A 284,871-nucleotide genomic window follows, 5' to 3' on the forward strand; every position below is an offset into this window, starting at 1 on the left:
AGACATGGGACTGTAATTTACGGAAGATAAGGCTGAAAGAAATTAAAGTCTCCAAATAAATGAATTGTTTGCAAGGACAAAAGCAATAATCTCTTCTCTGGTCCATGGTGGCCAGAACAGGCATTAGATGATTTTGCTGAAAGCAACAGTAGTTGGGATTGTCAACTCGCAGCAACCCTGCTCAAACCATGTAGATCACGTCTGTCGTGGGTGCAGCTGATCCTTGCTTGGAGACATGGCTATGTGGGGTGAACTCATGCGGTCTCACTCAGTCTTATGCTTCTGGGATCAAATGGTAGTGGGGAAAAACCCTTTACCTGTGGTGATGCAACGTTTTGGCCAGTGCTTTCTTCTGCCTTTTTCCAACCCCACACTTCCAGTTCCTGAACTTGGACTCTTCTTTGCTCTGCCTGCGTGCTGACATAAATTATGCAGCAAGTCCTTTCAGGCAGGGGCTGTGTTTACCTGCCTGTTTATCTGGCATCAGTGGGGCTCCAGTTTTGACTGGATCTTCAAGCATAAACAATAACCATTGTCAGAGTAGATTATTCAGAGCAGAGCAATCTGAAGCCACTTGGTTATGAAAGGCTCCCCAGAGCATGAGTGGTTGCTGTGACCCAGAAATGTTGGCATGCAAATCGATTACATGGCAGGATTTATGTGGCAAACTCGCAGTTCTTCCTTGTGCAGACAGCACACGGCGTCATGGAGATGGCGCATACTGTGTGCGATGTATGTGCAGCCTTCCTAAAGGGGAGCACAAACTCCAGTCATGGGGAAGAGGGCTGAGGAGCCAGTTTGTCAGGAAAAGGGCCAATGAAACTGGAAAGAGAGTCTTTGGAGTTTCTGAAGTGAGATTAAATGAACAATAATTGCTGGGGAGGGGGTGATATAGGGGCCAAAGATGCAGGGTATGGAGCTGAGTGACTCCCTCTGTACATGTTCTCCGAAGGGGTGGCAGCTCTGTTGCTTGGGTGCTGGTTAGATGAAGCACTGAAGAATACACAGCTGTTTGAAATGGGCCAAAAGCCCTTTTCCATTTCTCTGCCCACACTCTGCTGTGTGCCTCTGATGAACATTCCTGCCAAATCTGCTTTCTGGGTTGGCGGGGAGAAACCGGGCATAATTATTATCATCATCTGCCTTGTTTCAGAACTGCTGCTGTTACTGCTGCAGCCTGGCAGCAGCCGAAAGTACAGCATCTCTTGAACAGGGATTCAGGCCCTGGAAACCATGGTTATGTTCTCCATCAAAGTGGTGGGAACTGTTGAGAAGGTCCCCAGATGTTTTACCTAGTGTGTCTCAGAACTGTTAAGGAACACCCAGCTGGGCAGACACACTGTGGGGTACTAAGCAAAAAATTGCTTAAAATAAAATTTTAGATTTCCCTAAGAATAGTTTCAAAAAGCAAAATTTGTGCTTTTTTTCTAAAAAAAAAAAAAACCAAAACAAAAAAAAAAAAACAAAAAAACAAAAAAACCCAAAAAAACTAACAACAAACCAACCACACAAAACCAAAAAGCCAACCAAAATGCCCAAAATGGCTAATGGTCTTAATGGGGACTGTGTTAAATCTTAATTTGAAATGATAAATCTACCCCAAAGACTAAATTCAGGAGAAAAGCTCTGAAGATGATCAAAGCCACTCTTTCAGTGTGTTTTAACGAGCACAGCAAGGGAATTTCCGAGCAAGTCATTATTAGTATGTGAAAGTGGAACGTGTTAAACATCTACAAAGTATGCTCAGCTCAGGGCAATGAAACTCTCTTCTTGATTTCTGCTCTGGCCAAGTTTCGAAACTATAGAGCCAGCGAAATAAAAGCCAGCAAGGGGATGATGTGTGTGTCCAGCATCTGTGTCTCCAGCTGTGGCAAATACCCAATTCTTGAGATTACAGTGAAGAAACCACTAACAGAGCTGTGAACTTGTGTGATAGTTGTATATGGAGTGAGACACAGTTTCTTTCCTAATCCATATGGTGATCAGTTTAAGCCATGAAGTGTGAAATGTGATTACCCTTGTCCAGCATTTGAATTAAGGGGCTGTAAGGGGAGGCTCAGGGCTCCAGCTTGCATGAGGGAAGGGAAAACAGGCACAGAGACCAAGAGCTGCTTCTGCATGTCTCTGAGGCAGAGCAGAAATAGAATCCTCTTCCATTTACTTGCTGAGATTTAAATATGATAAAATAGAAGCGTTAAAATTCTCTCAGGAGGGGTTTAATACAGACCTTCAGTGTGGACAACAGCTGCTATGGAGGACAAATGAGTGACAAGTTAGCGTTTCCCCACAAATTGGAAATCAATTCTTGGGAAAAACAAGACACTTGGAAATGAACGTTTAACTAGTGCCAGGCTTTGTGCAGATCATAACCACTTACACTATAGATAGGGTCACAATCTTATCTTAGCTTTACCTGAACATCTGTTAGTTGGCACAAAAGTCAGAGTGCAGCTGCCTGTGAATGAACCTGCATTTACAGATCACTATTTATTTTTTTTCCCCTGGTAACCTCATCTATTTTGAGTGTGCCTGCTGGTTATATTGTGAGAGAGGTTGACGGGAACCTCTTTGTTTCACTCTTCAACAGTTGTCAAGATACTGTGTCTGCTTTGGCACAGTTGTGACGCTGATGTATCTGAGTAGGCGCAGTGATGTGGAAAGACTACGGCTTCTTCTGTCTGCTGTAGAACAGAATGGGGATGCCTCGTGGTATTGCTTGGAGAAAAGGGTGTCAATTTTGCCCCCAAAAGTATTCTTACACCATGTCTAAATGAAACCTATACAGGTATGCCTCCAGAAGTATGGAAAATAGTATTGACAGTGGGCTTCAGTTTGCAACTCTCTGACTTGGAGTCCCTTCCCCTACCCTGCCTCAGAAGATTTCTAGTGGCAATTAATGGAAAACCTGGTATGCTTTGCTGTTGTTCTAACACTGGTACTTTTCGCACCATGAGGCTGGCAAATTCACTTTGGGGTTGGATAACCTTTTGCGTCTGCTGCCATTTGAGCTGTCAGCTTCATAGAGAATCCATGGTATTCACCAAATTATGTATATGTTAGGCTAGAAACAGCTGAAAACTAGTGGTGGTTGTTATTGAAATACCAAGTGAAATTTTCTGTTGCTTCTTCACTTGCTTTGTTTTTCTAGACTGTTTCCATAGTTATCTCACCAATTATGGCAGCTTTCTAGAGTCAGAAGAGTCACTGCCCTGCTCTGGAAGCAGCTGTGTGAAATGTTTTGGTTTTAACAGTGCAGTTTCATCTTAGCGCACTGGCATCCTGTGATTGCCTTTAGAGAGACCAATCCCATAAATACCAGAGGCATTCACAGCTCTGTTTGCTCTAACTGACTGCTTGCAAGCACTTGACTCTCCTTGCAGTTGCTGGGGCTTGACCATGTTATAATATTCATGAGACATTGATGGTCTGTATCAAAGGGGAAAAAAAAAAACCACCCAAAACATTTTACTAGCCAAGCCTGCAAGTTAGACTTAAAGAAATCTACACAGTACAAAAAAAAAAAAAAACAACCTCTCAGTTTTAGTTTGGTGGACTGCTAATATGTGGTTGGTTTATCTGAGGACAGAATGGTGCTTTCCACTTGCTTATAAAATGCTACGTAACAAATATATTAGAATATTAAAGACTAATAGCCCTTATTCTTATTCTTTCTCAGACTTTCCACTGGCCTTGCAAAACAAACTTATTTTTAGCTTCTCAATATTCATGCCACACAAGCTATTGTGTGGACTACTGGCAAGCTGTGTACAAAGAGATTCCGTTCTCATTGCATATCACCCTTTTCTATCACATTATTGACATATTAAGATCTTTTCAAGCATAAGTCTGTGCGCTGAGATGTTTTAGGGCTTTTTTTCCCCAGTCTGCTGTGTCCTTGAGGAAATTCTGGAGGGATGCTGGAGAGCTGTCATCCACCTGGGTGAGTCTCATGGCTGAGCGCAGGGATCTTCACTCCTGAGCTGAAGCAGACTCTGAACCTCCAGCCTGCCTCCTTGACCCAATTCGGCAGCTTTGCTCAAAAAGAAAAAGCAGTAGAGGAAACGGGGTGGCTTCAGGCTGGAAGCCAGGAGAGGTGGAGAGATCCCTGTGTTTGTCCCGCTGTGGATTTGGCAGGGATTCTGGTGTGCCTTTATCAAGCCTCCCTATTCAGCAGCAACAGCTTTTTTTTCATTCATGCCCTGTCCTAGGCTTGAACTGCCCGCATGTAACTACAAGGCTATGGATCCCATGCCAGTTAGGCATTCCTTAAAGGGTTGATTATTTATTATAAAATAAGCAAGTTCAGATAGGAATGACATAGCTTGAGCTATGAATCACAACTGACTCACGTTAAAGGTTACGAGTCCAATTCTACTTTCATCTGTATGAAGTGCTGTTCTGCTATTGGTGCCGATACATGCAAAAACAGGCGTTAGTACAAGAAAGCTTTTAATATGAAGTATTCATCTTATCTTGTTTCGGACTAGGTATTTCAAGTGTGTCATCACTTGTAGTTAACAGTTGTCAAAACAGTTTGAATATGGCAGAGGGGTTGTTTCTCATCACCAAACTTTGCGGCCTGCCTGACTTCAGATAATAAATCCCTTTGTAGCATAAAATGTCTTCCTATGGAGAAACCGGTTATTAACTTTTGCCTTCGTCAAAGTTTTAATAATACGCTGCATACAGGAGATATCTGTGGTTGGGGTGGGAGAGAGACGAGAAGAAATGTGGCAATTTATATTTACATATTAGGCAATATGTCTGGATGATGGGGGATGCGATAGAATTAATTATGCAGAGCTGCAGTGACAGCTAAAAAAATGGAGCATGTGAACATGGATGTATCTTTTGACTGCTGCTAGTGCTGGCACCACAAATAATAGCGACTATGAAGTTGGCCCTGCTTGGCTAGTTCGTTATTTCTAATTAACCCTAATTTCCTTCAGACGCGTATGACATTAGTCATTTTTATATGGTGTATATATAGTTTGCTTAGTGTTTTTTTGAATTATTTGCTGTTCTTATTCTGGACTTGGTTTAGTAATCCTTGTGATGCTATTTCTGTTCCCCAACTAAATGACTGAAACACAGTGGAGAGAGCATTAGGGGAAGAAAGGAAATGCACTGGGGTATTCTAAATTTCATAATCCTGTTAATATTGATCAATGTTTTAGGAGCTACAAATACTTGGCAATCTCCAAACATTTGCAAGCAATTAATATTCTGGTCTGGTAAATTAGCACAAAGCAAGCTATGGGTTTAATTTTTTTAAAGTTGTGTTTTATTTTTAGCTTTCTTTTCTGCTCCCATGCTACTGTATTTGAGGAAATTGCCGCAAGCCACAGGGGTTTGCAATTGTCGCAGGGTATCATTTTCCACAGGAAGTTAAAAGCCTTTGGGTTCATGAGGCAGGGAGTTCTCTTACTGTATTGCTGTACAGCACTTTGCTCTCGTGGCCTCTGCCGTAAGCAAGGCCATGCTCACAATTGCTTCGCTGGCTTCTTTTCTTTTGTGTTGCTATTACATGAACTCAATTTAGTGCAAGAAATGCATTTTCTTTTTTTTTTTTTTGGCATTGGCTCTTATGGTCCTCATGCCTACTGACTGGTGCATAAAGCACGTCAAGCTCCTGACCAGTGCCTCCAGGCAGCTCTCACACCTACCATGAGCAAGTGCTGCCTTTCCACATAAATCCTTTATCTTCCTGCCTGAACTCCCTCTGCCCTCCACGATCTCCTAGTCGTTCATTGCTGATGCTAGATCTTCACTTAAAAGCGTGGCTCCCAAAATTAGCTTACGCCAGTATTGCCAGTGGTAACATCAGCAGCTCTGGGCTCTGCACTTCGGGTTTGAGCAGAAAGAGATGGTCCTCAGTTCAGGCAGTGCTTCGGTAACACGTGTAGTATCTGGCATGCAACTTGTCTGGGAAACGCTATTTAAGACCATTCATGTCCTGCAGCGTTGGTCATCTGTGGCTGGTCATAGAGAGTTGAGGAGATACCATGGACCTAATCCTAGAGCCTCCGCTGTTAGCTCTCGCTCTTGGTGCCAGAGCTCAAAACAGTCTCTGCTTTTCTTGAATCCTTGAAAAAAGTGAAGAAACAAGTGACATCTGTCTTGCACATCCCTTCTTGGCACGCAAGTAAGGGATCTAATGACTACCAAAGGAGACTTTAAGAGTGGAACAGGCAATAGAGAGGCACAGGCTCAAAACTTTAACTGTGTAGCTTCTTGGGATGTTTTCCGTTTGTGTGGCTTCTAAAATGTAGGGTTAATTATTTGAAATACAACCTAAGCAGGATATATAATTATATAAGTCCCTTAGCCTTTGGAAATCAAAATTGTTTTGCTGTTATGTCCCACTAATCTGGGGAGGAAAACACAGTCATTCAGATCTGAGGAAGAAAATACAGCTTTATAATATCAGGCAATAAAATTAAACTTTACCCTCGCTGAGACCTCCTTGGATATTTGGACAACTTTGCATGATGTTTTGGAAATGTCTGATGTACACGAGCATAATATATCTCCTGCTGGTCTCAGCTATAGGCAAATGGCTCTGTCTCTGAATCATCCATGCAAATGGTTTGTTATACTTGAGGGGCAAATTGTATGATTAGGCAATTAATAGTAAAAACTTTGCTCTTCCCCACTGGAGTGCAACAACATTCAGCTGAATGTATTGCTCATTTGTTCCTTGAAGTCCTTTTTTGCTTCTTAAACAGTCAGCGCTGGTTGAGTAATCTCTTTTTTTTTTTTTTTTTTTTTATGTGAGAAAAACAGCTCTGATTGCAGAGTCACTGCTTTCTGTAGTCCCACAATGAATACATCTCAGACTCCTTTCTCCTTTTGGGCCTACATGTGGAGGAGTCATCAATACAAGATGCTTCGCAATTACCTCTGCTTGTTCAGAGAAGGCAATTAAGCGTGTGATTCTTCATCTTGTAAAGCGATGCTTTGTCTTAATGGATCATTTTGCAAACAAATTCTGATGATCCACTGAGCACATGGGTTGAAGTGCCGCAGTCTCGTGCTGAATACTGCTGCAGCCACAGGTGGTAAATAATGCAAAGGGAGACACGTAAGTGGTAGCAGTCTTTCCATGAGGATATATGACATGGTTGAGGGAGAAAATTATTAGCACGGGGGGGGGAAAAAGTAATCTTCCATCCCTCACAGAGTCACTGGTATCCAGAAGTAATTACATCACAGTCTCAATCTTTCCAATGTCGTCAGCTTTGATAATTATGTATGTGACTGTCTCTAATAAGCAGTAGAACTTACCTAAACTGGAGTGTGTCCTTTTGGCAAGCTATTACTTCTGCTTGGAAAGGATTACGTGTGCTTGTGGACTCACTTGGCATAGGTATGTGATTATTTGACTTTGTTAGATAGTATTTGAAGATGGTTTTCCAAGACATTTTGGTTTGTGAGCTCAAACAGCCCTGTGACAGGCACAGGGAGTAAACAGACTAGAGGAGGATGTTTAATATGTCATTGTTCTTCATTAATAACACAAAATCTAAAGAAAAGAGTGAGGATGGACTCTGGTATGGCTGAATTCAGTCTGGTGCTAGAAGCTATGGTCTGTTCACACTGGCTAGCTTGGGTTTCTCTGGTACTTATCAAAAGTCGAGATCCCTGGTGTGTGCAAGCAGGGCCTCTGCCCGGTGCCTCCCAGGCTGCAGGGATGGCTGCTTCTGATCAGTTAAAAAAAATACATACATCAGTCATGACTAAAGAGTCGTTAAGAGCAGCAGTCTTTTCAATTTTATTAAGGACTTCTACACCTGCATAAAGCCTGCAGCCGATTTAAGGCTTGAATCAATAGGAACATTCTTTAGGTTATTTCTGCTGACAGATGATTTTTGCATAAGAACAGTTCTTAAGCTTATACAAGATCTGTTTTCAGTTTTAAATCTCACCCTTTATTTTAGCTAGCTTTAAACACTGACTCTTCTAGCATATTTATCTTCGTCATCCAAATCAGCTCACTCTATGTCCTTACCTTCTCTGCACCTCCAGAAGATATTCCTGATTTTTTTTTTTTTCAATGTGTCTGACCGTATTACTTGGACTCCTGGTTGATGTCAGTGAACATGGGTAGCCCTGGTACACTGGGGGCATGGAAAGGGAGGTGGGTGAGTGCCCCTCGCCCCCCTGGCTTCCAGGGCAGGGGTGGCCTAGGGCCCAGAGAAGACACAACAGGCATGTGCACACCCATGTCCATGCCTGGCTTCTCTGCAGCCATGCAGCTCCTGTGGCTTTTTGAAGGATGTGGGCATGTTAAGAGAAGTCTGCAAGGATGGGAAGACAGAACAGACATGGGGGTGATGGGAGAGGCTGAGACACCCGGTAAATCCCTGCATGTATTGGATGCTGTGAAGGTCAAGGACTACACTCCTGTCAGTGAATGTCAGCTGGCCAGAAAATCCAGGACTCGGGATGGATGTCTGCAGGGATTTTGTACTGTCCTTAGGGCAATCAGTCCACATAAATAGTTGGACAAGGCAGGGAAAGCCTTTCCTCAGGCAGGCAGCTTGGAGCAGGAGCATTGCTTCAGTGGAGGACAGGGCTGTTCCCTTCATCTTAGCTGTGATGGGCAGGCAACAGCTGTTGCAACAGCTGGCTGGGGTGAGTACTCTCATGGCAGCCAGCAGTCCCACAGGGCTCACGCGTAGGGTTCAGGCCATTGCTGTCCCAGGCAATCTGTGCCATGAACAATCCACAGAGGAGGCCACCTCATGCTGTTGCTTCCTCCAGGGAATTAAAAGTCCCCTGGGAGCAGAGATGCCCCTGCCCTGTGGCATGGAGCAGTTGGGCAAGTATCTGTCAGCTCACGAAGGAAGCAAAAAAGGATTCTCGTAACATGGCTCCCTCTGACGCTTCTCCAAAGGTTTATTGGTGTCACCATTTGCTGATACATCTGTGATGTGAAAGATTAAGAGGGTGCATGAGAAGACTGGTCTTGTGATGTAACCTCCTGCCAGTAGGTCCTTAAGTTAGATGCAGCAACTACCCCTGGCAATGAAAAAAGTTATTTAACATTTACTTTGACTATTGTGACCTAAACCTACATGTGGATCATGGGTGACCTACGATGACATCACTGCTGAAAGCACAGGCTGAAATTGCATGATTTTCCAAAGTGACTACTGGTGTTGCCTTCCTAGTTTTAAGACACCTTGCGGGATCTGGGTTTTCAGACGGGAAGTCCTCAATGCTGTCTGAAAACCAGAGCCTTCTGAGCTCCTCTGCCTGCTGCATATGCAGAATTAGAGCGATCCAAACCCACAGTTACTTCAGAAAATATAGACTGGAATATTTCAAAATGAATTATTCAGCATTTAATTTCTGGGAATAATTCTGTTGACATCACTGCTGACATAGAAATTGTCAGTCTTTCATTACCGTCGCTGTGGGTACCATAGCAATGGGAGCATTATGATACTTCCGACTCATCATGCAACGAAAATCTCAGCATTTTTTAAAAGACTTGTTTGGCTGAATTCAGAGAAAATTCTAGCCTTTGTTTTTGCTTGGTTTGGGTATCAAAATCAGAAATTTCGTTAAATGGTGACTTTTTGCAATCTTTTTCTGCAAATCTAATAGTTTTTGATTTGTGATATGCAAGAAACAGAGAGAAGTGTAGCAAGACTTTAAAATATTAGCTTTTCCAGATGTGACACTTGAGCACAAGATGGTTTTGGCTTTTGGCTTTCTACCAAGATGTCAAAGTCATTCAGGATGAGTTAAAATAAATTTTGTTAATTGCTGAAGACCAAATGAAAAAAAAAAAAAAAAAAAACAACAAAAAACCAACCCAAAACCAAACCCCAACATTATTGTGCAGAGACATAAAATTATTCTGACTCTTTTCCGTTACGCTGATAAGGCCTAAGTTCCCTACTCAGACTGATACAGGTCCATAATAATTCTTCTGAAATCAATACTTAACCTGTATTTATGCCGCTGTTCAAGCGAGATGAATATTGCTTAAGGACGTTCTGCAGCTCTGATAAAAGACTGTAGTTCTCTTAGATAAATCACCTCAGATTAAGCTTTTAAAAGGGTTACGTTAGTCTTAAAATGTATGTTTATTGGTTCATCATTTCAAATTGAACGAAAGTACAGACTGGTCTGTTTGTGGAAAATAAAGCCATGTTTTAATTGATCCTGGTTACATCCTGCTAAAATATTTTCTGACACTTAACAGTAAGTGGAAACATATTTTTAAAAAAACAAAAAGCTGCTCATATACTGATAACTAAATTTGTTTTAACAGCCTAGTTGCAAGCATGGAGCATTAGAAGTAGTAACCAATGAAAAGGAAGACTTTAAATAAAAATTGTAACAGCAAGGTCTTATTTTGGATTAATCTCTAAAAGGACAACCTGCTAGTTAAACCAAATGGAAAAACCTGCTTTTCGTTTACACACACACCCCCTCACCCCCCTCAAAAAAACCCTCAAACAAACAAACCAAAAACCAAACTCAAACAAACCCAAGCAACAAAAAAACTAACCCAAAAATCTGGTAAAATAGTGGATGATTCTCCCATTACAGTCCTTACAATGATTCCTAGAAAATGAGTCATTTGCTTCAAGTAAGTCCCCGATTGCACATATTATCACTTTACCAAATTTCCCAGACCCATGAGCTCATGTGCTGAGATAAAATATAACCTTTAAAATACACCTAAACCACATGGGATGTCAGCTCTTGCAAACTGAAGGTATCCTGTTGATGTGAACATTTGTCTTGGTCCAGTCCAGTCCTTCGTGGCAGAATTCCTGCTTGGTCATTTGCCCCTTTCTGAGCAGCCACACAGCTGTTTGGGGGGTGTGCATCAATGCCATTTGTCCAAATGGTTCTTGCTTAAAGGTAATAAAAATCAGAGAGGTTTCCTACTGGAAATACTAAGATGGAACTGCATCCTTCTGAAATGTGACTCTAATGGACTCCAAATGAGCTAGGCAGCATTAAAATGTTGTTAATTTGCGTTCTAGAAAGTGAATCTAAGAAATATCCATGGTTTGCTTTTCCTTCTAATAGCATGCATTCAGAGTCCATCAAGAAGAGCACACAAAACAAACTTGTTAGTCCTTGTGCTCTTTTGTATTTGGCCTAAAGTGGCTCATCAAATTTGATCTGAATTTGTGCTTTTAGTTCCCACAAACCTTGTCGCTATATTAGACTAATACCCATTTCTATTGCTAACACTGGGTAAGAAAATGTTTTTCTTTGTGTATCAAACGTCATGAATCAGGAGTGCAGAGAATGCTCCAGGGTTAAATTATTAAAGTATAATACAAATGACAGAAAAAACAGAGTAAAGTAATTTGTATGTGGTATTTATTGTATGTTAAACAAGAAAAACTTCAGTCATGACTAATACAGGAGAAAGAATAAAACCAAGAATCAGAGGAAAAAAACCACAAAATATTAGCTGAAGTCAATGTTAAAGGAATATTAAATTCTTTAAAAGCAAATCCTATCTCCTAAATCCCCACCTCTGATCAAAGGGACAAATTCAACATTAAAATGTTATCTTGCAAGGCAGAAGGTTTAGACCTCTTCTCACCAGGTCCCCCAGTTGTGTTCCTCCAACAACATAGCTATATGCTTACCTTTGCACGGGTGCTTTGAAGGCAGAAAATGCATCACAGACTACTTTAGCTTCTGAAGAAATAATCTAATTGTGCAGAAGAAATTAGAGTAAATAAAGAAAAAGATAGTTAAATGTTTTTATTGGCCAGTGAAGTTCATTACGCCTTCATTTCAAAATCACAGTGCTTCCGTGATCTTGTGTTTTGACCTCTTCTTGTGGCACTGAGTCTGGAAACTTGAAAAGCGGAGAATTTCTGTGAGCCTGGTTTGCTATAAGCATTCCTGCCTTTGGCAGAGGCTCTTCTGCTTGCTGTTTTCCGCAGCAAAAAATAATGGGGCTTTTGTTAAAATTGGGATCTGAAAGCAAAAAGCTGATAGGACTTGTACTGGCTGTCACTGGATCTTGAGAAACCAAAATATGCTACTTAAAATTGTAAATATGTACGCTGTAAATTGGACTCTACAATTATGATGAAAAACTCTGGTATGAGGAAGAAATATACCCTAGTCTTCCCCATTAAGTTTTGGGTAATTATTTGCAGCAAGATGAGCAGAGCACCTGGTATCTTGTAGGGTGAAATCCAAGATGTGCTGATAGTTTTAATTTTGGTATAATTTCACCTGGGGGCAACATACAATATGTTGATAATGTGGTGATTCATAATAACCTTCAGAGGGGGGAATGCACATTTATTGGCATGTTCATCTTGCATGACTGGCTTTTTTGAGTGACTGGGGTGACGGCACCTTCTTAAGATGTGTTGAGCAAAGGATGTTCTATTTTTGCATTATTATTGCCTCACAGCTACTGCGTTAGTGTTGAATCTGATTAAAAGTTTAAAAATAATATAAAAAAAAAAAGGCAAATGTCTGTGGAATAGGTCATAGCGGGAGAGGAAACCAAGTAACGGACAAATCAATGGCTGGCACAGTAGTAACACTTACAACCTATGGCTCGTTGTGCCCCAAAACTCACCTTTGGAAGGAATGAGTAGGGTCTTTCAGTGAAGCTGTGCTGGTTTCCCTGGGTCCTGCAGGCTTGAACGCTTCTGGAAATATTTCTTGTCTCAGTGCTGTTTGGGTGCCTGTTATTCATGATCAGGTTTCCAGACCACTTTGTCATCATTTGTGTTCTGGAGAAATCTGAGATTAAAAAAACAAATACCTCATCTTTTCTTTTTCACTTGAAATGTTTTTATAGAAAGCAAAAGAGCCTGCTTTTCATTTTTTAGCTATGGAAGAAGCTGGACTTCTCCAAGGAACAAAATAACATAGCATGAGAAATGGCATGTTTTAGTATTTGCTTGTTTTATAATAGATAAAGATGACAGAAATTGCTTGTTTTCATTTAGAAGCCTCCTTTGGTTGGAGGACTTATGTCACCTTATGTCAGTGTGGACTTTACCTTTACACAGCAACTTATTACATTAAATTTATTCATTTAAAATATACAGTTTGTATTAAGCCTGCACAGAATTTACAGCTTTGGGTACATTTTCCTGTCTTAACAGTTTTTAATCTGAATCTTCAAAGACTCTTTGACCTGGGCAGTCTATCTCTTTCTTCTCCTTTTCTTTATATTTAGTCCAGTTTTCATTCCATTTACTTCACTGCCTCATGCAGATACTAAAACACATACTCTTCTTATTTACCTTGGGCTGTAATTTCTGTATCTCTGTGGGTTTCTTTTCCCCACCCCCAGCCAGGAAACAAAAAACAGGGTGTGCTTTTAAAGGCAGGAAAGTAGCTTTAAATATCCTAATGGCAGAGCTGTGAGATTTTTTTTTTTCTTTAAAAAAAAGCGTGATTTTCTTGAAGACTCTCCAAATTTGTAGCTTTGTGAAATGTTTATTTTAGAGTCCCTTTCTGAGTCTAGAAGTGAAGCTTCTTCTAACAACACAAGCAGGACTTCCTTTTCTCCTCTTGTCCCCTTGCCTTCCCGGGGCCTTACAAATAGCGTTTTTCCTGTAGAATAAATAACTTCACCGAAATAGATATATAAACTCGCTCTAAAACTCAAGTCTGTTTATAGTTGAAATCCAACTGTTATTTTGCAGCTGGTCGCTGTAGTTTATGCTGAACCTCACAAAAGGTTGTTAGCTTCTCTGAGGTCTTTGTTTTGCACATTAGTTCCTTTTGAATGGGAAATCAGCCGTGTTCCTGACCTTTCCTAATGTTCATTTCTACAAGGAATAGGTAGAGGAAGGCTCAATAAAAACAGCTGGGGCTCTGCGAAGGCTTGCAAACCGTTCACCACGTACATTTTCCGAACTGGAAGCTGCAACAGAGGCAGGAGCTGGTGTCAGGGCTGGATGCAGCTCTGGCAGCCATCGAGGGGAGCAGAGGAAAGTGGTGACCAACGTGATTGTGTGACAGGCTGCCACCCCCGTGGTCCCCGGGAAGCTGATGCGAGTCTTGCCAGCATGCCTCTGCTGCTTCCCTGCTCTTGGACAGTAAAGGAAGCAATTAGAGTTGTGGTGAGCCAGAGGCTGGAAATCACGTCAGACGAGAGTGTGTCGCATGTGGCACTTGTCCATGGTGTAACGCCCATGAGGCACGCATGTCCCTAGGCTGTGTCTCGTGCGGTGAAGGTCCTTAGTCATGTGCTCAGTAATAGAGTCCATAAAGAGTATCGGTAGCTCAATACCAGACTTCCCTTGCAGCCTATTACTTAACTAATTTGAGACAGGTAGCTTAAGCCCTTACAATGATGCTTGTGTTGCCTGGTCTCATTTCTCTACGGAGCGTGCAGAAGGGTTCAGCCAAATGGAGCTGGTCCCCTGAAGACTCCTCACCAGTGGAGAGAGCTAGGGCCTTGTAATGCTGAGATAATACAAACCAAACAAAAGCTCCAAGTAATCATCATTATTCCTGCTCTACTAAGCTATATTGCTTTGCTTTTTGCATTTTTGCGGTGAGGGAAGAGAGACTGCGACAAGATTTTATGAAGTAATGTGTGCAGGACCTTTTGTGGGTGAATTCAGGACAGAGCTAGCATCTTCATTTCATAATATACTGTAATTGCCAAGCTATAGGTCATGGTCATAAAAGGTTCATGATCCTGGAGGTGATGTTATGTGCCTAGAAGCACGAATAAGAAATGTATTTACAAAGCAAAAATTTTGGGAGGCAGCCCTCTCTTTTTGTCAGAGCTACTCTTAGGTTCTGACCACAAGAAAGCAAAGCACGGAGACAACTGGAAAATCATGTTGCTGTTCCAGTTCAGGTGGTGTTGTCAGAATATGCAAGACCTAACAAGATTAGAGCGGTTTTGCCCTTTAATTTGAACAGATGTGAGTTGGAGTCACTAGTAGATTTGCATCATAACTCTGGTTCAACCCTGAGTCATGGGATTATTTCATTCTGATATATTCATTTTTGATGAACCACTGTGCTCCTTTTTTTGTGAGGGTGGGTTAAACAAATGCTAATTCCTCAATGAAATGCTTCGCCCTTGTTGAAACTTGAACGGGATATTTTCCAGAGCGTGAGATCAGAAACCACCCTTCACACAATAGCTGTGCCAGAAATGGCTTACCAGGAAAGCAGATTGCCTAGCGGTGGGTAACATTAACGAAATGGGCAGGGGGAGCTTTTCGAAGACTATTTGTGTTTTAATGTTTCTGGTCTTGTGACATTAATCTAATTTTTTTGCACCGAATCAAGTTGGATGTCACACTTTCCTTTGATCCGAGTTGTTAAAGTTCCCAGCTCTTGCTCAAGCAGGCTGTCATTCCTGCTTTTCATTACGGTTGTTTGGACTATTTTACGTCACAGAAAAAGAAAGCAGTTATTCAGATCACGGCTTTCCTAGTTGCGAACAGCAGATGGGATCCTACCTAAAGCAAGTCCAGGACCAGGTAGTGACTTTGTGGATTTTTACAGGCGTCCGCATGTTCGGATGTCCACAGGGCGAACGGGGCAGGAGCGCAGCGCCTACCTCGCCCCAGCTGGGCAGCAGACCCAGGGCTTTTGCAAAGAATGAGTCATCTGTGCAGTTCCAGATTGCAGCTGCTACAGCATTGTAGGACAGCACTAAACTGGAGCTTAAAAACGAAGGGAAGGGATGGGTCAAACTCAGCGTGAAAAGGAGCCACAGCCTCGCTGAAGGACACAAACAGGTTTTTAAGAGAGACCTGTGAGATTTTCTTGTAACTTCAACCCTTTAATGAAGAGAAACATTTGTCCCAGGGTGGAAAACAAGATACGGCTACAGGGCTAGTCAAGCTAGGCTTGACAGTGGTTGCTAATATAAATGGAGAATGGATTTTTTTTTTCAAGTCTATGTATTTAAACCAGAGTTAAAATGTCCGAAGAGAAAAGACCATCCTAGCCTAGCACTGGTTTTCCTTTTACATTTTACCTATGTTCAAATCTGTTTTGCTTTTTTCCCTAGAAATTCGATCCTCCCCGAAGTAGACTATGTAGCTATAGGAGCAAGACTGCACTGCTCTTGGAAAAATCTGCATGCCTTTGTGCTTAGATTTCCTTGCTTTTGCGTCTGAGCTGAGCCCCTGACAACTGAAAATATTTGAAGAAGGAAAACTAAACCCTAATAAATGTGAAAGGCATTTATACAAAAACACAAGCCTTCTTCCCTCTGTCTTAATTGAAATACCTTAAAAGGGTTGCATAGGCTATACAAATAAATACAACTACTAGTTCCCTCTCTGCTCGTTTGCGCCAGTTTTGGATATCTTTGTTTCTATTTTTGTCTCCTTATTCTTTTCTCTAATAAAGATCCGTAAGTAAAATTTCTGTCTGTGTCTAAGCTCAGCAGCTACGTGGTCACATCTCCTCCGTATCGTTTTTCCCGTGAACTTTTAGTTCCTTCTCATGTACTTGGAATAAAATCAAGCGCTCTGTTAGTGGCCAGAAGCCTGCAGTGGGGGGGCTGAACCACAGCTCATCTGGGCCTGTGGATGCAAGAGGTGAAATGCTATCAGTCTACTGGAACAGTGATGAGTATCTTTAAAGTCACTTTCCTATAACAGCAACTTAGTTTAAGAGCAGAAAAAGCGCTGGTCTGCTTCACGACTTCTCAAGACCTGTTTTCACCATGTAAAGTCAATTGTCTGTAAGCTGGGGACCCCGCTTGGCTTCGAAGTGTGCCTGGCTCTTCATTCACAAATGAAATGCTCTAGAGAGCTGCCAAATTGGGGAGATTATTCTGTCTCGTTTTCTGGCAAGCTGCGACTGCGTGTATCACTTCATTTATATGCTAATTGAGGCCAAGCCTCCAAATAGACTCCATACAATATCAGTGTGACTTGGCTCCGTCTGTATGGTTATTCTGCCTTCCAGCAGCCTCAGTGTGTGTGCTCGGAGCCGGAGAGGGTTTGGTACGTCTTCATCAATGAAGTCCTGCGTCCTGACCCCAGCTTTCAGAAAGTGACAATTAAACTGGAGGAGCGCAGGTCACTCGCAGGGAGGAAGACCACCTCGCTCTGAAGGTGAGCTCATGCCTTTTCTTGACTGGGACTCTACACGTTTCGGCTCTGAGGAGATGCTGGTGTTTCTGGGGCCAGCTGGCCTAATAAGAGGTTGCAGAGGGCATGGCTAATTATGGGGACAACGTGTTGACGAGCTGCCTAGGTAGAACAGCCGGTTTTGTTCCCTCCTCTCCTCTGCCAGCTCGTGTGTGAGTGACTGGCAAAAGCTCACTTTCCTCTAGACTGCCCATTTTTAAAGTGTAGTAAGGATCCGTGCTTATAGAAAGAGCAGGTACAAATATTCAGGAGTCCATTTGACTGTTTAGGATGTTTTGGATTTCAAAAGCCGAGGATGAACTATTCGGTAAATAGGACGCCTGCCTCATGCTAAATTTTATGGGACGTTTCACTGAAGGCTACTGAACTTAGGCTGGGAAATACACACGCTTGTGATGATACAAATTCTTCAAACGTTTTCAGAGGGAAGTATTAGTACCTTATGTATTAAAGCAGATTTGTGACATTGGCTCACAAGGGTATTTTACCATTAACCCCAGGGATTAGAGGTCTGTACTAAATTCTGAAGTTTCCATGTGATATTACTTCCAAGCTTTCTTAAACTTTCTTTTAGAAATGTATCAAGGTGTCTTTTAAAAATTTTGTTAAAAGAAAACTGAGCACTTGAAAGTTAGAAAATTCCCAGCTGGCAGTCACCTGTGCGAGTCCTTTGTGGGTCCGCGTTGCAGTGCAAGCCGCTCCAGACAACAGCAGCTCAGGCACGGGAACGCTGAGTTTCAACATGCCTAACTTTTTAAAACTCAGCACTTGTACTGCACTTCCCAGTCCTGGTTCAGGTGCCCAAAAAGGGGCTTCAAGGCCTACTGGAGAGAGCAAACGGCCAAGGAAAGGCTGTTGACAACAACAAAAATGTGTCAAAATTTCCTGTGCTCTCCTAGGCTGAGTGCTCACAGCTTTGAAATAAGGAATTATTTTAATTTGGGATTCATGTCTTGGGCTCAGGCGCCTGTGTTGTCTCTTTATACATGGGGAAATTGCTGTTCTCTTCTAAGTTGTGGCAGTGCCCACCTCTCATCTGGGAGGTGAGGGGTATCAATTCAGCATGAGCTTCCTCCCCTGCCTGAGGCAGCCCAAATTTACATGTCGTGTGCTAGATAATTGGCTTATACAGCGAACGAATTGGCACGGAGACACTCTCCACCTCACCTGTGATGTGGAGTCATGATTTGGCCAGGAAAGGAAGACAGACTCATCAAGCCACAGAGAAAGAAAGCAAGAGGGAGCACGACTGCTTTGCCTAATGATGAGGCAATTTCCTGGGATGGAGCAGTAATGGGTTCTGGTACTTCCCAGAAGTACTTAAACGTTTTTGCAATCTGCTCATCACTCATCAGATAAACCTTCCATGGGATTTCCAAAGCCTGCCCATGCATTCACTTTTCTTTGTTCCTGTGAAGAGCTTGTGTCTGTTCTCAACAGTGTGTTGCCTCCGGGTTATGACCTGTTGGTTGACAAAAATAGGTGCCAGGTGAGGTTCCTGCCAGGGCATGACCGCCGGGTTGAAGAATACCACCGCACTTGTGCAAGGAAGTGCCTCATTTATTTCCATGACACTGTGCTCCTTTGTGTGCTCTGTGGAGCAGGTCTTGGCAAGCGGTGTTCATGCAAGTCTCTCTGTTTTAAATGGAAAAGCTCCAAAGCTGATAAATTTCCTGTGTCAAATGGGTCAGAGAAAGGACATCCCTATTCTAGGCCAGGATGGTGTCGTTAGGTAAACAGGGATTGTTCCTCGGCCTGGGAACTGGCCCCATCTAGATGTGAGCACTCGGAAGCTGGGCTAAAGGAGATGGTTGCAGAGGTCAGGATCGCAGTGGGGGATCAGCCGCACTACAAGGGCACGTGGCCCAGGGAGGAGAGCTTGCTACTGTGCTCGGAGGACCATCCTGCACTTTGTGAAGCTCTACAAGGGGCAGCAGTCCTCGTTCCATCACCCGTCAGCCTCTGCCCTGGAAGCAAAGGCAGTAAAAAAACCTGAACAATTTGAGGAGTGCCAAGTTGGCACAAGTCAGTTCCTAGGAGACTCATATCTGACGCACCATCCAAAAGTCTGGAAATACCGTATGAAGAGTGGAAGCTTCTCCCTGAGCTCCTTTGCTACCAGCGCTGCAGTTCTGTTACTGCTGGAGTACGATGCTTGCTCCTTAGCAGCGCTTGAAATTTGTTTATTCCATGCTGGAGTGAAAGGAGAACTCTTTGAAATGTTATCCTTTTTTACAGTTTGTATTTTTCTTGTTATGTCAGTTGTGTTAATGTCTGCTTTTGGATGCTAATGGGATGATTTAATTTGTGAATGTTTGTTTTGTGGTATCAGATACTGACCTGACACAGGATGCATCCCACTTTAAAGTGGTAGCTCAGCTTAACTCGGAGCAGAGGTTTTTAACTCCAGACTTTCTCAGGTGAACACAGCAGGAACTTGAATGTGAGTGTCCCATTGTCAAGAGCTCTCCAGAGGATGAAAACAGCTTCTACTCATTGCCAAAAATGCCAGTTTGACTGAAAGGTAAAAATTCCTTCTCTTTTTTTTTTAAGCTATTCTGGCTACTCTGTGTCTTACCCCATTGAGGCTAGCTGACAACACGGATTAATTTTGAAATGCGTAGAGCTGTGTTTTACAAAGTTATGAACCTACAGTAAGGGAAAATCCAGCTCTTGCAGCAAAGAGAACAGCCCATTGGCAGATTTAATTGGAAAAGAGAAGCTTTTAAAAAATTTTAAAAAAATTTAGCTGGGGAGAAGAGAGTGATTTAAAGGGCAGGAGGAAGAGCGGAACAGGCCATTTTCCTGTAGTACTCAGATACTACCTTTGTCACGGAAAAGGGAGCTGCTGCATTTAAATGCAGGGCTGCTTTACTGTATGAAGATAAAAGAAGGTGGTCTGCAGATCCAGAAGTTTTATGGGAAGAGTTTTGTGTGTCTGAGAAAACTTGTATTGCCCTGTTGAGTAGTTCTGAGGGACATAAATGCAATGGCTTGTCTGGGTACTAAAAATGCACATCTTGTGATGCTGGCAGTTGCATGAAGTCTTGCTGAAGGTAGTGGGTGTAGCAACCACCCTTCATTTGAGCCAACTGCAAAGTGCAATTAAGCTTTATGGAACAGATAGCTGAAACAATAGGAGTCACCACCCCAAAAATGAGGGTATGTACAAAGCTGTTTAAGAACTTGTTGTGTAGGTGGAGGGTTTGATAACAGGCTGAGTTAACATGCAGGTGGCCAAATATTGTTCATGTGGAAGGAAGAGAAACTAGAAGGACATCAGAGCAGCACACAGAGAATGCATCAAGAAAGTCTCAGCAAAATAAATAGTTGCTGCCTGACTGAATAAAAGCTGAGTTTTCAGAAGTCAGGCATGGAGCTCCATGCAAGCGAAGTGTTACCTGCTCTGAAGCTCTCACTGATATGTGAGAATTTGTGTTTAAGGAGTTGCTCTGAAATCAGAAGGCTTTGTATCAGAAAAATACAGTACCTGGTTCCAACATCTGTCCACCTGCCAGAGAGAAATGATGCAGAAGTATTGACCAGCTCAGAAAGTGGTAACTCTCTGATGGATCTCCACATTATTGCAGTGGCGAAGAAGCAGGTATTGCTGCTTCTAGCTGTAATGAGGCAAGTGAATCTTTTACAGGGAACACGACTTCATATTTCAGTGTGGAAAATATAAACGAACATCAATTAGAAGGGAAAAGCCAGGTCAGAATAAAATGCAAACGAGGCCCCGACCTGGCCTAAGTAGATTCTATTGGAACTTTCCACGTAGGAATATTTATTTGCTACAGAGCTGAACTTGGCAAAGTGAGACTTGCACTTGGGTTTGGAGGTTTGATTTTTTTTCTTTCTTGTATGGTCAGCTTGATCACAGCTAATCTTTACTCATCTTTCTGATTACTGCAGTGTCCCTCACGCTCTCTCTTTCGAATGAGCTTTACTTCATTATTCACCTATTTCATCGCTTAGAAGAAACCAGATTTTTTGCACAATGTTTGCTTTGTTGACTAGATTTAGCATGTGAATGGGTTGTCTGGCTGTCACAGAAAGGTTGTCCCTTATGTCTTTATATGAAAAAGACTTTTGTTGGTCTATTTATAAGCATGACCTTAAGAGATTTCTAACATTATGAGTTTGGGCTGCTACTGAGACAAAGTTCAAGACCATCTAAACAGTGCCCTACACAGATAGTTCCTCTGGTTTTAAAGTGTCTGCAGGCTCCACGTAATTTCCCGTCCAAGTGAGTCTGACTTCTATTAAAGCACTGTCAGAATCTGACTTTCATTAGTGCCATGAATGATCACTAAGCGTAGATTTAGATTCTTCTTACGCTTACATTGCAGAAAACGCAAAGCGAATGGGCTTAAGGTAAAACTGAAGCAAAGCTGTATGTAATTCTGAAGCATTCTTCTGAACCCCAGCTAGCTCTCTGGTGATGTTCTGGCCAGAGTACTGGCTTTTCTGAGCTTTCCAGAATGTATCACCCAGAGTTCAACCTCTAGACTTTTGTAGGCCAAAATCGTTTCATATGCAATAAAGAAGTTTTTAGTTAACTTTCAAAGTGAGAATAGAGTTATTTATGCCTCACGAAATAGCGAGCAGTGTGAGATACCACACACTGTACGTGGAATAAGCCACCAGGGTCATCCAGTCCAGTGCCTCAGGAACACAGGGGTAATCGCTGGTTAGACCCAAAAGGTCTACAAATCACCCATTCTGCATATACCACAAGCCACAAAACACTCCCCAATGCTCTATAAAAGCTTGAAGATATATAGGACAACCCATTCGAAGCCACAGACTGTTGTTTGCCACCATCGGGCTGTTGGAATTGTGGTGATCTAGCATCTCTTACACCGTACCACAAGAGGATAGCAATGAGATCGAAGGCATTTTGAACATCCTAAGCACCAAACACCCTGAAGACCTCTAAAGGGAAACGCACTAAGTAATATATCCTACCGTATTCTTTAGCCAGGCTTTTACACTCTGCTGGTTTTACATATGCTCAATATAGCATGCACATCTTGTACTTGAGCATGCATGCGTGTAAACACATTCCCTGGTCATCTTCCAGAAATGACTTTTCTGTCTGTATGGCCCAATTGTGTTGTGTCTTCCAGCCTCTGCAAAGCCAGAGAAGAGAGGTGGCACCTCTGTCCTTCCCAAACACTTCCAAAGCTTGTCAGCAACCCACCTGGGGTCTCGGCAGCCTTGGCCATGATCCAGCCCAGAGGCGATGGGTTTACTGGTCTCTTTGGTCACTGAAGACAAAACACATAATCTGAAGCAAGGTTTGGGTCCCAACCATGTGAGCAGTCACATCTTCCAGGACTTTCGCTGCTCAGATGCAAAGCTTTTTTTCCCTCCTATGTCTTGCTGGTGGCTTTCGTTTCCATGAATAATTAGGTGCGAATTGCCATGAAGATTTCCCTCCTCATAAAAAAACACCTTCTGTAATCTCAGAACCAGCTCCATATGTTTAATATCACCATATCTGGATGCTTCTGGCAGAGTCGCTCTGCCCTGCTCTCTGTACATGTGCAGAAGAGATACAGAGTATTCTCACTTGCTTTTCTGGCCTTCTCAGACCCAAATGTCAAATACAATAACCGAAAAAATGTGCTATGCAGGACAGTTGCATCCATCTTAATGTAATACATGGAAATAGCAGCCCTGCTAGGGACCAGAAAGCTAATTCTCTAAAGCTAGTTCCAAATAAAATGGGTCAGGAAAAAAATAATAATGTGAGGGCAGTGCCATTCTGATAGCAGGTAGGTCAGAGCTTTGCTTTACATGGAGGATAGACTTGGTCTATTGGCATACGAAGAGATCAGCAGTGTGACATTTGTTTCTCACAGGAAAATCCTTTCCCTAGGGTGCAGACAGGAAATCCAAAATGAGAGGAGGTAAATTCCAAAGGACCGCTGAGGAAAGGGGAGGAGAAAGAACAGTGTTCACTTGTTGTGTCGGCTAAGGAAAGGCTCGGGAAATAAAACTGCATGAGAAATAAGTGCTTATTTTGACATTATATGGAGTGCTCTGATTGCAGGATGAACCACTTCCGTGCTGCAAAGCTGTAGCGCAGATTGCTGTGCCGCCTGGTGAAGTCTTTATTTACTGTGTTCTTGATTTCCTTAAAAAGCACTGAATTCCTTTGGGGAAAAAAAAATGCAAAATTCAACTTATCCAACTAATGCATGAGATAGATAGACAGACCTTTAAGTTTGTTTGCAGCACGTGTTTTTCTGATTACTGACGGGAGTGAACCAGCAGCTTTTATGAAGTCCTTGACTCTTTCATGCTAGAAATTTTGGTGCGAACTCAATGATCTGGTAGCAGGCTGAGACTTACAGCAGCACAAGTGTATTTAACTCAGGGACCTTTTGCTGACCATAGGTTGCCTAGGCTAACACAGAGCCCTCTCCAGCTGCTTCTCTCCGAGTATGGGATGCCACGAGGGGTGGGAGAGAGAGGAGCTGCTCCACTGAGCCTTGCAATCGCTCCTTGAACCCACTGGTGGGAGCTTCATTTTGGACTGATGCTGTCACATCAGCCTCCCTCAGAGCTCAGCCAGCAAATGCTGGGCAGCCACGGGTGGGTAACGAGAGCTAATTACTTAAGCACAAGGAACCAAGAGTAAGGATGATTCACCTTATAAGGAAGGGCCACGCAAGACTCTTCTGTGAGGCCCTATTGAGATGCTCCGTGACAGGGAGACTGTGAAACAGGGGCTCTGAAAAGGACATTCCTCCCATTGGATTCGCTGACTTGAGGTTTTTGTCAGCTGGATCTGTGGGCTTCCTGCCAGCCCAGAAAAACTAACAAAGGCCGTTTCTTCAGTTGCATACGATCAGGGAAGAGGGAGAGGAGGAGGAAAAAAAAAAAAGAGGGACTGTAATACGTTTAAGAGAGAAACATTTTTCCCAGAGAAGTAAAAATGCTTTATGTATATAGATACCCAGCTGCTGGTTACTGTGAGCCCCAGCATAATTCTTAAATCTCTGAAAAGTGGCACAGATCACATAGCTTTAATGTAGTACAGATGCCATTTAGCACTATGTGGAAAGTTAGGACACTCTTGAAACTGAACCTACGATCCTACTGTGGTCAAAAGTTAGAAAAGATGCAACAGTAAGACTGAGAGGGAATTGTTTGAACTGGATTTGTCAATCAAAGGCAAATTTATAATTTGACATATCAAATTATAAATTAAAGGCTAATTTCCACTTACCCAACATTGTTTCGCTCAGTTTCCTAGGTTCTTCAGAGTGCTCATGCTCTTAAGACAACGTTTATCAGGGTTGGTTGATTTCTGTGCCTTCAAATAAAGAAATAAATAGGGTACTTAGATATCCCTATTTTTCAAAACTCCCTTTTTGGGTTTTCAGTCATTCAAAAGCTGTCCAACGGAGCTCTTTGATTTTGTGGTGCTTGTAGCCCCTGGCCATGGCACATTGGACAAAAGTTGAACTGTTAGATAGCCTTTCTTGAACAAATTCCAGTACAGCTACATTTTCACATTTTCTTCCTGAACTGCGAGGAGATACAAGTGTCTGGCACCATTTTAAGCATTGCCAAATTCTATCCAACTTCTCTTAAAAAAAAAAAAAAAAAAAGAGAGAGAAGTTAAAACAACATTTTTAATAGTGAAGTGTAACTAACTATTGCTGTCCTTTCTCTATATAAGCTGTTATCAAGTCTTTGAAGTTCTGCCAGCTTGTTTCCATTACAAGGAAAACATGATACCAGCTGGAATTTTTGGAGTACAGAGGGAGTGATGGCAGTGGTCCTGTTGACTTAAAAGCTGTGCATAATGTCCTGTATTTTTATGAACACAGCATAAAGAAACTAGAAATGGTTTTCTTTTTAGACGTGTCTGCCTTTTCAGCAGTGCTGCACCCCTAAGAAGCTTCATCTCCTTAAACTTCTTTCTAATGTGGTATTCACTGCACCTTTTCTCATTCTCCCATTTGTTTTCAAGGTTTTTATTTTTCTTCTCTCCTGCCCATCAAATACTTCAAGCTATCAAATGTTCCAGCCCTGTGTTTATCTGCCCCGTGAGAAGCCTCCCGGCTCACATAGTGTAGCTTCTACTTTGCGTTTTGAGTGTTAGCTTCTGGGGTTTTTCTGCTATCACTACCCCTGAGAGTCTTTTGAGTCTTCCAGTTTGCTTTAGTGCAAGCCTGGGACTGATGAAAATGGTTATTAACACTTTCGGTCTAACAGCTGGCTGCAGCCAGTGACATAAAAACCAGCTGCCACGTTCGCTCTGTTGATCACGCGCATCGGTGGGCAGGTAAAGCTTTATAACCGAGATAATCTGCGGTAGGGATCCTTCCTAGCATACACAGCACGCACAAACAAGCTATAGCCCTGCTTTATCTCCAAAACAGGGTTCGATTTCAGCACGTGTACTGTATTAAGCTTTCTTTGCATCAACATAAAAAAAATCTTGACTTCTGCAATATGTCGGGATTTGAGCCATATGGCGTGTGAGAAACAGGTGGAAAAAAGGCTGAGGAAAAAGTGTGAAAGGAGGAAAAAAACCCATCTTTTTAATAGTCAAGAGAAAGGGCTACACTTGTGGCCATCCCCCTCCCAACAATTATTATCGGAATAGTCAAGTCCTTCCTAATAAAGAACTGATTAAAGAATGGAGGCTGAATGCAAGAAGTTATCCACTGGCATGCTGCACGCCTGAGAGAGGTGCTGCTAACAGTTCCTCGGTTTATGTTATACATGGCCGTGAACTGCTACAGGACTGTTGTTTCTGACTTATACGTTGAATGTTCGCAGTCTGCTCTGCTTGCTATGATTTTTTCACCTCCGTCAGGGGTTTTTCTTTCAATGGCCCAATTGCGTGATTCTCAAACCCGCTAAGACTCTTTTCAAAGTGGTTGCTGGAGCGCTTCCCAAGTAAATATTTGTCAAAGTGCTTATTAGCAAGACGATTTCCTTGTATATTTTCTGTTTCCATGAACATTCTTATTAGAAATGTTAACAGAAATGAGAGGCAATTTGCAAAATGTATTGATATTTCGAGCACAGTTGAATAAGATGGTTTAATCGGGGTATTTACAATTGCAAGCCTTCTTTTTATTTTGCATTTCGCTTGATGTCTGTTTTCATTTTATAACAACAACAACAACAACAACAACAACAAAAAGTATGCAGTTGCATGTTCCTATGGCAAGTAAAAGCCAAAGCAGTCATCCAGCTGTTAAAATTGGTGTTAGTTCTGAATTTTCTATGGATTTCCCACTGCATGGCAGGAAATCAGCTTTCATTGCTGCTTCCCCCTCCTCCCCATCTAGCCTCCTATTAGATTAATACCAGAAGCATGAAGTAACGTTTAACAGAAAGTTGTTGCTTTTAGCTCTGGGAAAACTTGGCAGCCTCTCCAGAAATGAAGGGGGGAGGGGGAACCTGAAACCTCCCTGAACTAAAAGAGGAGATCTGAGGTATAAAGAAACATTTTTCTCCTGTTTAAACTTCCGAGGTTTAAAAAAGCACGCTAATGACAAACTGTTCCGAAGTCTAATGAGGATCCGCTCTCAGACTTTTCCCCTCTTTATGCATTAATCGCCTGGCTCTTATGGGCTACTTTTGCGTCCCCATTTCACGTTGCTACCTAATTTATGTCCTCTCAGCAAAGTGTACGTCTCTTCTTGGTTAGAATGGGTTTCTGGTTTACAGGACGGTCTGGGGAGCTTACAACCAAACCGAAGGTTGTTGCTCACAAACACTGGGATGCCTCCCCGACTGTTTTAAGGTTTCAGTAGTACAAAGAGGAAGGGGAAAAAAAAAAATGCAACGTGCAAACAAGGCATTATGAAAAAGAAGCAAGACCACCCCCAGCTTCCTATCTCAGATTTCACAGTGGTCTTTAAACTACAGTACAAAATTATAATTTATTAAAACAATGTGTTAAAGATTGTCATATGTTAATTTCCTGTGATAGTCTGGGATCCGCAAGCGTATTTTATTGCTTCCTGTGGGCCTAGTCCTACATCAGTCAGTGGGAATTTCATTGGGAGCGCGTGGTGTCGTGGCCACGGCGCTGCAAACCCAGACTGAAGAGCGTGTCTGGGGCTTCGTTGCAAGCCGGCTGCTGGGAGCCACGCTGCAGGATGGAGACGGATGCTCTCAGGTGACACACGTAGACCAGGATACGCCCATAAATCAGCAGGCTTTACACGGTCCAGCTCCTGTAAAATAGCATGTCCAAACTTCTCACGTTCCCCGAACAGCTGGGTTTGTTTTGTTTTTCGGTTTACCGTCGTCCCATTAGCTGAGGCGCTGCCCTGTAAAGCCTCAGCTCCTGGTTAAAGCGCGGGGGCCCCGGCCACCGCAGGCTGGGCAGGTGGAGAGATGTGGAGCTTCGAGGCTCAGGTACCCAAGTGCTTTACTTTCTTTTGAGTAAGCTCACGGCACCAAGAGCAGGCAGAGGGAAACAGCAGTACCAGGAGGATGGTCCCCCGTTATTCCCCAGGGTGACCCAAAATGGGCCTGAATGAGAGGAAAAGGGAAGACTGGGATACGGATTAACCTGGCAGTGGCCATATGTGAGGGGTATGTGCCTTATTGTGCCTTGCACGCCAACAAGCTGTCTGGTATAGAAGCTGTCCTGGCCCTCAGGAGCCAGATTCCTCCAGCATCCATCAGTTAAAAAACCTGCAGGGAAATGCTGGGCCATCTCCCCCCTTCCCCTGCACCTTCTGACAGCAGCTGGACGTACTCGATTCTGCGACCCTCTCCACCACCCCACTATATTTTTAGGATTTTGTTGAAGTGGGTGCAAGTGTGGTGGGGAGGTCAGATGGTGGGTTGTCACTTGACTGCTGTTTTGGTTTAGGTTGATTTTGCCTTGAGCACCAGTGCGTCATCAGGATGTTTATCTTTGGGTTTTGTATATTTTGTTCAAGTATGTAAGGCACTTTTAAGTATGGCTACATATGGAGAAAATGGTTATAATTTATATTTTTCAGTTGCTCTTAATCCTGCCTCTGTTGGGAGAAAAATCCCAGAAAGCTGAGGCTAAAATATAACTCTGCATCTTATTCTGCCTCTATTAGGAAAGGAAAGTAGCAGCAATATTGTGTCATCCTTTGTGCTGCTAATGGGACTTAATTCCACATTTGCGGGCCATCTGCTGAGAACAAACCTCTACCGCCCTTCTCAATGCACATATAAAAACTTGTCAGCAAAGGCAGCTTCATGAATCAGTTGTGAGGATATATTTTATCTAAACTTTGCTAGGCAGAGCTTTTTCCTTTATGAAAGCCAGTACATCAATTCCAGCCCAAATGACTCTGAACAGAATGAAGTAAGTTTTGGCAACCATATTTCCTTTTGGTAGAAATGTATTTTTTTACCTCTTTCAACTCCGTACTAACTAATTGAGTTTCACCCGAAGGGGAAGTATATTTTTTGCAGGAGGAAGAAATCAAATGAGTATTTATTTCAACACAGAGAGATCTGTCTTTATACAGATTAACTGTGAAACTAAAGTAGTATCTTGGGTTCTTGCGTTCCACACCTTGCTCCCACTGAGATTTCTTGTGTAACCTTGGACGAGTGGCTTAGATGGTTTTACATTTCTTCTCATTTCCTACTAAGGAAAGTACTGTCTCACTGACATGACCCACCACGTTGTGAAATATATAAGAGACTTCTGCACCCAGATTTGATAAATAGAGACCAAGGGAGAACAGAAAACTTCCCTGGCTTGGCACCCAAGGCAAATCATAAGGCCCCAAACTAAGGTGCATGTGGGAACTTACGAATCAGCTTATTGCTGGCTGGGGAAAAGATAAGTCTAGAAGGGGCAACTGTAGGATGAAGATACCCTTGTGTCCAACCACTGAGTACAAAATGAGTTGCTGCCCTAACCTGTGACTGTAATTAACTGTAAACCAGCGTAGCTATGGCATTTGCACCCTGTCTTCTGCCAACCCTTTGCCTGCTGACTTAACATCTATGAGGGGCATGGACCAAGGCGTCGCCTGTAGACTTAGTGCTTGCAGTTTTCAACACGTTTGCTCACAGATCATATATCAAAAATGCACTTGTGTACAGAAGAACTTTAGTAACACTGTAGGGAGCTGAGCTGCACTGTCTGAGTTGGCTAATTAAGGCCTAAGCCACCCCCATCCACAGAAGCATGCTGATTCTAGCAAAGGGAAGCAATTAATCAACTGCCAAGACAGATAGCCATACACAAGCTAATAAGGTAGTGCTCTTGTGATTTGAAGCAGAGTAATGTCTGGCCCGTGTTAGCAAAAATCCTTTTGATTACTAAAATGTTCTATTTAAAGAAGAAATAGCGTGATCTTCTGTTGCACTAAATGTCTAGTTACTTTAATAAAAATGGTTACCTTTCCAACAAATCTTGTCTTGTTTATATCTTTAGGCTATTATGGCTACGACATTGCTACTACTTAAATTAGTCATTATGAGTTGTGCAACTTATCCATAGAGACATTTTTAAGTTAACTACTTATTATTAACAGAAAACTAACTGCCCGAATTAGTCGAGTCCTCGCTTTAACGGTAGTTCTGCAATGCAGCCATGCTCTGAGCTAGGCAGTCAGCATCAAAGGAAGAAAAGACCTCAAAAATCTAGGCAAAACCTCAGAGAAGTGCAACAAAACCCACTTACCCGACGTGTCCCTTAAGCTCTGAATTCAGCTGCAAAAGCAGCCGGAGCCTGATGATTCAGAGGAATGCAAAACCTAACTGCTTTCTTGCCTTGCAATTACAACCTAGTTAATTGTGTACAACTGTGCAAAGGAAGAGAGTGAGGAAATTCCTTTCTTGACCCTTCCAGCAATTGACTTGTGCCCTGGAGCATGAGATTTGATTACTCATGTAACTTATTTTCCCCAGGCAGTTTCTTGTTGGTAGTTCTTGTGTGACAATTTAAGAAAGTTTCAGGGCAAGTCACAAGAACATTCCACTGATTGAACCTCAGCTTATATGATTTTGCTATTGTTTGATATACCTCTCTACTGTGTGCTGCATTAACAGATTTTTACATTTTTTAACTTGAACGACCAGTGTAACTATTGGGCATGATTTTTTTCACCGGAATGGTACTGATGAATGCAGTCATGCTCCAGGTTGCCTTTTTATTTTGCAGAGATTCCCAACAAGCCCTAAAAATCAAGTTTCTTCCAGTACCTAGAATCCAGCCTGCTACACTGCCTCAAACGTCTCCGAGGAAGTTGCAACAGAAGAATCACCGCTTGCTTTGAAGTTTCACCAGAAGTTCTGGTTGTGACCATTGTTATTATTTTCAAGCTATAAATAATTGCGTAGTTTTATTCTGCAACGGCAAGCAACAGCTGGGTTTTTTCACTGAGGCAGTAGTTCAAAATGCTCTGGTTACACGCTGGAAAGCACTGAATCCTTAGGACTGCATTTGTTGTGACATGTTTTTTCACAAAGAGTGCAATTTAATAATCCACTGGTGACATCGGTTCAAGAAATGGAGGCTCGGTCTCAAGCACTGCTGCTCAGATCTATGGTGTTCCTCTTCTCATCAGTCACTCTAACGCAAGTACTTGTTGGACCTTTTTCAGAAGGGGAAGAGGTGCAGGGGAGGAAGAGGTTTCACCTGGATCATTTCCTTGATCTGGTTTTCACAAATAACTGCGTCAGGCCACCAAAGAAGGTCACAAACTACAGATGGGGAACCCAAATGAATAGTTAAGGCAGGAAAAGGAAGAAACCAGACCAGTTTTGCCACCAAAGAAAAGACTGGGTGTAGTTACACCCAGTCATAAATGGGTAGCTTTATCTCAACTGACTTTGTCAGGCTGGGTATTGTCTCTCCTCCTGCAGGCAGCATAAAGCCTGAACCAACTCCCGGCTGTGGGCTCTGGCTCATTTGACAGAAATGCAGTCATGTCCACACCTGAAGTGGATAAAATCTGTAAAGGTGAGGGACCAAGTAATGCAGAGGTTGTGACTGTGGGTGCCTGCTCAGTGGTGACTTCAGTTCTGAAGTATCTGAAGTGATCTCGCCTTCCCTGTTACAGAAGCGCGGCACTGAAGTATTTTATTAACATTCTCAATGCTCCTGATTAAAGCATGCTTTTTGCAAACATGCCAGCATTTGATTTCTACTTATATGAATTACCATGGAAACAAAACTTTTATTGGGCATGCTTGCATACTCAGGGGTGGAGAACTTTGAAAGCCTCTATGATATGCAATACAGTTGATGTAGCCGTGCAACTGCCATGAAAACACTTAAAGCTAGCTAACTGGACTGCTGAACCCATCTACGCCTTGTAGCTCTTGTGCAAGTTTCCATACCATTTTTCCTGACTTTCTTTAATAGTAGTATTGTTGCTTTTGTTCCAACAAGAGTTTTCAGCTCTTTGTTTTTTGGAGTTTCACTTTTTTTGCTAAGTTTTAAGTATTTCCTACTTATAAAATGTCCAAGAGAGTTTTTTTGTTTGTTTGTTTTTAAAATGCCAGACTCTTGCCTGCTAGACATTCCAACTTATCGAGTTATTTTAGGGCCTCAGCTATGGCTGGTTTTGAGTACCTCTTGTTATTTGAGAAATAAGCTTTATTTCTTATTTTTCTCTCCTTTGCTGCCAAGAAACAGATGACCCTGACTCAGATAAAATTTTCCCAGCATACATGTATGAGAGGAAACACATGCTCTGCCTGATCCAACTTTGCTGCCACCTCACCTACTGCGTAGGAACTAAAGGAACATTTCAGCCAGCGTATCAAAAGTCCTTTGGAGTAACAGTTTAACCGCAAGTGCAAAGTTACTCCTTTCTGTACTAATAGGCATCATTTTCCCTAGGGAGATTTTTGCAGACTATTACTTACAGTTTTCCCACTTGAAAGGAAGATCATGTGAGACGAAGGGAAGGCTGGCTGCTTTTGGCTCTGGCTGTGGCAGGGTTAAAAGTCATTCTCGCCTCTTCTAGCTGTGGGCATGTTCTTAACTCTGCATTCGTTAGGCATATATGCCTTTATTTTTTTAACTGTGTGTACTCCTTGATTGTTCAGTGAACACAACAGAGGAGCCAGGTTCAACACTGGGAGTACATGAAGCACTCGGATATTTGTGGGGGCATCACAGAAGAACAACTCATCTAGATTTTGGCCTATTAGGGTAATTAGTCTCAAAAGCTTGTCTTTTTATACATAAAACACAGTAGACACCAGGACAGCCAAGGCAATTTTTTATTTTTTTAATATTCTCTGGTACTGTGGGTGTTACTATACAGACTCCAGATTTTAATGAGTTATTACAAAGTTTATATTGTGGTAAAGTAACGGTTTTAGGCAAGTAAAATATCCCCTGGAATATGCAAGGCAGGAACCAGATCACGACGAACCCTATTTCCCCGTGGTTGGTGGGAACAGTCAGTGATGGTGACAGCGGTTTAGATCTCCGAGCTTCCACTCATGCCACAGGACCCCTGGGCTGCAGGTACGTGCTGGGATCCCTGAATTTCCTCTGGTGGGAAACAAATGGGGAAAGGTGGAGTGATGGGGCCACACAGCACGGAACAAGATCGCTAGGCAGGACACTCTGGCTTGCTGCCCTGAGCACAGCCCTGCAGGCTGGCTCGCATCTCATCACTGGCGTTTCTCTTACCAAGCTGACACTCTATGTGCACTCAGAAAGCGAAGGTTCGTTAAATGCCCCGGGGCTCCCAGCACACACTGATCCTGGGGGTTCGACGGCACCTCCCCGGAAGCTCTTTGCCCTTGTTGTTCTCCTTGGGAACAGCTGCAAGCCAGCGGTTAGCCTCGCTGCCTCTGCGGGGACCCCTGAAGGGCTCTGGATCCGCACCCCCAGCCACTCGCCAAACAGGGGACAGGCGAGGCATGTACCCTTGCTTTGGTTTCAAACTCCCACCATCGAGGCTCGGCCAGGCTCAGTGGCTCCGCTCCCCGCTGTGGGACAGCAAAATGCTGGTGGTGGCAGCTGCCAACTGCGTGAATCCTTTGCTGATGCACGGGGCCAGGACGGGAGTCTTTTGGGGGCCCTACGTGTGTATACATGGGGCCTACAGGAAAGATGGGGAGGGACTCCTTATCAGGGAGCGTGGCGATAGCACGAGGGGTAACAGTTTTAAACTGGAAGAGGGGAGATTTAGATTAGATATTAGAAAGAAACTCTTTACCATAAGGGTGGTGAGGCACTGGAACAGGTTGCCCAGGGAAGCTGTGGATGCCCCATCCCTGGAGGTGTTCAAGGCCAGGCTGGATGGGGCTTTGAGCAGCCTGGTCTAGTGGGAGGTGTCCCTGCCCATGGCAGGGGGGTGGAACTGGGTGATCCTTAAGGGCCCTTCCAACCTGAACCATTCTATGATTTATGATATTTATGTGTGTATGTATATAATACACATATAATATATATACACACAAATATATATATGCACATATAATACACATATATGTGTGTATATATACATATATATGTATAAATGTAATACACATATATATGTATCTATAATACACACATACATGCACATGTGTATTTTTTTCAGGTAAGACTAAGTTGCAGTAAGGCTTCTGAAAGGGGGCAGCAGGTTGGTGACCCCGGGGCTGGGGCGAGCGGCAGTGACACCCCACCAGGGTAGAGGGGCAACGCGGCTCCCCTCGGGGGTTGGGAGGGCAGAGGGCAGCCCCCTCTCCGACAGGGCTGCCCTCGGGATGAGGAGGAGGAGGAGGAGGACGGAAGGCGCAGGCAGGTAATGGCACCCCCCCAGCCCCAGGCGAGGGAAACCGGGCCCGCGCCCTCCCAGAGCCGCCCTGTTTGCTCAGCTAATCTCGCAGGCAGGAAATTGCCAGGCGATTCATATTTATGCATCGTCGCCCCAGCCCCCCCGCAACCCCACGCTGTCGGTATTCCCTGCGCGCCTCTCCCCCTTTCCGCCCCGTCCACCTTCACACACACCCCCCCCATTCCGCCTCCCCTTCGGCCGCCCCGCCGCCGCGACCCCGGCCTGAGGGGAGCGAACCATTCCGCCCGCGGGGGGTGCCCCACGCCCCAGCCCTGCGCGGGGCGGCGCTGGCTGCCGTGCGGGGGGCGGCTCCCGGCGGCGGGGGGAGGCGGGAGGCGGCGGCGGCCGGGCGGGCAGCGGGATGCGCGGGGGGCAGCGGCGACAGGAGGCGGCGGTGGCGGTAAGTGCGGGGCCGGGAGGGGTTAGGGGGGTGTGAAGCGCCGTCCCGCGGGGTGGGTGTAGCGCTGCCGGGGCGCGACGGCGGCTCCGCTCTCGGGGATGGGGAGAGGGTCCCTCCCGGGCGCGCAGAGCCCGGGCTGACGCCGGCTGAGCTGCTCACTGCTGTCCCCGGGTTTTGGCTACTTTTAGGGGAGTTTTGTGTCACGCATCCCCCCGCAGCCCCCTCGCGTTTCTGACGGGTGGGGGCGGTGGGGGACCCCCCCCCCCCTTGCCGCCCGGCTCGGCGGAGACCCCGGTACGGGGCTCCCCCCGTGTTTCCTCTCGGCGCCAGTCGCTTCTCCCTCTTTGTCCGGGTGTTTCACTCCCCCCCCGCCCCGGCCCCGGTGCTGGCGGGCGCTGCCGCGTCCCCGCCGCCGAACAAAGCCTCTGCCCCGGCTGGCGGCGGGGGCGTCCGTCCCCGCGCGTCCGTGGGCGGAGGAGGCGAGGGGGCAACCGCGGGGCTGGGCTTGGCTTGGTTCTCCGTCGGCGATGATCTACCTGGTGGAGGGGAAGCCGTAGGACAGGGCTCTTTGTCCGCCCTTCTTTGTTAGGCTGGTGGCTTTTCGAGCTTCCTGCGGCGGTGCGAAGGCTGCTGTGCCCGGCGGAGATGGGTTTCTCCCAGGGCTGAGCTGATGATGGATGGATGGATGGATGCTGCCTCGGCATCGCTGGAGTTGAGCAACAGGAATCCGGCATTGCGTCCGACTGGCTTGCGAATATCAAGGGGTTTGGGGCTGGGGTCTCCCTCTGGCAGATTTAGGTCTTGGAAGTCACCTTTCGTGTAGCCCTGTCAGCAGCCGGAGCCGGGGTACGCTTCGGTGTCGCCCAGAGCCACACGCTCGGTAGTGAATTCAGCTTGGAGACGGGAGGCTTTTCAGAAAGCTACCGAAAAGGAGGAACAGGCTGGATACTCAACAGTCCCATCTTTTCTCCTTCTGCCCCAAAGCTGCCTGAGGAATTTCCCCATGTGCAGAAGTGTAAATAGACTGGCTGTGCTTACATAAAAGCTCGAGAGATGGTCTGTCTGCTCCTGACATAGAGTGCTTGTGTGATCTTAAACACATGGCTTTTGTCACCAATTCCTTTTCCCCTAAATGCTCATCTTGTCAACGTGTCATCTTGCCTGGGCACCTTGACTCTGTATGTGCCCGAATCCTCCCTGTCTGCATCTCCAGGGCAGCTGGGTGGACGTGTTGCCAGTCAGAACATGGTGAATATTTCATCTTTGTGCTGCACCTTCCCTCTCTTTGGGGGGAAGAGGGAGATAAGAGAGAGGCAGTTTTGCAAGTTCACGCATCTGGTGAACTTCTCAATTTTTCCTTTCTCTCTCTTCTCATACGTAAGGTCCCCAAAGATAAGGTATTAACACAGGGAAGGAAGAGAGATGGGAGGAGGTAAGGCATGGTGGTGCCAAATGGAATCACAAAGGATAGGCTTGCTTTCCCACAGCAGAAGGAAGCAATGTAGGAGAGAAAGGAGATGAAGTAATCAGAAGATGGAAGAGTGCCTACCTTTGCTGTCAAGGGAAGGGGTAGGCTGAACTAAGAGGGTAACAGAGGAAGAGATACTTTTAGGGCAGGCGAATACTGACACCCTATCATTTCCAGAGGCAATAGTACCATTTTTGTTCATTTTATGCAGTTCCTTTTCCACACCAGAAGTTTGTTTCCCTTCCATTTTGACAAACGCTAAATTGACCCTTCTGTGTGCCTGTGTTTTTACTGAGGGAATGGAAATCTTTGTCAGAAACCAGGACAGGAAGAGCAGTCATTTTTTTTCCATTTTTTCCATATCAGTTAGTGTCTATGCTTATCAGATACAGTTAGCGACCAGCTCCTTGAAAGTATGCAAAGACACCAGTTGACCATTGTTGGGCAGGAACAAAGTTCACTATGAAAAATTTGGAGTATTTTGTTTTTAGATAGGAAGCAGAGGATGGGTCAGATAAGATTGCAGGTCCGCCTTGAAGCTAGAGTTGGATCAGAAGGACTAAAGGGGTTTGGATGGGAAGATCTTGCCTGTCTTTTCCACTTGACGATCCAGAGGAAAGCTGAAATAATGAAAGTGGGTGGGGGAGGTGCTGGTGATTGTTTATGAAGGAACTGATGTTGTGTTCACTGCACGTGGCATGTATTCTCTCCATATTCATTTGTTAAACAATTCTGATGTGTAGTAACTGGCAGTATAGCAAACAGCACTTCCCATTGAATTAACTAAACAGCTATAAGACGACTCCCTGTTTCAGGTGCTCAGATAAGATGCTGTTCATTTAGGTTTTGTTTTAGACCAGCGGGGCACATCCAAGACGCCACGGAAATCCAAGGGAAGCTTTCTCCTGTAGAAGGTCCTCCAGAGACTGCAATATAGGAGTGAACTCCGTAAATGTGACCAGGCTTGATTTTTCTTACTCAAATCTCATGCAGGTGGAGTCAGTTTAATTATGTGAAGTGGTGTAACTGCAGGTCTAGTACCCATATTCCTCGCTTGAGGGAAGGCAGCCCTGGGACTTGCTGATAAATGCTGGCCTGTATTGGTGCCGGCAGGCCCGTGGCTTGGTAGCACAACAGCCACGGCGGATGCCACTTGAGCTGTCGCTTGTCATGATGTGGTTTTGCCAAGCAAGTGTGATGAGAAGCATTTAGTCCGGGGGCACGCTCGCTGCCCGGAGAGTGCTGGGAAGTGAAGAAGCGTTAAAGGGCTAGAGGGGACGTTTGGAAATATGGGGCAAGCATCTCAGGAGGGAGACAAATTGAGGAGAAATGGACAAACGAAGTAAGAGAGACAGAAACTGTCAGAATAAGTGGGCACTGGAGGGAACTGATTAACGAAAGGAAGTGACAGGCACAAAGTGGCAGTGAAAGAAATCAGCACAGAGGAAAGCAGATCGTGGGCAAAGGTTGCCTGAGAGAATGGGAAAATGCAATAGACAGGGAAAAATGGTAAGGACATCCAAGAAGGCCAAAAAAAAAAAAAAAGAAAAAAGGCAGTAGATGATCTTTGAAGCTGTTCTGATTAGTTTTTCTAGCTGCCTAGATTTTCTGGACTTAGCTACCTGCTGTGCATGGCAAACTCTCATTGAATTTGTTCGGGGCATCCTAGGGGCAAGCTTATCATGTCAGATAGAATGGAAAAGGAGAAACTTTTCTTTAGGGTCTTTCTGCTCTTGTACAGTGAGAATTTCTGCTCCTATACAGTATGGATTTGGATTCATAATTGTTTTGCACTCAGCCCCCTTCCTGAAATTTTACATCAAGGAAGTCTGTATTTCCTGGGCTTCAGGAGTGGGAATTATATTGGTCTAGAGTATTTATGTGCATTTATTACTACACCGACTAGGTTGTTTTGGGTTTTGTTTGTCTGCACATTGAGATGTAAGCAATCATAGTCCACCAGCCACCAGCAGAGCTTTCTATTTGCCATGTCTGTGGGAATTTTTTAAGTCTCGATTTGCAAATCTTTTGAGCATGCTCAAATTTTCAGTACAAAAGGAGTTAATGAAATAGCGTCAGAATAATACCAGGGAGCTCGTCATTGCTGGCGTGAGATGAATCGGTCATTGGGTCAGATAACTGACTCTTAAGTTTAACTGCCAGAAAGGCATGAAGATAGAAAAGAGGAGCATGACTTGAGGTTGGCTTGCCCTCTGCCAGCCCTTTTTTTCTGCACGAAGAAAGGAGTTCATTGTTTTAACAGAAATCTCTTCTAATATGTTTCTACCTGCCAGTGGCTTTTCTTTGGGCAGAAAAGAATTAACTCTTCATCTCACCTCAGCTTATCTCAGTGAAGTAGTCCAGATGAAGCAGTGGTTTGTGTGACTGCAAAATAAGGAGGCGGCAGTGATGTCTACTAAAATAATGCAGTTTGAGTAGGTAGTCTAATCTCTTGTCCTACCAGATGCATTGGAATGAGATTAGATTCATTGAAATGTGTACTTTAACAGTTTCAACTTCAGGTAAGAGTAGCTATTATGGCACAAAAGTTATAAAGCCTCAACATTTTCACTGTCATTTTTATTTGGACGCACTCAGCAGTCAGTGTCTCTTATGTCAGTGGAAGGCCAATGGCATCCTGGGCTGCATAGGGAAGAGTGTGGCCAGCAGGTCAAGGGAGGTCATTCTCCCTCTCTACTCTGCACTGGTGAGGCCACAACTGGAATACTGTGTCCAGCTCTGGGCTCCCCAGTTCAAGAGAGACAGGGAGCTACTGGAGCGAGTCCAGCGTAGGGCAACAAAGATGATTGAGGGATTGGAGCATCTGCCTTACGAGGAAAGGCTGAGAGAGCTGGGACTCTTTAGCCTGGAGAAGAGAAGGCTGAGGGGGGACCTTATGAACGTTTACAAGTATCTAAAGGGTGGGTTTAAGGAGGATGGAGCCAGACTCTTTTCAGTGGTTCCCAATGACAGGACAAGGGGCAATGGGCACAAGTTAGAACATAGGAAGTTCCATTCAAATACATGGAAAAACTTCTTTACGGTGAGGGTGGCAGAGCACTGGAACAGGCTGCCCAGGGAGGTTGTGGAGTCCCCTTCTCCGGAGACTTTCAAGACTCGCCTGGATGCAGTCCTGAGTGATGTGCTCTAGGCAGTCCTGCTTTAGCAGGGGAGTTGGATCAGATGATCTCTAGAGGTCCCTTCCAACTCTGAAATTCCGTGATTCCGTGAAATCTCAATTTGTAGTCAGCAAACTGTAATATTTACATGGTAATGAATGTTTACATTTTTGATGCACATTTAAAATTGTCAGTTGTCATGACCTGATTAAAATGATTATGTGGCTTCCATCCACTGGAAAGGGCAATTGATATGACAATGCCTACAACATCAGTCCTTATCAAGTAGAATAGAATCATGCTAATACGGTAGGACAGAATAATGAAAAATGTCATATTTGGGTGTGTTTTTTGGAGTAGTTGAGTTTAGTTATTCCAGTAAAATAGATGTGGTTTATGAGGGGGATAAAGTTATTTAAGGTGTTTTCTGTTGTTGCTGAATTGCCCTTTTTCTGCTCCTTCCCCAATATCCAACGCGATACTTTCTCAGAGGAAGAGATAAGCCGTGAGAGCGACTTCCTCTGCCGCTCCCTTTTCCACATCGGAAACCTGCAGGATTACAAGGGAGTGACTTAGTCAAATCTGATTCACAGATACTTGCTTTTTAATTTATTTAGCGTGGGTGAAGGTGCCAAGCTATGAGCTCTGGGAACTAAAACACCCTGTGCCTGTAACCAGGCTCAGTGGCACCGCTGGGATCAATGTATTGCAAGCCCTACACCATGAAAAGGCAGGGACTGAGCAGATTTCAGGGCTATGCTGGCAGGAAATTAGCTGTAGTTTAGGGTCTCTAGTATATTGTGTTGTGGGGGAGGAGGAGGAGGAAATGAAGAAGGAAGTTTAAGGTGACCTTTAAGTAACAGCCTTGACGAGTTGGCCAGTTTTTGGCAGAGATGGCTGCGCTCGCTCTTAAGGATGTGTCTGTTTGCTAGTTTATGGATACAGAATCTCCACCAAATTATGCAGGTGCCTTTCTGTGAATATATTGTTTTAGTTTGACAGTAAGCTTTAAGGGGTTGGGGAAAGATGGGTTTACACTCAGGTGTTTTTGGAGGTAAACTACAGATCCTGGTGAGTTTTACTTTCCCATCAGTTTGAGCCTATCGAGACTTTTGTTTGCAAATAGGCAAAGTAAGTCAGGGAAAAAAACAGGCTTGATTTAATCAGGAGCAAGTACATTGTCCTCAGATTATGCAGGAAAAAGGTAAAACAACTTGGTAATGGAGCAGTCCATTTATGCACGTAGGTGTGCTATACCGTGGGAAAGTTAAATTTCCGGGCACCGAAGCCATCGGCACTCATTCACCAAATTTAGTTCAGGGGGAAAAAATCTAAGAGGCTTTCTTGTTTCCAAAACAGTGTGTGTTTTATTGGAACAGTTGAAGTAGACCCTAATAGTTTGAAAACCACCTTGTTTCAGAACAAATTAAACCCTAATGGTGTTGTGCGGATGGTGGCAATGGTGGGGTTTTGTCCTTGCCCTCCACCACTACTTGGGGTTTAATCTGTTTTCTGTGGGTGGCTGTACACTGCTGTCAGAGTTTCTGAAGAGAAACTTCTGAAGAGAAGTGTCAGAGACAGGAGAGGGGACAGGAGCTGCTGGGAACCACCGGTGATGTTTTGCGAGAAACCGAAAATGAAGGAACAACGAAGAGCAGAAAAACCTTAAAGGAGAGATGGCTGAATTTGAGAGCTCTGTTTAAAATTGACTGTTTATTTTCAGTTAAGGGAGCACTTTAGCAATGCCTGAGGCATCGCAACCCACTCGGTGGGTAATGTAAGAGCAAAGTGGGTGCCGTAGCAAACTCTGCTAAAGGGAGGTGGGTACCAGCCCCGGCCGAAGTAAAGGAAGGGGTGAGAAACTACGTGCTGAGAAAATGTCACCCTGAATCTATGGACTAAAAGCTGGGTAGAGCTGTACCTGTGGCTTGGTTGAGCTGCAGCGCCAAGGGAAAGGAGTTTTTACTGTAAAGCCACCCTATGTTATAATATCTTAAAACTGGAATCCTTTGTTTGACTTGCCGCCTGTTTGAGTCGTGAATCACTGTTTCTTCTGGTTGTTAGTGAAACAAAACTTAATTTGGCCTGGGCACCGTAGAGATGAAACATGATTGGTAATGCTGTATACATTCACTTTGGATGACTTTATAAATCCCAGATGAAATAATTTTGCTTCGTTCCAGCCAAGGCAGAGCACGGCATGCGCTCTGTAACGAAAGTCAGCCTCGCTGGTTGTTGCATGAGGCCCTGCTTAACCCTCATCTGAAAGAATATGATTTTGTGAGAGCAGATAAACTCTGGATTTTGAGCTGTTCATTTGTTTAGCTCATTAATTCATTAATTGTTTCTTGTTTATGCACACAGTGGAGAGTTTTCGAAAGTTCTTCCCCCCAAAAATCCAATTATTGCTAGGTGACAACTTCTGTGATCTCTCATCCTCTAAGAAGAGGGATGTGTAATGAGTTCTCAAACTTGAACTGAAACCATATAAATATTTAACCTTAAAAAAGACATTTTTCCTTTCGGCTATTAGCAAACCCAGGTATTCACCAAACTGAATTGAAGACTGAATTTTCAATTACATAGAAACCCTTCCCTCTCGGCTGTTCTCTCCTTAACGTTTGTCATGTTGATTAAGTGGTAGCCATCATCTTACGAGACAGAAAGGATGAGGTTTTTGGTGATCTTACCAATTATTTTAACCATAAAGCAGCAACGTTGGAGACACAGGAAATCCAATTATACTTTTTCCTTTCTTTTGAAGAACCCTTTTTTCTGTCTTTTAATTCCAAGTTGTCCATATTTTAGTTTTCTGTTCTATTATATGATTATACTCCTGTTACAGAACAGTGTGAAATGTTGAGAGTTGCTAGTTTTCTGTCTCAGGTTGAACATGTCCTGAAAAGTTACGTTTTTCCTTGTTCTCTGGGGAGCTCAGGTTGAAGTGCGGTATTTTTAATAGAGATTACACAAGCAATATGCCAAGCAGGCAAGGTAGCACCAGTTTTAACAGGATTTTTGTCCTAGCCCTCCACGTTTCATAGGCAGGCAAAAGGCAGAGAGCCAGTTTGACACGCGAGGGAGCCACTGTTAGCTCTTGCTGGGGTCAGCTGCCCGTCGGCCACAGCCCTGATGGGGGGTCCCGCGGGCAGCCCCCCAACCCCGCTCCTGGCAAAGCAGGCACCTAGGATGCTACACGGGTTTCGAGTTTGGAGGATGCAAGGCAAGCTGGAAGGAATTAGGGAAGGAGTCTCTCCATGGGGTGGAAGACCCAAGGGGGGGCGAAAGGGATGGTAAATGTTTCATGTCAACAAAATAACCTCTTGAACATGAAATTTGGGTTGAAAAGCTGTCCAGGCTGTTTCCCACCATCTGCTCTGGAGAACTTCAGTTCTGCGGTGCTGGAGAGGGCAGGCGCGGTGGGCGAGTGCCCCCCAGGAGGTATGGTGCTCTGAGGGTCTCCTTCATTTCCCTGTCTCCTTGGAGAGCAGAGCTGTTTTCGGGGGATGGTAGATTGTGTGCTCTTGGAGCCGTCAGGGTGAAGCCCACCTCTCGCTGTGAGGCAGGGAGAGGTGCCCGATGGGGTGGAAACTCTCCTTAGGGGTGAGAAATGACCTCTGCGGGGAAAGAAGCAGCACTGAGAAGCGAGACCAGCACAGGGGGATTCCTGGGAATCCAGGAATCCAGGAGCAGCGGAGAGGGACAGGGTCCCCCTGTGGGACAGCACCCTGGTGGGGGGAAGGCAGTGAGGGAGAAGCCCAGAGGTCACGGTGAAGGAGCTTCCCTCTGCAGGGGTTAGCAGCCAGCTCCCTTCTGCCAGGGCTGTCCTCCCAGGAGAATAACGTGAAAAAGCATGGCATGAAAAGTCTGTGCAGTGGAGAGCTGAAACGTTGCGGCTGCGATGACTGCGGTTAATTAAATAGGTGGCTGGTCTCTAGACAGCCCCAGACATCTGTCTCCATTCTTCACTTGTTTTTCTGCCGCGTTTCTATTTGCTTGTCCAGAGTTAAAGCCCAGAGGACCTACAGATGGTCACCATTATTTTTGTCACTTGATGCAATTTTTTTTAAAAGCTTTTTTGTCGACCTTTTAAAAACAGATGTGTGTATAAAAAAATAAATAAACCTTTTAATAGAGCAACTCACTGGAAATCTTCTGTGTGGATTTAGATTTTATTTTAGTCTTTAGTGGCTGGGGTTTAATTTTGTCATTTCTTTTAAGCCAAGTCTCTTGTAGCCATATCATTTTTTTTTCTATTTTTTTTTTTTTTTAAATAAACTTTAAAGAATATCTGCATTCCTCGTCTGGCTTCTTTGGAACCTCAGAAATCGTTGCATGCCAAAACATTTTCTGTGTTTTGGATCGTGTACCTTTTTTGCATAGGTTTCTTCACGATCGCAGGATGCTGGCGTTGCGTGGGCTGAAATTGGGCTATGGGCTTTCAAAAATAAAATCTTTAGCAGAGAAGTCCAACCTTGTTAATGATTTCTTAAGGAAGCCACAGGATTGCAGACAAAACTCGAGCTGTGACTAGTAACTGCCTGCACAGAGTCAGGATCATAGATAATAGCTGATTGTCAAATCAAATTATATGGACTTTTAAACTTATAAAACAACTGCAGACAGTTGGTGTCTTTTTTTTCACAGTCTCCACATTAAACATGGAGTGCTCTTTCCAAATATCTTTTAACATATTTCTTTTTGAGTTGTCTCCGGAAATTTAACCATAAGAAATGCCAATTTTGGTCTATGTTATATACTTGAAAAATGTTCTCAGAATACACTTCTTAACATTCTTTTCTTTTGTTACTTTATTTGCAGGTCAAAATTTATGTTTCACTCAAACTAGGATTGTTTTAACTATCCTGTAGAAGATGAATATGATGCCAAACAGAAGCAACCTTTCTTCCTTTCAGAATGCTGGATCAGGTAATCAATTAATAAAAATGAAGTTTGTTTGTAAGTATACTGAGATCTTGACGAATTTGTTATTGATTTTGGTCCTTTAATTCTCCTGACACATAGATAAGATCAGCGCGCTGTTCTTATTCCATATCTAACTCCATTTACCAGGCAAAATAAGGCCACAGCTGGATACGCTGCAGACAGCCAACCCTCCCCCATCGGTTTAATGCCTGGCTGGAATAGATATCAGTGACCCCCAGCTAAAATAGTCAGGAAAGGAAGAAAAGGAATGGGGGGGAGAAAATAATAATAATAAAAAAGGAAGAATTTCCTTCTCTGTAGCTCCAGGCAGCAAATACTTTGCTAAACAGAGGAGCCTTGCGCTGTGCGCTGAAGGGTACCGAGCGAAATCTGGGGCTGAGCTGGATGCAGGATGGGTTTGGGACAGGCTGGGTGCCGGAGCTCCTGGCCTCAGTCCCTATAGCTGCATGCGGGGGCAGCGTCAGCCGGGATGTGTAACGCATCCTGGCGTATTCACAAAGTCTCATCCCAAACATTGCCCTAAAAATAAACAAAACAAACAAGATCTGGTTTGTGGGAAGCAGCCACGGGTTCAGCTAAACATGTGCTGTCGTCCAGTTGGGATTTAACCGTATGATTGCGGGCACTGTGGTGCTGGAACCAAACAGGCAGAAGAACTGGCATAAGGTACAGTAGAGAAAAGCTGAATCCGAGTGGCTACATGAAGGTATCGTGACCTTTTCTTACTGTACTTGTTTGGATTTCAAGTACAATGAACGCTTCATTGCTGTGGTGAACAGGCCTGAAAGTTTCCATGAGCTAACTTGTTTCTTGGCAAAAGCATCCTGTCTTTTTAGGATTAAATGCGCCTTACTGGTGTTGCAAGGGAGTAATAAACAATTATTAATGTCCCATTAATGTGTCTGCTAAGCTATTTATATAGGAGCCAGTGGAATTTATGCAAAAACATTTGAACTTCAGCTGTGTTCAAGTTATGATTTGGACAGTACAACTTTGATATGAGATTAGCTTTCAATTTTGAGAGGGATTCGGAAGAGGGAAGGAGAAAAACGAGGATAGAAATTAGGTTCTGTTCTATAATGGAAGGCTAAGTATACAAGACATATACATTGTGCTTTATATCTGTGCTTTTAAATAACTTTTACATCTTGTTCTTCTTCCTCATAACACCACTAATATGATGAATGCTTAAGCTTTTCCAGATGATTTTTTTCTCGTTCTGACAAGAGTTCTGTTGAACATGGGTCATGTTCCTCCTTTTGTTCATTTGAGCTTTGTCATTGCTGTTGATCAAAAGTTGTGAAAATAGATAAAAAATGACAAGTAAAATTTCGGATTACAAGAAACCGCAGTTTTACTTCTCACGGTGGTGATGGTGTGATGGAGAGCTCTGTGACCTTACTGGTTCAAAGGCAACTTACATAGTTGTGTCATCATAACAAACATGTTAAAATCACAGCAAGTAAAATCATGGTCAGTATAAAGATATTAAATTCTGTGTAGCAGTAAACGTGAGGCTTGGTTTTGAAGCTGCAAGTTAATGTTTCTGGCCACTGCCAAAGCTTATAATATAACACATGCTTAGCCAGGTCCACTGTGGTCAAGAAGGTTTTGATTTTTCTTTTAATATTTTTTGCTTGTTTGCTTCCTTCCCCATAATGCTGACTCCTTTTATCTTCTGCCTATTCAATTACATTATTAATGACGGCTACCTTTTGTTCTTAAACTTATGGGTTTGTTCCTTAAGAATTGAGGAGAATATATTGTTACAGACTTACCACAGTTTGTGTAGAGAAAGTCTGTGCAACGGAGGTCTATTGAATGATGCCCTGGACAGTAATGAATTCCAGGGGGTTTTGCCTGGTTAGCAAGGAACGTCCCAGGAAAAAAAAATCAAAAAACCGTTCACAGAATGCATTGCTACGTTCCATTAGGTATCTGAACCTAGTGATCCTCAATGAAATTGGATCGTATCAGCTCTGGTGGAGGGCGGGACTCCACGTTTTGTGCCTAGGTTCATATAATTGTCTGAAGTGGTACTTGGAAGAGGATTAAAGTCTTGCCTCCAAGGATTTTACAGGCACTTTACACATTTGGATGTTAGGTTTTCCTGCCGAGTGACAAGCTGAGATTAGGTTTCTCATGAGGTGGCTGAAGTCACAGGTGAAATATGACTGAGCCAAGAGTAAATCCCAGGTTTGACCCTTATTTTCCAAAGCAACACTCGCTGGCAGTGCAGGAACTGATGCTGAAGAGTAGTGCTTTATTAGTTGGAAGCACAGCCTAGCGCATCCAAGGAGCTTCTGTAAAGTGTTAATGGAGCCATTTCTACATCAGCTGAGGTCTAAGTGCAAGCCAGCTGGGGTTCCTGTTTATCTCCTGCAGTGACTGACACTGTCAGGAGCTGAATTCCTTTCTTTGCTTTCGGCAAAGTTGGTCTCAGAACTGTGGGCTGGAACTTGACACATCGTTGAACAATAGCATCCACCACAGCAAAGGCTTTTTTGGTGTGTGTCCTCTTCCAGAATATAAATTACAATTCTGACCAAGTGTTAGGACCTGGAGCCTTAAACTCCTGACAGTGTTTTGAATGGTCGTGTGTTTTTGTTGTTGTTTTGAGTGAAGTCATGGAGCCTAGCATTATACTTTTTTAAGGCTATCTTTTAACTAAAGTGCTCTTTGCAGATGTAGGTACAGCTTTGTATTTTAAGAGCACTGAGCTGAAACACCTTGTAAAATGGGCCTGGGTTTTGTACTTTTCCATGAAGCTTTGCACAGCAATCCACAGAGTAAGCAGAAAGGTGACGAACTCCTACTGAGCTTTGAATGGAGCTCATTAGTATATTGGGGCTCGGATGCACAAGCTGCACAGGTTAAAAGAAGAGGTGGTCCAGAGCTTATGTTCTGTATTCCGAGCCCTCCTTTACTCGGCTGCCTGCTTCGCATCTTCTGCCTGCACCTCGGTTCCTCAGCTGTGAAACATCAGGATAGTAATGCTTCCTAACTTCATGGCTGAGCCACAGACTCCTGCAATGGATAAGACACCAAAGAACGAGTCTAGCCTCTTTCCAACGGTGTTGCTGATTTGTAGTATGAATTTCGTGATGTCCCTGTAGCCCTGCTTTTTAGTCTCCATCTTTTGCAAAAACAGAGGTGGGAAAGTCGTGCATCCCCTCCTTTGCTTAATGATCTGAGGCACATTTATTACCAGCATAGTAATTACTACAAAAGTGTTCTTTTCAAGTTAATGTGCAGGCATGCACACGCAAGAGGCTACCTACTTGCTAAAAGCTTTTTATTTTTTCTTCTTTTCTCTTCCTTACAGATTCCAGTAAGATTATGGCAGAATATAGCCACACACAAAACCAGATGGAATTACAAAATGCTAGTTTGGGAAAGGCTTCTGTGGCGAATTCCCTTGAAAATGGTCTCCAGGATATTATGGAAAACCTCAACCAGAAGAAATATTCATCAAGTCTCAAATTTAAAACAAACGGGGACTATGCTGGCTCGTATTTAACCCTTTCACAACCTATGCCAGTTAAACCTAATCCTTCCTCCAGTGTTAAAAATACACACTCTATTACCAAAATTCAAGGAGGCAAGCAGTTCCCCTGTGAAAGCCCATATCTTCCAGATAAAAGCATCTCTGTAAAGCATTTGGGTTCCGTATCAGGCACGTCTCCATCCCTCAGTGGTTACAGTTTAGGAAGGACAGACTTTGATATTCATGCCAACAGAGAAAATGAAAAATCCCTTGGACACATGGATAAGTTTCACTACTCAAAGTACAGTCAGAGAAACAAATCGTATGACAACGTCTACTTCCCAGGAATGTTGGAGACGAAGAAGATCTCAGGCTCGCTTCTGACCATGTGGAATGGAAGCTCGGGGAACGAGCTGATGCTTTCACCTGCTAGCAATTCAGGGGCGGCCAGCATGCCTTCTAGCCCAAAGCAAGGCAGGAGGATGAATATTGAAGACAGCCTGGCCCTTCACATAAAGCCAGTTAAGCACAAGGATGTGATGATGGAGACTCTGGGTTCGCGGCCTAGAAAATACTCTGGTGGATCTCTAAGTCATATGGGAATGTACAGTCGTTCCCTACCCAGACTTTATAAATCAACAGAAAGCCAGCTGGTGCCATTAAGTTTGCCACCCAGAAGCTCTCTGGGTAATACTAAAAGGAAAAAACTTGGAGAAAAAGATCTACCTCAGAATGCTTTGGATGCTGATAATTACCTGAATTTTTCTTCTTGCAGCTCAGGGGTTTCACCACATGCAAACTCTGTCTCTGGGAATAATCCCTACGCCAGTTCAACTCTTAGTGTTCCTGCAAGCCCTCGAATTGCTAAAAAAATGCTTTTAGCACCTTCTTCCCCGTATCTTTCTGATGATTTCGATAGACTCGGACTCTCAGGAACAAGCCCCAGTAGTTCTTTCTCCCCAGTGGATTTTGACAGGTCGTTTTCTATCCGAAGAAACCTTTCCACCAGTTCCGTGGAACTTGACGACCCAGATCTGGAAAGTTACAGACAGACGCCAAACTCACTGCAAACATCCATGCGAGAGCGGAAGAACAGCATTAGCTCCATTTCGGGAAGAGAAGACCTCATGGACTACCACAGGAGGCAGAGGGAAGAGCGGCTTCGGGAGCAGGAGATGGAGCGGCTGGTAATTTTTTCTCTTCCTCTTAGTTTTTCGTGGCAGTTAGCATTTGCAAACTGTCCATCCCAGATCTAGCCATCAGGAGGGTACAGCAAAGCATAAGCTGCCGTGTTTTGGAATTCAAACGTTGCCTGCTTCAGATGCCTTGTTCATTACCATAGTCCATGAAGCTAATGCTTAAATAGCGCCCTGCTGCAACGGCTGGGGTAGACGGTACCATTCAGCCATCTTAAAAAAATGTTGGAACCCATGTAAATTGCGTTCGGTCATCCTGTGGGCTCTGTTAAAATGTCTATGTGCGTAAAACCCACAAATTGCACTGCAGGGATCCAGCACTTTTTGTTTTAGATGATGGTGCTGTTTTGTGGTAAGCGGGTAAAGAAAAAAAGAGACTCCACTATAAGCTGCTCAGCCGTGTGTGTTGCGGAGTCAGGTATACATTGGTGTGGGTTCAACACCCGTCACCAGAGCGTTCTCTGCTTGGTTGTGGATTTTCCTTCTGAGTATTTTTGTTAAAATGTAAGCCTCCTTGCTTCTCCCCCTCCCAGAATGGAGTGTAGCAGCGGGGGATGGAGTTTCTCTCTTTGTCTCTAGTCAACGTAAAGCATTGCATACTGCTTCAGTTTGGGATTAAATTTGGTAGTAAAATGTAATTTATGTATTATTGAAACAATTTTTGGGTAGGAAACACACACAGATGGTTGAAACAGTGCCTTATTGAAACTGTCTCTGAAAGTATACTTATTATTTCTTTGAAAAAAGTTTCTCGGTGGCTGCAAGAGTCTCTGACCCTATTAACGTGCGTTCATATTGTACTGATTTTATCATCGAATCTGAGGTCATTATATGCTCCAATTGGTGTTTCTGAGTCTTAGTAATACTTAGTAACTCTTAAAAAAATCGTTACGCTTGTGTGCTTTAATTCAAATCTTTATGGATTTGAGCGAAATGGGTGTGGGGAACTCTTAAGCCTGTCTGGTTTGCAGACAGACAGCGAGCCTGCAGGGGAGCTCACTTCCTGGGAAGGCCGGGGTGACAAGCCGTGGGGAGGCGGGATGCGGGTGCAGGGGGATGCGGGAGCAGTGGGATGCAGGCTCAGGGGGATGCCCATCAGGGGACACTAGCAGTAGCCCACTGCCAGTGCAGGGCCACTGCTCCCATTTCGAGCCACACCTGGGAGCATGTTCAGCTGAAGGTTTGTAACCCGTTGAGATGTCTCCCTCCCGTCTCACCTACGTCCTTGACAAAAGTGAAGGACCCTGTGAGGCGGGCAGGAGCCTGCCTTTCCGTCCCCAGCCCGCTCAGGGCTGTAGTCTGTAAAGATACAACACTGTTGGTTTGCAAGGTGTGAAAATGTTCATTTTTGCCTGCTTAGAGCTGGGGCTGTAGAGTTGAGGTGTGGGTGTGAGGGGGCGGCAGGCACTGCCCCTCTTCCCCCTCGGTGAGCAGCCCCTGCCCTTCTTTGCCCCACTAGCCCTTCAAAACCTCCGCCGGCTCCCCTTGAAGCTGCAGCTTCTCGGGAGCAGGGGCTGGGCTCCCTGGGGCGAGGAGGGCCAGTTACCAGTGGAAATGACTGGGCAGCTTAGGAAAGGTTGTTACGCTTGCCCACACAAAAGCGGGAAGCATCAGCAGAAATGGTGGCAGGTTGTTGCTCTCTCTCTTCTTGGCTGCCTGCTCCCTGCCATTCCTCCACTCCTTTCGGAAATCTCCTCCCTTCACCTTGGTCCTGGTGCTTTGTGTGTGCAAAGTGGTGTTTGCTTCTTATCACAGGCTTTTCCAGACAGTCATGCTGTAAAACCTGAGATAATCAGTCATAAAAGACAACGTAGTAGAGTGTATTTGTATTTCAAAGAGAACCGCGCTTTTTTTTTTTCTTTTGTACTGAGGTATGGAAGATATGGGGTTGTTTCAGTATTCAGTAATGCTAAAAGGTTTTATATGTGGATGTAATGACTACTTCCCCCCCCCCCCCCCATTTCTTTTCTTGCTGGACAGTACTTCTGAAGAGTCCTGATTCTTTAAAAAGAGAATTTACCTTCTGTTTTTTCCAAGCATGTTAAAGTGTTTGAAAGAAGATGATGTTTTGTGTGTTGGATGTAATTTGAAGACAAAGGAACTTCCTCCTTCTTGAGTTCTACTTCTGTTCAAGATCCTGCTCAATATTTTTTTTTTTCCCCTTGTTAGAGCTGTCTGGTGGAAGAGTTGAATGTCAGGAGAGCGTGTCCTTCCAAGGGTTTCAGAGTCTGAAAAAAGTGACAGATGATAGGTTTCTAGATCTCTGAGAAGGAATATATTTTAAAAGAAAAAAATAAAAAATTGCACGTTAGCTCTTTGTACATCAGGGCTTGTTCTCTTTTGGTTTTGTTTTAGTTTTGTCCTTCTGTGTGGATCTAGTCATGGTTCTATCCAAGCAGGGTCTTTATAGATCCAGCCTGAGCTTCCAAAGACCAGTTTTGTCCGACCTTGTGTACCGTGAGATGGACAAAGGTTAGAGATTCAGGTCTCTCTTTTTTGGGGGGTGGAGAGAGGTGTGAATAAAAAAAGCCAACTAAACAAGCACCCACGGATAGCAAAACTGTGTGCTTTGGCTTTTTAGTGCTGAGTAAAAGTTCAGCTTGAGTAGCTGGTAGGGGAAACGTAGTCTCTCTTTGCACGAGTATTAAACTATTACATGCTGCGGTTTTTGAAGCAAAGTACACAGAAGAAAAGTGTAGGACTACTCAGAGAACTTAATCAGGAACATAAGCCTCCTTTTTAGAGGATTAGACTGCTCTATGGCCCAGGTACAAAGTGTAGAGCATCTTGCATTGCACCAGCACTGCCCCTGTAGCTATCCTGCTGGCACAGAGCGGTTCTAGGGTGTTGTGTTTGATAGCTGCTACTCACTTCTGGATTTACTTTTTCTTAGTAAAATTTATGCACACACTGTAATCTGGCCTAGTATCTGCCCTTGGTCTCTTCTATTTTCTTTCACTTGTTTACTTTTTCTTTTCCATATAAATTATTCTATGAGTTTTACTCGTGCTTAGTTTGCTTTTTAAGTGACAGAGGCACCTCTGGAAGTTTGCACTTTGAGCTGCTGCTTCAGCCTGCACATGAAGCCAAATGATCTGCTGTCATTGCCCAAAGAAATAAACAGAGAATTAAAAAAAAATAATAATGGTACAAATAGTGAAAATATGTATTGCAGGGTGGGGTTTTTTTCAGAATGATTTAAAATGTCTGAGTTTTAATTTGTTCCCGTGCACCAAACAGAAAAGACATGTATGTACTTGTGTAGGATTTGGCGTTTCTCCCTCCCTCTTTCTTTTGATTTGCCTCTTGTTGGCTGGGTTTCCCCCAGACAAGCTGAAGACTGGTGCCGCGTCTCTTTTGCCAGCCTGTTCCTCTGTGACTTGGGGAGCGGGAGGAACCGGAGTTCCCGCTGCTGTCACCCCCCCGCCATCCCCGGCGTTACTGCTGGGGACCGGTGGGCTGTGGGAGCAGGTGGGACGGCGGGAGGCTGCTCCTGGGGCTTGCAGAGGCAGGGGGCTGGTGGTGGGTCACGGTCTGCTGCTGCTTTTCCTTTCCAGCCCGGCTGACCAGACGTTGCGTCTTGGCATAGGGATGTTTGTACAAGCTTTACAGGAGTCGAAGTCCGAGTTAGCTATCGCTGAAGCTAGCCCAGGAGCCTTAGAAACAAGGGGAAAAAAATTACCACTGTGATCTGAGAATATTCAATGAGGTTCAGTTAACGATTGAATTTTTAATTTTATTTTTTTTCCTAAAGAGGAAATCTCACTCTTTTTTTTCTTATCTGAGACAAAAGCCCAACTGTGGCAGCTGCTGGAACTGAAAGGCAGTCTTTCTCTTCGGCCTGCGGGGAGGTCGGGGATGGAACAGCACAAGCAACACAGTCAGATAGATATTAAGGCCGTCTGTTTTGTTTGATGCCTGCTCACTTGAACAGCACTGAACTTGATTTTTTCTACGGCTTTTTTTTTGGCAGTACAATGTATTTCCTCTAGATGGTGGTAGGTGCTTAAAAATTACATGTGCGGTGTCTACATGATACCTTCCACAGGCCAGCTGTCTCTACGGGTGGTTGTTAATGAAGTTTCACTAGGTGCGGGAATTGTGCTGGGAGAGGTTTCGGTTTATATGACCGATGCCTGGAAGAGCAATAGTAAAATTCAAGGAGCTCGTTTCATAGTCCACTTCTTCACAGTCAGAAGAGCACTGAATTTCATTAAGTAGGAAATAGTACAGAATATCCTTGTGCCTGGTTTGCATTGGTATATTACAATTTAGTAAGATGTGCTTGTGTGAGGGGAAAATGAAATGAAAATATTTTTGAATTTTCAAGGTGGTACTGCTTTAAAATTATGGTTAATAGAGTTTATTTAAATCTCCCATACAGCTTGGAAAAACCTCATACATGTTTTATAAATTTATCTTGGCACCGTGTCTTTTTATAGACCCTTTAAACATAAAGTACCCAAGCTGCATGTAAAAGTGTTACTTACCTCTTACAGGAACCCCAGCCAAGTAGAGAAAGGCTAGATCAAGGCAATTTTTCCCGCCACAAGGATTTGAAAGTCTCTATAGTGTTACAGAATAGCTACTTAACATTAATTTACTTTAGCAAACGAACAAGTCCCATATAATAGGATAAAAAAACCCTGCAGAATATAATTAATATTGACAAGACAGTACATTTTCAGGAACGTTCAGTTTCAGTTGTGTTCCAAAACATTTCCGTGGGATCTTTAATAATGCAAAGTGTGGATTACATATACTTAATTTTTGCAGCTATAAATTTTATGCAAAATAACAACACGAGACAGCAAGAAATCGGTTTCAGGAGACATATTTTTATGTACACAACTTAAGTACTGCACTGGAGCTCTAGTCCTTAGGCTCCTTCTGTCACCATGATTTGAAAAAGGAGCATCTGCATAGGTACTGTAGGGGCAAAAGGGCACTGACCCGAACAAAGCACAGTACTTTGCTGAAAACCTGGGCTTGCGCTTCTGGGTGCCCAGAGGTGATAATTTGTAAGCGCACGTTCATTATTTTGGAAGCCGGCAGCATTTCCTCAGGAGCTGAATACGTGCCTGCACATGGAGGAGCTCATTCTGCGGAAAATCGTCTGCTCAGTTCCTCCCTGGAGGCTGGCTCTACTCCATGCCACCACTGATCTACTCTGCTTTTGCTGCTCTGTTTCTTCTGTACCTGTAGCGGGAAGGTGAGGACGAGGTGTGCCAGCCCGGTCCCTGCTCTGAGCCGAGGTGGTCTCTCTGCGGCGCTTCTCCATGGAGGTGCCTCTCCCCGGAGGTGCCCGCGCATTGCCTGTGGGAGACAGACATGAAATATGGGCGCTTTCTCCGAGTTCTGTGCTGCTGGTGGTCACCTCAGAGCCAAAAGGCTAACTATAGCAAAGCAAGGGCTGAAAATGAGAAAATAAAGGAGGCTGAAGTGAGAAGCTGGTGCAAACTGGAGGGAAGAGGAGGAACAGTTGGTGAGCTGTTCTCAGATCCAGTTAAAGTCTAGCTTTGAAATAAGCTTCTCGGTATCTTGACAGGTGTGAAGTCACCAGCTCCTTAGAAATGCAGGAAGGAAAGAGAAACCTTTCTCCTGCCTCTTGCCTGCGGGGTACTGAATGTGTCTGTAAGAAAGTAAGTTTGGGGAGTTTCTGCTGCTCCCTTCCCCGGGCTCTCTGCCTCTTCCCCCCTCCCATCCTTTTAGACTAGCCGCTGCTCCAAGCTTTTGCTGTGAAGCTGGTTGCTGCCTGTCTGTGAGGTTTTTGAAGAGCAACAATGGGAAAGTGCTGTTCTTTGGTGGCCAAAAAAAGCAACAGCCTCTTCTTCAGGCAAAGGGAGCCCTGGCTGCACAGGCTAGCCATAATTCTCATTAGCGTGGGTCACAAAGGATAGACTGCACATGTATTTTTAATGAAATCTGGGGTTATCCAGTTGCTAATGGCACTTTTCTAAAAAGCTTCCTGCTTGCCACAGCTGATTAACCAAGTCTTGCCTTGATATCTAGATATAGCATCACCTCTAGGCATTTGTAAAAGTCATATACGTGACATGCAACAGATGAACAAATCCCGGAATCACTGACGTGATGTTGTTAAAAAAGCAGGAGATATATATCTCTGCTATTTTGGAACATTTTTCTTTACAGTGTGCGAGGGATGTCTCTAAGGTCATTGCTAATCAATAACAGAGGAGGGGGGTTATCCCCTTATCCCACCCTTCTCTTTCCACACCTAAATTTGCAGCCATCCATAGTTGGTTTGTAGCTTTGCAAAGTCAGGAGCGGTGAAACTTCTCAGGCAGAAAGCGCACAAGACCTGTGTACCCCTTTTCGTAGCAGGTAAGAGATACACTGAAAATACTTGGAGATGTTTTAGTCTGTTAGAAAGGACATTTTATGGGGAAATACACTGAAAGGCTTGACTCAACACCCTCCCCTCCCACCAGAGCCAAATTTAAACCAGTTACCTTCTTTTGACATACCTTTTTTTTCCCTCTGCTGTGTTCGGCATCACAAATAACTTGTGTGGCATTTCTTGCAAATTTATTGACTGAATTTTCCATGTGTTAATGCTTTTGCACTTTCCATTGCAGGGGTGCTTTCCTAGCTTGCTGCTTGACTCAGAAATTTATGCTGGAAACAGTTAAATGCAGGTGTGCTGGAGCTGGAATGAGTTGGCCGAGATGAAATGATGAGAATAGAGTGTATAAAATAACCACAGAGCTTCCTGTCCCTAAGCCTCTCGGCACATGTCAAAATAGAAGTGAGAGATATCGGTATTTCTGTAATGTGTCTGAAAGTTCATCAGGAATTTTTTTGAAGACTGGCAGAGGTTTTCCTGCAATTTTTAAGCTTTCCTGAGCATCTGAGGCTTGGACCGAGGGGGGAAAGAATCCCCCCCCTCCTTTTTTTTTTTTTTTTTTTTTTCTGACTGCAGGTTTGCAGTGAGAGCCCCTCACCTGAGTGCTTGGGCTGGGATGAGCAGCGGCTGTGCTTTGAAATTTGCCATTTCCTATTATTATTATTATTGAAGGGATGGAGGCTTGGCACGGGGTAACCTGATATACCCTGTTGTTGCCGGGAAGGATGGGACTTCGTGTCCTGATGCAGTGCTTCCCATCTAATACCATTACGACAACCGTATGAGAGGGCCAGGCCCGGTGCCATCGCGACGGGGAGAGCTGCATAATTACCGGCGATCCCGGCCAGCACTTGCACAGCGCTTTAGGAATTGGGTTGCCTGGCCAAAAAGACTTAGTAAGAGGGAGGATAGCGGCGTTGGAGGGGTAAGGGAACAGGCTGAGGGTCTGGCAGTGGTTGCGTGGAGGGAACAAGGCTTCGGGGAGTTATAATTATGTCGATCGTTTGGGGTTAAAGGATGCCTGCAGAATCTGCTGGACCCATTTGGTGGAAAATACAAGCTAGCAATTGCTGTCCTGCAGCTGCCCCGGGCTCCCTTATTTCAGCGGCTCCTCTCTGCCGGTGCCGTTGCAGGAGGCTTCAGAGGAAACCTGCAGTGGGAACCTGGGAATAAGCTACCTGAAGGCAAAATTTCTGTCTTGCGGCGCTCGCTTGGTTGGGCAGTGCTTGGGTTGAACCATCTGGGATGGGTTCGGATGGGTTCTCCAGCTCCAAAATGCAGCTCTTAACTGCGAGTGGTGCGGGGTGATGCGAAAGCGTAGTGCGCACCACCGGGTAATCTCTCGGCAGCTGTATAAAAAGCTGGGCGCTTGTAAACCAGCGATAAATTTTCATAAAAACACCAGTGGCTTGCTGCAAGGGGAGGGCAGGCAATGCATGGCCCGGACCGCTTTGCTTGATCCTTGTTATCACTCGCTGTTGGGCACAGGGAGCGTTCGGGCTGTCAGAAATAGCTGCTTTGCAAATCTTGTTTGGAAATGTAGCGCCAGAGCTTGGAAAGCGACTATATCTGCAGTGGTTCCTGGGGAAGGAGGCTGAGGATTTGGGGGTTTTGGCTTTCTTTTTAAATACTCCTGAAAATAAGCAGCATTTCCTAGAAATCAGAAATGAGGTCATTAGTGCAGGTATTAATGACAAGCATGGAACTCTCACAGTGATCTTTTTTCCAGCAGAATTTTCAATAGGCTTATGGTAAGCAAATTTTTATTTACTTTATTTTTCTTCTTTAGCAAAAGAAACATGAGATTACATAAAAGCATTACCTCTATCTGAAATAGAAGTTACAGGAAGCTATGCGTACAGTAAAATAAAAAAAATACAGCTTTCTGGTACGTTTTATAAAGTATCATAGGATCTAGAAATCCTTTGGGAATTAAATGTTTGTAGCAACTTGAAGCACATCAGGTCAAACTGGCACAGCTACTCAGATTCTCAAGTTCGAAATGTTAGTATGAATCCATAGGGAATTTGAGTTAACTGGTAAATAAAAATTTCCCTCACTTCTGTGCATTTGGCATCTGTTGTATTTTAGATGTGATGCCTCATTTTTCTGTTAATGCTCCTAAAACTGTGCGTTTCTCCCAAAAATGGGAATCAAAGTTAATAAAACAGAAAATCAAAAAAAGTCAGGAATAAGTGAGTTCATGGAAAATCTGTGTGATACTTTGCAGCTTGGTGGAAGTATAGCATAAGTGTGAAGTGGAACAATTAGTGACTTATGCAGTGAGCTCACTGGACATGTGTACATACAAATGGGGTATGGTTACAAACTGAATAAACAATATTAATATTAAAATTTTCTACATTGGAAAGATAAATAAGTGTTAGAACATCTTATTTAAAGAGCTATTCATTTCTGTGAAATGTACTTTTAATTCTTTAAGTTCTTCCATGATAACTTTGATTCTTCATCTTGCACTGTAATTTATTTATGTAAATCTATTAATTATCTCTAAGTGCTAGCGATATACCTGCAACTGGAGGACTTTAATCCTTCACTCTAAAAAAAAAAAAAAACCTAAAAAAAAACCCCCAGCAAACTTTTTTTTAACTTCCTCTTTACTTTAGCTCACATTTGATGCTTATTGCTCTTGTCTTTTTTTAAACTAGGAACGACAGCGGCTGGAGACAATCCTCAATCTGTGTGCAGAATACTCCAAATCTGACAGCGACCCCGCTGCAGCTACAACAGTTGCTGATGTTCAAAAAATTAACAAAGAACTCGAAAAACTTCAGCTCTCCGATGAGGATTCGGTGTTCGAAGACTCCCAGATGAATCTGGAAACGAGGTTCAGAAGCCACTTGAAATCGTCTGCCAGCGATTCGGATTTCTCGGAGCTGAGCAACCACAGCCGCAGCACTGCTGCTTTCCTCCCGCCGAGAGGGTTGAGAGCCGACGAGCACTTCAACGAAAGCACGAAGCCTCCACCTTTTGCTGCTCCGGGCTTCCTGAAGGATGCCACCGAATCGTCCTACCTAAGCATCACACCAAAGGTAATGCTCTGTAGGAGGAAAGAGCACAAACCGTGTTCGACTGCTTGAAATCCTCCGCTAGGAGTCAGCTGTCCTGACAGGGACCACGGTTAGAATCACAGAATGGTTTGGGTTGGGAGGGACGTTAAAGATCATCTAGTTCCAAGCCCCCTGCCATGGGCAGGGACACCTCCCACTAGACCAGGTTGCTCAAAGCCCCATCCAGCCTGGTCTTGAATGGTTAGGATTGTTTGGATGTGAGAATTCACCTCAGAGCTCGTGCAATTTAGCAGCCAGCAAATGATTATTTCATTTTCTGTGGAAGCTATTAGTACTGGAAGTTGTTTTTTTTCAGAGGGATGTACAGTTCAGGAAGAGTTTTAAGATTTTCTGAGGGACAGGGATTTGCTTGAACAACTACAGATAAGGAAGGTTTCAGGAACCCTGCTTGGCACCGTGCTGGGATGTAGGAGGGAAGAGAAGCTCTGCTGTCTTCTCCCACCCGGGGGCTCCTGTCTTCTATAACAGGAGCATGTTTTTCGTGGGCAAACCAGAATGGTCACACAGGAGGTGAAGAGGAGTTGCCTGAGCTGAATTTACTGTCCTGTCTCCTTTCCCGAGGCTGGACCCGAGCCACTTGTCAAATCAGCTGTTGCCTCTCATGGGGCGTGGGGCAGCAGCCACCCTCCGGCTGCTCGCACCCAACTCCTGTGCTTAATAAGCTGCAGCTCCTTTCCTGTGTACTTCACCCTGCTCTTCTGTTGCTGAAGGGGCGTTGTCCTTTGAAAAAAACAAGCTCACAGCATTTCTAAGAATTTCCTTCAGCTGGGGCAGCAGCAGCCTCTGCTGGGGCTGGGGCAAGAGACTTTTGTCATCTTGGGTCAGTGCCTAGGCTTTGGTGTGCCAGACCAGCAGTGCAGCAAGTCCTGGTGATGGGCAGTGCGTTAAATAAGTGTACTCAAGAGTTAGAATCAGGAGCATAATAAGACCAAGCACAGCCATAAAAGCAGGTTTCTGTTTAGCAAGTTCACACCTTCAAAATACTTTGTGTCACTCCTTTTTACTGCTATTTACACACGGTATGAGCTTCAGCACGGTTCTATGCCTAACATGAATTGTATTTAACCTCTGCTTAACTTACATGCTTCTACTGACTATAAAGATGTTAAGCGTGTGTAGAGGAAAAGAGGTGTGATAGAAAAACATTTTATCTTATAAAGGGTTAAGTCTCGGGAAATCTCTGCTGAGTCTTTCAGTGTGAAATTATGTTGAACAGAAACATGCTGTTATGTCTTTACTTGGCCTTTTTGTGTTGAAAAGGTAGTAAGAGATTTCATTTACAAGTTACTGCGGTCTTGCATTTCTTTCCTGTTTGTTGCTTTCTTTGTGCAAGTCAGAGATCCTATTTTGAACCCTTATTAGGAAGTTGAAATCGAAGATGTTATGTCAGCATTATCCGAACAGGATGCTGGACAAAAAGAGGCTTTCCTGCTAGGATTACTAATGCTAATCAAGGAATACCATTCATTCATTCATCGTAAAGGCTGTTCTGCTAAGCCGTGAGAAAAGCGGTAACAAGCAACTGTGTTAATGAAACACAGCTCATTGTTTTTAAAATATTGAGATCAGATTTGTCCCGGGATAAAATGCCCGCTCTCAGAATAGCCATTCGGTAGCTGAGCTGAGCCTCTTCTGAGCAAGGCTGTGCGGCCCCATGGTTAGCGCAGCCCACTCCTAATTCCGACTGGGGACAATGAGCGAGCAGCCTTACCAGAGTAATTGGATCGCAAGCCCCTGGGGTCAGATGAACATGAAGAATACATTTGAAACTCAATGCTCTTTGATCTAGCCTTTTGCTGGTATAAGATCACAGGTATTTTCTTAATAATGTTGTTCAATTCTTGGCACAGTTATCTGGCAACGAAAAGAGCGACGTTAAAGGTACTGCTTCCTCGGTGCTAACCGGGGAGACAGAACCGACTTTTTTCCTGATTTTACATAAGCTGCTCATCTTATGGCTGGTTACAAAAATGTCCTATCCTACCTCCTGGCTTTTATTATATGAGCAGCTGAAATTTACGTAAAAAGCATCTTCATCTATCTGTGTTATTTTTATAAGGGAAAATTAGATTTTTACAACCTAAATAGCACAGCATGTGAAGTATTCTCAAAGGTAAGGTTATAATAATTCCTGTAGTATGAATAGGATTTACTGTTAAGTATAGTATTTACTTCCAGTGCCTGGAAGTAAAGTATCATGTTTGTTTCTCTTGTACACCTTCTAAATATAGAAATAGCAATATAGTAGATACGAAATATGTAAGAGCTTCAAACCCAGCAGTACAGTACTTGTCTAAAATATGAACACGCTATGAAAGGGGGAAGGAAAGACAGTGTTTAACTCTGTTTCTAATGAACCTCTTGTAACTTGTAACTGCAGATACCAGAATGCACAAGCGATGAGCAAAGAGGGCAGGAGCTTGGTCGACTGGAGGAGGAGCGCATAGTAATCCTAAATAACTTGGAAGAACTTGAGCAGAAGATCAAAGATTTAAATGACCAGATGGATGAATCCTCGAGAGAGGTATGAAATAGTTTTGGTTTTAAATGTCTTGCTTGTTAGGTATGTCTACATAGCATAAGTTTGATGGCTTCAGCAAGTACATAGGGAACTCACGGATGTATGTAGCCTTCACGTTCTGTACTTTTTCACCAGAATTAGGCACAGAATTACGGACCTGGCGGTCTCCTACTGTGAAGGTTACTTTTCCCCAGCAGAGAGATGGATGTGATGCTCAGATTAGCCTTTCCCAGCTGTAACCGTTATACTCCTAAGTGGAATTAGAACAATCTTGCTTGTTGAATGGTCACTCAATTGATCCAAATACCTTGTGTCGCTTGGGAGTTTTATGGTGGCATCTCCTGTGACTGTTTAAAGAGAAAGGAAGTGAGACAACTTCCTTTTAAACCTCCTTGGCTTTACAGTGGCAAGGGTATGTTGGCACCCGCTTGCCTTCTGGAATCTCACAGTTGCAGACTAAGCTGGCCAGGCATTTGGGTTGTGCTTGCTCCAATTATCAGCGACAGGAAAGAAACAGCTGTTCCAGAAGGGTTTCCTACGGAGCCTGGGCACAGAGAGCTGGTACAGTATCATAACAGGAGGAAGCACGGGAGAGAAGTGTTAGAAAAGAAAAAGTTTTGGAAAAAAGAATCTTCAAACTAAAGTTGGTTTGGACTTTATTTTGCCGTGTTTTATGTTGCAGTTTTACTTTTTCTCAGATTTGTGATCTCTTTTTTTTAACTTTCTTTTGTGGGAGTAAACCTTAATTTTTGTTTTTTATTTTATTTTTTAAAAGTTTCTCTGTTGTGAATAATCACCAACTCGCCCCCCTTCCCCCAGAGTGTATCAAGATTTCTTCTTAATCTGGACTGCTTCTGAAAAATGTTTTGTGTTCCTAGTTGGATATGGAATGTGCCCTTTTGGATGGGGAACAGAAATCTGAAACAACAGAGCTGCTGAAAGAGAAGGAAATATTGGATCATCTAAACAGAAAAATAGCTGAGCTGGAGAGAAATGTTATTGGTGAAAAGACAAAGGTAAATGAGTTATCTTAGCTAGCTGTGTTCTCTGTTCCCCTTGATCTTCAAAATACATTTGTATGATTAACATATTGATGGAGGTTTTTTTATGAAGTACTGTCTATAAGTATATTTACTTGATAAATATAGAAGAAAAAAAGTAGTTGTCTCACCATCATCTCCCTCTAACAGTCTTGTTTTCCAAGGTATGCTGACAAGCAAAATATAGTACACTTCAGTAAAAAGACGACTTACTGTGAAGATATTTCTGATTAATAAAAAAATCCGTGTAGGGGTTGGATTTAGGTTATCTGTTGTTTAAAAGAACAGTATTAATTGAACTGTTCCACTATCCTCCACTGTAGGTTATATATTTTAAATTTAAAAAAAATAATCCTTTATCAGCAAAGGAATAGAATGAAAGGCGGCTGTGGTTTCAGAAGATGGCTTTGTCTAATATTATATAGAACGATATGTAAGACATCTGTCAAGTATGTAGTTTAAAAGCAATTATGTTGGTTTATTTTGTTTGCTGACTGACAATTTTAATACTGTAGAACGTTCTCTCTGGGATTAAGTCAAAGGAATTAATTAGTTCTCCTGTACAGTCAGATACTTAATTGCTGTCTAATACGCAACAGATATATATATATATATATAAAAGCATATATTTGTGAAATAGGATAGCACTGCAATAAGATTTTAAGTACAGAAATGGAAAGGGCTTGCCAGATGAAGTTGTCCCACTCCAACACGGGAGTGCTGGTTCCCTCTGGCAGGCTCTCCACCGGCCTCTCCGGGCGGGCAGTTCCCTTCTCCACAGGCGATGTGCCACGGCCAAGAATACCTCAAGGTCAGGAAGTTTTTCCAGGGCTTCCAGACAGTAATGTTTCCTTTTTAAATTTCATCCTCTACCTCATAATTTAAACCTGTCACTGGTGGAAATACTCTTAACTAGTCTCTCCCCCTCTTTTTTTAAGCTTTCGAGAAATAATCTGAAAGTCTTCTGCATTATTTGCTTTTGCTTAGACAAGCTGCACCTTTTTAGCTCTTTCACACTTCCCATTTGTTTCACGCCTTACAGCTTGCATTGTTTTATTCTGAGCTTTTTGTCTTCAATTTCTGCCTACCCTTTTGTGAGCCTGAATGCTGTTTTGTGGCTGTACCCATCGAGCCTGTGTCTGAGAAGGAGAACGGTGCTCCCACCTTTCTGCCCTGTGGAGTGACAACACACATCCAGTTTAAGTTTGAACTTTCATGGACTCTCCTGCCTGCTCTTTTCCTTGTTCTCGTGTATCCCTCAGTGATCCTTCGGCTTTCGGTGTTGCCTGTGGTCGTGTTTTAAGTTATCTATGGAACGTGTTTCATACTTGTTTTTTAGTACAAAGTTGAGTTTGAAGTTGGTAACAGCAGATAGGATGCTGCCAGCAGATACCCTCCAAAAGGATGGTGCTAGAAGTTCTGGTTGGTGGTAGCAAATACCATATCCAGAAGTTCAAGAGATCTTGTCTTTTATATTTGTTCTCTAGGAGGCTCAAAGTTCAACAAAACTAATGGAAACTATTCTAAAACCTGTAGATTGTTTAGATTTCCTGACTGCTATGATGGAACATCATAGTGTGTAGCAGTCAGAAAATTAAAATGCCAGGTCTAGTTTAAATTTTTTGAACTGAAACATTAAAAGCAGCCTAGAAAAGGCACTTTTGTTATTTAAAAGGCAAGTTCACTCAAAACATTTTTTTTTTCAGTATGAAGCATGCCACTAGTCAGATCAGTTACAATATTTTAGTCGTCTTTTCTTTTGTGTTCCTTTTTTAAACAAACAAACAAACAAAACCCTGTCTGTGAGTGTGTGCTCCAGACTTAAAGCCATGGCTCAGTTAATACTGAAGTTATCTTTGTAGAAATAAACTCCTAGGAGAGTCCAGAAATTTTGTTCTGGAAGGTGTCTGAAAGTGTTGCATAAACATGAAAGTTTAAAAAAGAAATGGGAGACAAGCTTCTGCAAACAGGCAAAATATAAAGTGACAGCTGAAGTGTTCTGGAGAAAATAGTGTCAGCCAGCAAAACAGATGGCACTCATCGTGTCAACAAATAAAACTTTGGGCTGACTTGAAACAACAGTGTTTTTTAAAGCTGGGCTTGTTTGTCTGTACGTTTAAGGTTGCAGCCCTGCAGATCTGGTGCAAGATAGGCAACATCTTGGCTCTGTAGCAGCACAGGACCAACCCCCCCTCCCCGAAAAGGGGTGCTCAGGTAGAGGTGGCATGTGGTCCTTTTTGCTGCAATAATTTGAAACTTATGACCTCCTCAACAGAATTAAGGCTTGGGGTTTTGGCCAGTAGTTGCCACCCTGCTGATGGCACGTTTTGTGTTGTTTCTTCCAAGAACAAGTGTCCCAGTGTGTCCCCACAGTGGTCACAGTTTCTTCTAGTTGCCTGAATATTCTACCCCTGATAACACCGGTGGTCTTGGTTTTGGTGGTGCTTCCTGGCAAGAAGCTGTTGGATCCCACCGCTTGGGCAGTGGTTGCATTTCTGTCAGGGTAAGGGAGTGATATCTGAATACACTGCATGCTGTCATCTTGAGGTGAGAGAGAAAGTTAATTTCACTCACAAAATGGTGCTGGGGCATTAGTGCCGTACATGATGGCACTTGCCTCTGGAACGACTTGAGCGTCTCCTGGAATTTGCCACTGATCTCGGCACCTGTTCGACAGGAAACCCTTGCCTGGTTGTGTTTCATCTTTACCCATGCACCTGTTTGAAAAACCTGTGAAATTCTTAAAAAGAGAGATCATAAACTACAGCCATCATAAACCACTGGGCCATGTTTTGTACTTGAAATAGACTGTAGGTGAAAGCTCTTGTACTATGTTCTACCCAATTCTTTGATTTTTATTTTTTCTTAATGCCCTGTGCACAATTCACTTACTTAGATGGGGATACAAAGTTTTGCCAACTTTTGCACGGTTTTAAAGCTACGATTTCCAGCCCTTGTGAGGCAAGAGAATCGAGTAGAAAACATAGTTGAAGGCAGGAGAGTGGTGAGTTCAGTCTGGGGCTGTGCCAGCGTGCTCTTTGCTGCGGTACAGTGTGTCTGTGTCCCAGCACCTCGCTGGTAAATCAGGAGTGGATTTTGCAGTGCAGAGCGGGTTTGTATGTTATATGGTATGCTGCATCCTGATCTCGTTTGGGTCGTGTGCTCAGCCCTACCTGAACACACAACCAATGGTGAGGAAGGACGATTGAATCGGTGAGGAAGATTACTGTAGCGCACACCTTGTGGTGAGTTGAAAGCATTTCCCTGGCTTTTGCGAGTATGCCACCACACACATTGTAAGGAACGAAGAAACAATTAGTATTGATTTACTTAGGTTTTGGAAAGAAGAGCTATGAGCGGTTGCTGTTTTGAAAAGAAGATGACAGAGCCTTTCGGCACCGTTGCAGAGCTCAGCGTAGTTCTGGCTGTGGTGCATCTCTGCCAGGTACAAGTGCCGACAGGACTCTGTTGTCTTGGCTGGGGTAGCTCCTTCCAGAGCTGGAGAATGGGAATGCTGTTTGGCATGGCCTGTGCTTTCAGCTATGCTGGAAATCGTGCTAGTTTAAGGAGGAAGGTGTAGCTTTGCCTCCATGGTCATGCTTCTTGAACACAGCTGATAATCGTCTCATTCTTTCTTTTTTAACTACCGTGCACTGCATATTTGGTTTTATTGACAGGAAAAGATGACCAACTATGTATATAAATAGCAGCATTTAAGATATTAATTGCAAATTCCAGTTGTGCAGGGACAGCCCTGAAAAGTCACTAGTAACACAGTTTGACAGGTACAGCTTGAAGCTCTCCAGGAAAGAACTTTGCTACAGATTTTGACAAAATTACATTATGTGCAGCCTGCTCTGGAGAGGGCCGAGCTGGGCAGTACCCAGAAACAAGCAAGCAGGTGAGGTATCTCCCTTTTTTCCTGCCACTCGACCTGGCTTCCTTTAATTAACCATGGCAGTCATTCATGTTACCATACAGTCGGTGTACAATAGTGCTGCTATTGTTTCAAGTGGAACAATGCCTCAGGTCCCCGGTGCTATTTACAGTTATCATAGAATCATAGAATGTGTTGGGTTGGAAGGGACCTTTAAAGGCCATCTAGTCCAACCCCCCTGCAGTAAGCAGGGACATCTTCAACTAGACCAGGTTGCTCAGAGCCTCATCCAGCCTGGCCTTGAATGTCTCCAGGGATGGGGCCTTCACTGCCTCTCTGGGCAACCTGTTCCAGTGTCTCACCACCCTCGTTGTAAAGAACTTCATCCTAATGTCTAATCTAAACCTACCCTGCTCTAGTTTAAAACCATTGCCCCTTGTCCTATCACTACGCTCCCTGATAAAGAGTTCCTTCCCAGCTTTCCTGTAGGCCCCCTTTAGGTACTGGAAGGCTGCCATAAGGTCTCCGTGGAGCCCTCTCTTCTCCAGGCTGAACAACCCCAACTCTCTCAGCCTGTTTATAAGTTCCTCCCAGTGACTCTTCAGTCACAAGACTTAGTTCAGGATTGACGTTTGTCTATAAGGAAGCTGGAGAAAATTGTATTTCCCCGATTGGATGTAGTCCAGATTTGCAAAGTACTTTCTTGTTGTACAGTGCTTCATTAGTCTGCGTAGTTTTAAAACATGCAGTCCAGCATATGTGGAGAAGGATGCTTAATGATTCGCCATGCCTGATGTCTCCAAGTTACAGCATGAGGTTGAAAGTAAATACATCGCCAGTCAAAGAAAGAATAGATCAGCGAGCATGAATAAAACAGGAATAACTGAAAATGAGTAATGAATTCAGCAGAAGTGCTATGGGAGGTAATCATAGCTAAATGGGAGTTTTGGCAGAGAGTTTCAAAACAATTATTTGTGCAAAGGTTTAGACTGTATTTTAGGAGAGGAAGGTTATTCCTCTTTTTCTGGAGGACCTTTGCCTTATGTCGTGGTGGAAATACGTACCCTGGAACTCTTTTATCAAACTGGGTTTCCTGTCCCTTTTCAAGAGCAGAAATCAGGAGCAGCTGGCAGCAGATAACTCATCTTTTTTTGGAATACATTTAATTTTTTCCGCATGCTTTTGTGGAAATATTTTTCAGTCATTAACAGAATATCCCAGGCATGCCAAAACATTTGAAGCTCGGCCTCTTTGCTGAATTAGTACTGCAAAGACTTGCACGAATTGAGCCAAGGAAAGAGCAGCTGTCTGATGAGCCGTATGAAGGGGGACAGCAGCAATCAAAGTTAAATGTACTGGTGGTCTCTCCTCAGTCCTTTCTCTTCTGGATTCAAAATTCCTGCTGCTGTTTCTTATCCTAGATGAGTCTGATGAATTTATGCCTCATAGCATTGCCTTTTAAATCCTTCCTGGTCAGATTCCAGTTCAGCAAGATGGAAGCAAGTGTTTTAAATGGATGAGTTATTGTGCCTATAACATTTTTAAACTCCTTAAGACAAGATACACAAGATTAAGTATTCTGAGCAATACTTGCATCCACTGGATATATCCACATAAGGTTATTCTGTAGAGAGAACACTCATGAGGAAAGATTATTACGAAGACTCAAGGAGAAAAATCTGAATTCACAAGCTTTCTTTTACAACAGTTATGAGGGAAATAGCAGAAGAGGTTGTACCACTAAGGGAAATCCTCTTATGTCATCTAGATGTTGAAGACTATAAAGAACTTTAATTTTCTCACTTGAAATTTTTTTCTTCTGGTTTGGATGGTTATTTCCTCTTCTACATTCGTGCTCTAGAATCAGGAGTTTTCTTTTGCCTCCCCATCTGTTCACTAGAACAACACGTTGCAATGGTCAGAGAATGAGCTTAGAAATTCCAAAAAACTTGAGTTGTTTTAGGACAATGTTAATGTGTCCAACTATTGTGATTTTTTTACTTACTGCAGAGAGATTACTTACTGTGATTTAAAATGCTTTTTAACAATAGATTTATACATGCATGTGAAACAAAAACCATTGAGATCTCTCATACAAATGCCATCACTCTATACAGTCTGTTATGATGCATATAATAAATTAGTCACCACTCATACAGTAAAAAGAACTATTGTGAAATCCCTTCTTCTATTGTATTATGCTCCTTTTCACATGCCTGGCATTCTCCTCCCACCCCCCCACCTGTTAATAGCTTCTTGCATGAAAACTACAGGGATTTAGTGACAAATAACTAAATTGTGACAAGTTTTATGCTTCTGTCCTGAAAGAGAGCAAGGAATGCAGGAAAGAGTCTGAAAAATATAGAAGAGGAGCATGTGCGGTTTTGCACGAGAGGAGCTCTTTCATTTCAACAGTATTTTTTTAATCAAGAGTTGTATGAGGTTTAATTTGTATAGCCATAGCATTGGAAATGCTTTCAATATGCAGTTCTCAAAGAGTTGGTGGACCTCAGGTTTAACACTTTCCCCCTGTGTACCATTTGCCCCTTTCAGTAACTACTGAAGAGCAGATAACATTTCCTAGCCTGCTTTCTGTTGGGGACTAGACTATTTTCTTACAAATTCATGGTAAGAGTTAGGCCAATTTCATCAGTTTTCTTGCTCTTCCACTTACTCTCCAAAATATTTTACTGAATGGACAAACTCTGTAGCATCGCACCACTTCCAAGGGGAAAGGAATCATTTCTGTAGTCTGTTCTTTCTCCTCCACTTCTAGCTTTTGCAGTCCTTCTGTTTGCTGTAGATTATTTTGGAGAAGGGGAGCGATGTTCTTTTGGAGAGTCAAAGAATCAAGTTTGGCTAGAAGTGAAAGCATGAAGATGAGATGGAGAAGCTTCTCAGAACGAAGAACTGCATGTGCTTCTCCTTGTTTCTCAGAAACCTGTGAAAGTTGTGGGAGTAGCTGATTCCATCCTGAGAGACAGGGCGTGCAGATCTAAAGCTTGGCCTGAGTAATGAGACATTGCTACCTTAAAACATGATGAGTTGCAGGTGAGTTGGACTGGGGACGATCCTGGAGTACTTCAGACTGGAACATTGGAAGTGTAAGAGCCTGCTGGATGGCAACGCATTCAGTATTTTTTTTTTTCTTTGTTTATGGCTTGTAGGTTTCTTTGCAGTTTCTCTTTCTCTCTGAAAATAGCACATACCTTGGGTTTTTTTTGTTTTGTTTTTTTGTTGTGTTTTGGTTTGGGTTTTTGTTTTGTTTTGTTTTGGTTTTTTTTGGCAGTGGGGGTTTGGAAGGTTGTAGAGTGAGCCCAATTCACCTAGCCATACAATCCATTTCACAGTGACCTGGTAAAAATGATAGGTTCCTTGCTTTCTTTTGTGGTTTGTTTTTTTTCCCCCAACTCTTATCTGGATTTTCGAAAGGCTTTCTCTGCTTCATCCACGTTTACTCTGACTCATTTCCGCACAGTCTACCAGTTTATGCAGGAAGGTTGGTTCGGAAGGCACAGATACGTGCAGACAGATGCTGTTCTACAACTGTAGCCTGCCTGCCTGCAGTAGCAGAACATGATGAATGACAAATTGAAAAGCAGAACTTCTCTGCAGAAGGGGACCTGCTAGGGGTTTAAGTAGCAGTATTGATCAGGCATAGGGCATCCTTAACCACAGGAGACAACACTGAAGCAATTGGTGTCTCTCTTTCCTTCTGTTGTTCCCATTCTTCTAGGGGCTATGATTGTCTTTAACACTGTCCTTTTATCTCCTCTATGTCCTCATCATCTATGAGATGTGTTGGATATGTATTCTTTTTTTTTAATTTCTCCTTGCCCTAAAATCAATCCTACCAGATCTGAAGGTTGATTTCCTTTTGTGACCCGTGTTGATCACTTGTGGCTCATGTCCATGCTGTGGGTGCTCTGCTGACATCCTATGTCTGTGCTCTTGGGAAACAGTGTCGCACCTCAATTTTTTCTATTGCTGTCCCACCCAGTATCTGGATAGCCTCCAAATCTGATCCAAGCTGTGTGCCAGCATCATCAAAAAACAAGTCAGTCCTGCACTCAGTCCTGGCTGACCCCAAGTTCATTTAACATGTGTCTAGAGGCAGACCGTAGGGCAAGTCGGGCGGTAGGCTAAGACCAGATGTTACGCTTTACTGAGCTGTACTGCTTGTCTATGGAAAGAGGATGTTAAGAATTCAGCCACACTACAGTGAATGCGACTCCAGAGTCAACGCTGGGGCTGGGAAGCGGTTGTCGGCGGAGAGATGCTTAAGGAGTACAAGCTCATGTGGTAAAGACGAGGACGCGCGGCTGGAGCGCGTGGGTTGTGTTCACAGCTCTGCCGCTGGCCGCTCCTGGGCAAACAGCCCGCGGAGTCAGCCGCAGGCCTGCCTCAGCTGCGTCTTGCACTCAGCTTGCAGAGTTATTAATCTTTTCCCTTCTAAAAGAACTCACCTTGATCCATTTATGGAAGAGACCGTATGGAAAAATTCTGATTAGTCATTTACTTATCAAATTACTTTTGTGAATTAAACGGACTTTACCGACGCAGAGCCAGAGATGGCAGCGACCTTAACTCCACAGCTGCAAAACATATAATGCTTCTCATTGCTGAAAGGGATATTTCCTGTTAAGGCTGCACATTTTGAAGGGAGCCAGTTTGGTGGGATGTTAGCACTTCCTATGCTATAAATAGACCAGATGAGTATCACTTTCAGTCTCAAAGGAATACATTTCTAATTTCTTGAGGGAAGTAACAGTATCTCTGGCAGGATTCTCGGCGAGTTTTATACTTGCTGATGATGTTTCCTCGCGCCTGAGCTTTAACTTGCTTGTTAATGAATGAGCGCGCTTGTTGCAGCACATAGGCATTTAGGAGCGCTATTAATAGCTTCAGAGGCACGACGCTGCAGTTGAGGTCGGAGAAGTCCTCGCTGCTTTAGATTGCTAGGTGGGCAGAAAAGGAGAGCCAGAAACAATGTGGCAGACCGTAGGTTGAGCGTTAAATGGCCAGCAAGGTTGTGAGGAGGGGAACCACCAGTTTATTCATAGATTTCCTTCCATGTTGGAAGGAAGGAAGGATGATTCAGCAAATGGGGTTCCTCGGGGACAGAGGTCTAGAGGTGACCTCTCAAGAGTTGCGTGCCTCTGCCTCACTGTGCAGCTTGCATGTGCTACATCCCCCCTATTTCTGAGCCCTGAGCCTGCTGCTGTTGTAAGACAGAAGCTAGTGCAGGAAGTCCAGGTAACTGAATATGCTGGCTCAGTTGCTCATTTTTACAAGCTTAAGAAAAAAAAAAAAAAGTCTTTTGTGTTCAGCATTTTGTTCATGAGCTGTGAAGCTGCACGTGTGAATGAAAATAACAGAGCTGGGAATTGGGTTGACACTGGGCTTGAATGAGAATGCTTCCTGTTGCTGTTTTTAAAAACCGGGAAAATGAAATCCTAGCCCCTGCTCCCACTCAGGTTTAGAGAACCATAAAGAAAGCAGGCAGTTAATACACGTTTGTTATTGTGCCTCTGTGCCTCTGCCATGTGTGAGGGTTTGGGAACCTTGTCAGGAACAATAAAGAAGGTTTTGGCGAAAGACCATCCCACAGTTTGAAATAACGAGTGCTGGACACTTAAAACAAATTTCTTCTCTACGGCATGTTTGTCAGGGTGCTGCAGGGTGTCTGACCATACAGTACCTGCTGAGCCATGCATTTGATTTTAGAATTAAATGATAGTTGGGACTGGAAAGAGGACAAATGAGTGGATGCCATGACAGAATTCAGCTGTTCTTGGAGCATCCAAAAGAAGCTGACATTTTGGGGATGATACTGTTAATTTTTGAGTATTAAGGAGAGTTAGTGACCATCTGAGAGGAGATGCATAGCTATAGAATAAGAAGTGGGGGAAAGGGAACTATACCAGTGTGACTCTAGAAGGTAGCAGAGCACTGGGCTTCAGGGACTCGCCTGATTATTTATGCCTGGCATATCAGGCATATGGGTTTTTTCCAGTTATTAACTGCTCAGTTGAAGAAAATGCATCTGCTATGTTGGCCAGTGTACATGCAAGTAAAAGGCATTGAAAAAATTCTTCGCACTCTGATTTACTCGTTCACAAACTTTGGTCCATAAGTAAATAACAGTCTACAAGGTAGTTTTAAGTGGTCTACAGCCAGTCTTCAGAGCAGCGCTGCACAGTAAATCATGTCGTATTTTATTACAAAGGATTAAAGTTTAAAGGCTTTTGAGGGTGAGCAGCAGTGTGCCGAGTACTCGAGCGAGAGGAAAGCTGAACGAGCTGGAGGAGGCCAGGGAGGTCCAGCCAGTCCCCTTTGATCCCCGAGAACAGGTTATAGTTCCTGTACCCTGAAGCAAACGAATTAATTTGCTAAAAGGCTTGGTGTTTCTGCTGCAACAGGATTTCCTGGCCAAGCTACTCTCTGTCTCATTCTGCTTTTTCACTGCTTGCTAAAGGTACTTATCTGTACAGAGGCACACAGGCATGTAATTCATCCTCCTGGGAAGATCCATTTTCCCCTCACTGCCAGACTACAATAATTTTCCATCCATTTTCCCTTCTAAAAGCTACTCTTTTCTCTCTCCTTCATCAGTTACCTCGCTAACATGGCTACCATTTCCTCATTTTTTTTTTTTTTATTTTTACTTTTTCCATTCGGCAAGACAAGTGTTTGGGCAGTAGGCTTTAACGGCATCATCCAGGCATGGACACAAAGCACCGTGATGTGGGAGAGAATTAATCACCGCACTAAAATGATTAATGTTCTGTTTTGATCATTTTGCATCCCACCATTGCATTTCAACTAACAACAGGTTTCTGTCTTTGACCTACGTGCTTCAAGTCTTCGTTAAGGTTTTGCCACACACTGTCATAATCACTAACAACTGCTTGGGTCTGAAGGTAATTGTGTTTTTATTTTCTGGTTCATGCTTCAGGAAAAATTAAAACTTGATGCTGAGAGGGAAAAACTAGAGAGGCTTCAGGAGCTTTACTCCGAGCAGAAGACGCAGCTTGATAATTGCCCTGAGTCCATGAGGGAACAATTACAGCAGCAGCTGAAGAGGGTCAGTAGCAAGTTTCAAGATTGCACTAACTTTTTTTTTTTGTTGATTTTTTTTTTTTTTTTTTAGAGTGAAGTGTAACATATGCTGTTTCAAGTACCCAGTGTCTGAACATATTTGCAACTTATAATTGTTAATAGTCACCAGGGTTATGTTTTTGTGTGGAATGCTTGTAATAGATAATGTGCACGGCGGCAAACGAGTAGCATACAAATGGGCGGCGTAGAAATCGTTTTGTGTTGAATGCTTTTAAAGCTTTGGGCTGCTTGCCTGTAATGAGCCCCTTAGGCCTACTGGGTGGTGTGGAAGCTGTTGTGATGTTTAGATGGACGATGGAGCGTTGCTCTTTACCTGTGTGAGCGAAGGCAGGAACTGAACTTTGGTCAGTGGGATCAGCCGTGTTAGCAGCATTTTCCTGTCGCTGTCGTTTGATCCTTTTGTGTTCTCCTCCTTTGCAATGCTGTAAATGGCTGTCTCAGTGAAGCAATGGATAACTTCCTTTTTTTTCAGTACCTAACTTAGCTGTTAGCCTGAACTGTGCTTTGAAAAATTAATTTTTAATATTATACCTCTTACTTACTTTAATGGCTTTATTTGTTCCTGCGTTTTCAACAGTTGCACATTGGTATAATAACCTTCGCATAAAATCTAATTGCAGTTTGATTTTATTTTGTATTATTTGTAACCGAAAGAGCTACAATATTGTCTGTGAAGGTACAGTTATTTTCTGTGGAAAGACTTTAGTATTTATTTATGTTAAGTGGGTTCTACAGCACATACAGTTAGCTTGGGTGGGGGGAGGGGGGGTCATTTTCAAAGCACCAGTACAGCAAGCTCAAGACGCCACCTGAAAGTCAGACTAGACTAGATTTATTATTATTTTTTTTCCTGGATTGGGTGTTTGTATCAGGAATGAGGTCCGTAATAGCAGTGACCAAAAAAGGGCTTTTTTTGCTTTATAAGAAATATTCTTTAGATTTTGTTTTATTTGCAGAATTATATTTTGGTTTTTCAAGGAGCAAAAAGTAATAAAGTCCAGCTTTGGAAATAACAATGCTAAATTCTTCTGTAGTAACTCAGAAGTTTGCTGGTTTTGAGACACTTAAGGATTTTTGTAAGTAACATTAAAAAATAAAATCAGTATTGTGTAATCTGTCATACATATTAAAGGGAAAGAAAGCCTTTCCTATGCAGTTACGTACTTGGATGTATAAATTAATAAGAAGTTGCAGTCTTGTTGCTGTGGGATGATAGTAAGTCCTTTCTCACTACAAAAGAGGCTTCTATAAATCTGTTTGGTTATTTTTTTAAAATTTTTTTGTTCCAAGTTGGCTTAATAATGATTTTGGATTTGAAAGTGGGACAAAACTTGAAATGCGGGGGTACAACTAAATGCCCAGTTGGTCTCTCGCGTTATTCCAGGCCAATTGTAGTGAAAGTTATCTGCAGCTGCTGTTGTTGAAGCAGTAGAAGTTATCACTGAATTATTGCACAGTATCTCTTGAACGGATATCAAGTGTGAGAGCAGTTCCGAAATTACTGTAAGTACTGTACCCAAAATATAGAAAAATCTCTTCTTCCCCCCAAATCAGCCCAGCCCAGGATTAATAAGCAGGGACATCTTGAACTAGATCAGGTTGCTCAGAGCCCCATCCAACCTGACCTTGAATGTTTCCAGGGATGGGGCATCCACCACCCCTCTGGGCAACACGTTCCAGTGTTTCACCACCCTCATTGTAAAAAATTTCTTCCTTGTATTTAGTCTAAATCTGCCCTCTTTTAGTTTAAAACCATTACTCCTTGTCCTATTGCAACAGGCTGCTAAAAAGGCTCATTGCAGGGGGGTTGGGCTAGACGACCGTTAAAGATCCCTTCCAACCCAAACTGTTCGATGATTCTATTCTCTGAAGTACCGGAGTCTACAGCAGGGTGTGTTGTGCTACTTTCCTGCTAACGCGGTCGGTGTGAAGGTGACAAATTCCCTTATTGCTTCATCTCCGGGACTCCAGTAACTTTGTAATTTGTGTCCAGAGTGGGGATGGAGTTGTTGGGCTTGGCAATGGGCAGCTGCCACACTTTGTGTGGACTACTGAGGGGTTGCTGCTTCCCAGTGTCCATGATGAATATTTGCTGTCCGTGTTGGGCAGGGAGGACACTTCATCAGAAACTGGTGAAACCTGGGGGCTTGTGGGAAGGCACTGTGGGAAAGCATAGTTCTTCCTGATGGCTTATTTAATTAGCAGGCTTCATCCTTCACTGTTAGTATGGAAGTGCCAAAGCTTGTTTGTTCTCATGTGCCTGAGTTTATAAAGGTATGCATAAAAGGAGAATGAGAGTAGCTGCCTGGATTCCTGCAGAGATCTGAAAAGACACTGTCCAATGCTAGGAAATGCCTTACTCTTCAGATAAAATTCTCCTAATTTTTGCAGATGTTGCAGGTCTATGGAGCTCCCACCATACCCTGAAGTAAGGGCCAGGTTCTCTCCCATCAAATTTTCTCCAGTGCCATTAACAGAAGTAATGGAGATGCCAAAAAAATTCATGGTTTGGAAGTGCAATACAGAAACATTGTGTCTGTTGTTTGTTGAGAGATTATAAATTACAATATTTTGATGTCAATTGTTTTAATAAAAGGGAGGGAGTATACTTGCTACTTGGCTTTGCGAAGCCATTACCTACAGCAAGAAAAAGTATCCTCCTACAAATCGTAGGCTGACGATGTAGGATCCTTGTGAAGGTCATGGCGAGGACATCTCGGAGCCAGACCTCGTGCCCCTGCCGCTGTGCCCTGCTCCCGCAGGCTGCTGGGGGTCTTGGTCCCTGTGGGCCGGCTTGGCTGGTGATCTCACTGCATTGTGTTTGCAGACACGGGTAGAGCTAAGCTACTGCCACTCACCCTTTGGAAGTTTTTTAATTTGAAAATGGACTTGGCTTCAAATTAGGGATGGGTTGGTTTTTTTCCCCTGCTGGACACAGAGGTACAGAATGTGATGAAGCTCTTATTCCATAGTGCATTTCCCAAAAAATGTAGCGTTTTGTGAGTTGAATGTCTGTCAATTGCTTTTTTGGCTCTCAGTTTTCTTCTGTGAAGTCTGTCTCTTCTTCTGCCTCGGTAGCAATTAATCGGGTATGAAATAGCCTGAACTTGTTGGCTTCCATGGCCCAAGCAAAGCCTTTCTCTTTGTTTTGAATGCTGAAGATGGCTGGCTGGTTTGAATGAAGCATTTTTGTATTGTAGGTAGCTGCTTGCTTGTAATTTTTAGCCCACATCTTTGATTTTGATCTCTTCACTAGCTCCTACAAGTGGAAGGCACATCTTTGGGGAATAATGGGAAGATGTTGGTGTTTCGTATACTAACTTGGATGCTTTAGCTTCTGCATCCTGTGTCTTTCCCTGGAACATAGGAAGCTGGTTTTAAATGCCTTTATACAGACCTATCTGCTTAGCTCGGTCACTAACCTTTGACTTAGGTTGAAATAAGAAAAAGAGTAAGTTTGCATTTCTCTAAATTGATAAATTGCTTTACAGGATGTAGGTTTTCCTACGTAACAAGTTATGTACAATGTGTCTATTTCAGAGAGCCTCAGCATTTAATAATACTGTGATTATTAAAAACACCTTTTCCTTCAGAAGTTTGGAACTTGTAAGTTCCAAAGAACTCATAAGTAAGGATTCATGTTATGAATACACAGATGTCGCAGGAGAAAGATTAGCATTCCGTTCTTGTGCTGAAAAGCACCATAAGTTTTATCTCGCCATCCCTAAGCGGAAGGGAGGTGTGTTCTTATTTCTTGAGTCTTTTCTGCAGCATTCAACCTCTTTTTCGTGACATAACCTGGCGTTGGTCCAGGGGAATGCATAAAAGTGGGCTGATACCTTTTCTGAAGTAATAGACCTCCTGGCTAGGATGGATGACTGGAGTCCTTAATTGTGTGTTTGCACGGGGAGCAACTGTCAGCTCCAATTTGGTGGTCCACGATCAGCCTCTGGCAGAGCAACTTGCATGGTTGGACACCACTGCTGTGGTGATGGCAGTGTGCTCATGGCACACAGCTCCACGTATCTTTTGCCTCATCTGACTGCAATAAAAACAGTGCTGGTGCTGGCGCTAGACCTGAAGAAATTCTAACTGCAGTTCGGACTCCTTCATTTGAGTGTGTATTCCCGTAATTAGTTAATTCAGTGTGCAGTTCTCTGGTGTCACTGGGATGATACTTTCTGTCCTGTCTGGTTGATAAGCAGATGCTACCCCAGTTCGGCACAAGACAACCTCACCAAATGGGTTCAGGCTCTGGTGGTGCCGCAGCCAGGCTACAGCAGAGTGATCTGCCTGGCCAGGGTGCCCTCGGCGCCAGGAGGCTCTCGCTTGCTCTGAACACTGCAAACCAGCTCCCTCGGCATCCAGGTGCTTCATCTTTCTCAGCTGGGGGGGACAGTAGGAGCGGTGGAGAAAGCAACTTCAAAATAATGATTAGCCTTATTTCTCTTATTATGAGAGTAGGTCATTAAAAGCATTGAGGTCCTGTTTGAACGTGTTGTATGAGATACGTAAATACCATTTCAGACTGATTTTTGTGTGTGTTTCTAAGTGTCTCTACTCTGGTGTCAGTGAGAGCATGATTACTTTTTTTTTTTTCCTTAAGGATGCTGATCTACTGGACATAGAAAGCAAACACTTTGAAGATTTGGAATTTCAGCAGCTTGAACATGAAAGCAGGTTAGATGAAGAGAAAGAAAATCTGACACAACAGCTCCTGCGTGAAGTAGCTGAATATCAGCGTAGCATTGTCAGTAGAAAGGTAAAAGCATTAACACTCAATTCGTTTGTTCTTTGTTGTTGAGCATGAAGGGGATGAAATGGATCTACAACCTGCCCATCGGTAGGAAATAATGCAAAACTTTCCTCTTTGAAAAAGCTTTCGCAGCAGAGCAAAGATGATGGCCTAGTAACATCTGCCACAGATCAAATCGTGCAATTCTCCAAAAGCAAATAAATCAAAAATAAAATTCCGTGCCCTTTTTGTATATTTGCATATGAAAATTAAATTCTTTTATTTGCTGCAAAGAGTACCACAGCATTGTTTTTCTTCTTTAAGAAAGGAGACTACAGTTACTTTGTGCTCATGATTGATGTTAAATGATTTTGTTAAAATAATAATAGAATACCAGATTAAGAAAAGACCTTAATTTTTAAAATCATTTGTAAAGGTCCTATCTCAACCAATTAAATACCAGTTTTTCAGAGATCAGAAGTTGCATCTCTAAACCAGTTCTGTTTAGCATAGGGAAGCTAGTCACCGTATTATCAAAGAAAATGTGCAGTTGTTCTTTTGTTTTGTCTCTTGAATAAATGGGCTCTTTACTGCGTCTAAATCTTATTTAATTATCTCCTTCAGAGCAGTGAGCTGTCTTGTAAAAACGTCTTTTCCTACCCCTTCACTCATGTGAATGAGTGAACTCTCATGAATAAGATCCTTGCTGCAGGTTGTCTTGTGCTTTGAAAATAAAACATGTAAATTGTGATTATTTTCTTTGTATATTAGGAAAAGATTTCTGCTCTCAAAAAACAAGCCAATCACATTGTCCAGCAAGCACAAAGAGAACAAGATCATTTTGTAAAAGAGAAAAACAACTTAATAATGATGCTGCAAAGGGTAAGTATTTATTGTCTTTCAAATATTTTTAGCATGTAATAAATGAGAATGTCATAGAATAAAAGAATGTAGAACACGAGAAAAACATCAGTTGTGCAGAAGCTAGTAAGTAGGTAATAACGTGATGGACATCTTTTGTATCGATTAACCTTTAAAAAAACCCCCGTCTTCTGCATTTAATCACCAGATATCTTAGGAGAAAACTCTAGAGCTTTAGAGGTGCCTCCCTTCCAGAGGACTCAACCTTAGGCACCCACCCAGGTGCTGAAGCTGTAAGCCTGTCCTCCCTGTGTGGCTGCTGGAACAGTGCACAGAGAGCTCAGATGTTGGGCTTCTAATAGCCCATGCTGGGCTACAACATGAGCTACTTAACATCAGCTAACATCTGGTTAATAAGAAGCTGGCACGAACCCTTCACGTCCGTTATGTTTTTAATCATAAGAGAAATCATGTTTAGTTCATTAAGCAGAATCAGCATTTTCAAAATGCTGAAGGAAGACCTATTTGGTTTGGCTGTGGTTATTAAATAAAATCTTTCACTAGCTTTTCATTCTGTATCTCCATTTTTTGTTCAGTTCTGCTGTGAGTGGATGAAGCTGAAGCCCTGCTGTGCAGTTTCTAACCTTCTATCCCGGCGTGTTTCTTTACACGCTTAAGAAAATGGCTAGCATTTATTTTCACTTACATGGCTGTTGGTGTTTAACATAAAATGTCTGTTTTCAACAGGAAAAAGAGAATCTCTGTAATCTGGAAAAGAAATATTCCACACTTTCCGGAGGAAAGGGATTTCCTGTCAGTCCCAATAGTCTAAAAGAGGTAAAGAGATTTGCTGCTTCTTACTTTACAATAAGTAACTTTCAATAATTTTAGTGTTTAGTGAAGTCCTATTCATACAATTTTTTTGAGATGTGATGAAATTACTTTGTAAAACTATTCATGGAAGTCCAAATGCATGGGTGAGCAAAAATAGCTTCTCTTGACATTTTCCCAGATGTGACTGGTATCGCCTTCATCTCTTGCCCTGGAAAAATGATCATTTTTAGGGGGAGGGAGGAGGGATGGTGTGTGCCTAATTTTCTCAAAATAGACAATTAAACCTCATTGAAGTGAAGAATGAGGTCCAGGAATAACTCTGTTCAAACACAAATACAGTTCAGTCTTATTTTTTGCACTGTAGATTTTATCATTGCCTCCCCCCCACCCCTTTTATTCTAAGGCTCTGTAGTAAAGTGTGACAAGCATACATTTTTGATCGTTTTAAAAAGCATCTAATTGAAGACTTCAAGCTGTCTTGATTGTGAGATACCTATTGAGCTATTTATTTAACTATTTTGAATAGTTAAAGGTGCCAGATATTTTTTGCTGCAAAAAATTGAGTTAGTTTGGGTAATGCATGATGAGACCCAGAGCTTACCTGCAGTTGTCAAGACTTCAGAACTTTAAGGATACTGCTTTAAGCGTCAAGGTCCATGAGCAAGGTTGGTGTAAGGTAAGCCACAGTCCATCACAAAGATTCAGTCAGCACCTATGCTATTAGCATTAACTCCCCATATTTATCTTCTTGATAAATGACTTGACTTGATGAATCTGCGAATTGCAGATAAACATGAAGTTACAAATGGAGAAGTGGAAAATCTAGCATTTAAAATACACTGACAGGTATCTGTGGCTGCTTCATTAACTTCTGCTTAAGAGGCCTGACCGGACTTGCTAGATGTGCTTGTATCGAAGCCCTGAACAAGGTCTGCCACATCTAACTATGTAGGAAGTTTGGCTCTTGAAGTCTAAAGCAACCACATGTCTTCTTGACACCTGGGAAATGTGGTCTTGCTTATTTGGGCTCAAAGTTCCTGGTGGGCCCAGGCAGCCTCCATCACATGCTAGTGGGGTTGAGCACCCTTCCTCACTGCAAGCCATGTTGCAGATACTTAGACTTCCAGTGTCCTAGGTGGCACTCTGATCTGTGCATCTGATCTCCCACCAGGACATCTGGCAAGTCTAAGCTTCATTCTTTTTCATTTTGAGGTGGATCTGTTCATTCTCTCGCTAGAGAGTGGGTGCTATCTCTGATTTTTGTCTTCATATCCACATAATGGTTTGCTTAATTACAGATATTTCAAAATGCAACTACATTAAGTGAGCCTGGCACTCTTTTTATTGACATGGGCTGTTCAGTGGCGTGGTTCTGTTCACTGCAGTGAAGTCAGTTAGGACTTACTCTAAGGTAAATGAGAGAAGGAACAGCCTGGGTTAATCTGGTTCATGCTCAGTGTCCCCATAGGCTCTGTCGTATAAAAGAAATGCCTTTCCTTGCGAGGTGTTATGTTTGTTTCAGTCCAGTTTATTTTTTCTCTGACTGTTCTGGCACCTTTAAAAATCAGGCACCAAATGATACACAGACTTAAACAGGCTCCCTGCACACGGAAGTTCATTTCGTCTATCCGTTGAGTTTGTGGTCCAACATTTCTGAGCCACTCCTCAAAGTGCGTATTTGTAACTCTCTCTCATCCATCGTGAAGCTTACTCCCTGCATCTGTAGCAATAGAGAGTAACACAGCCTCACATAAAGAGGCAGGATGCTTATCGCACTACTTAAATAAACGAGGAAAATCAATATTGTTTAAAAGTTCAGCATTGACAAAATGACTTGGATGCCTAATCTGACTTGAAACCATTTATTTAATCTAATGTAATAGGGGCCTGAGCTAATGCACAACACAGTCATTTGTTATTTGCTTATTTTTTTAACCCCCTTAGTGAATCCCCCCTGGGGTCATGAGTCTAAACCGAATGTTTTTTATATAATGGTTTTTATATAATTTTCTAGAATTGTGTATGTTTGAAATAACTGATAAAATACATTGAAAATTATGCCCATAGATAATGGCATTGGTATATTTTTTCCAACCTGCCTTCTATGACCAGTGCTAAAATTATGCATTTTTGAAAAAAAGAAATACAATAGCAGCCTGCATCTTCTTTTACTGAATTGCTAAAGTATACATACTGGCATGTCACAGTAATAGAGACATTGCCCCTCCAACACCTTCTCAGTTTAAAAGCTGCTTACCATCTTGATTTAAAAATCAGCATATTTCTATCTTATTTTTATGACATTGCTTCAGCAGTAATTTATTCTTCCTTTTGTGTAGCCATGTTTTCTAAGGATAAGGAGTCAGGACATTTGACTTTTTTACAGTTCGGCATCCTATACACCATGGATTTGAATCCATATTTTATTTTTTAAATAACATTTATTCAGGTAACACCAGAACACATGCAGTAATTATATTCTGCCATTATATCTCAAATCTGCTTGCATAAAATCTTCTCTGCAGGCAGAAGCACACTCTGCCTGTATGAGGCAGAGTATAAGGTATATACAGGTATATACAGACATACCTGTATAAGGTATGTCTGTGCCTTTCCTCAGCCCGCCACCTCCTGTGTTTGTTTGTTTGTTTTTTTTTAAAAAAAAAGACAAATTGTAGTGGCTATGGGGCTAACACTAACAGCATCTTACCCAAGTCTCCTGGTAACACCTAAAAGTTAGAAGGAACTTCCAAACACTGCAAATGAAAGGTGCTGTGTCAGTGTAATTTACAGAGTAACAGTGGTATTTCTTTATGTAAGTTCTTCCCAGTTCTGTTAGTTATTTGGTTTGCTTAAACTAGCTTAAAAGTTAGACAAGAAACAAATCAGGGTAAGTTATTTTATTTAAACATGGGGAGGGTGGTGGGATAAAAAAATGAGTGAATAAAATTTGTTCTTTCTTTTCCTCCAATCTGCTTTCCCCAGAAAGAGGTACTTAATTTCTAAAGGGCATTTATATTTTCGTAAAGACTTTTGGTCACTTAATGTACATTTGCTTTTTGATCACACAAATGTATTTGTTTAAATGAAGAACAATTTTTGGAATCCAAGTATTCAACATTTGAAAAGCTTGACGATAATTTTATTTATGATGAAGTATTTCAATGATAACAAATATTTGGCTGTATCACTCTAAACTAACTTTCATCGTACTGGATACATTAATACTCTTGCACGTCTTTTGGCTTTTGCTCCTTTTAACTTCTGAATTCCTCCTTTTAGGGCTATATCAGTGTAAGTGAAATTAGTGAGCTGTATGGCAATTCCACGAATCTATCCCCTTCCACCCAGCCCCCCACAGATGCTGAAGCAGTTGCCACTGAGCCTTCCACGGCTGTGCTGACCAGCCAGCCACAAAATAAAGAGGTTTGTTTGAGAGACATTTCCCTTTGTTTGCACTGTTCTTTCATGGCTGCCTTTTTACTTTCTTTTTATTTTTTTTATATATTTTTTGGTAATTCAACGTGTAACAAATTGACCCTAAGGCAAACTGACGTCTGCCAGTTACCGAGTCAGATAACGATTTCATAGTAAAGCTGAAGGACTACTCCAGTTGTAAACTGTCTTTGATGATGTAGAGGGGACTTCAAAGGCCAAAAAACCTGAACGCTTATGACCCAAGCAGCGATAAGTGACAATCTTTGCCTGTCAGACAGTATAAAGTAATGCACCCTTGGAGAAACGGTCCGCGGACGCGTTTAGTATTACTCATTCAATGGTGCTTAGAGGTTAATTTTCTATGTTTTGTAGCTTTTTTTTTCTCTCCTGTGATGTGGTAGAAGTGTATCTTGAATATTTGGGGGAGATGTGTAGCTTCTAGTTATCTTAGCTGTTTCATGGAGTCTGTCCAATCTGTGTCTTGTAGCTTACTCTTTCTTTTTCTTCATTCTTTGTAATGTTTTTGCCTTTGTAATGCCCAAAGCAAACTTTGAATAAATCCCCTGTTAAAGGAATGGAATAATCTTATGAATGTAAAGCCACTTACCTTTGTGTTGCAACTGGTTTAGAAACTGGCATTTCTCTACTGCTTCTGGTAGTTAAATACGCCTCGAGAGTTGCAACACAACACATCTCCTTTCCCGCTAAACGCTCCAACAAAACACAGTGCTAAAACTGCAGCTTGTATGTGCCGTATCTTCTGAGCGATTCCAAAAAGAAAACTCTGTGTGTAATTTCTCTTTTTTCTATAAAGCTAAGATCACCTCTCTGTTCTGGATTTGTGTTTCCTCACTCTCTTTCTCCTCGCTCTATTGCTCAACTTCCATCAGTCCATTGGCCTGAGGTCATGGCTACTCATGTAGATCCTATTCCTTTATCTGATACACCTCCACCTCTGCCAGCTAAGAAACACCGCAGGCAACAACAGGTAACAGATTCAAAGCTGATAACTTGGGATTATTATTTTTGGTTGGTTTTGTTATGGAGGCCATGAAGCTGATCTGTGTGTGAAGTTTTTAGAGTGATATGATGGATCATAAGTTGATCGTGCTTGCGGAGTGTCGCACTTAAAGGCACTGCTCGTTTTCAAAATAAGCACAATGCATTCTAGAACGTTACTGAACAAAAATTCTCCTTATAGAAACAATCCAGAGGCAAATACTAATATTTAGGAGCCAATCTAACTGTAAGAAGACTTGTGGCAATAAAGTACAGGTGGCTACATTTGAAATCCTAAATTAATTTTTCATATACATTTCAACAATGCCTCTCAAAATCTGTATCAGTTTTAAGCCACCGATTCATTAAAGTAACTTGTAAATAAATGTTTTTCTTTGTAATTTGATTCCACTTGTACACTAGACTTGAGCATTTGTTCTTTTTTTTTTTTTTTTTTAAATTAGGTAGAGGGACATGTACACAAAATGTGCACATAAATTTAGTGTATTTTCTTAATCAGCATGATTTTAATGTGATATTTGTAGAAATTCTGGAAAGCACTGTGAAGCAGGAGGTACTCTGTATTTTAGATTTCGTTCTTTCCAGTGAAGTTCCCAGACTATCACCTTCAGTATATTCCATATAGAGCATAACTGAGCAAGTAGGTCAATTCATTTTGTCAAAACTGTGTAACAAATTACATTTGAAGCATTTCAGAAACCTGGAAGAGCGAAAGAAGCAGCACAGGGAATGCATGTACATGAGTGATACTTTACCTCGCAAGAAAACGACTCCGTCTGTATCACCGCACTTCAATAGCTCTACGCTTGGACGAAGCGTTACATCTAAAGTACGTAGTTGCATGCTATTATTAGCCTTCTAACATCTATATAAAAACTTATATTATGTCAGAGATAAGGCTGGGTAGCACTGCAAGCTTTACATAATCCCCCAAATTCACATCTGAAATTGACTTTGAAAGAAATTCACGTTTATTAACATGGGGGAATATACATGAAGCCTTTATTTTGACCTCTGGAAATGCCCTGCTGCAATAGTAATCATGCATTTATGATTAATATATTTCAAGGATTGTATTTTCAGGCTAGTCTAAATTGATTCTAGAGACACAACAGGTTGTTTTCCTTCCTACCTAAGGCCTCTAAATGGGAAAGGTTGTGCATAAAGTGAAAATACTCTATTTGCAACCTCGTAAATCAACAAACAGCAGCAAGGTGGAGATATTACTTTGGAAACAATTTGGTCTAACAGAGACTTTGCACAACTAAAATATCCACAGCTGATTGATATGATGTGACATTGATACCCATGACAAAGCAAGTTATTTTACCATTAGTTGCTGATACAAAAACCAGTCCTGAAGTATAGTTTTAAGCACATATTTATAAAATTTCCTGCAGGGACATTTACCATTAGGACAGAGCAACAGCTGTGGCAGTGTACTTCCTCACTGCCTGGCAACCATGACCAAAGAGTCAGAGTCGAGACGGATGCACAAAGGTAAGACCTTTTTATTTGATTGACCTATTGATTTGCTGTTAAAAGTCAGTGTTCAATTTTTCAAAAAATAAGTCTGAAACTGGTGTTGCTATAATCAACAGGATTGTAAAAATAGAAGTTTCCTTCTTGGTGAAAAAAGCAAGCTCTAAATGCCATTTGCAGATATCGGCAAAATAAGATGGTAAGATTATGATGTAGGTGCACAGGCGGTTTTGAAGTATGTGGCCATCAAATATGCTCCAGTAAACAAGAAAAGTATATTGAAAAATGCAGATTGGTTTAACAGGGTAATTTCTAGGAGTGGTTTTGAGGCAATATATTAAAGATATTACATGTTGTTTTCTATTTCTTCCTTTTTTTTTTTTTGGGGGGGGGTGGGATGGGGTGTAATTCTTTCTGCGTTGTGGTCTTAAAAATTGTTTTTCACAGGCAAGTATTTTTTGCCTGGACAAAGTAACTCCCTAGACAGAGATACCTTTGCAAATCTGTAATGGTGCTATTGTAACTGGTCTTAAATATTTGGGCCACAAAATAGAAAAGGAAAGAGTTGTGCTGTCGTGTTCTGCATTTTTGTAATAGGGACATGGCAATTCTGGATCCAAAAGTAAGCTACATCTTTGAAACACCGTCCTGTAGGCTATAGGATTCTGTGCCTGTCGTTTGTGGACTTGGATCGATACACTTAATTTCTGCTTTAACGAGATGCGTTATTCATAAGTGTCCCATCTTCACATGGACTTGCTCCTCGGTGACATCTGTCAGTTTCTTTTCTTTCCGGCACCTGCCTCACTGTTACCAATAGTGCAAGAGGTCCTTACGTAGAATTGCACTGACTAAGCCCAAGCTGAGATGGGATCCATCCTGTTGTTAAAGGACGTGTCAGAGCTAGCAGCTGGTAAAGGTCGAAGGGCCCAACTGAGGTCAGCCATATGCACCAAGATGACTCAACACAGGGATGGAACAAGCTTGCTGAGACGGCATCATGACCTTCACTTTATAGAGCTGATCCAGTTGTGATTTGCTGGTTTTGAGCTTTAGTTATGCATCAGGCCTTCCACAAACCTGCCATGTTGTGGCTAACTTGTCCTGAAGTATTTCACACGTCATACAAAAGGACCTTCATACTCAGCTTGGAAAGCTTTGGTGTAACGTGTGTGCAAGGGTGGAATAGGTTGCAAATACATTCAGACTCATTGTTATGCTCTTATGCAGAAAACACACTCTGAAAAAATCTTATCTCAAATCATCTGTTAATAATAACAGCTTATCTGAAAAATCTGAGTAAGATTTTCTAGGAAATCAGTGGAACTCTGCAAATGGCTAGATACTGCTTATACTGATAAATATGTACTCACTTTTCTTCCCACTCCAAAAATTAGTTGTTCACCTAAAATAGTTGATGACTAGATAAAAAGTCTTCTTGACTTGTCATGTGTACGGAACCACTGCTTGCTTTCCTTGCGTTTCTTTTCCCACTTGACAGGCTTTTCACTCCATCAGTTTTCTGTGTTCAAGGTGATGTATTGCAGATGACATGGGGATCTCAAGTCACTGACAGGTTGAGCATACAGCTGCACCAGCTGCGTTGGGGCTGGGTGTGCTCAGCTCGGTGGAGATCCAGGGTCCCACATGATAAATGCCATTTCATCCACTCTGGAGCGCTGGCTATCATGCGGTGTCCCACAAACTGCTATACAAAGAGGTATTAGCAGGATTAGTAGCTTACCGTGTTCCTTAGGGCTTAAAAGTATCGAGCGAACTTCTACGCCAGATGTTTTGGCGTGTTTATATAGATCTGAAAAAAAGTATATTCAGCGGTGCCTGGAGGAAGAAGTGGCAGCTCAGCTAGTTTGAAGATATTATCTGAGAACCATCACTAAATTAGTAATGGTATAAAATGAGTTTTCTCTAATTTGCTTTCTCCGGTTTTTTCTAATTTCAGTCCAAGAAGGTAAATGTAAAAGTCTGAGATAAAAAAATTCAAAGTAAAAAACGAAGTCAGGAAATTAAGAACAGACACTTAAGTTGCAACATGGATTTCAATCTCTTTGTCTTTGTGCAGGAACAGGTAATGTCTATGAATAAATTTTAGGTCAGAACCAGTAGGAAATATTTTAGGAAAGATTCTGAAGTACTAAGTAGTCTTTATTGTAGAATTACCAAAACTGCGTTCAGTCAGTCATGTGAGTTCAAGAATTGTTCTTAAAAGAAACAGTCACTGTTGGTAATCATAGCCTGAGTTAAGAGCAACTTATAAAATGTTTAAGAGGATGCATCTTTGATAGAAATCATTAGTGGAAAAAGCTAATTCTTAGCAGCCACTCATGAGGTATCTTTAAAGGACTGTATGTATAAAATCACCTCCTGTGTACATGCCTTTGTAAGCAAACCATGTGCAGAAAAAAAAAAAAAGAATGAAGAAGCTGCTGTTTGGTACCATCTAGAGACCTCACTCTGGGTGCCAGAAGCCTGCGCAAGGACAGGCAGGCGCGAGGAGGGAAATATAGAAATACTGAGGGCAAGGAATATATGTACAAACACATTATAAGCTTTTCAAAGCAGTTTGCCTTTTTTTTTTTTTCCCCCGCCACTCTTTCTCCTACCGAACTCAGGAAAAAACAGAAAAGGTATTAAAACATCCCTTTACCTGGCTGTATCTATCATTGTCATGTTTTGGCAAAAGTACCGATTGCATCAGCACTGTCAAGTTGTTCCCAAAATCTTGGAAAACTTTTAAATAATTGTAAAATAATGATAGCCCTTCAAAAACTCTTTTTTTCCTGCTGTCAAATAACCTGTCACAACACAACTTCTGATTAATGCTAATATCTGCAGAGCTACAGCTTTCTGCAGGCCTAATTTGTTGCTGCTTTGCTCATAGCCACACAAGTAGAGCAGAAAATGTAGAGATCTTTGCAGATCTGTGGGTGACAATGACAAGGTAGACAGACTTGGGCTTCCTACTTTGGCATGTTTCTATACAAAAAATGTATCTTGACATGTTAATGTCAATCTTTAAAAAAAAAAAAAAGAAGAAAGAATGGAAATAAAAGAAAATATCGTACCGTGATCTTTTTTATGAAGCGCTATTTTTTTAACATACTTGACAGTGCCACTTTTAATAACAGTTTTCACCTGTAGTTCTGACCTCACCATAATTTTGTGGTGGTATATCTGTTTTTTGTGACTCTGCAATAACTCTTTTGGATTATTTTTTTTTTTTAATGATATGGCTTTACGGATATTTGCAATGTTTTGCTCAACAGCATGGCTGTTAACAGCATTACGTTTAGTGCTTTACTACGGAGAATACAAGCCAATGCAACAAGCAAGAACCATTTTAGCTCTTGTATCAGCTTAGCCTTGGCTGATACAAGTCTTGGCTTGTGGGAAACTTGTAGTGAAGGGCTGGATCTTACGAGGAGTCTAAGATTCTTAAGTGCGTGTTCTGTGAAAAGGCACCTGGGCAGTTGAAAATTGCTCACGCAACAGACTGTGCCTGCGCGACGTGTAAGTGTGGCTGTGATGGAGGCAGGCTGGTTGTGAGCCTTCTCGCTGTCAGTACGCAGCTGATCCTGAGCTCTGAACCCCCCCTGGCTTACGGCATGAAGAGAAAAGGAGAACATCACATTACGCTTTGTTCCTGTGAATGCCGCTCATTTTGCGACCTAACGACTGTATGTTTCTTGGAGTGTTTAGTTATGTTTGCATGATTACATAAATTTAACTGATAAATGGGTTTTTTGTCTTTTTTTATCATGAAAGCTGACTTCCCTTTAGGAGTGTGTTTGTAAAACTGCTATGTTCCCCTATGCCTTTTAGATGGGTTTATTTTTCAGTGAAATACAATATGGAATTAAGATTTCTGAGTAGTCAAAGGTTTTGCAAAGGGCTCAATAGAAAAACATGTATTTGAATGAAGTTTTCTTTAGTAATTTGTTTTTTTCTCTCTTTCCACCATGAATAATTGATAACTATTTCACAGGAGCAATTAGTCATTCCAAAGGTTCGAGTATGAAAGGTAATTGCTTATCTGCAATAACAGCAGCATTTGCCATAATAATGCGGGAAGAAAAAGACCCCAACCTGCACATGTGAATCAGTAACACCTGCGTTGCGTGATGCTATTATCTATGACTGCTGAGGTGTACTTGTGTCCCTTTTGTTTCTTTTACTAATCAGTGCAATTGAATTTTTACTGAAATTTAGTGTTCTTTCAAACGGCAAGTAACATCCTGCTAGTTCCTTAGAAACCAGCTTTAATTGTCTGCGAGAAAGCTTTGTATGGCACGGAGGGAAGTGAGGAGAAAAGAGGAAACTATCTGCCTTGGAAATGCTTGTAGGGCATGATTTCCTTAATAATATGCTTTAATGATTCAGCTTCAGTCATGCTTTTCAGATACCTTTGGGAGAATATTATAGCCTTTCCAAGGCAGAGCTGCAGTTGTTGGCTCCCTGAACTGGGACTGTCCCCACTCCAGCATGGCAAAAAATACCAGGCAGTAACCTTGTATGTGCAGATAGAGAATGAAAATAAGGCAGGAACATATTCCCACTTTAAGCGTGTTTTCCTAACATCAGTGTCTTAATGGTGTTTGGTAAAAAATGTTACCAGGCCTTTGTTGCATTTGTACATTTGTCTGCACTTTTCCTGTGTCTGTTTATCCTAAACATGTGGAATGTCAGTGGCTGGTTTCCTGTGCGAACGGGAGGTTTTCATGTAGTCTAACAGTCCTTCCTAATCTGCAGCTCTGCCACCATCTCAGATTTTGGGTCAGGAATGCTGAGCATCAGAGGTGTGAGAGTGTCTTACTTCTTGCATTGACTGAAGGAAAAGATGAGCAGTGCAGTTGCATTTGTAATCACACAGATTTAACAAACCTTAAAAGGGCACTGTAGAATAACTCCAGCAGTTAAAACGACAACTGTCATTATACTCTCCTCTTCATCAGGCAAGCTCAACAGCCTCTCTGGAAGTCTGTGTAACTACTGCTGCATTATTTACAAAGAGCGATGGAGATGTGAGATAAAAATAATTCTGAAGAAATATTTTATAGGAGACGTAGTCAAAGTTCCCTGTGTTCAAGAAGGATGGCTTTCCAGAAAGGATGATTTTGTGGAAAAATAACAGCGCAAAGAACTTAAATGTTGCATAAACCTTATTTTTCCTTACAGTCATTGAGCTATAGGGATCTGCATCAATCATGTAAGGTGAACTGCAGTTTCAAAACTCTAGGAAAGTACCTCTACATGAATAACTGTGATGGTGTGACAAGTAGCCTATATTATTTCACCTGAAACTAAAAGCCCAACTTGAAGTTACCAGAAGGAAAAGTTCCCCAAACAGACAAAAAAATTTCCACATTCAGTAAAATCAAGCAAACAAGTACTCAAGACCATTGAATATCAGGACTTTTTTTTTCTCTTTAATTTAATCAGTGTCAATTCCTCAAGATCCCTGAATTTAGCTGCTTTACTTTCCAGAGTAGGCCTAATTTTAAAACGAAAATTTCATTAATTCATATTAAATTTTTATAATACACATACAAGGATATATATTGAAATGCCAGCCATACTAATCTGCACATATTTGTGTCCATCATAGATTAAACAGGTATCTAAAGGTTTTATTTCAGTTATGATTAACTTGTGAAATTAACCGTAATATTGTAGTACCTTGGTCATAGTGCAGTTAAGACTGAGGTGATGTTCAAAATGCTTGTGCTGCTAACTTGTTACGTTCAGGTCAAAAAAAATCTCTGTATAAAATGAATGTTTCCTCCTTATTCTGTAGGGTATAACCATCAACGTATCTGTGAAAACCAAAGGCAGAAGTCCCCTGAGTTCTACAGCAGAACAGCATCCGAATCGAATGTGTATTTGAATAGCTTCCATTACCCAGATCGTAGTTACAAGGACCATGCCTTTGATACACTAAGCTTAGACAGTTCTGACAGTATGGAAACAAGCATATCGGCATGCTCGCCAGATAACATTTCCAGGTAAATCATCCTTCTTCCTGATGTTGTAATGGTCATGGGGTTATAATGAAGAAAAAGAGTATGTACGTGTTGATACTACGGTAATATGAATGCTGCTAACTGGTTAAGAAAATATACAACCATTAGACAGGCATAATATTTAGTATTTTTGTCTCCCTTCATCATCAGTTTTAACTATCATCTCATCTGTTTATTTAAAGAGGGAAAATAAAAATATGGAGAGGCTAAGTGATAACGTTGAAGGCCACAGAGAACTCAGTGTCAGTCCTGAACTGAAAGTATGAAGTCATTGGTGCTCTTTTCAGAGTGGGTAACACCTGAGCATCCTTCCCTGGTCACTAGATACTTCCTGTGATAGGAAATTTCTCAAAGACATCTGCCGGCAGTGAAGTACACTTCTTCTGCATGTCCAGCGTGTTAACTTACTAGAGCCTTGCACGTTAACTTTACTAGAGTCTTACGCTGAAGCACTTTGGGCTCCTCTGGAAGTCTATTTTTGCCCTTTCCCCTCCCTCTTCTGGGTCAGTAAAAACAACGAGATGACACTGCAAGGCTCAGAGCCCTCGGCTGCTTTTCTCATCCTCAGAGGCTGTCAGCTCAGACACCGCTCCTCAGATAAAAGGAACATCAATGATCTGTGTTAAAAGAAAAGTCCAGCTGAGTCTCAAAATTGTGTGCAAACAATTTTCTTCTGACGGCCTGGTTTTAATGATAGCGCTTTCATTTCTGCTCACAGTCCTGCCCCAGCAGTTTCACAAGCGTAAGTGGGGGCTGATAATTAAGTACAACATTGTCAGAGGATTAAGAATCCCCTGTGAACACAAGGACAGCTTTTTTGGCTAGCATGTTTTGTTTTATTCAGCATCTGTTTCCTGTAACAGGGTGTCAGCCCACTGATTTCCTCTTGTAGTCTTTATCGCTGCAATGTTAAGGGTTTCAGAAAATATCAGTGGCACTGATTCTGCTGGATGGTGGTTCTTTGTTTGGTTTGGGTTTTTTGGGGTTTATTTTAAAGTAAAAACATTAGGACTCGGGTTTTGAGGATTTTTGTTTTAAGTAGATACACAGTTGGCAAGTTTCTGATAGCTGGAGACAGGCTGGGAATTAACTCTTATCTCTGCAGTAATCTAACATGGTATGAAATCTGTCTCTTTTTGACTTGCTACTCTAACCATTTTGGAGGAAGATGGCGTGTGTCTGAGCTACCTCGAGGCCATCTCATGGAATCTCCAGCCCGAGACTGGGGAGCCCCCACAGCTTTTGAATTTCACTGGTGCTGTTTGCCCATCTGTCTCCCTCTGTCTCTTCTGAAACTTCCAGCCAATGCCAGAATAAAAAAAAAAAAAAAATCCCAAACAAAACCAAACCCAAACAAATCCAAAAACCAGAAAAGGGCCCATTGCAACAGATGTTTCGGTTTCTCAGATGGCAAAGAAAGATTGGTGTGGGAAGAAAAGAGCACGGGCTGATTTTGTTAAGTCTTGGAAGACAGGCAGTTAATTTTCCTTGACAAAACTTCCCTTAAGCAAAATGAATTCAGATTCTTTTAGATGGTGTTTGAGAATCTTTTTTAGCCTTATCAGACTTTAAAGGAAAACAATTTGTCTTGCTTCATTTTGACACATTTAAAATATATAAGGTATATATTGCCTTGTATAATGAGAGAGATATCTGTTGTTTTTTTTTTTTTTGGCTGGAAATGCATAAAATCTGGCTGTTCTCAAACTACAGAAGAAACAGAACCACTGTAGTCATTCAACTCACCAAGTAGTAGTTGTTTCAAGATTCGTTAGCAACTTACTTTTTCGTGGTTGAGGTTTCAGAGATTATGATCTTATTCTATGCATTAATTTCAGTGAGCAGGATAAGCAAATCAAGGATGAAAGAATATAACTAAACTGAAGTATTGACATGTTTTATATGGGAAAACCTAATGCAATTTATGCCTCGCTGCTTTTACTGAAATTTTTTGATCTAGATTTTCTTGGCCTATCAACTAAACGTAGTGTGGTCAAATTAGCCTTAGGCATCTTTGTCAGTGGCCCCTTTTTTTTCAGAGACAATAAGCTTTTAGAGCTCAGCTAGATTTCAGATGGATTATACCTTTTCTGCAAGCTTGGGTTAAATAAGTTACGGGGTTTTTTTTTTTTTATTGTATTGTATCTCATGAAACAGATCTCCAAATCAGACAGAGAAATGTCTTCTGAAGAATGTCACTTCTGACAAAAATTCTGGTCTTACAGACATACCCGTCAGAGGCGTGCTCAGAAAGTGAAGGATGTTGTTCTTACTGTTTTTTTTTATTTCCTCCCTTGCCCAGGACACATATTTGGACTAGTCCCATTCTAGCCGTGTCCTTTCACAGTTGGTCTGTATGCTATTAAGTAGCATGAGTAGACCTGCCATCTGACACCCACTTCCACTTGAGCCGGCAGATAGTGTTTTCAGTACAATCCCAGGTCAAGTTTCTCTGTGCCCTAAACATTTGAATCCATTTTATTTCCTCGCATTGCACTTTAGTCTAGCGGCATTATTAATGGTAATACAGTAATATTTAACAACAACCATTTTTGTTGAACAGCGTAAGATGAAAAATAAAAGAGAGAGCATGCCATGGAAATGCCACAGTTGAAATGGCTGTTAAATTGAGCGGAAACAGAATTGTATTGGAGAAAAGAAACAAAAGAAAAAAAAGGACAGGCAAAGGTGACAGCTGTGTGGTCCTGGGCCAGAATCCAGCACTCTCTGTTATTACCCTTGTTTCTTTGTCTTGCCGGTTACTTTAACGAGTAGGTCCTTCCTGACACTGCTCTGTCACTGAATGGCCTTGATGCGTACCTCTTAATCCTCCGTATTTTTATCGAGCACTTTTTGATGATGAGCTCAGTGAGACACAAATCAGTCTAAAGCCGGAAAGACTGGTATATTCAGATGGCTACTAATGCCAGCTCTGAGGATCAGTAGTGTGTTCTCTTAGGACATGGTAACCACCTCCGTCCATATTCTGTTATCTGGGAGAAGATGACAAATCACAGGGGACGGATAAGATGCATTCGTAGGCACTCAAGTATGCACGTGTCACAACTCTGCATAGGGAATGTATACACTGAGAGTGTACCATATACTTTATACATATTTTTTTGATAGTGCCTACTGCAGTATCAGAACAGTATCAACTCCATTCTTAAACTGTCTAATATTAGAGTGTAAACTATGTCTTTAAATACCAAGTATTCTTTTAGATAACGGATTTTTTTGTGCAGTGCTAGCACTTCAAATGTTGCAAGAATAGAAGAGATGGAGAGACTTCTGAAACAAGCGCATGCTGAAAAGACTAGGCTGCTTGAGACCAGGGTAAGCATAATTTTATGAGTAAAACTAAGAGTGGGCACGTTAGTTAGATAGTATCCTCCTAAACACAACATTGGGCCCTAAATAGTTTACACCTAATAGACACTTTAATAATTACCTCTCCCCACCCCCCTAGTTTGGTCTGGTTTCACCTTCATCCACATCTTTGAGCTCATGTGAAACAGCTGCTATCTCAGTGGGTAAGCTGATGGCAAAATCCTATCAGAAGCTACATCAGGATTGTTCCTACCTCTGCTAGGAGAGCTGCTTAAAAATAACGTTACTTTCTAAAGTGTTAATATTTGCAGTTTTGATTCCAATTCTCAGTCCACTTTGTTGGATATACATTTCTGCCTACTTAAGAGGCAAAAAGGGATTTAGTCCTAGCTTATCAGCTATAGTTTCACATAAAATTGAAGCTCTGCATGTGCTGTGGTATTTAGGAACGGGAGATGGAAGCTAAAAAACGAGCTCTGGAAGAAGAGAAGCGCCGCAGAGAACAACTGGAGAAAAGACTGGAAGAAGAAACCAGCCAGAGGCAAAAATTAATTGAAAAGGAAGTCAAAATACGTGAGAAACAAAGAGCACAGGTGAGATACATTGACATGAAATGGTTTTTAAGTGCCAAGCTTGCCCTCAATATACAAAAAGGACTAAGTATATTTCTGACAATGGTAAGCAGAACTGCTTTCAGTTGAATAGATGGATATAGTATTTCTGAGGTGTAACTGTGCTGCTAAAACTATGTTTGGGCTCTTGGAGCCTTAGATAGATGTCTGGGTATTCACTTAAAGCTAAAGAATAGCATAGATATCTACTTATCATCTTATATCTGAAGTGCAAATATTAATCCTATAAGGCTTGTTACTGAGTATGGGCAGAGCAGAATTTTTTAGCCTGAACAACAGAAATTTGTGAGTGTATTAATTTTATAAACTATTGGTGGTTTTTTTTTCTTTCTTTTAATACATAAAATATCTTGGAATGTGAACTGTCACTTCCAAATATTTGACTGAAAAAAAAGAAAAAGAAACAGATAAAGAAGCTTTTCCAGATCCACATCTACTCTAGAGAGGAAATAGTGTTTTTCTTAATGTTACTGGGACTATACAACATGGGAAACATTATTTAATTAAAACAGTGTTACTTCCTACATCATTTTGCTTCTTGTTAGGATTTAGAGGTATCTTGAGCTTTCTTTAAGCTTAGACATCTTCCGTATTTGTTTATTCCAGTACAACTAATAAGATCTACATGGTACAGCGAATGGACTAGGCAGTCATTTTATTGTTAGTATAGTATAGCAAGACAATGTCTCCACCTTAATATATGTACCTGAGTGCAGAAGATTCCATATCATATTTGAAAATATTTTCTTTTTTACCTTTGCTAAATCTTTGTTTCATGAGTTACTATGATATTTTTTATGAACATTCCTACATAACTTGCCTTTCTAGTTGATAAGGCTAAATCAGAACAATAGGACAACCCCAGAGGAACTTTAAGCTCTTTCTGGTTAGACATATCCATTCCTTTGTTTTTATATAAAATGTAATTACGGAATGTTAAATTTTATGCATGCTTTACTTGAATGCCTTCTTTTTTTCTAAAAAATTTTAATGACAACTCAAGTATGGTGTAGACAACGATGCCATGCTTATGTCTTTATCTCACGTTGGAGCATGCCTGTGTTGTAATAGAATGCCCTATCAGTTACTGCTAATTGTCAGACTTGGCAGAGAGGCTGAAGACTGAACTGGCAGGAAGACAAAACATATCTGTCAAAAATAACTACTTTTCTTATTAACTTTTTTCTTTCCTTTGTACAGTGGGGCACAATTATTATTTTTTTTCAGCACTTCCTGACACTTAGAAACGTGAACTAGGGGAAGGAAGTCCACCTTTGCACTTGCCAAAGCTGGTGCCAGCTTGTATCATACAGGACTGCATAATTTTAGAAGGGTGCTAAGAGTTCTTGCAGGCAACACAGCTCCCATTGCACCAGCAGGCTCTTGAGAATGCAATGAAGGAAAGTCCCTTTGATTTGTGCCTCATGGTGGGATTTAACAGGCTAACTTTAGGCATGGAGCAGGAGCATATTAGATTTTTCCAGGTCACTGACTTCTCTGGACTCAGGGCAGAGGGAGAGGGAAGGAGGGAGATGCACCTTTCACAGGTGATTCAGAGCACCTGACTTCAGCTTCTGTTCTGAATCGCCCTGTGATGTAGCCTCTGCCTGCCTTGGCTGCAGCAGGAGCCCTGGGAGTCTTGTCTTCTGTGTTTAAAGGGAGTGGGGAAGCTGTGCGTAGGCCCTTTGGGCACAGAAAACAAGCATACTCATGCTCAGCTGGCAGAGGTTACTTGTCCTCCTGCTGATTCTCCCAACTTAACTTAAATTATCTGGGCTTGATGTCGAGTCTTGAGCTGTGGTGAAGAATGAGGCACCGTTTCCTGTGCTGCTCTGCTGTGCCTTACAGAGGGGTGCACTTCAGGTCTCTGTACTGTATTGCTGACTGTGAAGTAGATAGCACATTTAATTCGATCAGAAGAAAATAATTCTGCAATTTTTTTACAGCAACCTCTGTGAAACTAACTAGGCATTACAGTTCACTCTCATGATTAATTTTTCCTGTAATAGCACGTTCTTATTACTTAGATTATACTTTGCATGAAAATACCTGTAGCAGTAAAATATTAATGAGATATGTGTAGTGAGTATCTAGCCCAGAGAAATAAAGGGTTTGTTTAACATCATGCAAATGAAGTTCTTTCACTTCAACTAAAGCAGCAACACACCTTAACATTTAATTAATGTTTTAATTCTAAAGCAAACCTTCTGTGCTGTGCCCCCTGTTTTAGCAGTTTATCAACCGATGATTTCAAGAAACTCCTATGCTCTAATCTTGTTTTTATAAAATTATGGAACACTTTGTAAAGTTACAAGTTTTAAGGATTTTCTTTTAAAGAAAATTAGGGCTGCAGCAAAAGCTCTTTCTTATATTCATTCTTAGAACCTCAGTTTACAATTACGTCCTTGCAGCAGAAAGAGTGAAGAAGTTAAGACTTCTGCTAAAAAAATACGATTTTTTTTTTTTTCTTCACTGTAGGCCCGTCCTTTGACTCGCTATTTGCCCATTAGAAAGGAAGACTTTGATCTACGAAGTCACATCGAAACAGCCGGTCACAACATAGAGACCTGTTACCATGTCTCCCTCACAGAGAAGACCTGCCGAGGCTTTCTAATTAAAATGGGAGGAAAAATTAAAACGTGGAAAAAACGATGGTTTGTTTTTGACAGAAACAAGAGAACTTTTACTTATTATGCAGGTAGGTCGCAGGATCACTATTAGGCTACACTTGTCCTTCCATTTTCCCATCAACCTTGGCTGAGTTGTGAACATGTAGGGAGTCCTGAGTAAAACTCACATTTCCATTTCATCGGGTGCTTTACACCTTTCCCTATAGTAATCCTTTCCCTATAGTGTTCAGTCCTAACGACAGGTAAGACAGAAGTGAGCATAACAGACAAAGGGAGAGATGTGGGTAGGCAAGAGGAAAAAATGGAAGATCATGAGGTTCCTAGTGCACAGAATAATGGCTCCACATATTTTATTTTTAAATATTATATAATTCCCCCAATGACAAAATGATTTCTTGCACCCTTCATACAGGAGTATAATTTATTATACTTACCATGAAAATTAAATGGAATACTTCTGCAGTCCCAATGCTTGATGTGCTGAAAAGTCTTTCAGGAAATTAAATATACAGGAGCAGATCTTTTGAGTTTTCCGTGTTTTGAGAGTCTAAGGAATATCAAATGAACAACATGCAATACTCTAAAGAGGCTTCTGTACACTAAGTTGTGTTATATGATATCTGGAGCCATTATAAGCATTTATGTTAATTTGTTATCTTGGGGTAAACCCAGAAATTTGGAATTTAAGAACATACGTTTCTCTCTGATTGCTGTGGAAATCTACGTGTGGTTTGACTTTGAAGTTTCAGAGGAAGCCAGAAAAACACTTTGTCTTCTGAGTACTTGTTTTTAGGAGAGGCGAGACAGGGGCATATGTTGGATGGTCATTGCTAAGAAGCAAAAGAAAATATTGAGTACAAAACCCACCCAAACAGTTCCATTTCCTTTTATGACATTTCTGCTTTCCAGCAACTCATAAGGACCTTAAAATGGATGGTGGGCTTCTGTGTTGCTCAGTCCATCTTTTTTAAAACACGTATTTGAATTCATTACATTCATTCATTACATAGAACCACAGAATGGCAGGGGCTGGAAGGGACTTCCGGAGATCATCTAGTCCAATCCCCCTGCCAGAGCAGGGTCACCTAGAGCTGGCTGCACAGGAACGCGTCCAGGCGGGTTTTGAATGTCTCCAGAGACGGAGACTCCACCACCTCTCTGGGCAGCCTGTTCCAGTGCTCTGCCACCCTCAGGGTAAAGAAGTTCCTCCTCATGTTTAGGTGGATTTTCCTATGCTTGAGTTTGTGCCCATTACCTCTTGTCCTGTCACTGGGCGCCACTGAAAAGAGCCTGGCCCCATCCTCCTGACACCCACCCTTTAAGCATTTATAAGTGTTGATAAGGTCGCCCCTCAGCTGTCTTTTTTCCAGACTGAAGAGACCCAAATCCCTCAGTCTTTCTTCATAAGAGAGGTGTTCCAGTCCCCTAATCATCCTGGTAGCCCTTTGCTGCACCCTCTCCAGCAGTTCCCTGTCCTTCTTGAACCGGGGAGCCCAGAACTGGACACAGTACTCCAGGTGTGGCCTCACCAAGGCAGAGTAGAGGAGGAGGATGACCTCCCTCGACCTGCTGGCCACACTCTTCTTGATGCACCCCAGGATGCCATTGGCTTTCTTGGCCACAAGGGCACATTGCTGGCTCATGGTCACCCTGTTGTCCACCAGGACTCCCAGGTCTCTTTCCACCGAGGTGCTCTCCAGCAGGTCAGCCCCCAACCTGTACTGGTGCGTGGGGTTATTCCTCCCCAGCTGCAGCACCCTACACTTGCCCTTATTGAATTTCATAAGGTTCCTCTCTGCCCAACTCTCCAGCCTGTACAGGTCTCTCTGTATGGTGGCACAGCCTTCTGGTGTGTCAGCCACCTCCCCCCAGCTTTGTGTCATCGGCAAACTTGCTGAGGGTGCACTCTGTCCCCTCGTCCAGGTCATTGATGAATATATTGAAGAGGACTGGACCCAGTACTGACCCCTGGGGAACACCACTTGTGACTGACCTCCCACTAGACCCTGTGCCCCTAATCACGACCCTCTGAGCTCTGTCTTTCAACCAGTTATCTATCCACCTTACTCTCCATTCATCTAACCCACACTTCCTAAGCTTCCCTATGAGGATGCTGTGGGAGACCGTGTCAAACACCTGGCTGAAGTCAAGGTAGACCACATCTACTGCCCTCCCCTCATCTATCCATCCAGTCGTGCCATCATAGAAGGCTATCAGATTAGTCAGACATGATTTCCCCTTGGTGAACCCATGTTGAGTACTTCTGATAGCTTTCTTTTCGTCCACATGCCTTGAGATGACGCCCAGAATGAGCTGTTCCATCATCTTTGTAAGGATGGAGGTGAGGCTGACCAGCCTGTAGTTCCCCGGCTCCTCCTTCTTGCCCCTTTTGAAGACTGGAGTGACGTTGGCTTTCCTCCAATCCTCAGGCACCTCGCCTGTTCTCCAGGACCTTTCAAAGATGATGGAGAGTGGCCCAGCAATGACTTCCGACAGCTCCCTCAGCACTCTCGGGTGCATCCCATTGGGGCCCATGGACTTGTGAATATTTAATTGATCCATCACTCGATCCTCCTCAACCAAGGGGAAGTCTTCCTCTTTCCCTGTTACTTCCCCCAATGCCTGGGACTCCTGAGGGCTGGGCCGAGCAGTAAAGACTGAAGCAAAGAAGCCATTCAGTAGCTCCGCCTTCTCCGCATCCTCCGTCACCATGGCTCCTGTCTCATTCAACAGTGGGCCCACAACTGCTCTGGTCTTCCTTTTGCCTCCAATATAGTTGTAGAAGCCTTTCCTGTTGAGCTTGACATCCCTAGCCAGGTTTAATTCCAAGGAGGCTTTGGCTTTCCTCGTTTCATCCCTGCACGCTCTGGCGGCATTCTTGTAACGTTCCCAGGTGGTCAGTCCGTTCTTCCACTTATTGTAAACTTCCTTCTTCCTCTTGAGCTTTTTCAGAAGGTGCTTGCTCAACCATGCAGGTCTCCTGCATCCCTTGGCCGATTTCTTGCTCTTAGGGATGCACCGATCCTGAGCTTGGAGGAAGTGGTCTTTGAATACCAACCAGCTTTGTTGAGCCCCTTTGCCTTCCAGAGCCGTAGCCCACAGGATCTCTCCAAGCAGTTTCCTGAAGAGGTCAAAGTTAGCCCTCCTGAAGTCCAAGGTTGTAATTTTACTTCTTGTTGTTTTGTGCAGAGTACCCATGATCCTGAACTCTATCTTTTCATGATCACTACAACCTAGGTTGCCCCCAACCTTAATGTCCTCCACCAGTCCCTCTGTGTTTTTCAGTACTAGGTCCAGGAGTGCTCCTCTCCTTCTTGGCTCCTGCACCACCTGTGTCAAAAAGTTATCATCAATACACTGGAGGAGCCTCCTGGACTGTGCGTGCTTGGCTGTGTGGTCTTCCCAGCAGATAACATACCCACTGAATATTTCATACTAGTTTGCAGTAATACTATGAAGAATGTGACAAACACTTTTTTATTTTGTTCTTAACATCTGGTTTATTGGTTAGCAAGGCCTGTAACATACAGTAGCATTCCCATGTGGTGCTGATTTTTTTAAAAAGTAGTTAACAGTTTTGGTTTTGAGTGCAGTACAGTTGCTATAATGCAATTCGAATTACCAAAGAAAACTTTTCATAATGTCTCAAGGACTCCAGCCAACAAACATAATTTCATGAGAATTCTGTACCAGCTGCACAAAAATGCAGCTGCTTGTATGAGTGAGGATCTGTCTACATCTTTAAATATATAGTAGACTTCCAAAATAAATATTGATGCTGTAAATTCAGAGTAATTGAGCTCTAAGTAAATATACTGGTATATTGTTTAAGTTGTGCAAGTGTACTGAACAAGGAACTTATCTTAAGTCTGACAATTTAGTGCAGTGACTGAAGCATCTGCACTTTCTGACCTGCAGCATACGCGGAACTCTACAAAGACTGTTGCGATGGGAGCTTGTGGGTACCCAAAATGCTCATGTAATCAAGACCCCAGGTGGGGCTTGAAAGGAGAGTGGATCCCTGTTTGCTTCTACTGCACAGACAGTGTACTTTGTATAGTATTTCATTTAGCTTAGTATAATGTGTGCTATAATGTCGTAATCTTACACCTCAGTACTTCTACTGGTCCCCTGGGGGCGAGCAGGGAGATTCCCAATGCTGTATTGTTTGGTCTCTGGGATTTCTTTTTGCCGTCATATGAAGCTTTTGAAGCTGCCTGAAGCTACCGATAGGATGTAAGCTGAATTTTGTGAGTGTTCAAAATGACAGCAGACTCTCTCACGGGACTGATAAAGATGCTCTGCACGACTGTTCGATTTTAAGGTGATACTAACTTGGGATCAGAAGGCATTACATTCCCCTAATATAAAAGTACTGGGAGTGGAAGGAAGTTTGCCCTTCAGTGTCACATGCAGTTGTGATGCTTCTTTACACCCTCTGGGATTATTTAACAATTTCTCTTTCATTGAAGGAAAATGGAGGGTATGGTAGATGCTTACCTGCCCTGTTCCTTTTTCTTGTGCAACATTATAGTTGTGACTGTTAAGATGTTAAGTTCCCAGTCTGTATCTTCCTTGCCCTAATGATTCACTAGCTAATGATGGGACAGAAGGCAATATCAGAAGGAGATCATGTGTGATCTCCCCCGAAAGGAAATGTCTAAAATAATTCAGAATTGGCCCCCTGCAAGTATCTGCTGCTTTCCATTGCCTTTTAAGGGAGATGAAGTCAGCTGTGTCTCCATTCTAGGTATCAAAACTTAAAAGAGAAGATTCCCACCCTTCATTCCCCACCCTTTGCTGCAGTGGGACATTATACCAGAAACATGGTACCACTGGATAACAACCTGCTCCTTGTTAACAGCCTCCATGGAGTAACCATCCATTCAGGCGTTCTTACCTCGGGCGCTCTGAAGCAAATGGGGAGGTCCCTTTCACAACAGGGGCAAACCGCGTCTAATTAATTTGGCTTTTACCTTGGATGTTAGACTAGGAAAGTGCAAACAGACAATTATTATGCTGCAGCTGGTGCCCAGGAACTTTTAATTTCCTGTAAACTTTTCCATGTGTCAGAGCTCATGGAAACTTGCCTACAATCTGCTAGCCTCACATTTGCATAATAAGTATTAGCTTGAGACTAAGGGATATTACTACAAATGGGAAGAAGCATTTATTTAATAAGTACAAGCACAAATGATACTCTAATGTAAAGCTTTTGCTATCAAATTGTATTTCAAATTTGCCTATCATAACAGTTTTCCTTTTAAGGCAAACTGTAGATCTTCGCCTGTGAGCTATGTGAAGTCTGTCTAGCTTTCGTGGAATTGGAAGATTGATGTACGTCGGAGACATCTGTCCTTCTGTTGGCTAATACCGACCATAATGTTTAGACACTTCAGTAAAGGGAGTGACTTGCAAATAGATGAGGAAATTGCAAAAGCTTTATTTTCTTGGAAACCAGGTGGAAAAGAAAACATATTAAAGTAGTAAACACATCTCTCAACAAAACCAATCAACTAGTAAGAAAGATTGAAGATTTCTCTGGGATTTCACAAGCAAAAGTGTTAATCCAGTTACTTATCAGCTGAACATATTTTGAAATGCAAACTGCGCTTTTGCTTCTTGAAGTACTGTTCATTTCAGTTCTCAAGTCATTCTCTCTTTTCCGTTTTAGACAAACATGAAACCAAATTAAAAGGTGTAATATATTTTCAAGCTATTGAAGAAGTCTATTATGATCATCTAAAGAATGCATATAAGGTAAACTTCTTTATTGTTTTAACTGAGTATCATATAGCAGTACCCAAACTATGGTAGCTGGGTAGTAAAGTCAAAGGGAGTGCTGACAGTATTAGAAAAAAAAAAGAAAGAAACAAAAAAATCCTGGGGTGGAGGAAAAGGAAGATGAAGCCAGATCAGTGACTAGCACAGGGCTGTTTTGGTTTGGTTTTGTGTTTTAATACTGATGAAAGCAGAGATAAGAGTGTCTACCTGCCAGGTGGGATTTGCCGCAAGGAACTCCGTAGTCCAGTGGTGAGACCACTGGAATCAGTGGCTTTGGTAAATCAAGGGATGGCTGTATACATCTGTCACAGGGAGGGAGTTAACTGGTGCTGGCAGCTCATGGCATCCACTGCCTCTCACCTGTAACTTAAATAAGCTGTGAACAAGCTGAATATATCCTTGGCAGGTGGATTTGTGAAAGCCAAGGTGGTTTTGACAGCTGGACAGAGTGGGGGAGTTACTTATTCGGGCATGAAACAACGGTTTGGAGCCCTGTACTCCTATGTAATACTCCAGTGGAAGTATGTTGTAAAAAGTGTTTATGCTGGATGCCAACGCTTTAAACACATCTCTGCTTCCAGTACTGCAATGTAGGATGCAGTGCCTACAGCATTTTGCATTTTATCTTCCTCCGTAAGTAATTTCACTTCTGGTGCCAACAAATGGCTTTGCTTTCATTCTTTTGTTATCCTTCTTTCTGTTTTATTTTAGAGTCCCAACCCGTTGCTCACTTTCAGTGTTAAGACACATGACCGGATATACTATATGGTTGCTCCTTCGCCAGAAGCCATGAGGATATGGATGGATGTTATCGTTACAGGCGCGGAAGGCTACACCCACTTCATGTTATAATACAAGGGGACAACAGGGCATACTGCAATAACATAACAGATGAAGTTAGCCATATGTAGTGAAATCTGAAAAGCCAGTGCGTACTCTGAAATATCCTCCTTATGATGTGCACCCGAAACCTCAGAACGAGATGGTTTTACAAATGCATTGAAAAGGGGGGCTTGTTACTTGTTTTAGTTGATCTTTATAGGAATGAAAGAGCTAAAGCTGTTGAGAGAATCATAGGGCTCCAAAATGGATAATCAGGCAATTTAAATTACAGCATCTGGATTCAATGATAATTTTCTACAAATTCTCTCATATGGAGAATGTCTTCATAAACTCATACTAAACAGTTTACAAATGTGTCTGTTCTCATCAGTATGCAAAAATTCTAGAACAAAAAGGTGTAACAAGCATATATTTTAATATGCAGCATTTGACATTTATAGATGATTAGGTGAGTTTTTAAAACTTTTAGTCAAGTATTTTATAAAAATATAAACAAAAGCAACCCTAAGGTACACATAGTTCATGCCTTAGTAGTTAAATATTACAACAGAGCCAAAGAGTTATACAATTCCCTTATAATGTTTTCAAATTGTTAGTTGTATCTAACTTTCTGTAAGGGGACAGTGCCAAAACTCTTCATGACTTTTAATGTAATTAAATTGTTAGGATATTCTGTGTGTTCAAACACCAACTGACACCAACTGTGTGTTTAAAGTCTGCATCTATGGAGCTCAACATAAAAAGAGAAGGATAGCTTCATAACGATGCATTTTTCCAGAAGGATATGAAATGGAAACACATGTATTAACTTCCTCATAAGGAAGGGGTTTTTAAATCTTCCCTGTTGAATAGAATGAGCTGATTCTTGACCCTACAGCAATTTTCTTGTAATTTTCTAGTAAGGTCCCAGCATGGTTCTAAACTTACTCCGTGACAAGTGAATGCTCTACTGAAACCTCTCAAACATTGGTCCCCTTGAAGCCAGCATCAAAATCTCTACCCATCTACAGTCTTTGGAGTCAAGTTTTCAGCCCCACAGAGTTGTTTTGTTTTTTTTTTTTAAATGCATATCTGCACAGAATAATGCTGTCAAATAAAATAAAAAGAGAGAGGCAAGTTCTACGAGTTTATGCTAAGCAGTGTATGAATAAGAAACTGAAAATTTTAAGTAGCAGAGACTGAGAGTCCTAAACCAACAAAAATACTGAGGGTGCAGTGGTCTCCCATTTTAAAATCACTTTCAAGTCCTTGAGTAATGTTGCAAAAACATAACTTATTTAATTGAACTGAACTTCAAGAAAGTCTCTTATGACTTTAAAGAGGTTCTATTTCAATAATCAAAACTTAATGTGCTATGTGGTTTGTGTAATAGAAGAAAGCACATTAGCCTTTTTTTTTCTTGATGAAAAGTTAATGGCTTTTGATGGAACAAATAAAAAACTGAAAGCAAAATAGAAGTATGCTGGCAGAATATTTTTGTTATACTTTTTAAACCCTGTATCTGTAATGAACGGGTTGAATATTTTGTGGTATACACAGGTGATATGGTTGCTCTAGCACGACAAACACCAGTTTCAACTTGAATCATGAAAGAAGGACTGTTAGTGCAAGATAATTGTTAACATCTGTGCAGATCACAGCTTGTAATCTAATGACTTAAAACACTATAAGAAATAAATGGCTTTGGTTTATATAATTATTATTTTTCCCTGATGTATCTTGATTTTACTCCTAAGTATGGTTATAAAGGTTTTCTAATAATGATTTTTGTATCCTGCATGATGCAATGAAGGCATTTCAATAAACATTTTTAAAAATATGCTTGTTTTAATTATTCACTTGCTGCTTCATCTTGAGACATTTCAGCTTGTGTTTTAAATAGTACATACACTTGTGCAAGCAATTTTGTATTTCTTAGTAATGCGTAATCTAACCATGTGTTTTCCCATAAAAGAGCTGTGGAAAATAATCTTTCAGATGGCAGTGATATTGAGTGTAGTCTGTTTACTGCCTGTACATAATACAATACCTTTCTCATTTTTTGTGAGCCTTGGATATAGACATATTTTTTGTTTAACTGCAAAACAGAAATTGCTGAAGTGTAAGGGTTTCCCAGTTGTCTGAATAGTTGCCTTAGACATGACTTGAACTGCAGGAAGCATTAGCTCATTGCAGAAGCCCATGTAGTTTTACGACTTTTTCACTAAGTTTGCTATTATCATCACAAAGCACAATCGGTTTTGTAGTGGTGGACATAAAGACGATGTAAGCAAAGCATGGCGGTAAGTATCATCTTTTATGGGCAGTCTGCAAGCCCTCCAAGACTACCCCCACAGGAGTCAAGCACCCACTTACCCTGAAGGAACTCTGGCAATTGCAAACCACGTAGCCTGTGTCTTAAAAGCCACTGCTGCTGCAGCCCTTGACCTAGAGCTGCTGACGGGCTGGGCTGGTGCTTGCTTGGGAAAATACCTTTGTGGGCGCTGACCTCTGTAAGTATTGTTTTATTCTTTTCTGTGTGGCCTGTATTACAAAAGGTACAGTGGATAAAGACTTCCTTGAAGGAAAACCTTGTTGTGGTTACTGTGTCTGTGCAAATGAGGCCGAGTAGAGATGGGTAACGAGGTATGGGCTGGTTCGAATGCCCAGTAGGCTAAGGAATGGCCAAGCCCTGACACTGCTGCAGAGGCAGCCGAGGGAAGGATGATGTGTTTTGAAATGCCATTTCTCGCCATCTGTACAGGACAAGTAATTACATGTGTTACGTTATATTATAAATTGTGTCCTTTGGAACAGTTTATCCCCACACACCTACAGGCTACCTGAAGTAGGGGGGCTTCCAGACTGGGTCTTACCAGCCTTGTCGGGTACAGAGGCCTTCACAGAGGTTCACCTCTCCAGAATAAATTTGCACCTAGGGAAATCATAGAATGCTTTGAGTTGGAAGGGACCTTAGAGATCACCTAGTTCCCACCCCCCTGCTATGGGCAGGGACACCTCCCGCTAGCCCAGACTCCTTAAAGCCTCATCCAGCCTGGCCTTGAACACTTCCAGGGATGGGGCATCCACAGCTTCCCTGGGCAACCTGTTCCAGTGCCTCACCACGCTCAGAGTAATGAAATTTCTTCTTCACTAATCTAAATCTACCTTCTTTCAGTTTAAAAGCGTTACCCCTCGTCCTCTTATCTCCACCCCCTAATAAAGAGTCCTTCCCCATCTTTCCTGTAGGCCCTCTTTAGGTACTGGAAGGCCGCTGTAAACTCTCAGCGGAGCCTTCTCTTTTCCAGGCTGAACAACCCCAACTCCCTCAGCCTGCCTTCACAGGAGAGGAGCTCGTTAAGTGTGTTTATTGACAAAGCTTTGCCTTCGCCTTCACAGACAAGCATTCGGCATTTTAATTACTCCGACCAACGCCAGCGTCCAGCCCCTCGCCCTCCTCCCTCCGCCACGGGCAACGGCGCATGCGCGTGCCCCGCCACGGGCCAACGCCACTTCACGCGCACCCGCGCATGCGCCTGGCCCCGACGCCGCAGGTGGCGCCTGCGCAGTGAGGCGCCTGCCCGCCGTGAGCGGCGGCTATGGCGGCGGTGGCGCGGTCGCTGCGGGGGTTGGTACGAGGCGGTGGTGGCTGCCGTCGTGCCTCGTCCATGGCGATGTTGCTGTCGCCGCTGAGGGCGGTCCCGGGGCTCCCGGGTAAGGGCAGGGCTCCGGGGCACCTCTGCTGGCGCTCCGCCGCCGTTCCTCCTCCTCCTCCGCCGGCCTGGGATCCCGGGGGAGAAGGAGGTGTCAGTCAGTCAGAGGGGAGAGGATGCGTGTCTGTGGCGGGTGTATTACCGCGTGTGATGGCCGTGGGGAAGGGTGTTTGCTGTCGGGGCGGGCGGCAGGAGGTGGCAGCCGCTCCTCCCCTTCAGCGCCCCGTTTCGGTCGGGAGCGGCCAGGGCCCCCGGGGGAGGTGGGGATGTTAAACTCCGCTCTTCTCCGAGCGGCTGGGTTTCCGACAGGCTTTTTTTCTCCTGCCGAGGCTGCGGGGGATGGTTGGGTGTCCGTGGGCAGGGGAGGGCAGGTGTGCGTGTCTGCAGAGCGGCTGCTTTCCCAGGCGTGGAAATCGGAGCAACTGCGCCTGCTCGCTTGCTTGGATGTGAAACAGGCCTGCGTCTGAGCAGCTGAAAAGCTCCCTTTTGAGCGAGATGATCCTCAGCCCAAACACATAGTGCCCCTTCTTGCTGTTCTAGACTCTGCTTGTCTGGCTTGTTGAGGTTATTCATTGCCTTAAATTTGACAGGCGCCTGCTCTTCTTGATGAGGTAATGAACCTCATCTGAGGTTGCTCGGTGTAGAAGTGAGTAACACTTAATTGCCGTTAAGGGTGCATGTTTTGAATCTGCATAAAACGTGAATGCAGTGGGCTTTTTGTTGATGGTTTTTCTTCCTGTGTGTTTAAAGTGGTAGTGTGGTCAGAGTAGATGGCTATTGAGTGTGCCATTAGGTGCTCTGAGACTGGGCTAAGCAGCAGTTGCTGCTGGCAGAACTGGTGGCCTTCTTACTCCTATAGCATAGCCAATTGCATGCAATGAGGTATGGAGAGCGTTGAGTCCACTATCTACCAGAGCTGCGTTAATTTGCTGCTGCTGTTGGCAGTGGGTAGGTCACAGTGCTGGAGTGTTCCCAGGGTTGTTCAGAGGATTTCTTTGGCTTTGACGTGTAGGTGCTGGTCTCAATCACAGTTTCTGTTGGTCATAATGCAATTAAAATTGCACAGTGATTCTGATATGAAGAGAGTTCCATAGCATCAGGCAAGGGTCCTGTGGTCTTCCTGTAGCTAGCTCCTGCTGTCTGTAACTCGCTTTTATAAATGCTAAGTACCTCCTTGCACCCTTCAGCAGTGCTTCCCTACTCTTGCCAAGGCCTTTCACTGAAATTGGGATGAAAAATTACTGTGTAGCTGTTCAGTTATCAATGTTTTTGTGTGTCTAAAGGGAAGTCTGAGAGCATGAGTCCAGTGAGCCTTGCTTTTGGATTGGCTAGGGTGGTTGCCTTAGAGTTATTCTGCATTATTCAGGTTGGGATTGCTGCTGGTGCCCTTGAAGTGTCAAAACAGTTTGAGGACACTTCCAGAGTGCTGCAGGATGGAAAAACAGTGACTTCAGAGGTGGTTATCGGGGCTTATGGGGGAGAAATATACTCCTAATTCTTTTTCTATGAAGTTTAGCACTTCCTGGTGTATCTCCTCTGTTGCTGGCAGGTGAACAAATGACTGGCATACTGATAGACACACACACAACTTTACTGTGGCATTTATTCCCCTTTATGGTAAACAATGCGTGAATAGGATAAAGAACTGTCTCATTGTTTCAGGAAAGATTTAATGGTTTTACTTATAGTTCAAATGGTATAATTTCTGTTAGACTGTAGGAAAGTGCTGGATACTAGCTGCATCCTGCGTCTGTTATGCATCCACATTGACCCACACACATGCAAGTTTAAAAACAAACAAAACCCAAACCTCTCTGATAGTGAGAAAACATAACTCAAAGCTGCAAAACAGTTAAGTGGTGTGATACTGTCGCAGTCTTTTTTTGCAGTATTTATCCCGTTATTATACCACTAGGAAGCTCTGATGTATTGTTTGGGGTTGCATAGTTTTTGTACCCTGCTATTGATTTACGGTATTGAAGAACCAGTCGTCTTCTAGTCTAAGAATTAAGAGTATCAAAGTCTTAGAAGTCTCAACCAAGGTTTCAGTTTAACAAATTATCTTGCCGAGTGGGATAGTAGAATGGATTAAGTGTCCATAACACCTCTCTACAAGTCACTGGTCCTCACCCACAGTAGAGGTACAAATAACTGCTAAACATAGATTAAATACTGTAGCAGCTGTTGAGATTCAGTATAGTTATTAATTAGATAGCATTTCCTTTGTTAATCGTTTTTCCTTGTTTGAAAGCAACTCAGGTTTTTTTCATGGTTATTAATGTAAATAACAGAGTCCAACTTAGTGTTCGCTTTCCAAATGTGTCTGGTTTGTTATTTTGAACTAAAACAAAATAATTTTAACTTTATGCTCATAGGAAAACTTCTTTCTCATGTAATATGTTGCAGATCGCTTTGACAGAAGTTCTAAATGATCTTTCATTTTTTAAGTAGTGGCAAAATATTTAGGTTTACAAAGTGTTATTTCATTCTGTTTAAACAGAACAGTCTGAGTACTAGACTAATGTAACCTCTCCAGCAAGAATATACTAAAACATGTAATGAGATATTTGTCCCTCTTTTGGAGATGCTTAAGAAAACCATACTTTTACAATTCTGTTTCTTCTTATAAGATGCGTTTAATGTATTGCTGTGTATTTACAGAAGATGTAGCTTTATTTTGTTTTTTACCTTCTGTGCTTCATATCTCAGGAAAAGACTGATGTTAAGATGGCATAGTGAGCCTTTTTTTCCAGTGTTCCTGGCAATAATCTGTAATTTAAGCAGAAATAGCTGTTGATTATATGGTGAAAAAGGATAGATGTCATTTACTTCATTCGGTTTTAAACAGAGCTAATGTTGTTTTATGTTCGTCATGTTGAAAAAGTTAGAAGATTCTTTCCCAATTCCTGCTTTTGAACTTACCCATTTCTACATCTCCATAGGTCTTGTGGATCTGCAGTTTTGATGCAGATGCAGTTTTGTCCTTCCGTTTTCATTTTAATCAAAAATTTATCACCTCATGTACTTGTGAACTTACCATTGCACAGAGTACTTTAGTCCCAAAATTATATTTTTTGAAATTCAGTCTGGAAAAAACAAAAATTTAAACTACACAGATGAAAAATCTTACCGTTTCATGTGAAATGGGTAGCATATTCAAGATGGTATAAAACATGAGTAGAAATGAAGTATAGGAAATCTTAGCATTTGTCTTCAGTCGACCACTTTGCTAATTGCTGAGTGAACTCCTTACATGGTTGACATTTAATGATTTGAGAATGAATCACAATCAGCTTTCCCTTTCAGGTTGATCAATACTAGTTAGTCATTAAAGAACATAGGAGATTTTTTTTTTTTTCTCGTGAGCCAAAGTATCTTATTTTCACATAATATACCTATAGTTCCTGAATCCTGTTTTTATAAAACATTAGTATTTCTGCCAAGGTTATCATGATGATTGTACTAAATAGCTCTTTTTATTAGTTTGCAGGCTGAAATCATCAGTCAGCTTTCTTACTCGACCAGATCGACCAAATCTTGCTTATCATAAACTAAAAGGCAGGAATCCAGGGGTTATTTTCCTTCCAGGCTTTAATTCAAATATGAATGGTCGGAAAGCAGCTGCCCTCGAAGATTTCTGCAACTCTCTAGGTCATGCCTTCATCAGGTACATTCCAAGCGTTGTTCTTGAGAAAATGAAACTAATATCATGGGGTAGGCGAAAGGGTAAACTTTGGCATTTGGATTGGAATGCATGCTGTGCTGTACACAAGCTAAGAAGTATCTTCCATCCATTTCAAATGTAGGAATTCTGTCTGTAGCGAGACTGAGGTAAATCAGGAGAATATATCCTGAAAGTAATTCAGAAGATTCTCTAACAAATTTCTGTAGTCTAGCTAGTGCTATGTGTTACATGAAGGCTATAGGCACAAAAATGAAAAAGATAGGACCTGGAGTTCTAAGTACTTAAGTTACCACTCTAAGCATGCTTCTTAACTGCCAGTTCTTGTTAAGTTACCCAGTGCCTTCTGTGGTTTTAGAAGAATATGCATATGCTTGGTGATACTCTCCTTTGATAGACTAGGTTGAATACTGAGTTTCCTAAGTCTTCGAATTTGGGTATAGCATTTGAAAGAGAGCTTCTACTTTTAAAAAATACTTTTAAAATTGAAGTATTTGGGGGTTTTTGTCTGTAAGGGAAATTCTTTGTCTGAGAGATATCCTGTTAAATTTGGATATTGTTATACCAAACGATGAGAGAATGCTGCATTGCTTAGTTGCATGTATTGTGTTTAAACCTCTTTTCATCTGATTTCTGGTGCTAGTGATATACAGCACCAAGTAAGAAAATCTTCAATGTGGTATCTTGTCCCCATTTAATTTGATTAAGCGGTACTGTTTACTTAGTTTCTGTGTTGCTGTAGACAGTACTGTGACTTTCATTTTGATGTTTACTTTTTCAGATTTGATTATACAGGATGTGGAAGTTCAGGTGGTAAATTCGAGGAGTGTACAATTGGGAAGTGGAGAAAAGATGTTCTGTCCATACTGGATGAACTTACAGATGGACCACAGGTTGTATGTTATTTTTAAACATAGAATGCTTTTTATCTTCAAGGTAGAACATTAATCAAAAATATGCCATAATAGCTCTGGTCAACAGTAGCTTCTGTTTAACAACTGACACCTGCTCACTTTCAAGCTGAATCATTTGAGAGGTCATATTTGTAAGACCTCTTTTGCAAGCAGGTACATCACAAAATCATGGAAACGAGGGTGGCAGGACCTCCTGGGGGTCGTTTATTAGAGCCCCCTGCTCAGAGCAGGGCTGTCATCCCAGGGAGTCTGAGAAAGCCTCGTGGTGGAGCTTCCACCTGACGGGGTTCCAGTGCAGCGCAGCCCTCTTCATGAAAAAGTATTTCACTGTCCTGTGCTGATACATTAATTAAAGGATATGCAGGGTTGTTACAAGTTAAAATACTCTATGTGATAAAATAGCTTTAAAAAAAACCCAAACTAGTAGAAGCAGCATTTGACTTCTTCAGTTACTTTAAAAATGACTGTGAGAAACCTGAAATCTTGTGCAATCTGGGAATGCCTGGTTGTGTTTAAAACAGTTTTATATTATGAATTGCTTTTGACCTCTTTCACTGCACTGAGCCTTTACCATGTGCATTTATTTTAAGAAGGAAACATAAAGTATGTATGTGATACTGAATTGTTTCAACTCTGATTTCGTTTACAGTGTTTCAGTCTCAGACAGCAATAACCAGCCATGCCAAACAAAAAGAATAATAAAATACCAGATCCTGTGGTGCTTACTCAGGCAAAATTTCCACCGGAAGTGACAGCAGTTCTGCCTGGGTAAGGACAGCAGGATTATGCCCAAGGTTTAAGTAGTTAAACAAAATGAAAACTGATATTTTGTAGAAAAATAAAAAAATTGTTAGCAGCTTCCTGTAAAATGATCGTGTATTTTCTCTTTTTTTTTCAGATTCTGGTGGGCTCCAGCATGGGTGGATGGCTGATGCTTCATGCTGCAATAGCACGCCCGGATAAAGTAGCTGCTCTAGTTGGAGTAGCTGTAGCAGCAGACCATTTTGTAACAGCTTTTAAGAAGCTTCCCATTGAGGTAAATGTTAATGATTGACCTTTGTGCAATCTGAAAATCTATCAGGCGTTTAAGAAATTCTGTTGTTCAAGCTGTATTTTTCCTGCAAGTCTTTCAGTAAGTTTTCTCTGTGGTGGAGGTAAGCTGAAAGTTTGCGTTGATCTAGAAGTCTGAAAAGTGCTGTGCTTCCAGTATGAAGTTAGTGGGAGCACTACCTAGAATGTGTTTATATTACTATGGCATACAGGACATGAAGTTGGGTCCCTGCTGTTCAGCAGTCCATTAGATTTCAGTGTTGGATGTCTTATATTTGCATTCAAATTCGATTCTTGTGCTTTCAGGGATGGAGAAGTAGCTGCTAAAGTAATTGAGAAGAGATTGGATGAGATCAGTCTGACACAGGTTATGTGTGTAGAAAAGGAATTCTTCAGACTAGTGTGTTTGTAAAGACTAAGATTTAGGTGGTGGGAAGTCTCTTTCTGAGTTGCTTCCTTGATGGTGATAACGTCCAGTCTTCAGGAAAGTAAATCTGATGTTCTCATGTGACAAATAAATATGGCAATAAATAACTTCAGAATAATATTTTTCTGATATTTTTTGTTTTTTCTAAGACATTTCATAGTGTCAGTATTGCAACTTAAGATTAAGGTAAGATTCTGGAAATACAGTATTTTAGATGCAGCTATTGTGGCAAAGACCGAAAAGAGTGATCATTGGAAAATTCTTTTTTCCTACGATTCTCCTTATTTGAGGGTCAGTGAAGTGATTGAAACCAAAGAAGCTCACTGTTCATGGCTGCTATACATCTTTTTCTCTCTGATAGATTCTGGCTAAGAAACTTAATTTCATTGGTGAATCCTAACTAGATTAATTTGCATGAGAGACATGCAGAGTAGCTTTTGTGACATGGTAGGGGCTTTGTCTTCTCATTTGCTGGAAGGCGAACAAAAATATGCTTTCTCTGCTAAAAAAATGAACAAAGTGAAATTTTATACCTGTGGAAGTTTTACTGCATTTAGAACAGAAGTAAGTTGAGGCACTCTAAAGAACATGTAACGTATGTCTTGTCTATTCTTTGCTCTCTTTTTTTTTATAGGCACAAAAAGAAATAGAAGAAAAAGGTGAATGGAAGTTTCCAACAAAGCATAATGAGGAAGGATATTACTCTGTGACATATGACTTTATCAGAGAAGCAGAAAATCACTGTGTGCTAAATAGTCCTATTCCTGTAACGTGTCCCATACGACTTATTCATGGCATGAACGATGATGATGTCTCTTGGCAGATCTCTATGCAAGTTGCTGATCGTGTTTTGAGCAAAGATGTGGATGTTATCCTCCGCAAAACTGGCCGACATCGGATGAGTGAGAAGGAAGATACAAAACTTCTTGTGAATACAGTTGATGATTTAATTGACAAGCTGGCAACAGTAGCATAAGCTGCAGAGTAGCATAAGTGCATGAACTCTACACATGACTCTTTTCCATGAGTAGCCAAAACCCTGTTCTTAACAAGATGATGCCAGGCCTGTGACTATCACAGTAGGAACTGAGCTTTTCTGCTGTTTCCTTACCTCCGTTTCATAAATACAGGTATTTTATTAATGCTGCATTTGCACAGAGAGTCCAAAATGCGAAGGAGCGCTGCTGTTGTGTTCAGAACCTCTCCTTTACCACTTAAACCTTTTTTCACAAGCTTCCTACACTTTTGTACTGAAATGTTGATTCATTTTTGTTACTATTGGCATGTACAGGAAAACCTTAATTTCCCATGTCTTTGACACCTTTTTCACTATTGTCCTTTTGCTGTAACATTCTTGTATCTTATATCTGAAGCCATTTGTGCAAGGCAAAATACAACTTGAGTGGTTACTGAAGTTCTTGTTATTAGAAATAGTGAATAACATGAAGCATAATAAACATATTTTAGATAAATTATTATATTGGTCTCAAGTACTGTTAAAATTGACAAGTGGAAGGCACACCCTGATGGTGTGCCTGGGGTACTACAGAAGTAAGAAGTTAACCTCTAGGAATGCAGAGCCTCAGAGTGCAGATAGAGCTCTTTTATCTATGCTTATGAGCAGGGTTTATGTCCTCTTCTCCAGGCTGTCTTTTCTTTGGGTCTACTATTAAGGGAACAATATATAATCTTGGTGTAAACTGAAACTGGATCAATGCAGCGACTCTTTTGTAGTAACTTCTTTAAAGTGGGGAGTACAGCACCGTAGGGCATGACTGCCTCTTTTCGGTGACTTGAGAACTGTAGATTACTAGGAACAGTGTCTTCCAGAGTTAGGACATTGAGGTACCTGAGTGCAAGCCTGAGAACTTGTAAATGAAACCTGATAGTTGGATAATTCTTGTAACGTAAATCCATAGAATTTAATAGTAAATTGATTTAATTGCAAATATGACTATTACCTGGTTTTTGTCCAAAAGTACGGTGCCATTCATAAACTTGAGAGATAGGAACTGAGGTGAGAGGCTGGAAATAGTTCAGACTGGCCTTAATATGAAACATCAGTCGAAGGTATGCAGTCATTTCTGGCTTTATTATTTTAAGTAGTAAATGGTATCACTATTGCTGCCTTAAAAGACTAAAGCTCCTGGGGGTAAGACATTTTTAGAGAGTTTGTTGTTTTCAGTGTTAGCATTGTCAGTAGAAGTACATTGTATAGAGCTTTGCTGAGGTGGTAGTTTTTAATTAAAAAACAAAACAAACAACAAAACAAAACAACCCTAGATTTCAGATGAGTTCCTGTGAAGTACAGTTTTATTTAGGCTTCAATACTGCAAAAATAAGAAACTGTGGTGTAAAAAATTTGGATTCCCTTATGAGAGTAAAAAAGATGGCTCTAGTTTAGATGTAAACCTTCTAATTCAAGTGTACAAATTCCCTAGCTGAATTCTCAATTACTCTAGCTCAGCATACTTGTTTGAGGAATTATAACATTCCATAAAGTCTTGTTTCCAAGTACTTCTGTTTCTCAAGTAGACTTTTTTCTGTCTGTATGAGTATGCAGTTCAATACTTTCTTAAGCTTTAAAACCTCTTGAATGTGCATTTTACTTTTGAGAAAAATTAGTTCACATGATCAGCCATTTCCATTACTGAAGGTTGAGCTGCATTCGTGTTTATGTATTGTTAAACACTTGTCGTCTTTATGTGCATTCATGTGTCTTGCATCTGATAAAACCTGAAAAATAAATTTTGTGAGTTTTAGTCAAATCAAAAATAAGTTTCTTCAAAACTTTCTGCTCTTAGTTTACTTATGACAATTTTTTAATCCACTTCCATCACATTTCTTAGACTGCTTTGTCTGGAAGAAGTTGAAAAAAGCGGACTGTTGTAATTCCAAAGTGATTAATTCTAATTAAGGACCAAAGTCACCAATTGTCATAAGTATACTTTTTCTTTACGCGTAGTAAAGTTATTTCAGTAGCTGAAAAATTTTGAGCTATTTTTTTTTAATTGGGAGTTATACCTGCAAACATTCAACTTAACTGTAACGCTTAAGACAGGGGAGAAGTCTTTATATGTCTGCATAAACTGTAGCTGTGTATTTCTGTTGAAAGAATTGCATTGTATTCATTCAAAGCTTCACCTTAGCCTTTATTGAATAATTGATATTTTATGAGTAAGGTCTTTTTGTTACGATGCCTTAGAGCAAGATAACTGAAAACAAATGTGAATGGGGAGCAGCTGTGTGAGTAGTTTTCAGGGTTTTTTTTTCTTGTTTGATGGTGGTTTTTGGTGTTCGGTGTGGATTTCTCCCCCACCCATTATTGTGCTGCAATAACATTAGGTGGGAGAAGGCAGCATGACAGGGTTGACACAGTTGTTGGGGATACAAAACTGCAGCATCAATTGCTCAAACCACAGCATGACTAAAACTTAATTCTAGGGAGTTTTTTTTGTGTGACACTTGTTTTGTAGTTATATCTGTTTTCCTTCTCTGCTTGCTAAATGGAGATCAGTGGTAGAATTTACATTACAGGTACGCCCAAAATTTGCTATATACAATGTAAATGCAAAGTGAGAGATGATACTTTCTTCATAGAGACAGTATTCCAGATAGGATTTTGAGATGCAATGAATGCTAGTGCCCGTCTCTCTGTGTTCATTTGCCATTTTATTTTGCGTTTTTTGCTTTGAGGTAGACATTACGTAGACATACTTTTTCCTCTAATTTTGCCACAGTAGTTTCATTCGTATTTCTCCTTGCAAGCATAGTGTTTTCCTTGTGTTCATGCTGGAAATTACCAGCATTTTGATTACTGTCAACTTGGCATGCTCAAATGCATGAGAGAAGGGATAGATGATAAACAGGGAGATTTACATCCTACCCTTGACTAGCTCTTGACATATCAGTAAGTTTTGACAATCTTGAATAATGTAATAGTCACATGTTACGGTGTCATTCTGATTTTATGCAGTACCATGTTTTGTCCCCTGAGTTAATGCCTCTGGTTTCTTTTTCTTTTTTCCCAGTAGACGCCTAGATAGTGAATTATTTTCAATATTAGTCATGTTTAAAAACAAGCATTTCTTTCCTATGTAGAAATACTGTATTAAACTAGGGTACTATATATTTGGAAAGCTCTGCATGGTGCACATTTTTAAAATCCTTTGTAATGAATTCTTATGTTCTGTTCTTTTTCTTTTTTATGGACTTCTAATTTGCTGCCAGATACAAAGTATGTTTTGTGAATATATAACATACGTTTCTTCAACAATAAGCTTGATTCACACAAAACGATCAGTCTTATGCTTTCAAATTTAACAGCTCTGTCTTGTGCTGCCTGGGGGGGGGGGTTGGTTTTCTCTGGACACCTTAATCTACGCTTAATTATTTTCAGTAGCACTCTTAGCTTAAGTTGTTAGCATTCTCATTGTCTTTCACTTTTGGCAGGTCTGAAAATGACTTCTAGGCTTATCTGTCACGGAGTGTAGTACAGACGTGTTGAGGCTGTTGCAGTACAAGGAAGCTCTGGACACTAACTGAGCAACTCAGCTGCTTGTGTTGTTGATTTTGATCAAACAATACTAGTTGAATAAGCACCTCGAGGTATTTATCTTCCTAAAGATATGCTTAAACTACATAACATTAACTCCTGCTAAGGAGTTACAGTCATTCAAGTTTCACGAGTAAATAACAAAAAGCTTTTATAGCTAGGCAGGAAGCTTGATTAGCATATAATACCAAAGAAGCATAGTTTTCATTAAAAAGAAATGAAAGCATTACCATCTGAGCTCAACTGTCCCTAGTCCTTGCCAACGTTTTTTGTTTCAGATTTGTTGCAAAAATCAAACTACTTGAGACTTATGAAACAAACAAAAATTCCCTCTGAAAAGGAAGAAAATGGTGAGGCATGCTTTCCTGTGTTTGGGATTAAACTCTGCAATAGACCAGTATGTGTTGAAATAGTCTCTAAAGCTTATTCAATTTGTTTCCTAATAAACAAGTGCTCTTATTCTGTGTATATTGAGATGTACTAATGCAGTTTTATATACATGTATTTTTATCTTGTCAAGTATTCTATTTGTTCTGTCTCTTCAGTTGTTTGGCTTTGTGTTACACACTTTTTTTTCCTTTTTTCTTTTTTTGAGGTAAATGGTATTAAGTGTTTCATGTAGTTTCAATTTAGCTAACTTACTTTTTCTTGCATCAATGCTAAATACAAACAAAGCACTGTTCACAAAAGAACCTAGCTGGATAGGCCTTAGAATAACTGCCTCCTGCTGTTTCATTTTTATGTTAATTTTGATTATGTGCTCTCTTGGACATGCAGTTATTCAATGGGGCTAAGAGATTTATGGTGCCATACTTTTCATATCAAATTAAAACGTGCTTGGAGAGAAATTCTCAACCAGCTATGTGACTGCAGCTGCTCAAATGTTTTCAATGCTCTAGTTGTACTGCAATACAGAGTTACAACATTTTCTGAACCAGTGCCTTGGTCATTAGGTATATTAGGTCTGTGCTTGTCATTTTACCTTGGTCCATAGCCCCTCCTTTGGCGGGGGGGGGGGGCGGGAGTGGGTGGGAAAATCGTGTGCTAGGGAATTGTGAGATTTTAGTTCCTTTGATTTTTACGTTACTCGGCTGTGCTGTTATAGAGAGGCCTACCTTACCCTTTCAGATTTTTTTTTTCTTTTAAAGTGCTAAAAAATAATGTTAAAGGCTTCACTGGAAATACAAGAGGGTTACGTGTTTCACCTGTCTCTTAAGATCAGCAGTCTCTGCTTTGGGCTGATGGACAAATTCAGTCAGATGTGTGGGAATGCAGAATTTCACTAAAGCTTGGTGAAAATTCAACCACTGTGTAAGGAATGCATACAGAAATACCAAAAATCAGTGCACGCTCTTGCTCTTCCACCCTTGTTCTCAAGCCCAGCGGGAACAGGAAAGGCAAAGGGAGCTCAGCTATTCTGTATAATAGCAGGCAGCTTGCTACATACATGGTTTTACTGTCACTGTGCATGTTGCTTTTCTCCTGGCAGGTGCTTTCTAGGGGAAGAGATTACTGTAACGGTTGGGAAGAAGAGACAGAGATGAAGGGCAAGAAAATTTGCTGCTCACAGATTTGCTGCTCACAAATTTACTGCTCATAGGTCAGTTTATATAGCGCAGATTTACTTTGTGACTGTAGGACCTCATCTCTCTCCAATATATATTTGCCTAGAACAGAAGAACTTTAGTTACAGCCTTGGCTATGTTATGCATAAATCTAAATTGCAGGACCTATTGCAGTCTAGTTGCAGGCTTGACCTTGTATTTCTCTTTCAAGTCCTGCATATGTATGTTAAAGGGTCCAGTGCTTCCATTCCATTAAAGAGAAACAGGCATCCTCCATATGACACAGTAATTGTAGTTTGTGATTTGCTCATGGGTGAGGAATAGACATGTTCTCAGCCTGCTACAGTGTCTTGTTTTGTGTTTGGCAAGGAGTTTTCAGCTAGCTCTGCATTTGTATTTGGAATGAAAAGCAAATGACAGCTGCTAAAACTTCCAGTCACTTGGTTCTGAAACTAAAATACAAATTTAAAATGTTTTTAGGCTAGCACGTGGAAGGTTGTGTTCTTTTTGAGCCTTCTGACCTGCACCGTGTTGTCTGCTTACTTCCCACGTGGCAACATGAGAAGGTCACTGCTGCCTGTCAGGGTGGAAGCAGGTGCTCCTGACTGTGGCAAAGGTATGCTGAACAGTAGCACGCTTAAAGGTTAGACTGATGTAAATGGCCTTCCCAGAGTTTGGTCCTGGAAAAGCAATCCTTGAAGGACACGGGCTGCCTGGGATCAGGTCTGGACCTTATGAGAATCCTCTCCTTTGCTTCTGTACTGAATGTGGTTGCTGGCAGAAGGTGTGCCAGAGTGTGCTAGTCCTTAAGACAGTAACTCTTGAAAAAGTCCCTGACAGCAAAGCTAAATCCCTAATCATAAGAAGCAGCGTTTATTTAGTTAGGGGATTTAATCTTGTTTGCTTGTAAATCTTGCTGTCTGTTTTGACCTATGTTTCAGTGACAAAGATGATGCTACTTTTCCGTTCTTCTTGTAAATGTGTATTGCAATGCATCAATTTCAAACCAAGATGGTTCTCAGAAGGTACTGTTTTTGTTGGGAACAAATAAAAAATTGGTATGATGAAATGTGTTGGTTTTCTTTTAAGGAGTCTGTCAATCCAGCAGAAGACTAAAAGATCCTGAGAATTAAAATGGACAATTTACCTCCAGGGTCATCTTGAATATTGGGAATGCTGGCCATGATATCCACAGGAGTTGGTTTCCAGTGGTAACTGGTAGCTGTTTCTGTTGACAAGCTGCCTGGACCTTCCAGGTGGTCAACGACTTATGAAAACACTTCTGGCCATGGCAGCCTTAGGAGCTGCCTTGTTCTGCAGATCGGAGTGTCAGTGTGTTCTGTTCTGTCCCACAAATGGTCCTTCCTTCCTGAATTACTTTGCTTTTAATCCCAAATTTGAGGTGTTCAAGCTGCACTTGCTTGGGGCTTAACATCTTCAGAGCTGGGAAAGAAACCCTTTTGCAGGTCAAAGAGAAGATGCTTAAGCCAGCACGTTTTGTCTTTGAGGTTGTCTAGATTTTAGGTTTCAAGTTAATGGGGAAGTTAGAATTTCTAAAATGAGTGTTGTCCCCGGGTTCTGATAGCTCTGCCAGTCAGTTAGCACAATTAAAAAGATGGCAATATTCCAATAGCTTCTTCCCCCCCTGCCCCGGCCCAGTCTGACTAGTTCTCTTGTGCAGAACATCTCCAGATATCTTATGACAAAGCAGGGCCGTGAATAAAAGCAAGGATCTGCAGAGCACTTACTGGCCTTGCAGCTCCCTGAAAAAGGCCCTGTACTTGCACTGAGCTTGTATTGAACTTCAGCATCCTCTCTGCAACTCTAGAAAGCGTGACATCATGACACAGGCGTATATGCAGGGAGCATCTTTCAGCAGCCCTTCAGAAGTTTCCCTGTGAAGGGAGGTGCTGTAAACTGTTCTATAGCTTTGGAAAATTTCATTACTTTTTTTTTTTTTTAACTTTGTTATGAAAGGTCCATTATGGCACAGTGGCAGACCTGGGAAATGAAACCTGGACTTCCCAGGTGTTCTAATTGCTGAATAGCTTTATCTGTTGGGAACTGACCCAGCATACCTTGATAGACAGTGCTTTAGGATGGCTGAAATACCAGGCTCTTTCTAAGGAAGGACTTGCCAAACAGCCGATCTAACGAAGGTTAAGGGTTGCTCTGTAGCAGTATAAGTTGTGCTTTTCCCTCTGTGTTCCTGTTGGAAGGCATTGAAAGCTATCGAGTTACCCTGCATCTAAACATGAGTAGTGGGCTAATTAATGTCAGTTTTGTTGTTGTTGGCAGTGTTCCTGCCCATGGCAGGGGGCTTGGAACTAGATGATCTGTAAGGTCTCTTCCAACTCGAACCGTTCTATGATTCACAAAGATTTTTAAACTTATAGGATAATATTGTGATTATCTGAAAGCATAAGATGAGCCATAGTGCTTACAGGCATGAAATCCTACTTCAAGTATTCAAGCTTCATCTCTGTTTTTAGTCATAAGTTCCAATGTTGTGTTACCAAGAAAAATAAGAGGACAAAATCAATCAGAAGCAGAAGGTGAAGTGTTCTAATGGTAGTACTTTTGCTGCTGAAAACCTATCCCTTTCTTCCACATCACATTTCTAGCCATCAGGCTTAAATATGCCTGTGTCCAACAGAAGGAACTCGAGTTCCTTCAGTTCTTCATTGCTTTGTAGCCAAATGTGCTGCCATTTCTTAACTTCTGGTTTTGGTGAGCTAAACGGATAATCCTTCTGAGGTGATTACTGTAAAGGCTCTAATTTTCAGTCCTCTGGTTACTGGAGAGACTACTTTAATTTGCTTACTTCTTTCACCACTCTTTCCTGGAGAGTGATTGTCAGAACCGGGTATGATATTCCCATTGCTGTTGTACCTCCCGCATTTTATTCAGCCAAGCTCTTCGGTTGCAGCGTTTTACTCGGTGTCTGTGCCCACCTGCGTACCTTCCATCACCCTCTACTGTTTTTTTTAACATCTGCTTTTTCATAGGACAGAGTGCTACGTTCTGAAAAGCACTTTTCCTGACGATGGCTAGACTTTGGCTGCAATGAGACATGTTTTTACCTGCTTCCAGGTGGACTGTTTTCAAGGAGTTTTCTTTATCTTTGTTTACTTAATACAGCTTGCATGAGCTCAGATTTTCTTAGGAGTCTGGGCTTTTTTTGGTGACTTCTAATAACATATTAAATAGCTCAGGCCTGGGAACACATTCTGTACAAACTGAATAAAAATCTATAATCATGAATGATTTTTCAGTTACGGTCATGTTATAGGACCTACTAGTTAGCCAGCTTTAATCTCTTTAATGTGTCATGTTGTTCTGGAGTCAGTTTAGTTCCCTAATCAACGTACCGTGCAGGTAGCCAACGCTAATGTATTGCAGAGCTTTTAGTAAATTGCATCAACACTATTGCTTAAAAAAAAATAATTCATTCCATTGTTTTTCCGAGGATTGATGGTACAGAGGCAGGCTTATGATTTGATTAATCGTACTTTGGAAATATATTTGCGGGGGGGAGGAGGCTGGCATTTTTCCAATCCTCTGCAGCTTTGCTGGTTTTCAAATCCTTATTAAAAATTGATATTGATGGACAAGCTTGCTTTTCAGCTTTCACGGTAAGGAATGGTCCCTCGAGAACAGGTTGCGTAGCCAACATCTGTGAAGGGGGAGACCTCTGCTCTGCAGCTTAGCAGAGTTAAATTACCCATCCCTGCCCCTGAAATGAGGTCAGAGACTGATGCAAAGGTAGGTGGCTTTCATGAAATCTCATTGCTAGCGAGTACCGGAAACCCTGCTGTGACCAGAAACAGCCAAGTGACCTAGGTAGCTCCCTTCTAAACAGAAGAACGCAAAAAAATATGAAAGTACGAAAAAAAGCTTCGTATTCTTTGTGGGTCTGGCCAACGACTGTAAGGCCTGGCCCATAACAGTTGCTTGAATGGAAAGGACGTCAAATTCATGTCCTGCCTTCTGCTGTTGCAGCTGCGGTTTACTCCTCCTCTGATCACCAGGCTTGGTTTACGGTCTTGGTTCCTGCGCATTTGCTGTGCCTTCAACAGTGTGTTCACTGGGACAGAAAGTGCTCAAGTGGTGGCCCTGTCACGTAGCATGCTCTGAGTTATGTAATCACATATTTCATAGGGTTTTAAAACTACCAGTGCAGCGAAGAGAAAGGACTAAATGAAATGCCTGTGGAGGACAACAATGAATTGGGTCATCTATTAAATTTTTCATCTCCTGAGTCTGCTCAAGCCCAGCAGCATCCGAAGCTGTATAAATCTGAGAGTTCATGGTCTTGAAATGAGAAAGTAATGGATGAAGAAGCCATTATGAGGTAGACAGATATACAACGAGCTGTATTCCTCCCCCCCCCCCCCTTTTTTTTTTCTTTATAAATGCAGCAGGAGGACTTTTGTTGGCAAAGCTGATTGTGTATCCACCTCAGGTTAATCAGCCTCCTTTCATATGAATCATTTGCCAAAAGGGAAGTATTTCGTAGCAGGTTAGGTAATGCAGCATGGATGAAAGATATTTGACAAAGTCTGATGCAACTCAGAGAGGAGCAAAATTATTTAATAAAGGATAAATCTGTACAAATGAGACTGGAAGAAAAGTCTCTGATCTTAAAGCTCCTTCACCTCTCATCTCCCACCCCTGCAGTGGTATAATCAAAATTTAAACTACCGTACATGGGCATAGCTCCCTTGCTATCACTGGAAGTATGCTGACTCATACCAGCAGAAAATACGATCCTTGTGTTTTATGCTAGGTTTGCTAGTTTTCAGTGATTTCTCCTTGTTTTTAGTGGTTCACATTGTTTTCTTGAGACACTATTGCCCTATTTGATAGCCTAATATATACTAATGATAGGGTAATAATAATATTCTACTACCTGCCTTACCTTCCTTGACTTTTCATCCTGTTGTCCTCTTGTTGAAACTTTTTATCAGCACTTGAACAAGGAAGAAGGGAAATTATTTTTCATACGGTAAGCCTGTTAGCATTGTGATGCAGAAGGGAGAAAAAGGTTTTACTTCTGCTTTGTGATTTAAAATAAACAAGATGTGTAGTAATTTCTGTTACCTTCATTTAACAGAGTGAAGTCTGGTGAAGTCCCTCTGTTTGTATTTCCAACTGCCTGGCACTGGGATGCTCGGTGCAGCTTGGGCTGATGCAGACTAGGTGGAGTAGAACGGAGCCTGTAGGGTGAACAGCGCAGGGCTGAGGAAGCGTGCACGAAAACAGACTGCAGATGGGCGAGATAAACAGGATCCCCAGGCTGTGACTGAGTAGGCAGGCCTCTTTAATGGCTCTTAGCAACGCCCCTGCTTTGACCCTCCTCATATGTGAGGAAAATCAAATCAATACACACTGTTCTTCAAACCACGATGCTGCAGCAGCAGCAGGGCATTGTGGCAGCCTTCGTCTCTTGAATTCATCAGCGCTTTTCTATTTGCTGATCTCTGGATATCCATCCCTGCATCTCTGCCGAGGAAGACTCTGACTGCATCTTTAGTCGGATTGCTTGAGCTCCCATGTACAGCCTTCTTCTTGTTAGCAAGTATTAGGTAGGCAATTTTGAAGTGTTTCTGGATTTGTAGGCAGCTTTAACATTGATCTGAGAACTCTATTGTATTCTCTGTAAACATAGCAGAAGCCTCTCTTTAAAACCTACTCTGTTTTAAATCTTGCTTTTCTTCTGTTTTTGTGGTTGGGCAGGGGGGACTGCTGTTTTTTTCTTCTTTTAAAAAAAAAATGCTGTAGCTGATTTGTGCTTTTGGAAAAGGATATTCCCTCGTTGATCCCTCCCCTGTTCTGCAGAACAGCTATAACCGGTGCCATACAGTTACTTTCAGTGTTGATGAACATCTGTTCAACTGTCTAACGTATAGGGCAGGCTGCTCACTCTTTTATTCTTTAATTTTCCGGTGCATACGTCAAAGCTGCAGATCAGGAGTCTACCCACTAAGTAAGTTCTGCTTCGGTTCCAGAGATGGCTAACAGAGGACCAAGCTATGGCTTAAGCCGAGAAGTTCAGGAAAAGATTGAACAGAAATATGACCCGGAATTAGAGTCTAGGCTGGTAAACTGGATTATTGTACAGTGTGGAGAACAGATAGAACACCCTCCGCCTGGAAGGCAACATTTTCAGACCTGGCTGATGGATGGAACGGTGAGTATTTTATCCAATTGCATACTTGCATGTGTTTATATGCACAGTGTCCTTATTTTCTGTCTTCATCTAGCTAAATTGGTCAGAGCTCACGGCCAGTGCAGAAATCTATGCGTTAGTATTTGATTTATTTCCTTTTGACCAGGAATCTTAATCTTGGAAGATAATTATTCTACCAGTGTACTGGGATTAGTACAGTACTTATGATTCTTATGAGTCATGCATGTTATATATGAGCATGACTCATTCCTTCAGCACCTTTTCTCATACATTTAAATGAGATCTGTTCTAAAATCAGATGTATACTTTTGTCTATAAGGAATAATCGGTGTTGACGGGGAAAGGTTGAGAGATATAGAAAATTTGGAGGATTGGATTATGTCATAACTGTTTTCTTCTTGGGAATAATTCTGTAGCTAAAACATTGTATTCCATTGGTTTATTGAACAACAGGCAGATGCTGCTGTTTGCAGTGGGCTGTAAGAATACGCTAATTGTTGAATCTCTGCCAAAGTGACTTTAACAATATTTCAATTGACATTGCTTATTTTTTTGGCTCGGGCATGTGGTTTCTTCTCTGTCAGTTGTTATATAACCTTTACCAGTGATTGCTTTGTTGTTTCTAGCAGATTAGGATTTATATGCTCAGGCTATTGCCATCAGTTAATGAAAGCTTTAAAGCATTTCTAATATACTTTGATTATTATCAACTCACTTCTTTGTTTTTAATTGAAGAAATTATATCCCTGACAGAAACTGGCCAGGTCAAAAGCATTTTGCAGCATCATTTCATGTGCAGAAATTGCCTTCCAGTTTGGTGACTGCTTTCTAATTTTGTGTCTGTATTTATCTCTCAGCTGTTATGCAAGTTAATAAACAGTTTACATCCAAAGGGAAATGAGCCCATTGCAAAGATCTCTGAATCGAAAATGGCTTTCAAGCAGATGGAACAAATTTCTCAGTTCTTAAAAGCTGCTGAAATCTACGGAGTAAGGACAACAGATATTTTCCAGACAGTGGATTTATGGGAAGGTAAAAATAATAAACTGGAAGTCAGCTTACAGTCTTCATTTTACTTTGCTTTGATGTGTTGTAATGGTGCATTTTGTCTAAGGCATATTCTCTAATGTAATTATCTTTTGTTTCTGTTTGCCTTACCTCATTACTATGTTCTTCCGGTGGTGCGTTATCTCCTCTGGGGGTTTTATACTGCCCTGAGGACAAAACGGAGCCTTTCCAAGCTCATGTGTTATCCAAAAGCCCATCATTCTGATAGAAATCCTCAGACCTCATAAAACAAATGTTCTCTATGCTAATTATTTCCAAGTAAATAGCTTCTAATAGCAAATATGGAGACCCCTTATTTTCACATGACAAGATTTTTATTGCAGTTTTCAAATTATAAGCAAAGCTTAAATTAGAGCTATAAAATGCATTCCCAGGAGCATATATGCCTCTGTGAAGCTTATGAGGGCTCATTTATGACTAGCGAGAAGCAAAACTCACTGCTATCACCATGTTAGCTGAGCATCTCTCTCTAAGGATACAGTCTTTTAAGAGAGGTCACTATGGCAACAGCAAAAAAAAAAAATCAGAGTGCCCCTGTGGTTTTGCAGTAGCCCAGGTGAAGGCTACCTCCATCCCATGCTCGAAGGGGAAACTGCCTGTTCTAGTTCCTGAGGAGCTGAGTCATTTGTGCGTTCATATGGCTGGTTTTGCCCACTTCTGTGGTGGTGCATCTCGTCCTGGCGCTCTATCCAAATACACTCTGTATCCCGCACCTCTCCAGACAAGGTGATGCAAAACGCTTTGTGTGAGGGCTCAAAACACGGACAGCGGTAGGGTAGTGAAAGGGTCAAAAATCTGCCATGAGAATGAAACCGTGGAAAGAGGAAAACAATCCATTGAGAAAGCTGGTCATATAGTTTGTGTAGGAACACACATGGAGTGAAAAAAGTGGCGTCTGTTTTCACAGGCTGTCAGGATACGTGGAAGAGATCACTTCCCTGAAGGACAGCTCGAGGAAGGAAAGACTAGGGGACTCTGCAGATGGGTTAGAAGGGAAGGATATACTGACAGCTGGAGTTACTGGGATCTGTAATGTTCTCAGGGTGCCAGATTTGCCTGACAAATCCTACCTTTGGGCACAAGGGCACGCTTGTTTCTTCCAGTTCAGTCTTTAGTGTTTCATCCAAGCTACTGGTAAATGAAGGGATTTTCACTTCCCTGAACACCCTCCCCTCCCTCAGCCTAGCAGGCTACTGAAAGAGAAGCTCCATCTATCTTGTGAGGGGTGATAATAGCTCATTTCAGATGCTGTTCTTTGCAGTCTTTTGCATCTCATAATGGCTTCACACCATGCAAATCAAAGTAAGGTCGATGAAAACGACTTGCTTTGGAGACAAGAAGCTCCTAATGATGGTGGCTTTCTCCTCGTTTCTCTTCCTTTCACTCATCACCTTTTCTCAACAGATGTAAGGAAAAAAGCTAGTAACTTCCAGAGAACAGGAAGTCAAAACACAACTCAGAACCTAGGAGGGAGGCATGTGAGACTTTTCTCCACTATTATTTTAGGACTTCACAAAACTCGTCTGTGTCTCCTCACTTTCCCACTCCTTTTTCATCTCTCCTGCTGCTCATTTCAGTGCTGAAATGAAGCAGTATGTCTCCCCAGCAGTGAGTCACCGCAGGCTTTTTGTGTCTACCGTAACTCTGACCTCTAGCATCTGTATTGCTTCAGGGCTGCACCGTCTGAACCTGCATGCATTAGCTGGACGGAAAGGACAGTCTCTTTTTCACTATTTCATAGTGACAGCACTCCTACACTTCAGGCCATAACCTCTTTAGAAAGAGAGGAGATGTCAGTGTATGTTTATAGGGAAAGAAAAGTATGTGTGACTGACAAACAGCTTTTCTCTGGCACTAATTGTTTTCTGAAAGCTTTTGCTTTGAAATTCTTAGTAATGATTAATGAAAATGTTTTTGGATGCAATCTGCTGTTGGCTGTTTCAAACTCACTTAGTCCATCTGGTGCGTTTTTCTTCACCTCTGCAAATTCTCAGGCCGAGAGAAGTATCACCTCTTTTTCAATCCTTTCTTACTTAATGTACTGTGCTGAGAAGCTTTCCCTAATCCATGCCCAAGATATTATGTTCGTTGTTTTTTACAGATACCTCCCCGGTATATTTCCGGGCAGACAAGAGGCAGCTGTACCTCTGGGTACTTGTTCAGCCTTTACGAAACAGCATTTCAGGAATACTATGCAGAGCGCTTCTCTGCCTTTGGGTTTGAACCTTCCTCTTTCTGGACCTGGAGGAGACAGCCCTCCGGTCAGGTTTCCCCAAAGAGAGAAAGGCTTACTATGAGAAGTGACTAGAGGCCCCTTTCTCCTTGTACAGGCAGTGCCGAGGTCCTCTACAAGGCCATGCTATTCAAAGCACGCTGCAGAGGACACTGAAGATGCAGAAGAAATGCCGTCGGCGTAGGTCCCTGCGGCATGATTCAGGGAGGTTGGGGGTCGGGCAGGCGGCCCATGTGGCTGCCAGTGAGCAAGTGCTGGAGCTGAGGGAAAGCACTGCCTGCGATTTTCTGCAGTGCCAGAGTCAAGCCTGGCTTCAGAGGATGCGGATTATCCCTTCTGTCAGGTAGCTGCAGTGTTAGCTGACTTTCTCAGTGGAAATTTTAAAATTTTCACCATCCTTTTTATGCTGACCACCGAGCCCCTTGTATCCTTTGCTGGAAGAGGGCAAATGTCACAAGACCGCATGGATTTGGGGTCTTCCCTGACCCACAGAACCCCTCATACGCACCAAGGAGGCTCTGTAAAGCAGAGCCGTGGCTGTGGCTTTGTTTTGTCACGTGGCACTCGGCTCCCACTCGGTCTGTTGTTCCCCTGCAGCATCTCCCACTCGCCACTGACAAATAAAGCAGCGCTGAGTGCGGAGCGTGGGGGGCTGCCAGATGGCTCTGCCAGGCTGATCGTCATATTTTGCTACCTGTCTTTTGTTTCTTTTTCTTTTTTTTTTCTTTTTCTGCGCTTGCCGTCATTATGCAGCTCATTCACTTTTAAATCCTTCTTGTCATCCCTCTTCATCCCAGTCAGTCACCGCGCTCCTCGTTGTACGGGAGGCATCCCAAGGACGTTGTATGTGGCATCTGTTACAGCATATGGTACATCTGCTGCTTCGGGGAGCTCTGAGTGTCTCTGCCTCGCGCTCTTCTGTGCGCCTGTGTGAGATGTCGGTTCTTCAGCTGCCCTCTTAAGCGAGGACTTCGTCTGATGCAGTTTGCGTTAACAAACACAGTAAAACAATGGTTCTGGATGGCTGACAATTTATTTTCTGAGCAAACAGTCCCCTGCAGATAGAGATTGCTGTAAACTTTAGTAGGCTGTATGACAGCCGCAGTTGGAAGCTGCGAGATGTTTTCAGCTTTGGGGTGGCTTCGTCACCTCAGCCAGCGCGTTACGCATTTAGGTTTGCATGAACCGAAGCCCTGAACTGCATCTGCCTTTAATCAGGGTGATGCGCGGCATAAACACAGAATGTGCAACGCTCACTTCCCGCTGCACTCCAGCTGGTTTATAGCGATTTTCATTAATATTGGTCTACTGGAGGTATTTCCGAAGTCTGTTACCGTAATTATGTCTCTAGTATCTCATGGACTTATTTTCCCATGTGAAGAACTCACGGTCAAAATTAGATCTGTTAACTAGATAAATTATTTTAAGAAAGAGGAAGAACCGGAACAGAAAGAAAGGGAGGGGAGTCGCAGAAACACTTATGGAAGGATTTCAGAGCAAAGGAGAGGCAAAAGGCAGATTTTCAACAGCTGACCACCTCACACAATTGGAAATACGTGCTGCAACTCATTTTTGATAGCAAGTTTTTCACAAGTTATCATGTCTGGATTGGGTAATGAGTTAGCGTCTATCCGACTCTGATGTCTTTATGTTCCCTGCCCTTTTCACTTCAAGTGACAAAGTGCAAGGGAAGAACTGAAAAAAAAAAAAAAAAAAAAAGGAGTAATATTTATTTTTTAAAAATGTCTGGTGTCCTTTTTTTTTCTAATTCACTGGAGGAATCAACAAAAGATGTTGATTAGAAAGGAAAATGTATTTATTGTCTTAATTTTGGAAGGAGAGACAGGAGGAAGGGATACCATTTTTTAAATGCAAACCCCTATTGAAAATGAGCCTAATATTTCAAAGGTGTAAGGTGCCCTCTTGGAAACCTGGTGAGTTTTCAGCTAGGTGGAAGGTGTGCCTATCATGCAAGTGACAGGCAAGTTCACTCCTCCCAAAACAGATAGAATAAATTATCCACTGAGAAGCTTTTCTCTCTCTGTTTTTTATGGAGAGAACCTAAAAAACTAGTGATGACCAGATACGTAACTTTTGCTCGGCTAAAGATGAGATGAGCCCTGAGTTTCTGAAATGAGGAATGACGTGAGGTAATATGGGGAGGGAGAAAGTGGAAGAATAGTGAACTGGCTGGCAGGAACTGGAGGTATGAAACTGCAGAGCATCAATTTTTTGGCAGCCTGAGAAAAGAAACCTGTAGGAAGGATTTGGGAGGTGATCTGATGGTCAAATTGGGAAGGACTAATGCGAGTCTTCTGCTCAGGAGCTCCTCAGGACTGCTGTGAGCTCTGTTAGCGCAGGGACAGACTGTAAATAAATACCAGGGGTTAAACGGCGGGATCAGTCTTAACCAGTTTACAGGTGAAGAAACTGAGACACAGCACAGTTATTTACCACATTGTTCTCCTTCAGCCACGTTTTACTGAGTATATTACCGTTCTTTGTACACCAAAATGATCTCTTCTTAGGAGAAAATTTTGTCAAAAGGATTGTCTAGAAGGACTTAAATAGTATGGTGGAAGGCATTGAAATAGCCAGAGGCCTGGAAACCTGGAAATGTCTGAATTGTTAAGTTTTGCTTTAACACTGCCCCTTTGATGACTTTTAATAAGCTCTTGCATGTAGTACCTTCATTCAGAACTGTAAAGTAGCATTTATAATGCTGTTAATGCATTTTTTCAGGGGAGCTGAGGGAATTAGTTAATACATTGGATAAAAGTGTTTATCAGTGTGTCAAGCTATTTGTAGTGCAAGGATTTCTTACAGTAATTTCACTCTCTGGCTTTCTAGGGAAGGACATGGCAGCAGTGCAGAGAACCTTAATGGCTCTAGGCAGTTTGGCAGTCACTAAGGACGACGGCTGCTACAAAGGGGATCCTTCCTGGTTTCACAGGTAAAATACAAAGCACAGCTTCCCAGAGCTGTCTTCCCAGGGAAACTGGTAATATGGTGTGTAAGGAAATTTAAAGGGAAAAGGAAAGGAAGGTAAGAATCTTTCCAAAATTTCCTTGTAATGGAGAGATTTTCTCTCTGGAATCTGGAGGAGGGAAGCAAAGACCCAACCAGGCAGCAACATTTTCTAACCTTCACCGGTTTCCAACTTTGTCAGCATCACCGCAAAGTCCACAGCTTACCATAACTTGTCAGCCCAAAGTTAGACCACAGTTACTGGTGAGGAGCTCTGTGGGAGCTGTGTAGCAGGGCTATGCTGCTGCCTTTTCTTATGTAGCCCCACCTCACCACACCTTACGTGTCCCTTCTGCCCCAGAGCTGGAAAAGCACTGCTGGTACAGGGATTAAGGAGCACATCACCCATGGCTCCAGCTCTGGTTTCCTCCTGGAGGCACGCACACATTTCCAACAAGGCTGGTACAGGCTGTGTTGGCGTGGACGTGTGTGTGCACGTGTGGGGACCCTGCTGGAGCGCTGGCTTTTGGTGGTGCACACGGGTAGGAGTGCAGCACCCTGCTCTAGGCGCCTTTGTAGCATATCCCTCTTGCTGCATTAGGGGCCCATTCTGATCACTGAAGAAGACACGTAATTTTCTTGTCCGCTGATGTTATCCCTGATTTTTATTCCTCAGAAGGATACTTAGGACACTCAGGCACCAGTGTTGATGACATTCATCTATTTAGCAGCTTCAGCTAATCCTCTACATCCATTCATGAAGAAAAGGGAACAAAAATGGGAGCAGCCGTGCACATGTGTGTGTCATAAGAGTATCTGGTAGGAAAGGTGCACTTTTACCTTGCATCAGATAATGGACAGAAAGAGTCATGAAGACAAGGCTGTCACAGATGTCAGCAAACCCCCATAAAGTGACCCCTTTACTGAGCAAAAGAGAAGGCAGGAAGCCCATTTCCATTTTTCATCAAACCAAAAATTATTTCATTTCCTAGTCATCTTTTTTCTTGGGGAGTACCACTTATCTGTAAAGAATTCTCTGCCTTGGCAAAGCTGTTTATTTGCTCTAAAATTCCGCTTGTTTTGGCTAGGGAGGCTGTGAAGAGGGGACAGGAGGAAAAGGAAATCCTCCCACAGTTATCCCTCCTGCCCCACAGGCATATTATTGACACGAGATTCCACCATCCAAGAGTATGTCTTGTGCCGAAATGCCTGAGACATGTTAGCAAAAAGAGTGCTGGCTGCTTGTCTTTGGTCTTCTTGATTTTTCCAATGTTTAGGTGATGCTCAGCAAAAGCAAAGCAAACTTCACTTGCTTTGCCTTAAACCCTGAGGTGATTTAACTGAGGCTAAGAGAGACTTGAATTTTAGGTGAATGAGTGCAAACTCCTATGCATCCTGTGTATGAAATTAGTTTAAATTAACTTAATACAGTCTACAAAGAGATTTGTATTTATTTAATATAATTGGGTTTCAAATTCAAATCCAGTTACAGGCTTTAATATAAACCAGACATGAAATCACTATGACCCAGACAGGCTTATTTGTTTTTTGTAACTAAAACAAAGTCCTACATGGAAAAATTAATTTTCATCTGGACTCTTAATTGTAGGTGGGAACAGTTTTCATTGGCATAAATGAAGATGTGATCACCTCCCTTCTCCCCTAGCTGTCTGTCCTCCTGCTTGGATAGCCAGTCCATATCTCTTGCAGCCCCTAAAATAGCGTATTATAGCCACTGCCTTAAGGAAAACTGATTTTATTTCTCTAAGGAAATAACATATGGCAGATGAGAAGCTGTTTTCTGAGTAGCTTACCCATCCCTTCAGGCAGATCAAGCCCCCTCACTGCCACCCAGTGTTAGTCGTGAGTCAGGGCTTTCAGGCTGATTCTTAATCGCCTTAAATTAAATTGAAAGAAGTCTCGATTAAATGGAATGAGAGTATCCATGCAGGGATCTACAGTGATTAAGATGATACCCACACGCAAGCTAAGCCGTTTAACTTTCCGTTGCCAGTGTCTCACATACCCAGTCCCACCAAGCCTCCCTTGCGTGCCCGAGCAGGTTCATGGACCCGTGGCTGTTTGTTATCATGCAGTTTGGCAGCCACCAGCGCTGGTGCAAAGTTGGCACGAGAAGTTAACAGATCTGCCTGGTGGGCTCAGATTGCAGTAAGGGTGATACCAGCTGACGGCAGACAGGCCAAACAGAACTTGAAATAGGGTGAGACACTGACGGTAATAGACTTACCCTCACCAATTTTCCTACAGTCTCAGTTAAGGCCATTTCCACCAACCTAAGAGCAAATCGTAAGTACGTGTTGTTATCTGTAAGACCATCACATACTAAATGCAGTGCTTATGGTGGTAACATAACACTGTATGATCCAAACTATTTATGTAATCAACTTTTATTAGCATATCCAGACTTCCCTTTGGTCTCTCTTTTTATTTCCTGTCTACAGTTCACATTTTTTTCCTGTTCAGAGTTAACTTTTCAACTTGCTGTGGAATTGCTCCACAACACAGCTGAAAATTCTAGGAGGAAGGAGAGAAAAATAATAGAATGTGTTCCTGGGATTTTAATTAAAATAACGGCAGACACAGTGAACCTGAGATTCAATTAGGTAATAGGAGTAGTTCTAAAAACATCCTCTCTTGGAGATCCTGGCAGTAGTTCGGTGCCTGTGTAAGGATTCTGGAAAAGAGATTAAGCAGCAGTGAGAGGGGGTTATTTTCTGAGGCGCCCCAAGTGCTGTGTGCCTCCCTCCAAAACAGCACGCTTTTCTGGCAAGAGCTGTGGGATCTGAGAGCCTTCTATAAGCCCACTTGTTAGTCTGTACATTGGCACTGGAGACCAACGCTGAAAAATGACAAGTCGGTACTGGTTTTCCCTGGACCTTTCTGGTTTGCTGGGCTTTCATGCAGACGTGGGTTCTTCTGCAATGTCCTGAACACCCTGAGCCTAGCAAAGCGTTCAAGGGCTTTTTTGGACTCGAGCCAGGGCGCTCAGCACAATGCAGGATCAGACCCTCGCAGAGAGGATCATGTTGATGGTTTTCAATCACAGCAGGCACCTAATCTAGCATTCTCATCTAGTGATGGGGTGGGGAGAAAAGGGGAATTGAAACTCGATGCGATATTGCAGAGTAACCTGATCCCAGGACAGACAGACACCACAGGGAGAAGGATTGTACCTGAGTGGGAGTCGAGTCTGGTTGATTGAAAGCCTCCCTCAGTCTGGGGCTCTGCCGATTCTTATGGCTTATTTGGCAGCAACAGACTGGTCCTTCTCCCTTGTTAATGACTTGTTTTCCCCACCTTGTATAAATTAAAGATTAATCTAAGATGAACAGTTTCTCTCAAGGCAGCAGAGCACAAAGTTTTATGCTGCTTCTTAACTGCCACTTTTGCCCTCGCTGCTATTTTCGGGGGAAGGAGTCTCCTTTTAAACTCCAACAAAGGTTCATTGATCCAAAGGACTTTTGAGACCAGGGACAGCGATCAAAAGTGGTCAGTATGTTTTGACAGAAGATAAAGGACAGTCATACAGTTAAGACACAGGTGCAAAGGGCAAAGTCTGTTGCTTAGAGGAGAGAGATCTGTAAATGGCAAGAGAGCAATTGCTCTGTCCTGCAGGCACCCATCATCCACTCTGCGAAAATGAGCAAGCCACTTCTCCCATTGTTTCTCCGGGTACATTCAGCTCTTATTTACTCCACTGAGTTAAATGGTACCGATTTGTACCGTTGCTCTAGATGGGTATCGACTTGTGTTACAGCTCAGGTAAGTGTCCCTGATCAGATCCCATGGACTACAGCTTTTAAGGGCTATAGAGCTTAAGACAGATTAATCCTATCATGAGTGTTATATACAGCACTACATAAGCATTTTACCTGTCATAGCTGCTAGGGAAGTCCCCTGGGGCTCTGGAATAAGCGCTACAGTGAAAGTCTTAAGTGCTGTAGGCTTGACCAGAGCATTACTTCTAACTGCAGGAAAACCATTAGCCCAGCCAGTACTGCCCAGCCCATGGGATGGGGCAAATGAAATATTGCATTACAGGGGACACATCTGTTAACATGAGCCAGTTTCATGTTGCTTTTCATGATCCTCTGGGCATATGCAGACTGACAGTGTGTGTATATTTGTTGCTTTTTTGTGTGCATCTGGACAGGAAAGCACAGCAAAATCGACGAGGATTTTCAGAAGAGCAACTTCGTCAGGGACAGAACGTAATAGGCCTTCAGATGGGCAGCAACAAAGGAGCATCACAGTCGGGTATGACAGGCTACGGGATGCCAAGGCAGATTATCTAAGAGCATCTCTGTCTGTAGAGAAAACACGCCTTCTGCAGCATGGTCTGTTTAAAAAAAAAAAGAAAAAAAAAAAAGCTCATTAGTTCCCTTTCTGCCTGGTTTTTAATAGTTAATGCTCTCTACGGTTTCGGATATTTTTGGTTTGATTTGTTTTATTTGCAGCTGCAAGAGTTCATCTAGGAACTTGGGTTTTTGTGGTGGTGTGTGTCAGTTCACAGCACGTGCGCACTGCTGCCTCCTACTTTTCACTTCTGAACTATGCAACGACAATGATTCTGTATTAATTTATTTGCAAAGTGTTATCTTCCATATTTGTCTCACACTGCACTTGTATTTCAACCAGTAACCTCGTTCTTCAATTCAGTGATGATATTGTTTGACCTAAGAATAAAGGCAAAATAAAGACACCTCTTAGACTGGTTATTTAAAGGAGGTAAAAGCAAATTAAATTAAAACCAACAACCGCTTGGTACAGCTCTGAGGAGCTAAATGTTTTGCATGGTCGATCTGTCTCATCTCTAACCCAGAGTCCTCTCTGAGTGACTCCTTGCTGTAGCGTTTACAGTCTCTCTCACATGTTCCATTTAGTGTTTGTCTAAAGGCCCACCCAATGTATTTTCCTAAAAAGAAGACATATTATCCACTGAGTCTGCTTCGTGTAGTCCCACCCAATTTAGCTCAGATTTCCCTTGACCTAGTGTGCTGAGTCGACTGCAGCTGGCAAACTTGTGGATTGAGATAAAACCAGTTGAATAGGGAAGGCAAAAGCTGTATCTGAAAACAAAGCAAAATAAGGAATTAATTCACCATTTCCCATCGGCAGGCAGACATTTAGCCACTTCCTGGGAAGCAGGGCCTCAGCACGAGCAGTTGTTGCTGATCATGACGCCTTATGTATGGGATATCCCTTTGGTCAGTTGGGGTCACCTGTCCCAACTGTGCCCCCTCCCAGCTTCTTGCCTAGCCCTAGCAGTGGGGGCAGAATGAGAAAGGGAGAAGACCTTGACACTGTGCGGGCACTGTTTAGCAATAGCCACCACACCGGTGTGTCATCAACACTGCCTTGGTCACAGATGCAAAGCACCGCACCCTACGGGCTGCTGGGGAGAAAGCTGAACTCCATCCCAGCCAAACCCAGTACTCTCAGCAGCAGGTGAGTCTTCAAACTCGGGGAATTCTTCACCATGAAAGGACAATCTGTCAGACAGAGGTGAGGACAGGCTATAGCTTGTGGTAGTTGATACTACAGCAGACAAAATGCTGCAAAACAAGGTGTGTTTTAAATGCAAAGGAAGAAATGTAAGAAAGGTGCCAGAATGCTTCTGACTTGGAAAACGCCCACAGGTCAAATTCAAATAATCTGTTCTGCTCACCTGTGATGGGCTGTAAATGCAGCTAGTAGTTCATTTTGGGACAGTTGGCTGGGGAGGCCATAGAAGAACTGCTTGCTGGCACAATCATCTGGATGCAGAAGCTTACCAGAGCAGGTTCACCAGCTAGACAGCGTGGGTTGACTCCTGGCTGTGTGGCACATACACTTGGCGGATACACGCTATTTTCTCTGCAGGGTTTTCTTCCCATTAACTGTCTCTGCAGGCTTCACTCGCAAACCCCAATCACTTCTTCCCGTCAGGCAAGTAGGAAGGGAAACGTGATAACTGAACTCTCTGGGCTTTTTTTTTTAAATTCATGACAGACTTCTTAAAAGGCCTGAAAATGTAATATCAAGGCGGGTAACAAAATGAAGGGTAATCTGTTCTGACAGCTGTCTGAATGCCTACGTACATAGGTAGGGGTGACTTCTGTCTGAGTCTGAACCTAGTGACACATGGTGGCAGCTAGTTGTCCACTAAGTAGCCCTGGAGCCAGCGATTGATGTGGCTTCAGAAGTTTCTACCATGAGGTAAACTGAAGGGAGGATTCCCCCAGCTCAGGTGAATCTCTGTCCTCCCTGCCAGGAGAAGGATGGGAGTAACACTTCCCCACTTCAGTCAAGCTTTGCTGAAGTACTGTGGAGCACAGCAGGCGAGAAGTGATGTGAAGGTCAGGTTACGTGGTTGGGGCTGAGGGAATCTACAGCAGCTGCCACTGAAAAGGTCCTGCCCCCACTTGTAACTCCTCTTACATCTGACAGTGCATCTCCGCTCCGCCACTGTTCTCTTGTCAAGCACTTTTTTTTTCATGTTTCCTACCTGTTTAGGGCTATTTTTCTGTTACTTACATGAATTAGCTCAGTACAGGATTAGATGACCACCCCAGATGGTGCATCTCGGGCAGGAGATCACCTTTCAGCTGTGGTGGGGCATTAGCTCAGTGCAAAGCATAACACGTACCTTCTCCCTGGATATTACATTAGGTGTGATGTGAAGAGAATAGCAGTTTTTCTTACTAAAAAAAAATTAATCTAAGATAAAAAGCCAAAATCCCTGAACTTCTCTGGGCTTGAGGAATGACAAACGACTGCCGCCAGAAATTTCACCTTTGTGAATGTGAACAGCAACCATCTTCCCACAACAGAGACTAGAAAGTCACAGCCACAGCAGACAAAACATCTGCATGAGGGGAGCTGGAAGAACTGCCTTGCAGGCAAGAGGGCTGAGAGGTCACAGCCTGAGCCCTCTGCCCCACACGGGGGACACAGCCTGCAGGGCCCAGACCTGAGCTTGGTCACCTGGGTCTACCCGCTCCGTCTGGCTGCAGAATTGCCATTCTGCGTGTCCTTCTCTCGGGAAACACCAGTTTTAAGTGTCATGTGCCAATTGCATTCCTAGGGTATCTTCCTCGCTTTCTGTACCCCTGATCCCACCTGCCCCCCTTCTCTGCCAAATTTTCTCCCTGACCTTGCAGCCAGCAGAGGGGACCTGGGCAAGTTCAGGTCCTAGCCATTGGCGTGGCTGACTCAGAAGAGCAGACAGCCCTGCTGGTCAGAGCCATGGTCCATCCAGCCCAGTGCTCTGCCTCTGGCAGCAGCAAAAGAAGAGGCTTCTCGGAGAGAGCACTTGAGCCCGGCCGCTTTCTGTGGTCCCTGCCCTTCCTTTTCCATCAGCATTGCCATTGTTGCAGTAGGGCACATGCCAGCAGAAGAAAGGCCATGCCCCAGTTAAATGTTCTTTCATCAAAGCTGTGTTCCCTAATTAAACGTGCTTTCATTAGGTTTGGCATTCCAACAGCCTCATTGAAGTTACAGAAAACATTGTGTGCTTGAACAACTGAAAAAAACCCCAACAAACCCAACGTGATAATTTTAACAAACTCTGTTAGCAACAACAGCTGAGTGCTCCAGGGAAGAAAATCTGTACCTGTGGCTGCAGACACAGGACCTGGTTGGTGTGGGGGCAACAACAACTGAAAAGGTTAATCCCCAGGATCTTACCTTTGGTAACCCCTCCCCAGGCACATAATGCATTCTTTCCTTTCCTTAAACCATCAAATTAGCTGTTAATAGCCGGCAGAAGGTGCTGTGAAGTATTCTGTGGGCTAACCTTAGCCTTCCGTATTCCCCTTTGATGGATATAGAAATATTAATGTTATTATTAATTAAATATTAACACGCTCTGGCCTACTAATGTCCTTCTATTAAAACACCCTTACTACCAAGTTTACAAACTTCTTAAGCTAAGAAATAAATTAACATAGTACCAGGCTAGTTTAGTAACGAAGTTAGCAGGGAACATTATCACTTTTTCTTTTATTAACAATAAACCATTGTAAGTTTGCTTCTACTACGTCAAAAGCACTTAGGCAGGTCTCCCAGAAGCCTAATTAATTTCTATGACAACCTTCTGCAATTTTACTACTAAAAGCCTTGATATACGTTAGAATAGAGAGAGGAGGAGCTTTGAACGCATACTGAAGGGTATGGCATAAGCCTGTGCTTGGGAGGGGGCGGGCGTGTGGTCCCTCTCCTTGCTAAGGGGCTCTCTAGTGCTTAGGGGAGAGCTGGTTCCCTCTGCAGATGGCGAACAACAGCCCCCTTCAGGCTGTGGGCTCAGTTTGACAGGAAGAATGAGCTAAGATAAGACCCCCCCACACGCCGCTTATAATCCTTTTTTGAAGCCTGGCTGTAGCTTGGTCAGCTATTCCCCCTTAAAAACAAAATAAAATATTTTTGTGAGAAAGTGCTTTAAATATCCTCTCCCTCAACAGCTGTACCAGAGGAAGCCCCATTATAGCAGGCTGGACCGGGAACACCTCAAACGTTGCCTCCCTTGTGTTTGCCATACTTGCAAACATTTATAAGGAGAACAAAACGAAAATACACTGAGCAGAAAGTCAATACTAAGTTCAGCCAGTTCAATTGAGCTGGAGCTTGAGGACTATTAGGCTAACATAACAGGACGTGTTTTATACAAAAGTTAATAGAGGTGAACGGCATGAACCGGCTTTGCTCTTCAGTAGATTTGTCTGTAGCACCACTTTGCAGATGCCTCTTCTGACAGCGTCCCTCCAGACTCCGCAGGGGGGCGAGGAGAAGGGGCTGCTGCGTCAATGGGCACCGGCCGGCCCTTCCCCAAAACCTGCGAGCTGCCCCCATGGGCTGGTCATGCTCCAGCCACAGCGTGCTCAGACCAAGCTGCTGCCTTTGACTAACTGCTTGGGCCAAAGCAGGGCCCCCAGGGAGGAAGGGTGAGGACTTGGGATGTCAGAAGTTCATTGCTATGGCTGTAATCGATTGCGTTTGGCTCCGGCTGCACTGTTTGGATTTGTTTCTCTTTCACGAAAGCAGGGCTGATACTCATTTTATAGTGACAGCTTGAACAGCTCAGGCATTAATAGGATCAGTAATATGGTAATGTCTCCTAACTAGAAATAAGCTTTAAATATGTTGAGAAGGGACGTGCACACCTTCAGGTGAAACAAATTCAGCCATCTACTCCAAGCCCCTTCTGTGGCTGCCACGGCAGTTCCTGAGCTGGGGAGCAGGGGGGCCACCAAGGCAGCATGTGAGCATGTGTTCACAGACACACCCCCAGCTATTTTGTCTTCCGTAAACTTAAAAAGAAACATAAAAGCTGATTTTGTAACGCACGCGTAAGCTACTAAGGCAAACAATCTGTGACACCGTAAATTTGAGGCGATCCCCAAACAGACAGGCAGAGGGACAGGCATTTTTGTCAGCACGTGTTTCACGCGCGGTGTTCTCATGACTGGAAACACGTGTTTTCCCTCTCTCTGGGAAACCGTCCTGCAGAAAAGGCAAGTGACACGGGCACGAAGACGGCACAAGCGATTGCTAGGAAAACGCGAGCAGGCAGCCACCTCTCCCCGCTCTAACGAACAGATTTACCTGTTTAAACTTCACGGAGGTTGTTCTTCCCACCTGAATCTCCCAAATACAAACACCACAGTTCTGTGACTAAGCTCAAGCAATAGAAAACCACGAGGTAAAATGGGAGGCGGGGGTGATAAAAAGAAAAAGGTATTAACTATTACTATAGGGGGAAAATCACAGCCTTGGGCGGAAGGAAATTTTTCTACTCTCATCTTGCAGTGTTCATGTGACAGCACAGTGCACGATGCTGTGACATTCAAATAAAGTTATAATGCCATTTCTCAGATGCAGAAATGCATTTGTCGGTAGTCCTATTGGATTTATAGAGGAAATTAGGGAGGCGACCTTTCTCCCTAATGAAATTTCTGTTAAGTGTCTCACTTTGGTAGAAATGTTACTCTGCTATTGAGCAGGAGTAAATCCTGTGCTCTCGTGAGCCAGTGCTGTGCAGACCACGTGGCGGGGTTAATGCTTATGTCTAGCTTGAGAAGAAGCGATGTCCAGAAAGGCAGGAGCGGGCTCCGGTCTCTGGTCCAAGGATCTGCATGGCCAGGCTGGCCGGGCCAGGGGGGAGGCAGCGCCGGAGGGAAGGAGCAGGCGCCCCCAGGCACGTGCCCTGTGGGGGCTCGAAGAGACAGACCGATGACTGCTGCGTATTTCCAAACTGGATTTGCAGAAACGATACGCATTGTCATCATAACAGTAAAGATGGGAGGTGGATGAAAGCTTTTGTGTTTGCACAAAAATCAGCTAAACGCTCTGTTTCATTTCTTGTTGAGGCACAGAAAAAAGAGAAGGGCTCAAATGAGCAGAGGTTGTTTTTTAGGAGAAGCTTTTGCATTAGTGTCATCATGAGTCAACAATTCATACTAAGTTTCTTTGTATTAGCTCCCACACATAATGTCGACGGGAGGGTAGCTTTGCTGCTTCCAGCTCTTTCCAACACGCAACCCAAGAGATGTTGCAATCACCAGGCTCTTAAAGATGCTGGAGTGCCCCCCCCCTGGATGCGCCTTTACACCCCCTGAGCTGCTGGGCACCTGACCTGGGTTTGGCCCTTGGTGAAAGGGGGACAAAAACACTTCCCCATCTCACAGGAAAACAGTCACATAAATGCAGGTCTGGCTTTAAAGTGCTTAGGTACCATGGCAACATTGGTTTTCCAAGTGAAGAGAAAAGCTTTTCACACAGGGAGGAAAAATCAATACTTCAGGTAGTGGTTTGGAAGGACTGAGGGGGATATCAGGGGAATCTGTGCCTGTGCCAGGAGCAATCATCACCTCCTGGCATCCTCTGGAGAGATCATTTTCCCTGATCTACCACAACAGCTCGGAGGAATCAAACACCATGCCACAATTCTGATGGTGGAGTTAAATCAAAGCAGCATTTCTTGGATCCCCCCTGCCTTAGAAGGGTATTTGGGAAGACGGGCCACAGCTGGGTCCCCACACAACGAGCAGCTGGAGAAGGTTTTGCTACTGGAAAGCAAGAGTTTGAGCTGTAGCCAGGTGGATTTGGTTGCTAGATTGCATTAAGGGACCGCAGTGGAAGGTTTAGGCCTTGCCTGAGGAAAGATAAGGTGGAGTAAACAAAACCCGGACTCATGTTCATAAGCTGAAGTGTACTTTGCTTCCCTGTTGTGGGAGCTTTCGCTCTGAGGCAGCGTCCCTGAAGTGGCTCAGCTTTGGCAGGAGCTGCTGGAACCGTAGCAAAGCAGCTATTAATCCTTCTCGGCTGTTTGTTATTAAGTGCGTTTTATTGCTGGATGTTGATGGAGCCGTTATTAAGCAGGGGCAGGGTGGCCCACAGCTGAAAGCGAGCTGTGTAGGAGTGTGGCTCTGTGGTGGCATTTGTCTCCTGAGCACACGTGGCCCGTGCGGGAGCTGCTGGGGGCAGAGGACAGCTGGCTCGCTTGGGAAAGGCTCGCAGATAAGACGTACGGACTGCCACCGTGAAGGTCAATGTAGTGAGTTTTAAGAAATGGACCAGCAGTTCCTAAGTCCTGGGAATTATTTTTCAGGCTCCTGAAAACTGCGTTCAGTTTCGTTCTCTACCATTTGTACTGGAGATCTACTCTTTGGGATTTCTTAGTGTGATTAAAAAGCATTTCTGCTGGGATCTCAAAAAGAGACCTGCTGAAATCACAGCATGTATTTTTTAAGAAATTTGCTTAGCCCCAGAGGTCTTGCTTACAAACACAAGTTATTTTATTTTTCTGATAGGAAACGCTTAATTATGTGAATCCTTCCCCCAGGAGCCTTTCCATAATCCAAGCTAGTTTATGAGGTGCCAAATACAATGGCTGGAACAGAGATGAGGTTTTTTTGTATGTGTTAATAAGTCAAGCTATTGCCATAAACTTTCAAGAGAGAAAAGAGAAGTATTATGTGAATGTGACTGCTGTGGAAGGTTTCTGTGTCTTCTGGATGTGAAACAGCTGTAACCAGTTGAGTCAAAGTAAGTTTAAAAAAAAAAAGTAGTCATTTGTAGTCATTGGCTATTTTTCTTTTTTCCTATTGCTTCTCTGTCTTTTTCTCTTTCTTTTTATACGTTTGGTGTAGGATGAGGATCAAAAGCAAAATTACTGTTTACAGCCAGATTCAGCAGTCTCTGTATTCTGTAAAATGAATCCATGAATGATTAAACAGTTTTTGCGCTGTTTGCTTTTTAAGTGGGAGTGGTGAAAGAAAAGCAAGCCGTAGTACTGTCAAGTCACTGAAGCAGGCTGCGTGAGCGACCCTCGCTTTGGCAGAATACGTTCTGTATTTTAAATGTCTGTCTCCGTGTAATATGATGAGTCCCTTAAGAACTACCTTCTGCAGTTGCTCTGTGAATTGCACTCCCACTAGACTCGAGTACATCCAGGCAAATTGGATTATTAGCTGGAGATAAATGGGCCCAGGGAGCACTTAACTGAAGGAGCGATGATGCTCATGCCCTTCAACTAAGCATAAATGCTGTCTCCTACAAAAGCAGGAGCTATGGAGGAAGGAGGTTTCAGTTCTGAACATTGTCTTCTTTCTTTAAGAGGCTGCGTACTACCCATAATGGGATGAATCATAAATCTTAGCATTCGTCTAGAATGATTCTTTAGTTTTGAAGACAATGAACTTCAGAAGATGTTATCTTTGTAATAATTTTGAAATAAAAGGAGTGATTTAGCTTTGTGTTTAGGATAATCTTCTTAAAGTGACATTGTTAGATTAATCTGTACTGTAGGTATAACAAGCGTGATTAAGGTTAGCTGAGAACAGTTAGTGCGCTTTCAACTTCAAAACCTTTCCTTGCAGTGATATTTTTAGAGTAATGGAATCGGGAAATGGAGGATGGGAACAGCTGGATTTCCTTGTTCGTTTGCAGTGTCACGGTGGTGAGATGTGAGCCCCAAACAGCAGCAGAGTCCGCAAGGGACTGGACTGCAGTGGTCATGACTGGTGTAAGAGGGGGATGGTGCATGCAGCGCCTCACAACGGGCAGGGAAAACAAAGGTTTGGGTTTGTTGTGTGTTTTTTTTTTTTGATTCCTGGACTCCTTATTTAAATCTGAAAGGAGGGATGGGGTGAAATACGGTCTAAAAACTAAAAGCAAACGTTGCCTACCTGCTACTGACTTTGTGTTTTATACACGTGGTGGGCCTTTAGGAAAAAATGCAGATTAGAGAGTAAATGAATTGGAAGAATAGCTAGATGAACAGCTTGAAATAACCCATGAAATAAAGGGCAAGATGGACAGAATAAAAGGTGCTTTCAGGAAAAAAAAAAAAAAAACTAGAGTGGAAGGGATCCCTAGGAGAGGGGGACCAGCTGCTCTCTTAGAAAAAGGAAGATTCCCCTCATTTGGGAGGAGAAAAGGAGACGAATGACCTCTACAAATGGAAACATAACCCAGTGAGACTTAATGTCATCAATATTGCTCCTTCTGTCACCACAGGTCACCAAGGGTCTCGAATTTTAGTTGTCCCTTTGGTCAACGTTTGTATATTCTCAGTTAATATTTCTAATTTAAAACCTATATATAGCAAGTGAAGGTGGAAGTTCTGTCATCTTGGCTGGGAAGAAGGGAAGGCGGATCTTTATTCGCATTAGTGGGAAGTTGTTCATAGCGGAGACCGGTAATGTACATTGCTTAAAGAGAAGTGGCATTTGCTTGTTTACTTGGCTGTCTAAAAATAAGACTGAACGCACAGCAAAACGCACACGCTCTCTTCAGAACCTCACCTCTGCGCCGACAAAGCTGCTGCACCGGGATAAGCTGTTCCTGCGTCCTGATCTGAAGAAATGAAAGACGGTGTTCCTGCTGAAGTCTCTTTACTCTGAGACAGATGAGTGTCTATCCATCAAAAGGAAACTGGCACCTCCAAAAGAAAAGGATTTTACTTTTTTTTTTATTATTATTTATTTTTTTGAACTGTTTTGCTCCTTGGAGCGAGAAAAATTGACTCCAAAAATAGCTCTTTATGGAACATTACTTATGGGCGCTTGTAGCTACACTTTGAGATAAAGGCTGTGGTTATCGCCATTTGCTTGGCGTTTTACAGGATGAATCATGTTTCCTCCCTCGAGATTCATTACAAATGCAAAGCACTTCTGAGACTTATCACAGTGTCTGGGAGTCCTTTAAAATCCTCAGGAGGAGGGCTGCGCAGAAAACGCAATGTATTCTGAAGAACCGTTGAAAAATAACACTTCTGTAACCAATTTAAACAATAGGAATCATGTTCTACGTACAGAGTCTCCCTGCCCACCCCTCCCCTCCTCTCCCTGAAATACAGGGAAATTGGAGTCTAAATCTTCTATTCTTAAAAATGTCACTAGAGAAAAGTTTGAGAAATGATCAGCCTGAGACAAGTCCAGAAATTTGGTCTCTGGAACCGGATCCCAACAATGTGATGGGTTCAGCGTGGGGGTGTAAGGGTAGCAGGGCCCTTACGGCTGCCTCCCGGCGATGCTGCTGCAGGAGAAATATTGACAGCCCTGCATGGCACTCGCAGGATTGAGTTGAGGCTGCACAAAATCCTAAACTAGGTGAGGAGGGGTTCAGGCTGTCCATGTGAAATGTAGGTGGTTTTGGTCTTGTTTGTATGGTTATGCGGCCACGGCAGTAAAAGCTCTTAGGAGGGTGGCTCTGCCAGCATCTCAGATGATCCTAAATTAGCTCTCCCCTCCTTTTGACTTGGCAAAACACCACAAGGAATCCATCTCGCCTGTTAAAATAATCCCACTACAAGTCTGGACAGGCAAAAGGTAGGAAGATGACTGGCTAACACAGAAGTGGATATAGGGAGTTCCCTGTGTCTGAAGGTCGAGGCACACAGACGTTCAGCTCTGCTCTGTTACACGGAAGAAGCGCAGAGTCTTGGCAGGTTCCGATGTTACTGTACACAAAAGATTTAGTGTGGAGATCTTAGCCAGTGCTTTCCAGACAACAAAGGATACCGATATTTTGCTGTAGTAGGCAAGTGCAGCTTATGTGACCAGCTATCTCTACTAGGCACCGAACTCACAGGCGTGTGATCAGCTTCTGTTTCCCATGATAACTTCCTGATCCTCAAGTACTGGTCCTTAAACAAATCTCAGCTGGCTTCCCCAGTTTGGCAAACTGCTGGTCAGACTGATTTCCCCAATGGTCTTGATTAACTTCATTTTATCTTTCACGAGGTGATCAGCTCTAACATTGAGAGGCTTGAGCCTGCTGACATAGGACTGTTTATCGGAACAAATATGGGGTGGGGCCTGCTTGTGGAAAAATACAGTATTTAAATCCCAGATGAAGCTTTTGTCCACAGAGCTGGCTCAAGGGGCGTTGCTGTGAGATGTTGTGTGATGGAACTAGCTAACGTGACAGTGCTGGAGGTGGGTTCACAAGCTCTTTGAGTTGAGTCTGTATGGAAACCCAAGGACTGGGAAGGGTGCTTCTTTCTGCTGAACTTCCACGTAGCAGACACAAAAGGTAAAGCCCCTCAGAAACCCCTCAGCTGCAGCTCAAACTACGGTAACACTTTTTTAGTCGGGCCCTTGTGATGACATTGCAAATGGAGCAGACAGGGCTGTAGCTCTCTCCTGTTAATAGCTCTGTAGTTCTTGCAATTTCGTTGTGTGTCAGTGAATGCATACGGGCACTGCCATATGCAGATCATGACCACATCCAGCTCCTTGAAGTCCTGCTGCTCTAACCAACGTGCAAACAGCAATGCCTGTCGTGCAGAACCTAGAAGCAGGTGGGAGAAACAAATGCAGCTGATGTGAATTACAGTAACAAGCGTTATATTTAGACTTTCATTTTTGTTTCCACCAGTCCAGATCCTCTTAACTTCTGCCTGTTATTTCACTGCACTCAGCCCAAGGGCAGGAGCAGATATTCAAGCTGGTGATCAGCATCTAATGAAGATTAGTGTTCCTGCAGCTGAGATCGAGCTGTTGCCTGCAAGTACTCAAAGTTGTCAAGGTCAGAGGAGACTGTGATGACCTAGCTAGAACGTCAGGAGCATCTCTGAAAAGACATTTGAACAGGGGACCATGCAATTTGGTGAACGAGGGTCAGTGCAATCCTTGGTTGGTTGTATTCATGGTTAACAGACTTCACTAGTGGTTCATCTTGACTGGTTTGTCTGTGCTTGTGTGTGGTTTTTATTCTGAACACCAGATTTCCTTTGTAAGTTATCTGGTTGCACTGCCCTGCCTCTGCTGGCACTTACAATTTTTTTGTCTGGGTGAGGAGCCTGCCAAGAACAGAGCTATGTAATTCAAACACTAAAAATACTTTTGTTTAAACATTTCCTTGTTGAATTAACTGGACTAACTTCCTGGTGTCCCTCCCTATCAAGTATAGTTTTTTTCGGTCCTTGAATTAACCTCTGTAGGCCTTTTGGGTTCTCTACTTATTAACACTTTTGGTGGGTGAGGGATGACACCAGCAGTGTCAGTCACTTCTACGGTGTGGAATCCTGACCTGCCCCATAACCCCTGAACAAAGAAATTGAAGCCCCAAATTCACCAGACTGAGTGAAACACCTTGCTTAACACTCAGAAGTGCAAATAATCTAACTGTTTGATAGTAGGTTAATTCAAGTTCCTTGCTTTAAAAACAAAAATTTAAAAAAACCCCACATTTAATTCCTTAACGGTTTGAAGTTGTATGTGCTTGCTGTAGTCTATTGCTGCCTGGATGGCAACATCACAGGACTCTGAGACCTGATAGAGCAGGGATAAAACAGGCACAGGTGGCCTGAACGCCCCACTGAAATCTTTCAGGTGGAAGTAATGAAGCCAAAAAAACTCCAGTTTTGTTTGTTTTTTCTAGGCTTTTTTTGTTCTGTCCTCCTACTTAGAAGATAATAAGAGAAATAGAAATTAGATGAAAGGTGAAGACTGAAAGGAAGGGGCATGGGTAAGTTTTTGAAAGACGGGAGGGAAGGCAAGGAGTTAAACTTCCAGTGCTGGTTTTCTTCCAGGGTATCAAAGATATTATCTGCTTGATTGCAAGGAAAATGCAACTGTGGAAAGGGCAGGACATTAGCATTTTATAGGGAAATTTATTTGCGGCAAACTGGGGCTAGGCTGGCATGAGGCTTGTGGAGGCCTTGGGCACAGTGTCCTGGGGGAGATGCTGCAGTCCTGCGTACGTGAGTGAGTGAGCTTCGGTTCACTTGCACTAAACAGTAGTAGTCTCATTTAGGCTACGCATCCGTTATGGCAGCTGATTGCTATGAAATTGTGGGAAGGGAGATGTTTTCCTGTTTGCCTACCAGGTGGTCCATAGAGTTTGATGATAGAGAATGGGGTGTCCATTAATCGTAACAGCTTCTGGGTGGCCTTAGCCTCGTGGACCAATGCTCTTGGACAGCTGAAGCCTTAAGGAACTTACAAATTTCATCTTTGTTCACGTTCAACAGGACCAGGTCACCAAGTGACGCGTGATTCGCAGGGAGGAGCACAGACACATTCACCAGTAAGAGTAAGTGCTTTGACTTGGCTTCTCAAAGTCTGCTCAGGCCTGACCTATCCAAGCACACGTGGCTGAGCACTCTGGCAGAGGGGAGTTTGCACATCAGCACGTCTCATCACCTGAAAAAGCCACAAACGTTGCTTTTGCTTGGCTGAAGTGCTGCCATGACTTGACTTCTGTAGGGGGTGTTATCATTGACTTCAGCGCTGGCTCAACTGGGACAACCCCATTATTGTGGAAAATCTATCTTTTTCGTATATTGTTTACTTCATTTGAAATGCAGCAGATTTCCTGGCGTTGTGATTCTCCTAACAAGTTATATTCAATCTAGTAGTATGATTCACGTACGCTGTGTCAATATTACTTGCCTTGCTGCCTGCCATACATAGCTGTCCAATTTCATGTAAGCAAGAAAGAAATTGAGAGTAAAATTAGCTAGTGGCCCCAATAAGAGGCGAGTGGGGCGAGACCATTAGCTGATGGAATAGCAGGGCTTGTCTGTCCTTAAAATGCCACAGACTGATAAATGGATGCTGCGCCCAAAAGACGTGCTCACTTAGCCTTTTTGTTTCAATTTAAATTGACGGGGATACAAATAACTAAGCTGTTCTCAGTCCACACAGGCGAGGCAAAATAGCTCTATTAGCGCTCAGGGAGGCTGCTTTGCAAGGTGGTCAGCCGCTTCGTTTCAGATGATGTGCTCTGTCAGTGGCAGTTATGCGTCACGTCTGGATCTTTGAAGACAGCTCAATTGCCTGTAATTTTCCAAGACGATTTTGTCTGTTGGAAATGATTTTGTTGCATCGGAGGCCCCTAGTGCATAGTGCATAGCATTGTCAGGAATCAGAAATTAAGAGTTTAAGGAGAAGGAAAAAAAAAGAAAAAGCTGCATGTCCAGATGACAAAGATCTTGAAGGCAAGCAGCGTGGTATTCATTCAGTGGGAGAGGAGAAAGAGATTCAAAGTTGATACTGAAACATAAGTTGGTAGTCCATTATTAGTGAGTTAGTATTTAGTAGTCAATTGCTACCCACTTCCATACTTTTATAAAAGCCTCATTTCAACTTGCTCACAAGTTTGACTTAAAAATAAAATTAAAGAAACAGCTATTCTGTGCTGGTTTCGTCTCCTGTGATGGAAGAGATGTGTTCAAAATGTTAACGACTTGCCTGTGTGCATGCAGATCTCCACAGGCTGTTAATACCATACCAGTTATTGTTAGTACGTGCTTATCAAAGGTACTTGGCCTTCTCTAGGTTCAAACTAAAGCTGAATTACAAATTCAGCTCTGTTATTAGGAAGGACAGCCAAAACTTCTTCTTCTCCTTTTGGAAGTAATCTTGGCTGTAATTTGAAAAACTATTCAAGGGACAAGATGTGCAATTGTACAGTGTTAGTGTCAGCTCTGATGAAAATTGATTGACTTTAGAGGCCTTATGAATGCCTTCTCAAATGTTATCGTAAGTCATTGTTTAAACCCTCATTTAGCTTTCACAGGCATGTTAAGACCTTAGTGCTTTGCCTGAGTTTTGATTAAAGAAAAACTGATACAAGCAATATGCGAGAGAATTCTTATAGATACCAAAACCAGGTTTTAGTAGAATTAACTGTGCGTTGTCTTCCTCCCACATTTTTGTGCAGCTTGTTAGACATTGCTGCTTGGCAAAGGGAGATCCTGAAATACAAGCAAACTGTCACTTTCGATGTTCAGTTTAGGAAAAAATGACATGCTGAGGTTAGTAGTTCTCTAGAGCACCCTGATATGTTAGTGGGCTTACGTTGGGAAGCTGGTTCTAGGCTCCAATCGGTTAAAGAAGCAAGAAAGATTGCATCCAAACTGACATGAAGGCAGCTTTGGTCAGAGGGGAAAGACTTGTATTATACAGAGATTTTTGTAGATGATAGGTTTATTCAAGTCTAAGATAAATGCTTTTTTTCTATCTCTACTCAGTGGTGAAAATGTGACTCATCTTCTCTGTCTTGAATGCTTCTCCGTCACCATTGAGTCTAGACTGAGCCCAGAAAACAAACCTGGATTTATATACCTAACTTCTAGACAGCCTGAGACAGGTGAGATGAACGCTACCTCTCTCCTACCTTAGCACTAGGTTTGTGTGGTGCAAGACAAGCTTTTTCTCTTAGAGAGCTGAATTGTTCGTTTGTTATCTGTGGCTATCAGCCAAGCTCCCACCCTGCCATTCCATCCCTCCCTCTCCTCCTCCACAGGATGGGGGGAGAAAACAGGAAGGACAAAAAATTAATGGGTTGAGATAAAGACAGAGAGATTACTTGCCAATTACTGTCACAGGCGAAACAGACTCAACTTGGGGAAAATTGACTTAGTTTATTGCCAACTAAAATAAAAATGTGACTACTAACTTGGGTAATGGGAAACAAAAAGGTAAACATTGAAAGAACACTGTTCGTCCCCCCTTTCCCAGGCTCAACTTCATTTCTTCACTCCCGACTCCTCTGCTTGCCCACCCCCCTCCACCGCCCAAACCCCGAGTAGCGCAGTGGGGATGGGGGGTTATGGTCACTATACAATGGTTTCTCTCTGCTGCTCCTTCTTTCTTACTTTTCCTGTGCTCCAGCATGGTCTTTCCATGGGCCACAGTCCTTCAGGAATATACATCTGCTCCAGCGTGGTCTCCTCCATGACCTGCAGCCATGGATCTCTACTCTGGCACCTGGACGATCTCCTCCTCCTTCTCCACCACTTTATTTTTTGCTGATTTATTTCATACAAGTGGCCCATATACACCTTAGATAAGTGAAAGGTGCGTAATGATGTTATTTACCTCATTGAAGGGATGGAAATAACTTCCACCTCAGCTTTTCTGTGTAATCTAGAGAAAATGGCATATAATTTTCTTACTCGGTTTAAAGCACGCATTTAATACTATACCTTGTGATTGACTCTTGTTGCTACTTCAGTAACAAACACCATGGTTATTTTTATCATCTCAGGAGAAAATATGTGAAGTTAAATGGCTGAAGAAAAGTGAAATCTGGAGATGATAACTGTGCTTCCTCAGAGTATAAAGGACTTATTGAATAAACATGCAAAACACTTTGATACTGACAGAGGGAAAGTATTTTTATGTATAGTGCTCTTTTAATCTCTGGACCAGCTTCTGAGATACCATTTATATCGTAGTAAATCCCCACGCACAGAATAGTAGAAGGCTTTTGGGAGTTACATGAACACATTAAGAGACCACAGCAGTCCCCCCAAAATTAAGTGTAATTAAAAAAAAAAAAACAGTGGGAGTTGGAAGCAATTCTATATAGTAATGCAGAATAAATGAATATATTTTCCTATGCTATTAAAGCATTAATAAGGCCCAGAGCTTAACGTATCTCTTCATATGGTTAAAATATATTGCAGTTCTAGAACAAATAATAATGACTGAGAACATAAATATTGTGCTTCAGGGCAGAAGCCAAAGACTAACACGCAGACAAGAAATAGTTTAGATTACAAGTATATTATCTAAGTGTAGGAATTTTTTACCTTGTAGTTTAAGTAAGTCAGTCATCTATTGTTGGTTACAGCAATGGAGTGTAGATCACGCCTGGAGCTTGCCTGTTGTCGGGTCTGGCTACATCTTTTTTATTGTATACCTCTACACTACTATGTTGCTAAGGTTAGTCAAGGTTTTATATCTTCAAAGATAAATGAATAGAATGTGTATTTCTTATAATAAAAAGTTGGCATTTCGCCAGTGCTGAATTTGACCCAAGGAAGGCATTGAGATTGTTAACCACTTAAAAGTAAAGACAGCTCTATAGTTAGCATCCATTGAGGAAAGTGCTGTTTTACATCCTCTATAAATATTTAATTATCAAAGAAAATACAATGGCGCTGTTATGGTACAAGTGACTTCCTGCATCTGATTACAAAAAGGATTCTCAGTGTGTAGCCTGATCTATTTTAACAATACAAAATATGTTGCCTGGAGCCGCTTATTTCTGGGTTACAATAAAATAACCAAATTTGAGTGTTCAAGAGACATATTACAAAATTCTAGAAAAGAGCCAAAATGCTCTTCTTGGTTTGCAATTGTTATCTGCTATTTGCCGCACTCTTACTCAAGGTGCTTAAATTTAATTACCTTCTTTTAGTTGCATGATGTTGCGCTCATATTTACATTGTACTTGCTACTTTTCTTCTTTATGGCAAGTAATTTTGTGAGGTTTCAATGATATATAGATTTTAGCACTGTGATTTTTTTTTTAACAAGTTGGAGTCCATTTCAGCTTAAAAAGACTATCAAAAGTCTGTTTATTCTCTCCGACTTTCATGTCTAAAGTTACTTGATAGTATCCTTCTAATATTCACAAAAGAGCAACAGGGCAGATGAGATTACAACTGGAAACTCATCGAAGTAAATTGATGCCTCTCTTGGTCCTGGACACTGCTGTGAGCTGTCTTCAGCTTCAGAAGCAGAAGTGGTGCCTGAGAAAAGGTGCAAGGCTCTTTTTCAGCTGGGACGAGCAATAAAATTAACTCTGCTGGAATGGATGAAAAAAATGATCCCCCAGCAGCTAAACCTGAAGAAGAGCTAAGTGTAAGTAGGTGACTTAAGCATTCTTGATTTCATACCCTTCTTGACACTATTAGATCTCTTATGATCTAATTCTCAAATATTAAACTTAACATCCCAGTTAATTTGTTATAAGTTTCTGGTTTATAACTCAATCTGAAAATGCCAACATATGTTTGTATATACCTTCAGTTTGCTAGTAACATGTATTTTCAGGCAAGTGAAATAATGGGAATGTCAGTGTGACAATAGGAAAAGCTTATATTGGTGTCATGGCAGCACGTTTTTCGAAAAAGAAATCAACTTCTAGGCAAGAAAGGCAACATTAAAGTAGGTAACATGTTTTGTTTTTCCCTGAGAAGATACAGAAGGGGATTATTGCATGAGCATTGACTCATGACAAAGAAGCAATTAAATAATTCAGTGTACGGTGATAGTCAAATTGCAGTTTTAGCTGGGAACAAATTCTAGAGCAGAAGAACTACATTGCAGTAGGGAGGAAAGCTGAATTAAGAATTGCGATCCTTATTGAGAGAAGGGGACAGCTTAACTGTGCCTTTTTTTTTTCCTTACTATAAAGTGTTTATGATAAACTAATATAACCTAGGGAAATATTTAAAATGTAGAACATAGCTTTCAATATTCCTATGAATCCTGTGTAATAGAGAACTTTCCATGCAAGCCTTGATACATGAAGGGCATTTTTAAAAATAAGATTAGAATTGCGGTAGATGCAAAGGAGGCATTAGCTGCTTCAAGTGCATACTTAAAGTCCAGTGATGTCAATCTTGATCAGTCTTTAAAGTTCCTTGACAGGAACTTTGTATCCAATTTTTAAGAATAAATCTGTCTGGTTAAGTCTACAGTTACAAAAATGAATGACATTTGAAAATTTAAATATAAAATATTCTTGGGAAAACCTTGATGAAAGAGCCCCAGATTTCAGATGTCAGAACTGAACATTCATTCAGCCGTCTCGAGCTGTCCTGTTGAACACCTGAGCGTATAAGGGAACTTTACATGACAGAGCAGAGCTTTACACAAACAAATTTATACTTAACAAGGTTTTAAAAAAATACAGAAGACAAGCAAATTGAATCCTTCTTGAGAACATGCAAACCGAGTGCAGCTAATTACCTTAGGTAGCAGATAGAAGTCTGAAATCTTCCAGTTCAGTGTGTTTGCATTTTGTTTAAGGAGTTGTAAAGTGTACTAGTGGGTCTTATTACTCTACTTGTTATTACTCGTATTACTTATTACTCATTTTTCTTCTCATCTTTGAATATCTTCAACTCTGAGGTGAAAGATTGCTAGCTAGATTGTATTTGGCTATGAGAATGGCAGGGTGTTTGTGATGATGTTGCTTATGCTGTCTCTGTGAGGGTACACAAAGCGCTTTCATTGAAAGGGCACAATACAGAGTACATAATACTCAGTACATAATACTCTCATACTTTGGGCTTAGTATCAGAGAATCATAGAAAAATTTACCTTTGTGGGGACTTCTTAAGGTGATCTACCAACCGTTTTTAAAAGTCAGGGCTAATATCAAGCTCTCAGCTTTTTGCTCGACACCACATCCTCCAGCCCCTTGCCTCCTGTGGCCTTCCCCTGGAATCACTCCGGTTTATCAACATGTCTGTTCTACTGATGGGCCCAAAACTGGACACAGTACTTCAGATGTGGCTTTACTAGTGTTGGGCAGAAGGAAACAACCCCTTACTGTAGATTATTTCACAGTATTGCTTTTGCAAATATCTAGTAGTCATGCTTGGCATTCCCTGGGTGTCAAGCTCCACCAGCATGTAGTTTTTGTAGTCACTGTATTAAGCTTAGCATCCCACGTTGATAACTTGGGAGTGCAGTTCTTAACTGATACTTCTTGTCATAGTCTTCCGCCTCGTCAAACGAAATAGAGTTAGTAGGAATGAAAAATGGGTCTTGTGCCCACATATTTTATTCGGCAACAGGCCACACTCTCGCAGTGTACCTTCTGAGAGGCTTCAAAGGAATGAAATGATGGCAAATAGCCTGGAAGCTTGTGGCAGTCTTTCTCTTCACTGCCTATCCTTTCTGGCTCTGCAGAAAGTAAGAAGGGTCTATTGAGCGTAGGGAACAGCCAGATCTGCCCAAGTCAGGGTCTGTGCTGTTGTATGTGCATCTGTTCTAGAGAGATTGTGAATTCCTTGGTGTTTTCCTGTGTGGGCACAGAAGGGGATAGGTGATGGGACAGGGGTTTGTCCCTCAGCAGAGAGAGGCTATCTGCACCTTGCGCAAATCATAGACCAGTCATCGTCGGTCTTTGTCAGAGATTCTTGATCTACATTACTGAGAGATGGTGTACCTCTGTGCACATCCTAGCCCCCAAGTGACATAAAATCAGTGGTGAGGCAGGGGAGACCTGCTTTGCAAGTGTCCTTAAACCTACAACTTCTTAAGGCAGCCTCTCGAGAACCTTCCCTCTCACTATTATCACCATGTTTTTGGAATATTTTTCCTGAGTGTTCCTTATTGTTGTGGCAATATTGCGTAACTTATGTTTTAGTTGTGATATAAGGAGGAAATACAAGGCTTTTTATAGTTCTATTTCTGGTGCAGCTGTGTATCACAGCTATGCCTGTGTTCATCATACCCAGTGCACTTGGTCATTAATGCCCTGAGTGGCCCAGGAACTTGCCAGCTATCCTCTGGCATAGATGAGACAATGAATTGACTTGAGAAAAGGTGATTGAACCTCTTGCTGATCTCACAACAAAGTGTTTGACTGTCACAAGAGCACTCCAAGTGGGAATTTTATGAAGTCCCAGAGATTCCCCCAGGTAGCTCTTGCTATGCTTACAGCAACTGATAGACATTATTTGTATGCTTAAATGCATTATCTCCTGCAGAGGAAAATGCCTGGGGGACTGTCTGGTACGAACAGATTTTCCAGAACAGACCAAACCGTACATAGGTAAGATATGTATAGAAAGCAGAAACTATTCCTGCAAGAAATGGTCACATAGTAGTTTTTTTGTACCTAGATAAGATGGTCAGGCGCTATTTTGAATCTAGGTTTAGAAAATGCGGGACTGAAGTTCAAAATAAACCATAAAGGGGCTGGGTATCCAGGTGACAACCTTGTCCAGGTCCCATCCCAGTAAGACCTGTGCTACGTCCTCCTGTTCACTGGAGGAAACTTTTCAGAGGGAGCTGGACATGCAGGAGGAGGATGTCTGTACCCACTGGTCCTCATCCTAAAAGGAAGTAGAGACTCTTTTTCTGAGGAATGAATGGGTTGAGCCCGCTTGTATTGGGATAGATCTAGTCTGAGAAGAAAATGGGGCTTTTTTTCGAACAGCAGTGACATTCTGACAATGGGTTGGGGGGAAGCAACGATAGCATGCGTATGACGGCCTCTTGGTTCTTTAGCAGGGAAAGGACAAGCTATAGTATTGAAAAAAGGATTGACTATTTGAATATCATGCTAACCGCTCCCTCCTACTTCGTACAAAAGGCATGATATTGACTGAACATGTGCCTACTTCTGCACCAAACTTGCATAAACATAGCAACTACTCAGGTCATGGGACACCTTGCTAGGTTATGTTACCGAGCTGCTGGTGAAAAGCTGCTTGATGTGCAGCACGTGTCTGCGTATGCATCTCGCGTGCAGATAGTGCAAAGTAATTCAGTGCTGTCTACCCTTTGGACTAAAGAGGGCTAATTTACACTAATGAGGGATGCATAAGGATATTAGCATTCATCCAGATGGTTAATGCTGGGTAGCTGTTGCATGGTGAGCTGTTATCCTAGGGTACATTGGGGTTTTACATCCTTACACGATAGGGACTGACTTTGTGGTTATATCAGCAAGTGTCTGGAAGAAAAGGACCTTACTTTCTGACTGGAGTTTTAAACTGCTACTAAGTTAATTATAGTTGTGCATATGCAGTAACAGATCAATAAGGGTGTGAATCTGGTTTAGTTGTCAGTCAGTCAATCGCTGTTAGAAATGTTCCACATTTTTTGTTGTCTTTCACCTTATTTTAGGTAACCAACATCTCAGTCCAAATGGTAACTGCAGAAGATAAATTGGCAAAGAGGATTCTGGCAAGGAAGAAACATGGCAAAGCGAAGAAAAAAGATAAGTTGCTGTGGAATTTTCAAAACAAAATAATTCTCTTTACCCTCATTCTATTCATATTAGGAGTTGTAACCTGGACGTTACTGTGGCTCTTCATTGGTGAGTTGCTGAACACTCATGCCAATTTCACACATCACTGTCCCCAATAGCACTTTCAGTTGGGTTTAGGATTTCCTGAAGGCTGTTTCTAAAATAAACATGAAACTTATTTAAATGGGGCCTGAAAGACTTTTGGGCTTCTTTGTTAAGACTTCAGAGAGTTGAATTAACAAGCAATTATAAGAGCAGGCATAGCCGCTGGCTTTAGGAAGTGTGACTTTTTATTTTAAGTGTTATGCAAAATATATATTTTTTTTTTCACACATGCTAGATAATTGTGCAAACCTGACAGTCCCTATGAACTTGATTCCTCAAATTTTGACTTCCACTGTGTTTCTTGGCCTGCTGAAGGCCAGTTAAGTTCTTTGTTTCTCATGCAGAATAGATTTAAATAAATTAAAGGGAAATAAAATATAGAAGGCAAATATTTATTTTAAGCTCTGTAAAAACACTGGACAGGTCAAGAAATTATCACTTCTGTGGAGTGTTCCCTTCTTTCTTGACGTGTCTAAAAGGGCAGTAAAAGCTATGTTCTCCTATTTAAGCCCCTAATGCTAATATTGCCTAAGATTCCTTAGGGATGCTCCAGAATCTGGATGTTGATACTGCCTTTGTTATGCTGGTTCATTTGTATGGTGGTATCTTATCTTGTGTGTAGGGAACAGGTGCTCAATTAACCTTCATATTGTGGTGCTCATCTAGAACAGTCTGGTTGTGAAAATGTAGTGTTCATTTGGTAGTCCTTTCCACTGTAAGGCTGAATAGATTGATTTGGTTTAGAATTTAATCAGAAAAAAAATCTCATTATTATTAAAAAAAACCCTCAATATTGGAGGCTAACTGTCGTCTTTGTTTCTTGCAGTTCAGGCAGAAAACAAAGATGCATTATATTTTGTTGGATTGTTTCGTGTTGCCAACATAGAGTTTCTCCCAGAATATAGGCAGAAGGAGTCGAAAGAATTCCTCTCCGTGGCACAGAATGTGCAGCATGTGGTAAGACGAGTGGGCTGCTTGGCTAGCAAAAAGATGAGAGCTGTGAACAAGAGGTGCAACTTTCAGGTGCCGTTGGGTCTGCTGCCATGTTCTGCTTCCCCTCCCCCAGAAGACTGTGTACAAAGGGTGGCTATCTGGAGGCAGAAAGGAACTGAGTGCTTTCAGCCTATTAATCACAAACTGAGTTTTGAAAAGGTCTGTTTGACTTTTACATTTACATTTGACATTTTTTTTACATTTAAATTTTACCTATCTCCCCCCACAAACCAGTCTATTCATAGAACTCTACATAAGCCCTACAAAACTTAATCGCCGCTTTTGTGACTTTACGCCGATAAAGTCTTTTGCATTTAAATTGGTATCTGCTGCCAGTCTTCTGCCTTAGAGCATCTATAATTACCTTAGAGCTCTCAAACATATTTACATTTACATTTCCTTCTGATGCGAGGTATTCTAAAGACCATTATTCTTCCCAAACACCTTGCATCAGTCAAAGCAGAAATAGCACTCTGTTGTAGGCAGTTAAGGTTGCTCTAGAGTGGGAAGAGAAGCGTGGGAATCTCGGTTAAGAGCAAATATGACTTTAAAGACATTTGATGTGGGGAGTAAAAAGACATTAATGCCAGGAAATGCAGCGCTGTCCACGTAAGGATTCAAGCAATAGTAAGAAAACTGCTAAACAAACAACAACAAAAATTACGTCAGATAGAAGCAAGGGGTTTTTTAATAATTGCTAATTTTTTTTCATCTTATAATACAAACTTATGTTCCTGTTTCCCAGCTCTATCTTCCCCCCCCTTCTACGAGCTGGATCACAAGAGACTTGAAAGCAGATAGTTTAGTTTTCCTAGTCCTGCACCTTAATGACTGGAGTGCTTTCAGGCAGGGGTGACAGACGACGAGCACAAGAAGTGTCCTTTCCCCACTCTCCATGGAGCAGATCTAACCTGCTGTGAGCCCCGTGCCTTGCTCTTGTGCCGGAGTATCCTGCTGTTGTGACGTGCAGTGGAGAGAGGTGACAGACAGCAAGTTGCGAACTGCCAGTGTCACCACCTCCTACTTGAACGTAACTTGGAAATCATTTTTTTGTCTGTAAACTGTCTGAACTCACCGATGGATTTTACATTACTGAAACTGCAGTTCTTGTTGACATGACTTGACTAAAATCGCTAGTAGGGATGTGGGGGATTTGGGGTTTTGTTTGTTTTCCTCCTTAAAACCCTTTTGTTCATAGCTCCTGGCCCAGAGACGCCCAGAGTGGTAGTGGAAGAACCTCTCAAGATAGGCTTCTTTCTCCTTTCATAGTAACAGTCATATACAAAATCCCTTGTAGCCTAATCTGGAGAAAGATTGAGCTCCACCCATTTTATTTAGGCTCTTAAAATAATTGTTCAAACTTCCTGTGTTAAACACTAAAAGTTAGGGACTAATATTAATGTGATTTTTTACAGCCTTTTCTTCAAAATAATCCATGTTACAGTCCCTTGGCCATTAATTTTACCCATTAAGCAGCGGGATGAGGTCTGAACAGCTTGAGGTACATGCCACCTTGTGGCTTTAGAAGTGTGCCTCTTGGAACAAGAGGAATGAAGGTTATCGTCACACTGGTATCATCACACACATACAAAGAACTGCTGGAACTGAGAGCTTGCTTTCCCCAAAGACAGCCCCGCAGCATGAAATCAGCAGATTTTTTCTTTCTCCACATTATTACACTGTGTATTGGAAAGAAGTATGTTAATACTAAGCTGTTAGTGAAGAAAATAGACACAAACTGAATTTAAATGCAATAAAATTCCACATAAACATCAGAAAAAACTGTTTAACCGTGAAGGTGATCAAACACTGGAGCAGGTTGTCCAGAGAGGTTGGGCAGTCTCCATTCTTGGAGATATTCAACTGGATGTGGCCATGAGCAACCTGGTGTAGTTGATCCTGCTTTGGGCAGATGGGTTGGACCAGAGGCTCTCCAGAGGCCCCTTCCAATCTTAGTATTTCTGTGATTCTGTGGGGAAAAAGCTCTGTTATGAGTTAACTACACCTTAGTACCAGCACAGAAAAGGTTATGAGTACGTGCTTATTTCCTGAAGACTGGCCCTAAGATTCAGCATCAGGATAGGGAAGCCCTCTGTGATTGGGGCTTGCTGGGCAAAGAACACGCACTCTTTCCAAAACTCATTTATTTGGAAAAAGCATTGCTGTATGCATCAACTGGCTATGGGCAGAAGATTTAATGTTTCCTGGGAATATTAGACTTGTTATGGGTGCATTGCAGAGCTGGTCTGTTCTTGTCTACCGCTCTGCCATGGCTTCACTGCTGTATGTCTGGAAATGTGTGCAGATTGCATATTCTTGGTGGAAAAGAGGATGTTCCTAGGAAAGCCTAGGCATATAACATCTCTAGGTATGGCTGATTTTCAGAAATGCTCATTCTTCATCTTCTCTTTCAGATGAACTTGGTCTACACAACCTCCTCTTTCTCCAAATTTTATAAGCAGTCCACAGTTTCAGAAGTCAGGTAAAACTGTGGTTAATGTAATTGTATTTCTGCTGGGTAGTATATAACGTAATGAGTCCACAAGAGAAACCTCTTGTCAGTGGTTATGATTTAATCTGTTTGCTATGCACTTGTACCGATACCAAAATACATTTATAACGTCTACCAATTCATTTCACAAAAGTAAGGGTGAACTAAAGTCATATAAGCAGTTCCTTGTCTGCCAGGAGTATAATCTAAGGTAAACAGAAATAATGTCCCTTAAGAGGTTCAGTGATGCTTTGGCTGATAGCGACACAGAAGTTTAACCACTCAAACATGCTGTTAGAGCACAACTCTGTATTATTGACCAAGTTTCACATATTTTGTTGTTATAAAACTATTTTCTACTGACAGAAGAAGGGGAAAATCCCTATCCTGCAATAAAATACGTTTACTCTACTATTATGTATGCCATTAATGCTAGAGGATTGGTCATTCCAATCCAATGATCTTTAGGAGATAAACCAGCTGTAATTCAAGTAGATATGATGATTTCCATAGATCTCAAAAGTCAGGAGCCCTCAGGAAATCTGCCTAGTGAAGATCACCAACCAAGTGTGAGGAGTGCGTTTTTGGTTTTGTGTTTTTTTTTTTTTTTTACATTTATTTTTTTAGGAGAGAAAATACATTCAGTATGTCAAAGCAGCAAGGCAAGACAGAAATAAGCCATACTCTTCTAAAATTGTACTTCAGAAGCTTGTGTCGAGAGTCTAGTTTTCAGAAAACTTTCAACATGATGGTAAACTGTAGGACCTTTTTATTTCAGTAACAACAACAAGGGAGGCCTCCTCATTCACTTCTGGATCGTATTTGTGGTACCACAGGCGAAAGGCCAAGTGCTGTGTGAGGATTGCGTGGCTGCCATTTTAAAGGATTCCATTCAGACAAGTATCGTTAACCGGACCTCGGTGGGAAGTCTTCAGGGCCTTGCGGTTGACATGGACTCCATTGTACTAAGTGGTTAGTATTAGCACATACCCATGCCCTTGAGGAAATACTTTGTTAAGAAAACATTTTTATCTTGGAGTAGAAAATTCTATAAATAAACCAAAATCTTTATCCAGCTTCTTTAGCTTCTAATACTAAAATTATTGGGGGAGGGGGGTGAAGGGGTGAGGAAAAGGAAAATTAAAATGAGATTTGAGGTCAAATCAAGGTACAAAGTGAACACCGACTGCAAAACTTTCTTTACTTGGAGTGCTTATGTTCAAATTCAGATGAACCTGACACCTTGTAGCCAGCTCAGACTTGGGTTAGTCTATGACTTTAAAAGTATAAAAAGGTGAAGGGTTAAGATTTCAATCAAACTTTAGCCCTTCCATTGAAAATGAGATTCTTGTCACCCCTTTATTAAAGATTAAGAAATGGATTATAAAGCTGCCTAATCATTAAACAATTCCTGTGCCATTCCTGTCTGGGGAAGAAGTTCGTAATGTAGAATTCAACTATCTGTTTAATCTAAGTAGCTACAAAATATATGATTTTCATGTCTATGAACAAATGTCAGAACAAGCTTCATTCAACAAGTCTGTCCAACTGAAAACTGGAAGAGACTGTGGCAAAGGGTGAGAAAATGACCTCCTGGGTACCTCTGTCTCAGTCCTTCAATTAAATTTGATTGCTTAATTGACATGCAGTCTCTTCTTGCGTCGTGCACTAAGATGTCTGGGGACATGATACCTCCAAAGCTGCTTGCAGAATTTGCAGAAATGAAGTGGCCTCGGGCAGCCTCCCTTGCTGAGATAACTGTTTCGTTCTGTGTGTTTATTGTTATGATTAAAGTAGTGCAATTAAATTAAACCCTGAATGCTGTATTTTGAGCAAATGAAAAGACTCACACAACTCTCTTTCCACACAGCAGGTCTTCGATCAGATTATTGGTCAACCACGGGAACAGGTAATTCACCATTTTGGCAGCTTCCTGGCAGAGGAGAGGTAGAGAACAAAGCTTTTAGTTCATGTCTTAGACTCAAAGATACTGTTCAGTGTTAATTTAAGAGGGTTAAATTCAGCCTTGGCATTTATGTCCTGAGCTGCTCTAAGAGTGGCCAGGAGTCTTGCATATGACAAATACAGAAACTACCTGTCTTTAGTCTGACTGGTGTATGTACCTGGTGGCATGATAGGAAATAAAATCAGTCAGTCAGTTGTTTGCTATTCACTGTGTTGAAGAGAAGATTAAGGTTTTCCAAACTGGGCAGTACTGAATTTGTTTATTGGCTTTTGAGATAAACAATAGCAATGCTTTTGTTCATCCTTTATAATCCATTACTCCCTTTTCTCCAAGGTTAATGATGAGTTTTTTCTTTTGAATGAATTCCCTAACAGAAATTAGTTTAAGCAGTTCAGTTTTGCCAGGTTTATGGGAGACACTACTTATGTAACTGCTTGGTTTCATGTTGTAAACCTCCCAGCAGGGTTCTCTGGCAGTGTGCAGAGACTTTACAAGCAGTTTGAAAGTACATTATATCTATGTTCACTAGTCTGTGGAGTTGGTACCTAGAAAAAATGTGCTACTAGGCTAAGCAATGGTATGCTGATCGCCTTTGATGCAGACACCTGATGAGTCTGTTGGGCCAGCAGCTGTCAGTCAGGTAGGAGGGATGTGTTGGCCTCCCTTATTCCTTGACACAGGCTTACTTGCACCCTTTCGGTTTTTTAAGGGCTTTATACCTTTCCATGTCTGTATTTGTCTTTTCTGAGACATTAACTGGTACTATTTCAACAATTACATTTCTATCTGTGACTTCCGCTTCTGTTATCTTGCAAGGTTTTAGCTTGCATACTTTCTCAGAAGTCAACAATGACCTTTGTCAGTGCAGCCAAGTCAAGGTCTCCAAGTACTGCTGCCACAGGTGGACTTTGGGTCACAGACCCTGGGCCGTGGTTTGCAACGGTTACATTGATATCGGCCCATAATTTCTCAAAATTCAGGTCAAGTTTGCTGAAGCATTCATTTGCTCAAAAGCTTTCCTGACTTAAAACTGCAAAGCATAGCAATATTGGTCTTTGTCACATCTCCTTATGTCACACCTTCTTACATGCATTTTAATTATATAGAAGAATTTTGTGTATTGGTGCTTACTTGCATAGCAATTGCATCTCCCAGTTCAGTGTTGCAGGGCAGAAGAATAAATACAGTCAGATCTTGTGTTTCAATTTGTTCCGGAGTGCAGTCCCTAAAAGAGAAGAAAATAAGGAGAAAAGTGCAGCACAAATATTGATGTTAAGGCTTTTTTAGGACTTAGATAGTACCTTTCACACAAAGGGAGAAGGATGACCGTCCATATTGTCGACATCTTTCAGAGACTTACAGTGTAGTCAACCACAGATGGCAACTGGTATTTATGAGAAGCGCAGTGCTGGCATGCAAGTTGCAGGGGAACAACAACATGGTTTGCCACAGGAGCTGAGGAAAGTCTTATACTGGCGCCATTTCATTTGTTGCGGTACCTTGAGTGTGTCTGCTTAGGACTGTAGACTATGGTGGAGAGGTGAAAGTGTTAATGCAGCAGCATACAAGGAAGGTGCATCGCCTCATTACGTTTTGAGAGCAATGGAGTTAACTTTGGCATGAAGCTACACCTAGTTGTTATTTCAGGCACAGCACTGGAGTACAGATTTCTTGAAGAATGTGTTGGAAAAGGGACTTGTAGAGATTCAGCAGATGTGAGTGACTTGGATTGCCATGGTACCTGGCTATGCAGGGTCTGTTTGGGTAAAGACTGTATCCAGCTTTGGTTTCGAGCTGCTGTGCTTGCATTACTTCTAGTTCCAGAGCCAACTCTGAATCCTCTGCACTGTGCTCCACACCAGCAGTGAGCCAGTCACATTATTATTTACTTAGTAGAAATAAGGGTAATCACATAATTCTAAAGATTATGATCAAAGCTGGCTTTGTTAAGGGTGCAGAAATAAGCTCAAATAACTATTATAAAACAAATGCTATTGGGAAGAGATAAGAACAAGAAGCAAGAACAATGGCTCAAGCAAAGCTTTAAATAGTTTTAACTGTAATTCAGCTGAACAGTATGTGACCCCTACGGATTGTTCATGAACATTCATAGCATTAGTTTCGAGATTGTAAATTAGAAGTGGAAGTCAGACAAAGCCTGCCACTTCCTGTCTGGATTAACTGCTAGTTAAAAGGCCAACATTTAATTTGAGTGAACATTCACAATGCTCTAATTGGTGTTCCACAACAGTAACTATTTCAGAGACCTGTCTTTTTAATAGGCAGAAATTAATGCAAATATTTACTTTGGATCTTATTCTCTCTTATTTGCATTTTCCTCCTTCTCACCTTTCAAAAAGCTATGTTAAGAGTTTTAGATATGACCAAACAAAAAAATCCCTAAGCTTTTTGCTGAATGGGAGCTGCGATATTGAATTGAAATAAAGACCTCACTCAATATGTTTGACTTGAAAGCAACAATTTTTTGAGCTTAATTGGAAAATTGGATGTAAGTGGGGTAATTTTCAGGTGATTCTTACCTAAATTATGACACAGCCCTTCTGCCCCTGCCTGTTTGTTTTGGTTTTTTTTAAATGCAAGTGTTTTGTTGTCTAGGCTGTATCATTTATATTTCACGGTACTTACTTCCATTTCTAACAGTGATTTCTAATGCTGCAAATGTTTTCAACACTTGGCAGGACAGAATCCTGGTCTGAATTAATTTTGACCCTGCTTTGAGCAGGATGTTGAACAAAAAGGGTCCTAGCATCCTTTCCAACCTGAATGAAGTGGTGAATCTGAATTTAGTGGTAGAACTTACAGCTCAATTCACAATAAAACATTGAAAAGCCTGATGTTTGGACAATAATCTAAAAAAATCCGAGTAATAAAAAAAATGTAGTTTGATTTTTATTTGGTTTTTATTTTATTTATTATAAATATCCCAATATGCGTTGATTTCTGCTTTGATGAACATTTCCTACTGAATAATTATTTGATCCTCTGGGAGATCCACAGATCTTTGTTAACTGCAAATACCTGTTGTACAAAATGTTGGTGCTTTTGTGCAAATACTCTACAAGGACTTACTTACAGCACTGTTTGCCAAGATCTATGGTTTTATGAATAGACTTTTCTTTGACCACAAACTTGTAACTAAGATGCAAACAAAGAGTGGTATAGACTATTTTGTTTTCATATTTAGCTATGCTTTCTTATGTTGCTTTAGTTTAAAATTGGTTTTAGGATTTTTTTTTTTAAAGTGCATGAGGATATAACCATTTTGTAACGAGTGTCCAGTGTTGAAAATGTGACATTTCCACAGGAACAAATTGTATGTATGATCTGTATGCTGATCACCTACATGAGCACTTTCCTCTGGATATCCATGCTACCTCAGGAGGAACAATCTGCTATTTTAAGCTGACTGCATCAGTGGGCCATCTTATTCGCCTTTCAATAGTATCCCTTCAGATCGAAGCAGATAACTGCATCACTGACTCGCTAACCATTTATGACTCTCTGATGCCAATCAAACATAAGATACTGTACCGGTGAGTATAAATTTTCATTGAGAATTCATTGACAATCATTCGGGGTTTTTTTTTTTTTCCCTGTAGATTTGTCAACTGCATTTTTGGTGGGTTTTTTGTTTTGTTAAAAATACTCTGATCTCCATGCGTTATGCACAAACACCTGGCAAAGTGGAGAAGTTTGTTTTTCTAATAAAAGAAACACTTAAATACTCTTTAAATTCTTTTTTATTCTTCAGCTGGAGTGCACCTTCACCTAGCTGCAGAACCTTGAGAAGTTCACACATTACTGGGTGGAATTTTCTGTTTCTTGTCAGGAAACAGATGCTAACTAAAATAAAATGTCATCATTTCCTCCCCTAAGAAAACTCTTCTTCCATATGAAGCTTAGTGCTCTTCATACGAAGACTGAAATTCTAAAATTAAGTCTTGTGATTCTTTGGATACTTACTGCCCCTGACCACTTCAGCACTTTTTTCAGCTGCTCTGTTTGAGTAGTTCAGAGCGTTATTGAAATCTAGAGTTGAAGCTCCCGTGCACTGAGATATGCAGACTATTATTTAAAAAAAAAAAAAAAAATTCTGTTTTTTTTTTTTGTGTCTTTAATGATCCAGTAGGCTTCTTTGGGGACTTTTTTGTTTGAAATTCCTAGTAACTAATTCCATAGAGGTCGTCATACCAAAAGGTGAAAGCAGCACCTCCACCAAGTAGACGAAGAACTCAGTGTTTTGACCCATTAAATCCTTTTCTCTGTCCTGTCAGTGTGTGTATAAGCCTCAAAGAAGAGCACTGGCTTTTCAGTCCTCTTCGGGAGCTGTCTTCTAGTAATCTGAATCACTCACTGGCTTGTCTATAAAACAGCCATTGGTGTTCACTCACTTGTTAGTATCTGTAGAGGTCTGAGGGTATCTGCTAGGTAATGCATATGGAAAGCAACATATATATATGTTTGGTTTTTTTTTTATGAGACTAGTTGATTGGCTCAGATTCTTAATTTCTGACTTGAAGAATAACTTCTTGCCTTTCCCACTCCCCAAACTCAAGCTAAATCTGTTGGTCTAATAAAATAGTTGGTCTCTTTCTACAGGCCCTTCTTTACTATTGGCTTCCTTCATTTTTCTTGGAGTGAAGGCTGAAAGTCAGTATTATCTCCTATGGCTAACCATTCCATCTTCCTTTTCATGTTTGCAATTTCTTTTTTGCCAGAAGTGGCTTTCCAATGCTGAGTTTCTAACCAGCCTTGAGGTAATTTTGTGTTTAAGAGCATGGAGTTTTTACTAGGTTTGAAGTAGGTAAGCTCTGCCCCAGTGGAAAACTTATGCACAGAATGAGAGCATTGTGTTTGGGTTTTGTTTTGGGTTTTGTTTTTTTTGTTTTTCGCTGATTGTTTACACACGTACTCTCCTTTCTTCCTCCTCAGAGCTTGTGAACCAGTCAATTCATTGGTGTCACTTGTGTCCACAAATAATCTCATGCTGGTAATGTTTAAGGCAGCACAAATAAAGGAACAGAAGGAATTCCATGGCTATTTTGAGGTCATTACACAAGAAAGTACGTTTGTTTTGTGTTTGGATATATGTTCATTGTATCGTTTCTCTCTAAAACCTCAAAGTGGCTGTCATGTTCCTGATGTATGGATAAATGACTCCTGAATTTCAGTTTCTTTTTTTCTACACGCCTGTCTCTCTCCTTCATCTCCTCTGCATTACTGAGTGTCTGCCTTCCTCTTGATTAATTTAATCCGTGTAGATTAGCTGTTCTTAAATGAAATATAAAGGGAGAAGTCTGAAACCAGCACTCACTGTATTCAGTTGGTCAGGACTGCAATGTGCCAGTAGATGGAGTTGTTATTCCAGGTGTAGCATCGCTCTGGCCTCTCTCCTGGTTTGGGACTCAGTGATGTTAAAGGTGGAAGGAGTTCAGCACTAAAAACTACTTCCAGAAAATAAAACTTCCCTTGCTTTGTCTGCTTTTTCTATCGGTCTCTGCCTCCTCATTAACACAAAGGAGTCAGTTATGTTTGTGTGTCAAGTCTATAATCTGGTTTTTATTGCTTTAAACTTTAAGAAGTGGTTAGATAATAATCACGAATAGCAGAAGGAACATCTCGCTAGCAGCACAAGGAGAAATATCTAACACAATCCAGAGCAAGGAAATTCAAGCTGCTCAAAAAAGATGCTGTGTAGTTTCCATGTTGAGCATTAAAATACTATTGTAAAAGCATGTGATAAATTCTCCATCATAAGTAACTTTCAGTTCAGGGCAGTTATTTTTGTATGTTTCGTTAGTTTAAATTCAGGGCTGGGATTTCTTTGTCGGGGTGGGGGTGGAGGTCGTTGATTTTAACAAATTCTCTAAATCCATTGAGCAGTCATAAAAGGAAATTTTGACTTCCAGGAGGCTGATTAGATTAGCACATTGTCCATTTCTCTTCTAACTGGCTGCATTTTAAGACTAGAGATCCTCAGGTATTCCACTACTGTGGATGTATTGATGTGTAACACTGTTCACGGAGACTTGTTTGCAGAGCTGCCTTCAGTGAAACAACCAATATAAAACCTCACAATGTTTTATCCTGGTCCTGCAGAGCCCAGAGAGTACTCCTAGATTTTTACATCCCTTGTCTGTCTGCCTGCATCTTTTACAGCTTGAACCCAGATAAATATAATTCCTAAACTGCCCTGTTTTACAGCGGAAGAATTCTGATAAATTTGGATGCTTAGCCCACTGAATCGCTTTGCTGGAAATATATTAAGGTTTAACAACTTTTGCTTCCTTTTTTTCCCTAGGGTGTGGAAAAGCAATAGTGACAAAAGAGAAAATTGGCTATGAAGGGAAAATCACAAGTCCCTATTACCCAAGCTATTATCCTCCAAAATGTCTTTGTGTATGGAACTTCCAGGTAACATGGATTTCTTTCTCTCTTAGGCACTGTTACAGGTTCTGTGTGCCCAAAACGCACAAGCATAGCAAAAACAATCGTGTAGGGAGTAACCGGCATCCTTAAAGATGTGGCAGTTTATAGAAATGACATACCTGGCTGTGCTTGGGTTTTTTGTGTTAGGTTTTTTCTTTTTTTTTTCTTATTCTTTTTTTCTGTGCACTTATTCTTAATGAAGAGAACATAGCTCCTAAGCTGTCCTATTATAAAGGTAAGGAGCTGAGATAAGTTTTGATGTTTACCCTGCAGAGTTGCTTCACAACAGAGAATGTAAGACTTTACTGGTTTTAATTCCCCTCTTCCCACCTCGAAAAATTTGGAAAAAAGTATGTACAAAACAGTCCTCTAACCTAATTAGTACTGCTGCTTCTCTGATATCTCTTCTCAGTCTGTTTAGTTATGCTTAATAAGTTGAATTTTTGTCTTCTAAGATGTTCTGTCCTATCAGCCCAATCCCACAGGCTGTTTTTATTTGGTATCCTTTTTCCGAATCTTTCTCAGGTACTTTCTTGAAAGCAAATGACCAAAAGTTTACCTCTTTTTTAAAACAGTTTTGTCATGCCTTGTCTGATGATATTAGTATTTCCCTATTGATGCTGCTAAAATAAGATCTTTGACTTATGGTTTGCCTTAGTGTTTTCCTCTCTAAAGGATCTGGCAATGGATACAGTACAGTCCACTGGTTACCCATCTTTCTGCTTATGTAACTCATGTCTGGTTAAGCTAGTGGTTGCCCACATTGAATCACACCGATCTGAATGGAGTCCAGCTAGCCATGACCTCAGCTTCTTCCTCTTCTAGATAAGGCGATTACTTTCTTGTTAAACTTTAGGTCTTCAATTCATCCTGGAGTTCTGAGGGAAACGTTTCTGGACATTTAACATGGGCAACGCACAAGACTTTTTTCTCAAAAAAAAAAGTTTAATTTCCCAGTACATCAATGCTGAAACTTCCCTTGTGTCCCAAATCATGTTTTATGTGAGAGAAGGAGAAATATCTCCATTTCTGGATTCTTGTCCTGAACCAGCCCTTTTTTCTAAAGGAACATTGCCTTGTCTTGCAAAAAGGTTCTGTTCCTCTTAATAAAGGAAATTCTAATTAGTTTTGAACCCTCATGATACTTCCGGGCTTAAAAATCATTTGTAAAATGCTAAGGAATGCTTGGCTGAACAGGTGCTAGCAGAAGAGTACAATATTGTGGTAGAAATAACTCCTAGCGTTGCAGAGGTGACACAGGTATTCAGTACAGTATCTTAGCTAATAACCCACTGGGGCTGTTTGTCCCTACACAAGTAAATTTGGATGTTTGAGTGCTTTGATCTTGATACAAAAGCTGTTTTCTAAGTATGGCCAGCGGCCTTTTGAAGATGAAAGGCTGTTGGCTAGAGGGGGAGAAAGCCTGCAGCTGTGGTGGCGCTCTGCCAGCATTTGCTTTCACTCGGGACTGAAGAGCTGGCAGGCGTCTCAAGTGCTGGCTGTTGAGCTGGCGAAGCCAGCACACCTCCCAGAGCGTGGCATTGCCAAGCACCGTAACTGCTGAAATAAGTCTAAAGACTTTCCTGTACTATGTATGCAAAAGGAAAAAGAAGACTGCTGGCACTGTCTTTCTTGCTCACAACAGACTCCGCAGAAGAGCCTCGGCATAGCTCTGAAGTTTCATAACTATACCATCAGTGAGAAGAATATTAAAGGATGTGAGAGAGGATGGTGGAAAATTAATGAACACATGTAAGTACTTCTGCATGGGTTATTAAACTAGCATTACCAAAATAAACCTTCCCATCACTACTGCAGCTCAATCGGAGAGCTTCCACAAAGACAGAGGTACTTCACTGGTGTCTCTTACCATTTTTCTTTCACTTTGGCTGATGATGTAACTGAATCTTCGTAAAACACACACGTGTATTACATATAGGCATGTTATATTTTGTATATACAAATTCTATTGGAAAATACCAGATAGATGAAAATAAAGTCCCTTGGTATTCTTTGAAGAGAAAGAAATGGAAAGAGTGGATGAAGGTGGATGTCCTGTGAACCCTGAAATAATTCTGGGTTTTCTGGGACTGCTGAACGAAGTCTGTTTAAAAAAAAAAAAAAAACAAAAAAAAAAACAAAAAACAACCCAACCTTTTAAGTGTAACTTAATTCTATGATTGCTCACGAAGACACCAAACCTAATTAACTTCTCAGTGAAAGCTATTGCAATGAGATTATTGGGAATAGAAGAGTAATTGCTTCTGTATTCCAGTCACTGGCTCTTGAAAGAGAAACCGCACAGAGTGGCTGCCAAGGTACACTGTATTTCTGAAGTGGTTTTTATTAAAATATTGCTGTGTTTTTTTTATTAAAGAACTGCAGCTTTACCATACATATTGGCCACCCATTTTTTCCTCAGTTCTTTCAATCTTTGGGTGATGAGGCAAGGTTAGATTTAGGATGTCGGAATCTTTTTTTTTTTTTAAACTCTGTTCAAATAGAAACCTTGGTAAAATCAGAATAGAAATTGAATTTCTAAACTCACTACTGAAACTAAGTGAAGTCGGTCAGGCCTTTAATAGCGTAACTGAAAGAATTACAGAGGGGAGAAAAAACTTCTTCTATTCTTTGCTACCATGTTGTACTTATATAGAGAAAATTCTCTATAAAAATTTTGTCTGAACCTCCTAAGATTGTTCCTTGATGGGAATTGTTTGCTGGACTAGATGGGCACACGAAAACACCACCCAAAACAGACATTTGGTGTGTTTGTAGGGTTTCTTTGGTGTTCTTCTTATGATGCCATTGGAAAGATTTGAGATATTAGGGATGTCTGAGATATGAATCAAATAAAGGCAAAATCTGGAAAAAAATGATGATGGGTTCATATTGTAAGAATTCTCTATATGAAAGAGCAGCTTTTAAATAAGCATACCAATTACATTTCCACAGAATCAAATGTCAGTGTATGACCCTTAGAAATGCCGTCAAGGTTACTTTTGAAGTACCACACAAGAACACGTGCTCCTGATTTCTGTTGCAAGTTGTCGATGATGTATGTAGACCAAGACAAGCTTTCCTTTAAAAGTGTCTTTTTCACTGAATATAAGGCTTTTGAACCTCTGTGATCTCATGTTCTATGTCTACTTTCCATGGGGGAAAAAATACAATTTAAAGCATGAAAAATTTTGATATTTGATTATTCCCTCCCCCCACCCCCCAAATTTCAATGGTTAATGAAATGGGCGAGGTATACATCCCACCTTTTCAGCTTCCTGCATTTACAGTTTACAGCACATGTATTTTGCTATCTATCTTAGGTAAAAAGGGTTAAGAAGCTTCAGGAGAATGACCTTGGTAAATAAAGACTGCTATCATGAAGATGGTGTAGATAAGGTTCCTTCATACCTCTAGGGACAATTTTATCTAACCGGAGACACTGAATGCAACCATGCAGTTCTTCCTCATCTTTCTTTCAGTGGACATGCAAATGTTCCTCTGACTAGTCAGATGATTTACAGCTGATGAACTGCTTTTGCTGAAATTCTCATAGGCAGAAATATCAACAAGTCTCTGTGAGCAGACCGTTAGAGGTTTATGTGAACAAAGAGGTTATCAGTGTTTTATTTTTCTTAAATTCATTGGTCCAACATCCCATTGTCTCTGCTACAGGATGCTTGTAGCTACTCATCCCCTGAAAAGTCACTCCACTCCCTGCTTCAACATATGGAACAGGATCCCCTTAATTAGTTTCTCTCTGTAGCGATGGCAGAGAGTTCATAGATGGTGCCTTGCAACCTCCATTCACCTTGGACCTGGAGAAATGTCTAGGCTAGAACTGAAAGGCTCCCAAGGATCTGTATGTAGCTCTGTCTTGCAAATCCAACAAGCTATGGCATTTCTCACTGTGTACAGGAGAGAACTTCCTTGATGTAGCTGTCGCAGCTCTTCCACAGATGGGCAGGAGCTTCCTCTACTTCTGGTGAGATGAGGTTGCTTTACGTGGCTGAGAAGTGGTCAGTGAAGCCTGCATTTTTATTTCTTTTAAATGGTGCTAAGGTTTGTTGGAGGGAAGTTGTCTAAGTCATTGACAGAAGGAGAAATGTAGAAAATGTCTGTGGGCTAATTGAGAGGAATCAGATGGTTAGGTGGCATTTTGCTATGCACTTTGGTAGGACATTTTAGGTTGGGAACATTGACAGAGACACCAAAATGAGTGAGAATAAGACTTCCTGTAGCAGGAAGTCTTCACTCTTAGCCCTTACATATTTTTTGGTGGTGGTTGTTTTTTTTGTTTGGGTTTTTTTTTTTTTTGGGGGGGGGTGGGTGGGGGGTGTTTCTTTTTTTTTCCCTGATTAACTTTTCTGTAGTAGAAAGCTGTTAAATTAACTCTCTTCTTTGCAACTGTTTTCAGGATGTAGAAGAGAAGTCTATTTTTTTAATTATTTTGTTCATTTATTTTTCACATTGCTATGATAAAATCTCCAAAAATTGTTAAAAGTATGTTTCATTTTCATAAGGTGAAACAAAGCACATACGCAAACATATGAATGAGCATGAGCATTCCTCAGTGGGGTGCACAGGACACCAGGCAACATCTGTCCACATGGAAATCACTGCCCAATTTCCCTGCATTCATTGACATGAAGAGCAGTCCTGGTGCAATGCCTGGTGTTGTCAAAATAAACAAGAGAAATATTTACCTCTGGATAATAGTCCGTTAGTCCGTTTAACAATACAATAATCCATTTTCATGTTCTTCAAGTTCGTTCTAATTGCACTGTCTGACTTCACACTCTTATCAAGTGAGTGCGTGCCAAGTGTGCTAAGAATCAATACAGATGCTTCTGCTTTTCAATCTATTTAGACTGATAACTGCTTTTCTTGACAGGGGTCTTAAAGACAGATGTTTTATGTCATAGGTGCTGCATTTTTGGGGCGCTTCAGTGGAACAGAGGAGAGGGTCCTTATTTCTACTTCTAGTACAACCTGTGCTGTCAGTGTTCACTGTTTTACTACCTTTAAAACTGTCTCCAATTTTTAAAGCACCATCCAGCAACCTTTCCCTGTTAAAGAGTTGAGTGAATGTTTTTTTTTTGGGGGGGGTGGGGTCGTTTGTTTTTTATTTGTTTGTTTCTTTCTTTCTTTTTTTTTTCCCCAGCTAGAGTAACATCTAGATGCCAGTTACAACATCTTTGGCATCTTTGATGAAAGGGGCAATACAAATGCATTAGCAATGGATGCAATAAATGTTTCCTGGCATCAGGGAGCATTTAGGTTTCTCTCAGTTAAGTGGTATCGAGGCAAAAGTCCAAGGAAGCTCTTTGCCAAAATGGCAGTTTAAAGTAGATGCACACCCAAGGGATTTTTTTTCCATCTGGACTAATTATTTGAAGACATGACTTTAAAAGCTAAAATTCCAGAATGTTGGTGGCAGATGAAGGCTGGGTGACCACTTAGAAATATTTTCAGTTTCCCTAAATCTATTCCACTCTACCCCCAAAGTACTTGGACCAATTTTATCCTAATACCTTGTGCCCTCTTCTTAGGGGCAATCCTCAAAATCTGAGCAGTTAAATTTGCTGACTTTTCCCCTCCCACTAAACTTGCTTAAGTCTTCGCAAAAAATCCAAATCTTTTGAAAACAGATATTGGAAGTGGTGACAAAAGTACCCATGTTTGTCTTGATAAATTTCTTCATTAAATCTCTGTTCCTCTAGACTTTCTGGCAAAACATTCTGCTTGCATGTTTGTAGTCATGAAGGATTACGACCAGCATTTTGGGGAATTTGGGTACTGGTTCAGATTGGTTCTTAATTAAAGTATGGCAGCTGACTGCATTGCTGATTTTCAACGGTGTTGGCATTTAAATAGTATGCAAGGCAATTTTGTTGTGAAGGCTGCTCTAGATGCTCTAGAACTCCACTGAACATTTTTAGGTACTGCGGTTACTATGTTGATCACCAAACGGTCTTCCACGTTGCAAGTTCTGCTGTCAACATCGAGCTTCAGTGCAGTTCGAAGGTATCAGAGAAGCCACTTCTGGTGGAGTATGGCAGCTATAACATCAGCGAGCGTAAGATGGATTTTATCTTTTTCAACCCATCTTTGCATTTCAGATGTGTGAAGCAGCATTTTTCATGTCCAGTAGGACTTAATTATGTTTATGCAGGAAATTCTCTGTTGGGTTTTTGTTTCTTCTATTTTCTTGTCTTACTAAAAGTCAGGTGACTAGTAAACTAAAAGCCTTTTCTCGCTCATCAAGGCTATGCAGCTTATGTTTGCGGGCACGCGCAGCATGCTCTGGTTTCCTGTACGCACACAGACTGCTGTCTTCTGCACAGTCCTTAAAGCTTGCTGCGTGGCTATGGCCATGGTGCCATCAATTAAAGTCTGCTGTTCCTCTTCATTTTCATCCTCAGGGTTTTGTTTGCAATGCTTCTGGTACTACAAAGCCTTCCAGATAATGAACAGAGAGTACCAAATAACTAACTGCTTATTCCAGTGTTTCCATCAATTTAAATACTTTGTGTGCAAGTAGAAATCTGAGCTGAAAAACATCTCAAAAAGTTGATAAGTCTACCGATTGTGAGTTTTTTCAAGTCCTGAAACAGACAACTGTTTACTGATACTTTCCCCCCCTGTGTTAATCTTATACATTCATGTTGTTAAGGTAGTAGAGAAGCAATGGTTTCTCATCACATTAGAGCAATTTTATTCAATGCATATATGTGGAGTATGTAAAAAGATGGCAACTTCATGATTTTATTTTAAAAGGCAAATGTTTATGTAATTCTTAAGTCACCTCAATACAGGTTACTAACTGAAGTTGCAAAGTGCTTGCAAAGTTTGGTTATTGGAAGTGAGACTGTCATTTAAAAGAAGATGGTATTCTGTCTTGTGTTGTACCATAAAACACCGGCTAATTTGGCCCAGTCCTAGTGTAGAGTCTGCAGCCCACATTGCAGTAACAGATGAATTGAAACTTTAGAGATGTTTTTTATTCTCTTTTAAATCCCATTTTTCACCATCTGAACTCAGTTTAAGTGCCGGCAATGTATACAGACTATTAAATTTAGATCAACTTTATCATTGATAAAGTCTAGTGGGAGGCGTCCCTGCCCGTGGCAAGGGGGTTGGAACTAAATGATCTTTAAGGTCCCTTCCAACATAAACCATTCTGTGATTCTATGATCATTTCTTAGAACAGCTTTGTGACTGTAAATTGAAATGAGCTAGCAATATTTGGGAAAAGGAAATTTTTAAGTGGTTTCTTTTTTACCTCCAGCATGTCCACCTGGACATTTCAAGTGTTATACTGGCTTATGTATTCAGCAGATGGAGCGCTGTGATGGGATAAACAACTGCTTCGATGAAAGCGATGAACTCTCTTGTGGTTTGTATTCGCTTACTAGAGATCTTGACTGGAAAATTCAATGAATGCACTCTCTAGTCTTAGAAGGCAGCTGAAACAAGGTAATACTTTTTTTTGGGGGGAAGACATTTCCAGTTTCCTTTGCATCTCCAGGTACAGACTATCAGTCAGTCTTCTGAGTGCTTAATTCATAGTTAATTAGCAAGGGACAAAACTAAGAATGAAGAAGGTACGGTACTGGAAAGCACGAGCAAGAAGGTTAGATATGCAAAAATAGCTGTAATAGTCTATATTTCAGATTTTCCTCATGTGATAAATGCTGGTAATTACAAAGTTGTGTTCTTATTTGAGACGAGTTTTATTTTATTCTCATGTCATTTTCACAATGACAAATTGTGGTGCATAGAGCAGATGAGAGTGACAAAAATTGTCTATGGTGAAACAGGGCTTGAGTTTGGGCCGCTCCACTTGGGGCTATGTATGAACTGGGACAGATCACTGAACTCTTTTGTGCTTTATTTTCTCCATGCATAAAGAGGCATTTGTACTTATCCTTGTACCATGCAATGAAGCTACGAAAGTGGTACCTGGGCATAGTCAGAAGGGTAGTGTTAGCATTACAAGCAGGCTTCTGCAGCTAATTTGGTTTATGTTTTTAAAGTTGTCCCTGAGTGGAACTGTAGCTCCAGCTTCGCCATCCAGGATAACCTGCTTGCCTGCAACGGAGTAAGTGACTGTGAGAATGGGAAAGATGAGCAGAACTGCACCCACAGTAAGGCTACTCTCTTGATTAATTTTTTTTTTTTCCTCTCTTCCATCATCTATCCAATTCTGACTTGAATACTGGATGTGTATTCAGAGAGTTAAGAGGCACTATCAAATTTAACTCAGGCTATATAATTCTGTTCAGTTTTTTGATACACTTATAAATAAGCCATTATTGATTTTAAACTGTTTCTTTTTAATGAGCTCATGAACATCTGTTTCAGCAAAATACTGGCAGAAGAATTAAGTACTCTGGGTGCAGGATGGGTATCTAGGGATTTAAAGCTTGAATCCCAGATTTTATCCCTTTAAAGCATAATCTGTGCAAATTATTTCCTGGATCTGTTTTACCATCTGCAACATAACTATAAAAATGATTGTTTCTCTGGAGCGGTTTTCAGGGTTATAAGGTTAACGTGTTTAAAATGCTATGGAAGCTATAAATTTAGCATTAGGCACGTGAAAGTTCTGGGTCAACCATTTCTTTAACTTCGAATAAATGGACACCATGACATATGCAAGGGAGCACAACTGGGAAGTGGTGGAAGTAACTTTTTTAAAGTTAATTTTTTAATGTTTAATGTTTTTTTTAACCTGCTTGACTAGATAGTCTCTGTAAATGGTTACATGATACTTCTGTGTGTTGACAAGAAAAATATTTGGTTTGAGGGGCCTCGTTTATTGCAAGACACATGGAAATAGGAAAATGCCAAGGTTGGGGTTGCAGTTTAACTGAATACAAATAGTAAGACTGCTTCACTATGATCTTTCATTTCATGTTTAATACTGAAATATAAAGGGGGGCTTCTTTCCAGAGTACTGGATGTTTTCTCTTTTGAGCCTAACACTTGCTCTACAGCTAATATTTTGCTGCTATATCCATGTTCATTAGTGTTATGGGAAAGGATGAGAGGAAATTCTTGCTCAGACTCAGACAACGTGATGCAAGCCTTAGTATAGATGCAGTTATACATGAATAGTTTATTCTGCTTAGAGATTTGTTTAAACCATCCCAGCCAAAGTGCTCTTATTGCTATGTTTCCTCCTATCTCTTAATACATGTATGAATCTTTTATCTGTGCAGACGTGTCTTCACATGTTAAGCAGAGCCAATAGTCTTTTTTTTTTTTTCTTTTTTCCCCCCTCAACTATTTCAGGTATTCCTTGCACCAAACACACATTTAAGTGCAGGAATAACATTTGCATTAGGAAACAAAACGCAAAGTGTGATGGGACTGTGGACTGTATAGATGGAAGTGATGAAAGCAGCTGCAGTAAGTCCCTCTCAAATGCTCATCTTTTTGAACTTTGAACTTTTTACACAATAAAGCCCTTTATTTCTTCCTGTTTTGGAGTGGGTACAACTCATGCAGCAGGTATTGAGTTTTTATTGCATACTCTCAGTGATAGCAGGGTAATGATCAGCTATCAGTTTACTTCAGGTCTGGTTGCAGAATTTCCTAAGTTCTTGTGGGATAGTGAGTTACTGTTATGGGGAGTCTTAGTCAGCTGTACTGCTTATTGTAGCTATATTAAGGAGCAGGGAAGCAGGGTTAATTGCAGACTGAACTTGGCAAGCTGGTAAGGCAGCATTTTTGTTGCCTGCAACAGTGTCAAGTACTTCTGTTGGAGTCAAAACTGTATTTGGACTTCAGGAGTGACATAGCTTTGATGAGATAAAAACCACAAACTTTTCACTTCTCTGTCTCTTCAGGATGGTGAAGATGCCAATACTTCATAGTATTAAGGCAGATTCTAGTCTTAAATCTTCCTAAAGTAACCTCTGTACAAGCTTTTCAGTTTGTTTTGCTGTAAAGTGAACAGATGATTGCTCCTGAAATAGCAATAGAACTGGGGTTAGGATTAGTTGCTTAAAGGGAATATTTTCAGGTATTTTGTCTGGCCTTCAGCTGTTTCTGGCATGCTACCTGTATGTCAAATCTGCCAGCACCTGCCTTGGATCCAGTAGGACGTCTTAAAAGACTAGCTGTATGCTTATTTGTGTTTGGAAACGTTAATGCTGCTATTGACTCTTTGGATGAGTTCTGCAAAGTGCCCAGAAGTATTAGCACATGTGTGTGGGAGCGTGGGACTGAAACTCCTGAGCAGATACCTTAAGTGCACAAGGCCCCACAGAGGGGTCTTTCTCCATTGATCTTCAAATTACAGTGTGCTCTAATTTTTGTGCTGAGACATGACTTCTTCACTTGTGAGTAATACACAACATTTTCAGTCCTTAGTTGTTTCCATGCAAATTAATGATTGGACCACTTCGTTTCTGAAATAATAAATGACCAAATTCCACACATGTGGCTGCTACTAGAAGCATTTTTCTTGTATCGTTCCCATTGTTTTGGCAAGAAATAAGCACCCTGATGATGCTGAACTTCCTTCCTAATAGAATCCTTTCAGTTCAGGGCTGAGAGTATGAAAAAGAGATGAGGGATTGTCTGGTTTTTTATATTTATTTTGATGCTTATTAAATCAATGGATCCTTTGACATTTCTGACAAAAGAAATATTTGGAGGTCAATTTCTGCATCAGAGCTAGAAAAGAAACTTAAATTTCCCAGGCTGGTGCCATTTTTAATGGAGTCACCTCTGGTTTCAGGAATAGAGTAGCCAAATAGAGAAGTTTTCTGATTGGAGCAGGGCAAGGAAGTAGATTTCAAAACATTCCAAAGTGCAAGATTCTTTCATGCCTTGTGTGGGACGAACTCTCATTAAAGGAAAGCACTGGGTATGGCGATTATAATCTGGAATATCCTTTGCAGGTTGTGGCAGCAGCAAGAACGGCAATCTCATCTCTCGGATTGTAGGTGGTATGAACACCGAGGAAGGTGAATGGCCCTGGCAGGTCAGCCTCCATTTTGTGGGAGCTGCTTACTGCGGGGCATCAGTGATATCAAAAGAATGGCTTGTGTCTGCAGCTCACTGCTTTCAAGGGAGCAAGTAAGCAGTCTTCCCCCCAACTCTGTCCCAAACATCACCAGAGTCCCCAAACACCTTTAACTTCCAGAGTTTGAACGACACCGAGGTGGGATGTACCCTCATCTTTCACCTGCCCTCCTGTCAGGGAGTGTTTGGGGTACTTTTTTAAGAGATGGCTTGTTTCTTTGCTCCCAACCAGGCTGGCTGATCCCAGAGCATGGCGTGCTCACCTGGGGATGCAAACACAAGGCCGTGCAAAGTTTGTATCCGCAGTGAGACGGATCATCGTCCACGAATACTACAACAGCAGGAACTACGACTACGACATTGCTCTGCTGCAGCTGAGCAAGCCGTGGCCGGACACGATGAGCCATGTCATCCAGCCGATCTGCGTGCCTCCCTTCTCACACAAAGTCCGCGGTGGCGACAAATGCTGGATAACAGGTTGGGGCCAAAAGCAGGAGGCAGGTGAGTTTTATAGCTGCAGGTGAGCAAATTTTTTCCCAGGTGAACAGCAGCCTTCGCAGCTGTGGGTGTGTGCGCGGGACACCTCCTTGTGTTGCATGGCTGAGTTGTGCACAGAATCATGCTGGTTTGAGTTTACTGTCCTATGCAAGTAGTTCCTGCTGCACATACCTTCATATGCTCAGGAAAATTGGCTGCTGTTCCTGCGGATCTGAAAGTCCAATGTACTCCTGTTGTTTGGGGAGCTATGCTTACTCTGAAATAACATGGTATTGTGTTTCCCCTCTGTTACTCTTGGAAGCGTGTTAGCACACCTCAATGGACCCTTTGCTGCTTGCTGCAGGAGGACGAAACTGCTAAGTGTCCCTCCTCCCTCCTTCAGCATCTGCAGGCTGAACAGCCTTGTAGCGCAGACCCCAGCTGCGAGCTGCCAGCTCCGTCTTCAGAGTGAGGTTTGACAAAATGGCCACCCCACTGACAAAATGGCCACCCTTGTAATGGCAGGCTGCCCCATTGGTGGGGGTAGGCCTGGCCCTCCCACCACCTAGTCCTGAGCTGCCTCTTCCCTGGTGCGAATGCTGGTAACTTCTGCCCCTCTTTCCTAAAGCCCTTCCAGTGTAACTGTAGGTGCCATGGCTTCCCTCAGCACAAATAGCGTAACTGTCACCGCACCAAACCCTGTGTCTGCCGTCACAGGCCTGGCCCGGCCTCACCTGCCCTCTCAGGGCTGCTGGTCTGGCCACCCCTCCGCTCTCGGTGGAAAGTAGGAGAGGCAAATGCATGGCCTGATGCAGGAGCAGGTATTTAACCTCCAGCATTTTGACTCGATTCTCAGAATTACCGCCTGCCACATTGCATTCAGCTTCTCTATAAACAGCTGTGAGAGAATATGTGGTTGTGAACTGAGTGCAACCACCTTTCCAGGAAAGGACGGTGGTATGGGGTGGTGTGTTGTCCCTCCTTGTCCTACTGGTTAGTCATCTGTGAAATTTAAAAGCTGGCTATTAGAAGAAGAAGAAGGTTTTCTTTTCCTTCTTCCCCTTTTTGCCAAATCAGTCTTTTAGGTATTTTTTTTAAGTATACCTTATTACATACCATCTTTATCAAATCCTGAAACAAAGATTCATGATGTAAACCAGTACTTGCATATTTGAATATGTTGGTGAAGTTTCTTTGGCTATATCCAGACTTTGAGACGATTACCTGGTGATATTATTGGGGGTGTTGTGTTGTAAGGAGGGGACAATTCAGTTTAATCCTGTTTTTCTGGAAGTAAGTATCTTACAGAAAGGAGAAAAGTTTTGGTAAAATTTTAAGCTAAAAGACCAAATTTTGAGATATGTCTGAGTTCTTTATGCTGTCAAAAGAGCTATTTGCATTCTGTAACTCTGACTTATAATTTTAATTTGGGATTCAGCACCTTCAGAGACACCACCCTAATTGCAAATCTGTCTTGTGATGATCGGAGTACCTTTGTAAAACCCTGTTTCTTTTAAAAATAAAAAGAGAACAAATTAAGAAATCTTGAGACATTTTGCAAAAGGCATTAGAAAAAGCTTTTTGGCTGACTCTGGTGATTATGCCATTGTATTTGGTGCAGCCAAAGGACCACAATCACATTATGCAAATGCCCGATGCTTAGAAGAGGCTTTCTGTAATGTTGCAGTTGTTTGGAATCTGGAATAACTTGGAGGTCAAAAGTATTTATCTGTGGATATTTTCTGAAGACTTCTTGTTTTGTATTTCAATAGGTGAACAAAATGCTAAGCTCTTTTGAATCATCCTTCTTTCAATTTGTTTTCCAGATGATGAAGGTTCAGTAATTCTTCAGAAAGCAGAGGTAGAAATTATTGACCAAACATTATGTCACTCCACATATGGGATTATCACAGCTAGGATGTTTTGTGCTGGACTAATGTCTGGGAAAAGAGACGGATGCAAAGTATGTATCTTAGCACACTTCACATAGAGTTTATCTTGTCTTTCATTATTGCATGATGAGGTGTAAGAACTGACTGCCAGACCACTTTGTGGTCCATACACTTCAGTTCAGAAAACCAGCAATGTAACAGTTCTCTATCAGCAAATCCGTCATCTAAGTGTTTTCAGAGTTTTGATGCTTTGTGTGCATGACTTAGCGTCATTAAGTTTCAGTTGCAGGCCAAGGGTCAGACAATTTGCAAGTCCCAATAGTGAGCTGAAATCAGGCAATTTTTGGCACAAGAGTGTCCCAGTAGAAAAACAAAAACAAAACCAACACAAAACCCCCCTGAGAAACTAGCTTGTCTCTTTTCCGGATCCCCCCTTTCCAGCCCCTCCAGGGCTATCCAATGAGACGCAGTCTACTAGGCATTAATTTTCAAATGTATAATATTCTGATCTCGCAATGCTGAAAGACAATAAACATGAAGTTCTGAATTTACTTCTAGTGAATAGCAGTAAAACTATACACACACACACACTATATATATATTTATATAACATATCAAATTTTATGTATGTCATATATACTATATCATATTATCTAGAACTTATATAAACCATATAGATTTTTACTAGTCAAGTGGTAGTAAATTTACTGCTAAAATAGTAGTAAAACTTCAATTTTCTTATGATGGAGATCTGGAATCTTCAAGATTATCTAGCTTTCACTGACCTACATAAAAGAGAGAGAGACCACAATGGCTCTCAGGGCAAGCAATGCCTGAGGGCTTTCTGAGGGAGTATAATGCACCAGCTGCTTTTTAGAGATTAGCAAAACCATTGACATTAAGCATAATTTTCACCAACTGAAGAATTTTTTTCTGCAGTTGTCTGTCTGGCCACTCAAGATATAGCCAAGGGAAAGAATAATTTACAGGTCTTTTGGCTGCTCTTCTGTAAGGGCAAATGATGCGTGATTCTGTCTGGCAGTTGTTAGAGCTGATCGAAATGTGAGATTTTGGTATTGTGAAAAATGCTGCTGTTATACCTTTCTTTTGTCCTAGAAAATAAAGAAAAAAGTTGAGAATTGGAATCCAAATGCAAAATCTTAATTGTAAAGGATGGAAAAAAAGATTTTCTTTCTTTTAAGTTAAATCTAACAATTTTGTGAGGCAATTCAAGATAATCCTGCTTTGAGCAGCAGATGGCTTTACTAGATCATCACCTGACATCCCTTCCAACCTGCATGTCCTAAGATTCTATAAAGTTAAAGCAAAATATACGTCTAGAAGGAGGGCACTTCTCTTGCAAAACACTGAAATTTTATCAACTCACCTTTTGCTTTTGGAAATCCTGGGTTTCATCCAAAGTTTTGGTAAAGTTTAATTTGCTAATAGCTGTCTGTTTTAGAGAGATTATGTCTACAGCAGAGATAATACAATACAGCAAGAAAATACAATTTTCGTCCAAGAGATTTTCCTCAAATGGTGTCACTTTTTTTTTTTTCCTGAACATCTGCCAATATATTTCTACAAGAATACCATATAAAGGAAGAGTACTATTTGCATTGTCCTGCATTATGGAATTATGCCATGCTGTATAAAACTTTGAAGTCTATAACAGACTTCATTTTAATGTCCTAATTACAAAGACATTGAGTGCCCCTAAACATTACCTGCTGGCTTGTATCTGCTAGAGGACAACACTTAGTTTTTTTTTCCTTCTTAATAAAAAAACTCAAATCAATTGAGGGATCCAATCTGTTTCCATTCACTTTTAATTTGAAAGAAGTTATATCATTATTAAAAACTAATTGTATTTTCTTTTTTAATTTCTTTAAAAAGCTTACTATTTTTTTTAACTTATGTGTGTAACCTGTAAATCAACATGCATATTAAGTAGCAGATTTGGGGGTTAACTGTAAGTTTGAGGCTAGAAAACCAGCTATGAATTTTAAACCTAGTCCATGAAATATAATATCTTTATTAGTGTCTTTAAAGAGTAAGAGCTAGTATTCTCTCTTATGAAACTTTGGTACAACTGTGCAATCCCATCTACTTCTAGAAAAAAATTGTCTGTCTGATGGTTCAAACTATGTGAATGGGAAAATATAATCACTTAGAATTACTAAGGCAAAATATCTTCTGTGGAATTTTGTCCCAGTTTTAATAATTTGTACTGTAAACACATACAACTCAATATCCTTTTTAGGGTGATTCTGGTGGACCATTGTCATGTCAAAGCAACGGAGATGGAAAATGGTTTTTGACTGGCATTGTTAGCTGGGGTTATGGATGTGGAAGACCAAATTTCCCTGGCGTCTACACAAGAGTGTCAAATTTTGCACCGTGGATTCACAAATATGTGCCTTCAGTCTTGTAACTTGAAAACTGAATTGCTGGGAAAAAAAAATAAGTGTCCTGTATATCTTCATTAAAAAAATCATATTTGATAAAACTGTTCAGTGGTGGAATTTCTTTGCACGTCGCCTGGCTTGCACAATATTTGATTCTGGAGTACACATATGGAAGTAACAAATACTCTTTGTTCAAACCTTGGTGAAAGAGGAAGAGACCGACCTTGTGGTGGTGGTTGTATGCAGATAGCTGGAGACACAAAAGGATGTGCAATAATAAACTTCTGCGACTTTGTGTTTGTTTTCCAGGCACAAATTAAGTGTATGTGCAACCATCTGTCGGGAAGCTGAAGATACAATTGACCACCTAGAGACAGAGCACAAGTCTTACTCAGCCATTTCCTCTGAGGTGTGCATGGCCCAATACAGTAGTAACTATGAAGCAGCAATCAACAGTTAGCACTCTTGCTAATCCTACTTTCCCTACCTCCTCCAGCAAAAAACAGCTGACAGAGAGAGGGAGAGGAGGGATTGTGAACTCAGTCTTCTCAAATCTGTAGGGCTCTCCTTTCTGGAGATCAGAAGTTCTGCAGTTAAGCATGGAAGAGAGCATTAGTCTTATTCCTTCTCCAACTTCCATTTTAATTAACTGCATGGGTTGGACATACTAACTCTTTCATTTCTTGCCTTAATTTCCCCATATTCGAGATTATTCACAGTTTACCCACTTGAGAATTTGAATTCTTTTACCTGCAGGCAACCTTAACAAAATGAGTAAATATCGTGACGTGTGTTGTTGCAATGATCCTGTCCTTGCACAAATAAAACCAATGCTTCTACCATCTGAGAGGTATTTTAAACTGTGATGGAATTAGGTTCTCTGACTGTATATAGTTTTAAAAAAATCTTGATATAATTTTTAGAGATGAAGAAAAAGAGGTTTTATTTCCTCTAGGCTTTTTCTGTGGGTTTCTCTTCCATGAAGGAGGGGGATAAAGTATCCGTCAACCAGCAGGTTGTGTGTGTAGCGGAGATAGGCTGTTGAAAAAAAGAGGACTAGAACAAAGCAGCCTGTCTACAGTCGTAGTTTGCATCCTGAGCTGTGAGGATTGCCTTCCAATTAATCCCTTTTGTAGTCTCCCTGTGATCAGTGTTGGCGTTTTTTTTGTTCTCTTTCTGTTTTCTGGAGCTGAGGTTTCTTGGGCCTGTTTTGTTTTTCCGTGTTTTGTTCTTTGTGCACATGCATATTCTCTTTCTCTCCCTTCCCATGTATAAAATGTTATTTCCCCACACACATCCTTGGTTTTCTTATTTTACAAGCAGAACTTGTTGGCTTGATGACTTAAAAGTGCTTTAATTCTGAACAGGAAATGTGAAAGTGAATTGCTTTGCAATTATGTTTATTTTGTGGTACCGGTTTGAGGCTGGAAAATTCAGGTGGTCTGTAGAATTGTGCATTTCTTCTCTCTAACAAATGTTTCTGTGGATTCCAGCAGGTATTCATTAGAAGTTGCTTCATTTGCCTTGCTCTGGGACGTTTTACCTGCAAACTGTTTGCATGTCCTTTGCTTGGTGTCGTAAATTATCTCCTATTCATGTATTTCTGAAAGAAGAGGGTAACTGATCTGTTTTCAAATGATGGGATCCATATCCTACTTAGCCAGTTAGGGAAACAAAGAGTTACAGTGACGGTAACTTTTTCTGCCCACCTTCTTTGATTGCAGATCAGCTGGCTCCAGCTTCAAGCAGCATGGCAAAAGCGAAATGAGAGAAGCCTGGTGTGCGTGGCGGGGAGAGCAGTAGGCTATTCTGGGTTGTGTTTTAGAAACGAAGTTCATTTAGGACTTTGTTATTAGGATTGTCAGAAGGCGTTTGTCAAGGCATCATGATACGGGCTTTCCCCTCCAGCCGGGTTTCTGTGTACACCATACCAGCTCCATATGACTCTGAGCAGGCTGCAAGGCAGGTAAGAGACACCAGCTAAGCTTCACAGCAGGAACACAGTAAATGATCTCTCTGCCCACCATGCTGTGTATTGACCTCTGTTCTTCCTATGCAAACTGTTCCTAACCAAAGCGATAGCAATCTTTCCCCCCACTTGCATAGCTTGAAGTGCGTCGCAAATATTTGGGTTTCATATGTGACATAGCTGACGTCACCTGTCTTTCATAGCATGAAAGATATTATCTCAATTGAAACCTCCTCAAAAATTAACAGGGTAAATATACTAAAATATGGTACAATAGCTCTTCTTGTGCTGTCTTACTAATTGATGCCTTCCTGTGTCTTTCTCTAGGAAAGTCCGCATATTCGCTACTGCCCATCCTACCGAGAAGGCTTGTGTCAGAAGTGCTGTTTCTTCAAATGGATGAGGCTGTGTTTCTGGAGGAGATGGCTTCTAGGAACATTACCTATAGTTTCTTTAATAGTTACAGTAATCGTCCTAGTCCTGCATTATTCATTCTGTAAGTGTAACTCTCCAGCGTGGTCTGGATGGGATGGGGTTTTTTTCCCACTGTGGGAATGATTAACCTGAAAAGTTCTGCACTAAGCAGCTAAGCATGTAATGTGTGTATAAACTACTGACTTTCCCTTCTCCTTAATGTCTTTGCTAAAGAAACAAAGTGCACAATAGTTTGCAGTTGGTAGTTGCACAAGAATAACGAAGGTATGTATTTTATCTCTAAATTTTTTGTCTCTGCTCATGAATGCCATCGTTACTATAATTGTCATCTTTCCCAAGAACCTATAGGAATTAACTGTGTATCTTCTATTCACTTTTTCAAAACAGAATGGCTACCTAACTTAGGTACACTCCTTCCCAGACCTCAACACATAGCCATTAAAACATTATCTCTTCAAGAGTATAATGCTGCAAAAAATTGAAGTTTAACAATTAAGCTTCCTAGTAGAAATGCTTGCCTGAACATGTACTTCATTCCCCTTCTGTCCTCCTAGGCATTATTTTGTCAATGGGATTGACTCAGTGCTCTGACTATTACTGCATGTTTCTCTTAAGAACTAATACCTACAGATACCAAGGACAAATATGTGCCTCTGCAAACCTCTTGTTCTGGAAGCTTTTCTGTAATGTTATTAGGTGTGCTAATTTGTTTAACCCTTTTTTCTCAGCTCCAGCTTTCTCCTTTATTTATATTGGTGGAAGTGTAGAAATTCCTAATTTGACTTACACAAATGACTTAAATGATCCAAAGTCACAGAAATTCCTCCTGCAAGCAGAAGCAATCCAAAATTATGTAAGTTCCCACATAACTATAGCAATATATATTTATTACACAATGAGACTGGGAATGAGGAGAAAACTCCAGTTAGTCACAATTTTTTTTCTTTCAAAGTAGTAAGTTTAAACCTAGCAAGTGGCTTGGCGGTGTACATCTTTAGGCATGTAGCTAGGTAACCAGGGCTGTGTGTCTCTCAGTAAAGCCAATGTTTTCTAGGTAACAAAACCTGTGGGTTTCAACGTTATGGGTAAATTTTTCTTCTTAAAGGAATTTGGAGCGTGTTTTTTTGTTTTATTTTGTTTTACTTTACTCAAACGCTCTTCCTTGTTACATTTTTCTCATTGATTTTCTTTTAGTTATAGCTCCAATTCAATGCTTAACGTTTTGTTTTGGTTTCCCCTATCCCCCACAACAATGCTTGCTTTCTTGCACTTCTTATTTGAGTTCCTATTTGTGAGATCAATACTGTTTCCTGGGCACATGTGAACAGCAATCTTAAACACAAAGCAGTTCTCTGTTAGCCTGTATTTCCCAGAAGAGCTAATCTAGTGTCTCAAAGCTGCTTTGTGCACAGCCAATACAAGTTGCTCATGTCGAGATTGTATGCCAGCAATTTAAAAACTGACACAAAAATGTAAATGTATTCATAAAGTTTTCTTTTTTTGTGGCTAATTAAGAGCTATCTTAATGGTCTTGAAATGTGATGTGACTTAAAAGTAATTTTATTTTTTTTGAGTGGAAATGAATGCACATGTATGATCCTTATTTGATATGTTTTGTGGAAATGATGGATAGTGCTTCTAACATGGGAGGGTGAGGAAGAGGAAAGGAAGAAAAAGACAAATACTTTCTAGCATAAGAGAATGACATTAAAGAGATATTGACACTAAAATGTAATGCTTTACATTTTCTTTTGCCATGGTTTAACTGTCAGTTTGCAGAAACATATGAGTCTTCCTCCTTGGGAAAGTATTACTTGAAGTCTGTAGTGGTTGCTTTCAGGTAGGTACCATCCCAGATATTGTTGTGTTTGTCTTTCTTACCTTTTTTCATACATTTTAATTTAGTTGTATGGGAGAATATGCAGATGTCTATAACAGGGAATTAAAAATGCAGAAATGCACTTAGGTATTTGAGCTCAGAGCTAATCTAATCGTGTAATTTCTGTCATGCCCTGTAGAACTGTTGAGAAAAATTAAGTTTGATTAATTGTGGCTTGGTTTACAGATTGCTCTGTAGTCTATTCACCTACTTTTGATTTTTGAAATTGCAGTTTAGCAGGGTTTTTTCTCTGCCACTTGCAGAATCTTAATTTGGTTTTGTCAGTTTGGATGTAGTTCCTTTCTAACTTCTCAAGACAAAACTTAAAGGTATAATTTTGGGCAAAGCTCCTGTAAATACATTGAGCAGATGGCTACTACTATCCTGATAGGCTTTCAAAAGTTCTGGATGGTCAGTCCATAGGCCATTTTGAAAGGAAGAGTGTGATTGATTGACTGTCTCTTTAAATCACTTAAGTAATACTTTATGTATGCACACATACACGATATTTATTTTAACAAGAATTGTGTGAAATGTTGTATCAAGGTATGGGCATAAAATTATATTGTCATATGGTGTGAGACTCAATTAAAAAAGTTGAGGAAAATGTGTCTAGAAATGTAATATGGTCTTAAAAGTGTATAATTATGCAGCAGGGATGGAAACATCCAGTTCTGTAAGAATGATTGCAAGGATTTCCTGCGTGGTGTAGTTTTCAGCCTCCGTGTGTTACTCTTTAAGCAGCATATTTTTGAAGTATTTCTATGGTATAGAAAAAGCAATTGTTAAACAAGAGAGCTTTTTGCCTTGTATTCAGCTTCAACTTTTTGCATAGCAATTCAACTGTCTATGGAACTGTGAAAGCCAAAAATGCAGACCAGTGGAAAGCATGTCCAAAATAATAATTAGATTGCACTTATCAGGCATTTTTTTCCCTCCACAGCGAAGGAGAGTCTGGACTTCGAGCTTACTACTGGAATACATTCTGGGCACCACAAGATATGGTTGCTTCTCTTAAAAAATTAACCCCAGTGGAACAAAAAAAAATCAGTAGTAAACAAGCAGCTCAGCTGTTCAATTCTTCTGGGGAGGAAGATTTTGATCTCATTACAATGGAGCTTTTTGGTAACAATGTACCTGTCATTTAATACTTATTCTGCCTTTTTTTCTCTCTCAAGTTTGTTTCTTTGGCTTGTGTAGCTGATAGTTATTAAATTTCAGTTTCAGATTCCACAGAATATGATGTGATGCTAAAATCAGGTAATTATTCTTCAAGCCTAATTAATATCACTATGGGGGAAAAAAAATCCTGTAACATAAAAATGACAGTTTCCCAGTTATTCTTTTATCTGTAGGGCCTATGAACTAAACCAGACTGGGAACCTCTGTGGCCTGTGCTTCAAATAAAGGCTGAGATTAAAATGTCTCACAGCTTTTATTCTGGTGTTCTGACTAGAACGGTTGAAATTCAATAGATCCCACTGAACTGCAATGAGCTGTGGCTCCTTTTCTTGGCATCTTTTAAAAAGCTAATATATAAAATTAGACATCATTCATTTGTCTTGTGACGAGATAATTTTGGTTATTCAGAGTTTGTGATCAGCCAAATACTGTAGACCTTTAATTCTCTTTGCCTCGTTTCTCCATATCAAGCACACGTCAAGATTGGTGTCATATTCTTAGTGTTCTCATTGCATGGAGAGGGGCGAAGAGAAAATGGCAAAGGAAGCAGTAGGTTTCAAGCAGAGATGGTAGTAGCTGCAGCCAAGTCCCCTCCTGCTTGCTGAGTGTATGATGAGCTGATGGTGGTGAGGTGCTGCGCTTTCTCGGCTAGAGCAAGAGGAGAATATGATGCAGCCTGGCAGGGAAAAGGGAACAAAGTTGTAAAAGTAAGGGAAGAGGAGATCAGAATAGTCAAGAAGTGCGGGTAGGCGATTATTGCCACCTCTTCTGAAATTTTATCCAATAACTTAATTTATCTTTCAACTTAACAGTTTTTCAGCCACTGATCTAGCTTCTTTTGTATTAGCAGTATCCTTTGACCTGTATGCCAAGCCAGGCAACAACAGGACTCTAACTCTGATGAATCCCAAAAAGTCTTTTTATCAATGGAGGCTGCGAGTTCCTTCTAACTATGTGGTGAGACTGGTAGTTATCACTTTGCATGGTGTCACTCCAGAGAGCTGTGCATCACACCACTTATCAGCATATGATTTCCTTCTTCCTCTGCAGAACAAGATCATTACAAGGTATGATAGTACAGAACAAAGATGTTTTATTGAGCTGTACAGAAACTCTCAAGCTGTCACAATATCAAAATGATATCAAAACGGCTTCCAAAATGTAAGATTATAAATACAACTTAATTAAAAATCTTGTGTAAGGCTATAAAAAATTCTTCCATATTATTCTCCCCCCTCAATGAATTATAAATTCTTGTGGGTTTTGTTCTACATTATGACTAATTTCTACTGGTTTCGATTTCATGCATTTACTGTCACAACTCAAAAAGATACAGACTTTAACTTTTTTAGAGTATTGTATTCTATTACTTTTAGAAAACACGTGTTTTATAACAGTCCAGTCACAAACAAATCCCTGTTCATAACAGGGGTTTGTGTGTATGGAAGGCTCCAGCCCCGGAGTCACTGTGTAGTCCATTTGCATAAATGAGAACAGATGATCTCGTAACCTTCAGTGGCCACACTGCTCCCACTTTCCAGAGCCAAATTTCATGTGTGGACATGTTATCCACCATGAACTTGTTTTATTAACAAAATAAACAAACAAGAATCTGCGGATGGATGGTTTCAACAGGGGAATTATTTTTTTTTTTTAAAGAACTTTTAGGAAGAGACTAGCTGAGCATGCAGATTCAGTTGGCAGTGTCTGAAACACATCTATTTAATAGTGATTTTACTACTTGAAATGAGTAGGTGGTCCTCTTCATCTCTGTTAACATACTTCTCTTCCTTATGCAACAAGCCAGAGGAGCTTGCCATTATTGGCAGACTGTCGGAAGGCCAGGAGTGGAGTGAACACAGTGTTTTTGTAAGGAGTTAGACTCAGATTGTAGCATAACATGGAGAATCCCATTCCTGATGCTGGACTACATCTGCTCTGCTGCTGATTATGGGTTATTGCCAGGACTGTTAGTCCATTGTGCATTATTAGCGATGGTTCAGCTTTTTAAGAACCAGAAATGTAGAGTCAGCGACATGCATGAAAGAAACAGGAAGCTAGCAAAATCAACAAACACATGTGTAAGATATAACATGTTCAGAGAACATCAATGCATTAAGTTAAGACCAAGTTCACGAATGTGCATTGATGTCCGGCTATCAAAGAACTGGAACAGTTTGGTGACTGAAATGATCATAAAAGCCCTATGGTGCCTCCAGAAAGTTGACTTTTTTTGGTTACTTTTATTGCCAGCCTAGCAAATGTGTCTTTTCGCATGTGTCTATCAGTTTTCTACTTAAGCTAAAAGCAGCTAGTCTCATACTTAGGACAGATGCATGATATCCATGACAGCCAGGAATTGTATTATAGCCATTATTCCCTGATGTCCAGGTCCAGGATCACACGTGGTGATTAAAATGATTCTCACCAGTTTCTGTAAACTGCAGTAATACAGCTGTTCAGAGACAAATACTAGAGTGAGTGAGCTGAGATTGCGAGGTGTACTGTAAAAGTAGGCATGTCGTGAACAACTCTTCTCATATGTGCCTGCCTTGCCTTTCTGATGATACTGTGACAAAAAGCACAGCTAGAAGATAAGCCAGGCTGTTGACAAGGTAGAATATCAAGAAGATTAAGATGCTGAAAGATTTCCACGTGGCAGTGTGAAGGGGACTCAAATTGTTCATTATATAAAGGATTTGACAGATATTATGATAAAGAAGATTTAATAATGTCTACAGAAGAGAAGCAAACCACAGATCCATTGAAATGGGTGCAGGAAATAGCCGGCTAAAAGCAGAAGAGGACTACTTTCAGTTTAAGGTTTAAAAATTTGATTTTAATGCTGTTACTCTGGATCTCAGTGACAAGTCAAAGAACTTGATGCAGGGGTATGATGGAAATACTCTCTTACTGTGAGGTCTGATCTTAATTGTTTTCATTTGCTGTGCATAGAAAAAGAGAAAGGTGTTAGAAATTTTTCACACAAAGTTGTGAATTAATGAAAAGAAATCCAAAATATGCTGCGTATTTCAAAATGGGATAAAGAGCAAATTTACAGATGCAAGAAATAGCGTCTCAAATTACAAGCGATAGTAAGTATTCAAGCTTCAAGATATAAATTAACTCCTCATTATTTAAACAAATGGAAGACAATAATAAGAAACAGTTGCCATGCATGGCACTCCACATCTTGTGTGACAGCTTTTGTGACGTGAAACCAAGCCGAATGTTAATAGATTGGAAAAGCTTTGGGTTTGTTTTCTGTTGTGTTGGTGCTGCACAACACTGCTGGACTGGCACTTGTTGCCTTTTCAGTGCTACCCTCTACTACTCAGTACCACTATCGCTACTGAAGTAACATAACCTGGTACTGCCTTCCTGATGCTTCTACAGGTCTGAAAACTCCAGGGCACCTGTTAGGCAAGAATATCTGTGATCTTCACCCTGAGTGACTCAGCCTCGGTGCTAGGAAACTCGAGCATCTTGTGTAGTGTCAACTGGGTGGAAGAATAAAAGGGAAGTGGTAGTCAGGGGAATATTTCTGAAACACAGATGACCAGATCAGTGTTATTTCTGCCCAGTTTCTCAGCAAAGATGACTGGAATGCGGGAAATGTTTTTTTAATGTAATCTTTGCCATATTTCAGATGGTGTGGACCTGGGGCCTGGACTCCTGTTGTACGTTTAACTTCGTCAAGTAATGTAATGTTGCTTACCTTCTCGCTGGACCGAAGAGGAGAAAGCAACATATTAAAAGCTCACTTTCAAGCCATTCCTAAAATCAGTAAGTAATTACTAGAAACAGCCATCTGACGTAAGCACACCTATTCCTCTTGTTGCCTCTAAAAAAAGTTGATACTGCCTGAATGTATCTAGGGGGAGGCGATGTTGGCATATGACTCAGGGAATTGTCATTCTGATCCACTTAAAAGAAAATGGCTGAGAACTGAGCAAAGAATAGAGAAAATCCTTTGGTCTGGGAGATTTTTTGTCTTCCTGATTACTACCCAAGTCATCTTTCCCAGAGATTACTCTTACTACACAGGTAGCACTGTTATTCATGAGCAATGGTAGCAGAGCAGCCAGCCAGATAGCACTACAGGCACTCTATGTCTAGCCAAAGCTAGATAGCCCCAGTGGCAGAGCAGCACTTTTATAATTTTTGGCAATCTATCCCGGCTCTGGGAATGCATGTTTAATGAAAATGGAAAACAAGAGCAAACACTTAGTTCTAATATGTCTTTGATCCTTTTCTGAAAGCACTGTTCCATGTAGTTAACTGTATAAGAACAGTGTGTTCAAGACCCATGAAGTATATTCCAAACCTATGCAATACTATGAATTTTGCATGAGTTCTGGATGATTAGTGAAATATTTTGAATAATGATAAACCATAGTATTTTACAGGAGATATAGGGGTTTTGCAAGTGAAAGCTTAGCCACAGTTATTTGGTGAGGTCTAAGTGAAAGAATTTTGAAAATTAAGCATAGGACTATTTTTTTAACTTGTGGAATAAATCATAGAGCTTGTGATAAACTTCTCCAAAGCTTGCGCATTTCAGCTTTTGTTTCTGTGGATGCTGCTTAAGCAAATACTCTCATCCCATGAACATTATAAATTAGAATCGCTTCATTGTTCTGAAGATGGGCACTCCAAATTACGTCTAGCCCAGGTTTTGCCACAAAATTTTGCTATTTTCAAAATTGTCTTGATTTCTGTTATAATCATATTTGCATTCACTATGTTACCTAAAGGAATCCAAAAGCACTAAGGACTGGATATCTAGGAGAGTCCTTGGTAGGAAATAAAACCTCATAGATATTGTTCAAATGTGACATGAATTCTCAGACTGAGAACTGGCACACAAACTTCCTGGTTTACATTAAATTAATCAGAGGTTTCACTTCGTTGGGCTGATTGCTTTTTAATTTTTGAAAATGTCTACAGGAAGTTCAGCAGTAAATTGGAAGGGAGAAGTCTGTTTTGTCCGCATTTAATTGCTTCTTCTGCTTAACCATCAAAGAACATTTTAAAAAAAAAAACTCCAGTCAGAGGTGTTTTGTGCCTGTCCTTTAATTGCGATTTGATCCAAAAATAGGAGAAATTCAGAGAGATGGGGAGGTGGAAGTTACATGATTTTCTGTTAATATAGGCAAAACCTGAGTTTAATATGGCCACAACTCATTCTTCTAACTCTGTACGTAGGAAAGAGTCCTAGCAAATGAAGTAGGCTCTGCACTTTAGCCCAGCTGAGATAACTGTGTTCCTTGCTGATATATTTCTCTCCCAGTGTGTGGTGGTCATTATATTTCCTGGAACGGGACACTGAGTTCCCCTTATTACCCAAGTTACTACCCACCAAACATTGACTGCAGCTGGATCATCAGAGTAAGTGTTGGGAACTCTTCTGAGTAGTGATGACTTTGCTTTATGTGATTTAGACATAAAATTGGGAGAAATGGCTTTCAATGTGGGTGAAATTAAGGGAAAACCAGACTGATACCACTGCACCTAACTTCTTCTCAGGCACCCTTTTCTTTCCTGATCTATGTAAAAGTGTCAGCTGTGGGAAGGAAACATTGCCAGCTTCCAAAAGGTTATTAATCATGACAGAAACAAGGTGGCGGATAAGATGACAAATCCTAACAGACAGAGCAAATTGCTAATAATCAAGGCTTTGCTTCTATGTCAGAAAGAAAAAATGGTTATGTAAATCATGCCTCATATGATGGATTTCCCTGTATTTCCCTGAATTCTGCAAACAGGACCTTCTCTGGCTCAGAAATTCAGCTCTGGAATTCCAGCAAGCCCTTTGGCAGGACTTAGAATCTGCTCATGATTCCCACCAACTTCCTGGTGTGTTTAGCTGTTGCTCCATTAAGCATTTCACTACTTTTTTGGCTTTCCCTGGAATAGGAGGTTCTTCATGTCTTTTAGCTTGTAACAGTCACTACCTTTCACCTGCTCAGTGAAAATTATTAGCAGCTTGTAGCATAAAACTCTCATCTATGTGCAAGAAAGGGAAGAAAAAGGCTTTCTAAAACAGATGCATAACTAATGCAGTTGAGTGCCTACTGGCTACCACAGATGTCTTAAACTAACATAACCTACTGGAACGTGTGGCAGTACAAATATAGCATGAACCTCGGATACATTGCTTTGTGCTGGCTGCAGGAAGGCTTACACTACTTTATCTGGCACAGTATGGCCAAAGTTGGGCCTAAAAACTTTTCTATACATGTTTAAAATAGCGTTTTCTTTGGTTCTTCAAAGGTGCTGATTTGCATGATAAAAAGTGCAGTATTTTGCAGTATACTATCTGATAATAAGTATAACAAGATTTACCATCTTAAAAGCACAGGCCTTTTCATTTTGTGGATGTATCTGTCAGGATATTTATCCTTTTATTTTTAGGCACCATTGCCTGGCTACAAGCTCTCATTAAAAATCCTCGTAATACAAATTCAAGAGAAGTCTCCAGGGTCCAGTAAATGTGATAAAGACTGGTTAGAAATCGATGGGGTTAGGTGAGTAAATACACTATTTTCTGACATTAATTTGCACTTTGATGTTCTGCGTAACATACTGTGCTTAAGAAAAAAGCATCTTGCCACTTCCAGTGCAGAAAGATACCTTTCAACAAGAATTGGCATGCTTCCACTGAATTTCGACAGAATGGTGTTCTTAATACTGCCCTAATACCGAACACTTGTCATTACGTTAATTTCAGCATCCTGCTTTTTCTACAGAGTTAGGCTTTTACTTACTCTGTTATTCCCCTTAAGAGCAATGATATAGAAAACTGCAGGATTTTATGCAGTTGCAGTTGAACTGTAAATTCCTAGCAATCACTTTGACATGGGTGAAGAGCTTATGTCATCTGAAGTTTCATTTTCTATATCACTTACTCTTCAGTGATTGTAATTGTTTTCCGTAAATAACACAAATTGCAATAGATGTGCTTAAAAACCCAAAACATTATTCAAAGTGATTTGTCTCTTGGAAGGAGTGGATTTAAACTGGCAGCAGCTGTTGGGTTTGCCTGTGTGATCCCATTACTGGATTTGTAGCCTTTTGAGTTTGCAAACCTAAATGGGAAATCTGAAATCAAGCATGCTTAGAAGTGGTTTGTATTATAAGGAATAATTCTGACATTGATTATCTTGCTGTATTTTGTTTCAAAGTCTGCTACTCCCAGAAAAGTTGTGGAGTGGAACGCATTAGTCAATAGTGTTTCTAATACTTCTGTTGGGCTGTTTTAACACTAAAAAAATATATGATCTTTATTGTGTTGTTTTAAAGCTTTTTGGCATTGGTACCCTTCAGTAAAAGGAGAGGTAGCTGGATGGAGGTGGTCAGTTTGGTTAGAAATTAATTATTCTCACTTTTGCCTTGCTAGATACTGTAAAGCTCTTTCAGAAAACAACAGAAACAGAGAATATGGCTATTCTGTCACAATCAACTTCCATTCCGATGAACTGGTCACCCACAGAGGGTTTTATATTGAATACAAAGCCTTCAGTCACACAGACCGTAAGTGAATAAGCACATACTTTAATTTTTAAGGAGAAACCTTTGAGAAACCATGCTTGACAGACCAGCAACATACAAGTTGAACTTCCTTTTTCTTAACCTAATTGCAAGAGATGAATGTTTAATGTATTATGTATTTAATTGAACATATAGATGTATAAAAGTAGATAAAAGATACTTTTAGAAGCTAGCACTTATTTTCTTAATAACACTTCTGTAAAATGGGAAGTAGAAGTAAAATTTCCCAGTTTCTGTAGATCTAATTATTTGGCACTTTGCTAACATCTTAAAATACCCAAGCAGTAACATGAAAATAATATAACAGAGAGCCTGTAAGCATGACTATTCTGCCAACAGGAGTTGTCTCGACCGAGCGTGGTTCTGTAAGACTTAGAGTATTTATGTATTAAGATCTCTGCTATAGATTCTTGCTTTGTGCCTTTCATTAGAAATAAGTGTTGGATTTTGTGGTCAGTCATTCTATAGAACTCAGGGATTTATTTTTCCACCGATGTGTGTCTCTTTCTACTGGAAAAAGTTACAAACTATAATGTGTGCTACAGTTACTCAAAAATGGTTCAGAGACAAGTCAAAGCCTCAGAATACTTTTTTTCTACAGAGAAAATCCCCAGTCTTTATTGCGTGTACAAGTCTTTACTTTCTGTGTGCTCTGCTCAGTTTCTAGCCAGCAGGTGGCTCAAAGTCATTCAATCTTAAGTCACAATCTTAAGGATCTGTATTAAGACTCACCAGGAGGGGTGGCTTAGGTGTGATGCGTCAGTATCAAGTTGATAAAGTAAAGACATTTGTGGAGGGCTATCTGAGGGAGCAGAATGTATTGAGAGCACTGGTTTTCCACGACAGCCTTGCCTGTAGCAATAGTGAGAGGGGGTGAGGGGTGGGGAATATTCATTATCTCCCACATCTTTAGTACCTGCAGCCACCCGCCTCAGATTAGCTTCTTCCCATTGCTGGGAGCCTACCAAAGCAAGGTTATTGAAAGTCTCAGACACTGCTCTGAGTTGACCTGGAAAGCCAATGCCGGCCATCAGCTGAACAACTTCAGGGAATGGTGAAGTGAACACAGAGAGACTCCCGATTTGAGCTAGTGCTAGATGCATAGTGTATGCTTTCCTCCCACCAGCATCATATGCAAGGCAGTGAAGAGGACTAAATAACTCCAGATTGGAATTGATAAAATAATGTTGGGCAAATGTGTTTGGTCCTTCAGTCTGATTTAGCTGTTAGTTTGCCTGTGGTGCTAGAGGGGGAAAAAAGTGTTTGCCTGTGGTGCTGGAGGGGAAAAAAAGTTTAAGTTGACTCAACCTGGGCAGAAAGGGGAGATTTTCATATCATCCTTTTTTTTCATATCATCTTTTTTTTTTTTTCCTTTTTTTTTTTTGCTGGCACATCTGAAAAAGTGGAAGAGAACACGTATTTTTGACATATTGCAAAGAAAGCCCTTAGCATCAATACTAATTGTTAGTTTAAGTGAAAGAAATCCTTGGTGAAAGGCTGTTCATAATGAAATTGCTAGATAAAGCACTTATTCATATCAGACATGAAGTTGGAATGGCGTAGCACAGAGATGAATTTCTACAACATTTTAATGTCAGGAAATTTGTATTTCTAGTACTAAGGAGAATGCTCCTGTGTAAAAAATGCATTGCCTTAACAAAGAGGTGTTTGCTATCAGTAGTAATTATGCATGTGTGCTGAATCACTTTCAACCCTCAGATTGAGGCAGTGAATATGAATTTAATTTTCAAAGTCCATTTAGGTGAACACTGATTTATTTTATTCAGATTGCTTGACAAAAATATTTGGCAGATTATGCCAAGTAAGATAGCATTTCCTTTTTTAACATTCAATTTAGTTTATAAATGGCACTAGCTTTCATTTTTAATAGCCATTTTAATATTTCTTCATGGTACAGTCCTGTGTTAATGCATTTAGACTGTAACAGCATTTCTAGTGCCATTAATTTAATATTTTTCTAGCTTGTCCTTAGATGTACAGAAGGAACATGCGTTCCTTCAAGCAATCAGCCTGAAGGCTGGAAAGGCTGCTCAGATGGTAGCGATGAATTAGATTGTGGTAGGGGAATTATTTCTTGTTTCTGTTCTACTGTAAACAATTTGCTCCAGGTATTTTAGAGACTAGCTGAAATGATTTCTAAAATATTGGTGGCTGTCTAAGATCACATGAAGGATGTGAGTGAAGATCTAAAAGTCTGGAGAAGAGGCTGTGTAATGCACCTCTTTAAAGAGCGGGAGAACAGAAAAAACAAAAACAAGAAGGGAATTTTACACCAATGTTTACAAGTTAAGCTTCAAAAAATAAAAAATTAAACAATAAATAGTCAAAGTAAACTATTTGTAAACGGTGAAAAAGATATTAAAAACCAGCATGGAGTTGTTTATTTTGTTTTAGTTCTCTCCTGTGAGAGAATAAATAGAGGAGAATTTGTACTTTGACGCTTTCTTGTGTGACAAACATAGCAGTAAGTAAAGGAAACACAGCAAGAAAAAAATACAGAAAACTGTTCCCAGAGAATGGCTGCCAATGTCTCATTACCAAAACGGAAGGATATTTTTGTTGTCATTCTGCCAGTATCTGTTATGGGACATCTCATTATTTTTGTAAGTAAGTAAGTGATCTAAATGATGGATTAGAGGAGATGCTTATGAAATAGGAAAAGTGCCACACAATAGAGAGAGGAATGTATTAAAGAGGGATGTACTTACTTATAAATGATCCTGACAAGCTGGAGAACGAAATGGAGAAACGTATATTCCATTCAATAAAGACAATATCTGAACTTAGGTAATCAAATACACATGTGGATTGCCTAAGTTGCTTTTCTACTGAAAAATGTCTGGGGGGGTGATAGTGACTCAAAAGCTGACTTGAGAGTCACAAAGTCATACAATTTTCTCTGTGTGTTTAGTGTTTGTCAGTTGTTTTGTTGTTTGTTTGGTTGGTTTTTTAAAGTGTCTGGCTAGGATGTAAAACAGGAGTTTGAAAAGGTCTTCCCAGTCACCAGTGGGAAGGCTTCAGCTAGAGTATTGTATCCAGATTGGGCACTGCACATCAAAGATAGGAACAATGAAGAGATGCCAGAAACAGTGATCAGAAGGTAATCCAAGGGCAGAGAGCACAGCACAAGTTAAGACAATGCAACAAGGAGGCTGGCTGTCACTGGAGGTTACCAAAACCAAGCTAGATGAATGTCTGGCAGAGAGATGGCACAGTAACATCAAGGTGATCTCTGGTAGGGAGTGTAGCACATGGCAGCTAGCCATCTATTTGGATGATAAAGCATTTACAGATCTTCCTTCTTCAGGTTGTAATCCAGAACGGTTGAACTGTGTCGACGGGAACTGTAAGCATCAGTATAAGAATTGTAAAGATGATGACAGCTGTGGGGAGGACAGTGATGAAAACAACTGCTGTAAGTATATATTTTTAGCCATTTCCCAAAAGATGGTGGAAGGCAGAAGCAGGAATATGCTTATTTTAATGGATAAATGTAGTATTTCTATACATTTTTTCATAGTACAAAGCACAAGTTTCATAACAGTGAAAACAAAACATGCAGAGTCTAACTAGTTCTTGTAAGAGTCTAGACAAGACATTAACGAAGGATAACCCAAGATAACAGTGATTTTAGTTAGATGACCTAACCACAACTTGCTGGTGATCCTGTTAGAACAGCACTTTTTCCCCAACTGATGCCACATCAGTACCAAATAATGTAAGGGAGAGAGACATAATAGCTTTGGGACTTTTGCCCTTTGCCACCTGCACGGTCTCTTTACTGTAGATCCACCATGGTTATGGACATTGCTGGTGCTACTAATGTCTCCCTAGTGACTTGCTGCATTTTGCCTTTATAATTTTTACCTTGCTTTGACTTTTAGGTCCTTGAGGTAGCGAGGAGTATGTCCTTGTTTGTTGACATAAAATCCCTACCACTGTTTAGAGGTCGCTGTAAACAACTGTTAATAAGAATGATACTAATGGAAGCCTATTGCTGAGCTGTGTGGATTCTGTCAGGATTCTGACACAGTAAACTGTGATAGTCCTTAGCCAAATATTTACTGGAAGGAGGTATAAAGCTCTTCCACAATTTTCTCAACTTTCACTTAAAAACAAAAAGGTTGACTTCTAGATGATATCTGCTGTGAAGATTTATAATTTGTGATGTCAGTAGTGCTGGTGAAAGTAAAACAACAGATCTGACAAGCCTAGCTTGCTCAGTTTAGAGTTAAGTAAAATGGGAGTGAGGACAGTTGGGGGCTCTTCTGTCTTTTTCCTCATGGACAGTGGAGATCATTACAGTGTGATCATTAATCGGAGTGGAACGTTGTCCCTCTGCATAGAGGGACCAGTTAACACCATTACAGACTATGACTCCAAGCAGACTGGAATGTGTAGCTTTGAACAACTTTTACCACTGAGTAGGTTGAACATGCAAGTTGGTTTAATAATTTGACCCCAAATATGTGACATTATCGTCTCTCTCTTATTTCAGCCCACAAAAGTTGCTTCCCTTTTGCATACAAATGTCTCAATGGAAAATGCTTGCTGAAACCAAATCCTGAGTGTGATGGGAAAAGAGACTGTGCAGATGGATCTGATGAAATGAACTGTGGTGTGGTAACATTTATTTAAAAATTAGTTAATGACTTTATGTTAATGACTAATAACTGAGTCAGGAGTTTGTGCTATGGTCAAGCATTATTGTATTAAGAATTGATCACATCAGCTGTGAATTTTAAAAAAAAAAGAAATCTTGTGGTAATATTTGTATGAAAATGTCTGTCTTGAATTTCATACTGCTTCATTTTAAATCCACTGATCCATTCTGTCTATGATGACTTATTTCAAGCAATGCACACTTTCAGGATAAGCTGGTAGGTCTTAGTGCTTGTTTGAGCTGAACGAAGTGCAGTCAAGGAGCTGGGTATATAAGGCGGGAAAAGATATGAGATTTTATTCAAGTGAACTTTTGGAAACAACCCAGCTTAGAATTGTGATTAAATGTCTTTTTTTGAGTTACTAACCTCTTTAGAAAGCTATAAGGGAGGATGGACAATGATTGGTTTATTCCTGATCTACCCATTGTGTGAAAATGGGCAAGTACCCTTTTTACCAATTGCACAGTAAGAAAATACTTTTTTTCCAACTGCTTTGAGGCATATGGCTAAAAGTTTATGTATTAAGCATAGCAAAGTGGAATGACCTTGTGGTTTTTGTTACTATTTTATTCAATTATTTCTATTAGCTTGTGGAAGATACCAGCTTAAGAAAACCAGAATTGTTGGAGGTGAAGATGCAAGATCTGGAAAGTGGCCTTGGCAAGCAAGTTTACAGATGGGAGTGCTTGGCCATGTATGTGGCGCAACTGTTATTTCCAATCGGTGGCTCATATCTGCTGCCCATTGCTTCCTGGATTCTGATTCTGTGAGGTATGAAGAAGTTATACTGTCGTAGAATATTTGCAGTTTAATAACCTTACAGTGTTGCTTTCAAAAGTCTGCAGTAGCTAGTCCTTGTCTAGACAAGTAACTCTGTGACATAAACCCTCAATATTGTTTTCTGATGGCTTCAAAAGTCATAAGTATCTGAAGTAATTATTTCATCTCCATTGCCAGTGAATCCTGCATGATAAAACACACTGTTTTGTTAGATTTAGTGTAAACACTGCTTTTTTTTAAGAAGGCATGGATTTGCTGAGTAGAAGATATGTCCCTTTCTCCCAATAAAAGGGCTATTTATTGATAAGTGGAATGTAAAACTCACCAGTGTTCAGTTTAGGTAGTGTAAATTGAAAAGATATACCTCCTGCATGTGGCAAAGAGGAAACAGTTTAATAATACATTTTTCTGACTTCCAAAGCATGGTACATTGCAAGGAATTGGTCTTACAGCTTCAGGAAATTATTATTGTTAAAAACGGTAAGTAAAACCATTATTTAATATTTTAGGAGGCACAGACCACGACTATAGTGCATCTCTTGTCCTAAGTGGTATTCTACTCCATTCACTTTGGGTTTGATGAATTTCATCAAATACTGACAAATAGATAAAATAGAGTGAACTGTCACTGCATTACTTTCCAATGGGACGTTCTAAAAACATTCTCTTTACAGATACTCCGTTCCTTCGGGATGGAGAGCATATATGGGCTTACATACTATTAATGAAAAGAGCAATCGTGTAGCTATGAGATCAATCAAAAGGATTATTGTCCACCCACAGTATGACCAATCAGTCTCAGACTATGACATTGCCCTGTTGGAAATGGAGACGCCTGTATTCTTCAGTGAGCTGGTACAGCCCATTTGTTTACCCAGCACCTCTAGAGTATTTGTTTATGGAACTGTCTGCTATGTAACTGGCTGGGGAGCCATAAAAGAAAATAGTATGTTCATTTCCTGGATATACTTCTTGCAAGTTTGGCTTAATCTTAAACTTTAACAATAAAATATTTATAGTCATAAGAGAAAATGCTTTGCTTTATTTAGTAGGTCTATAAAAACTAGAAAATGTCCCTTTAGCTACAGTCTGTGAATTCTGAATATTTGCTAGGATGGCAGGTGATAAGTGCCAATACACATACTTAGGAGTCACAGACCATTGAAAAACGAATTATCACAGATTTACAAAAATGTGCCCCTTTTCATGTTCATGGCTCATTTTATCTGGTGAAAGGTCATAAGCAATCTTACAGGTAGCGAAAACAGCAATTATTGCAGAGAAAGAAAGTGTCTCTACCACTGTGTGTGACAATATGAAGCCATGAACAGCAATAATTGCAAAAATATTGTGGAGGTTTTTTCAGTTTGTCTGTCTTAAACAGAGGCAATTTAATGTGTGCCCCATGAAGAGTTCTGCTTGCACGGCTTGGAGTAGCATGCTGCAGTGGGGAGGTGGGAAAAAAGCAGAGTTGGAGAGGGGTTGCGGGGGGAGCCCAAGGGATCTTGGCCCTGTCTCAGCACTGAAGAGGAGCCAGCTTTGAAACTCGGGCTTTGTCTGCTCCTCAGCATTTGCAGCGGTCCCCACAATTGCCCTGAGACATAATCCCTCATGTTTGATCAAAAGCCATATGCTATGATAATTCTGTCTTTCTTAATATGCTTTTTAAAAAAAAAGGTTTAAATCTAGATTATAACGTAATAGCCTAATGAATGTAATGGCTTTACAATTGATACCTTCTTACAAAGTCTTACTTTGTAACAAAATTATGTAGGTAATATTTAACAATCAATATAATGGCATGTGAAAAAAAACAAATGTATTTTTTTATCTTACCTGTTTCACTCCCAACACACCCTCAGAGTCAAATGAGCAAACCAAATCCCAGTAGTACTTCCTCTTATCATCCAGGTACTGAAAAGGTTATGTTCACTGTTGGGTCAAAACATGACTGAGGATATTTAGTTCATAATGACACATTATGCCAATGCTGTGGTACTACAGTACAGAATTAAACTCTTAGCAGCATCGCTTGTGACTTACAGGCTTGATTTTTTTCATTTCCAACCCCCATCCCCACCCCCTCTCCTCCCCCTCCCCCCGCTTCATTCCTCATCTCCTTCCCTAGAAGTGAGAGGATGGACGAGAGTGTAGAAATTTCATTTAATAGGATTTGGACAACATTTGGAGCACAAACATAGTGTAAATAACAACAAAAAGCTTTGGGCATAATTTGAAATGGCATTCAAAGTTAGTCCCAGTGTGTGTAGCCTGTATTATACTGATAATTTACATTGCTTTTTTATTACTTTCTGGCAGAACAAGCTCAAAAGGATAAAGACTAAGGAAATGGAAAGGTGGTGCATAGGGACCTGTATGTCTAGAGAGTAGCGTAGACAACAGCTTTCGAAGTTGGCGGCAGGCAGCAATTGAGGGGAGGGGAATGACGCTCCTGCCATCAACTGGGTAGATTTTGAGTTCAGAGCAAATCTCTTTTGTTTTGACAAGTGGTATTTCTATACCACCATAAACTCTGCAATACCATTTGTATTTTTTTCTAGGTCATCTTGCCAAAACACTGCAGGAAGCTCAAGTGAGAATAATTAACCAAAGTGTTTGCAACAAGCTGTATGATGATCTTATCACATCGCGTATGCTGTGTGCTGGGAATCTTAATGGTGGCGTTGATTCGTGCCAGGTAATCTGGAACTTGTAGAGAAAATACAAAGGAATATTTGTTTATATTGGAAAATTGTTCCAATTTGTTGGGGTTTTTTCCTCAGTAATAGAGTGAAATGACTTGAGCAAACGGTTAATTTAACATGGTAATTAAAGGCTCTCCAGAATAAGGAAGGAAATTTGGCATAGATAATCTCTGAATCTCTTGAGAAATGTTATTTTGCAAAGACAAGGGATAAACTGTGTCAAAAAGAATTATTTTTCATCTTCAACAGTTAAGTTTCCTATAAAAGAACAGAGATGTAAGGATAAAGGGAATAAAGTAAGGGCCACCTGTGATTTTTGCTATTCTAATTGATTTTTTTTTTCCTTTTTTGATGTCTGAGTGTGAGATTAATGAAATACTCTAAGAGTATGATGAGTAATGTATTGTTACTGTTACAAAGAAATACAAAAGGCAAAGGTAAGCTAGGTTTGGTAAATGCAGTCGCAATTCATTTCAATTAGTTTCAATAGTTTCAAATGTTCATTCATGTGTATAGTTACAAGTTGTGATTACATCATGGTATGACAAATTATATGACCTAGTTTATTTGCACGCACAATCAGAAACTGCTCTTCGGACGTACTTCAGCTGTCTTGACTCTGCCTTTTTTCTCCTCAGTTATTAGACTGGTTGTGTACTTTATCAGTATTTAAACTTATTATGACGAATATCCACTTTCAAAATTACAGATATGGTTATTATACCAGTTACTGTGTAAAGGGAGAGAAATGTGTTACTGATTTTAGACTGTGGTAATTTGATAGAATTTTTGTGTAATATTTTACTATTTTAATGTAATAGGATAATTTTTTGCAAGATTATAGCTTGTAATGGGTCAAACTTCTTTATACAGGATAGACTGTTTGCAGGATCTTCCTGCAGTCTCTAAACTCTAATTCAATTAATTATTGTTAACTTTACGTGCGGTTTGTGTATGACCTTAGACCTTGGAACTGTTTTGCAAAACATGTTGTTTTAGAGGCTTGATGTTCCTCAAAAAAATGTGATGCTTAAGAAATGCCCTTGAACTTGATGGACATTTTAACTGATTCAGCTGTATACCATACTGGCCAATCCAGTTTCCAACATGGTGTGCTGTGTTTGAGTCCTACTGTGCTGGCCCTCTGGGCCTTTAAGTTCTTTATCTGTTCTTTGCTTTTTTTCTGTCTTTTCTGTCTCTAATATATTTCCTCTGCAGTGCTAGAAAGGAATGTTGTTGGCACTTCAGGAAACTGCCACAGCATCTGAAACCATTTTACTACAGTTCCAGCCTCCTTCATTTGTTTTCATTTCTTCATGGACACGTAAGCTGTGCCTGTACTGCACAGGTTACACGAAGCTTCCAAACACTTTTCATCTTTAGATGATGTGATATACTTAAGTGAGAAATAAAGTGTTTACTCTTTCAGACTTTATTTTCTTATCACGCTAGGATGTTCTTTGGTCTTGGTTCCTCTTTTTAGGATCCTTCCTCTCTCCACTGGCATACAGCCCCTTTGGTCTTTCAGAACTGGCTTCGGTCTTTCAGAATAGACCAGACTATATAGCCTCCTTTCTCAAGTCCCTGAGATCAGCCTCTTGGATTATCAAAATTGTCAGTACGACAGCAGCCTGAGAGAAAGGAAGAACTGTTCTGGCTTCTTATCACTAGATAATTTTGTTTGGTTGGATGATGGAAGCTTTCTATTGTTATTCTTTTCTCAGTACATGGCTTTCTTCTGACCTCTTCCGTGTTTTAGCTCCAACTGGGGGCAGCAAACAAACTCCAGGGTCAACTTGGAGGCTGCTGACTGCCTTCTATGCAGAAGGAACAGCTGCAGAGATGAGCTGAATTCATAACTGCTCGGAGTTCTGTGAACTGGTCTGTTCACAGAAGGTGTACAAGATTAAAACAATGAAGGACACAAAGCATTTGTGAGCCCAAATGCATTTTAATCCTGTGAACTGAACTAAGTGGGAGATTTTACTTTTCGAAGTTGGTGTACAGACCTGCATGTTCCCTTTGAGAAGCCAGTTCTTATTTACATATTCCTTAGCCTTTGTTCCTTCCTCTCCCTCTATGAATGCAGACACAGTCTTGATGATGAAACTGCTGATGACACTTAATGATGACTGCTTTGTTTTTTGGTTTTGCATTTGTTTTTTCTTTTTTTGGTTGGGGTGTGTGGTATCATTCTGTTCCTATTTAGTACACAGTATAAGAGTTCTGCCTTCCACCTGTGAAAAATTTATGGTCAAATGGTAGCAGAATTCCCACTTTCCATCCCTGTCTTCTCCTCTCCCCATTCAGCCTGTGATTGGTTGCTTTATGAATCCTGTAATGGGACATTAGCAATGAGTAATTTTTTTAAACTTCTTCTTGCCATTGCTTTATATTGATTAGTGTGCTACTTCCGTAAGTTAAAATAAATTGAATAAATTTGACATCTAGCTGGGTACATTCTATTCAGAATTAAGATTCTAATATTAAATTGTAATTTGAGAAAGAGAGGGGCAGGTATTTACTGTCCTTAAATAACTTAACTTTTGTTACAGTGCTCTCTGTGCGTATGTGTGTGCGTGTGCGTGCACTAATGGCTGAACTCCCTTCATTTCAGGGAGATTCTGGAGGTCCCCTGGCCTGCACAGGAAAGGGAAATAGGTGGTACATTGCTGGCGTTGTGAGCTGGGGTGAAGGATGTGCTCGGCGCAATCGTCCTGGTGTATACACTAAGGTGACGGCACTTTATGACTGGATTCGTCAGAATATAAACTGATGTGCCAAGCAGAAAATGCAGATCATCTCCCTTATGAGAGCTGCTTCCTACCGTGGTCTGTCATGTCCATCCCTGATGATATAACATGAAAATGCCATTGACTGTTTCTTTGTGAAAGAATGCACTTTCTTAATGAAGAAACTATAATTTGCTGCTCACCTAGCAGTAACTGTTCAGATTCAGAGATACTTCAGATTCCTTATGGATTCATCTTCATTATCCCCAGTAGAAGGAACAGTACTGCCTTAAAAACAAAATAAAATGGATTAGAACTTGCAATAAAAATGGACCCAAATCTCTCTTTTGCAAATCTTCTCTCCTCCTTCCATCTCCCTTGCTATCTATATATATGTTTCCACATACGCATATCTGGATGTTCATGGCCACATCCTGTATATACTCGACTCATGTCTATTACCTTAGTGATGTTACAGGATTCTAAACATAAATAATTATTTTATGTTTCTTGAAAATACAAATACTGTCATCAGTATAGTCTACAAAGTTGAGATTAATTCATTCTCTAGTTAAGCTGCCACTACACGACTGTTCCTTTCTGGGCTAGCTTTTGGGCTGTATCCTGTGTTTTCCTAAAAACATCAGATATATAGCTCACAAATGTTAGGATGCAAGAAATTTGCATTGAAGAACTGGAAGAGTACCATTTAGATTCTTTGGGATGATGTTTGAATAAGAGGAAAGAAACACTCAGTTTTAATTACTTAAACAAAAAGAAACTTTCATATTTTCTTATATTATTTTTATAATTTCAGTTGTAAGGTCTGATGTTTGCAATGCGTTACAAGCGTATTTCCCCAGCTCTGGCTGTGGGATGCTTTGTGAATTTTAGTGTGCTTCTGCTGGGTTCACGCTGCTTTTCCTGTTGTCCTTGGTCTGCAGCAAGTAGAGTTTCAGGGTCAGGATTTTTGGTTTCTATCTCACCTTGGGCTATGGCCACATGACATTGAAAGGGACATAAAAAGAAAAGGGATTTATGTGGTAGGATGCATCCTTGTACTCAAAGAAAGTAGAAGAGGAAATGACAGCCACATTCATTTAACCCTAGCAGTAAATTTAGCTTTGGTAATTATAATCTCCTGATGAGCTGATCAGTCCAAATCTAGCTGATTTAAGGTTTCCAAAGCAGTTTATGGGACTTAAGAATGCTGGTATTCAGTTTCATAAAATACTTTTTTGGATGGTCTTTCTAGATGGTTTTTAAATTGTGCTCAGTGTTTGGAAGTGTGTAGCTTTCACCTTTAATGTATTAAAAAAAATAAAAAATGAAGCTGGCAGTTTGAATACCAGTTATTGCTGTCCACACAGCACACTTGTATTCTACTATACATAAATATGTGGTCCATTTTAGTTTTGGAAACACCTTTGCAGCATGTGGGGAAAACAGAGGAATTTTCACGCAGTGAGATTCCTGCATCTAACACTGATAGGGGTTTTCCTTTCTTTCTTTCTTGTGCTAGTGCTGGACATTCCACCTCCTCAACGCTTGTGTAAAACTTACTATATAAGCTATATTCGAAACCTATATTTTAGGGGGTTTATTATCTTTAAAGGCTAGTCTTTCATTCACATCTTCCTTTTTAATAAACACGTGCTAAAAATGCAAGTGGCTATGCTTTATTCATTTGATTGTGCCTCTGAAACTCTAGCGCCCAGGTGCAATCAGAACTACATTTATACCTTGGAGTTTCCTCTTTTTGTAAGGCTGAGCCTAACTTTCCCATTTTACTAAAGCATATATTTAAGGGCATATGTTTCTTTTCCCTATATTGAAACCAGAGACGTCTTCACTACGGAAGAAAGCAGTTTTCTCACTGTTATGTTTTAGATAAAAGCCTGGGCCAGAAAATTCAGATCTGTTCTTGACTTCCCATTTTCCTTAAGAGTTTCTCACACCACGCGTCAGAAGGGTTGGTTACTTCACATGCAAGACAGGCACCAAGTGTGGAAGTCGGATCAACCAGACTAAAGAAACTCAAGCATTTGTAAGGAGCTCTTTCCTCAGGTGTAAATGAAAGGACTTTGTCCCTTTCCAGGGCGAGATCCGTAATCATTAACTCATTTGACTTAGAAAAACTGTTTTATTTTCAGACAATTCAGTAGGAAGGTAAGGTCTCTTGCTGTGAGTGAAAATGAAATAAATGAAGCTCATCTCCAGCAGGAGCACTGAGACCATCAGGAAAAGGGTTTTTCTAGTGAAGATGTCCTAGGTGAAATCTTGTGGATCCAGACACAAGTTTTGTTCTTGATGACCGCTCAGCTTCATCCTCTGGAGTTTTAAGGATTCTCCAGAACCAAAAGGTGGGTTATGCAATTTGCGTGTCTTTTTATTAGTTGAATGAAACCAAGCCGTGTGCTCGGCTTGATAGATCACTTTTGCCTGGAAGGCTGTGACATGACATCAGGAATCTGAATCCCCAGGAGTGCTCCAGGCATCCATACCCAGATGAATTTCACAATGAGAAAAGCTGGGGAGAGGAAAACCATCCTCAGCATTTGGCAGGAAAAAGGAGCAGTGCCGTTAGTGGATGCTCAGCCAGCAAGGGAGGGAGTTGGAGAAAGAGGCTTTGCTTGCCTCTTAACCCGCCGTCCTCTCTGTGTTGGGACAAGGGAATGAGCAAGAGTGCAGTTGCTGGCTGCCTGCCCAATCCTTTTGATCCAGAGGGGAGAGAGGTGCTCTGCGGGGAAGAAAGGCAAACACAATGATGGAGTCAGAGCAGGAGAAATGAGAGGAGGTAGGATGAAAGGACACTGGAAGGGTGGGGGCAGGGATCAGCCCCTGGAGGCAATAAGTTGGCATGAGTGACTCTAAGAAGCACGGGAGAGTTCATGCGGGAAGCTAGTGTCGACCAGATCCCAACTCACACCATGATTTGCTTCATAAAAGCATGCCCTGCAGAGAAAAGGCTGAAATTGAACGCCATCTTCCTCTTCAGATTTGTCCTTTTGTGTTTTTTTACACGGAAGCAGCTTCTCAGGTTTAGGTCGGATAGTATGTGAATAGACATAAATGGTTCTTTAACACCAGACGTGATTTTAGGGTGCGTAACACCTAGAGAGAGGACAATTCATGGTACCAAGGTCAGTAGCGTTCATTTATTGACTACACAGGGAGATTAAAATTAGAAGTGTTGATGGATGTTGTACGTTCCCTTCACAGCCTAACTGAACACCAACCTCTGTGTCCCTTCACTCAGTTTGTGCTGTTCAGAACCACACCCGTGTGTTTCGCTGCGCAGATAACAGCAATAGTATTTTACTGTTCCATCTGACAGCAGCAGCGACAGCAATCCGGCTGCTTTCAGAATTGCCTCAGCAAATGACAACGTCGCTGAAGGTTTAGTCACCTGCTTGTCAAGGGCTGGTACAGTAAAGGTAGACAAACTGGAAAACCTAGTATTGCACAGCTGAGGGCTGCAGTTCTCACAACTAGGCAAATCGATACTTCCTCCGCCTCCCGTTTCCCTCTAGCCAGTGCAGATGACGACATTATTCGTCCTTCCAAGGAATTCCCCTTCTTTATCAGCGTTTTGAGGTCACTCCTGTGAAAACTATCCCAACTCTCCCTGTTACCGTCTCCAGCCTCGTACCAGAACTACTACTGGCCATAACTGCCGCCGAAACCAGAAGGAAATGAGTTGCCTCCGTGCTTGCTTCAGAGTCAGAGGTCCTCGCGCAGAGACAGCAGCTATGAAAAGGCAAAGCTCTGGTCAGGAGCACGAGATCATTGAATTACAAGAAGATAACGTGGAGGAAAGTGAGGCTGATCATGGCAAGCCTCTAGATGCTCAGACGAGAAAGGTAGGAATTTCACATGCTCATTTGATACTTGCTGTCGGTGAAAACACCACACAGCAAGTGAAATGACACTTTGCAGGAACATCTTGTAGAGGTGGTTTAATTTGTTGTTTGAGGGAGAGGGAAAGGTTAGTCACTTGAAAGAAAGGGCTGAAAACCTGTTAAACATTTATTTTCCTCTTCTCAAGAAGTGTTCTAATGTTGGAGAGGGATTTTAAGCTTTCTTTTTCATTTTTTGTGCTTGGCTGTCTGTGAAGTTTAACTTGGAAAACGAAGTTGTAATTGGTGCTCTGAGTTTTGCTTTCTCTTTTTGTGTGCTCTCAGTGGGATTAGGCTCAAAAACAGAAAGGAGAAAAGTTGAAACCCATAATAAAAGCAGGCTTTCTTTCAGAACAAATTAATCAGAAAACAGTACTGCCAAAACAAGAATAGAATGTCCTGCAGCCGACCTTGCTGGATTCTCTCTTGTTTTGAGTAATTTGCAGTTGCTAACAATTATGAATTTGTACGAATAGAGTGCCCCAAAGCCTCAGTTAAGACCAGCGTGTGAGTCCTGAGGGAGTTCGCTCCCAGTGTTTAGCTTGAAGCTGTGGAAGGGACTAACGCTGGCAGCGGAGCTGCATATACTCACAGGTCGCTTTTTGTACAGTGATCTTTCATTACTTACTCAAGAGTGGAGGGAACATCAGTGGTGGAGCGAAGATGTGTCCCCCTTTTCTGTAGGGATGGCTGAGCCCTCCCGAGAGCTGGGCTGTATTCGTCACGCCACCCCTCCCTTCCCGCTCCTGGCTGAGCAGCACTGAACTGCTTCCTTGTGTGAGCCCCTCAGCTCTGTCGGCTGATTCATTCCACCGGCTAGGCAAAAAACCCCACCGTTTGCTCTGCTATATCTGATTACTTCTCTTCTGGTCTGGTAAGCTGAAACAGCTTGCTGCAGGGTCAGACGAATTCTAGGGAGGCGCAAAGAGGAACAGGAGAGGGTGGAGGAGAGGCAGGGGTGAGCCAGATCCGCTCAGCTGTCTTGAGAAACTTTATCCTTAAGTTTCAGTTTAGACTTCCCCTTCCCAGAACTGAGTTTTCATTTGGGCTGCGTTTCTGCTGATTCTGGCAACTGGCTTCCTATCCTATAGGGACTGCTGGAAAATCATCAGGCTCTGCTTCCCGGTCAGGTGGCGGGTTAATCGGAAGAGCTGCCCTGCCCACTGGGGAGAGATTTTCTCTGCTGCTGCTCCCTTCCAGGAGTCTTGTGATGATGTATATGGGCAATGTCCAGAGGGTGTTGGCCCAGCTGGTAGGCGATAGTTGTAGAGCTGAATGCTTGCTTGAGATCGAGCGGGTTTGCTATGCGTGGTTAAGAATTACCCTTTTGTGATGGTCTAAATATGTGGCTCTATCGAAACTTGGGCTTGGTAACTGTCTGTCTCAACTGATATTACTATGCCTGATTTCATAGTTGTACTCTAGGCAGTAGTTAACTGGCTTTTTTTTTTCTTTTCTCACAAAACGATATGCTAGTGTCAAGTATTAAATTGAAGCTTCATTCTCATAATACATTTTAAAAATCAAATAAAAAATATATATGTGAACACGATCACACCTGAAAGCACGTTGTAAGTGAAACCGTATTCAGCTTTTGCCCTTCGTTCTCCACCAAAATGAAGTTCTACATGCAGGGGTGTCTGCAGAGAGCGCTGTTATCTGCCCCCGCTCCTGGAGAAATGACTCTTGTAAGGTCTTTCTGTGGGTATCTGTTTTCTCTCCCTGTTCATCTGCCACCCCCAAAGAGGCTTTAAGCCAGCTGGTGGATGTCAGCTGAATTCAGTGAAAGGCTTTCTATTATGCTGGTTTCTTAGAAAGTTCAAAAGGTAAAGGAAGGTAACCTGGGTTAATGCCTCCAGCTAGCAGCTGGTTTCTGCCAGCCTGCACGTGTGTGGCCCAGACAATCTACAGCATGTGCTTTGCCTTGCCTGCTACTGATGTCAAAAAGGACGTGGAGTTTACCACTGGATTTATGGCGGATGAGGAGGAGGAGAAGGAATTAAAAAGGCAGGATGGTCTGCTTATGAATTCATGCCCTTCCTTCAGTCTCCTACCTGTGGAATAAAACAATTTGAGTTTTTCATTTGTTTTGTGTGTCACCTAAGCTTTATTTATTTTATTTTATTTTTTACTACTACTAGGGTAACTAATTAAAAGACTAATTTCTGCCATGGTCTTAAATCTTATTAACAATTAAGTGAAAGGCCACTATTGTCCTTTCTTTCCTGTATGAACATACATGTATGCACAATTGTTTTGAAGAGAGTTTCCTTGTGATCTCCTAGAACAGATGAGATTTTTAATGAACTTTCTGTTAAATATACTCAATAGGCTTCAAGTTTCTATTCTTCTGAAGAAAAAGGGAGCTGGCTGTAAAAGTCTCAATTTTTTTAGCGTGTTCTTTAATGCAATAAAATCTTATGAATAGCAATCCACTTGCTTTGGGTGCTGGCATCTATGCAGACTGATATCATCAATATTGCAGAGGTGAATGATTCTGGAAATTCTTCCACAGGCAGCTTTTTGGTTGGTGGGGGTGGCAAACATGTAAAGGACAGCTTGCAGAACATACAAATCAAATCGATGTAGTTAAGAAAAAAAAATTGGAAGCCATGAAAGCACCTTTTTATCACCTCAGCTTAACGGGCAATTCAGGAATTGGAAATTCTGCACAAATGGGGAACGATATGTCTGTCTTTCAAGTAAAAGCCTGCCTGTGAATGTCCTTTGCCTTCTGCAGGTTTATGTTCCCACGGGCCGCAGTACTTAAGGGTGGGAACCTCTGGTGTAGGGCATTGCTTACCAATGAGACTCTCCCATCTATGTGGGGGTTTTGTTTCTAAATGTTACAGTAGAGACCGGCTTAAATATTTTTTCCCACCTTATTTCATTAATCAACATGACTCTTCCTTTTGTAACTAGGAGAGAGATCCTTGGAAATCATGCGGGAATGTAGTTTTCTGGAAGTGTAAACTATGGATGATTATAACTACAATTTTTCTAGTATTCTTCCTGGTCATTCTCATCAGCCTAATTCTTTATTCTAGTAAGTATCTCACTCTTGGTTTGTCCTCTAATAAAAATGTACAATATGTACAATCTAATATAACATAAATAGAACAGTAGCACCCTTGAAATTCCTTCTGTAAACTGCCGAAGGGACTGGGATGCTGACTGCATAGGGTGGTGTGTTGAGTAGTAGATGTGAACGCTTTTAGCTTAGCAGGCAACAAGCAACTTGTATCCTGATCAGAGGGCAGTTCCAGTTTGTAGCTAAGTGAGAAAACGTTACGAGAACAGTCGGGGATGAGGATGGAAATGATGCTTGTAACATCGCAACGAGCGCAATGGATCACTTGCGTCCCCTCCAGTGGTGTCGGTGCCTGTCAGGCTCCCAAAGCAGCTGACTTTGCCTACTGGGGGTGGGTGATTGACCTCAATGTGCTGTCACTTTTCTTCAGGTGACTTGCACTTTCTTTCTGTTACTCCCAGACGGTCATTACCTAGGAAATCTGTGAGAAAGCCACCCTGAAGAAAGCTAAGCGAGTTTTTTTCAATACTTCTGCTAACTGGGAATTTTTCCTTCCTTTTCTGTCTCCTTTTGAATATTAGATGTTTACACAGATGAGGATGACTATTGGGATCCCGAGGCGCTACTAAATAGTAGAAATTATCGCAATTTTTCAGGAACGTTGGAGTTAATGTGTGGTCTCCCACACCTCTTCTCTGAAAACATTACTAAGAGGGTATGTGTTGATGTGATTCTTGGCAAAGCTAATTCTTCTTGTAACATAGATTCACTGCTTTCCTTTTTTAGAAGTTTGTTTCTCTGTGTAGCAATTGCAAGTAAAAAAAAAACAAAACAAAACAATAATCTGAGAGCTATACTTTTTCTGGTATAATTTTAAGTCCTGATCTAGAGAAAGGAATTGCTTTTAAGCACACAAGCAGTTTACATTGATTTTTAAAAATAAATAAATAAATAAAAGGAAAGGGAAAAAAAAAGCCATATTTTTTTTCCCCTAAACTTCAGTAATGATTGGGGCATATTCTTTATCTTTTTTATAGAATCACTGAATAATTTAGGTTAGAAGGGGCCTGTGAAGTCATCTAAGCCCAATGCCAGCTAAAAATCCTGTGTGTTGCATTCTCCTGTAAGTATGTAAGACACAATGACAGGCTGGCTTTTATAGCTGTCATTTGCCTTGAGCCATTACAGCTCTGAGTTACGGCTGCAATAAGCTCGGCAGGCACGGCAGTGCTGATTTTGACTTATTGTGGTAAGCGACGGTCAATAGAGAGACCCTTCTCTCTATCGAGTAAGAGTAGAAGGGGGGGTTCATACTAGTAAAAACCCAAGCTAAACAACATAAATTGCACATGGCAACATGAGCGCATATTTTCAGTTCACCCCCGAATGCCTCCATTGTGTTAAGGTAATATAGTAATCACTCAAACTCCCAGATTAACTTGTCTGTCAAGCTTAAAAGGATTGCATACCTTTTCTGGGGTGGATGTTTGATGATATTTGACCTTCAGCACCTGCATTTATGCCCCTTAAAACACCTCGTAAGAATGATTTGCTGTACTTTTTTTATGGGGAAAAGAGAGAGGGAATGGAATAAATATTTTTTTCTTTTCTTTTTTTTTTCTCTCCAAGTTAACAGATGTCTACAGTTCATCTCCAGCTCTAGGGCGCTACTTTAGGTCGGCTCAGGTTGTTTATTTCAGGTAAGCAATTTCTGTCACCAAAATTATCCAAAATTTCCAAGCTTTTGATAAGACATACATGTGCCTGTGTAAATATATGCAACATTTAAATCTGTGAAAAGGAGGATGTTTGAGGGAAAGTTACAAAAATAGGTAATGAAAACTGTTTGAAGGATCCTCTGGTGTAAATGGCAAGTGCTGCTAATAATATATAATGACAGTAACATTTTCCTGCTGTTAAGTGTCACCTCTGCTGTCTTTGGTTCCAAATGCAGCCCTTAATAAACATATTCAAAAAGACGTTTATTAAAAGGAAAAAGAGCTGCTGGAACCACTTGAGATTGACATGGCTTAAATAGCCTTAAATAAATAAAATATGGTTGATAGGGAGGGGAAAATTGTTTTGTTCCCAAAAGAGCTAAAGCAACAGGGACATACAAGTCATGACAGCCAAAACAGTAATATTGCATCGCTGGTATGCTTAGATCATTTTTCCACCACACTTTATTTTGTACGACAGGAGCAAATCTTAAAGTAGCAGCACGTTAGAGAGACTGGTGGAGTAGGAGTCGGAGGCAGAGCAGGTGGTAGAGTGGATGCTGGGTTAGCCTGGGTGGGAGATGCTTACACATGAAGGAGAAGCTCAGCCACCAAAGGCTGATGGGGACAGAGGAGTAGCAATGGTGGGAAGAAGAGGGAAAACATCCAGGCCTGCCTTGCAGAGGCAACAGAAAGCTTCAAGCTGGAACAGAGGGAGGATCTTACTCTTGGCAGAAACTGGCGCTGGAGGAAGGGTAAGGAGTTCACTGTGGTTGAGACTGTAGAGTTTTAACCTATGGAGATACCACAGACTTACAACAGGAGGGAGACTGAGCAACAGAGAGAAAACTGGGACTGGAAAGATCACCTGCAATATGGTCCTGCCATGGAGAGACAGCAGAGAGGCAAGGGAAGGTGGTCAGAGGGCTTCCACAAAGACTTCTGAAAAAGCACTGTTACAAAAGGGATTAGAAAGAGAGGAATAAATCATGGGAAGTAGATTTTCAAAAGCCCAAGGCCCTTGAGAGAGCAAGGACAGAGGAAGACCTGCCTGGGCTGGGGCAAGGGGCAGTCATGAGAGCACTTTGGGGAATGTGCTCCCCTGTACTGCCAGCCTTGGGCATGCTGGCTGTGTTCAACGAGTGAGCCTTATGTGTAAAAGTTATAATTTACACACCGAATACAAAGCTGTAGTTCTGCATACTTACTGACTGGCTGATCTGTCTCTTTTTCTCTCTCCCTCCCTTTTTCTCTCTTTCTCATTTTCTTTTCCCCCATCCAATGTCTTTTTTGATGTCTTAAATCCTGGGTGTACAAAATGTAACTGTCAAGTTGTAGGTAGGGAACTTGGTAGACCACAAACAGTGAAATCTCCAGAGATGGACTCCAGTGCATTAGTTTGCATAATCCACTCCAGAGCTGGGGTAAGAGCACGGATCGGTTGTGCCAGGTACCACTAGCAGGAGAGCAAATCTTTCTGCAGGTTCTCAGCTAACCTATGCGTGAGATATTGCGGCACCTCTGCTCTTATCGTTATGTACTTGTTAGGCACAAGTGCTGAAAACCTCACCCCATTACGACATGTGTCCACGTGCCCTTTGTGCATTTGCAAACGTGTCTCAGTTTGCCTTCAGGTATGTGCCCCATTTCTGTTAATGTCAAGAGCTGCTCTGAGAAGTGGGGGTGAAAGAGGAAACTGGAATTTTTGATGGCAGTTTTCCTTTATAATGCTTTTCTTAGAACAAGTTTAAAAAAAAAAAAATCCACAACAACATTGGTATGAAAAGTCAGCCTTCTCAAGAAAGAAAAGATCCAGTCATGACTGGAAGGCATTCATACTTGACTTTTTTTTGTTTTTCAGTAATGAAAGCTCCACTGTATTTTATCAGCTAGAGTTTACTGTACCACCGTCAACAGAGGGGTTTATGGAAAACACAATGAACCCAGATTTTATAAGGAACGTTCTACGTCAAAATATTTATGATGAAGATGATTCTTTTAATACTGGGGCGTCTGAATGTAACAGGTTAAAGCTTGACCCAACTTCTCTCACATTAACATGTAAGTGCTGTACATTAGAGGGACTGTTTCTTTACAAAGAGCTGAAGTATTTGCTTGAAAGAAGGGAAATCTTTCTGGAAAGATGTTGAGTTTTTTTAGGAAATATATTTTGAACAATAATATTAAGAAAATTGTAAAATATTCAGTTTTCAAGAAAGTCTTTCTATGCTTAGCTTATTACCTAGGATTCAGTATTTAGTCCTCTGATTAGAAACAGAGTAAGGATGAGACTGCTTAGCTACAGACTCCAACCAAACTTTTCAGCTCTCCACTTGCGTATTATACATACAAAGAAAATCTCCTCATATGTGTGTGCACCATAATGGGGAGCCAAATAATTAAAATTATTTTTCCTCATGATATATTTGTATTTGACTGCTTATTAGAAAAGTTAAAATCCAAGTGACACCAGATAAGTAATTTGGGGGTCAACTTCTGATTTTTTTTTTTTCATAGTCAAGGATAAAAAAGCCTCCTGATTTTTGCCTTGTCAGAGTTTTTTGGGAAAATTTATTATGCACAGAGATATCTTTTAAAGGAATGAAATGTTCTTTCTTCTACGTTTTCTAGGGAGTGATTCCAATGACTACCCGTGACTAGGTAGAGATTCCAGTGATTTGTCTTGACAAATCCATAGATCTGTCTTGACTGAAATGTCAGTATAAAAGCCCTATGAGCTTTGAAGTTTTACTGGAAAAAATGCATGGAGCTGCTTCCTCCCACCTCCCACTTACGTGCTTTCAGAACAATCCTAGGTTAACACGTCAACATACAGTGTATATAAGTAAGATTTGTGCTTACCTCAAACTGATTTTTCTTCATACTTTTGATACTCAAGAGAGCAACAGCTCATGAGTTCTAATACTCAGTATCATTTTGCTCCTTATATATTGACAGGATTCATAGAAAACACATTGCAAAAGGGACGTGAAAGAATACGCTGAAATATCTAACTAAAGTTTCATTTCAATGTTAATAATGTACTGTTTTAACTTTCAGAGTAACGATGGAAAGACTCCTCATCTTCCTCATCGTCTAGGAGAGATGGGCTTCTTCTATCTATTAGTAATCCCAGGGCCGGGAGCTGTTCATTTGGTAGAAACAATTCTAAAGACTTTGTCCTGTAAATACTGTCTGTGATGCAATATTGTAAACGGGAAATGGTATATTTATAACAGCGTCGTACTCATAAACATTGCTACCTCCTTCTTTATCGTTGTCCTGATATATCAATAACCCATTTCGCCCTTGTGAAAATTGTGTATCTTGCCTGACGCATGCTCTGTTGACTTTGAAATCTCTGTTTTATCTTGCCTTATGATTAAAATTGGTTTCCCTGCATGAGCTTTAGAAGGATTCTTGCACATGGCTTCTTTCTTCTGCTCTTGGATTATCCAAAATTATCTGCACGGATTTGTCCTTAATGCTCCCTTCCATCCATGCCCAGGTCTGTTACTTTCCCCCGCCAACTTCACGTGCCTTGTTTCCCTGTTATACTTTCCTCTCAAAACAGCCTGAAAACTTAAATATACTTCTGGTTTTCTTTAATTACAGGCAAGACCTTTGCTTCTTAAATGAGCTTTAACTCTCATCATTCCTTTGTTAATCCTACAGTCTTCCTGAACAAGGTGGTATATTTTTCTCTTCTGTAATGTGAAATAGAAATGGAGAAGGAAGAAACATATCTCGTTCATTACTGCACCTGAATGCAACTGGAATCTTGAAAAGGCCACGTTAGCTGTGTGCTTTAATATTTAGCTACTGGTACTTGTAAAAAGACAGTTATTTGACCCTCATTTGTAAATTCAATGAGAAACTAGTCTATACTCTAATTATGCTCCCTGCCCCTGCAGTGGGGATAAAAATGGACAGATGCAAGATATTTGCCTTAATAAGGCAGCAAGTAGTTGTTCTTGTTGACAAGAGATCAGATGAGATGGACCAATGCCAAGAAGAAGGTGCTGAAGCAGGTCACGTAAGCCAATGCGGCATGAAAGTTGTAGCCAGTAATTAACTGTAACACGAAAATTAAAAAATAAGCATTAACTTTACACAGAATGTGATGGATTCACTACCATGTTAGTGAAGTATAGCTTCTTGTTATTTGTTTATAGCCAGTATAACTGTTAGTACTGTTGGATAGACAAATTTATTTTATGAAACCTTTTGTATTGTGAGAAATATCTTATGGGAAATTGTTTCTCTTTTTCTAATGTTACTAGTTTATTTAAGGAATAATATGATAATTTCAACATGCATTAAATTATTTATTTTTACTCTAAAAGTGTTTGTTTTCATTCTTCAGCAGCTCCAGTCCTTCAGATGTTTGAGTTGCAAAATAACCATCGGAATTATAAGTGCTTACAGCTGTGTGAAACATCTGTCTGACACAGCTGTACACGCAAACCCATATTTGTTGATGCTTGAGTTTTAACTGAGCTTGGGAAACAGCCTGGACCAAATCAGTTCACATGGCTCTCATATTTGTGGCTAATTCTGACTCCATCTTGATTTGTAATATGTAGCGTTGGCTGTAAGAACAATAATTTCTCTTGATGCAATATTCTGTGCAAGATATAACTAGAAGAGATATTCCTTCTGATTCTTACATTGGGGAAGGATAAAATTCATGGTTTGTATGGTTTGTCCCAAAAGCAGCAGGCTATGAAAATACCAGCAGCAAAGAAATAGTTTGCCTTGGAGATGCTGCTTGATCTTATTGCTTTAAGATGACTGAATCTGCCCTTGAACTCTTCTTTATCTTGATTCTGTTTCTAAGAATTGAAAAATAATCTAATGATTATGCTTCTTTATGGTGATACCTCTGTGTGCCTTAGGAGCTGGCAGAAAAAAAGAAGGTGCCAAGCATTCAGTTTTTTCCAGCTGTCCTCCTCTGCCCCGTACATTTCCCCCATCAATTCACGAGAAAGAAAAAGTGGACTTGTAGCAAGATGTCGTGATATTCAACAGGAAATGTCTGACTTTATAGTTTACATCTAGTCATGCTTTGAACTCTAATTGAAGGAAAAGTAAAAAAAAAAAAACCAAACACACACAAAAAGTGGCATCTGGTTTTATCTCTTTAAGGTAAATTGGTCATGTAAAAGAAAATAACCAGATGAATTAGTTACGATCTCATCCATTAGGGACAACATAGTGTGAAAACACGTTATTTCATCAAGTTAGATATTTTGTGAATGCTTAATGTTAATTTTAATAGAAGGAGTGTGGGTAATACATAGATGACTGAGGCAACCGAGCCACAGTTAAAAAGGAACAGAAAAGATAGTTCTGGTAATTCGGCTTGTGGATTGTACAGCCAGCCCTTTAGAATCCCATGGCAGGCAGTCGTCTGTGTAGCCACAGCAGCCAGTACAAATTTTGGGCAGATTCAGCTGTCCGGCACCGCAGCGGTAGCTGTGGAGTGCTGCCAGCGCTGTCCTAGCGGTGTGTCTGTCCACTCCTGCGTGCAGCCATTCACCCGTGGGACCACCCCCGGCACCGAAACTGCAGGTGGGATGCACAAAGGCACCACACTGTAAAGCCAGGGCTGCAGCCAGCGATCACGTACAAAGGAACATTTAAAAAATCAGGAAAACTCTTCAACTTGTTCTTCCAAATTGTTTTATTACAAAAATGGAGGGAGCAAAAAAAAAAAACAAACCACACCAACATGCTTAAGCAAGAGCACGGGCACGTAATTGCTTTGTGAGCTCTGGTGAACAGTTGAATAACTGGTTTCGGTCCTGCGCGCGTGTCCACAAATGCTGCTTGCGGAGGGGTGCTGGGCTACGGGGGGGTTATGTTCTGGCATTGCAGAGAGCCAAATTCTGAGACGCCAGCGGGAGTGAGCTGGAAATGCTGCGTCACGAAGGCAATGCCTGGGAATCTTCTACTGAGAGGTATGCAGTTACTGCCCGTGCAGCATCGGATTCTTCAGAGTTTTCATAGTCTTCTAAGCGGTAGCGGTTTGAAGTGGCTGGAACTTTCATTTTGCATGCAGCTTGTTGCTTTTTTAAACGTACTATTACGTTAAAAGGGCATGGGGGGCAATTTGAGAAATGGGTTATTGATCCAAATTGTACATTGTATCATGGTATATATAACGGTCTATATCAAGTAGGCCAGAGAAACTTTGGAAAAGAGTAAGCACACCTAGTACAGGGTCTATGCCTTTCATTTTAAATGCAAGCCCCCACCCAAAAGAAAACAAACAAACAAACCCCACAACAAGGGATATTATTATTGCATTTTTGTGGGGTTCAATCAGTAGTTCTATGAGACTCCTTTTCAAAAAAAGTACTGTAAAGGTCCAGAAAAATATGCAGCCTCAGTTACTTCTAGTAACGAAGCACCTAATTTTCTATGGAGAAACATTGTGTTACAATGGCAATTGTTAGTGGTGCCTCTTGCTTTAATTGTCAAGTCCCGTAGCCTGTCCATGCCTCTTTCTCTGATCACCTCTTCATGGGCAGATTTGTCTCGTTGGAAATGACCAGCAGATGTGTCCTAATGAGTAAGCTTGGTAATGAGAGAGAGATGTTTGTTTGAAGACAAGACAGCAGAGGCAGGGTGGTTAGCAAGGCTGCATGCTGCTGGCTGAAATATTCAAGTAAAAGAGTGCCTTGGGAGCAGACAGCGTCCCTTTCTAAGTTATCAAGACATAATCATATTCACTGTGCTCTTCAGTCCTGACGGCATTTTCTTTCCTCTTGGGCACATTGACAACTGCATATTCTGTCTGATTATCGGTGTTAATCACAGAGGCTTCATGTTTTACATTGTGGCTGACAGTTGAGTACCACAGTTGGCTGGAATTCATGGAGTCTTTTTTGGCAAAATGTTCCTGGGCGGGGGGGAGAGAGAGAGAGAGAGAGATTGAAGAGAGAAGCTTCACCATGATTATACCCTGAAGTAGTATACACAACGTGAACAAGTCTGGTGTAGACTGTGTGCTCGCTCCCGCAGTGGTGTAGACCAATGTACGTAGTACCGAAAATGTTTTTTAAATCTGCAGTCATTTATCTACTGTACAGGCCGTGGCTGGAAACCAGGAGCACCCAACAACGTGTGCACACCTGGTGTGGATGGAGGGTGAAGGTCTGACTCTTGTTCTGAGGTTGGCACTGCTTTGTGCTAGGTTACCTGACAAAAAAAAGCTCATCACCACACACACACGAGTAGCACAAGGGCAGGCAGGGAGCCTGAATCATCCCCTGCCCCAGCTCCCCCCAGGACTGTCCTAGGAGAGTTATAATCCCGGTGAGCCCAGGGTGACATCCACCCCAGGAGTGAGTGGGAGCACATGGGGATGGAGGGGGAGTTACTAAAGGTATGGGACATATTATCGATGCATGTGAGGCGAGAGCACAAGACTTAATATGGGATATTTAGGGGAGGATCTAAAGGGAAAGCTGAGGGTGATTTGCAGAGTGAAAAGCCTAGGAAAACAGGGGGATAAAGGGAGGGCCAGGAGAGTCACAGCCAGCTGCCAGAGAAGACTGTAGGGTGTGGGAGTCGACTGAGACCCCAAGTGTGTGTGTGCAGGAGACGCGCTGTCCTGGAAGGGGCCCTGGCCTCACGAGAAATGCAGCCAGGGAGATGCTCTCCCCCTCTTTGGAAGCCCTTGTCTAATGCTCTCCTTGAAAACAGAGGGAGGAGAAGGAAGAACCATTAATGAAGGAGGAGGTAAGATTGTGTGGGTAAATGCCTTCCCAACTCTGTTTAGACTTGTCCCTCCTTTTGCCTCTTGAAGGTGTTTGCTAATGGATTGTGGGTGGTTGTGTATCTAAATAGCTAGCAGGATGAGTCATTAAATCAAAAGGGATGATGTGAACTGATTAAGTACTTGAAGACAGAAGTTAAGAATTTGTTTGCCCTGATGCTCTTGATTTGAGCCCAACAAGTAATAAAGCCAGTGACTAGTTACGGGCTTTATAGCGGCATCCTCTATTGTCTGCAGTAGTAGCAGTATTTTAAGCGGGTGTTGCTGAGTTCATGCTCACATTTGTAGCTACCTTTCATACTCCGTAAGTGAAACAGAGGTCTCTGTTCCATGCGTTAATAAAACCTAAGGGTTCACTTCTATTTTTCAAACCTATACGTGAGAAATAATTGTTAGAACAAAATTAATCTAGAATCTGTCTTGGACTTTTCCAGCTTATATAAATTATTTCGTCTATTTGGATTTTGCTTGTTGTGAAAGATCCATTGACCTTGAGGACATTTCACTGAAAATAATTACTGAGCTTTGAGTTGAGGCTTTGTAAAATTTTGAGATTTAGAAATTCCAGAAGTTTTAACGAGTAGAGAAATCAGAGTGGACTTGCTTAAGAAAAGGAATTCCCTACCTAGCTGCAGAGGCGTGTCTCTCTCCTTCCCTAACCACTATTGCAAAGAATTGGGAGGGCAGCAGCATTTCTCCTAATGTGCGGGCAAAATGAGACCAAGTAGGCTCTTTATTTTCATGAGTGACTGGCCCCAAATCCACTGAGTGAGGGCTGGACTGCCTCTTGTCCCTTCCAACATATAGGTCTACCCAAGTCTTACTCATAGCCATGTTTTCCAGAACTCTTCCAGTCTACAGGTTTTGAAAGGCTGTTACCATCGACCTTCTCTTATCAGTGGGGAGGCTGAAGCTCAGAGGTGGTGTGTTTTGTCCCACACGCTGATGGTGCAGGAGGGGTAAGCATGAAGACTCTTGAGATTTTGTTTGAGTCTTTCATTATTCACAGGCCAAGTTTGGTACTCGGAAGGGATGGCTCTCCTACCGCACAAACAACTCTCCCAAGCCTGTCTTCAAACCACACTCTGGGGCTTTTACTTGGGACACCAAAAACTTCCAAAACCAGACAGCTTCTTGGCAGGTTCCCCCTTACAGTTCCACCCCCTCCTCTTCTCTTCCCCCACAGTCCACCCCACACTCACATGTACAAACGATGAGCTCATTTAATCACACCCTTTTCTGTCATGTTGCCCACTCCCTTCAAAATTTTCTGCTAAACACCCACATATCCGCTGGGCACAAACTTTTGTTTTCGTGATGTCATCTTTATTTAAAAAAAAAAAAACCACCACCAAACAGGTTGGGAAGCTAAATGGCAGCACTTTGTTCTGTGGTACATAGGGCATCTGGTTGTCGTTCGTCATTGGTGACTCGAGAGGCAACTTCACTTAACCCTCTGCTAAAATGAACAATTTACAAAGCAGAGGTAGCAAACTGCAGGTACTCAGCTGCTGCCTCTCGGAGCCCGGTGCGTGAACACAGGCAAACAAGTACACAAGACTGTGAAGTGCCGCAGTTGGGAAGCGGCTGCTCCTCCATCCCTGCCTCCAGATGGGTGGGTCCAGGCAGAGGAGCAGGGCACACGCCAGGTTATATAGTTACCTCTTAAGTTACCTCGGGGTGCATTGCCGGAGCTCCTGAATCTAAGCCCAAAGCAGGGAAGTAAGATAGACTGGGCAATGTGTTTATCATGCCAGTCTTTCCCGAGTGTCCTCTCTTGCGGTGCAACTGTTTGCTCCTTTCTGGTTTATAAGAAAGTAAATGTTCAACCTAACAGTGCAGGCGATTGGGGTTTTTTTCTTCCTTCTAGAGGCAGTGGGTTGTTGGAAAGGGAAACCTTACTGTGTTTCAACAGAGACTTAGCCATTCATTGAGACACCCGCTATTTTTTTCACAATGGAAAGATTAACCAAAAATTTTAAGCCTCCAAGTATTAAATCTCCCTTTGTTTTTCAACCGAGAACTTCTTTTATTACTAACTCTGGTTGGCAATAGTCCATTTAAATGCATTTTTATTAGAAGATGTCATGCTGAAACTGAAACTTTTTGTGGAAATGTGCCAGTTTTGATGAAACTTTAGGCAAGAGAGGTTATGTCAGCTACCAGAAAGCTGAGGAGAGAGAAGTACCCCCGCAGCCATAACTTGCCCGGTGGCTGGGGACACTCATCTAGGACATGATCACGAGGTTCAGCCTCCTGCACTGTTTGATTCGGGGCAGTGACGCACTCAGCCTCTGAAACTATGGGTGGGTGTTGGGGTCTGTTTGGCCACCGGCTGCCCAAGAGTGGGGCTGCGTATCATCGTTACAGTTTATGTACATACATATATTTCATACGTAGGCTTAAACTGATGTTTTTCTGCATCCCAAGCAAATACCCCAAATACGAGCTTTTGTCTCTCCTGCAGGAACGTGATGGACACGTTGTCTTTCTGGCACATGGATGTTTTAGACTCAGTTGCCCTGGAGAGCGGCAAAAACATTCACTTTTAGTCATTACCTTGATGGGACTTGGCGGCTGGCTGTAGGTCTGTGCTGGGGAAGAGAAAGAAAGCACATGTGATTGTCATCCTTTGGTAGAGCGACAGGACACAAGGACTTTCTGCAGCACAGGATTTACTCAGCTACAGACTGAGCACAGGCTGTGCAAAAGCAGGCGCTAGTGTGACATCAGTTGGGGAAAGTGATGAATCTTTGAAGGCTAAATAAATCCGATGGCGTTTCAATATTTGTCTTTCTCTAGTTTAACATGCACTTACATCATGTAGCACTGCTCATCACCCTTTATAAAACCTAGAAGTGTAACCTCATTGGGGGTGTTTTTGTGGTTGTTTTGTGGGGTTTTTTTTAAACTTAACTGAAATGAGTTTTATACGGCTCTCTTAGAAATGGCTGTTCTTGCTTGCTCTCTGACTGTATTTCGGCTTTATGGTCAATGCAGCCTTAACTCTGGCTGGGTGCTGGGCTGCAGAGGCACTACATGATATGCCACATGCCCGAGTGTGCACTGGGTGTTTGTGCACACGGGTTTGGCGGGCTGCAGCTTTTCTGCAAATTTGTCTGTCTGTCCCATAAGCGTCTAAATGACGGGGCGTTGTTGTTTGCATCATTCTTTCTCTCAGCTTTATTTTTATCTGCCTAGCCGGTTCTTGTTATAAGGTTGATTGAACCATTGGTTGTTCCTGTAAAATTTCAGAGCTGAGCTTTCACTTTTGCCTAAGATAACGGGGTTTTTAAGTGTACTTGTTTTGCAACCTGGCTGAAGGAAAGACGTCAGTCTCTCAATATTGTGTTAAAGCTGCTTGCAGTGTTTTAAAACATTACTGTGCTGCCTTGAAATTGCCGATGTACACGACTAACAAGAAGCTGTTCCTCCCTAAGCAAAGACCACAACTTGTGAAGGTGATAAAAGTATTATACCATCCCTATACAAATGGCTTTACCCGCTGGTGGCAGAGGTAGCAGTCTGAACCGAAACCAAGACCTCGTGATTCACGTGAACGCACGTGACCCTGACCACTCTGCGAGCCTTCCCTCTTTGCGTACTAAATATGCAGAAACTGTTTTATTAGGAGACTACCTCATGCTGACGCACGCTTAGAAAAAGTCCTAAACTGTGCTTGTATGGGGGGGGGGGTTTGGCGTGTCAGCAAACCCTGTGCTGGTAGCCCCTTTCCTCCCGCAGCCCTTGGCGGGTTGCCTCTTCCCCTTGTGTGCCGGGGACGACGCAGGGGTGTAGCACGGGCGCCCCGGGGAGAGGGTGTTCCCCCGCTGCGGGTTCGGGTGCTTGCAAGGCTGTGGGCACAGCTGTAACGTACCAAGGCCGAGTTCGCCATGGCAGGAGGCAGCTGTGAGGTGGTGGCCGAGGCACGCCTGGTTTAGCAGGCTGGAGGGGATGGCTGCTCCCTCCCGCTGCCTTTGCCAGAAACCAAAAAAACCCAGAGAGGCCTCAAATCATGCAGCGTGGTGGGGTAGTAAGAGGGCAGGTAGCCTCCGCTGGGTGCGAGTATGTTCCCCCCGGGCTGTGATGCAAAATGGCCCGCCAGGGCTACTGCCCGTGGCCATGCCTGTGCCTGCTGGCTGCCTCCGCAGTGACACAGGGTGCTAGCGGAGGGCTCCCCTGTGCCCCCACCCACGCCACGCCACACCACCCCCACCTCCGGGGTGCTCAAGGAGCTTCTTTACTTACTTTCCTTGTGGGAGTATCTTTTTCTCCTGACGGGGATGCACACTTTCCACCTAGGGCATTTCCATCTGGAAATAAGGGTGGGCAGGTTAGGTCTGGCGCTGGTTAGTCCTCGCTCCCTGGGTTAGCCAGCCCCCGGGTGCCCATGGTCACGGGGGGGTGTCCCCCTCCGCCAGCTTTTCAGGCAAGTCGCTTTATGCAGCTTCTCTGCCCCTGCCCTCTCAGCCTTTCCTCTGTCCTCCCTGGGAGGCAGCCCCAGGCCGGCACTGAGCCCTGTCCCGGGAGCTGCAGGAGCAGTGGCTGCCCCAGGCGGGGAGAGGCACAAATCACAGGTCCACAGACGGAGGGACGGCAGGGAGAAGTTGGCATCTGATGGCAGGCGATACAGCATTTAGCCATTCCTGAGAAGTAGAACCTCTCCCGCCCTGGGGAGCCTGGCAGTAGGTCAGCAAGGTCTGTGGTTTTGAGGAGCTATTAATCTTTCAGGGCTTGTCTGTATGAAATACCTCCAGATGGATGAGTGAGCAGTAAATATTGAAGAGAAGTGAACCCCATCCCCGCCCAAATTACTCACATCAGTCTATGCGCTGGTGTGTCTCGGTGAAAATCAAAAGGAAGAGAAACACGGCAATTGTGTTACACGAATTACAAACCCACGGGTGAGTGCAAGGCTAGTGGGCAGGCCAGTTCCTGGCACATCCAGTAGCAAATGAACTTTTCTGTTTCAAGAAGAAGGCTATGCTTCCAGGTTTGACTACTGAGATTATTTGGCAAATTTAAGATCCTTTAAATTACGCCCAGACTGCTCTGCTACCAAGTTTTTGGATAATAAGGGCTAGGCTCACTGGAGAGTGCACTATTGCTTTTAGTTTACAATTTTGTGCTTTTAAAACACCCACAGAGTAATTTACAAACATTTCACAATGTGGTATTTATATTTATTTTAGATTTACTTATATAATAAAAATGTACTAAGGGACGGTAAAGCTGCCAAGTCATATGAAGTTGGGAAAAGCGCCCAATTTGCCAGTGGAAGTGCATTATGAGTCAGTCTAATTGCATATTTGCATATTCTTTTTCTTTCCCAGGACTGGAAGTAAATAGATAATGCCACCATTCTGGTGCTGGTGTCGATACTTTCCTTGCTAAGCCTGTCCTCTTAGAACTTACTTATTTCGTGTACTACCCACGTTTCGCAATTAGCATGAAATAACTTCTTTCTGCACGTGTCCCCGGTGTTCTTATCGGAGTAGCAGGAAGTTTCACAGACGTTAGTGAACATCCCAACTTCCTGTCTAGTGGGAGAATTTAGATCGCTTTTATTACAGCTGGGAATAAAGATGTGGCCTGCCTGGTTTTCTTTGAATTGTATATAGCATTTTGCCTATACTGAGCATAAACTCCTCTGGCTTAGTTGGAGATGCCAGTGTGAATGTTTCATCCAATTTGTCCCTAGAAGTCCTGTGAGATACACTTAAAATAAAACAACGATGTGTATCTTATGTATATTTATAATACACATCATTCAGAGTATGAGTATATAGTAACTGTCAGATATCATGAGTTTGATATAAGTATTTTTGTTTTCTGATCATCTGTTTATTCCATTTTTTTCTTGTTTATATTCAGTTGGCGTCTGATTTTTTATTCCCTTGCTCAGACGGAAAGGCTGTTGGGCTTGGATAGCTCTTCCCCTGGACTATCAAAAGAGGAATAGCTTATGTTCGTGTAGGAAATTAGACCTGTAAACTGCTGCACAGCCCTTAAATAAAGTCTTCTTATTTAGTCAATAATGTGTAATCCCGTGTGAAAATATGTCGCGTGGTCTGGGAACTGAAAACATTTCTCAGCATCTGTGTTCACGCTACAGGCACCCTGGCTCCTTTGAGGCAGGTGCCCAGCAGTTAGAGGAGAGCCCAACTTGCCCGTGGTTGGAGTGTTTTTCAGGGGGTTGACTCTTGTTGGGTTTTTTTTTTTGGAGGCAATTATAAATATGGCTTTGTCAGCGAACATGCTGGGAAATAGTTCTGGCCAGCAGTCTCAAAAGAGGAGAAATGTGACTCAGCTATTGAAATAAAAACAAAGGCAAGAATTCATTTTCTTTGTTTCTAGAGTATCACTTTGCTGTTTGCAGAGCAGCTGTATGAGCTGTTGTCATGCTCGGGAAGTGGTCAAGCCAAATATAGAAATGCCACAAAAAAAGTAAGCTCTCCAAATGGAAGGGATGAAGTGGCAGACTTGGAGATATATAGGAAGAAGAAAAGAAGGTCAAGAAATTAAGTACAGAGGCAGCAGCAGGGTCTATGGATAAATGGTGGTGTCTGAAATCGTTCAGCTCCCAGTTGCAACGTTTTCTCCCAGCAGCTGCGGTGTTAAGCCATCTGCTATTAACAGCTTGATTTTGTGGTAGCTCTGCTTTGCACACCTGAAACTAAGGTTGCTTTCAGTCTGATTTTACTTTAGACCCATCTGCCAAAGTGCCAAAAGACCAGGCGGTGGACGCACTTTCTGTTCCCCAAAGGGAGACTTCCTGGGCAGAGGCAGTGGAACGCTGATGGTAAGGTCACACGTGCATCCACTGAGACACCTTTGTAAGGGGTGATGCCAGCCTCACCTGCATCCAGAAATACAACAATGTCCTCTGATCTGCAGTGGGACATGACAGCACTAGTCTTCAGGAGGGTGGAGTTCAGTGGGGAGCCGCTGCAGCTGTTGTCTCCATCTAACTCGTTCTCCCTCAACCAGAGGTCATGGGTCCAAAAATAGCTGGACCTTCCTCCAGAAATAGCTGGACCTCCAGAAATAGCCAGTTCCTCCCTGGCTCCTTAGACTTACTATCTCTGACATAAAACTGCCAAAACCTCAAAAAAACCCCATCTGACCAAGCAAAAAAAAGTGCCATCCTTGTTCTGTGGCTGGCTGCTTGACAAAGAAAGCCCGATGCCCCATCACTTCAGTGTGTTGTAATTCCTGCAACCCTGCCAGCCTCAGCTGGTCCTCACCTACAAGTGGGCTGATTCACCTCAAGCTGATGAACTTTGCCTGCCAGTCTCACTGGGTTCATAATTTGGGGTTATTTCCTCCACCTGGCTGACAGTTTTCCTGAGCCTTGTAGACACTCCCCCATTTGCAGGTGCCCATGTACTTTGATTTTTTCCAGATCTGGTTAAAGCTACTCAAGAGAGAGGCTGACAGCTGGATAGTGTGACTGCATGAGCCTCATACCTTAGGAATTTGGGTTTACGACAATATAAGCTGTGAATGCAGAACAAAATGCTTTGGGGGGGATTTTTGGAGGTGTGTACGTGCCTAGTGTCTAAGATAAGAATTCTACAAGGGCGCTTTTGGGGAACCTTAGCATTATTGATCACTATGGATTTGATTCCCTCAGCAGTACTAAGTGCCTTCAGGATCTCAGGACCAGGTTGGTGTGGATGGAATGACCGCTATGAGACACGTATGAACTTTTATGTTGTAACCTGAGCTTTTGCTTTAGCCTGACTGTGAGCCTGCGCTGTGCTGTGGAGCAGCCGATCTGGCTTCCTAGCCCATCCTCAGTCTCTGCCTCTCATGCTGCTTGATGTGCAGCGGTGGCTGGGGCCAGACCTCTGCAGCACCGGGGGCTTTGCCAGGATGCTGAGTCACTGCACAGGAACGAGAGTTTTCTGAGGAAAAAAAACCCAAAAAAACAAACCAAACCCAAAAAACTCTACCTTCGTCATTTCTCCATCCCTCTGAACTTCTGCAAGGCCAGTGATTTTTCAGAAAGACGCAGCTTTATCAGCAATCGGGCAGCTATGACGGAGGAGCTATGTGCTATGCAGAACTCACGGCGAGCCGGCACTGCTAATCGACGGGAGAGGGAGGAGATGGGTTGCAGTTGCTCTCTGTCCTGCAAGGGAAGCTAGTTAATGCTTTCCCTGTGTTACTTCTCCTGGCACTGGTTTGTTACAGAAGAGTTTTTTAAAAGTGAGGAAAACAAGGTGTGGAGCTGCATGAGCACGGGCTGTGGTACAGCACCATGCCGGTGCTGCCTTTTGCGGCAGTGGACCTTCTTCTCCTCCCCTCTCATGAGGGGTATGGGTTTCACAGCCCCGTCAACAGCCAGCAGGAAAAATCTGCTTTGTGAAAAGTTGGTACGCCGTGTCCTGATTCCTGCTGCTAAGAAGCAGTCAGGAATGTTTTAAAAAGCAGCAGAAGTCCCACCTATGTGTGTGACACGGGCACTTAAAGCAATGGGGATTCGGCAAGCTTGGGAGCTAAGAGCCTGGGGCTGAGATCCAACAGGCGCGTGAGCTCACCCTGCTCCTTGCTGCCACAGGTGAGGACCCACCCGTTTCACGTGGATTTTGTTTGCCTTGACTGAAACTGCTTCTGAGAGCAAGGCTTCATGCTTTGGGGACTTTTGCCCTTTCCCTCAAGGCCAGGTAAAGCTGTCACGCCTGAGACCTCTGGCCGCAGAACTGCTGGGAGGTGAGGGATGCACTCTCTTTGGAAACAAGCAGAACATTCAATTTTGGCAACCGAGTGCCTCATCTGAGCTCCTTAAGACCAAGTAAGCAGTCAGGGTATAGTACTCAGAGGCTGCACGTCTTTGATCTATCAAGAAGACAAAGGGAAAGAGAGGGGATTTTCCTCTCTGAGCGCCTTCAGGGAAATCATCTGTCCACACAGTGGCTTTCTGGTTGTTTCTACTAGAACAGCTGTTACCAGAGAGCTCTGATGACCGTTCCTTGGAAGTACAAAGGCACAAACCGAGAGCTACGAGGCTATTTAGCAGAAGCAAGGCTGTCACACGAATACCCGGCAAAGCAATGGCCAGAGGGGCTGGATGCCTGGGTGGGAGACTCGTCCAGCGCCTGCTACTCTGAAGCAGTGTTGCCTTTTCCAGGTGACTTTTCCTATGCCCGTGGCTAGCCAGGCCAGGCAAAACACCACCGTGTACCACAGCACAGCAAGGCTGGAGGATGAGAGCGCCATGTGCAGCTGTGGCACTGTGGTGGGGTCTCCCAGCCCGGGTGGGCCAGCCCCGGACACCCTGTGCAGCGCTGCCAGCTGGGCGCCAGCCCTCACCCGCTCGTGTCCAGGGATCTGTGTTTCACCTTCCCCCTTCCATAATATTTAGGCACATGGGGTTAGGCACCCTCCTTGAAAATCCCAGACTGGTGTACGATAGCATGTGAGTTGCTGCTTTCCCAAAGCAAACCTCTTTCTTTTTGTGTTAGTGAAAAAAGTAATTGCTTGAGCCAGCCATTTTTGTTGGAAGAGGTTCATTACTATTATTTAAAAATTTCCAACTAAGTGACTTAATTTCTCTGCTTCGTAATGTGCTGCTTCAAGAGCCCAAGCTTTCCTGCATGTCCTGTTTGGATGGGATAAACTCAGAAACATCCAAGTGCTTTACTATAACCAGGTAAAAGGGAAATTTCCAATATAATTTGCCCCATTTTCTATGGGCGATACTAAAGAATGCCGTGCTGAACAGTGGTGAATCCTGCTGGAAACCCTCACCTCAGGGAGGGCAGCAATGGCAGCCTCTTGGCGGTAGCAGAGGGGCAGCCTGGCTGGTGCCCGGAAGCGCTCGGGATCCCTGCACTGAGCATCTCCGGCACGGACAGTGCCGGAGGCAACCCTCCCGTCCTAGGTGGATCCTGCCGAGCATCCTCCTCTGCCTTCACAGCTCCTTAGGAGACAAGCTATTCCTAACCACCATTGTACCTAACTGTAGCATATTTATATATACCATGCACACCATTTAAATATACTGTATAATTTAACCTATTTCTATACAGCGCATATAAAATTTTGTCTGTATAAGACATGGTGCCAACATATGAGATGGCAAGATGAACCTCTAAGGGTAATTTTCCTGCCTGAAAACCTGGAGCAGATGACATGTACTCTCTGCTCCTTGTGTTCCTCACTTGTAACACCCTTCCTCTCTTCAGCAGGCTCTCAGTGCTGGGAGCCTACGGATGAAGTCACCTCCCTAAAAAACATCCCAAGGCAATACTCTTTGACATACTAAGAGCGATATTGTTCATCTTAATCTGCTTGCTAAATTATCTTTGCTTAATCAAGAGGCTCCTCACGGAGCTTTAAGGTTGACTCATTGCAGGTATAATTTTATCCTATTTTTTTTATAAAATCACTCTCTTAGCCCTCTTGCTTACTAACTAAATATAAAATGGCATGGAACCTACCTTATTTTTGGTAGGCAGTTTCCCATCCTTCCACTAGATCTCTGCACCCTTGGTGGCGTGGTTTCCCTGCTGGATGAATTGTTTTCTGTACTGGCAGTGTTATGGAGCGAAACTCAGTGACCGAAGAGGCCCATTATCTCTCGCACAGTACGTGTGTGCAGCACCCAGATACTATGCACCTAAAATAACCCCAAAGCCTCCACTGCAGGCAAGCACTGATGAGTGGGGGGTGGGAGAGGAAGAGGGAGGGAATGGATGGGTGATGCGGCTTCCTGGGGCACCGGAGCCGGCAAGGGCGTGCTGCTGCTGGTGGCCTCCACAACGTGACTAGCAGGTTGCAGTATGGACTCCCTCTAGGATCCCTCAACTGAAATAGCAACTTGGGGTGCTCTCGGCAAGAGGAAACCACATGCCTGACCATGATGCTCTTCTGAGAAATGCTGTGACAAACCGAATGGTAAAAACCAAATACTTCAAACCCCAACAAAGCCCAGCCTTTGCTACTGAAGCTTTCCAATGCAGTCTGGTTTTGCTTTCTTCTCTTCTCCTTTTCGTCTTTTTTTGTCCCTTCTTCTTCCTCCTGAGCTACACGGAAGAAGAAAAAATAGAAGAAGCAGAAATACAATTTGCAGGGCTGATGGTTCAGGGAATAAGTATGTTTTAATTCACACATTGTAATTGCGGTACCTTGCCGGAAAAGAAGAAAAAAATCTTAGTGTAAAACATCAGGTGTCTGCAGCAACTTCATCAAAACACAGAGGTAAGAAGTGTCAGGTGGTTAACCAGACAGTTTCAAAACACGTGCTGTCCCCCAGTAACGTGTGGTTTTGCAGATAGGTGTACACCACCATGACACTAGGTCTCAGCTAAGCAGCCCCCCCTCCCTGCTTCATCTCTCTTTTGCACTTTGCTAGGCAGTCCCATGCCAGACTTCAGCTCCGGCAGCTGTAATTTGCAGTCCTTTACTGCAGCCGACGGCAGTGGAATAGCAGAAGGAGGGACCCCAGTTTGGGAAGAGATCACAGATCAAATACCTCCAAGTCAAACACAACAAAGGATAAGCAGCTGTGGCTGCATACAAACTGCCCTTGTGCCGTCTGATCTAAAGCTTGTGCACAAACATGATGCTTTGTCTCTAACCCTGCCCAAATGAGCATCACCTGCTCCCGCAGCATCCCTTGGCTGCCGACTGCAGGTCCTGCCGCAGCCTGCCCCGATGCAGTGGCACGGGCTGGACCGTATGTCGATAGATGCAGCTGCTGTCTTTACCCCAGCGTACTGCAGCTCTCCAAAGCCAGACGAGATGTAGAGGGATTTCCTGTAGGCAGGCATTATTTATGAACATGTTATAAAGTTCTAGGCCCGTCCAATTGCATTTGACAAGCTTCTTCCCAATAGCAGTACCTGCTACTGGTACTGATGGACCAACCTCCAAGAGTCACTACAATTCAGCAGTGGATGAAACCGTGGCCCTCTGCTTTGTTCTCTTTACAGGAAATGTCTTGAGAGGCAGCACTGAATCCTGCTGACAAGGCAGGCAGCTACCCAGTTAACCTGGGTTTGGATGGCTGAAAAAACAATATTTTAGATTGAGGGTTGACAAAACAACGTTTTAGACTACAATGGTGCCTGAGTGGCTCCCGTTGGCAGGATTTTCCAGAAGTTCAACTAGGTGATTTATCGATATCGTTAGTCACTTGGGCTGTGTGGAAATGTTGTCATGTAGTGACTGTGCAATTATTTCTTCAGTGTCCTCTTTTTGATTTACTGGGAACTAGAGAGAGCACCCTAGTGCAGCAGAAAGGAAGGAAAGGATGTGAATCACTGGGGTTTTCAAGCAATGACTGGAGAACTGTCTTCTGCTTAATTTACTTACAAACTTTCACTGGCTCTGGAAAGCGCCTGAAGCTCAGGCATGGTGTGCAGTTCTCAGAAATGAAGCTGTTGTGCAACTGAAGCAGGAGAGCAGGGGATCTGACCGACAAGCAAGGAGGAGGTCTGTAATCCACCGAAAGTCGATGCAAAGGTGAACAGACCAGGAACTGTCTGAATAAATGCACTTAAAGATACACTATTTAGTGTACAAAATTGAAATAAGTGGTGGACTTAATGAGTGGACCTGCCTGCCTTATGTTTAAAGTAATGAATCAACTACTGATGCTGGATGGGCCCTGGAGGAAGGGTGGAGGGGGAGGGGGGTCAGAAAGAGATGCTGCAGCAGTCGGATGCCCATGCGGACACCCACGCAGGTGGGCTGGGAGGCAGGTCCCTGTGGCATCAGGAGCTGTCAGCGGAGAGGCAGAGCCTGGAAGGAACAGCCAGCGTAGGGGACGCTGTAAACAATTTAAAGTCAACACATTTGTCCAACCACAATAGCCACCTCTATCCTTTGCTTGGATGTTGCTGAGACTGAAGGTTTGCTCTTTATCAAAAGGTGTTTGCTCTAGCAGCACCCAGGTTTTCAGGGTTGTTTGGAAGGACTTTTGGAAGATTAGAGTGTTTCTGGCAGAAAATAAAATGGTTAAAGCTGAAAAGAACATTTCCTATGGGGAGAAAAATACATCATCTGGGCTTGCAGTTCTTTTTTAAATCAAGTACAGTTCCTTTTTTGTTCACTAAGTGGTGAAGTTCAGCTATGAGGACTTCATCAACAGTGTCTGCAAGCTTATGGAAAGTTCCTCTGTTAATCTTTTCTTTCAAAATGATTGCAGAGCTAAGGTGACAATACCAACAAAGCCTGGAATGAATCTTTGCAGAGATCACTCACACCCTGCTAGGAGACTTTGGTGCAAAAGTACATAGTTTCAGCAAATCTTTAATGTTTTTTTTCAGTTTTGGAAGTTCTGAGAGGCTGACAGTCAGAAATTAAACGTCTGCTTCTGAAACTCCATTGCAAGGCTGGCAGTTTTCCCTCTGACTTGTTCCAGAGCCTGTTTGAGCTATATATTTGCATTGTTTAGTAGCTGCAAAATGGTCTGGCAAACCCCCCAAGAACTGTTTGAACTGTTTTTCATTGGTTTCACATTTTGGTCAGGTCAGAATGCTCTTCCAGAGATCTTTCAGGAAAATGCAACTACGAAAATAAGTCAAGAAAAGGAAAATGAGGTGTGATCCCTCAAAGGAAAAGACAACTGTATGAAGCGATGGCAGTTTGCAGAGTGGCGGGAATGAATTACTGAACCTACTCAAAAGCACATCCAAAATGTTTCTTTAGAGGAAGCTGATACTTGAGCTGTTTCTGTTTTCAGATGATTAATTACTACTTGGGGAGACAGAGGGAACTGTGTATGTGTAAGCACATCTGAGAAATTTTTTTGCCACATCATGATTTGGGCCCATTGGCTTCCCTCAGCCTATTTGCATGATTTAAGGTTAATCTGTGCGGCAATTCAACAAAAGAAAACACTGCAAATGCAATCATAGTTATTTGGAGTGGTAAGAATTTCCAAAAATATAAGCCACCTAATCAGAAAGCAGAAACATGAAACGCAGTCTACCACTACAAGTTTGGCTAGCAAATGAGGTCTCCCCAGCTGGTTGCCCCACCGCGTGGTGCGTGAATGACCCGTGGGCTGAGGGTTTTGTTGGTTTCAGCAACGTGATCACAGCCAGTAGAAAAAAAGAGAAACTCGGGGTAAAACTGGCAGAGCAAAAAGGCACAAAAACAACGACTTAAAACAGCTGTGTGAGCTATTTTTATGTCACCTCAGGTGAGGGCCATGAATAAGGGGTGTGCTTGTGGGATGACAGCCCTGTCTTTCCGAGGGACAAGGCTGCAGATGGAGCGTGGGCATGCAGAGATGAGGGCAACCCCAGTGGAGGAGAGGGGAGACCAAAGCTCTGCTTTTTCCCTGAGGCAGAGTATGACCTAGTCCCAGAGTTGAGCGCTTGGCTTGCTCTGGTCTCCTTACCTGCAGAAAGAGTTGTGTTACAGCAGCATCAGCAGCTCCTGGGTCTCCACCGATTTACACGTGGGGTGTAGACTCCTAACTGGGTCCTCTGAGTTACACGTTGGGTACATTTGTACTACTCATTGCAACGTGACTATTGACCTGAGCTCCTTTCCCTGGGACGAGGTCAGGACCAGGGTGGCTTTTCCTCCTGCCCCTTGCAGACTGACAGGCACCAGTTGCGCCACCAGCTTAGAAACCTGGGCTTTTATTTAGGTGCTTGCAAAAACCTAACCTGATGGAAAAGGCATTCATGAAAAACCCAGCCTTGTAACCCCCTTACCCCCTATCTGTCTAGCAGCCCAGCTGGGAAATCTTCGGTTTCTGGCTCTGACATCTGTTGTCATATCCCCCAAAATTTTTGTTGTTCAGCTGAGTGCCGGAGGGCAGAAGGTTTTTACGAAGCCCCTCTTACCGTATGTGCAGGGAGGGGGAATGTCCCCAGAGTAAGAGCGAAGTGTATAAAAAAGGGGAAGCAGCGCTTGATGGATCAGTTGCTCACTCGTCTCGCTGAGCGCACAGCTAAGATGATGGTCGCTTGCCTGCTCCTCTCCAGCATCTGGACCGTTGTGTCAGGTAACTCCCTCGTCTGTCTGTCTGTATCACTATTGTAATGGCGTTAGGGACCTCGGTGTCCCTGCCAGCCTGCTGCTGTGCTGCTGAGTGCTGCAGTGCCCACCTCGCATCCCCTCGGGGTGAGCCCGGAGGTGACAGGGTACTTGTGGCACTGCACGCAACGGCGCCACTCGCGTGGGGCTTCAGCTGTGTCACTGCTGGTTGCGTTGACAGCATCCTCTCCTTAATTTACCACCTTAATTTATAAATTTACCATTTATAAGCTGCAGGCAGATGTATGGATTTATCGCAATTTGCAAATCATAAACCAGGCGAATATCCAAGCGCTCCCAATGACCTGTATGAGTGATTCCGATGACCGATTTCATCTCCTGTGGTGGCTGGAATTTGGGTCAGAGCATCGGCACTGATTTGCTTTAGCCAGGACAGAGTTTTTTGTATTGACGGACATGGTGCTTGTACGCCTCTACTCAGGCCACTAAAAGTGTGGGCGTGTTACGTTTGTTTTTGTAATTAAAAATCATGTAGAAAAGCCTGAATTTATTTCAAACTAGCTTCCATGATCATAGTTTGTATTCTGCCTATGGCACTACTGAGCTCTGAGGAGCAAAATGACTGTCACGGCTTCACAGCTGGTTTCTTGCTCTCCTGCGGCCATCTGCCTAGCCACGGCCACAGGACCTGAGTGAGCTTTGTCGGGTGGGTTAGACAAGTGAATCTCTGGCCACTGCAGACAGCCTCACTCCTCTTTAAAACCTGCAAAGCTATTTCCCTTTCTTGCAAATTGAATGATGTTTTCAATGCTGTAACTGTCCCTGTTGATATCTCCCTTCCCGTGCTGATGTACACAACTGAACTTTAAAAACTATTATCCTAAGAGAACTGTGGAGCTGAGCTGTCAAACCTGGGAACATCCATTTTGCTTGCTCGTCCCCTTAATATTTTTTCCACATGTGTCTGTGAATTGGAAGAGGAGGTTGATTATTTCTTTTTCTTTTCCCTGGAAACCTTTAATGCTATGGCATTTATGGTATGTAAGTTTTCCATCCGTGGGCCTGCAGCAGGGTCTCAGCTGCTTCCCAGATGCGTGGCCTCAAGCCTGCGACAGGAGGATGGATGCAGTTTGCCTCTGGTCCTCCCTACCTTGATTTTTCTTTCCAGTTTTCTCTTCTCTCATCAGTCTCTGACAAATGTGGATGCAGATGTATAGCGATACATGTAAGAATTTTTAGCAGCTTTACTTCCCTTCTCACTACACCACAGGAGTGCCAGGAGAGCGGTCATGCACCGGCGGCCGTTTGGGTATTAGTGTGGCTGAATGTTTAGGGAACCTGTCCACGGGTGCCCATGGGAATGCAGTCTTAGCTGGCTGAAATCAGTCGCTCCCGACACTGGAGGTGCCTTTCTCGGTGGCACTCTCTACAGCACAGGTATCAGGCTGGCGAGATGCTTTGTGTGAGAGGTGTCAGGTCTAACTACATTCTCAGGGCAATTTTTTTGAGCTGCGTTTTCATTTTTTCCCTGGATGGAAGGGCAGAGTTGCTCTGCTCAGGAGTGAGGGGTGGCGGGGAAGGGGGGCTGTGGGCCCCTCTGCTGGGGGTGGGTTGCAGAAGGGTGGTGAGAAACACTGAGTGCAGCACCTGCTTCTCCCCCAGCCTCCGTGCAGGTGACGCACAGAAAGGTCCAGTCGGTCCAGGCAGGAGGAAACGTTACTTTTTCATGCCGGTCGGTCACGAAAGAAGATGTGCTACAGGTGACCTGGCAGAAGGAGATGGATGGGGCTGAAGACAACATAGCGACTTACAGTACAATGAATGGCCAAAAGATCGCGAAGGGCTATGCTGACCACGTGAGCTTTGCCCACAGTGAGTTACAAGACTCGGCCATCTCTCTTCATGGAGTTACCCTCCAAGACGAAGGATGCTACAAGTGCATCTTTAACACATTCCCTTCGGGGGCTGTCACCGGCAGGATGTGTCTCAAGGTTTACGGTAAGGCATCATAATTGTGTACGGGCTGTCATTTGAGGAGCCAAGTCATTTTCCCTGGGAAAAACCTTCCTCAACCACTGGTCATTGCTAAATTGCTGTGGGAAAGGTGGCTCAGCTTCCTCTGTATCTCCCCATCCCTCTCTGGTTTTACCTCTGATGGGAAAGCAGAATTCAACATTTTTTTCATTTTCTTCCCCTTTAAGTCAACAACAGTGAGATCCAAAAACTGATGTGTAACCCATGACTTCCTCCAAGTTCGCCTGGCCATGTGCTGTGCTGACAGCTGGCCTGCCGCAACCATGAACCCCCTGCTCCTCTGCTTCCTTTTCACTGCTGCTCTCACCTCCTAAGCCTGGAAATTGGCCTGCGATCATAAAAAGTCAAAATATTCAAAAGGCAGTGAGTGGCAAATGTGTGACCAGAGTAGCTGATTTTGAAGCTACAGTAAAAATGACAGTAGTCAGGCTAGGTTCGGGAAAGGGATGCAAAAAAAAAGGAAAAAAAGGCTGAAATACAGTGCAGCTTGTGAGCTTTGCCACATGTATATCTTGTGCAGGTCAGCATCAATGAGCTTCAAGAAGAGAGTTAAAACAAATCATGAATGGAGGTGGCAATATTTGGCAATCGTCAGCTAGCAAGTACAAGTTGAAATATAGGCAAATAGATGCACTGAAGAGTGCATAAAGAATGAAAAGCTGTTTATCTTTTTGAGGGAGGGCTTTGCTTTTCTGCCAGTGAGAAAGCAGAGACATTAAACATGTCCCAAGGACACCCTCTTAGCTCCCGACTTTCTCATCGAGTACTCTGATGTGGGGACGTTGGCCAAAGATCATGTCTCATGTGGAAAACATCAGTGTCTGGGACCTGCTGCTGGTGGTATGAGCCCTGCAGAGTATTATGTTTATCCCTAGTACCTTCTGCTGACAAAGACACAGACACATGCCCACACACATACCCATGTGCTAGGAGTCCTGTGTGCGGAAATAAAGATGCCCCTGGCTTGTAAGGGAAAGATGACTTAAGCAATAGGGGAAAGGCAGGGGGGAAATACAAGGGAAAACCAAGTCTGGAACAAAAGTTCTTTTTCCTCTCTCTTGGGAAAGCTCCTAGAGCAAAAGAGAGAAATTAGGCGAAATTCACTCAATATTTCAGATATGAAGAGGAATGTGTTCCTAAAAACACCCAGCCCTGAGTCATTCAGAGGGTAAACACTGATTTATACATTACAGGAAAGTATGGAAGCGCCTTGCAGAGGGATCCCTTTCTCATTTATCATGTGAATCTAAACACAGAGATAGATTTGTGTTGTTTTGTTGTTTTGTTTGTGGTGGTGGGTTTTTTTATCCAAGCGGGGGAAATATTTCTTCAAATGACCAGCCTTGTGGCTATGATTCGTTCTTTAGCAGAGCACTCCTTTAAAAAAAAAAAGATGTTTTTTCTGCTGCTACACACACTCCTGTGAGTATCTCTTCCTGCGTCTTGGACAAAAACACCAAGTGAGAAGGGTTTCACTTCTCCCGCAGGCAGGCACGAGCCCACTGCTCCTGTTGGGCCACTGCCAGGGGCTGGCTCACAGGGGTCATGGTGGCCTCCCTGAAATGTGCTTCATCAAACATGTCCTGGAGGGTCATCATGAATAAACCAAGTGCTTGGTACTCTGCCAGGTTTTCGTTCATATACGGCATATTTCGTTGAATCTAATTTATGTGATGCAACTCAAAAGCCACAGTTTTACTCCCTTATTCCCCAACTCATAATGACGGGAACAACTTGTCTGAACAAGCACAGAGGACTCCCCGGGATGGAGCGTGAGGCCAGCAGGAATCTCCCATGGCCCAAAGATTCAGGGCAAGGTGAGCAAGCTGGCTTACAGAGTCACCAGCTGAAAATGAAACGCTGCCATGTCTTTGCCCTTGAGAGGGGACTGCCAGGGAATTTACAAGCTGGTAATTGCCCAATTACAACAGTCTTCGCAAGAGGGGCTCTTCCAGGATGGGCACCATCACTGTGTGACGAGGGGAAGTGGAAACCACCTAAGAACTGGATACCACACTGTGAAAAAAGAAACAGGTATTACTGGAGGAATCTCAGACCAGCCTGGCTGAAAACAGCAAGTGCAAGAAGAAGCAGAAATTTCCGACCCTGTAGTCAAAACCATTTTGGAACAGATTTGTTTGAAGTCTGCTTGACAGGTCTCTTTTGAACAGCCTGCTCCCCTTCCCCTTCCATTTTGCTTTGGAAATATTTTGCTGACCTTCATCACCAAAGAGGATGAGAATGAAACTCAGGAAGAAGATACAGCGGGCAGGTACAGAGAGAGGGGGATGCGCCACACAAGAATGGAAAATGTGACTCACTGGGTCACAAAATTCCTTGGGCATTTGCTGGAGTGTCTTCAGGGACCTTCTGCCTTCATCATAGACAGCACCGTTCTCCTGGAAGGCTCAAGCATGATGCAGAAATGCCATCACTATTTCTTAGACAGGGAAGCTGAAGCACGGGGCTGCTGATGAACACCCATATGGTTGGAAAAGGTTTTCTATCATCATGAGACGTACTATAATTCCTAAAATTTTTTATCAGTCTCTCCAAGATCACTGTCAAGACTTCAAACGTAAAGAGTACATCATGACCTGACAGTCCCCTTTTAATTACAGAAGGCCATTACAGATAATCAAAGCTGATGTACTTTACTAGAAAGTCCTTTTTTTCAAATACTTGGGAAAACTGCCACAGCTTGAATTTGGGAACGGTCGCATTATCACTCTGCAAGACCACTAATGCGAGTACTTGCATACAACATCTCTTGCAGGTACTTTTTCATTGGAAACAAATATTTTGATTAAAGACACAAAATGCAGTTAATTTAAGCCTATGCATCAAATGTCAACAGCGGGCACACGCTAACAAACAGCATAGCAAGACTGCACTGCAAAAGCAAGCACTTGCAAGTTTTGACCATGCATCTATTACAGACACTTGCTGAGGGCAAGCTCAACCCCACAGGAGTATTTTCACATGATAATCATTCCTTGGGGTCCAATGTGAGAAGAGAGAGGATTGCTTAGTCAGAAGAGCAGACGTGGAGTGCATGTGTTTCTGCCAAGATACCGAGCAATTTTTCTCATCCCCTCTGGAAACATCTGTGACAGCTTTCCTTTACTGCTTTTGGAACTCACAAGCTAATATTTGCAGTTAATGCCGTGGGTGGATATGTTATTTTTATGCATCCCGTGAGCGAAAGAAGAAGTTCAGAGTTCATTTACTAATCAAAACATAAACTGTTTGTGACACTTGTATTTTCATACATGGGACATTTTGAGAAGTTCCAGCTGAAATCCCCCTACACTTTTTTCTTGTTGCTGTGAGAGCAACACTAGTGGGTTTCATCAACTCTGCTTGTGGGGTTTGAGTTTCTGTCTATGGGTGATGCAAAGAATGAGAAGTATCTGCTTGGTTTTTTTGTGTTTTTTTTTTTCTAGGCAGGCAGGACCATAGTAAATAAATGAGGTCTAGCCATTAAAAAAAAAAAAACCACCAAAAAAACCCAAACAACCAAACTGATGGTATACAACATCTTGCTTCCACAGTCTGGCAGTTAGAGCTGGGAGTATCCAGACAACCTCATGAGGTGCATCTGGAATTGTACCAGGACATTATAGGTGCCAGTATGCAATTAGCACGAGCCTTTTTGCCCTTTAACAGTATCATTCGGTGTCTTCTACAGCTCATTCACATGCAAATCTTCATTTACCACCCAAAGGGAAAAAGAATAATTTTTCCTAAGAAGAATAAACAGATTTATTTTTTTGTTTGTTTAAAAGTAGGATTGCTAAATAATGGTAATGTTTGCTAGTGTTGGGATAAAATTTAATTTCAGCATAAATATTGTGCTGAACATTGTTATTTTTGCTATGTAAATAGTAATATAAACATGGGGTACTACTAAATATAGTAACAGATGCTTTTTAAATCATAGAGCATTCATATAGAACCATAGAATGTCTTGGGTTGGAAGGGACCTTTAAAGGTCATCTAGTCCAACTCCCAAATGGAGCTACGTGCCTTTATAGATCCTGGTCTGAGCAAACTGAGCTAATTAGACTGGCTTTGAGCAGGGGCTTAGACTAGACGACCTCCAGAGGTCCTTTCTGACCGAAATTATGGTATGATTTTGGGGCTGAGGAATAAATAGGTGATTTTCCACAGGGGATATATGTGTCCTTAAGTGTTCAGATCTGCCCTGGAGTTCTACCCAGGTTGAAAATAGCTTCCTGCACTCCTCCCCTTTCTTAATTCCTTGCAAATACAGCTCATATAAATAGGAATCAACAAGCAGGCTTCATGCGAGCGAGTAAGCATGAATGACGCCTGTAGTTTATCCTTCTTGCTGACTAAGATTAAACGTGACAGCATCCACAAATCTTCTAGGGTGAGAAGGAGTTCAGAACGAATGATATTTAATGAAGGCTTTGAGGGATACCATAATGCCCCCAAAACCCGACACTAGCGGGAAGAAAGTTGTATAAGCATGAAACCTTCACAGGTGAAATCCCGCGGTGTAACCACATACAAATTCACCATTACTGTGTTGCATAAATAGATGCATTTAGTCCTTTGGTGCACAAGTCTGCACATGTCGAGCAGTAACAAAGCTAATCCTGCAGACACATTTAAGGGAAAAGAACAAGAATTTTGATTCATTGGAGCAGTTCAGCCCTTTCAGAGAGAGGAGGACATGTGGTTTCATGGTTTCACTACCCGTTGCTTTTTACTTGTCCATAACCACCACTTCTCAGTTGGGATGCTGCAGCGCTGCTCTTAATAACAGAATTGAAACACAGACACTTGTCCCCTCTTGTCCTTTGTTTTTGCCAAGCTCTTCATTTCCAGACTGCTACCCGATGACTCTCATGTTTATTTGTCACTGCCAGGGCTTTGGGGAGCGGGAGGCAAGACTAGATAAGGTTGTCCTCCAAGATAAAATGGTAAATACAGATGCTCTTTGCTCAAACATGGGCAGAAAGTAACGGATTTTGTCATTTTGTGTTTACAGCCATCTCAAATCCCAAAGCGGAGGCTAAGCTTATACCCAGTCCAGACAAAGCTGAGGACTCTGAGAAGGTGGTGGGGATGAGCTGCTCAGCAACAGGGAAGCCAGCTCCAAAAATCACCTGGCGCCTTCCCAGCATCCTGCAGCAGAAACCAAGGGAGTACCACATCAGGCTCAGCAACCAGACCGTGACTGTCATCAGCAATTTCACCCACGCCCACTCCAAAATCCTCCAGGAGTACCCCATTGCCTGCGTGATCCAACACCCCTCTTTAAACGTGACCCTGGTCCTGCCCATGGACAGCCTGGCACAGGGTCAGTATATAACCCTGCTCCTGCCCTGGAGCAGGGAGAAGACCACAAAGCACCTCCTGGGGTAGATCAGAAACTCCTCCGAGAGGTGGGAGGCAGGTGGGGAAGGCATCTGAGAGAGTAGCCAGAGCTGGGCTAGGGAGGGATGGTGGAGGTGCTGAGGGGTAGCCAGACATCCTGGGTGATGGCATATAATGTCTTACTGCCCGTTGGGTTCCTGGTGTACCATGATGTGCCATGGTACACATGATGTACCGTGATGTCCTCTGCCGAGGACTCGCAGGGTTTCCCTGTCACGTAGCCTGATGCACCAACACAGTGTGCCAGCTTTGGGTAGCTCGGAGGGGCTGGGTGCTGCAACCTGACCATGGCCTCAGACCCCAAACACAGGCCTGCCGGCGGTGCCACTTGTGTACATGCTGGTATGTGCTCCCAGTGCCCCTATCTGCCCTGTCTCACCCCAGGGACTGGCCAAGGGATGTCTGAAATGGGTTTAGGTTGTTTATTTTTTCCCTTTCATGCACAAACCGAGTACCCACTGCTTTCCCCACAGGTCCGGACAGCAGCGTGGCACCGGCCATTGCCATTGCGGTGGGGGTGCTGGTCCCCCTGATTTCTCTCCTCCTTCTCACCTGCCTCCTCCACCACTGCCCCAGGCACCTACGCGGCCCGGAGAGAAACCCAGCCCCGCCATGCTGGGTAGGTCTGCCATTTCCCGGTCTGCTGCAGGGCTCACCCCCACCGGTCGAGGGGGTCACCACCGGGACCCGGCTCTGCCCGGCCACTCCGAGTCTGGCTGCATGCTGCCCAGCCTGGGCTGTGCCTGGGGCCGAGAGGGACGAAGGGATCAGCCCCCAGCCAGACGGCTAGGAAGCAGCACGCTGGGAAGGGGAAACCTGAAGGTGCTTAGCCAGGCCCATAGGCGCCCGACAGTGAGGACAGCTAGAAAACATTCACTTTCTCAATGACAAGACATGCGGCAGGGGAAACGTCACTCTGTTACTATATTCATGCACAAAAAAAGTTGTGCAAGCAGTGGCCGTACCCTTGCACCATTCTTCTGCATCTCCTAAAATAACCTCCCTCCGGCATGGCCAGTGCAGCTCGTGGAGGAAGCAGCTTCGAGGATGCGTCTCAAACAAAACGGGGTCTTTAGAAGAAGAGAGTGCCTCTGTGCGGAAAGCCCAGGGTGCTGCACTGTGGCAGGGGCCGAGGCGCTGCAGGCTGCCCGCCAAAGCCGTCCTGGCACAGAAAGTGAAGGAGGCAAGCTCGAGTCAGGGGTAAACGGAGTGAGGTGGCATTGTTTCAGAAAATCACAACCCGATTTTGTGCTGAAGGCACCTCAGCCTCCTCACAGGATATGCCCAGAGTACGCACCCTTACTTTTGATGGGTGTTTTGGAGAAAAAAAGCAGTGGGAGAAAATGCCATACATGTCTTCTTCCATGGCTGCCATGCCTCTAGGTACAAGCTGAGCCTGCTGGGGGGGTTGCGAGGGGAAAACTTTAGTTTCCCCTCACACAGAGAGATGCAAGGACCCATTGGGTAATGCACACAGCCTGGCTCTTTACCCCCACGCTTAAAATATTCATCTATTTTGAAGAAGGAAAAAAACCCAACAATTTCTCTTCTGTTAGGTCCTTCCTGTCTGTACCAAGGCCAAGAAGTGTGGGCAGTACGGAGCTGTGGGCAGGCGGGCTCCCACAGTGCCCCCCAGCCCCGGGGCACCGCTGAACACCTGAGCAGCTGCCCGGCCTACGTGTGCGAGAGAGAAACTTCTTATGATGGCACCTCTGGCTTCCAAGCAAACTTGCTGTGGCTGTACTCCAAGGGAAATACAAAAAATGGACGATTTATAATAGATATTTATTTATTTTGTTACACTATAATATTCCATTTTGTAGGAAAAAAAAAAAAAGCTGTAAAATATTTATTCAGACTGCCTGTGGGGATCAGCATAATGAAACTCATGTTTTGTATTTTCTGGAGTTTTGAAAGTTTTGCTTATTCCTTTCTGATGTTTTAACACTGCAAGCTCCAAACTGGGTGGGGTACGGTCTGAAACTGGGCAGCATTTTGTAAGGGTGCTGGCCTGGGAGGTGTTGCTGATGGATCAAAGGAGACACCCAGCAGGAGCCGGGATTCAGAAGACCCATGGAGCTGCCCAGTGCGCTTCTGTGAGCTTCATGCGTTTGAAGATGTTCCCCAAAGGGCACGAGAGACCGGGCCAAGACTGCAGCCAGCTTGAACTTGTAACCCAGGTGCCGGGAGCAACAGGCTTCAAGCCAGAAATCATCAGGCATGAGGAAGTTGCCAACTCCAACTTCTACTAGCCTTTCCTAGAAAGTAATGAAAAAGCAAAGGGGAACGGAGGTGCTTCCTTCTCTCCTCTGTGGTTTCCACAGCCCCCTTCTAAATTTCCTTAACCAATCACAGCTGCCTTGTGTTTCCAGGTGTGCCACCTGCCTGCAGGGGGGAACAGGGAAATAAAAGGGCAGCTGGAGGAGTAGTAGGCTGGTTGCTGGGTTTTGTGTGTGTCGTGGTGTAGTGGCAGGTGAGTGGGAAGCAGGAGGCTGGTGGGAGTGAGGAGGTGGATGCTGCATATGGGCAAGATACACGCCAGCACAGGGTGACGTGTGTTACCTACTGCTTAAAATTCATTGCTTCTAACCTGCAGGTCAGATCTTGGCAGTTCTTCTGTAATTCCCTGAATTCCGCCCTGTGCTTGTGAAATCTTTCCCTGCAGAGCCAGGGAAGCAGAAATGAGCCCCCCACCACCACCCTCCCAAGCCAATGCGATCTCGTAGGCAGCATGAAGCTGGCCGGTGCGGGCTGTCTCCTCCTCCGCTTGGCTTCCCGGAGCAAGTGCATGTCATCTGGGTTTTCCTCACCCCTCTATTTCAAACATGCGCATCCCAGATGAACCAGGCTGAGTTGTAGTCAAAAAGCCAAGTAACCCAAAATGAAAGCGAGTGGGCGAGTGGAGAATGAATAAACCCAGTCCTTGTGATAAAAGGCTTTTTTAGGCTCCCTAGAGCTTAGTAATAACGCAGCTGGCGATTGCGGGGAAAGGGGAACTGGCTGCAACTGTCACAGTCAGGAATTTGTCTCCTGAGCCCCATAACTGTCAAATGAGGAAGCTGTGTTTTGTCCAAGCTTTCCCGCCATTGCAGCTTAATTTCCTCCTCCTCTGTGAGGGAAGGGGCTGGGGCAGAAGTAGGTTTTTCCCCTGGGTTGGTGGTTTGTGAGGCAAGAGGGCAGAGCTCAGGCCCTGGCACTCTCTGGAACAGGCTGGGCGGCATCAGCCCCCGCCACTCAGCAGGGTCCCCGCTTGTGCTTCAGGGGGTTTTTGGAGATTTTTTTTGAGTTTAAAAAGAAAGTTTCCACTAATGTTTAAACTAATGGGTCTTTTTTTTTTTAAAAAAAAAAAAAAGAGATAAATGAGTCTCAGAAACAGGGAGTCTGGACACAGGTAATGAAAAGGGTTTTCAGAGGGAAGAAAGGCACAAAGTTGGCAAGAAACCTTTATAAGCACAGAAAGATTGCAGAGATTACCTACTATTATTTTCTATAAGCTGATCACCTGGAGTGGGGGAAAGCAGGGTTTCGAGTCATGAAAGTATCTCTTTACGTGCGGGATTGTAATTTCTTTTGCTATTTAGCTGAATATTGAATTGTCAAAAGCTTTTGTAGGTTTCTGCCTTCAAGCACGATAGGAGTAGAGATAGAGACTGAGTGAAAGAGGAGGATATGGTAGCTTACTAGCAAAATGCTGTGCAAGAAAGGAAGACGTTATTGATCTATTTGTCTTTCACAGTATCAGAATGGGAACAGCAAATGACACCCCAAGGCAGAACACTTAAAACCAGTACGTGTATTTGCCTTCATGCTATACAAAGGCATGTACTAAAATGCAATGCCATAAAATGCTGTATGCTAGCGCCATGAACTTTGGCTTCATGTAGCGATGGAAATAATGTAAGCATATGGACTCTCTTTAACTGGCTGTTAGCTGGAAAGAAAAGTGTACAAAATAGATACAAACCACCATTCAGGGAACAAACAAGCACATGACTGAAGGGATCAGAAGTTTTTACTGTGGGTGGATAACAGCCTAACTGCTGTACTGAGGTTTCTTTGTGATTATCTTGTGCTTATCTCTTCAGTTATCTCCGTTAACAATTTGGAAGTAATTCTTTGGAGGCTGTATTTCAGATAGGTCTATACAGATACTTAGTATTTATTTTAAGAAATAGAATCTAGGCTATGAAAAGTTGCAAATTTTGAATAGGTCTTGAGAAGTAAAAATAAAACCAGTAACAAATTTAAGTGGAATGGACTGCTCTCTTTTGCTACTCCAATATGAATGATATTAAGCAGGTTAACTTTGTAATTAAATGGAAGCAGAGCATGTTTTCAAAGTTTACAGGAATGTTCCACCTGTGAAAAAAAAAAACAAAACAAACAAAAAAAAAAAAAACCACCCACAAAAACCAAACCCAAAACAAACGAAATGGAAAAAAACCTAGGTTTTCACCTGTCTCATGGCTGGTCAGTTGTTGGTCTGACCCAACCCTGGCTTTGGCCCACCTCCTGTCACTGCAACTTGTCCAGCCCAGGGCAACAGTGGTGTCGATGCAGGGCATGATTTTTCCTAACAGATGGAAAAAGGCCAAGCGGGAATGCTTGTCTCTCACTCGAGTAAAACTGGCTCTCAGTAACGTGTCTCTCTCTCTGCAAAGCAAATGGGATTATTGAGCCTGGACCTCTCAGTTCTGGGATCCTTTGATCTTGGCATTAGCCAGCTTGTGTTAAGGTTTTAACTCATGTAGGACCTTAAGCCAGTGTTCTTCTAAACTGTATTTTAAATGTATATGTATTGATACATAACAAAGGGTCCTCAGGCTGTATAAAATATCCAGGTTCCTGTTTTGGCACGCCAGGCTGTTTAAGAAATGCACCGTGTTGGTATTTTTATTTGCCTGGATACCGGGTTCCCGGCTCTAAGAGAGCAGTAAGGTATAATGGAATTGCCCTAGTAGCTCTGGCTGAAGATGTGACTTTGAAATGTAGATGAAATGCCGCCCTTAGATGTTTTACAAGTCACCGGCTGAAATAGGAGGAATATTCTTTGTCTGAAATCACTGCTAACAGAGGCATAGGACTAAGTCTACACAGTGAAAAGGAACTTTGTTTTGGTGGTCGAAGACTGAAAGCGTCGTTCATTATTTCTCTGTTGTGAGACCCTGGGGGAATGATTCAACTACTAAATACCACGCCAGTGAATTTTCTTATGAAGTCAGACATGGAAGAAAATATAACTTATTGTTTTTTTTCAGTTTTCAGCACTAAGCCCCTGCAAACAAGCTGAAATAAGAGAATTGCACTAATTGAGTGCATTTTTCCCTTTCATAAATGAGACTATCGAACCAGGCAGATAAAAATCAAGGATATGTTTTGTTTGCACTCTTAGTATACTAGAAATTAGTCATATTTTGGAAGCCATACAAAGGGCCTTCTCATATCTCCTCTGCTTTCATCTTTGCCCATATAAAGCTGTGTGTGAAAGGAGCACCGAACTCTTGTCCAAGCTGTTTGTGGATGGACTCTGTTGTAGTCTGCTCAGCTTTGAAAAAAGGCACCTGAGTTTTCTGGGAAGCTTGAAGGAATCCTCAGCCTAAGATCTGTACACAATACAAGCAGCATTTTGACTTCCCTAACTTGGCAGACGCTGCAGTCTTCAACTACCTTAAGAAAAAGGGAAGAAAAGGCAGCTTTTCTAGTAAAAGAGCACTTGAAATTGTACATGAACAATCAAGACGCAATGAAAAGCTTGCAGAAAAAAACCCAGCACCCTACACTTTCAGACAAAAAACTGGTGATTTTTTTTTTTTCTCCAGAATATTTTATTTGATATTATCTTTCAAACAGAATGTCCAGCATCTCGTCATAAACACCCATGGTTAAATTTTAAGCTTAAAGAAACCAATTTGCCTTAGAGGCCTTGAGCCTTCCTTGTCTATGGGAATGTAGCTATTTTCATAAGTGAGATGGTGGTGGGTTTTTTAGCTGCCCACCAGGTGAGTTAAAACATATATCTTTGTTTGCTAGAGGTTTTTCTCTAAATACCAGAATCTATACACAAAGAGGAGAAAAGGGGGAATGTCCTAGTACAGTTTGCTGAATATCTTTGCATATATCCTTCAGAACAGTTTAATTTTAAGGGTATTAAATGTAGGCTGTCTCTTTTCTAGAAAGGATTTATTAATAGAAGTAAAGTTGGCTGGTAGGTTGGCTTGGGTAAAAAAGCAGTGAGATTCAGGAGGTAAAGGTTGTTGCTTTAATCAAAAATAGCCAAGCCCCTTTTGCTGCCTGGATAATTAAGAGTTTCTAGAAGGGAAGAAGTGGGCATAATTTAAGATGATTGCACCAACCTTCCCTCTCACATAGAAAAAAAAACAACAAAAACAAAAACAAAAACCTGAAGATACACCTCCACAAAACTCTATGCATATGACCTTCTACTGCTGCCTGCAACTGGGTCTGCTTTCTGGTCTCCAACTGGGCTCTGGGGCTGATGAGAGAGAAGCAGATCTGTTCTGTTCTGTCTGCTGTATCTTGGGTGCAAGATCCATGTTGCAGTGGTATTTGCGTTGGCTGCTCAGCCCTAGCTAGGGCTGGGTGTTTGCTTGAGACAGTGAGCTCGCGTCCCTCTGCGGCTGCCCTCATGCATTGAAAGTATTTGCCTGTACTCGTTCTTGGGCCTTCCTAACCAAGGAAAGTCCACATGTGACGTCCGCGGCGTTAGCTGCATCCGCGCCCACCCCTTCATTCCTCGAGTTGCTTCTGTGAGAATCCATGACGCTTGGTTTTTATTGAGGTTTGTTTGATTTCTCAATAAAACGCCTGAATTTGGTTAGCAGTTCTGACCCGGGGAAAGGGATGTACGTGAGTGGCCACAGCTTTCTCTACTATGTGCCATAGGTTTTGCTGTGGAGCATCTCTTGGCAGGCTGCTAGGGCCATGCTCCGAGTCACAGCGAGGTGGGTCCTGAATGCTCCTGCCTGGCTGCTCCACTCATGCCTGGAGCAGAAGTCAGGAGACAGGGGGGTGCTGGCATCAAAGGAGAGTGATGATAGAGCTAAACACAGGGAGAGAGGCTGAAAATCCCTGAGGGACCCTGTGGAAGGCTCTGACGTGGTGGTGTGTGCTGGTTTCACTTCCCTCATGTTCCCCTAAAGTGCAAGCTTGTGCTGCAGGGCCCAATGAGAGGCTGGGCAGAGCTCCTTCCCCCAGTGGAGGTGCCAGGAGGGGTGTTCTGGAGTCCATCTTGCCTTTTTATGAGTTAATCTACAAGGTTCGGGGGGAGGCATGGGATGTACACTCACGGAAAACTGCAAGAAATCTAAAACATTATGCTGTCCTTCCTGGTGGAGTGAAATTCATGAATAGCAGAGATGAAGACAGACAGAATGTGTATGGTAATTGCTTTGCATGTTTTCTTGTGAAAAAGCCTTCTGCCTTTCTAAAGGAAAAACTCAGAAAGTTTGTATAGAGTATCCTTCTGTAAATGCAGCTAGAAACTTGACACAGTGCTTAATCTCCCCACTGGATTGCCGTTTTGCCAGGAGCTGTGCTGCGTGGTTTTACAGCAAAACCCTTGAGCACAAGACATCACCCCTGAGCGCAGGAGCTCTGTCACCCCCATGGCTTTCCCTTTCTGGAATTACGTGAGAGGCAAATGTACTCAGGGAGGGGGGACTTCAGCCAAACCTGCCTTCTGCAGAGACTCCTTCCATAATCCAATTTATGGTTTTGGTGTGCTTGCGGGCTGGGGCGAAGATCTCGCATTTACTCCGTGCGAGGGGCAAGTCCTCATGAGGGCACTGGTAGCGGAGCTCAGCAGCACGGGGCTAACAAGCGGAATATCAAGTTTGGCCGCTGGGGACAAAAAAGGGTGTGCTCTTTATTTCCAGCTCTGGCTACCACTGCAGTCGGTGGAGTAAGTCGCACTAAAGCCACGCTGTGTTGTTACCCGCACACTTTATGCCGTAATTAATGATTAACTAGGCTCCCAGGACCAAAGGTGGGAACGGTTCCTGCCTGTCTGTCCGTTCCCAGAAAACCCTGGCACCACAGGTCTTCTGATTGGCCTCCGAGGAGCACTTTGAAAAAAGGCGGAAAATCGTCAATCAACTTCCAGGGCAGAGCCCAGTCGCCCTCTGAGGGATGCGGGGAAAGGGGGTGAGCTTTCCCGGGCAGTTGCTCTGTCCCACGATGCTTTTCCCTCTCCTTTGCTGGGCTGAAATGTGCCTGCTGATGCTCTGCGGAGGCTGCCAGCTGGAGGAGCCGACGATGGGTGAGTGGGGAGCCCTTTCCCTGCACGAGGTTAACTGGGGAGAAGCACCAGCCTCTCTTGGCAAGCAGAGAGACCCAGACGCCATCCTGACTGAAAAATACTCATCGGTATCTGGAACAGTAGCCAGTAGTCTGGGGGCTGGTCAGCAGCAAAATCGGGAAAGGCAGGTCAGAGAGGGCAGAGTTTGTGTTTGCACTCCAGCTGTAGATTCAGCCCGTATATTCCCTTTCTTTGTACGTGTCGCTAAGCTGCTCAGCACAAGGGTCGGAGCAGGTTTGCATTTCCAATGCACTTGTCTGGGTGGTGCGCGTTGCTGTTGGGAGAGGCTGGGGCAGGGGGATATCCCTCTGCAGCCGTTGGCATGCCTCCCAGCTGTGGGATGGACTGGGCTGCTCTGCCTCCCCCGCACCCTGCAGGTGGCAGCGAGATGGGAGCGGGGATGCCCTCAGGAGTGAAAGCCCCTTTCGCTGGGTGGTTGCCATGTGTTGGGTCTGTACAGGACACCTCTGAGCTCCCAGGGACAAAGATGAGCTAAGAATAACGCACTGGGAAGCAACAGGGAAATGAGCCTGGGGCTCAACTTTGCTGTGCTTGCTAAGGAGCCTGCCTGCCCTTCTGTTCCCATGCCACCTTCCTCCTCACCACGACGCATGGACAGCATAGGCTAATGAAGTGATGGCCACCCATGAGACCGAGGTGTTTGATGTCTCCCAATGTGCCGCACAGCCTTGTAGTGCAGTTCCTTGCTCCAGTGCTCTGCAAGATGGGAACGCCATGACTGGATGTTCCAAGGCACTATACCCTTCCCCAACCGAGTTCCTTTTCCCAACTGAATTGATTTGGGGGTTTGCTTTGTTCCCAGGTTTGAAGGAAGCCGTGAACTCTGACCGCGTTATTACAGCAGCCCTTGGTGGAGAGGCAACTTTCTATTGCAACTTCTCGCTCTCAATGGATGTTTTGCAAGTCACCTGGCAGAAGAGAAACGGGTCTTTCTTCCAGAACATAGCCACCTACAGCCCAAAGCACGGGCTGAAGCTGATAGAGTCATTTCAGAAGAAGGTGCGTTTCACTAGAGCAACCCTGAGGGCCCCAGCTATCACACTCCAAAATCTCACCTTTGAGGATGAGTCCTACTACAGATGCATTTTCAATGTGTTCCCTCACGGCTCTTTCAGCAAAGATATATGTCTCAACATCCAAAGTAAGTTTTCCACTAACACCTTCTCAATTTTGGGCACTCAGCACAGGTCTGATGTAGTCAGGAGTGGTAAGCCTTTATCTCCTCCACCATGTGGAGATTTCCATGCAGCAGCATCTCCTTGGTGGATAGTGTCCAGAATTGCCATGTCTTTCCTCAGTGGAGGTGAAGGTAAATAAGCTGGGAGATGCTTTCGGGTAAGAACATCTGTACAGAGAGGTTCCCCGTCCAGCTTTGACCATTAACTCACCACAGAGTGTAAAAAGTACCTTCTCTTTCTGCTTTCAGCAATTTCTGAGCTAACCCTGGAATATGATTCCCACCTGCCCACCGAGGGTCTCTTCACTGCAGTCTGCTCAGCAACAGGAAAGCCTGACCCCAGAATCACCTGGCTGAATGAGAGAAGCCTGGATGAGTCCCCTGAAATACACCGTGTCCAAAATGCAAACGGGACAGTAACAGTGGCAAACAGACTTACCTTCTCTGCCAGCCACCTCCATGCCTTGGCCTGCCTCCTTGACCACCCACAGGGAAGGAAAATGAAGGCAGTTTACCTGGAAGAAGCAAGGGAAGGTAGGCTGCATTTGTATGGAGAGGTGCAGCATGTACTGGGGAGCACTTAGGAAAGGATTTGCAATTGTGGGAGCACAGCCTGTGCTTACATAGGCATCACTAGACATTTTTCTGGGAGTTCAGACCTCAGGATGGATGAAGATTTCATGATTGGAACCCATCCAGAAGACTCCTCTCTGTGGTACCTTTGTGTCTGTATGGTGGATGTGTGCTTATATGTATATATCATAAAATCATTGAATGGTTAGTGTTGGAAGGGACCGTGAATATCATCTTGTTCCAGCTCCCTGCCATGGGCAGGGACACCTCCCACTAGAACAAGTTTCTCAAAGACCCATCCAACCTGGCCTTGAACACTTCCAGGGGTGGGGCATCCACAACTTCTCTGGGTAACCACTTCCAACGTCTCAAAACCCTCTAATAAATGTGTAGATTTGAGTGTACATATGTATATATGTCTCTCTATGTTTAGATTTCTACACATTTACAGATCTACAGTGGATGTGATCAGCTCTCCAGCAGTATCCACAACTGGGGGCTACACTGGCAGAGCAGGCCCCTGGCTGTGGAATTCTCGGGAACAACATTTCACATGGAAGATCTTGCAGGAGGGTATGTCTCAGGAAGGATGTGAGACTTGCCTCATGATAAAACTCCTTCACACAGAAAGAAAAACACAAATAGGTCAGGAGAAAAAAGGCTGGGGTTTGGTTCCCCCAATACCAGGGAAATATGAGGCATTATCAATATTTATTCAAAAAACAAAATAGTTCCTCACCTACCACAGTGTTACATTGTTGTGCTGTTCCATTCTCTCCTTTGAAGAATAAATGAGCATAAACTGACAAATGTTTCACTTCAGTTCCAACTTCTGCAACAGGACAGGAAAAATATGTTGGCATCCCTCTATGTTCTATGGGAACTTACTGGTTTCTTTTTGTAGGTGCTCAGAAGAGCATGATCGTCATGGCGGTCGTAATAGCAGTGCTATTCTTAACAATCTTGATACCTTGCATCATGAGACTAAAGAACAGAAAAAGGGAAAAGTAAGAGTGATTTCCATTTTCTTGCAAATAACATGGCTTGCCTGTGTTCACCTTGCAATTTGCCTTTCTCTTTCCTCTTGGGGTTTTTATATACCTGCTCTGGGAACTTATCCTAGGGGTAACAGAAACCTTAAAATAGCAAGATTCCCTCTAAATGCCCGGAGGCTTCTAAGCATTACATGACTAGTTCACGTGGTTTTTTTCAGACTGAAGAGATGTAGTGCACCTAGAACACCAACTGCGGTGAAAGAGGAGAAAGGTTTGCACCAAGACCTAAGCGAGGAAGCCAAAAGCCTGCACATGCCGAAGGACCAGGACGTTCTTTATCAAAATGAGGTAATACAAACACCCAAGTCTTCCAGTAATTACTCACATCCTTCAAAAGCTTTGCAGTGCTTGCCTGGAAGGTGACAAAACCCTTCCGTAGAGATCTGCTGTCCGCCGCTGCTGCCATGTCTTTGATGCATGGGGCAGCCACACCAGGTAGATGGCACCATACGTGCCCCATCTGACCCCTGGTAATGCTGAGGAAGGCCTGGAGCATGAAGGAGAAAAGTTAGCCAGGGGTTAGGTGGAAAGGTGGGGAAGAGGTGCTGGAAATGCCAGGAGGTCCAATGGGATGTCCCTCCTGGACAAAAGTGAGGGAGCACTGCGGAGCTGTGGTGCTGTAACCAGCAGCCTCACGCAGAAGTTTCCCCAGAAAAGTCTGCCCCTGCCCTACTGGTCACACAGGCACGAAGGGGCTCTGGAGGGCTATTGGCATCCACAGACTAAACCAGTAAGTGACCACAGCTGGGAGTCACCCTCTCCAGCCAGACACTTTCCTCTGACTTCCCCCAGGTTCCCTCTTTCTCTTGCTAGTCCTGTGCTTGGAAGGGCAGCCCTCCTGTCTTCTCGTCACTTCTCTCTGCCTGATGATGTAGAGCTTTGTTGTGGTTACCACACCATTGTGCTGGGTCTTTTGCAGGAGCAGACACCAGGCTCCTCACTTCACCAAAGGGAGGCAGGTCTGAAGAGAAACATGGAAGAGAAAAACCGTCACAGGCGCTTGTTTTCAGAGGAAGCAGAGAACCTGAACAGCTATGTCCATGGTGTGTTTGAGAAGGGACCTCTTGGATTATACATCAAGGAGGTCAGCTTCACACCCATCAAGGAGGACAGAAAGGCAATGGCAGGTGAGGGAGTCCAAATAACACCCCACCCTGGCTGCTCCCCGGCCCAGCACAGGAGGGAGAGCCACCAGCCCGCTGAAGGCCCACCTCCACAAGCCCAGAGGAGCACAGGGGCCGAAGGGCAGGTGGGGGAGCCAAACTAAGGACTCGGAGGAAGGAGCACCTTGCCCAGGCTGCACCCAGGGATGTCCCAGGAGATGCTCAGCCCCAGGATCCAGGTGTGAAACCCATCCGGATGAGTCATCAGTGGAGCACCTTTTGAACTGAGGAGGTCACTGCCTAAATGCGTATGGACACATGACGGGATGCAGGGGAAGAACATTTTGGGATTGCACAGGACTTCTTATGGGACGCTTAGGGGAGGGACCAAAGGTGAGAAAAAAGGAGGAATGAAGGGGTTTGGGGGATGAAAAGGCCTGCGAAACAGCAGAGATAAAGTGATAACAGGGTCTGGTTGCATGTATGCGGGAAGCTGATCACTACGCTTGTCTGGCCATGCCTGGTGCCTGGTCACCACAGTCTGTCTTGTCTTCTCCTTAAACTCTATTTCTGTCTTTTCCTGGGTGAGGGACTCTAATCAGTGTGCATGAGTGTACGGGGGCCTGGTGCCAGCAGCTGAGCTGGGACCATGGGCCAATGGGCTCAACTGAGGAGACCTGAGTAAGAGAAACCACATGCCAGCCACCAGCATGGACCAGGCACAGAGCCCGTGTGTCCTTGATGCAGCACCTGGAGCGAGGACCTGCACTGATCAAGCCAGACAAATCAGTGAGTTGCTGATGTGTGCTGGGACACCCTTTGACATACCACAAGGCAGGAGGACCTGTGCTGTGGATGCAGCAAGACCTGCGGAACTGTACCAAGATCGGTATTTCAAAAAGAAGTTATGTTTTGAAGGGCTTGAGCTGGAAAGCTTCCCCCCCAGCTGTCTGTATCATTATATGAGGTGTGCTAGAATTGTCCCTCCAATGTCTTTGCAAAGGCTCTTCGAGCAGGTTGTGTCACGGTGCAGCCTCAGCACAGAGCACTTTGCTTTATAATAGCAGAGTACCCTCTAGTGGTACAGATCACGAATGAAAGGGAAAAGGCCTCCAGTGAGTCTTCCATGAAGACAGTAACTCAGAGTGCCATTTTTTCCTCTTTGGACTTTCAAATAGCCTTTTGGTATCCAGCAACCCTGTCCCAGGTATCCAGAAATTGCAGCCACTGCATCCAAAGGCATTCAGGAACAACAGGACAAAATGACTTTATGGGTGTTGTCCTGTGGTGGGACACTGGCTGCGGTTGCTGGAAGAGAAGGTATTGAAAGGGACTGTCAGAAGGAACTGGGCTTTTGCTTTCAGTCCTGCCTTGCTCTCCTGGAGGAAGAACTCTTCTTGCAAAGGACGAGGGAAGGAAATGTGGAAGTGTTCCCAAGTCTGTTCTCCAAGCTGCCAGGCTGGCCTGCGATGGGTAAAAGAAGGTGTGTTTGAGGAGAAGTGGGAAAGGCAGGCATTTGGTAGTACCAGGGAAGGCATGTAGGCTGCCCAAATCCCGCTGACAAGTTCCACCTGGGGTTGTCTCCTGAGAGAGCTAGATTTCCTGCAGATGGGCTATAGGTTACAATGGTAGGTTTCAACTTGGCATTCCTTGAATGGGAGTTTTCTGGAATTAAATGTTCATTAAATTTTTCTTTTGCAGAGAAATTATCTGTGGTTTTTTGCATGGTAGTCATGGACACGCATGTAATCTTCAATTGTGACTGATTGCCATCAATACACGTGTGTATAAACAAAACAACAATAGAAGAGGCAAGTGGGCTTAACTACTACTTTTCAAAACCAACTTTTTCCCAGTAAAACGACATTGTAAAGAGAATTGTGTAGGCTCAGTGCTGTGAGACAGTGAGCAGTGGTACTCCAGCTGAGTGGTTCAGAGCCTGCTGAAGGAGGGGGAGAGGAATGGCCTCACCTCTGTACTTCTGGCAGTGAGTGCATGAGTTATTCCCAGTGCAAAAGTGTGGTTTTACTTAGAGTCCAAAGTTAACTGTGGTGATTGAGAAGGAAAAATGAGAATATGACGAAATGCACACCAAGGACTCAGACAACAAATAGGTAGAAAAAGTCTTAGTTCTTCCAGAACGTCTCACTTGAGGGATTTTTTTTTTTTTAAAATGGTCCGGTACTGGATTTGTACAGGGCAGATAACCTGTTTTTCACTACTCTTTGAGTAGGAGCTTAGAAGTACTCTCTGATTCTTCCCAATTAATTGGAATTAATTGTTTCTTTCACTCCTAGTAATTGTGTTGTTTTCTTTCAGAAAGAAACACATTGCCTGTTGTAGAAGCAAAACAAAATACAAAGCTGAGACCAAAGCTGTCGTAAAGCCAGCCCCACTAACACAGCACATATAACATGCCTCGGCTTGCCTTCTTTTTAGCATGTCTGTCCCAAGAGCTGAAGGAAGTTCTCTGGGAGAGTAGAAATTAATGTAAAAAATTGTTGTGACTGTCTCACCTTTTTTTTTTTTTTTAATATCCCTCTTGCTTGATTATCGACCTGATTTTGTCCCAGTTACTCATCCCTAGGAAAGAAGGATTTGCAGTGTCTGGAGTGCAAGTATATTTGTTAGTGCGTGTAATATGCAGCACACTTCTGAGAGGGTCTGCACAGCCAGAGGTATTCACAGCCCACAGCTGCCAGGATGCTCAACCCTCATGCAGAGAAGAGGCATGTAAATGAAGATCAGTGAGAGAGACATGAGCAGTCATCAACGCAAAGAGCCCAACAGGTTTTGCTGGGAAACGTGACAGAGGAAGAGAATGCGAGCTTAGGTATGGATGTCTTAGCTGTACCGAAGATCCATGGCTGTTTGATGCCCGACAGCCCCCGTTCCTGTTAAGTCCATCTAATACCAAGCCTCCCTTTACAGCAAAGTTTAGGTATCTTTCATTTTACACATCTACTCTATAGGTGGAACGCAAAGAAAAATGTAAAATGTTTCCAGCCCTTTCTTGCCACATAAAGGGACCCCGGAACATTTTGCGGGTTTTATCCCTAGCCCCCATGGTTAACTTTCTCCTCTGGGAAACATGGTGCAGTTTCTGCTGGAAAAATTGGCCAGGATATCAAACTATCAACCCTTCAGCATTTGCTTGTGTTCTAGAAGTAAGTTTGAGGGAGACAAAACATGTGGTTGTCCACTATCACTTGGATGAATCACCAGCAAAATGATAGCTGGTGGCAGATCCTCTGGACCAGGCTGGACCTCCTAGTAGACCTATTTGAGCATTCATGGCTTGAGGAAGCGTTGCTTGAATTTGATGATTAAGGGGGATTTATATGAGCAGAGCCAGGAGATGAATGAGCAGAGCCTAACAGCCCTGCTGTAAGCCTCCAGCAGGTGGCATGCCCTGTAAAACTTAGTGGGGTTGGGCTCCACTCTAAGGCTTTATTTTCTTTCCCTGTTAAACAAGAGCAACTTGCAGCAGCTGTATCGTATTCTTTTCCTTAAAGCTATACAAGTGTCCCTGGTTGCTGCCTCAACTGGTTCTGCCCAAATGAAGTCATTAGTTCAGAAATCAAGGGAAGAACCAAGGTATGTGTTATCAGCAGAGCGTGTCCACCCAGAAAGCAAAGGAAAGAATAAAGAATAGACCTCATTCGTGACAGAAGGGATTTCAGATTGCCTCTTCCACCAGCACGCAGGGCGTATTGCAGGGGAAGAAATAAAAAGAGAGGAACAAAGAAACCTCTGGATTTTAGGACAAGAGGTCTCTACTTACTCTCTTTCTCACTAACTTCAAAGGCTTTGTTACACCAGACAGCTGGTGTCAGCTCGGCCACCACCAGCTCCAGAAAAGGTGATGTATAAAGAAAGAACTTTGCAAAATTCTTCAGAGATTGCTGAGCTGAGGCAGAGCATTTTAGAAAGAAACAGTTGACGTGAGAGCACAGAATATGACAGAAAGGGGTGTTTTTGTGTTTCTTGTTCTTCTATGACTATAAAAAGATGGTGAATTTTTTGCCTTTGCTGGGCTGCCTGGAGTACTTGCTGCTTGCCTCTGTCTGCCTTGAGGTTACCTTTGGTCTTCATCTACTATTTCAGAACTATCCATTCCTTGCTCAGCTCTGTTTTCCTCCCTCTCTTCCAAGGAAGAAGCCCTCTTACTTTCCATACCCTTTCATCATTTCCTTCTTTCTTCTCTAAGTTTCCCCAGCCCATTGAAGGAGAAGTAAAATTTGGATAAATATAGAACTTCTCCACTTCAGTAGACATGAGTTACAGCATGAGCTAATATAAAATGTTGCTCAAGTCGCCCAAATATCCCCTTTATTTTCATGAAATAAGGGCAGGAAGATGTCCCTGGGACTTCCTTGCTTTTGTCACTTTGATGGCACAGGGCACTTCTGGATAAGTTTATTTTAAGCTGTATAGTCCGCAGCTCTCTGGAGTTCCCTCTGAAATCCCCTCAACTATAGTGAGGGCAGGTGAGCACAGGAGACTTGCTAACACATTTTTCTCATGAAAAGAAAAATGTCAGTCTCAAACAATAAGTAGTAGGCTAGTTGCTGGAGACTTGGCCTGCTTTAGAGAGAACCCAAGGTTGGCAGAGGGAAAGTTAAGTGACTTGAGACCTACTCGTCAGTCCTAGGAGACAGCAGAAAATGTTGAAAAAAGGAAGTAGTTGAGCTTGGGCTTTGGTTTGTTAGTTGGCAGAGGAAGGGCACCACTAAATGAAGCATGGTGGTGGAGAAGATGTCTCCAAGGACAGCTGTACCCATCTGGACGGGCCACTGCCCTGACCCCCAGCCTCCAGCAACAGGTTAGTTCTGATTTTGTCGGGGGGAGGAAATCAGGCACTTTCTTTTTTCGCAGGTCAAAAAGCGCTGCTTTATGCGCTGTGGTACTGAGAGCAGTGGAACAGGCACAACTAACACACAGGTGAGCCTGGGATGACTCTGGAAAGGGGTAAACACCACCCCATTCCTTTGGAATGGTTTAATAACAGTGCTTCAAACTCTCCCATGCATTTGTGTCTTAAGACAGGGGTTCTGGATTTAAGTGGGCAAGTAATGTATGGGCATCTTTGCCAAGTAACATCAGACTGTGCCAAGTCTGATATTTTTCGCATGAGTAATGATGATTTAAAAAAGGAGACCTTTTAGGGCCTTGCAAGAGAAATATTACAATTGGTAAAAATGACACCTGAAAACATGTGTCTGCATGTGTGTGAAAGTAGCTGAAGAAACAGCAAATGGCAGACACTGAAGGTCCTGTATTGATTGCAAAGGATGCTGATTCTAATTAATCAAACTGAGAAATAGGTTGTTTCTGCCAAGCCTGGGACAAGCCTGATAAAACTACAACAGAGACAACTTGTCAGTGGAAGATCCTGTAGTCCAACAACAGGAAGATGGCAGCGAGAATGCCCTGTATCACTCATGCTGTCCCTTTTCCTCTCAGCCCAACAGGAAGGTAGCAGCAAAAGCAAAAGACCACTCCCAATGATGTGAAAGACATATCTCAAAATCAGGTTCTCATCACCAGTGAAGAGGAATCCAGAAGATCCTGTCCAGACTGCTTGAAAGCTTGAAGCATGAAACTGGGCATAAAATCAACTCTTCTAGAGATTTTGTATAATAAAATGACCTTCCCGTTCCATAAGATCTTCCACGGAATTTTTTATGCTGATTTCCTACAGCCTAACATCATAAAAAAAGGTAGGGTTTTTTTTTTCTGGACTGAGGATCCAGAAAAGAGGTAGAGTCTTGGCCTAGTACTCAAAATCTTATTGCTGAGCACTGCTGAGCCAGTGACCTGCAGTTAGTTATTACAGTTTGTGGTAATTACGGAAAAAAAAAACTAAAACAAAACAATTACTAGGTTGAGGAAAACCTTGGTACATTTGTCCTGCAACTTCCAGTGAAGCCTTACAATAAAGAAGTTCAAGAAATCGATCAGGTCTGAAAAAAAATCCAAATACTTTCTGGAACGCTAAGTATTCACAGTCCAGTATCTGGATGGTGAGTGTCACAGCTCTTGGCCATTATTACACATTTATTATTACTGCTGATGCTGCTGCTGTTATTATTACTATACTCTGTGCCTGCCGTTGGATTCTAGTTTTAGTGATTTATGATAGCACGGAAGTCTTCAATAAAGATTCGCTCTTGATGTGACTATCAGTACGCTTGAACTGAAACAGGAGATAGAACACGCTCTTAACATACAAGCAATTTGCTCCGTTGCATGCTGGAATGCAGCCCAAAACTTCTTAGAAGGCAGTTCAGGTTTATGCTGCTGGTTTTCACAAGCTCATCTGCCCTGGAGAGCTGAGAGAACTAATTACTGACAGCCTTGTATTACTGAAACCTCACGGTGTCCCAGGGGTTTACCCCGTTCTTACTTTAAGAAAGTGATGGGCTTTGGCTTGTTTTGTTTGGTGTTTGGTTTTTTTTAATTATTTTTATTTTCTTCAAAGAACAATTTGTTAATTTGGTTGATATTAATAATCCTTGATGGAAAGAGACGCGGGGAGGGGGGGAAGCCGTTGAGGAAACCCTTCGCAGCCGGTTCCAGGGCTAAGAGTGGGCTGGCAGATAATTACGGTGCGTTCACAGACGATTAATCAGGCGTCAGGGCATGAGCTCGGGTACTGCCGGTCGCTGCCCTCCCTGTACCAAAACCCGTAGCCGCCTCCCGGGGCGGCGGGTCCCTGCCTATCGGGCGAGCGAACGGGCGGAGTCCACCGCCGCCTGCGGGCGGCACTCGCCCCGGCGGCTACCGCGGACGGGACGGGCGGCGGCGAGGTTGTGGGGACGGCCGGGGCGCTGTCGCTTCCCGAGATTCGTTTTGTCCTTCCCTCCTTGCTTCCAGGATCTTGGCAGCACCCGTGCCCGGTGACCCACCGCCGGGGAAGGTGGGGCCGCCGCCCCGGAAAGCGGATAGGAGCAGCTGCTGGGTGTTGCAGCCCGTCCCCGAGCCTTCCCCCCGCCTTTTCTAACCGGGAAGGACCCCCCCCCCCGTCCCGGGCCCCGAGGTGACGGATTTACGCAGTAGTTGCCTCACGAAGCTTGCGTGACATCAGAAATCAGCGCCGGCGAGTGGCGCCCGGTGCTTATTGGGCTTTATACAACTTTTCAAAAGTTGGAGAAGTTTCACAGAAGATCGCTAAGGACAAGTGGATCCAGCCCAGGGGTACAGTCGGTGGCCCAGGAGACCTCTGAGGTGCGGTTTGGGAAGGTACGGCACAGTGAAGGCTTTGCTCTTTAGTTGCTCTAGTCTTACAAGCTTTTTTTCTTTTTATTTTTTTCCTTTTTTTTTTCTTCTTCTTTGTCTTTCTTTATTTTCCCCTCTAATACGCTAAATTGGGTTTATGACCTAAAGGGACTTTTTCTGTGGCCAGTATAGCTATGCAGTAGCCTATTTCTTCTCTGGGTGAAATCTGTATGAAATCTTGTAGCTACAGTGGGTGTTAAGGACTTTAACAGCATTAAAGCAGTGAGATAGAAGGCTGTTATTGAAAGCAGTGCTTTCCCGCAGGTATGGCCCATCCTTCTCTGGTTTATACATACTTCTATAACTCAAAATTTCTCCCTTACTAGCTATGCTGGCCCTTGATTTTTGCATGTTTTTAGGAATATCTATCTGAATTTCTTAGAGCCCTACTCAAGTATCTGGCTATACTGTATGAGCTGACAAATTCATTATTCACTGGGCTTGTTGACAATGGATTACTGTTTCTTGATTTTACACATAAGAATCTGGTCTGTATTCATGCTTGGTAACTGCGGAGTTGTATCAGGAGTTGTTTTAGCACAGCATGCTTAAAACTTAAGGGCCGGCTACTGGTTGTGTGCATATGCGTTGTGTGCACAAGCTTGATAGGAATTTGTTTCTTACATAGCTTTTTATTTTCTCCCTCTAATTAATTTATTTATTCATCAGCCCTCCTTTTTTAAGCTGTATGATAACACAGAAAATGCTTTACAGTTGATTCTCTCTTCTATTTTTTTGCATGTTGTGAAAGCCTTTAAAAAGTTAGGCTTTGCATATGCTCTTGACAGAAGACACTCCCAACAAGCATCAGCTAGTTGTGCAGACGTTGGCAAAAAACCTCAGGTGTAGGTGATGTGCGTTACAGACATATTTTATGCGAAATAATGTTTCCACGTAAATATGACACTATCTTCAGTTCCAGGGAGGTCAACAATTCAGTTGTGTTGTGGTAATATTAACTGATGGAGGGAACAGGAAGCAGGCCTAAAGCTGTTTACTAGGGAAGGCAGCAACACAACTCTGTTTTTGCCCTTTTCCCACCTTGGAAATATATTTGTATGCAGCATATGCAGTATGCCCCAAATCTTCCCCAATTCATGCAGTTTTGGACAGACGGGGAGTCCTGAAGTCCTTGGAGAAGTTGCTTTCAAATTGTCCCTTGATCTTGCAAGCTAACGGCACCTCTCTCCCAAGTGCCGCAGCTAGTCCTGGACAACCAGTACCTCACAATTCTGGTGGATTAATGCCTTTCTAAATTCCATCCTGCAACGTTTTCTCCACCTTGACCAGAGCACTTTCTGTGTTGTATAATGAGACCCATCAGAACTCACCGTCTGTCCCCAGAACTATGGTTTTTTTTTCACATGACAAAGCTACCGTTAATGTTTGCACCCCAGGGATGTGATGCCACCAGAAGGTGATGTTACTAAGTCATGCATCTCTTCTTATCTTTCTTCAGGTGAAGCAGATTTTTTCCCTTCCAAAATGACTTTCCGAGCTCTGGTTTTGTGCCTGGCTTGTGCTGGGCTTGCAGAGGCAAATGGTAAGTTGAATTTCCTGAAATCTGCATGAAAATTGTTGGGGAACTGGTTTCTGATTCCTGAGGCTTCAGCAGTCAGAGTAAGAGGCAAAAACAGGTGAAATACAGATTGCTTGTGCCATTTGACATAGTTAGACAGCTGAGGCATAGATATGGAGCTGGCAGATGTGACACAAGACCTCCTGGAGCGGCATTCGGAGATGGGAGGGACATGCAGCATCCCATATCTAGAATGACACTGGACACCATTGTTCCCCTGAGTTCACAACATCTCATAGTGGATCCTTCCTGCAGGACCAAATCTCTCTTTTTTTCCTTTCCCTCCCTCTCGAATGCTCTGCATACACTGAAGCTATGTAGTCCAGAAATTCTCTCTAGTTCTTCGAGAATGGCTTGGCATGCACTTCCCTTGTGCATTTAATATTCCTCTAGCTTTTAGGAAACAAAAACTGAGTCTTTGCTGAGAATGGGAAGCCATGAGGTGATTTAATAAAACTGAAGTGGGAATTCTGCAGGGATGGGTACTGAAATTGAGTGCGTCTTTTTACTTTGAATAGTTTAGAAGAAAGCCAGAGCCTCAGCCAATGTAAATCAACATAACGTCATTGATTTCTAGCAGGAGGTGGCGGAAGGACTTTTCGGTGGGGGAAAACCATAGAAACAAGATGTAATTGATGGAATTGTTGTGTCTGTGGGTAATCTAGGCTTTAGAATCAGCGTTAGGCTTCTGAGTGTGTGATATATCTGCCCATTTCACTATTTCATATCACCACAGTCATTCCACAGGCGGAACACAGAAACGTGACGGTGGGCAACAACGTGACTCTCGGCTGTACCCTGACAGAATCCAAGGATGTTGTGCAAGTGACATGGCAAAAGGACTCTGAAAAATCACACAATAATATAGCTACGTACAGTACCCTAAAAGGATTAAAGATTCATGAGCCCTATCAAGACCGAATGAATTTCACGAGTCTGGTACTCAATGAGACAAACATCACTTTTTGGGACACTAGAATGGACGATTCAGGGTGCTACACGTGTCTCTTCAATACTTTCCCTTTCGGCTCCATCTCAGGACGTACCTGCCTGACTGTGTTTGGTGAGGTTCTCTGCAGGGGTATGCCTGTAGTGGGAAAAGAGGTGTTTTCTCACTCCCAGCATTTTCTTGAGCAGACTCGGGAGCGGCAGTGGTAGGAGCATCCCTCAGTGGAACATGGTGTAGAAACAGAGTGTTACTGCTGTAAGCAAGACTCTGTGGTGTCATATTTGAGCCAGTTGTGGTGGCTTTGGCTCTGGGCTGTCCTCGTTCATTATTCTGAGTAGCAGGTAAAAAGCAAGGAGGGGGATAATTGTTTGTAATCCCCTGAGCAATCCCAGCTGGAACTTGGGCAAACCAACATTGCCGGTTTCCTCTTGGTGCTGGGTACAACCCCAGTGCTGTGAGCTGCTGTGCCGAGCCCTACCACTGATAGGGAATTGGCAGATAGGAGAGCAGCATGGACCGAGAAATGGTTTAACTGTAACAGACTGTTTTAAAACCCGGGATTTCAGGTTGGGGTATATAACTTCAGTATAAGGGAAGGAGTATTGATTCACCGGGGGGGAGACTTGACCCAATGAACTCTTCTTGCATTCCTGTGCCGTGGGGCTCAGTGTGAATCCAGTAAGCTTTGCTCTGATTGATAATGGTAAAATTGTTGTTACTAATTATGACTCGGTGCTCATTGTGGTGATGGATTGTCTCATTTGTGTGTTGGAAGGTCTCAATGCATCTGTCCATTACAACATTTCCGAAGGTCATTTGATTGCCACCTGTAATGCTGTTGGCTTCCCAGAGCCCACCATCACCTGGAACAACTTATTCAATTCTACTCCTACACAGGAGACAGTCAGGCACACCAATGGGATGGTGTCCATCACCAGTAAGCTGGAGATCTACAACACTCAGAGCATCGGTGCACAGGGTTTGACCTGCAGAGTAAGCAACACAAATGAAAAAATGGAATTGCCTGTGAAAATGAAAAGAGGTAGGTGAACAATACAAGCTATTTGGCAGTGTTTTCCTGGCCTTTGTGTTTTGCAATAGCATGTTTGCATAGAACGGGAATGAAATGTGTGTGTGCCAAGTGAGAAGAAAGGAAATCCTACTTTGCTTTCATTGCCATCTTTGAGATGATAACATATGGGAGTCCTGCCCAAGAGGAAAAAAAGCCAAACTAGTCAGCTAGGGAGCTATGGGTTTTTACAGGCACTATGCATTTTGCCACAGGTTGAACTTCAGTTTTCACACAGGCTTTCACAGTTTCTTTGACAATCCAAAGGTAGATATAAATATTTGTCACATGATATCTATCTAGATGAAGTAAAAACTGTGGGTCACCTAATGAACACTGAAGTGGAAGTTGTGAAATTAGTAACAAACTATCTCTGAACAGCAATTGACCAAATGTTTCAGTTAAACTTACTACCTCTGTTGGTGCAGTTAACCTGTATATTATGTTTTAGTTTCTGTGACATTTTGCTAAGACACATGTGTAATGGTTAGGGAGGAATAGTATTTTCAGGCAGACAAGAAGGTGATCAGTTGAAGATACTTACATTGATTTTATGGGGAAATCTTAAATACGTCAGTGTAACATCTGAATATCTTGTAGTGCTAATTTAATTTCTTCCAACATTCTGTTCTTCTGGAGGGACTTTCACCCCAGTCCTGTAGATGAGAAACAGAAATATTAAAAGCTGAGGTACCATTCTCAGTTCGCACAGGAACATTGACTTAGGTGATTTAAAATTCATGTCTCCAAATCCAGAGCCTTAAAAGGAAGACCACTTGGAAATTAGAAAGACAGGAAAAGCAGCTTGGGATTGTGGGTTAATTCTCAAATTATGTGCTCAAGAAGTGGTTGTTACAGGAATAGTAGTAAAGAGTAAGACCTGACTTCTAATATCTTCTCTGTAAAAGTTCAAAAGCAAACTTTTTCTTAATTCTGAGTGATACTAACTTAAAAAGCATAATAAATCCTTTTTTCCTGTCTCAAATGCAATATTCTTTTGTTTTGGCCTTTTAAAAAGGAAAAGTGTATCTCAGAAAGCAGGGAACTAAGACCATTGTTATTCCTTGCTAGGAGAATGAAAAATCAGCTAATGGCTTGTTGTTTTAACAGCCTTATATTTTAGAGAAATTCAAATGAATAGTTCAACCTAGGTTTTTTAAAAGACGTGATAGTTTTGGCTTGATTCAAATAAATTTTAATTCATAAAGTTTTCCAGCTAGCATCAGTGAGCATTGAAACGAGCCTTCGTGTTACCATTTTGATTAGTGGCAGTCAAATGAAGTGGCTAATACCTAATACCAGGGAGGGACATTTACGCTCAGATGTTGAGTAGAGCTACTTGCAGGCATCAAAACATAGCCTGTCTGCTCTTCTGAAAGTTAATTGAGCCTTCATGACAGTGGTAAGTGTTTAACAGTAAAAGGAATAACTCTTACTTTACAAACAAAAACCTCAAATTCTGGACGAACAAAAAAACTCTTCAGAAAGTGTCAACACTTGTATAAAGTTCTGCTTATGTAGACATGCCAACTACTGTATCAGGTATGGGAATGAGTTTTCTTTGCTGTGGATGAACATGAGCACATCTTCTCTCCACAAAGCATTTTCTGTGGGCAAGTAGGTTCATCTTTGAAGATACACACGCTCACTCTCTCTTTTGAGCAATTGCTGCTTTCATGTAGCTTAGCAATAACTTTCACCATCTCAATGAGGACCACTGTCATTAATCAGATGTCCTCTTGGCTCTTTTTGCTCTTTTTTTCCTATATAAATTAGTTCAGTTTGGTGTATTTTTTGTTGGTTTGTTTTTACAGAAGAAGGATCCTCGTTGCTTTGGCTGATGATTATTGTGGGGATTTTAATTGTCATCATAGCTCTGACTGTCACGCTGTGTTGGAAGAAGAGGATGTGCAGGAGGAGTTGAAGTGGTGAGTCACTGATGCATGGAAACCAATGGGTTTTGTAGAACCCATAATAAGGTCTGGTCATCTGCAGAGAAGAATGAGACACTGTTGAGGTACCATTAGGAGGTATGAGACTGTCATATTGGACGAGTAGACTTTATAATAATATGTTTACAGCTATTAGAGGTTGCCTCAGTTGCATGTTATTTTACGAGCTGTTTTCCCACTGCTACTGCCGAGGGACAATGCAGGAGTATAAACTCTGAGGGGAGGATCCGAGCAGAGCAGGACGTGCTGCTCGTGGTTTGCTTTAAGGCAGAAGTCTTACCAGAAGCAATGCCCTGGTCTTCCACATTTTCATGGAGGGCCACAAAACTGTCCAGTGTAAGTATGCTGAAAGAATTTTTGGCAAAAGAGGTGTGTTGGAGAGAAACCCACTTATGCACACTGACATGATGTCAAGGGTATGGCTTTCTTCTGTCTTTGTATTTTTAAGACAAACCATGTAATAGGATGGAGAAGCACACTCAAACTTGGCATGTGAGCCTGCTTACTAATGATGAGTTAAAGAGAAAGTGCAGTCAGTGTAATGTCCTTGTATGTGTGATGACCTGATCACAGATCAACTCAACTTTCTAGTCTTAATTACTAACAACAGAATGAAAGGAAAAAATTAGAGGAGGCGGGAGGCCTTAGGCTCCAGAAAATGCAGAAAATTGGTGGTTGTTGGTAGTTTCACTCTTGTTTAACTAGATCAAAATGCTGTGTCTGGCTTTAAATTCTACTGATATGTTCAGAAACACCAGCACACATTAACTCAGTTCCTGATATTTAGATACTTGCTTCATGATGATAATGTGATGTAAGGTAGGGAAGTGTTTCCAGGAATTGTTAACTTATACCTACAGCATCTACTGTTACGAGAGGCTGATCTAGTAAATCTGCTACTGCCAGAGATGCAAAATTCTTCACTGAAAGAGAAATAAACACTTATTACACCCCAGATATAACTTCTTAATTGTAAAGCATATACGAGCTTTCCATTGATCCTATAAGCAATTCAGAAGAGAAAATTTCTGTTGCATTTTTAGACCAACCTGGAAGTTAAAGGGCAAGGAGCTGGTCCTTTATGTTTTTTAAAGGATCAGAAGAAAAAGGTGAAATGCTCAAAAGAAAGACGTGTATCTTCATTCTTGAACAACCGTTCCAAACACAAATGAGCTTATACTAAGTAGACCTTGAAGGAGGGACCTTGAGGGAGAGGTCTGGGATCACCCGCTAGAGCAGATCAGAGAGTGAACAGGCACTGAAAAGTGTAGGTGCGGCCTTGCAGTGTTTCAAAGGCTCTTCATTGCATCATGCCAGATGAGGAGAACGACACAGGGATGCTGTGACTGCACTGGTGCCTGGAGCAGGAGCAGGGTCGGTCAGTGAAACATTGCTTGGCAAGTACTAGGTTGTTCATGTTTAGACTGGGCTGAGGATGTTAACATACCTCCTGGTGTGATTCTGGCCCTTGGATAATAGCGGTTCCCCAGGCAGTGCCTGCACGTGGTTCCAGCAATAGCTTATGACAGGACCATCCCCAGCAGGCAGTGTGGTTAGCTTCACAGTGGGTTTCCTATGCCCTACTCCATCTGCTAAGCATGAGGCTTGGAACCCTCAAGCCGTTTCACACATCCTTGTGCCACATCGTGGATCGTACAAGACATGATTTCTTGCTGTGGAGACGCTGCTCTGATGCACAACAACAGAGCCAACACGTTACTTCGGAAACTTGGAATAGAGCCCCCTCCCCTCCCCTTGTAAGAAAAGCATAAGACACAGAAAAGCATAATATGTTTAAACTGAAAGCACTGTGCCCCTTCTCCCATAGCTAATGGCTCAGAGCTTGAAGCCCCCATGTGTCATCAGGAGAAGTGGGGTCTCACGCCTTGCTGCCTGGGAGGGCGTCTGGATTTCTGGCCTCATGCGTGTGCTGGTGTGTCACAGGCTCGAGACTTCATGTAAATACCTGTTCAGTGGGGCAAAGAGGGTAAATTAGACAAACAGTGTGTAGCAGTGGGTGTAAGTTCATTGTATTAGAGTTTATCAACAAAAGGAGGATTTGAGGGACTTCAATTGTTAGTGTTCCTTCCCATTTATCGTAGGTTTTGATGAACTGTGGCGCCAGGATGTGACTTCTGCAGTGGGCTTGTAAGTTGTTCAGTCTCTCTTCTTTTAATGTAGTCTAGTTTTTATCAGTCCTAGTCTGTAGCTTTTCAGTTGCATTTTAGTCTTGAGTTTTGAAAATGTAATACGCTGACCTGGATCCTTTTTGCATAAAGGCAGCATTACTTTATCCAGAGTAATTTTGAACAGCTGATCTTATTCCTTCAGACCGTGACAGCTTAGGGAAATGTGTAGTCTATCTTCCTAATGTACATCTGTTTCCCAGAAGGCCTCATTAATTAGTTTGTTGTAAAACTCCAGTACTGGTGCAGTTTGATCATTCTGTCACCATCTGATTGTGTGGAGGGTTTTTAAATTTTTTTTCTGCTGTCAATTGCTGGAAGTTACTTACAATTTATCAAGAATACCTGGGAGCTACAGTAATTTTTAACGCTATGTTTAAAGTGCATTACCACTCCGCAAATACCACATTGTAATGAGGAAATCCCCTACGCATCCTTAGCTCCCCTCTGAGCAGCACACTGTGGACCCTAGTCTGGTTTCGCAGTGACTTGTTTTTTCCCCGATGGTCTGTAAAATTTGTTTATGCTTTTTAAAGCATTGGTTGCAGTTGATTCACCCGAAAGAGAATAACATCTTGCAGAAAGCCCTTTTCTGGTTTTATTCTCTATTATCTGCAGATTGTGTTGGAACAAGGAGCAGCTCCTACGTACATATTTCAGGACGGGCTTTTTGTAACAGCACAATAGAGAGCTAATAGCGCTGGGTGGAGGATTCCGATGTCTGTCTGAGGTCATTATCTGGGCCTTCAATACTTCTTTTCATTCTCCACTAGATAACAAGCAAAGCCTTTCCAGTCTTGTCAAGATGCCCGGTTTTAAAAGTAAAACAACAGCTTTTTGTTTGGCTGGGGACCATTCTCCATCAAAGTTTCTTCTCTTCTGCTGTTGAGAGTATGGTTAGTTTTTGCTTTGCTTTTATTTTTGTTGTTTCCCTCTTCTCCATGGTAGACGCTTGGGCATCAGGTGAAGAGCTGGGGCTCAAAGTTGATCTCCTGTCCCTCAGGTATTTGTGTTGTGTACGTTACAGAGCATACATACGTTTGGGTTTGTCCCTGAAAACATCCCAAGTGAAGCATCTTCACAGTGTCTGGCAAAAAGTCACTCGTTTGGAAACAAACTGAGCAGCCTTTGTGGTGAAAGCTGATGCAAAAGCTTTGGAAAACTCACACCTTCATCCTCTGCCAGGCAGTGAGACAAACCTAGCCGTCGCTATCGCTCAGTTTAAGCATGATGAGTAGGGTGCAATGAATCGCCAGACATAACTTCACCCATGCTGGAGATTTCTCAGTAAAAAGAGATTTCTTCTGGTGAAAAGTTACACAATTTCCTTCATGGCTCAACTAACAGAGCTTAACTGTAGACACCGACAACATGAAGCAGTCCAGGTAACAAGCCGAGTGCCTGGATAAAAACAAAATTAAGGCTGTTACTCTGAATAAATTCCTGTGATTTACCTGTTGCATACGTGTCTCAACCTGAATGATTTGCACAGCATCAGTTGTTTATTTCAAGGCTTGCAGGAGGATAATATTTCAGCCTGGCCACTTAAAAAGCTTTATAGTCAGTTCTCAGGACCTAGCAGCCTGCAGGGGAAAAACATTCCACGCAAAGAGTTTTCTGGAGGCTTGTGGTGGTCTGTGAGGAAGGGCTATTTCACAAATGGATATAAAGGCCAGCATGATATTTATTATTTTTTTTTAAGCATTGGTATGTTGATTTTTTTTTTTGGGGTAGCTTATGCATGTTTTGCCAAGTGGAAAGCTTTAGAAATGGTCAAATAGTACATTTGTGTTTAAAAAGCTCTAACAACAGGACAAAAAATTCTTGGAGCTTGTTGTTGAATAGATATGAGGCGACTTAAGAAAGCTGAGCAGGTTAGGTGAACCTGAAAGAAGAAAACTTGGAGTGATAGAAGAAGAAACTAGGTCAGATCAAAATATCTGTTGTGTAAAAAGTGCCAACATAGCAATGTTTTTTTCCTGTTCAGGAATTGAAACATTCAGGTTTTCCTTCAAGCGGAAATTTTATGGAACTTAGATTAAGCGGCATTAAAGTTTGTGTTTCAAGATGTTTGTGTTTGAATACAGCCAACTGTATTTCAAAGAGATGCTGAACCTCAGTGTAGCTCAAGTGTTACGCAAGTGATATAAAACAGATGGACAATACCTCTTTGTTACCAGCTAGAGATCACTTAATACCCTGAATAGGAATTCCAGACACTCTGATTATTATTTTTTGAAATTTGAAAGTTGCTACAAATAATATAGATTCAGGTCTGTTAAGCCGCAAATAGCAATTTGGCTGATGAGCTGTAATACGTAGGTGTCAGAAACCTAAATTTTAGTGTCCAAAGAAGCCTTGAAAGACTGTGAAATATGGGAGTCTTGTGCAGGAGATTCCAATTCTTTGTGAAAGTTTACAGGAATAAGTGCTTGTGCACACTTTCCATTGGTTTGTTTATAGTAAAGATAGGAATTATTTCTGGAAAAGCCATTAGAGTAGTATCCTCTAGTGTTTATTCAGTGTGGCAAAGGCTGTGTTTCTAAGCTTTGGCTTAAAAAATATGGCAATTCTTATTTTATCTGTAGGACTTGACTTATTTCTTCAGTAGATTTGCTTTGGCATTCCGCTGTTTTTCTTAATATTAAGAACCTAGGTAGTTGAGAGCAACATAGTAGCAGCTCGGTTTTAGGAGACTTTTCAGCGTAATTTTTCCTAACGTGACAGCTAAATAGCAGCCTTTCAGATGATAAACTCGGGACATAACTCCCTCTTTCATGAGGCAGATGGATATAAGGCACACTGCTTACAGAGGAATGGGTCTCTGGCCGTCCTGTCCCAGATGGGGAGACTCATTTTAGAATCGCCTTGGTTTCCTCCCAAGTGTGGCTTTGTCATGAGTAGGAGATTATATTTGTCCTATTTTGAATTCCCCAAAATAGCAAAAATATGCGGTGGTATGTTTACAACAGCCTCATTCCTTTACCATTTTTAACACTACACCAAAAAAAAACCCAGAAAACAAAAAACCACAGTGTAGAAGCATAGTAGCCAAACAGACCTAAACAGAGCTAATGAGGGGAAAAAGAAAAAAAAACCCAACACAACAAAACAAAAACACCCAAAAAACACCAAACTACAAAAACAACCATACACAAATGTCAACAGAGGGGTAATTCTGCTGTCAGGCTGCCCATCATGCAGAAATATTTCACAACTCAAGTGAAGATGTTTTCTGGGTTTAATCAGACGCTGCTAGACAACTCCCGTTCCCTAGTAAGTCCCTTAATTTTCTGATCACAGAAAGGTGCCTGGCAGTGCCTTCCAGTCTGCATCATACGCAGAGAGAGCACGGGTGCTTTTTCCAAGCTTTCCGTGATTTAGTGCTACCCGTTTTCATTGCGAAGGGCAGGGGTGGCTGGTGCTTTGCTCATTTTCCCATCGTGTTTTGCCCCAGCGTTTTTTTTGCTGGGAAAAGCGTGCTCCTTGTCCTGCTTCCCATTTTGGAGAAAAACTGGGAGAAGGAGTGGCAGAGGAGGAAAGGGGGGAAGGCACGTAGATGAATTCAGGTCTCCTGGGGCATGGCTTGGGTTTTTGTCTGGAAGGATGAAATGAATCCCGTTTGCCACTGAAAGTATGAAGGTAGTGGGGTGGGAAACAGCTCAGGAGAGGTGTGGAAGTACGGGCTACTAAAGACGAAATTCTTTCTTTGCAAACAGGGAGGCCTTCATTATGTGTGACTAACACAATTCCTGTGCCTCACATCTGTGCTTGTATTTCATTATGAAGTAATTTTCCAGTTCTTCATTCTCCTTTTCATTCTGACAATAGGGGTTTGTATATAAGCAGAAAATGAAATGGCTGGCAGCTGAAAGGGAGGAAAAATAGCACTCTTGTGATATATGAATAGTTGCCCCTCTGTTTCAATTTCTTGTTTACTTTCTTGGGAAGAATTATTTATGTGCTCAACTGTGAAATGTTTTTCCTTTGCAAAATACTATGGCTCAATGCAGAGTGATTAGGTAAGGAGATGGAAACCTTTCTCTTACTCTTCTACGTGAAAAGTAAGGATGCCATACATTTTATTATTTTTTCAAAGCCACATAAAGGTAGTGTCATAAATTTGGTCTCAAACATCAGAATGATATTCTGAAATATCAAACTATTTATATATTCAATAATTAGCCTCATTTGTGTATTACCAACCAGGAATGTTGATTTGCTTTTCACAGTTTATAAATCCATTTAGAGTTTTATATATTTCTTATCTCACTGTCATATTTTGAATTCTGCAGTGTGTGTGGTTTCCAGAATTAAAAAAAAATAAAATGTTTGGTTTAGTAGTAGGTATGTAGTACGTTTGGGGTTTTTTAAAAAAAATCATGTAACCTTGTCTTCAGATCAGTTTTTTAAAAATCTGAAATGTTGTTTGAACAGGTATTGATGGCCTTAGTTTAATGAAAGTACAGAGTAATAACTTTTCCAATTCATTTGTTATCGTATTAGTAGGAAACGGAAAATGCCTTTTTGCTTTTTTTGCCTTTTTTTTTTTGTTAGTAAATCATTCTTATTGTATGCAAATAGATTAATATTAATTCTGAAAATTTGTCATGCCACATTCCATGTCTTTTGCTAGGAAATGCCGCCTTAATTTTTTCCACTGTTTAAATACGCAGTAAGGCTTTGCACTCAGCTGCCAATTTCTACATTCAAAAAGGGACACTACATTGTCCAGTTACTTTTGAGGTACCTTATTAAATTTTCGGGAGATGCAAGCAATTGAATGTCAAGCCATGCTTATGTTGAGGCAGTGGGGGGGTTCTGGGGTGCGCTGTGTAGCAGTAGTTGAGATGGCCGCAGTCAGCTTAAGGGCTGGCTGATGGTGCTGTGCAGCACAAGCAGTGAGTGCCACCACATGCTTGCTGCTCCGGTGTTTACCTGAAGGCAGGAACGGCTTTGAAGATTATCTTTCCAAATTTCCGTCGTAGGCCCAGAACCACAGAATGGCAGGGCTTGGAATGGACCTTCGGAGACCATCTAGTCCAACCCCCCTGACAAAGCAGGGTCACCTAGAGCAGGCTGGACAGGAACGCATCCAGGCGGGTTTTGAATATCTCCAGAAAAAGAGACTCCACCACCTCTCTGGGCAGCCTGTGCCAGTGCTCTGTCACTCTCAAAGGAAAGGATTTTTTCCTTATGTTCAGATGGAATTTCCTGTGTTCCAGTTTGTGCCCGTTGCCCCTTGTCCTGTCGCTGGGCACCACTGAAAAGAGTCTGGCCCAGCCTCTTGACACCAGCCCTTTAGATATTGATAAGCATTGATGACATCCCCTCTCAGTCTTCTCTTCTCCGGGCTAAACAGACCCAGGTTCCTCAGCTTTTCCTCATAAGAGAGATGCTCCAGTCCCCTGATCATCTTCGTAGCCCTCATGTGTGTTATGGTGGGATGTGCAAACTTCATCCTGACATGTGTGTGTGTGCATCTCCTCCAGGTTTCTGAGGAGGGCTGGCTGCTGTTTGCTGTTTAAAGCAATAGGAAAGGGAAGAGCAGAATGGCCAGTGAGGTGGGTGAAGGCACGCTGCCGCGTGTTCCCAGAGAGTGCTCCAAATGCCAGTAGGGCAAAGGCCAGGAGTCTTTTTTTAACCACATCTCTTTGGCCCATCGTCGCTAGGCACTGTAATCAGAGCTGTAGAGTGATTTAGAATAATTTTAGGGTGGGAAGACTATCTTTGGTGGGGGAGAGACAAAAAAAAAATAATCTAGCAGTTGCCTTTTATGGAGTACTGTGAGCTGGGCTGATTTTTAAATCTTGGTGATTGAAATCGCCAGGCAAGAAGCTTTGATTTAAATCTTCCAATGTAGTTTCGATTTCTCCTTCTCTGTTTTCATTAGTGTACTTAAAAATAAATGTTTGTTGTTGTGGTTGTACTATACAGGTTTCCCTTCAGCAATGGTAAACGTAAATTCACGTCTAAGTTGCTTTCTTGCGTACTATAAATTACCTGGCTTTTAAAACACCTTTTTCAGTAATGTGTTTCCCTCTACACTGGTATGTCTTTTGGCAGGTACTGCCAAGCAGGATCGTTTGGCTTCCTCCCAAGGCCAAGCGGTTTGTAAGCCAGCTCCTGCCCTTCTCCTGGTAGTAAATGGCTTTGAATGGGGTGTTGGCGAGCTGGGTAGTTTATCCCCACCCAAGGAGAAAATGCTGTTGCATAGTATGATATTTTCATAACTCGTGTTTTCAGGCTTTCTCATAAATATGCTCCCAAAGGAATTTTTTTTGCTTAAGGAGAAAAGGGTAGAAATTTATTTCCCCTCCCCCCGCCCCCCCAGTTTTAAGATTATTCTTCCTTGGAGCATGACAAAATAATGAGAGGGGTGAACATCCCTCAGAGTATCCATTTTGAGAAGTTGGCGGCGGGATGTTGTCGGTGTGGGGCAAGCTGGATGGAGTCCGTGCTGCCTGCTGGGAGCGGTGCCGCCGCCTGTGGCTCCGCAGGCATCTCCTGCGGTGCTCCGGGCAAGCGGCGCTGGGCTCAGGTGTTCTGGGTTTAGGCACAGATCCTTCTGTGTAACAATACTTTGTGTGGCAGGCATGCGTCTGTGCTGTTAAAGGTAACGTATCTTCTTAAATTTAAGGTAAGGTATTACCTGTCGTGAGCAAAGGAAGCAAGGGGGAGCACAGGCTGAAGCCAGTTCCATTGTGGTTTAGGAAGACGCGCTACTCGTTGTACAGCAGGGAAGGTCCTATGGTTGTTCACTAAAGGGCAGTTTGAGACTGTTCCTCCCCACTTTCCCCACTGTTTGTTTCTCCCCCCAACACCCAACAGCAACCAGCCTGCTCAGCAAGATCTGAGGCAGCAACACAATGGCCACTATTCATCCATTTTCCTGTTTTTTTTTCTTTGTGTTCTAGGATCCTAGAGGATTTCGATTCACCTACCAGATCACTACAGCCTAGCAGCCTGAAGTCAACATTACAAGCAGTGACTGGACGGACTGGAAAGAAACAGCAATAAAAAGGAAATACATCACTCTACCCTTCATAGACACAGAGTTGATCACTGAAAAGACTAGCACAATGTTTGTTATCCGGTCTAGATGCCTATTCATAAAAAGTGGGACCAGAGGGACCTCTTAGTCCGCTCCTCTGCTGCTGGGCAAAATCTGCTTTGCTTGTGCCACTCTTGGTACTGCTAGTGTGCAAAATGTATTTGCCTTCTTCCAGTTGAGTTTTGAAAATGTCCATGGATGGAGGCTCTGCAGGCTCTGTGGGGATGCTCTTCCAGTGCCTAATCGCTCTCGCGGTAAAGAGGGGTTTAATTTTTGCAAACATCTGTCTGCAATTTCACTTGCAGCAACTCTTCATTCATCGCCCTCTTCCTGACATCTGGTTTTCCTTCTCTTACCTGTCTGACCCAACTCCTTTTCCTTGGTGTACGTATGAATGTGCCAATGACCGTATAGCTTAACTCTCGACCTGCTGGACTCAAACCACACCAAATCTGCCAAAATTCTTGGGGAAGACCAATAAGGCTCCAGGCAGGTTGCAGATTAGAGGCAGTAGCTGCCACACTTGGTAAAGAAGAGTTGTAAGTAGTTTATTTAATTTGGCTTTTCTTTCAAATCCCGAGGTGGTGGATTTTTTTTAATATATAAGTGAGGAGGAGATGAAAGTGAAGCCCAGTAGTTGGAAGTATTGCCATCCCCATCTTTCTTTTCCTTTCTGTTTTGCTGTCATTCTCTTTCTGTTTTTAATGGAAAAACTCTGTTAATATCCCAAAGTAGCCCTTGCTTAGCTGTCAAAATGCACGTCCTAAGTTTGTCAATAGTTCTCATGGTCATCTTATGCACTGTTCAGAATAGTCTCCCCGTCTTCATCCTTTTTTGTGGTGTCTTTTTAAACACAGGCAAATACCTCTGCTGGCCAAAAGCTATTATTCCCTACTTGGACCTTGTGTGGGATGTTACAGTCTGGAGCTAACTATCGTGTGTCACTGCTGCGAATGTAATGGTATCAGTGGGGAATTTTACAGAGGCAGAATTGACTGCTTTGTCATGGTTTTGGTAGCGGAGAAAGATACTGCACTGCTCTTGCAAGCTGGGACCTAACGCTGCTCCTGCCCCAGGCAGGACCGGAACCCCTCTCCCCACCACTGCCCCTGGTTGCTCCTTGCTGCCTGCCCAAGCCTGCAGATCTGGCCATTCCCAGGCTTAATCCTCCAGTTGCCCATGTGCCCTGCTTGCTGGGGCGTCTCCCGGGCACTGCCTTGCAGCTCTTCTCATTTGTGAGG

The 284,871-nt window shown here is 42.4% G+C and overlaps 9 protein-coding genes across 18 annotated transcripts in view; all 9 read left to right on the top strand.

Annotated features, from left to right (window-relative positions):
* The first annotated feature begins 19,547 nt into the window (after positions 1 to 19,547).
* On the top strand, positions 19,548 to 105,962 carry PHLDB2 (pleckstrin homology like domain family B member 2). 7 transcript variants are annotated; one of them, XM_074597471.1, is made up of 20 exons: positions 19,548 to 19,626; positions 43,689 to 43,796; positions 47,140 to 48,488; positions 57,534 to 57,917; positions 60,337 to 60,480; positions 61,356 to 61,493; positions 72,353 to 72,481; positions 77,123 to 77,278; positions 78,023 to 78,133; positions 78,860 to 78,949; positions 82,229 to 82,372; positions 83,199 to 83,372; positions 84,093 to 84,233; positions 84,805 to 84,904; positions 90,699 to 90,906; positions 94,170 to 94,260; positions 94,701 to 94,847; positions 97,365 to 97,584; positions 103,191 to 103,276; positions 104,012 to 105,962. In XM_074597471.1, the coding sequence occupies exons 2-20, from the start codon at positions 43,742 to 43,744 to the stop codon at positions 104,150 to 104,152; spliced, it is 4,008 nt and encodes a 1,335-aa protein (XP_074453572.1). In that variant the 5' UTR covers positions 19,548 to 19,626; positions 43,689 to 43,741; the 3' UTR covers positions 104,153 to 105,962. The 7 variants fall into 7 exon arrangements, with proteins under 7 accessions (XP_074453572.1, XP_074453562.1, XP_074453588.1 ...); XM_074597461.1 differs by lacking the exon at positions 19,548 to 19,626 and adding an exon at positions 34,205 to 34,280; XM_074597487.1 differs by lacking the exons at positions 19,548 to 19,626; positions 83,199 to 83,372 and adding an exon at positions 34,205 to 34,280.
* A 1,704-nt stretch (positions 105,963 to 107,666) lies between these two features.
* On the top strand, positions 107,667 to 115,383 carry ABHD10 (abhydrolase domain containing 10, depalmitoylase). Its single transcript, XM_074597527.1, has 5 exons — positions 107,667 to 107,836; positions 111,319 to 111,502; positions 112,299 to 112,410; positions 113,330 to 113,467; positions 114,543 to 115,383. Exons 1-5 carry the CDS (start codon positions 107,722 to 107,724, stop codon positions 114,882 to 114,884), a joined length of 891 nt encoding a protein of 296 aa, XP_074453628.1. The 5' UTR covers positions 107,667 to 107,721; the 3' UTR covers positions 114,885 to 115,383.
* Positions 115,384 to 124,554: 9,171 nt separating this feature from the next.
* Positions 124,555 to 137,212, top strand: TAGLN3 (transgelin 3). 2 transcript variants are annotated; one of them, XM_074597540.1, is made up of 6 exons: positions 124,555 to 125,036; positions 125,145 to 125,616; positions 125,992 to 126,221; positions 127,079 to 127,253; positions 132,373 to 132,475; positions 136,664 to 137,212. In XM_074597540.1, exons 3-6 carry the CDS (start codon positions 126,042 to 126,044, stop codon positions 136,803 to 136,805), a joined length of 600 nt encoding a protein of 199 aa, XP_074453641.1. In that variant the 5' UTR covers positions 124,555 to 125,036; positions 125,145 to 125,616; positions 125,992 to 126,041; the 3' UTR covers positions 136,806 to 137,212. The 2 variants fall into 2 exon arrangements, with proteins under 2 accessions (XP_074453641.1, XP_074453635.1); XM_074597534.1 differs by having other exon boundaries at positions 124,775 to 125,036; positions 126,040 to 126,221.
* Positions 137,213 to 154,529: 17,317 nt separating this feature from the next.
* Positions 154,530 to 186,575, top strand: TMPRSS7 (transmembrane serine protease 7). Its single transcript, XM_074597551.1, has 18 exons — positions 154,530 to 154,595; positions 158,604 to 158,796; positions 159,659 to 159,789; positions 162,240 to 162,307; positions 163,095 to 163,288; positions 164,187 to 164,225; positions 167,608 to 167,836; positions 169,236 to 169,366; positions 170,605 to 170,717; positions 172,378 to 172,484; positions 176,675 to 176,811; positions 178,024 to 178,131; positions 178,772 to 178,882; positions 180,033 to 180,149; positions 181,649 to 181,826; positions 182,005 to 182,273; positions 184,076 to 184,212; positions 186,405 to 186,575. The coding sequence occupies exons 1-18, from the start codon at positions 154,545 to 154,547 to the stop codon at positions 186,573 to 186,575; spliced, it is 2,484 nt and encodes an 827-aa protein (XP_074453652.1). The 5' UTR covers positions 154,530 to 154,544.
* Positions 186,576 to 188,434: 1,859 nt separating this feature from the next.
* Positions 188,435 to 210,514, top strand: LOC141747386 (suppressor of tumorigenicity 14 protein-like). The gene is made up of 17 exons (XM_074597562.1): positions 188,435 to 188,515; positions 188,846 to 189,014; positions 189,682 to 189,806; positions 190,726 to 190,793; positions 191,776 to 191,957; positions 192,054 to 192,092; positions 192,865 to 193,081; positions 195,664 to 195,800; positions 197,308 to 197,405; positions 198,432 to 198,544; positions 199,417 to 199,550; positions 202,897 to 203,004; positions 204,088 to 204,207; positions 204,841 to 205,024; positions 205,708 to 205,979; positions 207,595 to 207,731; positions 210,356 to 210,514. Exons 1-17 carry the CDS (start codon positions 188,435 to 188,437, stop codon positions 210,512 to 210,514), a joined length of 2,343 nt encoding a protein of 780 aa, XP_074453663.1.
* A 3,635-nt stretch (positions 210,515 to 214,149) lies between these two features.
* On the top strand, positions 214,150 to 223,459 carry C1H3orf52 (chromosome 1 C3orf52 homolog). 2 transcript variants are annotated; one of them, XM_074597583.1, is made up of 6 exons: positions 214,150 to 214,333; positions 217,292 to 217,415; positions 217,982 to 218,115; positions 219,030 to 219,100; positions 220,980 to 221,179; positions 222,179 to 223,459. In XM_074597583.1, coding segments are annotated over exons 1-6 (699 nt in total). In that variant the 5' UTR covers positions 214,150 to 214,165; the 3' UTR covers positions 222,181 to 223,459. The 2 variants fall into 2 exon arrangements, with proteins under 2 accessions (XP_074453684.1, XP_074453675.1); XM_074597574.1 differs by lacking the exon at positions 222,179 to 223,459 and having other exon boundaries at positions 220,980 to 221,290.
* An 18,328-nt stretch (positions 223,460 to 241,787) lies between these two features.
* On the top strand, positions 241,788 to 251,212 carry LOC141737849 (nectin-1-like). Its single transcript, XM_074572843.1, has 5 exons — positions 241,788 to 241,878; positions 243,534 to 243,869; positions 248,926 to 249,237; positions 249,788 to 249,933; positions 250,871 to 251,212. The coding sequence occupies exons 1-5, from the start codon at positions 241,788 to 241,790 to the stop codon at positions 250,973 to 250,975; spliced, it is 990 nt and encodes a 329-aa protein (XP_074428944.1). The 3' UTR covers positions 250,976 to 251,212.
* Positions 251,213 to 251,760: 548 nt separating this feature from the next.
* Positions 251,761 to 263,302, top strand: LOC141737847 (cell surface glycoprotein CD200 receptor 1-like). Its single transcript, XM_074572842.1, has 6 exons — positions 251,761 to 251,787; positions 258,455 to 258,793; positions 259,079 to 259,363; positions 260,307 to 260,409; positions 260,616 to 260,745; positions 261,377 to 263,302. Exons 2-6 carry the CDS (start codon positions 258,541 to 258,543, stop codon positions 261,722 to 261,724), a joined length of 1,119 nt encoding a protein of 372 aa, XP_074428943.1. The 5' UTR covers positions 251,761 to 251,787; positions 258,455 to 258,540; the 3' UTR covers positions 261,725 to 263,302.
* Positions 263,303 to 268,348: 5,046 nt separating this feature from the next.
* LOC141747402 (OX-2 membrane glycoprotein-like) overlaps positions 268,349 to 284,871 on the top strand; it is a 17,375-nt gene continuing 852 nt past the window's right edge. The window contains exons 1-6 of one of the 2 annotated variants that reach the window (XM_074597590.1): positions 268,349 to 268,805; positions 270,301 to 270,384; positions 271,157 to 271,483; positions 272,145 to 272,411; positions 274,253 to 274,366; positions 283,494 to 284,871. The exon at positions 283,494 to 284,871 is cut by the window's right edge and continues 852 nt beyond it. In XM_074597590.1, the coding sequence (XP_074453691.1) occupies positions 270,327 to 270,384; positions 271,157 to 271,483; positions 272,145 to 272,411; positions 274,253 to 274,362 (762 nt within the window). In that variant the 5' untranslated portion in view covers positions 268,349 to 268,805; positions 270,301 to 270,326 and the 3' untranslated portion in view covers positions 274,363 to 274,366; positions 283,494 to 284,871. The remainder of the gene's footprint in view (positions 268,806 to 270,300; positions 270,385 to 271,156; positions 271,484 to 272,144; positions 272,412 to 274,252; positions 274,367 to 283,493) is intronic. The other variant, XM_074597597.1, reaches the window with a different exon arrangement.

Source organism: Larus michahellis, chromosome 1 (genome assembly GCF_964199755.1).
Source record: "Larus michahellis chromosome 1, bLarMic1.1, whole genome shotgun sequence".
NCBI lineage: Eukaryota > Metazoa > Chordata > Aves > Charadriiformes > Laridae > Larus > Larus michahellis.

What these genes read in the sequence shown, in the direction of transcription:
- PHLDB2 (XM_074597471.1), top strand. Translation starts at nt 43,742, where the DNA reads ATGAATATGATGCCAAACAGAAGCAACCTTTCTTCCTTTCAGAATGCT. An exon ending in GTAGCATTGTCAGTAGAAAG is followed by an intron (nt 77,279 to 78,022) that starts GTAAAAGCATTA and finishes TTTGTATATTAG; the next exon opens with GAAAAGATTTCTGCTCTCAA. An exon ending in TCGCCAGATAACATTTCCAG is followed by an intron (nt 90,907 to 94,169) that starts GTAAATCATCCT and finishes TTTTTTGTGCAG; the next exon opens with TGCTAGCACTTCAAATGTTG.
- ABHD10 (XM_074597527.1), top strand. Translation starts at nt 107,722, where the DNA reads ATGGCGGCGGTGGCGCGGTCGCTGCGGGGGTTGGTACGAGGCGGTGGT. An exon ending in GGCGGTCCCGGGGCTCCCGG is followed by an intron (nt 107,837 to 111,318) that starts GTAAGGGCAGGG and finishes TCTTTTTATTAG; the next exon opens with TTTGCAGGCTGAAATCATCA. An exon ending in TTAAGAAGCTTCCCATTGAG is followed by an intron (nt 113,468 to 114,542) that starts GTAAATGTTAAT and finishes TTTTTTTTATAG; the next exon opens with GCACAAAAAGAAATAGAAGA.
- TAGLN3 (XM_074597540.1), top strand. Translation starts at nt 126,042, where the DNA reads ATGGCTAACAGAGGACCAAGCTATGGCTTAAGCCGAGAAGTTCAGGAA. An exon ending in GACAGTGGATTTATGGGAAG is followed by an intron (nt 127,254 to 132,372) that starts GTAAAAATAATA and finishes CTGGCTTTCTAG; the next exon opens with GGAAGGACATGGCAGCAGTG. An exon ending in GATCCTTCCTGGTTTCACAG is followed by an intron (nt 132,476 to 136,663) that starts GTAAAATACAAA and finishes GCATCTGGACAG; the next exon opens with GAAAGCACAGCAAAATCGAC.
- TMPRSS7 (XM_074597551.1), top strand. Translation starts at nt 154,545, where the DNA reads ATGGATGAAAAAAATGATCCCCCAGCAGCTAAACCTGAAGAAGAGCTA. An exon ending in CACAGAATGTGCAGCATGTG is followed by an intron (nt 159,790 to 162,239) that starts GTAAGACGAGTG and finishes CTTCTCTTTCAG; the next exon opens with ATGAACTTGGTCTACACAAC. An exon ending in AAGTGATGAAAGCAGCTGCA is followed by an intron (nt 180,150 to 181,648) that starts GTAAGTCCCTCT and finishes TATCCTTTGCAG; the next exon opens with GTTGTGGCAGCAGCAAGAAC.
- LOC141747386 (XM_074597562.1), top strand. Translation starts at nt 188,435, where the DNA reads ATGATACGGGCTTTCCCCTCCAGCCGGGTTTCTGTGTACACCATACCA. An exon ending in TCTGTAGTGGTTGCTTTCAG is followed by an intron (nt 190,794 to 191,775) that starts GTAGGTACCATC and finishes TTCCCTCCACAG; the next exon opens with CGAAGGAGAGTCTGGACTTC. An exon ending in CAGTGATGAAAACAACTGCT is followed by an intron (nt 203,005 to 204,087) that starts GTAAGTATATAT and finishes CTCTTATTTCAG; the next exon opens with CCCACAAAAGTTGCTTCCCT.
- C1H3orf52 (XM_074597574.1), top strand. Translation starts at nt 214,166, where the DNA reads ATGAGTTGCCTCCGTGCTTGCTTCAGAGTCAGAGGTCCTCGCGCAGAG. An exon ending in CAGCCTAATTCTTTATTCTA is followed by an intron (nt 217,416 to 217,981) that starts GTAAGTATCTCA and finishes TTTGAATATTAG; the next exon opens with ATGTTTACACAGATGAGGAT. An exon ending in GCTCAGGTTGTTTATTTCAG is followed by an intron (nt 219,101 to 220,979) that starts GTAAGCAATTTC and finishes TTTGTTTTTCAG; the next exon opens with TAATGAAAGCTCCACTGTAT.
- LOC141737849 (XM_074572843.1), top strand. Translation starts at nt 241,788, where the DNA reads ATGGATCAGTTGCTCACTCGTCTCGCTGAGCGCACAGCTAAGATGATG. An exon ending in GATGTGTCTCAAGGTTTACG is followed by an intron (nt 243,870 to 248,925) that starts GTAAGGCATCAT and finishes TTGTGTTTACAG; the next exon opens with CCATCTCAAATCCCAAAGCG. An exon ending in ACCCAGCCCCGCCATGCTGG is followed by an intron (nt 249,934 to 250,870) that starts GTAGGTCTGCCA and finishes CTCTTCTGTTAG; the next exon opens with GTCCTTCCTGTCTGTACCAA.
- LOC141737847 (XM_074572842.1), top strand. Translation starts at nt 258,541, where the DNA reads ATGGATGTTTTGCAAGTCACCTGGCAGAAGAGAAACGGGTCTTTCTTC. An exon ending in CCTGGAAGAAGCAAGGGAAG is followed by an intron (nt 259,364 to 260,306) that starts GTAGGCTGCATT and finishes TTCTTTTTGTAG; the next exon opens with GTGCTCAGAAGAGCATGATC. An exon ending in ACGTTCTTTATCAAAATGAG is followed by an intron (nt 260,746 to 261,376) that starts GTAATACAAACA and finishes GGTCTTTTGCAG; the next exon opens with GAGCAGACACCAGGCTCCTC.